The following is a 288,358-nucleotide window of genomic DNA, read 5'->3' on the forward strand; positions in this document are numbered from 1 at the left end:
CTGCTTGTGCTCTCTCTCACTCTGTCTTTGACAAATAAAATAAATAAAAATAAATCTTAAAAAAAAAAAGACTGAGAAAATACCTTTAAAAATGAAAGAGGAAGAATTGTACAACCTGATCACATGATATATAACATGTGTTCAATATGTAATTCTCTAAGTGATTCAAAATAGCAAATAGAAATAATAGCAAATAAGAAATCAATTCACTCAATAACTATTTTTGAGTGTTTAGTGTGTGCCAGATACTAAGGATGTATTGGTGAACAATATCAGGTAATGAAGATTTACCCATGATTTCTTCTAAGAGTTTAATGGTTTTCACTCTTGTATTTAAGTCCTCAACCCATCTTGAGGTGGGTTTTTTTTTTTGTTTATTTTTGTGTTGGTATATGGGATGAAGTAAGGGCCCAACTTCATTCTTTTGCATGTGGATACCCAGTTGTCTCAGCATCATTTATTGAAGAGATTATTCTTTTCCTGTAGAATGGCCTTGGCACCCTTGACATATATATTAACTATGTACATAAGGTTTATTTCTGGCCTCTAATTCTATTCCATTGGTGTGTATGTTTATCCTTATGTAATTACTACAGTTCTGATTGCTCTAATTTCATAGTAAGTTTTAAATTAGTAATTTGGAGGATTCATGTGTCCTCTAAATGTGTTCTTCTTTTTCAAGATTGTTTTTGTTATGTGGGGTCCCTTGAAATTCAGTATGAATTTGAGCATCAGATTTTCCATTTCTGAAAAAAAGGCCATCAAAATTTTGATAGGGGTTGCATTGAACTTGTAGATCACTTTAGGTAACATTGTCATCTTAACATCTTCTGTCATCTTCTGATCCATGAACATGGAATGTCTTTCCATTTATTTGCCTTCTTTAATTTTCTTTAAAGCAGTATTTTATAGTTTTCAGTGTATAAGGCTTTCATCATCTTGGTTAAATTTATTCTTTAAGTATTTTGTTCTTTTGGATGCTATTGTAACTGTATGTAGGGTTTTGTTTTTGTTTTGAGAGAGAGTGTGAGTGAGCAGGGCAGGCGAGGGGCGGGGACAGAGAGAGAGAGAATCTTAAGCAGGCTCCATGCCCAGTGCAATGCCCGGATACAGCGCTGGATCTCACAACCTGATCATGACCTGAGCTGAACTCAAGAGTCAGATGTTTAGCCGACTGAGACACCCAGGCGCCTCATGTAACTGTATGTAGGTTTTTGGAAGCCATATCAAGGGAGTAATATTCAAAGTAGATGAAACCGTGTAAGGCATGGGGCACAGTGTTGTGAAATACGTCTATATTAAGGGAACCATATCTAGCTGGGAATGGCTGGGAATGCCACATTAAGTGGTGTGGCAGGAACAAGATGAAAAAGTGAGGAAGGAGAAGTGAATCTGGGGCCCTACACACTATGTGAGGTTATAGACAACCAATTAGGGATTCTAGGCTCTCCTAGAAGTCTGGTTAATACTTTATCTCTTCTATACATCTGACTGTCCTCTCAATCATAGTGGATGATCTCACTGAGATAACAGAAAACTATCAAAAAGGAACTTCCTCATTTCTACATACTAAATCGTTATGGCTATTTGCATGTATACCCATGGACTCCATCTTGCCCCTGGTCAACAGTGAGCAAGCATTCTTTTGAGCAAAGGTCATTTTTTACTTGGCTACTAGGTACCCTGCCCCCTATACCTACTCAATATTTTGCTGCCTCAGATATTCCCTCTTTCTCTTTGTCATCACTGTTTCTCTCTCCATTGCTTCATTCCACCAGTCTACATGCTCTGTTATTTCCCATTTAAACACACTTTTTCCTTACCCCAGCACCCCCTCTCACAACCACCTCATTTCTTTGTTCTATGTAACAAAATTTCTTGAAAGAATTGTTTGTTCAAATTTTCTTTACTTCTCATCTTTCAAAATTTGCTAATAGGTAATACATGTACATGGAGATAGATTACCTCTATTTCTGTACTTTAGCCATCAAGTTCCCCCTCCTGGAGGCAACAACTATTACCAGTTTCTTATATAATTCTTCCAGAGATAATCTTAAAATTAAAATACACATGTAGTATATATGTACAACACAAAACAAAGGGCCCCTAATGTAAACTATGGACTTCAGCTAATAATAATGTACCAATACTGGTTCAACTGTAATAAATGTGCTACAGTAAAGCAAGTTATTAATAATTAGGGAATCTTTGAACAGTGGGAAAGGGGAATATATGGGAACGCCAGTATTAGCTGCTCAATTTCCTGTAAAATTAAAACAACCCTAAGTCTCTAAAACAACCTATAGTCTATTAATGGGGTGACTGGGTGACTCAGTCTGTTAAGCTTCCATGTCTTGATTTTGGCTCAGGTCATAATCTTGGGGTTGTGAGACTGAGTCCTACCTTGGGGTCCAGTTTCGCTGGGTGTGGAGTCTGCTTCAGATTCTTTCTCTCCTTCTGTCCGCCCCCCCAAAATAAATAAATCTTAAAAAATGAAAACAGAGGGGCGCCTGGGTGGCTCAGTGGGTTAAGCCGCTGCCTTCGGCTCAGGTCATGATCTCAGAGTCCTGGGATTGAGCCTGCTTCCTCCTCTCTGTCTGCCTGCCTCTCTGCCTGCTTTTGAACTCTCTCTGTCAAATAAATAAATAAAACCTTTAAAAAAAAATGAAAACAGAAGAATGCTGAGAATAATAAATATGAAAGCAAGAACTAGTTCTTTGAGAAAGCAAATAGTAAAAGATATGAACTGTTAGCTAATGAAGGAAACGTGCTGAGGAAGGGGATGGATGAAGATTTACTTTAAAAAAAATTAAAAAAAAAATTTATTATTAAATATTTCAGGCATACCAAAAGGCTCAAACAATAATGTGAGGCATGCCTGTCAAACCATCACCAACCTAAAGAATGAAACATAATCAAACAGCATTTGAAGGCCCTGTACACTTCTTGATGTCCTCTCGCTCATTTCCCACTATCTTTAAATTTTAGTGTTTATCATTCCAATGCATTTTGTAATTTTATAATTTATATACATTTCCCCCAAAGTTGTATTATTTTGCATGTTTTGAACTATATAAATGGTATTTTACACTACATATTCTTCAACTTGTTTGCTTAGCCCTGTTTTTCCCATGTTTATCCGTATTATCCACGTTAGTAGATATGGAGTACATTCTTTTCTACCTGCTATATTCTATTACATCGCATACATATACCACAATTTACTTACTCTTGTTAACGTCAATGAACAGATTTTTTGCAACTATTAAGCTTTATCATTAGCATTATTGTATGCGCAGGCATTTCTTGCGGTCCATATGGGAGACTTATCCTAAAAGCGGGGTAGGCACATGTAATTTTACTAAATAATTCCTAATCGCTCTCCCAAGCACTTGTGTCGGTTTAGACTACAAGATAGTTCCTGTTGCTCCAGTGCTCATCAACACGGAGGCAGTGAGACTTTTCACTCTATATTTCTGTGTTCATGGCATTTCACGTTATACGAATTCTCCAATTTTATTTCAATTAGTTCTCACAATAAATCAGTGGGTTAGGCATTATTATTCCCATTTGCAGATGAGAAAACAAAAACAAAATCTCTCCGTTTTGAGACAACAGTTTCTTTTCTTTCTTTAAAAAAAAAAAAATCTAACTTCAGCCGCGCGTATCGATCCTTCTTCCTGTCCGCTCTGGAAAGGCTGCTGGCTTGGAAAGTAGATTGCATTCGGCCGGCTGTCCAGAGTTGGCGGCGTTCCCTACCTCTCCTCCACCCTCCCCAAGACTGCTCGGTACCTCCCCACCCCAAGGCCGTCGTGGCTCTGAAACGCGGTAGAACAGGGTTTGGACCACTGGCGACGCCGTAGTCCCCTCCTTTTTTCTCCCCCGCCCCGCTCTGTGCTCCGAGGGCGCCCTCCGCCGCGCTGGAGAAGGCGGGGACGGAGACTTCCAGCAGCACCGCTCTTCCGGATAGGCCCAGGCTTGCGGCGCCAGAGCTCCGGTCACCGGAAGTGCTGCGGTCTCTCCCTCTCCTGAGCCGCTGTCGCCGAGGTTGGAGCGCTGCCCCGGAAGTCCTCCCCCTGTCCCCCGCCCGCGGCAAACATGGCGGTAGACTCGGCGATGGAGCTGCTATTTTTAGATACTTTTAAACACCCTAGCGCTGAGGTAAGGCTTCGCGACTTGATTCCGATCCTGCTTCTCGACTTGAGGACCCTTACAAAAGGTCATTAGGCGTGCCTCGACTTTTCCTCCTGCCGATTGCCGCTTTAACTCCTCACATGCCAGCCCCCCCCCCCCCCAGCTTGGGTGTGGGCAACCACGTCGGAGGGAGGGCGGTGGTAGCCTCCTGGTTTCCCTGCTTTCCGTTAGTTCCCCTTGTCTGTGGTCGAGTCGGCCGCTCAGCTTGCCTTGCTCCTTTGTTGTGCTGTTGTTCCTGTCAGCTTTGGGCGGTGAGAAGGGTCATGGTTCTCAGGTTTACCTCAGGTGCTGTTTGGGAGGGGTCTCGGACAGCTTGAGTTTGACAGTACAGGTGACTGAACAGGTCACGCAGGCTTTGTGGTTCCTAAATCCCTTCTCCTAGGTCTCCTTCCTTGCAGGAGTTGTGTTGCCCAGATGTGACACTCACTCGGTTTAGGATTGCGGCGTTCTCCAGTTGGCCCTGAAACTTTAAGACTTAGCTCTTGGAAAGATTTCACACAGTAAGGCATGGATTACTTACATGGAACGTCCTTTGCGTGGACTTACGAAGAGAGAACTGAGAGAATTGTAGTCAAACTGTACAGCATAGTTGCGTTGTCGTTTGTGAGCGGCGAGGGTGGGGGGGGGGGTCTTGCGGAGTAATCATTCTGTAATAACTTGAGTTCCCTTGAACGTATGACTGACCCTGTGATAATGAAATTGAGTATAGCTGGTTAACTAAAGGTTCCCGAAAGCTGACAACAATGAACATTAACGAAGTCCATAGAGAGACTAAAACCACCCAGAACTCACTTTTCTCTTTCAGTGTAAACTTAGAGAACTCTTCTTTCCTCAGAGAGAATGATGATAGTGAGTAGTGGCTGTATCTTCCTGCTTTGTTTGGCAAAATAGAAAGTTGACAACTTTGGTCTTCTAATTGTTTCAGCGAATGGTTTATAGGTGTGTAAAAATCAAGACTTCAGAAACTTACAAACAGTGAATGCATTTGTGGTCTCATTTCTTGTGGTTCAGTTAGTTGTGCTTGTTCAACGACCATACATGTCTGACTGTACTTCCAGCTAAGCTTTAGAAAACTCTTGGAGTTAGTAGTTGGATCAGAACAGACCTGTCATGTGTACAGTAAAAGAGAACTATTAAAAATGAAAGAAACATGGGGCGCCTGGGTGGCTCAGTGGGTTAAGCCTCTGCCTTCTGCCCAGGTCATGATCTCAGGGTCCTGGGATCGAGCCTCGCATCGGGCTCTCTGCTCTGCAAGGGAGCCTGCTTCCCCCCTCTCTCTCTGCCTGCCTCTCTGCCTACTTGTGATCTCTCTCTGTCAAATAAATAAAATCTTTAAAAAAAAATAAAATAAAAATGAAAGAAACATATGATAAGTTAGTGGCATTCTTGTTTGGGAAAATCAGCATTCATTCACTTATAAAATTAAGAATCTAGTGTTTCTTCATTCATTCTTAGACAAACATTGAGAATCAGGAGAGGATAGGACCAGTGTGGGCAGTGTTTGAGGGAGGCTTAGTAGAGATCCCATTTGAACTGAGTCTTGAAGGAAGGCTAAAGGTAAGTGGGGGATATGGAACATTGAATTGTTTGTTCCTAGGGAGTTTATAACTAAATATTCCAGGTTAGGTCCACAAAATTATGATTCAAATTAGAATCCGTTAAGTACGTGACGAAGCAGTGGGAATTCATTGGGTTTTATCATCTTTCTTTCCCTCTCTCTTTCGTTTTAAAAGTGAGCTAGCTATACACCCAATGTGGGGCTTGAGATCAAGAGTTGCATTCTCTACCGGCTGAGCCAGCCAGGCGCCCTATTCCAAAGTGCCGATTTGTGTCTGACGTATTAGGATCTGAGTCAATATTTCTTTAGCTTCCTTAGGTGCTACCAATAAAGGCTATGTGATTTCAGGGGAGGGAGAAATCCCTCTTGATTTGAGAATATCAGGTAAGACTTCATCAAGGCTGTGAACTAGGTCCTTGATGGAAGAGGAAATGTTCCACAATTGTAGATAAGAAAGCAGGGCATTTATTCTCCTGGAGTAGTCGGTCCTCTTTAGAGAATGCCAAAAGTCCTAGTATGAAGTGATAGCTGAAGGGCAGTTTGAAGCCAGATCATGGAATTCCTTGAATGCTCAGCAAAGGAGTGTGGACTTTATTTTGTAGGAAATAGGTAGTTTTTGAGCAGGTAAATTAATTGACTAGTAAATACATTAAATTGATTAATTGATCAGTAATACCTAAAATGTTTCAGAAAAATTAGAGGTAGCAAATCAAGAAGAAAAATGTGAGATGTAGTGAAAATTCTAGGTTAGCAGATAGGCAGTAATCACTGCCAGCATTTACTGAATGTTTATTTTGTTCAAGACTCAGTGCTTTGGTAATTTAGTTATATTTTCTCTAATTACCTTTGAACAATTTTGAGAGATTCTTATCCTCTATTTATAGATAAGAAGACTTCATGTGAGAGGTTAGGTGACTGTCCTAAAGTGGTGTAGCTGGATTAAGGCATTTCAGTGCATATTTCCTGGCTCTAAAGCAGTGCCATACTGTGTCTCAGTGGGACTAAGTAGGAGGGGATAGACACAAGATAAATTTTGAATATAGAATTGACAGCATGGCAACTGATTGTGTGAGGGATAAAGAGTAGCTAAAAATGATAGAGTCCTAGTTATAGAGACTAGAGAACTGGTGGGATCATTGATAGAAATAGAAATGTCTGGAATTGGGTGTGGTGGGAACAAGATAATTTTAGTTTTTGGTGTGTTTAGTAGTATACCAGAGAGCTTTGCTCAATAGGAAGCTGGGAATCTGTTTTAACAATTTACTTATGAAAAATACTTTTGAAGGTGAGCTAAGCTCCGGGAGTGGCAATACAAAGAAGAAAACAAAAAACTCCCCAAATCCATTGCCCTTGCTTCCAAAGGAGTTTGTAATCTGGCGAAAAAGATACTTTCCCAAGAGGAACACTGAAACACTGGTAGTTCTAAATGAATTCAAATTGTGTTTGTGGTTTTTATGTCACTTTTTAAAAATTAAATAACTTATTTTAGTAAATTTTAAATTCATTCTAGAAAAATGAGGAAGTACAGAAAAGCAAAGGCTTTCATAATCCCACCTTTCTTAGTCCGAGCTATGATTAACAGCTTTTTAAATTTTTTTTCCAGGTCCTCTGGTAGATACATATATACTTAAATGTATACACCATCACCCACATTAACATCCCCATACTGTATTACTGTTCTTTTCTCACCTAACAATGTGTCATGCATCTTTATAGATCAAGAGTTATGCTTATATAACATTTTAAAAGTATACTTTATTTTAAAACATTATCTTTTTATTATGACAAGGTAACACATGTATGAGGCATAGATTCAAAAGGTACAAAAGGTTATACAGTAAAAAGTATGTCTTTCTTATTATTGTCCTCTAGCAATCCTGTTTCTTTCCCTAGATATTCTATATAATACCACTTTTTGGCTGCATAATATTTCTTTAAGACTATTATTTATATATTCTCATACATCTAGGTTTCTAACTTTTTACAGTGATGTCTGTATTTTTTTATTTCTATTTTTATTTTTATTTTTTTAAGTAGGCTATATGCCCAGTGTGGAGCCCAGTGTGGGACTGAACTCATGATCCTGAGATCAAGACCTGAGCTGAGGTCAAGAGTTGTACACTTCACTGACTGAGCCACCCCAGGCACTCCAGTGCATCATTAATTATTACTTTCTAGAGTGGAATTGTGGATTAAAATAATAGTCTTACAGGAGTGATTGATGCTAGAAAATCCCACTTTCTTTTATTTATTTTTTTTTTAGAGAGGGAACAGGCGGGTGGTGGAGGGCAGAGGGAAAAGGGTAAAGAGAGTAAACACTCTTTATTTATTTATTTATTTTGAGACAGAGAGGGAGGGAGAGAATCTCAAGCAGGCTCCAAAGTCAGTGCAGAGTCTGCCATGACTCTGAGTTCATGACTTGAGCTGATACCAAGAGTCAGACACTTAACACACTGAGCCACCCAGTCACCCCAGTCCTACTTTTAGAGTTTCTTTAAGAAACCACTTTGGAACTCATCTGAATAAAAATGATAATGGAAGTGATAGGATTGGATAAGATAGCCTTAGCTTACCTTTAAGGAGAGTGTAAAAAGAAAATAGAAAATATTTTCAGGGATAGAAGAGTGCGGAGGTAGATACAAGGTAGATACAGCTATACTGTGACACAGGAACTCTTTCTGAAGGTAAATGTGGTTCAGAGTCCTGGAATTTGACCAATTTATTCTTCACAATTTCTATTACCTCCATAATTGTAAATCTCTCATGATTTCCCATTGCCAACCTGTGTTCCTAGGTTTATGTACTCCTCTAGATATCTTTTTAAAAATTTTTTTTTATTTTTTTAAGATTTTATTTGTCAGAGAGAGAGAGAGAGCATAAACAGGGGGAGTGGCTGGCATAGGGGAAGGGGAAGCATGCTCCCCGCTGAGCAAGGAGCCTGATGTGGAACTCAATCCCAGGACCCTGGGATCCTGACCAGAGCCGAAGGCAGACGCTTAACTGACTGAGCCACCCAGGTGTCCCGATCTTTTTTTTTTTTTTCCAAAGATTTTATTTATTTGAGACAGAGTGTGCACAGGAGCGGAGGGAGGGGCAATTAGGGACAAGCAGACTCCCTGTTGAGTGGGGAGCCTGCTGCAGGGCTTGATGTGGCTCTCAGTCCCAGAACCCTGAGATCATGACCTGAGCTGAAGTCAGACACTTAACCGACTAATGTATGCCTCAAGATAACCTGAAGCCCCTACTTCATTGTAATATTTTTTGACTTTCTGAAAATACAATTCAATCAGCTTTTATTAAGCACTTATTAAAAGACATGTATTAGGGGTGCCTGGGTGGCTCAGTGGGTTAAACCTCTGCCTTCGACTCAGGTCATGATCACAGGGTCCTGGGATTGAGCCCCACATCAGGCTCTCTGCTCAGTAGGGAGCCTGCTTCCCGCGGTCCCCGCTGCCTGCCTCTCTGTCTACTTGTGATCTCTGTCTGTCAAATAAAAATTTTTTTTTAAAAGTTATGCATTAAATGAAGATGGCTAGGCACTATGAGTGTAATAGTAAACTGAGACTTCATTCTTGTCTTCTTGAAATACCATTCTATTGGGGGAGAGAAAAGAAGCAATTATAATTTAGTTTGATAGGAGGCTTTTGAGTCACAAGGAGAGGCACCTGTTTAGACTTGCTCAGGCACAGCTTTCAAGAGAAAGTTTATCTCTAAAAGGAGATGGGACAGAGGAGTATGGGAGCAGAGATGTTAGCAAGAGTGAGGCATGAAGGTGAGAAAGAGCATGGTATGTTGGAGCTACAAATTTGGAGTGATAAGAAGGGACTGTACTTTGTGTGTGTGTGTATACATATATACATATGTGTACATATATACATATACGTATATATATATATATACATACATATATATGTGTATATATATATTTTAAAGATTCTTTAAAATTTATTTGAGAGCGAGAGAAAGAGAGCATGAGAGGGGAGGTCAGAGGGAGAAGCAGAGTCCCCATGGAACTGGGAGCCCGTTGTGGGACTCGATCTGTGCCTCTGGGATCATGACGTGATCCAAAGGCAGTTGTCCAAACAACTGAGCCACCCAGGAGCCTCTGTACTTGTATATTAGACAAGGAATTTGGCCTGGGGACATTAAAGAACAGGGGAGTGATAAATTCACCTTCTAGAAGGACCATAGTGCAAGAGGAGAATGGGTTGGAAGGGGGCGAGAAAGAAGCACAAAACTGGTTAGGATCCTATTGCTGTAATCAAGATTAGTGTAAATAGTGTCTAGAACTCGAGAAGTGACAGCAGTAATGGAGAGAAATACACAGATTTTTTAAAAAAGGTTTCATTTATTTGAGAGAGGATGAGTGGAGGGGGAGGTGCCTGCTGCTCCCCGCCCCTGCACCCCCACCTTGGCTTGTGCTTTCTCTCTTTGTCAGATAAATAAATAAAATATATTTTTTTAAATTATTTATTTGACAGACAGAAATCACAAGTAGGCAGACAGGCAGGCAGAGAGAGAGGAGGAGGCAGGCTCCCCGCTGAACAGAGAGCCTGATATGGGGCTCAATCCCAGGACCTGGGATCACGACCTGAGCTGAAGGCAGAGGCTTTAACCCACTGAGCCACCCAGGTGCCCCTAAAATCTTTTTTTTTTTTTTAAGATTTTATTTATTTATTTGACAGAGAGAGAGAGAGAGAGAGATCACAAGGAGGCAGAGAGTTGGCGGAGAGAGGGGGGCAAGCAGGCTCCCTGCTGAGCAGAGAGCCTGATGCGGGGCTCGATCCCTGGACCCTGAGACCACGACCTGAGCCGAAGGCAGAGACTTAACCCACTGAGCCACCCAGGTGCCCCTAAATAAATAAAAACTTAAAAAAAATTTATTTCTTGTAATTTTATTGATTGTTTTAGCTACTCTGCCCTCCTTCTCTTTCCCCTCCATTTTGCCCTCTTGCCATGGTGAACTTTACTTACAGTTTCTTAAACCTTCCAAGTTCTTGTTTGCATTCCTTACCTGCATGCATCTCCCTTTGCTTAGAAAGTTGTTCCCTCCTTCTTTTCCACTCATTCTTGTTTTCCTCTAAGACTTACTTAGCTCAGGTGCTACTTCTTTTGAGAAATCTTTCCTGATACTTTTCTTTTCCTCCCCACGAATTTTTGCCCACAACTTGAGTTAGGTAAGTATCCCTTTGACTTTGCACAGTATCCTGTGTAGAGTCTATATCATAGCAATAATATGTCTGCCACAATAGATGGTCTCTTCCTTAATGGCTCAAATTATGTCTTTATCTTGGTGTCCTTGGGACCTGGTATTCCTTGGAACATAATAGACATACATTTATTTATGTATTTATGTATTTACGTATTTATTTATTTATTTGACAGAGAGAGATCACAAGTAGGCAAAGAGGCAGGCAGAGAGAGAGAGAGGAGGAAGCAGGCTCCCTGCTGAGCAGAGAGCCTGACTTGGGACTTGATCCCAGGACACTGAGATCATGACCGGAGCTGAAGGCAGAGATCTAACCCACTGAGCCACCCAGGCGCCCCAATAATAGACATTTAATAAATGTTTAGAAATAAATATTAAATAAAAGGGGTAGCAACTAAAGCAGAAACTCTTCTACTTAAAAACAAAATAGATTTTGAAAAGCTGTTCATAAAACCTGAAGTTTGTTTTTTTTTAGGTCCACAGCAATTACACCTTAACTACTGATACCTTTAATTAATCAGTATAGGGCAGGGTAGAGGAGGATACAATTAATGAAATTTGTTCTAAGTTTCCTTTGTGTGTATATATTTTTTAAAGATTTTATTTATTTGTCAGAGAGAGAATGTGAGCGAGAGAGTGCTCAAGCAGGGGGAGCAGCAGGCTGAGGGAGAAGCAGGCTTTCTGCTGAGCAAAGAGTCTGATGTGGCACTAGATCCCAGGACCCTGAGATCATTACCGGAGTGCGGAAGGCAACCATTTAACCAACTGAGCCACTGAGGCGCCCCTCCTTTGTACATATTAATGAGAATTTATAACATGTAAGCAAAGGAGCTTCTATATTGTACTGTTTATAAGTAGAGAAGTTTCTTACAGGGGCACCTGGGTGGCTCATTTGGTTAAGCATCCAACTCTTGGTTTCAGCTCAGTCATGATCACAGTGTCGTGAGATCGATCCCTTGCATAGATAGCTCTGCGCTCAGCATGGAGTCGAGATTCTCCCTCTCCTCTGCTCCTTCCCTCACTTGTGGACACGCCCCTCTCCCTCAAGCAAATAAAGTCTTAAAAAAAAAATAGAAGAAGCTGCTTACAGGAAGGAATCATAGCACCAAAGGTTGAGACAAAGTGCTCATTTCTTTTATGTAAATCTATTATAGTATCTGTGGAATATCTACAGTATATTTATAATAATTAGGATACAAGTTCAGCTGCTGTCACAAATGTCAAAATAACAGTGGATTTGATAAAATAGGATTTTCTCTCAAGCTAGTTAGTTGTAAGTATTTAGGGCTAATGTGACAGCTCCACAGTTTCCTTCTATACTGTTCCTCTGCCATCCTTAGAGTATTGCCTGTATTGTTTAAGGTAGCTTTACCATACCATCAGTGTTCTAGAAAGGCAGCAGAATTTTGGAACAAGAGGTAGGAGTTTTTGAAGTCTGAACCTTCCCTTTAAGTACATGATTCAGAATTGCCTGTATCATTTCCATTTCTGTCCCATCAGTCAGAATTTATTTATTTGTTTCTTCATTTTACATTTATCAGAATTTAGTGATCACAAATTCACAATGGCTTCTGGAGTCTGTGAAATCCGGTCTTTAGTTATCTTGTGCCCAGTTTGGGCTTCTTTAGTATAAGAAGGAAGTGGGTATTGGAAGACAGCGGTTAGCTTCATTTTGCATTCATCCTGTTTGTTTTATATCTTTGAGAGTTTTGAAATACATTTAAGATTTCTGTGCCTATATATTTAATTATGATCTCTGAGTTGAAAAATGCAAAATTGGGAAGTCATCTCTCACATTTTAGGGAAAACTAACTTGGATAGTCTTTTGGTCTGTTGATATGCATGATATTCTGTGCAGCTTTAAGAGAGACTCAGGATTCAGTCTTGCTGGTTACAAATAACATGAACCATTCTTCTCATGAATTTTGATCTCTAAGTAATCATAGTCAGCTGAACTGCTAGGAAAAGTTGATGTAAGTCCAAAATCAGCGTGACAAATTCCTTTTTAAATTATTGGTCACAGGGGCACTTGGGTGGCTCAGTGGGTTAAGCCTCTGCCTTTGGCTCAGGTCATGATCTCAGTGTCCTGGGATCAAGCCCCACATTGGGCTCTCAGAGGCTCGGCGGGAAGCCTGCTTCGCCCTCTCTCTCTGTCTGCCTCTCTGCCTACTTGTGATCTCTCTCTGTAAAATAAATTTTAAAAATCTTAAAAAAGAAAAAAATTAAAAAAAATTATTGGTCACAAAAGCTATCTTTGTCTGATACTGTGTCAAATAATACATAGAAATAAATGTATGCTAAATACAATTTATGCTGTCCATTTCTTTATTGTGATAAACAGTTTGTGGATTCTTTTTCAAATTTCAGGAAGGGTTTAGCTCAACTATTAAGTGCCTCCCTTTGATCTCTTGATATTAGGGGTATGTAAGTTTAAATTAAGCTAATTTAAGCATATATTCACAGTCTCTTTTCTATAATTCAGAAATTCAAAAGTGGCAGAAAAATCTACCCTGTATTCATTTGGCCATGGAATCTGATTTGAACTGACATAATAGTTATAGTCTTTAGTGTGAATGTTTGTACATGCAGTTAAAGAAATATTAATGCTTTGATTACAAGGTGCTACCCCAGAAGCAGCAGGTGTTAAGTACTGTGCCATATTTGTATTATATTACCTTTCTAAAAACCCAGTAAGTCAGGATTCTGAAAGGCATCTTTCACAGTAAGGGATTGTGGATCTGTATTGGCCCAAGCAGAACATCAGCAGAGAGGCAGATATGCTGCAGAAAATGTTAATACACATATGGAGGGATTTAACTATGTAAATTTTATCATCAGCTATTTTCAAAATAGTGATTTCTACAATATCATAAATAATGTAATAGCACTGTTTTAATGATATGAAGTTTAAGAATATTTGTGACATTCTGAAAGAAACAAATTGAAGACGAATAAATTTTGAATAGACAAAAGTGTTTTGCTTACAGTATGTCCTTCTTCTTCCCTTTTTTTTAAAAGCAAAGTTCTCATATAGATGTAGTTCGTTTTCCATGTGTGGTTTATATCAATGAAGTCCGAGTCATACCCCCAGGAGTAAGAGCCCATAGCAGCCTGCCAGATAATAGAGCATACGGGTAAGTCAGTTTTGTTTTTAAAAGTGTTTGTGACTAAAGATTGTCTTAGACATACTCTTGAATATAAAAATTTAAGGTAATCTTTTGGAAGTAAGAAAAAAAACCAAAAAACTCTAAAACCTTATTCAGTTATAGTTATGTTATGTTGCATTGTAATTGACTATAGGCTTTCTGTATAATCCATGTATCATAAATTTGAAAAGAGCAATTTTTTTGGTCTAAGTACTAGTGAAATTTTTTTCTTCATTTATTTTTTATCTTTATTTTTTAATTGGTAAAATAAGTTTATATTTTCTAAAATATTCTAGGGTGGCACAATCTGGTAGATGAAGGTTTTTTTTTAAGATGAATTATTTTTAACCTGTTTTTTTTTCCTTGAAGCTAAATAAGAATTAGTCTCAATATTTAGAAATATATCTCTTATATTATTTTATAATATCAGTTTTCATGATTTAATGGTGATCTTCTTAGCCTGATATATGTGTCTTTCTATAAATTTTAGATTCACATTATCCTTTAGTTGTAATTAGCAAGTAGTTGTTTGATGCTTTCTCTTTCTTAGGCTCTGTGGGAATAAGCAAAATGTAAGACATGGTCCCTGATGTGTTGTTGATAATTTTAACAGCTGACCTAAAACAGGAGTTTGATCTTTGTTGTAACATGAGTAATCATTATCATATTTTAATTACATGAATTGGAAGCATAAGCCAAATTTTGGTTGTGGAAACATGAATATATATAATACATTTATTTATGTGAGTTTTTAGCTTATAGTCTCAATACCACATTTCATTATGTGCATGCTGTGATAGCTTGATTTTTGCTAACTTGTAAGAGTTAAACCAGCTACTTAGTAGTCAGTGTTATGGTACAGATTCAAAGATAAGGGCTCATTTCTTCATAGTTTTGAAATGCAGTTGGCCTTTTATAGAAATAGATACAGAATCTGCAGAGGTTTTCAGGTCATTCAAAAGTAAACAAACACAAAACAGTAAGAATATTTAATGTTTATAATGAGAAATCATCATTTACTTTATATCTTTTTTCCATGGTTAAGGAAATTAAAACACGTTTTCCTATAATTTCTTCCTGTTTTTTCCTTTAAAGGAGATGAGCATAGAATGGGAAAGATGGAAGAATGACAGTATATCTAATAGTCTTCTCTGTACTGCCTCTGGTCAAGGAAGTTCTGTTAGTTATCTATTGCTACATAACAGATTACAGCAAAATTAGCAGCATAAAATAGTAAACATTTATTATTTCACACTATTTCTGAGGGTCAGGTAACCAGAAGTGGATTAGTTGGCTCAGGTTCTGTGATGATGTTTTATAGTCAAGATATAGCCCGGGCTGCAGTCTCAGAAGATTTGACTGGGCCTGGAGAATTTGCTTAAAAGCTCACTCGTGGCTATTGTCAAGAGGCGTCATTTTCTTGTCAGGAGATTTTCTCCTTGGGGCTGCTCATGTCACAACATGGATTCTTTCAGAGCCAGTGATCCTAGAGAGAGTGAGCATGCTTCTAACTTAATATCAGAAATGGCATACTGTCATTTTTACCATATTCTGTTGATTACATATTCTGCTGGTACAGTGTGGGAGGGAACTACACAAAGGTGTGAATACCAGAAATGAGGGGTCTTTGGGGGCTATTTTGGACACTGACTAGCATAGCAGGCAAAATGGATCTCTGTCATTGGCTGCAGTTGGTAAGAGTATTGTTACATATTCCATCCTCTTATCTCTCTTCTGTTTCTTAGCTGGGGGTGAATGGCAGTTCATGTTTTAATAATTCCAGATGTGAAATTATCAGGAACAACTTTATACATGATTAATGTGTTATAGAACAATAAAATGAAATACTAATATAGTCATGCAAATGTAAGATGTTAGGAAGTAATGTTAGAGATCGAGTGATATTTGCACAGTATACTTTACAGTAGTCTTTTTTCTTACTATAAAACTCAGAAATGTGTGGGTAAAATTAAAATCCCTTTAATTCTTCCATCCTGAGAAAATCATTACATTTGATGCATTGTGTTATTTAATGTATATGTGTGTTTGTTTATTTTGTTATTTTTTGTAAATGTGGTATTTTACGTGAGGTTAGGTTTTAGAGTCAAGTTTTAAGATGAAAGTCTAGTGCAGTCAAATTACCGTTGACTATTTTATTTTTATTTTTAAAAAAGATTTTTATTTATTTATTTGTTAGAGGGAGAGAGAGCGCAAGCACATGCATAGAAGCAGGGAGAGAGGCAGGCAGAGGGAGAAGAAAGCTCCTTGATGTGGAGCTCAATCCCAAGATCCTAGGATCATGTCCTGAACCAAAGGCAGACAATTAACCACCCAGGCGTCCCACCATTGATTCTTTAAAACACCTTTTAGTCATTAGCACCTGAGTCTTTGGGGATTCAGAAGTAAAGAATTTGCATTTGAGCCCGTTTTCCTGTCCTTGAGGTATTGAAGGCCAGGGTCTAGTTTGAAGAAGGATATAACGAAAAGGTTAGAGATGTTGAGCACATGGATGGTTGAATTTGGGTAAGGTAAAATTATGCTACTCTGACCCACCTTTACATTATTTTGTGTATTTCTTTATTTTACTTAATTACATCAGGACTACTTCACATCATTAAATATTATTTGAAAATATGGTTTCTAATGATTGCATAATCTAAAGAATGACTGTACAGTAGGCCCCCTTATCCACCATTTCACTTTCTGGGTTTCAGTTACCTGCGGTCACCCAGTCCAGAAGCAGATGATTCTCCTTCTGACACATGTCAGAAGGTCAGTAGTAGACTAATGCTAAGTCACAATGCCAATGTCACTCATCTCACTTCATCTCATCACATAGACATTTTGTCATCTCATATCATAAGAAGAAGAGTGAGTTCAGTACGATAAGATACTTCAAGAGAGACCACAGTCATGTAACTTATTACAGTATATTATTGTAATTGTTCTATTTTATTATTAGTTGTTAATCTGTTACTGTGCCTAATTATAAATTGTGTATGAGAAAAAGCATAGTATATATAGGGTTCAGTACTATCCATGGTTTCAGGCATCCAGTGGGTCTTGGAACATATTCCCTGTGGATAATGGGGTACTACTGTACTGTATTTGGCTAGTTTCCTTTGTGGGGATCACTAGGTGTTTTTTACTTTTCAAATTACAAGTAAGAGTGTAATGAGCATCCTCTTGAAAAAAAATCTTTGTATAACAGTTTCCATAGAAACACTTCCTAGAAAAAAGTATTTCTGGATCAGATGGTGTGAACATTTTCTCATTCTCCTGAGTTTTATTGCCCTATTGCCTTTTAGAACGATTGCACCTGTTTTTACTTCTATCAGTGCATGAGGGAACCTGTTTGATATACTCTGGGCACTATGCTTTTTACCATTTGGATTTCTTATAAATAAACAACAAAGTATGTGGTATTTAAAAATAAAGGTTTTCAGTTAAGTCTAAGGAATTTCAGCCAAGGGTGGAATATATCTCAAGATTTCATTCTAACACAAATTAAATAGGGTTTACTCTTAACTATATAAATCTACAAAAGAATAAAATAAATTTATGTAAATTTTTGCTATACAAATAGGAATTTATGCTTTAAATCACAATTTAGGGCTCTGATGCTAAAATTATTATAATCTTGTATTAATGTAGGTTAAGTTGAAATCAAATTGTAATTATATAACTTGAAGTTAGTTAACTCCTGATTATTTTTGCTAATGGAAGGGAGTCATGCTATAAAGAATTATAAAATTGGATGTGACAATTAATTAGCATTTACCTTTATAATACATTAAAATTTAAAAATATTTACATGTATTAGAATGGTCCAAGTAGCGGGCTAAAGATACTTAAATTATTAAAACTTCACTTTGAGTAATATGCAAAGTGAAGTTGTCTACTTGAGAATTGGATATGAATAAAATTATAGAAAATATTATAATTAACTATATTTTTATGTAAATCGTAAGATATAATTCTAGAATTGCTTTTAAATTTGTACTTAATTTGTCTTTTGTTTTAATGTAGGAACTGATTATTGGCAAAGGCTGATGTTTCAACTTTGTTTCATTCACAGGGAGACCTCTCCGCACACATTTCAATTAGACTTATTCTTTAACAATGTAAGCAAACCAAGTGCCCCAGTTTTCGATAGGTTGGGAAGGTATGTACCTACCAGGTAATCTCACCAGAAACGCAGGAGTTAGTAGGCAAACCTTTGTATATTTTAGATAAAAGAGAAGGATTTATTTGACCAGTTGACATTATTAAAGAAATGTCAACCTCCTAGGAAGATGCTGAGTTTCTTTACAAAATAAAAATTTTAAATGTGTGAAACATTAGCCATCTTTTGTTTGCTTTTTATTGGTATATACATTTCTTATACATACTAAATGATTTGATAACCTTCTAACTTGGAAAATAATTGCATTTAAATTTCTTTAGAAGAATTGTGTAAACACATTGAAAGCTAATAATTTGTGTCTTTCACATCACACGGCTACATAATTTAAAATTCCAGTCATATTTTGTAAAGTGGGAGAATTTTGTTAACAGAACCCCCCATGTTGGATTACATGCTTGGTATTATTAAAACCAGTTGTTTTACTATCTGCAAAATAATTGACAATTAAATGAGTTTATTTAGAACTCATTTATAAAATAAAAAATTTAAAGGTGGCTTAAAAATGGAAGAATTTCTATCCCTTTCCAGGGATTAACAGTTTTTTAGATTTTACTTGTTATTTAATTGATCCTTCACTCAGTTATTATTAACTTATATTGGTAATTTAACTTTTTAAAGAAAAAAAACAAAGGGAACCTAGATAATCTGAAGCAGCTAATTTTTAATATTATAGAATGTTTTTCTTATGTCAGTACCTACTTGGTAAAAATAGGTACTTTTCTCTATTTGGTCCCATTATACAATTTTGGAAGGCTATAAGGCTACTTTGGCTATATATTGGAATTACCTGGGATGCATTTTTTTTTTTTTTCCTTTTAAACCTGGGATGCTTTTAAAAAAAAAAGTATTGATACCTATGCCTGTCCCAAACCAGTTAAGTTGGAATCTCTGGGGAGTTTGTTTTATACTAGATTAACTTTTGGGGGGTATAAATTAAACCTATACTTTGTGGTTTATTAAAACAATAATCTAGCATTTGGTTTTATTGAAACATAAAGGTTTAGAAAGACTTCTTCATGAACTGTGATATTCAGTGTTTGAGCCTATATATTTATTCCTACTCTTTTGGCAGCCTGGAATATGATGAGAATACTTCTATCATCTTTAGACCCAACTCAAAGGTAATTGCAGAAGTCAGTTTTCATCTTGTTCCTACTGTTTGTTTTCACTTTCATTGAAAGTTTTGATCTAAATGAACCAGTGATGCAGAATATTGGCCTATTTGGTTCTAGTGCTGCGGGATAACATCATTTCTTGTCTGATTCCTCTTGTGTCTAGAAGCTATTTTAAAATGGAGCAAAGACAATGTAATGTTATTGTCTACCCATAAAGATCTTTCTTCCTCTAATTCTGATGTGGGTCAGGAAGAGGCTAGCATTTGTGATTTCCCTTCTTTCCTTTAGGTGGTGAGCAAGTTAGGAGGATAACAGGAAGGTAAATTGTTATTAGACACCATTGTGCCTTATGTTTCTTAACAAATACATATTTTATATCTCTTGCTTTCATATCAGAAGTATGCCTTATTTCTTGATATACAAAATGCCATTCTGGAAGCATCTAGAAGAGCTAAATCATGGGCAATCAGATATGTAAAAATAATTGTGATCTTATATGGGGACTACTCAGCCTTTTTGGTTTTTTTTTTTTTTTTTTTTTTTTGGTGGGGAGGTGTTATTTAATCCTGTGCAGTCTGTTTAGATTAAAAATTACCTTCCTTATCTCTTTATTTGTCTTCCAGTGGGGCTTCTGTTTAGAATCTGTTGATCCCTGGGCATTGTCTTTGGGCCTTTCTTCTGGCCCCGAGCTTTCCTTTACCTGTAGTTTGCTAGAGTTAGCAAGGAAAATAATAATTTCTTTCTTCCTTATTATGCCTTTAGAAGGGGCCCCAGTACTACTTATTACTTCATCTTTACTCCACATGGTAGAGTGGAAAGAACTCAGAACAGGGACTTTGGTTTCTAGTTCAGTTTCTTCTACTGACATTCTGATTTTCTTACCTGTGGATAATACTCACTATGGCCACCTGTCATAGTCATTGTGAGAATATGGCACTTAATGTAGATAAGTATTGAAAAACAAAAGAAAATATTGAGGATTGATGGCATTGATAAAGTCTTTGATCTTTTTAGGAGAAAGTTTCTTTGCAAAAACACTTTGTTTAATACTTCTGGTTACCCAGAAGTGGTTTTTAAGTACAATGCTAAGTTGGGCATGTGAAAAGAATGCTATAGAATTTTATGGACTTTATAATTCTTCAGACTGGGCACAATTTGTGCTTCTGTGTACTTGCGTTACTTCTTTAACTATTGGGGTTTAATTTATTAATTGGCAGTAACTCCCACTTAATTTTGTTCTCATTTCTATTCTCATGATTGAGAATCTGGTTATGCTTTTTGAACAGAGTTGACATATGGTATCAGGGGAGATGAGTCTTGAGACAGGTTTATGTATAGCAAGTCTGGAGGGCCATATCAAAGCTATGCCTCTGGGTAAATTGCCACCAGTATTGATCTTTGCAGTTTCAGCATACTTTTAAAGACTTCAGTTTAACCATAAAGTAGTTTGAGATCAATTTACTTTTGGCATATTAAAACATTAATTTGAAAGATACTTTCCTCCAACAAATTAGGTGAATACCGATGGTTTGGTGTTAAGAGGCTGGTATAATTGTCTGACACTGGCAATATATGGATCAGTGGATAGAGTGATAAGTCATGACAGAGATTCTCCACCTCCACCACCACCACCTCCGCCTCCTCCCCAGCCACAGCCAAGTTTGAAAAGGAATCCAAAACATGGTGAGAATTTTGAATTTGTCTTTGTCAGTGACACTTATGTTTTTTTATAGTAGGAAAAGGTAATTCAACTAGCTCTTTCACCCTTTGAACCTTCCTTAAAACTTGAGAAGATAGCATTGTTAGGTCTCCCAGTTCTTTCCTATAGGAGTTTCTTTTTATGTTGAAGTGGTTACATTTTATTTTCTTCCTCTAGCTTCCTAGAATGCTTTTTGAATTAACCTGAGGTTTTTTAAAATTTAAGACATGTAAATGTAACCCAGTGGTTACTTGTGGTTTAATATCGAAATTATTGTCAAAGGAATTAAGGAATAGGGAGTAAGTTTGGTATATATTCTTAGAATACTCGTCTTGATTTTTTTTTTCTAGGCGTGCATTTTAGGTTTGGTTAGATGTCTAAATACAGATTTTTCCCCATTTTTGAGAACTTTTGCTCATTAACTGGAGACAAGAAAAATAACTCTTTATTAAATTTCAGTGGCTTTCCTTCTATAAAGCAGGCAGCTGGACTCCTGCATCTTTTCTTCTTATTCCAGTATTATTCACCGTACGCTGTTGAAATAAGGAGATTCAGGAATACATTTTGAAATTATAATTGAGGTCACTAGGGGGGAGTCTTTTGCTTTACAATGAACATTTTATGAGCCAATAAAATGACCTCCTCTTAAGCATGATTTAATAGTGTGATATGAGCTCTTTGTCTCTGATAGTCACACACTGTATTTTCTTCTCCTTGCTTTTCTTTCTTAAAAATTTATTTATTTTAGAGAGGGGAGAGGGCAGAGAGAGGGAGAAAGAATTTTTTTTAGATTTAAATTCAGTTAATTAACATATATTATTGGTGTCTGAGGTAGAGGTCAGTGATTCATTAGTACTTATATAATACCCAGTGTTCATTACATTACGTGCCCTCTTAATGCCTGTCACCTAGTTACCCCATCCTCCCACCTTCCTGTCCTCTAGCAACCCTCAATTTGTTTCCTATGATTAAGAGTCTCTTATGGTTTGTCTCAGAGGGAGAAAGAATCTTAAGCAGACTCTCCAGAGCACAGAATCCCATGAGGGCTCCATTCTATGACCCTGAGATCAGGACCTGAGCCAAAACTAAGAGTTGGTTGCCCAACTGACTGAGCCACCCAGGCGTCCCTTTCATGTCTTTTCTTAAATCTTACCTATTTGGTGAAGTTAATCTTTCTCTTTTCTTTTTTAAAGACTTAGCATTTATTTTAGAGAGAAAGAGTAAGAGCATGGGGCAGAGGGTGGGGTAGGGAGAAGGGCAGAGGGAGAGGGAGAGAGAGAATACCAAGCAAACTCCTGCTGAGAGCATGGAGCCTTCCTTACGACATGGGGCTTGTTCTCATGACCCATAAGAACATGACCTGAGTGGAAACCCAAGAGTCAGATGCTCAATCCACTGAGCCACCCAGATGCCCCATCACTTTTTCTTTTAAGCCTTCAGTTTTCTGTGCTCCTTTGTCTTTTTTTTTTTTTTTACCAGACTTTGAGCTCCTTGTGGACTGAGAGTATGTTTTACTTGAGTTTGTGTTTCTAGTCTTTTCACATCTGTCTTAATCACAGTGCCTAACATATATAGTGGCTACTCAGAATTTTTGTTTAATTTACTGACTTGTTTTAAAATTGACACTTGTGGGGCGCCTGGGTGGTTCACTGGGTTAAGCCTCTGCGTTCGGCTCAGGTCATGATCCCAGGGTCTTGGGATCAAGCCCTACATTGGGCTCTCTGCTCAGCAGGGAGCCTGCTTTTCTCTTCCTCTCTCTCTGCCTACTTCTCTGCCTGCTTGTGATTTCTGCCTGTCAAATAAATAAATAAAATCTTTAAAAAAAAATAAAATTGACACTTGTTCTCATATATTTTCTGTATATGAATGTAAGTATGTTTTTAGTTTTTTATTTTGAAATAATTACAGATTCATAGGAGGTTGCAAAGAACTGGATGAGGAGGTCCTATGCAGTCTTTTCCCAGGTTCCCCCACAGATAACATCTTTTACAAGTGTAGAACAATATCAAAACAAAATTCTCTATATAGCTCATTCAGATTTCACCAATTTTGTGTGTGTGTGTGTGTGTGTGTAGCTGTATGCAGCTTTATGTTTTGTATAGCTTTTCGTAACCACCACTACAATCAAGATACTTGTTTGTCAAACTGAGGGTTGATGGGGGGAGGGGGGTTGGGAGAGGGAGGGTGAGGTTATGGACATTGGGGAGGGTCTGTGCTATGGTGAGTGCTGTGAAATATGTAAACCTGGCAATTCACAGACCTGTACCCCTGGGGATAAAAATATATTATATGTTTAAAAAATAATAATAAAATTTAAATTAAAAAAAAAAAGATACTTGTTTGTACCATCAAATTATTCTGGTGTTATTCTTTAATAGCTGTCTGCATGCCACCCATCCCTAACCTTTGGCACTAATCTATTCTCTAACTCTGTAATTTTATTATTTCATGGATATTACATTAATGGAATCATGCAGTAGGTATCTTTTTGAGATTGGCTTTTTCCAATCTGCATAATTTCTTTGAAGTTCATCCACTTTGTTGTGTGTGTCAATAGTTCATTCTTTTTTGTTGCTGAATAGTATTACATTAGTATGGATATATCAAAGTTTAACCACTGAAGGACACTTAAGTAGTTTCCAGTTTTTGACTTTTGCAAATAAAACTGTTATGAGCAGCTTTTTGTGTACATCTTCCTGAGGAAAATAAGTCTTCATTTCTCTGGAATAATGCCCAAGAGTATATTTTAGTATGTGGGCAGTCAGAAATTCTAACTTTTGTAATATAAATTAGTTAGTAAAATTTGTTAGATGTTGGAAAGGAAAAGTTTATCAGTAAATTCTGAAGATGAAAAATTCAAATGATTAACAGCATTTTTGTCATACATTCATTTAACTTTATTTTAATAATTTGAAAGTTCTTTTTCTGTCTCTACTAAAACTAGCTGATGGGGAGAAAGAAGATCAGTTTAATGGAAGCCCCCCAAGACCACAGCCAAGGGGACCAAGAACTCCTCCAGGACCACCTCCACCTGATGATGATGAAGATGATCCCATACCTTTGCCAGGTATGAATAAAATCAGTGCCCCGCCCCCCAACCTTGATTAGTATTATAGTGCTTTTTGATTAAAGGAAAAAAGTAGATATAGGTAATCAAATTGTAATGAATGTCCCCAACCCTTTTCCTGCGCAGTATTTCCTTATGTTTTTCTGTTGGCAGGTGAACTTATTTTAAAAATCGGTTCATTTATGGGCACCTGGGTGGCTCAGTGGGTTAAGCCGCTGCCTTCGGCTCAGGTCATGATCTCAGGGTCCTGGGATCGAGTCCCGCATCGGGTTCTCTGCCCGGCAGAGATCCTGCTTCCCTCTCTCTCTCTCTGCCTGCCTCTCCATCTACTTGTGATCTCTCTCTGTCAAATAAATAAATAAAATCTTTAAAAAAAAAAAAATCGGTTCATTTATTTGAACCTGTACCAACATTGCTTTGAAAATAAAGTGCGAGGGTTGCCTGGGTGTCTCGGTGGGTTGAGGCCTCTGCCTTCAGCTCGGGTCGTGATCCCAGGGTCCTGGGATCGAGCCCTGCATTGGGCTCTCTGCTCAGCAGGGAGCCTGCCTCCTCCTCTCTCTCTGCCTGCCTGTCTGCCTACTTGTGATCTCTGTCTGTCAAATAAATAAATAAAAATATTAAAAAAAAAAAGAAAATAAAGTGCTGTAGTAATATATACAGAAGAGTACCAGTTAAAAATAAGCAGTATGTATTGGAAGAGTTAATAACCTGTATAATTAATGGCTGAAAAGAAAAGGATTAGTTTCTAGTGTTAGAACATAAAATAGTGTACTTTATTAATTCTCACTGTATAAAATTAAGCAATACATACTCCTAATATTTTTAGAAGGAGGTAATTCTGCCACTTTTTAAAAAAGGGTATTTTTTTTTAAAAAGGGTATAGATGAGCTAAATCATCTAAAATGTCATTAAGTGGCTGCAGTATCCAGTCTGCTACCTCATGTTATTTAAACCGTTAAAATAATCTGTCTCTTAAATTTCATTTTTTCAGTGTCTGGTGATAAGGAAGAGGATGCTTCTCATAGAGAAGATTACTTTGAACCCATTTCTCCTGATCGGAATTCTGTTCCCCAGGAAGGGCAGTATTCTGATGAAGGAGAGGTAGAAGAAGAACAGCAAGAAGAAGGAGAAGATGATGAAGATGATGTGGATGTAGAGGAAGAAGAGGATGATGATGAGGATGATCGCCATACGGTAGACAGTATCCCCGAGGAAGAAGAAGATGATGAAGAGGAAGACGGTGAAGAGGATGAAGAAGGTGAAGGTGGGTTATATTTATTAGGACTTTTTGGTTTTAGGTACAAGGAATTAACTTGATGTAGCTTTGAGCAATGCAAGAGAATTTAGAGCAAAGGTAAATGGCTTTCAAGAAACTCAAAGGATAGAATGTAGCTGGGCCTCAAGACTTGACTATTTATGTTTTATGTTTCACTTCATTTTCTCTCTGTCAGCTAACTGTCATTTCCCAGTTCACCCCACAGGTTTAATCTCCTCTTTTTAACCAACTAGCCTGAACTTTCTGGCTGTAGCTCGGTCTTATTTGCATTTTCCTGGGAGAAAGATTGTTTGACTTGCTAAAATATCTGTTGGCCCTTTTGGCCAGGAGAGCAAGATCACATTGCAAATACCTGATGATTAGAGATTTGGTGGGCTGTTTTCAGAGTAGGGCGTGGTGTTGTAAGCTGGATGGAATTCCTAAAGATATCTGCCACCTCGATATTTTAGCAAAATGCTACATTTTTAGAAGTTCAGGGGAAAAGAATCTCAACTATACAGGTTGTATGACAGCATGATGCAGTCCTTTGACTAGGCTTAATTTTTCCTTTTAAAGCAAAAAGTGAGAGATATTCAAGCCAATTGACTCTTACTTTGTCTAATAAATAGCATGTAATATTAAAGCATTTATGTAAAATGACATACCCCATATAGCAATAGGGTGCTTGCCCATTGAAAAGCTTAATAGAAACTGCCTTGTTTTTTTCTAAAATAGTGAAGATGAGGGTGATTCTGCATGAAAATAGATTTTGGTATCACAGGGGCCCTTTCAGAAGAGGAATAGTTAGGTTAGTGATTCTTTTTAGTTTCTCCCATTCCCAGATTAGCAAATAATATTTTTTATATTTATTGTATTTGACTGGCAAATAGTAGCTAGATTTCAGGCAGGCTGTTTTCTTAATCATTTTTGTAGAAAGGTGAGACAAAGAGACTAGTTAATTTAGTTTTTAATAGAAGATATTTGGCCTATACCAGAGTTAGGCCTCTGTAAGCCCTTATCTTTTCAGATATGATGAGTATATGGCTAAGGCTAACTTGTTTTGAGCAAGAGAAGTCAAAAGATGGCTGATGCTGGAGGAATACTCTAGAAACATTTCCTTTTCTTACATAGACTGTTATTACTCATGCCAGTTTCCCCACAGCCAGGCAGTAGCAATGTTAAAAAGTAAAACCAGGTTTTCTCTCTAATCTAATTTTTTTTTTTTTAAATATTTTATTTATTTATTTGACTGACAGAGATCACAAATAGGCAGAGAGGCAGGCAGAGAGAGAGAGAGAAGAAGGGAAGTAGGCTCCCTGGCGAGCAGAGAGCCCGATGCGGGGCTCGATCCCAGGACCCTGGGATCATGACCTGAGCCGAAGGCAGAGGCTTTAACCCACTGAGCCACCCAGGCGCCCCTAATTTTTGTTTTTAATTAGAGAAAAAGGTTGCATCTGTATAATGATAAGAAAGCTTTGTTTTGGCCCAGCCAAGCATTTTAAGTGAACAACTTTTCCATAAAAATAAAATACAGACCTAGGAAACTGTGTGATAAGTAAACGAAGAGAAATAAAAATTCAGGAATATGAAATTAATGTTTAAAAAAACTTAAAATGTTTTCATTGAAAATATTTGGTTTGGTTTTGGCTTTATTAGTTAAATTTAATAGTCTTTCCATCAATTTTTTTTCCATGTTAAAAATGCTTAAAAATAGTCTCATGAGGGCAAGGTTAATTTCTTCCCTTTTGAAGAGGTATTTTTGTTACTTTATGACATTTCTAATTTTATTTCTGTGAGGAAAAGGTATCTGCAGCAGAGTCAGTTGTAAAGTTTAACAGAAGACTTTGCTTATGAAGTTTCTCATTAATTATTTTATTAGAAATTACAGGATGTTGATAATTGTTGATAAGGTACTGGGGCAGAAATTAATTTTGTTGGAAAATCATTAATTTTTATGTTTTTGCCATATTACTAAATAAAATATTTTTTGATTAGATTTTTGGTGTTATACAACAGTGATGTAATATTTAAATATCATTTGAACTGATTTTCAGGGGATGATGGTTATGAACAAATTTCCAGTGATGAAGATGGAATTGCTGACTTGGAACGTGAAACCTTTAAGTATCCGAATTTTGATGTTGAATACACTCCTGAAGACTTAGCTTCAGTTCCTCCTATGACATATGATCCATATGATAGGGAGCTTGTACCACTCTTATACTTCAGCTGTCCCTACAAGACTTCTTTTGAAATTGAAATCAGTAGAATGAAAGATCAAGGTCCAGATAAAGAAAATTCAGGGGCAGTGGAAGCTTCAGTGAAGTTAACTGAACTATTAGATTTGTATCAGGAAGATAGAGGTGCAAAATGGGTAACAGCTTTAGAAGAAATTCCAAGTTTAATAATAAAAGGATTAAGTTATTTGCAGTTGAAAAACACAAAACAAGACTCTCTTGGCCAGTTGGTCGACTGGACCATGCAAGCTTTAAATTTACAGGTAGCTCTTCGCCAGCCCATTGCCTTAAATGTTCGACAGCTCAAAGCTGGGACCAAATTAGTGTCCTCACTAGCAGAATGTGGGTCTCAAGGAGTCGTGGGATTGCTACAAGCAGGAGTGATCAGTGGATTATTTGAACTTCTGTTTGCTGATCATGTCTCATCTTCCCTTAAGTTAAATGCTTTTAAAGCTTTGGACAGTGTCATTAGTATGACGGAGGGAATGGAAGCTTTTTTAAGAGGTAGGCAGAATGAAAAAAGTGGCTATCAAAAACTCCTGGAGCTCATACTTTTAGATCAGACTGTGAGAGTTGTCACTGCTGGTTCGGCTATTCTTCAGAAGTGCCATTTCTATGAAATCTTGTCAGAGATTAAAAGACTTGGTGACCATTTAGCAGAGAAGACTTCATCTGTTCCTAACCACAGTGAACCTGATCATGACACAGATACTGGACTTGAGAGAACAAACCCAGAATATGAAAATGAGGTAGAGGCTTCAATGGATATGGATCTTTTGGAATCCTCAAATATAAGTGAAGGGGAAATAGAAAAGCTTATTAATCTCCTAGAAGAAGTTTTTCATTTAATGGAAACTGCACCTCACACAATGATCCAGCCACCTGTTAAATCTTTCCCAACAATGGCACGTATTACTGGACCTCCAGAAAGGGATGATCCATACCCTGTTCTCTTTAGGTAAGACATTTTTGGTTTGGGAAAACACACTTCACAGATCACTGCAGGCAGTTTTATATGGTTGATTTTGTTTTTTTTTTTAATTTGTAAGCAGTGCATATCTGTGTAAGGATATTCTGTATTTCAAAATATATATACATATATATATTTTAAGATTTTATTTATTTGACAGACAGAGATCACAAGTAGGCAGAGAGGCAGGCAGAAAGAGAGAGAGGGGGAAGCAGGCTCCCTGCCAAGCAGAGAGCCTGATGCGGGGCTCGATCCCAGGACCCTGGGATCATGACCTGAGCCAAAAGCAGAGGCTTAACCTTCTGAGCCACCCAGGCGCCCCTGTATTTCAAAATAGATTGTAGTGAAATGAGAAGTATACTACTGTGGGAGAGCTATATTTTATTAGCACTTAAGGTAGTAAAAGCATTTTAAGCTAAAGATCGTGATCGTCAAAGTCAACAACACTGCTTGGATAAGCTTGTCTATGAGCAAGAATAAATGAGGAACTGTAGAGTTGTTTCTGGGAAGGTGGTGTGGTACAAGAGGATGGCCCAGGAAAGAGAGCTTTTCTGTGTGAACCTGTTTGTATTTTCTCTCTCTTAACATTGCAAGTTAAACTTATATTTTACTAATTTAATTTTACAGACCTGGTTAAATATCTTTAAGTTTCAGTTACCACTTATTTATGATCTCTGACTCTGTTGTTGTTGTTTTAAGTGGGCCCTATGCTCATTGTGGGGCATGAACTCACAACCATGAGATCAAGAGTCGTATGCTCTACCAACTGAGCCAGCCAAATGCCCCTGTCTAACTCTATTTGTTGATAGAGTTTTGCCATTATTAAGATCAGTGCCCACAGTAGATTTTTAAATTTTGTTTTAATTTTTGATACTTTTTTTTTGCGTTTTGCCTGTAAATAATTTTCTAGCTAATGGGAAAAATGGCATTTTTAATATGTTATTCCTTATTTCTGTGATTGATTTTTGCCTTGATTTGGAGCATACTGCATTAACAGAAAATAGAGTGCTTGTTCATAAAATCTGTATCTATCCATTCCTGTTTTTAACTGAATTGTTAGATCTTGCCTTAGTTTGAGTTCTTCCAAGAACAAAAGATGATAATGCTAGAGAAAGGTCTGGTTGGAGATGACATCAAGAGTACAGGTGTGGGGGTTTGGTTTTGAATAGAAGAAAAGAAATCTTTTGTGTGTACAAATATAGATACATTTGTAATATGGAGACAGTAAAGGAGCCAAGGCACTTTGCACTGATCACTTCATTTGAAGTAAGGTAAGAGGCGAGGTCAGACACTGAGGATAAATTAGGGTAGTGACTCTAAGGAGGGGAGTAATGCTTTCAGTCTCTGATGGGTAACTGGTAATTAAAGGCTTATTAAGTATTATTTTCTCCTCTGTAACTGGAGAAGGTACATTCAGGTATCAGACTTGAGGAAGTAAAGGGCCTTGAATGCTGTGCTAAGGAATTTGGATTTTGTTTTTATTTATTTATCTTTTTAAAAAACATTTTATTTATTTACTTATTTGCCAGAAAGAGAGGAGGAGAGAACACAAGCAGGGTGAGTGTCAGGCAGAGGGAGAGGGAGACACAGGCTTTCTGCTGAGCAGGGATCCCGATGTGGGGCTCGATCCCAGGATATCGGGATCATGACCTGAGACAAAGGCACTCAACTGACTGAGTCACTCAGGCACCCCTATTTTATTTTTTTAAAGATTTTACTTATTTCCATAGAGAAAGAGAGAGAGAGAGAGTGAGCACAAGCAGGAGGAATGGCAGGCAGAGGGAGAAGCAGACTCCCTGCTAGGCAAGGAACCTGATTGGGGACTTGATCCCAGGACCCTGAGATCATGACCTGAGCCGAAGGCAGACACTTAACTGATTGAGCCATCCATGCATCCCTGGATTTTGTTTTTAGAATATGGGAAGATCTTGACTATTTCGGAGTAGTAGATCTGATAGTATCAAAATAGTATTCTAAGGTTACATGTTGTAAGATGTATTGCAGTGGAAAAGAAGTTGGAGTTATTAAGATGATGAGCCAGCCTAGATTGTACTGTGTTAAGTACTTACCTAATATAGTAGCATTTATAGGGAATTGTACTAATAGTGAGAGTTTGTGAAAGAGCAGTTACTAGGACTTGGCAAGTGGACCTAATAGCTAAGGGAGAGTGAGAAGGAACTAAAAATGTTTTGAGGTTTCTAGCTAGGGTAACTATTGGAACTGAGGTTTTATTGACAGAAACTGGTAAATTAGGAGGGGCAGTGAATTTTGAAAGGAGAAATAATTTTGGATTTGGGAAGGATTAGTTTGAAGTGATGATAAGGCTCTAATGCCCTCTGTCTAAGTCTCCAAGATTACTCTCAGGGTTTGCCAGTGGGATTCAAAGGACTCAGTACTGTACTCATAACTGTGGTTTTTTACAGCAAAAGGATACAAGGCACAATCAGCAAAGGAAAAGGGTCCATGGGGAGAAACCTGAGGAAACCAGTCAGAGACTCCCAGAGTCCTTTTCCAATGGAGTCACATAGGACCTGCTTAATTCCCCCAGCAAAGAATGTGTGTGAAATGTTGCATACTGAGGAAGCTTATTAGAATCTCAAATCCAAGCTTATTATTGGAGGATAGCCACATAGGCCCCCAATATCTACTGTGTAACAGAATCCCAGCTTCCCAGAAGGAAAGCAGGTATTCAGTATAAACCATATTGTTTGCATAAATAGTTTAGTCATAGTCAGCATTTTTATCTGTTGGGTGATTGGAATTCTCCTCAAATCCAAGTTCCCAGACACTAACCAAGGGCCTGTCTTTTAAGAAGGCATTCTTAAGAATATAAGTAGTCTGAGGCCTGCAGTGTTAATTATTTTCTGAACACTCCACAAGGTGGTTAAAGATACTCTTTGAGCACAGTAGTCATGGGTTTTTGTCTTCTTGAGGGTTCTGTTTGCCTTCATAGGCAAAAAGTTACTGGGGGGTGTTTATTATTCTTAAATAGAAGCCTGAGTTTAAGGAGTAATATAAGAGGCAGTTACGTACTCTGTGATCCCCACTATAGGACATTCTGAAAAAGGCAAAATAGGAAGACAGTAAAAAGATCAGTGATTGCTGTGGTTAGGGGGAGGGAGAGGAACAAATGGGTGGAGCACGATATTTTTAGGACAGTGAAAATACTCTATATCAGCAGCATTTGTGTCTGTTTTGGGGTCTTGAGTAAGTTCACACTTTTTCTGCTAAGACTATATATGCTAAAAAATGGTTCTTGGGTTTGATAAAAGTGCTGTGTATGGGAGTATTAATTCTTCAAATACTAAAAATTGATAATTTGAATATGTTTTCTCTAGAGGTACCAATTCAGATATACTGCCTATAGTAAATATGAATAAACTTTTTTATAGTATATGTACTGTATTTTTCCTAGGTGCACTAATTCAGATATACTGGTGTACATGGGTAGAGTAGGACCATAGTGAAAAAGGAACATTTGGTAAGTCGTCTGGAAAGAAGACCCAGAATTTGAAGTCATGGTTGCTTCTAGAAAGAGAAGACTTGTTAACGGTTATATGTCAAATATCTGTTGAATGTTAGCTAGAAAAAAGCCTCACATAACTTTTACTTTTACTTGACCCAGTGGAAAGAAGACTTGCTGCCACATTATGTTTTTAGTTAAAGTAGTATATTGCTAAGGGTAAGGATTATGGCCAATAAAATTTTTACACCTCTCCTGTCTAATGAATACTGAGTAAATGAAGAATGTTTTTCACTGATGTCACACATATTAATTAATTTTTCTACAGGTATCTTCATAGTCATCACTTCTTGGAGTTGGTTACCTTGCTTCTGTCAATTCCAGTAACAAGTGCCCACCCTGGTGTGCTGCAGGCCACAAAAGATGTTTTAAAGTTTCTTGCACAGTCACAGAAGGGTCTTCTTTTTTTTATGTCGGAATATGAAGCCACAAATTTGTTGATCCGAGCTCTGTGTCACCTTTATGATCAAGATGAAGAGGAGGGTCTTCAATCTGATGGTGTTATTGACGATGCATTTGCCTTGTGGCTACAGGACTCAACACAGACATTACAGTGTATTACAGAACTATTCAGCCATTTTCAGCGTTGCACAGCCAGTGAAGAAACTGACCATTCAGATCTCCTGGGAACCCTTCACAATCTTTATTTGATTACTTTTAATCCTGTGGGAAGATCAGCTGTTGGCCATGTTTTCAGTCTTGAGAAAAATCTCCAAAGTCTTATTACTCTGATGGAGTACTATTCCAAAGAAGCCTTAGGGTAATTTTCTTTTTACTCCTTAAATTTTCTTTCATACTGGAAAACTATATTAGTAAAGGGCTAGTTTCTTAAAAGATGTTGCTTTGAAAGTAAAAATTATTACAATTATTTTTTGACATAATACATAATTTGTTAATTAAGGATTAGAATGATAGAAATTTGTAAAATATACGATATGCCTGTAAAGCAACAAAATGGATCTTTTAGAAGCTTCTTGCAGTTTCCCCTGGATGTTGACTAGATTACAACTGTAGAACCCTTGCTAATTTGTGTGTAGGGGAATCCTAAGGCACCATAATATATATTTGCAGAGTAATGAGGACTATCTTGCTGTCTTGAATTTTCCCTCATGTTTAAACTATGGTGCTCTGGTTTCAGAAGTACTTTGACTAAATGGAGGCAGGGGATTTAGAATGCCTAGTTTTTAATAGCTGCCCGGTAGGGCAGAGGATTGATGTTTAGTGTCTGAGGAGATAAACGTGCTCTTCCTGGCTCATGTCATACAAAGCAGTGACATCCATGTAACTGGCCTCACAATAGGGTCTTGATATGACTCCTTGAGTGACAGGTATTTTGGGGGAACTATGAAAGGCAGTGGGTTCCATACATACCTCTACCTCAGCAGTTTTAAGGTAGAAGACAGTGATGATGGCAGTAGTTTGATTCATGACACTTATTCCTACTTATCAAGAGTGAACAAACATTTTAAAGGAGACCATTGAAGTATACTTCCGAATCTTTCATTGCTAATGAAGTATACCTGTTTAATATTTCATTTTTCTTCTGATCTTAAAAGAATTTCACTTTCCATTGTGATGCCTATGCTTCATTTATATACTATTAAGTAGTGTTTTCAAGTGAATTGGAAGTGTTTCTTGTCTTCAGGGAGTTAGTCATGTTTCATTGTAAAATTCCTTGGTCTCTTTAAAGCCAAATAGAAAAAAATGTTAAAAATTGTTCCTGGAAAAATTGTTTCATACCAAAAACTTTAAAACTTTATTTTGTTTCAGTGATTCCAAGTCTAAGAAGTCAGTAGCTTATAATTATGCATGCATACTTATTTTGGTGGTGGTTCAGTCTTCCAGTGATGTCCAAATGCTAGAACAGCATGCAGCATCTCTCTTGAAGCTTTGTAAAGCAGATGAAAATAATGCTAAATTACAAGGTATGGTACTTGAAGTTATTTAAGCATTTATGATATGTGAAGGGAAAAAGCCTTTGAACATAAAAATTCTGAATACAATTTAGAAATCCATTTGTCATTGATTGACATATATATGCTATCCTCAAAAGTGAAGGATAATGAATATGAACATTATTTTCTAAAGTGTATAAATATAAGTCTATGTTGAATGAAGTTTATGGCAAACCCTATATTAGTAGTCATGAAGAATTGAAGGTATCTAATCACAGTTTTTTAAATTTTGTTTTGGTTTCTTTCTAACCTTACTAAGTAAAAAATTTGATAACATTGAGTGAATATTGTAAATAGTGTGTGGACTTTTTTCTTTTCTTTTTTTTATTTTTCTGGGAGAGCCTATAAGTGGGGAGGGGTGGTGGGGGAGAGACAGAAGAAGAGGGAGAGAATCTTTTTATTTTTTTATTTTTTATTTATTTATTTGACAGACAGAGATCACAAGTAGGCAGAGAGGCAGGCAGAGAGAGAGGAAGGGAAGCAGGCTCCCCACTGAGCAGAGAGCCTGATGTGGGGCTCAATCCCAGGACCCTGGGATCATGACCTGAGCCGAAGGCAGAGGCTTTAACCCACTGAGCCACCCAGGCGCCCCGAGGGAAAGAATCTTGAGCAGAGTCCCGCTAAGTGCAGAGCTGGAGGGGGAGGCTCGATTTCATAACCCTGAGATCCTGACTGAGCCAAAATCAAGAGTTGAATGCTTAACCGACTAAGCCACTCAGGTGCCCCTGACTTTTTTCTTTTTAATCTTAGATTTTATGTGTGATACCACCAGTAAAGGTATGAGTTAAACTCAACCTCTCATGAAGGAAATAGGTTTTTTTCCCTGTAGTGTGCTTTTATAAAAGGAGGGCACACAGCATCTTCAAAGATATCAATTCTTTACTACATATTCTGGGTGATGGGTACACATAATTGTTTTATTATTTTTCTTGTATCTTTCAGTGGGGCAATATATGCTGTATATATGAAAAGAGTTAATTTAAAAACACACTTGAAAAATACTCAGATATACATAGTTGTAATAATCCTCATGGAGAACTGTAGAACTGAGGAGAGACATGACTATTATATTTCAGTTTCCTTTAGTTATTCCTGAAAAGTGTCAGGAACTGGCATATCACTTTTTTTTTTTTTTAAGATTTTATTTATTTGACAGCGAGAGACACAGCGAGAGAGGGAACACAAGCAGGGAGAGTGGGAGAGGGAGAAGTAGGCTTCCCGCCGAACAGGGAGCCTGATGCGGGGCTCTATGCCAGGACCCTGGGATCATGACCTGAGCTGAAGGCACCCAGGTGCCCAAGGCATATCACTTTTTTTTTTAAATTTTAAGACTTTATTTATTTATTTATTTGAGAGTGAGAGAGCATGAGAGAGGAGAAGGTCAGAGGGAGAAGCAGATTCCCCGCAGAGCTGGGAGCCTGATGTGGGACTCAATCCTGGGACTCCAAGATCATGATCTGAGCTGAAGGCAGTGGCTTAACCAACTGAGCTACCCAGGCGCCCAGCATATCACTTTTTTACATTAGAATGCTTTTCTTAAAATAGTTTTGGTAATAAAGTATGGGTATTATAGCATAGCTTCTAGGAGAGTTTTTTTTTCCTATGTTATTCCACTCAGTTTTCTTTTTTTAAAGCTTTTTTTTTTAAGATTTTATTTATTTGACACAGAGAGAGAGATTACAAGTAGGCAGAGAGGCAGGCAGAGAGAGAGGCAGAAGCAGGCTCCCTGCCCAGCAGAGAGCCTGATGCGGGGCTTGATCCCAGGACCTCGAGATCATGACCTAAGCCGAAGGCAGAGGATTAACCCACTGAGCCACCCAGGCGCCCCAGTTTTCTTTTTTTTAAAATATAGTTGACACACGATGTACATTAGTTTCAGTGGTACAGCATAGGGATTCCACAGCTCTTTCTGAATGACATAATGATTCCACAATTATATATAGTTATGCTGTGCTCACCTAAGTACAGCTACCATGTCACCGTATAGTGCTGTTACACCATTGACTATATTCCCTATACTGTACCTTTCATCCCCGTGACTTACTCATTCTTTAACTGGAAACCTTTACCTCCTACTCGCCTTCACCCATTTTGCTCATCCTTCCATACCCCTCCCCTCTGGCAACCACCAGTTCTCTATATATTTATGAATCTGTTTCTGCTTTTTTTGATTGTTCATTTTTTTCTAGTAGAGTTTTGAATTCAGTTGTGGTAAGTGGTATATTTCATTTGTGATTGTTTTCTAAGCAAAGTTTGTTATTTTGGGATGATAGTGATTACTTTTAATTTTATAAAGGTAAATTAGGAAATTGGCAAAATTTAAAATTCCTGCTAAGAGAAATATCACTCAGCCAACTTCCCTCTCATGGGACTGATCCTGTTAGAAATTAATACATTTTGTCCATGGTTTTTTGAGGGTATGGGAAGTGGCGGCAGCATTAGGTAAATAAACACTATTTTATTATGTCAGTTTATAAGTAGTCAGTTTTATACACTTTTTTTAATGTTGTAAGTTGATGGTCCTGTTTAAGCATGAAAACACTTAAGTTTTTAGAAACCAAGTAACTAAGAATGGTCACTTCTTATTTCTAAGCCTGTAATGAAAGGTAGCCCATTTACATTTCACGTTAAGGCTTGTTCAGAGAATTAGACATAAGTTTATCCCTGTATGAAGTTTAGGTTATTGAAATCAATATGAATCTGATAATGTTCTTTGGAAAAGAATACCTTTATTTCCGTTGTTATAAAGACTTTTTATTTTAAAATATTATATTATGAATGACGTTTTTGTTTTTAAGAACTTGGCAAGTGGCTTGAACCTCTGAAAAACCTTAGATTTGAAATTAACTGCATCCCAAACCTAATTGAATATGTTAAACAGGTAAGTAAAACCTAAAAGTGCCTTGATTTTTTTTTTTTTAAGACAATTTGTTTTATTTTAGAGAGCCTACACACATGAGCAAGAGGAGAGGAGAGAGAGAGAAGCAGACTCCCCACTGCATGGGGAGTGTGGTGTAGGGCTCCATATCACAAACCTGAGGTCATGACCTGTGCTGAAACCAAGTCAGATACTTAAATGAGCCATCCAGGCACCCCTAAAAGTGCCTTCATTTTATGGAACTGTGTGGCTCCAAATACAGTAATATTGCATTAAATCATTTATGTAGATAATGCAGTAATTTTTAAGTATACTTGATTGATTTGCTAGACTTTGTGGTACAGATTGGTATGTGTGGTGGAGTGTATGTGTGAATACACTTGCATACAACTCTGTGTACTCTACTGTTTCTGCTACCAGATCTGTCCTATTTTTTTTCTCAAATTGGAGTAATAACAACTACCATTTTGATGATCTTTACAGCAGCCTTTTAAAGTTAAATGCTTTGATAATTTGATGTATAATTGTATCAGTTAAACCCTAGTGAAAAAGAACTTCCTTCAGAATTTAGGTGAAAATCAACAAGAGTCAATTTTAGATAATTACAGTGGGAGCTAGTTCTAAATTTTTTTGTTGTTTTTTTAAAAGATTTTATTTATTTAACAGAGAGTATAAGCCGGGGGAGCACAGGCAGAGGGAGAAGGAGAAGCAGGCTCCCTGCAGAACAGGGAGCCCGATGTGGGGCTCGATCCCAGGACCTGGGATCATGACCTGAACTGAAGGCAGTCTCTTAACCAACTGAGCCACCCAGATGCCCCCTAGTTCTAAATTTGTTAATTTGGGATGGTCACATCTACAAATAGTCATGAAAATTGAAAATCCTGTATCATAATAGTACATTTGAAAAATTCATATACAATTCAAGTAATTAGTAATTTAAAAATTCATCAAAACTGTTGCATTGTTAATTAGTTTTAAAAGTTAGTGTAGCATAGGAAGAAGGACTAAAGGTGGTTATAGGTGCATAAAAAATTTTAAGCTAGAGAGAGAGAATTGGACTTTGAATTATTTCCTCTTTCATTTAACAGATGAGCTGTGTGTATTTGTGTGTGTGTGTGTGTGTGTGTGTACCACATCTTGGTTTTGGAGTTGAAATGTGTATTATTAAAATAGCGACCAAGTACTTTTTGGGTTTATGTGCTTTAGATTTTTCTTTACTGACTTGTCAGCCCTTCTTTCCTAAGAGTACTTTTACCTCCTGTGGTGCCATTATATTCTTCTGTGTTGCTTACTCTGTGCCTCAGATGTCATCTAGAGCTTCTCATATATTCATCTTTTATTTGGCAGAAGTACATTAGATCCTGTAAATTTAGATGGTCATCTGTTCAGGGTACTTGTGCATGGTCAGAAGAATGTGTAAGGTGTCCAATAAAGATTATATGCTTGGGTAAAAGTTTTTAACCAATAAAAAATTTAGCTCCCAAAATTTAAATTACATGCTGTAATTGAAGAGTTTTGATTTTTATGTAAATGCTTATCCATTAATTATAGTTAATAATAATTGATTCTCATTCTAAGATATACCAAAAATAGTTGATCTGAGATTGAAACTTCTCACTGTGCTCCATGCTGCTTTATGTAACTTGTGGAATTGTGGAAAGACAGCAAGGAAGAAATTAGAAAAAATGTATAGGGGAGAGGAATTTTCTTATTTTTCTTTTTAAGTTTCTCCTCTGGGGGTTAGGAGCTGTAATAGTAACATTTAAAAATGTTCTTTCTTTCTTTTTTTTTTCCTAAATATTTATTTATTTGAGAGAGAGAGAGGGTGGGGGAGAGTATAGAGGAAGAGTGAGAAGGAGAAGCAGACTCCCCACTGAGCAGAGAGCCTGATGTGGGACTTGATCCCAGGACCCTGACCTGAGCCCAAGGCAGATGCTTAACCAACTGGCCACCCAGGCACCCCTAAAATGTTACTCCTTCAGAATTTTTTCAAAACCATCTGTGCCGCTCTGTGGAAACTACAAAAACAAAGAAACTTAAACAACTATTTGTTGTCAGGAAACGTAGCATGGGCAGGTGCTAAGGACATAGGCAACTGTATTTCTTTTTCCTTTAACCATGCCCTAACTGGTCATCACAACTAGATTCCTGTTGTGGCGGTACTTGTGGTATCTGCATTCGAGTGCGTGTTATGTAGTGCTAAAACATTCACTGTTGCCTCCTCAGTTTTAAAGAGGTTTTGTACCCACAGGGCTTTGTAAAATCGGTCATTGCTTCCTTTTTTGGGGGGAGGGTATCTAGAAAGTATATGAAAAAGAACTATTTTAAATTCTTTTTTTTAATTTTTATTTTTAAATTTTAAAATAAACATCTATTTTAAATTCTTAATACAGGGAGTCTCATTCATTTTTGTACTCATTCATTTGTTACTTTCATTTTAATCTGTACTTTTTAATACACTTGAACTTTGCAATTATTAATTTTATAAAATAACCTTTATAAAAACTTCATTAGCTTTATTCATGTTTTAAATTTATTTGGGAAACTTAAAATGGTGTAAGTGCTTAACATGAAACTCATATTTTTAGTTAATGCCTTCTTGGGAATTTTTTTCTTGATTCATATCCAAGCATCAAGAAATTAAACTTTTCTGTTCATTTTTATTTTTAAAGAATATTGATAATTTGATGACCCCGGAAGGAGTTGGCCTTACCACTGCCTTGCGTGTTCTCTGTAATGTGGCATGTCCGCCACCTCCTGTTGAAGGTAATATGGCTATTATACTTTAAAAACTGTTTTTGAAGTTTAGTGTCACTGCTGTTTATTAAATAAAATATTCAAAAATCTTAACTAATTATTAACATGTAAGTAATTAGTTTTTTCTCCCCTTATCCTATATAAAGGTCAACAGAAAGACCTGAAATGGAATCTTGCCGTTATTCAGCTTTTTTCTGCTGAAGGAATGGACACCTTTATTCGGGTTCTACAAAAATTGAACAGTATTCTGACTCAGCCTTGGAGGCTCCATGTCAACATGGGGACTACCCTTCACAGAGTTACTACTATTTCAATGGCTCGCTGCACGCTCACTCTTCTTAAAACTATGTTAACGGAGCTCCTGAGAGGTGGATCCTTTGAGTTTAAGGACATGCGTGTTCCTTCAGCACTTGTGACTTTACACATGCTCCTGTGCTCTATTCCTCTCTCAGGTCGTTTGGATAGTGATGAACAGAAAATTCAAAATGATATCATTGATATCTTACTGACTTTTACACAAGGAGTTAATGAAAAACTCACAATCTCAGAAGAGACTCTGGCCAATAATACTTGGTCTTTAATGTTAAAAGAAGTTCTTTCTTCAATCTTGAAGGTTCCTGAAGGATTTTTTTCTGGACTCATACTACTTTCAGAGCTGCTGCCTCTACCCTTGCCCATGCAAACAACTCAGGTATCACTTCCATATAACATGCATCTTATAAATGACTGCAGTAACACTTTTAAAAAAGCCGATGATTTTATTTAAAAAAAAAAAAAAAAACAACAACTCACAACCCTCATCCCCTTCCCCTAAAAAAGACATAAAATAACTGGATGAGGGTGAGATAAAACTGAAGCAAGTTGGTCATTAAAGAAATATGGGGGCAACATTTTGAATAAATTTTTGTTAATGTGAATTTTATTATGCTGTTCTGTATACTTGTACTTTTGTTATTTTTAAATCCTTTTTTTCCCTTTATCATGTGTTAGAATTTGCCATTAACTAAGTTGGTTCACCAATGGACTCTGCACTACTGACTGCTAACCTGAGAACAATAAGATTTTCTAGATGCATTGAATTCAAGCAAATGTTTAATTGTATAATAGAAGAATGTTTTAAGCATGTAGTAAAGATGTTCTTTTCATAACAGTTCTTCCTGAACAGTTTTTGTGACTATAAATAAATATTAAAAAAATCTACGTACACACACAATATACTTTTTTAACAGGTTATTGAGCCACATGATATATCAGTGGCACTCAACACCCGAAAATTGTGGAGCATGCACCTTCATGTTCAAGCAAAGTTGCTCCAAGAAATAGTTCGCTCTTTCTCTGGCACAACCTGCCAGCCCATTCAACATATGTTACGGCGTATTTGTGTTCAATTGTGTGACCTTGCCTCACCAACTGCACTTCTGATTATGAGAACTGTGTTGGATTTGATTGTAGAAGACTTGCAAAGGTATTTTCATTTTGCATTAAAAATTTTTTCCTCAAGTTTTTCTTGACACAGATACATCTTTTTCACTTAGAATTTGGAAACCAGGGTTTAGAATGCTCAGATAATATATATTACATATAAATATATACATATGCATATATATATTTATGTGTGTATGTATATTAATATATGTAGATTATTTTTAATTAGAAAACTATTTCATGTGCAAGATACCTTGAAAGTCTTGATTTTGGGTGTTTGAAAGGTGATCTATAAAATACTCTGATTTAAAAAAAGATACTGAAATCTGAATTTATAAAACTTTACAGTAATTGTGAAATTCCAGAGAAGTCATTATATCCAAGGAATAAAATGTTTTATATAAGATTTTATACAAGATTTGTATCATGATATATGTTGAAAAATAAATATTAGTTAAATAATGCGCTAAAATTAAGAATTTTGTTTACTAAATGTATTGATTTTATTTCAGCACTTCAGAAGATAAAGAAAAACAGTATACTAGCCAAACCACCAGGTTGCTTGCTCTTCTTGATGCTCTGGCTTCACACAAAGCTTGTAAATTAGCTATTTTGCATCTAATTAATGGAACTATTAAAGGTGACGAAAGATATGCAGAGATATTCCAGGATCTGTTAGCTTTGGTGCGGTCTCCTGGAGACAGTGTTATTCGCCAACAGTGTGTTGAATATATCACATCCATTTTGCAGTCTCTCTGTGATCAGGTATTTATGGTTATCTTATAAATTCTGTGTGTTTGTGTGTGGTTTAAAAGCTTCTCTTGATAATAAGTCTTGGCTGTGAATACAGAGATCTCATCTGTTTTACTAATCCTGTTGTTTAGGGAGATCAGTTTGACTAGTGAACCAACCATAAAATAGTTTGGTGCTTCATAGCTTTCTTTGGGTTTGTACTTCTCAGGTTTCTCTGAGGTCTCTTTTTCTTCATGAGATTGCATCTTTACTGGCTACTGAATTCTTTGGGGTTGGTTATGTCTGGTATTTGCATTTTCCTTTCACTTATACACAGTTTCATTCTTGAATTCTATAGCTTTGTGATTGGTTGAATTAATAATACCATGTTCTCTTGTTTGGACAACTTTTGAAGGTATCAGAGATTACTACAATTTTGGTGTGTTTCAGACTACTCTGCATACAGATGTTCACTAAAAGGAGTAATCTCTGCCTGTCTATGTTATTGACTTCCAGTTTATAATTCCATGAGTTAATGATAATTGTTTTAACTTTTAAAGTCCATTGTGATTGAGATCTTTGAAGATTTCTTTCTTCTTTTTTTTTTTTTTAAGATTTTCTTTATTTTAGAAAGCTCACCCACAAGTAGGGAGGGGGTAGGGGGGAGGGAGAGGGAAAGGGAGAGAACCTCAAGCAGACTCTTGGCCAAGCGTGGAGCCCAATATGGGGCTCAGCGTGAGGCTTGATCCGAGAACTCCAGGATCACCACCTGAACCGAAACCAAGAGTCCGTTGCTTAACTGACTGAGACACCCAGGTACCCAAGATCAAGACTTCTGTACATGTTGGTACTTTCGATTATCATAATGCTCCTGCTGTCTAATCATCAGATGTAATTTTTTTCAGACAGAATATTTTTTTAAAAATATTTTATTTATTTATTTGACAGATCACAAGTAGGCAGAGAGGTAGACAGAGAGAGAGGGGGCAAGCAGGCTCCCTGCTGAGCAGAGAGCCCAGTGCGGGGCTCGATCCCACGACCCTAAGGTCATGACCTGAGCTGAAGGCAGAGGCTTAACCCCCTGAGCCACCGAGACAGAATATTTTTAATAGGATCCCATGTTGGAAGATTATCTTTTTTCAGCTGACAAAAATCCAGTTTGGTTCCATTTAACACTTATGTCAAGGAGGAGCTTTTTTGGTGTGACTTGTTTTCACAAAAAGAGAATCTGGTTAAAAATAGTTTGGGACCTGGTAGAAAGGATATTTGAAGTCCTTATACATTAAAATGTCCATTTGACTGATGTTTGTTATATAATCCACCTCAGGTTTTGTGACTAATCTTAATGACACTGTAGCACCCTAGCTACCCTGTTCACATAAACCTCATTCTTGGCCTCATCTTATATATTTTCCTTCTGATTCAAACTTTGTTTTATAGTTTTAACCCATGTTGAATCTTAGTGGGCAGTATGTTGAAGTGATTAAAGGTAATGAGACATACCCCAAAATATTTCTGTAAAATCTACTTTATTTACTTCTATAAAAGAGTGGTGGGAATTTTTATTGTTGGTTAAACTTGCTTGAGCATTAAAAAAATTGAATTTTGGGGGCACCTGGGTAGCTCAGGGGGTTAAGCCTCTGCCTTCAGCTCAGGTCATGATCTCAGGGTCCTGGGGTCGAGCTCTGCATCAGGTTCTCTGCTCAGAGGGGAGCCTCTTTCCCCCTTTTTCTCTGCCTGCCTTTCTGCCTACTTGTGATCTCTCTCTCTCTCTCAAATAAATAAAGTACTTTTAAAAAATTGAATTTTGAAAATATATAAAAACTAGAGGAAAATACTTAGTTGGAAAACTGTTTAAATGTTTATTTGCTCCATTTCTTTCTGGGATGTTTTAAATTGCAGTATGGGTATGTTTACTTATTTATTTATTTTTAAGATTTTATTTACTTATTTGAGGGAGAGAGAGAGCACAAGCAAGGGAAGCAGCAGGCAGAGGGAGAAGTAGGCTCCTTGCTGAGCATGATTCCAGGACCCCGTGATTGTGACCTGAACCGAAAGCAGACACTGAAGTGACTGACTGGCCCAGGCACCCCAGTATGGATATGCTTATTAAAATTTATTTCACTTAGGGGCACCTGGGTGGCTCAGTGGGTTAAGCATCCAACTCTTGGTTTCGGCTCAGGTCATGAGATCAACCCCCCACCCCCACCCCAGTCCAGCTCTGTGCTCAGCAGAGAGATTGTTTGGGATTCTTTTCCTCTTAATCTCCTGCGCACCCCCTCATGTGCATTTGCTCACTCTCTCTTTCAAATAATAAAATAAAATTTTATTTCACTGAATACTTTCTTTATAAATTAAAAAAATACTCAAATGAATCAATAATACAATGATTTAAAATATTTTAGTACCAAAAGTAGTTCACTTAACCATTTGAAAATAGGAACTATACTTAGTATGATGCAGAAAGAAAAACTTCCAGGAGCACCTGGCTGACTCAGTTGGTAGAAGATGTAGCTCTTGATCTTATCATGAGTTCAGGCCCCACATTTGAGCCATGAATGAATGAGATGTTCTTTTAAAGTAAAAATATTCTAAAGTAAAATACTTGCTTTTATTTCTTTAGGTGTATATCTTTGTATTACCTTTTATAGAAGAGCAAAATGACTCTTTTGTGTTTGAGTTTCTATTTAGGATGGTAAGGTAACAGTATTTTGATGAGGCAGTTCCTAAGGTTTAATTGGTATGTATGTCTAATATAAAAATGTTAATTGATAATAATTAAAGTAAATTTTTTCCTCTACTCCTCTCCTCCCTCACAGGACATTGCTCTTATTTTGCCAAACTCTTCTGAAGGTTCTATTTCTGAACTGGAGCAGCTCTCCAATTCTCTACCGAACAAAGAACTGATGGCCTCAATTTGTGACTGTTTACTAGCTGTGCTAGCTAACTCTGAGAGCAGTTACAACTGTTTACTGACATGTGTCAGAACGATGATGTTTCTTGCAGAGCATGATTATGGATTATTTCATTTAAAAAGGTATGCTTAATTTAATACATTCTTGGGTTTAATTTTTTACTCTTATCACCCCTCCCCAAATTGATTAATTCATAGATAATTATAGAAAATTGAAGATGTGATTTCTTTCATACAGAAAAATTTGTATCTATGGAATAGATTTGTTAGCAGTGAAGTGTGCTAGTAATAAAATCTTTTAAGATTAAAATTATAAACTGAGTAGATGGACAAATTAATGTGGGCAACTTACAGTATTTAAGAAGGGAATCTTACTGTTCCAGGATGTTAATTCACACTCTGTTTGCTTTGTTGATACATTTACCTTTAGTCCTTCAGAAGTGATGGTGGTATGATATTATGGACCCTAAAGCTAAAAGTACTGATTCTGTGTTTTTTATTCTGTAGAGGAATGGCTAAGATAAAATTAATTTGAGATAATGTAAACTTCAAGTATAACTTCTGCTCCAGCCTCTCAGTCCATGCCCTCATCTTTTTCTTCTCTAGGATGGTAGCTGGATATTATGGAGATTTCCTTGGGAATTTGTAGAAGTACATAGGATTATGAGATAGAAGGGAAGAAGAGACATATGTTTGTGCCTCTCATTCATTTTTATAACATTGGCTGAAAACTTACGTTCCAAATACTGTGTGGTGCTGGGTCCTACCTGTCTCCTCATTTATATTCTCTCTCAGTGGGTAGCACCTGCTGAAAATCCAAATTTTCCTTCTCCTCCTGCCCTGTCCCCAGTTTCTCACTATAGTCTTTACATTTTACTTCTGGAATGTCCTTTTTCCTTTTGCCTGGATATTTACTGTATATCCTTTAAAACTCATATTCTTCACCTCCAAGAAAGAAAAAAAAAAAAAAGTTTTCCTTGATTCCTCTATTCCTGGCTCTTACAAGTACCCTTTGCATACATTTGACATAGCATTTTATATGATGTTTTTGGCTTTGTTGGATTCATGTTTCTGGTCTTTTGCCTGTGGGTAATCTTTTCCTAAATTGTCTTAATCTATTCCCTTTTCTCCCTCTGGCTCTAATTTTTCTGTTAAGCTCCAAATAATCCATCCATCTTTTGACATCTCTGCTTGGTTGTTTAATGGACAGTTCAGACTATAGACCTAAAGCAGAGTCCTTGATATTCTTGCTTCAAGCGTGTTTCTGTCTTGTTCATCCCAGTAAATGTTATCACCATCCGTTCAAGTATTTCTTGGTGATATTCACCTTGATCACTTGACTGAGGTGCTATCAGGATTCTCTTCTGTAAACCTAATAACTTTTTACTTTTAATTACTAAATATTTTAGAGAATGTATTTTGAGACTATGCAAATATCTTATTTCTGCTTAAACCTTTTGTCCACTAAGTTTCGTACTCATCAGTGAATCTTGGCATGTGGCAGTTTTTACTGTGGTGTCCTAATGTAAATTTCCTATTTCTCTTATTCCTTTTTAATTTATTAATTATCTTTTTGTAAGGAAGAATTATCACTTTTCCCTCATTTGTTTACTTATTTAAGGATTTATATCAATATAGACTTATGGACATTAATTTTTTCTTTATATGATAATCTAATGCTATTGTTATTCATTTTGTTGTTCAACTTGTATCACTGATTTAGGTTCTTTTCATTGGATAGAGTGAAGAAATATATGCATGTGTCCTAACTTATTCATATACACATCAACATTTATTTTTGTATGTATTTATATGTATGTATTTTTTAGAATGAGTGTATACTGACATTTTGACTCCAATATCAGATGTTGTTTCTAGTTTTCTCCCTTTCCTTGTAACTTCATTCATGTTTCATGTTGTACAGTTCTATGGATTTTGACAAATGCATAGAGTCATGTGTTTATCATCACAACCGCATATAGAGCAGTTCCATCACCTTAAAATTTCAGTGCATTACTTTTTTATAGACAACTTCTTTACAAGTTGAACAACAAAAATACCAGATTTTGGTATTGTTAGTTCTTTAAATTTTAGACATTCTAATAGGTAATGTAGTGAACTCCAGTTTTTGATAGATCCTGTAAGGCTCATTTGCTTAAAGTTGTATGTAGAAGCTAGTAATTGTTGTAGTCTAATTTTATTTTATTTTATTTTTTTTTTTATTTTTTTTTAAATTTATTTATCAGAGAGAGAGGGAGAGAGAGCAAGGACAGGCAGACAGAATGGCAGGCAGAGGCAGAGGGAGAAGCAGGCTCCCCGCCGAGCAAGGAGCCCGATGTGGGACTCGATCCCAGGACGCTGGGATCATGACCTGAGCCGAGGGCAGCTGCTTAACCAACTGAGCTACCCAGGCGTCCCGTTGTAGTCTAATTTTAAACCCATGCTTTTTTCATTAATCATATTATCTGTCTTTGTATTTAATATCATTCCTGTTGTGCCTTATCCATTTCATTATTTTATAAAGTTTTCAAGAGCAGGAGTCTTTATCTTTCTCTCTTTTATATTACTTTACCAAAGTCTTCTACGATGGCATCTCAGAATCCAACCACATTTTTCAAATACAAACACTGCATGCTTAGTGTTAATATAGTCTTATTTTCATTTTGACTAATTATGAAGTATTATAACTTAAAGGATACAATTGAATATGAGAATACTTTGCCCTTGAAATTCTCTGTTGATCAACAAAGAGCTGTGTAAGTATGTAGAATAATTTTATCAGGACTGTATGTTGTCATGATTGATTGCTATGCTTAAATCTTGCAGTATCAGGAGTTAGGCCACAGGCCAGATCCAGCCTACCACCAGTGTTTGTAAATACAGTTTTATTGGAACATAGTCAGCATTTATGTATTGTTTATGACCGCTTTCCCACTACACAAGCAGTTGAATAGTTGTAACTGAGACTGCTATCGTGTATAGAGAGAAACAGACTGTGTTGTTACATAGCCTGCAAAGCATAAAATATGTACCATTGGGTTCTTTACATTAAAAGTTTGTAGATCCCTAGTCTATACCCTTGATTTCCTTCTGTCAGATTATAGTGCCATAAAGATACTTATTTTTTGTAGTTATTATGTAAATCAGTCTTTCTGGTCAGGTTTCTGAGACCCCTATAACCTTATATTAGAGAAATCCTCAGGCTATAAAAAGTGTAAAAATAAGGAACCTTGAATTTTCTTGTGCTGTTTTATATCTTTATATTTGGGCTAAATATTTTCTTTTGGTTTTCTTTAAGAACTTGAAGCTTAATTTTAAAAGGTTGTATCTCTAGGTACTGCCTTGTTAAATGGTTTATGTACATAGCCACACCAAAACATTTTTTGAACTGGAGTGGACTGAATGGAGATAATTTTTTTCTTTTCTTTTCTTTTTTTTAATAATTTTACAAACCCTTGTGTGGAGGGCTGACTTTCAGTAGATCGCAGCAAGGGAGCTGCTCTGCTACGTACGAAACCCCGACCCAGAAGCAGGTCGTCTACGAACGGTTTAGCACCAGGTTCCCCACGAACGTGCGTTGCGTGAGGGGCGAGGGGGCAGCCCCCTTTCCAGCGGTGCCCCGTTTCCCGGAACGAGGGGCTCTCCGCACCGGACCCTGGTCCCAATGGGCTGCAGGGCATGCCACGCCACGTGGGGCGCGTGCAGTGGCCCGCCAGCGGGGACGACGGGAGACCGGCTATCCAAGGCCAACCGAGGCTCCACGGCGCTGCGATAATTTATTTCTTATATGAGATTCATACATTAAAATTTCAAGACATATCCTCTCTTTATTTACAGTTCTTTAAGGAAAAACAGTAATGCTTTGCATAGCTTACTGAAACGAGTGGTCAGCACATTTAGTAAGGACACAGGTGAACTTGCATCTTCATTTTTGGAATTTATGAGACAGATTCTTAACTCTGACACAATGGTAAGTGTACATATATGTATATGTATGTATTTTTAAATTTACAGAGTTCATCGTAAGTTAAACCACTTGTGTTCAAAAGTATCTTAGGATGTGTTTTGGAAGTTTGAACTTAGTGTTTTTTTCTGTGCCCTTATCTCACTATAAATGCAAGTTTTTGATGTATAAAAAAGGTGTTTAAGAGCAGAAATTACTAAACTTTTTAAATTTATTAAGCATCATTAATTTTTGAATACTCTGATGTGGCAGCTTAAATAGAGAACTACTACCCATAGTGTCTTCATTTTTTTTTTTTTTAAGATTTATTTGTTTATTTTTTAGAGAGTGTGCACACATGAATGGGGGGAGGTGCAGAGGGAGAGAGAGAATCCTCAAACACAGTTCCCTCTGAGCTCGGAGCCTGACTCGGGGCTTGATCCCAGGATGCCAAGATCAGGACCTGAGCCAAAATCAAGAGTTGGATGCTTAACTGACTGAGCCACCCAGGCGCCCCTTCTTTGATTTTTTCCTATTATTTTTCTGTTCTCTACTTGGTTATTTCTGCTTTTATCCTTACTGTTTTTTTTTCCCCTTCTACTTGCTTTGAGGTCAGTTTACTCTTCAGTTTCTAATTTCTTCAGGTGGAAGTTTAGGTTATATTAATTTGAGATTTTCTGTTTATGTTTTTCTTCTTTTTAAATGTAGGCATTTATAGCTACAAATTTTCCTCTGTACACTGTGGCATGTCATGTTTTTGGTTTTGTTTATCTCTAAGGATTTTCTAATCCCTCTTGTAATTTTTTCTTTAGTCCATTGATTATTTAGAGGTGTGTCTAATTTGCATATAGGAGTGACTTTTCCAAATTTCCTTCTGTAATTGATTTCTAACTTCATTCCATTGTGCTCAGAGATCATACTTCGTTGAGGCTTGTTTTACAGTATAGGGTATGTGCTTTCCTGGAATATATTCCATGTGCCCTTAAGAAGAAGGTGTCTTCTGCCACTATTTGGTGGCACATTTTGTACATGCCTGTTAGGAGTAGTTAGTTTATAGTTGTTCAAGCCTTCTGTTTCATTGTTGATTTTCTGCCTAGTTGTTCTCCCCACTACTGAAAGTAGGGGAGTGAAGTCTCCAACTGTTACTGTTGAAGTGTCTATTTCTCCCTTTACTTCTGTCAGGTTTTTGCTTCCAGCATCTTGAGCTCTGTTGTCAAGTGCATATATGTCCATGTTTGTCTTCCTGATGGATTGATGCTTTTGCTATTATAAAATGTCTTTCTTCATCTCTAGTAATAACTTATGTGTAGTAATAACTTACATCTAAACCTTTATTTTGGGGGCGCCTGGGTGGCTCAGTGGGTTGAGGCGCTGCCTTCGGCTCGGGTCATGATCCCAGGTCCTGGGTTCGAGCCCCGCGTCGGGCTTTCTGCTCGGCGGGGAGCCTGCTTCCTCCTCTCTCTCTGCCTGCCTCTCTGCTTACTTGTGGTTTCTCTCTGTCAAATAAATAAATAAAATCTTTAAAAAAAAATGAAATAAACCTTTATTTTGAATTACTGGTACAGCCACTTTAGCTCTGTTTTATTTATTGTTTGTGTGGTATATATTTTTTCTACCCTTTTACTTTCAGTCTGTTTGTATCTTTTAATCTTAAGTGTGTCTCTTGGGCACCTGGCTTTCCTAGTTGATGGAGCATGCAACTATTTATCTCAGGATTTTGAATTCTGCCCCATGTTAGGTGTGGAGCCTACACACATACATACATAAAAATGTGTCTCTTGTAGATACCATATAGTTGGGTTGTGTTTGTTTTACATTCTGCCAATTTCTTTTGATTTTTTTTTTTTTAAAGATTTTATTTATTTATTTGTCAGAGAGAGAGAGAGAGAGAGCACAGCCAGACAGAGTGGCAGGCAGAGGCAGAGGGAGAAGCAGGCTCCCCACAGAACAAGGAGCCCGATGTGGGACTCGATCCCAGGACACTGGGATCATGACCTGAGCCGAAGGCAGCTGCTTAACCACCTGAGCCACCCAGGCGTCCCTGATTATTATAATCAATTTATTTATGTCTAATTACTGATAGGATTTATGTCTGTGTTTTGTTATTTACTTCCTATATAACCTTTTTTCCTCTTTATTATATCTTATGTTAAATAGATATTTACTACTTTGCCATTTTAACTTTTTTTTTTTTAAGATTTATTTATTTGTCAGAGAGAGTGTGTACACACACAAGTGGGGGAATGGCAGGCAGAGGTAGAAGCGGGTTTGAGCCCAATAGGGATTTAATCCCAGGACCCTGGGATCATGTCCAGAGCCGAAAGCAGACGCTTAACCAACTAAGCCACCTGGGCATCCTCATTTTAATTTTTTTTGTTATTTCTTTTGCTTTTTTTTTTTTTTTTTTTAGTTATTAGTGGTTTTCCTGAGTATTACATTTAACACCTTAATTGAATACAGTCTACTTCACATTAATACAACATAATTTTAGTAGTATATAAAAAAATGCTACAGTATAGCTTTATTCCCTTCCTTTGTGCTATAGTCATGCAAATTACATTTTTATACATTATGAACCCCTCAACACAGTTTTAGCATCATTGCTTTACTTTGTTTTCTTTCAGTTCAGATAGGAGAAGAGAAGAGTTACAAATAAAAATGTGTTAGTGTCGGGTGCCTGGATGGCTCAGTGGGTTAAGCCTCTGACTTCGGCTCAGGTCATAATCTCGGGGTGCATCAGGCTCTCTGCTCAGCAGGGAGCCTGTTTCCCCCCGCCTAACTACTGTGCGTGCTCGCGCTCTCTCTCTCTCTCTCTCTCTCTCTGTCAAATAAATAAATAAATAAATCTTTAAAAAGAATATGTGATAGTATTGCCTTTTACCTATATATATTTTACTGACATTCTTTATTTTTTCATGTGGATTTAAGTTGCTATTTAATGTCCCTTCATGTCATTTGTTTGAAGGACTCCCTTAAGTACTTTTGTGGAATAAGTTTGCTAGTGGTGAATTCTCTCTTTAAAAAAAAAAAAAATCTAGGAATGCCTTATTTCTCCCTCTTTTTGAAGGATAGTTTTGTCAGTTATAGAACTCTTGGTTGATAGCATTTTTCTTTCTGCATTTCGAATATGTCTTCCTTCTAAATTCTGGCTTCCATTGGTTTCTTTCTTTCTTTCTTTCTTTTTTTTTAAAGATTTTATTTACTTATTTGGCAGAGAGAGAGATCACAAGTAGACAGAGAGGCAGGCAGAGAGAGATGGAGAAGCAGGCTCCCTGCTGAGCAGAGAGCCGCATGCGGGGCTTGATCCCTGGACCCTGAGATCATGACCTGAGCTGAAGTCAGGGCTTAACCCACTGAGCCACCCAGGTGCCCCTCCATTGGTTTCTGATGACAAATCAGTTAATCTTATTGAGGATCCCTTTTATTAGCTGAGTCACTTCTCTTTTGCTGCTTTCAAGATTCTCTATCTTTGGGGCGCCTGGTGGCTAAGTGGGTTAAAGCCTCTGCCTTCGGCTCAGGTTGTGGTCCTGGGGTCCTGGGATCAAGCCCCAAGTCAGGCTCTCTGCTAGGCGGGGAGCCTGCTTCCTCCTCTTTCTCTCTGCCTGCCTCTCTGCCTACTTGTGATCTCTGTCAAATAAATAAAATCTTTAAAAAAAAAAATTCTCTGTCTGGTTCTTAATAGTTTATTCATGATGTGTCTGAGTATGAATTTCTTTGAGTTTATTCTCATAGTTTGTTGATCCTTTTGGAATTATAGATTGATGTTTTTCATTAAATTTGGGTTGTTTTCAGTTATTAATTCTTCATATATTCTTTGTGACTCTTTCTCTGGATTCTTATTATATGTATGATGATGCTCTTGATGGTACCCGGCAGGTCTCTGAGGTTTTTGCTTGTGGTTCTTCATTTTTTTCTGTCTGTTCCTTAAAGTGGATCATCTCAGCTGACCTATCTTTAATGTTGAACCCCTCTACTCAGTTTTTTACTTCAGTTACTGTACTTTTTCACTCTAGAATTTATATATGGGTTTTTAAAAATTAATTCTTATACCTTTATTGATATTTTCTTGCAGAGTATTGCATCAGCCTTCTTTCCAGTTTCTTTCCAAACATTAACTTCTCTCATATTTTCTGAAGAGCTCTGTGTGAGTTCATGTCTTTGTAAATCAGACCTCAGATCATGTCCCTCTGTCTTACAATAACTTTTGGTATCTGTTAAATAAATTCCAAACTTTTTAGCATGGCATTCAAGACTATTTACTGTATGGCCAAAAAGCTACCTTTGCTACAACTTCTTCCTTAGAAAACATTTTATACTATGCCATCATCCTTAAATCTCATACATGTACACATCTTTCCTTGTGCTGCTTTTCTTAGCTTTTGATCTCTCTCTCTCTCTCGATAAAACTAATCTGTTCATAATGCCTGTTTAATTCATCCCTCTTTGTGACGCCTTTGAGATAACTTTCTTTCTGTATACTTTAAAACTTGTTATTATATTTCTTTTTCATAGATCATTTACAGGCCTTTTTACCATCTCCCACCCCTCTTTCTGAATAGGTCAGAAAGCATGTCTTTCCATCTTTTTCCCAGAGTGTTGATACAATGTCCTGTATGATTTAATACAAGCCTTATATTTAATATTTATTTATAATTATACTATATAAATATATTTATAATTAACATTATACTTAATATACAAGCAGTATACTTAATATGAAGCATGTGTTTAATACAAATAGCTGTGCTTGACAAATGAATAGAATTTGATTCGAAACTGTATCACAAATTTGATAGAATTTTCGTTTTCATTTTCCTGAAATAATTTTATATAGTAGGGTTTTTAAAAATCTTCTTAAAAATTCTTTGTTACTATTTTTGATAGTATTGTGTATACAGAATACTTCAAATTGTGCTAAATTCGACCCTAGATTTTGTGAGATGGCTTTTAGTATAAAGTAAGTGGATTAAAGTATAAAATGCATTTTTTGTTCAAAACTCTTTCTGCTCATAATAGTGAAAAAGAGATAGTATGGAGAGGTGAAAATTTTGCATTGTTCCGAATATTTTAATTCATCGTTTTTTACCTTTTTTTTTTTTTTTAGATTTTTTTAGAGCAGTTTAGGTTTACAGCAAAATTGAGTGGAAGGTACAGAAAGTTCCATATACTCTTTGTTCCCCCATCTCCCCCGTGCACAGGCTCCTCTACTATTGCACAGTCTTTCCCACTATCTCCTATTATCCCCTAATGTCCCTTACTATCAACCTGCCAACCTACTGCGTTACAGTGGTACACTGATGGACTTACATTGACACATTATCACAGTCCATACCAATATCCTCATTGACACATTATCATAATCCATATCAAAGTCCATAGTTTATATTAGGATTCACTTGGTATTGAACATTCTGTGGTTTTTGACAGATGTATAATGATCTATATCCACCATTGTAGTGTCCTGCAGAATAATTATACTGCCTTCAATTTTCTGTGCTCCTCTTATTCATCTTTTCTCTCTTAACCCTTGACAACCACAGATCTTTTTACTCTCTCCATAGTTTTGCCTTTTCTAGAATGTTAGGTAATTGGAATCATACAGTATATAGCAAGTCTTCCATATCTTTCATGGCTTAATAGCTCTCTTCTTTTTAGCGCTAATATTCCATTGTGTGGCTATCTTTTATTTTATTTATCCATTCACCTAGTGAAGGGCATTCTGGTGGTTTCCAAGGTTTGGTGGTTGTGAATAAAACTGCTGTAAACATCTATGTGTGCGTTTTTGGGTGGACATAAGTTCTCCTCCTTTCTTGTAACAGATTATTTTAGTTCATTTTCTCTGACTTTTAAAAATGACCATTGTAGGGGCGCCTGGGTGGCTCAGTGGGTTGAGCCGCTGCCTTCGGCTCAGGTCATGATCCCAGGTCCTGGGTTCGAGCCCCACGTCGGGCTTTCTGCTCGGCGGGGAGCCTGCTTCCTCCTCTCTCTCTGCCTGCCTCTCTGCTTGCTTGTGATTTCTCTCTGTCAAATGAATAAATAAAATCTTTAAAAAAAAAAAATGACCATTGTAATATTTTCTGACTCAGCTGCGGTAAACTCTCTCTTGGTGAAAGTGATATGAATTACAGTGAGGAAAGAAGCAGATGCTTTGATAATTTGTAATCTATTTAATATACTTATTTCTATAAAATATATTTAGTCTGTTAATTTGTCCATTTATCAGCATTTATGAGATAGTTCCTTTAAAGAGAACCCTGTATAGTCTGTTTCTGTTAGTGCACTCTGATTATTTTTAACTCTTTTACCTTAATTTTTAAAAAAATAAAACAGGTTAGACCATTGTCAACCTACCCTTTACCCTTACCTCCAAACAAAGCAAATCAAACTCTTACAGATAACACTTTATTGAATTTCTCATTAAAACTGTATACCCTCTTCCTTAACACAATAGTGACTAGTGTTTTATGAAAGGTACAGGTGTGCTTCTGTCATATAGTCAGTTTGAGTGAGAATCTATTAAGAAGAATTTTCTTTTTTAAGATTTTATTTACTTATTTGTCAGAGAGAGAGAGAGAGAGAGCGAGCGTGCACACAAGCAGGGAGAGCAGCAGGGAGAGGGAGAAGTGGGCTCCCTGCTGATGCTGAGCAAGGAGCCTGATGCGGTACTCGATCCCAGGACCCTAGGATCATGACCTGAGCCAAAGGCAGATGTTTAACCGACTGAACCACCCTGGCATCCCAAGAATAATTTTCATTTGGGGTGCTTGGGTGGCTCAATTGGTTAAGTATCTGCCTTCAGCTCAGGTCATGATCCCAGGGTTCTGGGATTGAGCTTCTCCTTGGGTTCTCTGCTCAGTGGGGAGCCTGCTTCTACCTCTTCCTCTGCCTCTGCCCCTTGCTTGTGTTCTCTGTCTCTCGAATCTATAAATAAAATCCTTAAAAAAAAAAAAGAGTAATTTTGATTGAAATGTGTTCAGTTATAAGGCAAATGTTAGAAACTCCACAAAGAAAATTTTTACTGTTAATGCCTATTTAAAAATACTAAATCCTGCATCTAGATATGTGTATATAGTCTCCTCTAAGAGACCATATTCATTTTGAGCCATTTAATATGGGGCACTTGGCTGGCTCAGCTGGAAGTGCATGCATCACTTGATCTTGGGGTCGTGAGTTCAAGCTGTATGTGTAGAACTTACTAAAAAATAAACTTAAAAAATTAAAAAAATAAAATGGGCAGTGGATGGGGAATATATTCAGTAATGTTGTATTAACTTTGTATGGTGACAGATGGTAACTAGACTTATTGTAGTAATTAGTTCTCAATGTATACAAATACTGATTCACTGTTGTATACTCAAACTAATATAATACTGTGTGTTAATTAGACCTAAATAAAAATAATAAAATAAGATTGTGTTGTAAAGATTTGGAACTACTTAAGTGTTCTAGCATATGTGACGATGTGGATAGATTTATTTTAGTGAACCAAGACTTGGTTTGCTGGATGAATTTTCTAATATTAAATTATTGTCATGTCAAAACTATTTATATTATATTGTTTACTTTTTGAAGCAAGAAATATTAACTTTTTTCATGACAGCATATAGCCTTAAATATGGTAGTTACTGTTTTCTTTAGTTGTTTGCCTTAACTCCAGAAAGATAAATTTAGGTTCCATCAGTTCTTTATTATAGTAGGCATTTTATTGAGTATCAGTCAGTATATTACATGTCCTGCAAGTGCCATTGTATTTGCATTGGATGTTTTTGTTGAGAAATCTGCTGCTAGTAAATTGAGTATGTGTGTTTACCTGTTTATTTTTTGAGTCTTATTCAAAGAGACGTATTTCAGCCTTGAGCTGACTTTCTTAAAACTAGCCATTTGTATTAATGTAAAAACCCAAAATATTGAGGGGAAGATTGCAGCAAATGACTTAAATATCTGAATAAGTTTGGAAGCATCTTTGCAAATTTCTCTGCTCACAAATTTAACTTGTGTGTGACATTTACAGGGATGTTGTGGAGATGATAGTGGTCTCATGGAAGTAGAGGGAGCTCATCCATCACGGACAATGAGTATTAATGCTGCAGAGTTAAAACAGCTTCTACAAAGCAAAGAAGAAAGTCCAGAAAATTTGTTCCTTGAACTAGAGAAGCTTGTTTTGGTAAAAAAAAAAAAAAAAAAAAAAAAGGAAAAAAATAGAAACAAGATAAAAACAGTTCATTCCCAAGATAAATTTTTCTTCTCTTTTTGACTATACAAGTTTTTCATAGTGGCCTTTTTAAATAGTGAACCCTCAGTTGGTACTTAAAAAGTTTGAAATACTCTTTGAATTAATGATTGGGGTGAAATTCTCCATACTAATATGAATCTTAAGGAAGAGGGCAGTAGTTTTTGAATTATCTATTGTTTGAATGCAGGGTGCCCCCTGCTACCCTTCTTCAGAAATAAAAGGACAAATGTTTTTCATGTTTGTTTTATTTGAACATGTTTAATATTAAGTTGATAAGTTTTTGATGGTGTTCCAAATTTCTTAGTAATCAAAAAATATAACATTTTCTACTAAAGAATCAGATTATGGGCATAAATGTTCAAGTTTTACCTGCGTCATCTTACTGTGGTTTTGTCTGTATCTAGGAACATTCAAAAGATGATGACAATCTGGATTCTTTGTTGGACAATGTAGTTGGACTTAAGCAGATGCTGGAGTCATCTGGCGATCCTTTACCCCTTGGTGACCAGGATGTAGAACCAGTACTTTCAGCTCCAGAATCTCTCCAGAATCTGTTTAACAATAGGTAAAATAAACAATGTTTTCTGGTTAAGTAGATAATGTCTATTTAATGACTGGGGTCTAAAGAGGGCCAGCAAACTGTTTTTCTGTAAAGGACCAGATAGTAAAAATTCTAGGCTTTGTAGGTGACGTTTGGCCTCTGTTGCATATTCTTCTGTAGGATCTTGTTTGTTTCTTATGGCTTTTTTAAAAACTTAAAAACTTTAAAAAATAGAGCATTTCTAGCTTATCAGCCGTATACAAGCAGGGTTGCAGAATGGGGGCCATAGTTTACTGATCCCTGTTCTAGAGGTTATATGCCTCTTGATCTTGGGAGCACTGTACTTTTGAAGCATGACTATTCAGTTTGATGGAATTATTTGGAAAAATTAAATACAGTTTTGTATGTGGTGGTACAATATAATAAACTTGGTTTTTAAGTACTTATTTTACTAATGGTTTTGAGGGTACCATTTTTAATTGTACCTTCCACAGATTTTGCTTAGAAGGTAAGCTAAAATATTTGATTTTGGAATTCTATGTTTTACCAAATACCTCTCTCGTTCTAGGACTGCATATGTGCTAGCTGATGTCATGGATGATCAGTTGAAATCCATGTGGTTCACTCCATTTCAGGCTGAAGAGATTGATACAGATCTGGATTTGGTATAAGTAATTTTATTATTAAATATTAGAAAAAAGTTATTGTTGATTTTTTTCATTTTTTGTGTGTATTGTTAGCACTAAAACAAGTTAGATAGTGTATGGCTGTTAAAAGCCCATGTGAGGACAAGTGCTGCATTATTTTTGTATCAATTACCCACTAATGGTATCCAGAACACTCAGTTCTTTCTAGTTAGTGATTGTATATTTAAGAATGAGATTTTTTTAACGCAAAAAGTATGTTTTTGCTAAAGTACCCTGAAACATTTTTCTTGTATTTTTAGGGTATAAAATAGAGAAAAGTATCCCAGAAAATTACAGTTCATACTGTTTTGGGGTTTAAGGAGAGGAGTAGTATTTTGGCAGTTGGCTCTTAATTTGGGGGAAATGTAAAGAACTTGCTTGTTAAAATAATATAGGTACAAATGGGAATTCATATTCTTGAACATAATGCTGTGAACAGGTAAGAGTATAAATAAACAGTTAAAATTTAAAGCACTCTGATTTATGCTTCTCAGACTGTATTAGGGAGGATGATTTGTTACATATTACTGTACCATGAATTTTTTTTTCTTGATCAAAAAAATAAATATATTTGGATATTCTCTGGTCCAAAGAGTATTAGTATTTATCGTGTCTCATTGCATATGGGACTAAAAGAATTGTTTACTTTACATTTAAGGTCTATTTAATATATTGAAGGCTCCTTTCCCTTTTAAAAAAATATTGCATAAAATTTTATTTAAATTGCATTAAAGAATTAATTTCTCTTGGGGTGCCCATATGGCTTGGTCAGTAGAACCTAATGACTCTTGTTTTTTCTTTTTTTAAAAATTTTATTTATTTCTTTGAGAGAGGGTGAACAAGAGAAACAAGCAGGGGGAGTGGCAGAGGGAGAAGCAGAGTCCCCACTGAGCAGGGAAGCCTGACATAGGGCTTGATTCCAGGACACTGAGATCATAATCTGAGCTAAAATCAAGAGTCAGACTCTTAACCAACTGAGCCACCCAGGCACCTCCAACATGTGGCTCTTGATCTTCGGGTCATGAGTTCATACCCCATGTTGGGTGTAGAGCTTACTTAAAAATTTAAAAACAAAACTTAATTTCTCTTTTAGTGTAAATTGTTCAATGATTTTTTTAGAACTGCTCTGTCCAATAGAACTTCATGCAGTAACAGAAATATTCGGTAACCTGCACTATCCAGTATAGTAGCCATTAATCTTAAGTGACTGTTGAGTAATGAAATGTTGCTGATATAACTAAGAAACTGAACTTTATTTTTGATTTAATTTTAATTAATTTAAATTTAAATAGGTACGTGGTTGTGGCTACCATATTTAGTATCACAGATCTAAAATATTTGTGTTAGAAGTTGTTGTTTCAGGGGCACCTGGGTGGCTCAGTGGGTTAAGCCTCTGCCTTCCGTTCAGGTCATGATCTCAGGGTCCTGGGATCAAGCCCCACATTGGGCTCTCTGCTCAGCAGGGAGCCTGCTTCCTCCTCTCTCTCTCTGCCTGCCTCTCTACCTACTTGTGATCTCTGTCTATCAAATAAATAAATAAAATCTAAAAAAAAAAAAAAAGAAGTTGTTGTTTCATAACTTTTATGTCGAAACACAACTATCTTGTGATGAAGATTATAACTTTACATGGTTTGGAAAATTTGGGGTCTTGGGTTTGCTAAATTTAAATAAAACTTAAGTAAACACAATTTTTATTTCTTTGGAAGTAAACTTAGGTTAGACCCTCACTTAATGCAGGGAACTTGGAGAACTGTGCCACAAAATCCTTTTATTACAGATATTGTGACTATACGAGGCTTACAAAGTATGTTATTTTCAGATTGTTTTGGAAGAGTTTTGGAGATGCTACTTTGTTAATTTATATAGATAAATCCTGAGTTCCTGTCAGACAGCAGACATCCTTTCTTTGGGGAGAAATGCCACCCCACCCCACCCCACCCCAAAATGCATCTGAATTCCTAAGATTTTTTTCTTTAACTACCAATGATGTTGCTTTTTGAAAAGATGAAGGAAAGGGATGCCTGACTGGCTTAGTTGGCAGAGCATGCATGTTGGATGTAAAGATTACTTAAAATCTTAAAAAAAAAAAAAGAAAGGATGAGGGAAAGGAGCAGACCTATAATTTATTTATTATGAGAGTTAAATATGATCTATAGGAAATATGAATTTCTATAATAGAATGTTACATTAGTAATTAATTTAAGATATATTTCTCATTTTGTTTAATTTTTATTACTGCAGGTGAAGGTTGACTTAATTGAGCTCTCTGAAAAATGCTGTAGTGACTTTGACTTGCATTCAGAATTAGAGCGCTCATTCTTGTCAGAGCCATCATCTCCAGGGAGAACTAAGACCACTAAAGGATTCAAACTTGGGAAGCACAAGCATGAGACCTTTATAACTTCAAGGTAAAATTTATTGTACTGAAGATCTTGATTGTGGTCATGGAAGCTTATTTATTGTTATGTACTTTAAGATAGCCACATAACTATAGAGAAAAAAGGAAGGTGATGTAATACATGAGTCATGAATATTGTTTGGAATTTTTTTTTAAAGATAATACTTTGACCAGGATATACCCAGTACATTTGTCACCTTGTTCTACTTTATGAGACTTTGGAAGGTTTGAACAAGTGGTGAGCTGTATTATTTTAAATAATGGTTAATCATAGCTATAGAATGTGAGTACCATTCTTAGCTAGTTTTGTTGTGTATCCCTGGAGAGCGAGAGATATTCGCACCATTAACACAGCTGAATGAAGAAATAATTGAAATGGAGTTTTCAGTATTACAAACTTTAACTTATATATTCACTGGAAATATGAAAAAAAAAGTTTTCATCGAGTGTTTTTGTTTTAATAGTGGGAAATCTGAATACATTGAACCTGCCAAACGAGCCCATGTTGTGCCGCCACCAAGAGGAAGGGGCAGGGGAGGATTTGGACAGGGTATACGACCCCATGATATTTTTCGTCAGAGAAAACAGAACACAAGCAGACCACCATCTATGCACGTGGATGACTTTGTTGCTGCTGAGAGTAAAGAAGTGGTCCCTCAAGATGGAATACCCCCACCCAAACGGCCACTCAAAGTATCACAGAAGATTTCTTCTCGAGGTGGATTTTCAGGCAATCGAGGAGGACGGGGTGCTTTTCACAGTCAGAATAGGTTTTTCACACCACCTGCTTCAAAAGGTGACTTTTTAGCATCTCTTTTCTAATGGGTTAGAGTATTGGCATATGAGAGTATTGAATAGAAGTGATTTAGATGTAAATGATTCCGATGAAGTATTTTTCAGTTATTACAATTAAGCTACTACCTCATACCAGTGGTTAACTATTTGCAGAGTACTTTATTGGATAGGAAAAAATCTTTAAGTTAATGTTTAATTAATTGCCTGTTTAGTGATAAGTTTAAAAGAAGTCACTTGGCTAATTATGTTCTCTTTCACATTGGGAATTGTATTTATCCTTTTTGAGAAGTATCTATACATTCTGAATAGTATCTGTAAGTTCCACTTACCAACAATTTTTTTAGGATTTTTTTTTTTTAAAGAGTTTCTTTATTCACTTGAGAGAGAGAGAGAGCACAGGAGCATGAGCAGTGGGGAAAGGGAGAAGCAGGCTCCCTGCTGAACAGGAGGCCCAACGTGGGCTCAATCCCAGGATCCTGGGATTATGACCTGAGCTGCAGGCAGCCGCTTAACCAACTGAGCCACTCAGGCACCCCTCTTGGGATTCTTTTGTGTAGTTTACCACTGAATCTCTTATCTACTTGCTTCTTGATGTTATATTTAATCCTTTTTTCCCTGTAATTTTATTATTTATTTATTTATTTTTTAAAGATTTTATTTATTTATTTGACAGAGATCACAAGTAGGCAGAGAGGCAGGGAGAGAGAGAGAGAGGAGGAAGCAGGCACTCTGCTGAGCAGAGAGCCTGATGCGGGGCTCGATCCCAGGACCCTGAGATCATGACCTGAGCCGAAGGCAGAGGTTTAACCCACTGAGCCACCCAGGCGCCCCCTTAATTTTATTTTTAAGTACTCTCTACAGCCAGCATGGGGTTCAAACCTACTACTTCAAGATCAAGAGTTGCACGCTTTACTAACTGAGCCAGCCAGGCACCCCCATTTAATCTCCTTTAAATTGCTTCAAGATTTTATCTGTTACTGAATTCCATTTCCAACGTTGTACACCTGTGTCATACTTATTTCAAAATGCCATCCTCCATATGGGACTTAGGGAGACCACTGCACAGCAGAGCTTTAAACACAAATCGTACCTCTTTTTAAAGCAACAGTTATGGAATTTAACAAAAAAACCCACAAAACTTGTTTTATGGATTGTTAAAGGTGGCTGCTTTTAGTTATTGCGACTTGCTTCTGTGATTTATTAAACTTTTTTTTAAGATTTTATTTATTTATTTGACAGAGAGAGACACAGTGAGAAAGGGAACACAAGCAGGGGTGGTGGGAGAGGGGGAGGCGGGCTTCCCACTGAGCAGGGAGCCTGACACATGGCTAGATCCCAGGACCCTGGGATCATGACCTGAGCCAAAGGCAGACGATTAACAACTGAGTCACTCAGGTGCTCCTCTTAAACATTATTCTTGTTTAAAAATGCTTCAAACTTTTAGAAAATATCTGAGTATACTTGTAGAAGTTATACTTTAAGTTATACATGGGTCTCCATCCCAGGACCCCAGGATCATGACCTGAACCAAAGGCACATGCTTAACCAGCTAAGTCACTCAGGTGCACCAAGTGTTGAATTTTTTTGTAATAACTGAAGTAGTAGATCTTGACTGTGTTATCTGTGTTTAGGAAACTACAGTCGTCGGGAGGGAACAAGAGGCTCCAGTTGGAGTGCTCAGAATACTCCTCGAGGAACTTACAATGAAAGTCGAGGTGGCCAGAGCAACTTTAACAGGGGCCCTCTTCCACCATTACGGCCACTTAGTTCTACAGGTATACATCCTTCCTAGTTGATATTGCTGAGAGAGGTGAATCCTTCTTTTCAAATTGTTGGATGTCATATATACTCTCATTTTGGGAGAAAATATTTTCGAATATAGACTTACTATTCTAAAGGGAATTTAATTTTGTATCTGCAAATGAATGCCCAACGTGTATTTCCTGTAGGAATAATCACCATTGGATTCTGAACTACGTATAATCTGAGCAGTTTCATAGTTATGTGCTCTGTTCTTTGTAATCTAAAAGATTTTATTTATTTATTTATTCATTTATTCATTCATTCATTCATTCATCATTCATCATTCATTCATTCATTCATTCGGGAGAGAGCATGAGCAGGAGGGGCGGAGGGAAAGGGAGAGAGAATCTCAAGCTGACTCTGTACTGAACCCGGAGCCCAACACAGGGGCTCAGTCTCACAACTGTGAGATCATGACCTGAGCTGAAATTAAGAGTTGGACACTTCACTGACTGAACCATCCAGAAATCCCATGCTCTGTTTTTATATTTCAATAGTGAAAGCCAATCCTTAAGGTACTTTTTTGACCAGTGTATTTTAATAATAGAGATACCTTCATATACTATATTCTGTTTTTATTTACAATATTGTCTTTTGTGTATAAGCATGTAACCTGTTTTTCCTAAAACACTACTATATCAAGTCCGGAACTCTTCTGATCAGAAGTAGCTTTTCGCTCCAAAGCACTTTCTTTTTTATAACAGCTTTATATGAGATACAGTTCTCACATATCATACAATTTACCTATTTAAAGTGGACAGTTCAACAATCTTCACCACATTCACAGAACCAGCACACGGATTTTCAAGGGGCAATGAGTAATTTCTGTCTTAATTTGAGTTCAGTTTTATAGATTACTATTTCTATAGTGGGAAAGGAAAGGATGTTATGACTAAAAATTATATTTTTTCTTTTATAGGCTACCGCCCAAGTCCTCGTGACCGTGCTTCCAGAGGTCGTGGGGGTCTTGGACCTTCCTGGGCAAGTGCAAATAGCGGCAGTGGAGGCTCAAGAGGAAAGTTTGTTAGTGGAGGCAGTGGTAGAGGTCGTCATGTACGATCCTTTACACGATAAAATTTCTTTTGGGAACATCCTGAGTGTATATGAACATTTCATGAGGATGATAAAAGTAAAATAAGACATTAAAGGACCAACTTAGACTTAGCAGTTATCTGGAGACATCTGAGAGAATATTTTTATCTGAAGAAAGCAGATTTTGTTTGATACCTAACACAAGATTTCAATAAAAATGCAAACTTTGTATGTACGTTTGTATATATTTTTTTCCCCTTTCATATATAACTGTTTACAGAATTTTTTAGGTAGAAAATGAACAATGAAGTGACTTCGGTTTTAGTTTATTTTTGCCTATGCCACACATGCCCCCGATAACTTTCTCAGCTCATGGTGCCCTTTAGTGTTTCAGTAACTTTTTCACAGCCAAGTTTATTAACAGTTGGGGTCAAACAACTTAATAACAATTTCTGTCATAACCATGAGTAACTGTGAACACTGCCAACTTCTCAAACCTTGGAATAAGCTTGGACACCATCAGTATCATTTTCTCTTCCACTATGCTGTTCGCATAGTACTTTTTATCACAACTATTAAAAACCTGGTCTTGCAAAGATATACTGTCATGGAAAAATATTGAAAATATAAAGTATCTTGAGCTAGTAGTTTGTGTTATGTCTAACAGATATGTTTCTCTTAAAAACTTAAAATATCGTGTGGCATCTATATTAATTTACAAGGGTGCCCTGGTGTACAGTTTTAGAAATCTTTTGGCTGTACCGAAAGAAGCATGACACTCTTCTTGACATTTGAAAGAAATATGTATGGGGTGGGGGGAAAGAAAGATGTATGTTCTTTGTGTTTCAGCTTTATACCTACTTAATGCTATTTTATTATGCTATTTTATAAAGCCTAAGTGAGACATAGTCTAATAATGGTCTTTTGAGAATCAGAAACATCTAATAAAATCTGGACTTAATGTACAGAAATGAAGTTTATAACTTTGAGAAAATAGCCATATTTTCCCCAAGAGCTATCTTAACACACTTAGCCTATATAAGTGGCAAAAAATAGAGTTCTGAAACAACAAAGGAGTGTATGAATCTCATGCCATCCCGTTATCACTGTTTGCCAAACTATTTGTGAGAGTACAAAGTATGTTTGTTTGGAAAATAAAAGCTCAGGAAAAAAAGGAAAGCTCAGCTCTAAAGATTTAAGCAAAAGGTAATGGAAATCTTTTCATAACTAATGGCCTCAAAAAAAATCTAAGATAGGGGCTCCTGGGTGGCTCAGTGGGTTAAAGCCTCTGCCTTCGGCTCAGGTCATGGTCCCAGGGTCCTGGGATTGAGCCCCACATCGGGCTCTCTGCTCAGCAGGGAGCCTGCTTCCTCCTCTCTCTCTCTCTGCCTGCCTCTCTGCCTACTTGTGATCTCTGTCTGTCAAATAAATAAATAAAATCTTAAAAAAAAAAATCTAAGATAACCTAAAACTCTTTCAATCCTGAAACCTAAGGAGTTCATTCTCTCTGAAGATGCATTTTCCACATTAGATAAAATTCAAAGTTCGTTCCTAATGTCTGACATAAATACATGGAAAAATAGTTGTTTTTAAAAGTAATTGCATTTTTTAAATAAAGTAACTGCATTAAATAATAACATGGATATATAAATACAGATGCATAATTAACTTGGTTTTTTTAGCTTTAAGTTGAATATAATCTCAGAGTTGTTTCTACGGGTTTTTTTTTGTTGTTGTTTTAAAATTTTATTTATTTTTTTGAGATGGAGAGAAAATACAAGGTGGGGGGAGCAGCAGAGGGAGAGGGAGGGGCAGGCTCCTTGCTCAGCAGGAAGCCTGATGCAGGACTTGATCCCAGAACCCTGGGATCATGACCTGAGCCCAAGGCAGATGTTTAATGACTGAGCCAGCCAGGTGACCCTCTACTGTTTTTTTTTTTTTTTTTTTTTTAAGATTTTATTTATTCGAGAAAGAGCACACAAGCAGGGGGAGGGGCAGAGGAAGAAGCAGATTTCCTGCAGAGCAGGGAGTGCTATGCCGGGCTTGATCCCAGGATCCCAGGATCATGACCTGAGTTGAAGGCAGACACTTAACGACTGAGCCACCCAAGTGCCCTGTTTCCACTCTTTGCCTTAATGTTAATGCCCAATAATTCAGGCCAGCCAAAGTAATAATTTATTAACAAATGTAAATTAATATAGGAAGTTTAAAATGTTCTGAGTAATTAAGTTTTTTTTTTTTCCAAAGATTTTATTTATCTGAGAGAGTATAAGTGGGAGCCAGGGGTGAAGGGGGGGAACAGAAGGAGAGAGAGAAGCAGATTCCCTGCTCAGCAGGGAGTGCTATGCCAGGCTCCATACCAGGACCCTGAAATCATAACCCAAGCTGAGAATAGACACTCAAACGACTGAGCTACCAAGGTGCCCCGTAATTAAGAGTCTTAGATAAACATGTTGACTATCCCTTTCATGCATATATAACATAGTCTTTATAACAATCTAACAAAGGAGGTATACTATAATTTTATAGATGGAGAAAGCTGAGAGCTTGACTCAAAAGTATAGAAACAGAATTTAAAACCAGGATGACTAGCTTCCAATTCTTTACCTCTTTTTTATGTCTTGGAGAGGAATGAAGCTACTTTTCAAGTTGAATGAAATTAAAGATCGAAATTAATTTATCATATAGAAATGGAATTCCAAAGGCTTAACACTCTGTTTCTTCATTTCAGAAGTGAGCCACATAGGTAACTTGGGGATGGTTGCTGTCATACATATTTAGATCTATATGGAATACCACATACCTTCAAAAATAAATATTAGAAAATCAATTTAGATGTACTTTGGTAGAATGGATATATGTGTTATTTGCAAAACTACTTTGTTTTACATAAGATACTTCAGGAAAAGTTTTGAGTGGTATTTAGAAATTAATGAAAATGGAGAATACTTTTGGGAATAAAAACTTCCTCTATTTAATATATAACACAAGAAGTTATTGAGTTAATGAGTTAAATCATTGATAGAATGATTCGTATTTCTTAAAAATAAGTGAATAAGTGTCTGCTTTTGGCTCAGGTCATGATTTCAGGGTCCTGGGATCGAGGCTTGCTTTGGTCTTCCTGTTCAGCAGGGAGTCTGCTTCTCCCTCTCCCTCTGCCCCTCCACCCCACTTGTGCAGTCGCTCTCTCTCTCTCTCTCTCAAATAAATAAAAATCTTTTAAAAAGAATAAGAAAAAAGAGGGGCGCCTGGCCGGTTCAGTCAGTAGAGCATACGGATCTTGATCACGGGTTTGTAAGTTTGAGTCTCATGTTACGTGTAGAGATTGCTTAAAATATATTTAAAAAATAAGAAAAAAGGGAAGGCACGTGGCTGGCTTAGAGGAGCATGTGATTCTTGATCTTGGGGTCATGTGTTTGAGCCCCATGTGAGTGTAGAGATTACTAACAAAAAGAAAAAAAAAAAAGAAATGCTCTTTAACATGGCTGTACTTCTTGAAAATAGTATTTGTGGTAGTAATCCATATGTGAAAGGTAAGTAACAAGTCCCATTAGTTTAGTCTTACTGCTTTATATAAAAATAACAAGGGGCACCTGGGTGGCTCAGCGGGTTAAGCCGCTGCCTTCGGCTCAGGTCATGATCTCAGGGTCCTGGGATCGAGCCCCGCATCGGGCTCTCTGCTCAGCGGAGAACCTGCTTCCTCCTCTCTCTCTGCCTGCCTCTCTGCCTGCTTGTGATCTCTCTCTGTCAAATAAAATAAATAAATAAATAAATAAATAAATAAATACAAAAACCTGGGATATCTGGGTGGCTCAGTCAGTTAAGCATCTGCCTTCGGTTTAGGTCATGATCCCAGGGTCCTCAATCGAGTCCCACATCAGGGGGACTGGTGTATTTTTGGTTCCAGTTGTTTGGGGTTCAAACCTACTACTCCAAGATCAAGAGTTGCATGCTTTACTACTGAGCCAGCCAAGCACCCCCATTTAATTGCTCAGCTGGAAACCTGCTTCTTCCTCTACCTCTGCCTGCCTGTGCTCTTTCTCTCTTTCTCTCTCTCTCTCTGACAAATAAATAAAATCTTAAAAACAAAAACTTGCAGATTGAGAATGTAGGAATGAGGGTGTCTCCTGAGTATCTGTTGTGTTCCATACACCCTAGGACAACCTAGGGAATATAAGGATGAATAAGATCTATTTTCTGCCTTCCAGAAGATCACAATCTAATGGAGGAAGCACACATATAAATAACATTTTTTTTAAAGTAAAGTTAATAGATGAGTTTATAAACATAGAACAACTCAAGAGTTTTTGAATAATCCAATCAGTGCATTTAAACCTGGAGTTTTTAAAGTAACTATTTTAAAAATAGCTAAATAAAAAAAGAAAGACTTGACATTAGAATTGTATGTTAGACTATAAATAACATCTTTGGAATTGTTTTTGTATAAAGACTAGTTAAGGTGAAAAACTGTGATTTTTATTTTTAAATTCATAGGATAGATTAGGAATTAACAAGATTTTATAAGGGTCCTGTAGATTCATAAGCTAGAGAAAAGCATGCAAACTCAACTACTAGCAGTGGCTGGGATGTAACAGAAATGTGAGAACCAGCTGAAGAACAGACAGTGAAAACTGGAGGAGTTGTCAGTTGGCATTTTGGCCTCAGTACCATGGAGAAAATTGGGAGAGTTGAACCAGGTGGCCCTGGAGACTGCCTGCAGTGTTAAAAGAAAGTAGGTCCAATGCTGATGCATCTTCTGACTTCTTTAAAAAAAATGTTTTAAATTTTATGTTATAATTTAAAAATATTATTTGTGGTCAAACACAATTTACCGTCTTAACTGGTTTTTAGTATACAGTTCAGTAGTGTTAAGTATATTTATGTTGTATAACCAATATCCAGGACTTTTGCAGCTTGCAAATCTGAAACTATATATACCATTTAACTCAGGCCACTCTTCCTCCAGCCCCTGGAAACCACCATTCTACTTTCTGTCTCTATGAATTTGACTAGATAATCATCTCAGTGGTATTTGTCTTTTGTCACTGGCTTATTTCACTTAGTATAATACCCTCAAGTTTCATCCATCTTTTAGTATGTCAAAATTTTCTTCCTTTTAGAGGCTGAATGATACTCCATTGTATGTATATACATTTTTGTTGTTGTTGTTCATCTGTCAATGGATACTTGAGTTGCTTCTACTTTTTGACTTACAAATAATGCTGCTAAGAACATGGATGTACAAATATCTGCTTAAGACCCTACTTTCAATTTGTTTGGGTATATCCACGGAAGTAGGATTGCTGGATCATATGATAATTCCCTTTTAAACTTTCTTAGGAACTGCCATGCTGTTTTTCATGGTACCTGCACAGTTTTCCATTTCTATCAATAAGCATTCCAGTTCCTCCACAATCCCCACCAACTCTTGTTATTTTCTGTGTTTTTTAAAAATTATTTTTGATAGTAGCTATGCTAATGGATGTGCTTCTGATTCTTTTAAAGAGAAGCCAGAAATCTGGATTATTGTGTAAACAATTTTCCCATGTGGCAATTAATAACATTATCTGAGCCAAATGCAAGATCAGGGCAAAATATGGCTAGAGGGTTCCATCCTGAAGAGTTTGATTACTCTATTTTAGAAATTGGAACTGGTTTACTATAAAAGCTTACTTTGATTTGAGATGGTAAATTTACCAAGTAAATCTGTAATAGGACATGCTGCTAAATGCTAGATTTCTTAGGCACCAGAAAGCCTGGATTTGAGAACCAGCTTTATTATCTACTAGCTGTGCAACTTTAATAAACTTTTTTTTAAAGATTTTATTTATTTATTTATTTGTTAGAGAGAGAGAGGGAGCGAGCATGAGCACAGGCAGACAGAGTGGTAGGTAGAGGCAGAGGGTGAAGCAGGCTCCCTGCTGAGCAAGGAGCCTGATGTGGGACTCGATCCCAGGACGCTGGGATCATGACCTGAGCCGAAGGCAGCCGCTTAACCAACTGAGCCACCCAGGCGTCCCATCAACTTTAATAAACTTTAACCTCTGGTCCTAAATCTATCTGCCTTTATCTACCTCACTAAGTTTTGAAGATTAAATAAAGTATGTATTTGATTTTTTTTCTTTTTCAATGTATAAGCAATATCATTTTAAATGAGAACCGCTACTGCATGGAAAAAAACATGCTAAATATGACATACTTGTTATTTCTGAAGTCCTAGAAATTAGTGCCTGCTTGAGAAATAATGAGGAAGTTATGGGAGTAGAGTTATACCAATTTGTAGCTGTACTAAAGCATTTTTACTATTTTTTTAAATTTTTAAGTTTTTAAATAAACATTTAATGTATTATTAGCCCCAGGGGTACAGGTCTGTGAATCGCCAGGTTTACACACTTCACAGCACTCACCATAGCACATACCCTCCCCAATGGCCATAATCCTACCACCCTCTCCCTACCCTCTTCCCTCAGACCCCCCCTCAGTTTGTTTTGTGACATTAAGAGTCTCTTATGGTTTGTCTCCCTCCCGATCCCATCTTGTTTCATTTATTCTTTTCCTAAAACCCCCCCATGTTGCATCTCCACTTCCTCATAACAGGGAGATCATATGATAGTTGTCTTTTTCCAATGGACTTATTTCACTAAGTATAATACCCTCTAATTCCATCCACATCATCGCAAATGGCAAGATTTCATTTCTTTTGATGGCTGCATAGTATTCCATTTTACGCATATACCACATCTTCTTTATCCATTCATCTGTTGATGGGACATCTAGGTTCTTTCCATAGTTTGGCTATTGTGGACATTGCTGCTATAAACATTCGGGTGCACGAATACTACATTTGTATCTTTAGGGTAAATACCCAGTTCTACTAAAGCATTTTGATATGGATTTTAAATAGACTTTATGTTTGGGGACACTTTTATAATGGTCTTGTAACATAGATTCTAAGTGAAGATAGTCCAGTTTCTAATAATTCCTGGGATACTTAGGGGGATGTTGTAATAATTTTTACATATAAGGAGGTGGTAGATGATATGAATATGCAGGGAATAGTGTGATTAGTTTTCTTTGGCCAATGTAGGATGCAGGGATGGGGGGCAGAAGAAATGGAGGGAAGGTATATTTGGAGATTGGGGCTAAATTACAGAAGGACTTATTATTTGCTATGCTCAGCCATAAGAATAAAATATTTTTGTTGTTAATATGAACTTCATTTTCAAATTTGGCACACCTTTATAAGCATCTACTAGTGACCAGTGACTGTGACCAGTGACTGTGAGAGGTGTTTTCCATAAATTAATCATAATCAAGGACAGCTCCTCTGGTGCAGCAAGGATGGATTAGAGAGGGAAGAGCCTGAGCAGAAAGAGCAAAGAACAAATAAGCAATTACAGCAAAGATCTGTATCAGTGGTTTTCAGAGTGGTCCTCAGACCAGCAGCTCAGCATCACCTGGGAATTTATTAGAAATGTGTATTCTCAGGCACCATCCCAGACCTAAGACATTGAAACGGGAGCCCAGAAATGTGTGCTTTAACAAGCCCTGTATGTGATTCTGCTAAAATTTGATGCACCTTACAGTTTGAGACCCACTGATGTGTATCAGTGGTTTTTAAATTTAGGAGTCTTTTGGGAAGGTCATTAAAAGTGCAGATTCCAGGGAACTACTAATTTTGTTAAATAAGATTTTATTTATTTATTTGAGGTAGCGCAGGGATCTACTAATCTGTTTTATTTATTTATTTATTTATTTATTTATGTAAAAGATTTTATTTATTTGACACAGAGAGAGAGATCACAAGTAAGCAGAGAGGCAATCAGAGAGAGAGGGAAGCAGGCTCTCTGCTAAGCAGAGAGCCTGATGCGGGGCTCGATCCCAGAACCCTGAGATCATGACTTGAGCCGAAGGCAGAAGCTTTAACCCACTGAGCCACCCAGACACCCTAATCTGCTTTTTTTTTTAAAGATTGTATTATTTTTTAGAGATTTTAAAGATTTTATTTACAAGAAGGAGGAGGGGAGGGGCAGATGGAGAAGGAGAGGCAGGTTCCCTGCTGAGCATGTAGCTGGACAGAGGGCTCCACCCCAGGACCCTGAGATCATGATCTGAGCTGAAGGCAGAGGCTTAACCAACTGAGCCACCCAGGTGCCCCCAATCTGTTTTTAAAAAGCTTTTCAGGAGATTCAGATAACCAGGTTTGGACCCAGTGACCCAAATGAAAAGTAATGTCCTCAGCTAAGATACTGGTAATGGAAATGGAAGGATCGAATACGAAAGATATTTCTCAGACACTGTAATAACTCTAGAATTTTATTAAGCCATTAGATGTCATGAGTTGGTACAAAGCAGTTACTGCCCTTAAAGAACCTTCTGGTGGGAGAAGGGAGAGACAGCTGTTTGGGAGCAGAATGAGAAAAAAGCATTTCGGAAAAGATTGAAGCACCCGAAGATACCTGAAGTTTGGTGGTGGTAAGTAGTGTCAAATGTTTCAAAAGGATCTCAAAAGGTGAAGATGAAAAGATGACTAGATTTGACAATTTGACAGATTTTCTAACTTCTGTGATGGCAGTTTTTTTTGGAGCGTGAATTTGGAGGAAGGTAAAATCCGTAATTCTGTTCTTTGCATGATTGAGAAGTGAGAAATAAGCAATGAGTATTTTTTCAGTTTGGTGGGGAACAGAAGAGAAATTGCTTAAAAGCTATGTATAACAGAGACAGCCCCTCCCCAATATATTATAAATAAAATTTGCCTTTACTTTTGTGGTACTAGACTATATGTGTAGAATCTAGTTACAATTTTTGTGCTTCCATACTTGACTACAGATTGCTTTGGAAATTGCATTTCTGAATATTATATTCTAAGTTCTTCTGTCTACTTCTTTATTATTTAAGATGTATGTTCTTGGGGTGCCTGGATGGCTCAGTCGCTTAAGCATCCAACCCTTGGTTTCAGCTCAGGTTATGATCTCAGGGGTTGTGGAATTGAGTCCTGAGCCCCAGGTTGGGTTCTGCGCTTGTGGAAGTCCTGCTGAGGGATTCTCTCCCTCAGTCGCTACCCCCATTTGTGCTCACGTGTGCACGCTCTCTCTCCAATTAATTAAAAACATTAAGATGTTCTTAACTATGCTGCATTGCTTCATGCTGCCCAAGTATCCTTGAGGTGTAATTTTTAAAAAGTTTTTACTTATTTATCTGTCAGGGAGAGAGAGAGCGAGCTCAGGCACAAGCAGGCAGAGTGGCCGCAGAGGCAGAGAGAGAAGCAGGCTCCCTGCCAAGCAAGGAGCCCGATGCAGGACTTGATCCTAGGACCCTGGGATCATGACCTGAGCCGAAGGCAGCGGCTTAGCTGATTGAGCCACCCAGGCATCCTGAGGTGTAATTTTTTTTTTTATATAAAGATTTTATTTATTTGTCAGAGAGAGAAGGAGAGAGAGCGAGCACAGGCAGACAAAATGGCAGGCAGAGGCAGAGGGAGAAGCAGGCTCCCCGCCGAGCAAGGAGCCCAATATGGGACTCGATCCCAGGACCCTGGGATCATGACCTGAGCCGAAGGCAGAGGCTTTAACCCACTGAGCCACCCAGGTGCCCTGGTTTTTTTTTTTTTTTTTTTTTTTTTTTTGAGAGAGAGCATAAGCAAGGAGGGGCAAAGTGAGGAGAGAGTCTTAAACAGGCTCCAGGGTGAGCTTCTATTGTGGGATTTGATTTCAAGACCCGGAGAGATCATGACCTGAGCTGAAATCATTAGTGGGATGCTTAACCAACTGAAACACCTAGGCAAACCTAGAATTAATGGCTTTTAAAAATCAGGCTAAATTATGAAAATTATTCTATTCACACATTTTTTTTTTTTTTCAAGTGGCTCCATACCCAGCATCCCTGAGGTGGGACTTGAACTCAGGATGCTGAGATCAATACCTGAGCTGAGACCAAGAGTCCAAAGCTCAACCCACTGAGTCATGATGCCCCTACTCATGCATTTCTAAGTGTTTTGTTTAAACTGGAATATTTTTATATATAATACAGACAGTGATCTGGTTTGGAGATACTTTTTTAAAAATATAGATTTCATTTATTTATTTATTTTTTTTATTTGAGAGAGCATGAACTCTGAGATCTCAGAGAGGACTCTGAGATTATGACTTGAGCTGAAACCAAGAGTCAGAGGCTTAAGCCACTGAGCCACCCAGGTGCCCCTGGAGAGAACTTTATATTAAAAGGCTTTTGGGGCGCCTGGGTGGCTCAGTGGGTTAAGCTGCTGCCTTCGGCTCAGGTCATGATCTCAGGGTCCTGGGATCGAGTCCCACATCGGGCTCTCTGCTCAGCAAGAAGCCTGCTTCCCTCTCTCTCTCTCTCTGCCTGCCTCTCCGTCTACTTGTGATCTCTCTCTGTCAAATAAATAAATAAAATCTTTAAAAAAAAAAAAAGGCTTTTGACCCATATATTTCTCTGCCTTGTCACTGTATTAAAAGGTGTCAGAACACTTCTAAAACCTTAGTTTACCTATTTGTGCCAGGTACTTTAAAGGCCTATATTATTTTAGCAATGTTTCTAAAGTCACTTCATTCCTAAAATGCTGCATAATTTAAGAGCTTTTTGGTAAAGTATATTTGCATACTATTTTTCCAAGCACATACTATTATGCAGACCATCTACTTGCTTAAACACATCCATGTAGATGTTCTTAGATTTAAGAAGTATACATCATCTGTTCTAAAATGAGGTCTGTATCAGCACCTACAGCATGTGACAATAGGCAACAAACCAACAAACAAAAACAAATATTTTTCCAAGTAAATACTTTTTTTTTTAATTTAAAAAAATTTTATTATTTTTTTAAATTAACATAGAATGTATTATTTGCCCCAGGGGTGCAGGTCTGTCAATGGTCACGCTTACACACCTCACAGCACTCACCATAGCACAAACCCTCCCTAATGTCCATAACCCAACCACCCTCCCCCCCCAACCCTCAGTTTGTTTTGTGAGATTAAGAGTAATTGAACCATAAATCTGAATCTAACTACAGAGGCTTAAAGGCAAACGCAGAGACATGCGCAGTTAAGGTCGTCCAATCAGAGTTGGGCTAGCCCGAGCGAGGTTCACCCACTGAAAGGTAGTGCGCATGCGCTGCTAGCTCGTCTGCTATAGGCTGCGCCAAGGCGGGAGCCTTAACCTCCTCCGGTGGTGAGGGGTTCTCTGTCTACTCGAGTTCTCTCTCGCAGGGCGCTCGGCGTTTGTCGGATCTTTGCGGTATGTCCTTGGAGGGGAAGCCTTGTGAGGCTGCGGCAGCCTGTGGTGTCGTGCGGGACAATGTGGAGAGAGGCGCCGGAGCAGGCCTCTGGGAGAGGAGGGAAGGGAGGCGGTGGAACGGCGGGGGCAGCGGGGGATGGCTACTTGAAGTGTGGAGGATGTCCTCGCTGTTGGCCCCGGGGGGCTGGTGCGGAGGCTGGCGGTAGGGGTGCGTTTGTGGTGGGAAGGTCCCAGGGAGAGGAGACTATGGGCAGTGGTCTCTCAGCGGTCCGCCGGCTTTCCTTCTGTGGTGCTTGGGTTTGCACCAGGACTAATCTACATTATTCTGCACGGTATTAGCCGGTTAATTAATAGATGATGTCTGTAGGCACATTTAGCGGGGTCACAAAGTCGAAGGAGCGACTTAAGTCACGGAGTGTGACCGCTATTTACGGTAGTTGGAAGCGGAAAAAGTAGGCCTGTTGCTGGTTCTTGGCTGTTTTATTTATGTTCTTGCTCCTAGAAGTTTAATGGTTGCACCCGTCAAAGACTACATTATCATTAATCTATTGTATTATCAAAATCCATATGCTCCAATTTACCCATTCAATTTAAGCCTTAGATTCTTTTCAGTAACCCATTGTGATGAAAATAAAATCTCACTAGCTGCGAAACTTGTTTTCTAAGGTTTTTTACAGATTTATTTTCTTATATTTTTAAAGATACGGTTGTACTGATGAGCTGTTTTCAAGTTTGGAGTTAATTCTATCAGATTCATGGGTGATTTCTGTTTTGGGTAATTTTTTAGGTCAATACTGCTGAATATGAGACGATCTGCCGCACCAAGTCAGTTGCAGGGGAATCCCTTCAAAAAACTAAAATTTATACCACCAGGGAGAAGTAATCCAAGTCTAGATGAAGAGACTACAAAGAGTCCAGATGTAAAATTATTTGAGGTAAAAAACAAAACAAAAAAAGACGTAATATAGAGAAGCACGCATTTTTTAAAAAAACATGTCATTTAAGAGGTTAATAGCGCTTACTGCCTGAAGGAATTTTTAGTATCTTTAACAAGGTTTTCCAAAAACCTTAGAGTAATCATTACACACACACACACACACACACACACACACACACACACGTGTGTGTGTGTGTTTTATATATATATATATATATATATATTTTTTTTTTTTAAGGAATGACTTGCTGTTGGATCTATGGGATAAATGTCTGTTAACAGTAAAAAAATACCTCTGTGAGGGACAGGGTGGATATTCTTGTAAAAATAAATTGTTCTAATCAGTGTTCTTTTTAAAGTTACCACATGAGTGAAAACTTTAGATAAGGGGCACCTGGTTGGCTCAGTTGGAAGAGCATGTGACTCTTGATCTGAGGTTATGAGTTCAAAACCCCATATTGGGTGTAGAGATTACTTAAAAATAAAATCTTGTGGCTTGGACTAGAGGGCATTATGCAAAGCGAAATAAGGGAAAGACAGATACCACATGACTTCACTCATATGTAGAATTTAAGAAACATAACAGATGAACATAGGGAAGGGAAGGAAAAATAAGATAAGAAAAACAGGGAGTCTCTCATAAGAGACTTTTAACTATAGGGAACAAACTGAGGGTTGCTGGAGGGGAGATGGGTGGAGGGATGTGGTAATTGTGTGATGAGCATTAAGGAGGGTGCTTGATGTCATGAGTACTGGGTGTTATATGCATCTGATGAATCACTAAATTCTACCCTTGAAACTAATAGTATATGTTAACTAAATTGAATTTAAATAAAACATTAAAAATAAAATTTTTTTAAAAAGTTTTTTTATTTATTTTTTATTTTTTAATTTATTTGACAGATCACAAGTAGGCAGAGAGGCAGGCAGAGAGAGACAGGAGGAGGAGGCAGGCTCCCTGCTGAGCAGAGAGCCCGATGCGGGACTCGATCCCAGGACCCTGAGATCATGACCTAAGCCGAAGGCAGAGGCTTTAACCACTGAGCCACCCAGGCGCCCCTAAAAATAAAATCTTAAAAGAAACTTTAGATAAGGTGATTTAAGGAGTAAATATATCTGAGTAATAATTTGTATCACAGGGGCGCCTGGGTGGCTCAGCGGGTTAAGCCGCTGCCTTCGGCTTGGGTGGTGATCTCAGGGTCCTGGGATCGAGCCCCGCATCGGGCTCTCTGCTCAGCAGAGAACCTGCTTCCTCCTCTCTCTCTGCCTGCCTCTCTGCCTGCTTGTGATCTCTCTCTGTCAAATAAATAAATAAAATCTTAAAAAAAATAATAATAATTTGTATCACAATTCTGGACATTTCCTTTTTTTTTTTAAAGATTTTATTTAATTTGATTATTTATTTTGAAAGATTTTATTTATTTATTTATTTAATTTAAAAAAAAGATTTTATTTATTTATTTGACAGACAGAGATCACAAGTAGGCAGAGAGGCAGGCAGGGGGTGGAGACGCAGGCTCCCTGCTGAGCAGAGAGCCCGACCATGTGGGGCTCAATCCAGGACCCTGGGATCATGACCTGAACAGAGGCTTTAACCCACTGAGCCACCCAGGTACCCCTAAAGATTTTATTTTATTTTTTAAGTAATCTACACCCAGTGTGGGGCTTGAACTCACAAATCTAAGATCAGGAGTTGCATGCTCCACTGACTGAGCCAGCCAGTTTGCCCCTGTTTCCTTAAAATTTTATCTATAAAAAGTAAATGCTTAAAGTAGTTGCCCACCCCCATTTTTTTTTTTTTAAAGATTTTATTTATTTGTTTGAAAGAGAGACCGCGAGAGAGGGAACACAAGCAGGGGAAATGGGAGATGGAGAAACAGGCTTCCCACTGAGCTGGGAGCACAGTTTGGGGCTGGATACCAGGACCCTGGGATCATTACCCAAGCCAAAGCCAGATGCTCAATGACTGAGCCACCCAGGCGCTCCCTACCACACCCTTTTTCTTTTTCTTTCTTTCTTTCTTTTTTTTTTTTTTAAAGATTTTATTTATTTATTTGACAGAGAGACACAGCGAGAAAGGGAACACAAGCAGGGGGAGTGGGAGAGGGAGAAGCAGCCCCTCCCCACCCCAAGCAGGGAGCCTGATGCGGGGCTCCATCCCAGTACCCTGGGACCACAACCTGACCCGAAGGCAGACGCCCAAGGACTGAACCACCCAGGCGCCCCCTGCACCCTTTTTTTAAAAAGTAAGCTGTACGTCCAATGTGAGGCTTGAATTCATGAACTCAAGATGAAGAGTCGTGTGCTCCACTGACTGAGCTAGCCAGGTACTCTTAAAGCAGTCTTGGGTGTTTTTTTTTTTTTTTTTTTTTTAAGATTTATGTATTTATTTATTTGACAGGCAGAGATCACAAGTAGGCAGAGAGGCAGGCAGAGAGAGAGAGGAGGAAGCAGGCTCCCCGCTGAGCAGAAAGCCCAATGCAGGGCTCCATCCCAGGACTCTGGGATCATAACCTGAGCCTAAGGCAGAGGCTTAACCCACTGAGCCACCCAGGCTCCCCAGCAGTCTTGTTTTTTACTATGAAAAGAAAGGATTGTTTTGGTCTTCTAAGACCAAAGGTCTTATTTATATAGATGGTAAATAAAGGCATTAGAAGGTATATAAAATGGGCAATCCACGTTTCCTCTGCTCTACAGTTTTCTGAACCATTCATGGTATGGGGATTAAAGTCTTCAAATTCTTTTTCCCTCTCCTTTTTGGTTTTTGCAGTTAACATACAATATTATATTAATTTCTGATGTACAACATAGTGATCTGACAATTACATATGGTATGTCATGCTTATATGTAATCACCATCTGTCAGCAGATTTTTTCCCTTTTTTTATTGTGGTAAAATATAACAAAATTTGCTATTTTACCATTTTTAAGTTTGCAAAATAAGTGGCATTAATTATACTCACACTGTTGTACAGGGATCACCACTATTTTCATTTGGAAACTTTTTCATTACCCCAGACAAACCCTGTAACCACTATTAAACAGTAATTCCCTATTCCCTCCTTCACACACCCCCTTGTAAACACTATATTACTTTCTCTCTTCATAAATTTGACTTCTAGTTACCTTATATAAGTGGAATCATACAATATTTGCCCTTCTGTTTCTGGCTTATTTCACTTAGCATAATATTTTCAAGGTTCATCTGTGTTGTAGTATGTGTCAGAACTTTATGACTTTGTATGGTTGAATCACATTCGTTTGTATGTATACACCATAGTTTAGTTATCCATTCTTTTTTTTTTTTTTAATCCATTCATTTTTTGATGGATACTTGGGTTTTCACTTTTTGGCTGTTGTGAATAATGCTATTATGAATGTGGGCATGCAAGTTTCTGTTTAAGTCCCTATGTTCATTTTTCTAGGACTGGAATTGCTGGGTAATATAGTAATTCTACATTTAACTTTTTGAAGAACTACCAAAATGTTTTTGACAACTGCTGCTGCACTGTTTTACGTTCCCACCAGCAATGCGTGAGGGTTCCAGTTTCTCTATATTCTCAACAACACTTGTTACTTACTATTTTGTTTAGTTTTTATTGTAGATATCCTAAAAGATATGAGTGGTTTTTCATTTGTGGTTTTGATTTGCAACTCTCTTATGAATAGTGATGCTAAGAACCCTTTCATGTGCTTATTGCCTATCTGTATATCTTCTTTGGAGAAATATCTGTTCAAGTTCTTTGCCTGTTTTTTTTTTTTTTTTTAACAATTTTATTTATTTATTTGAGAGAGAGACAGAGAGAGCATGAAAGGGGAGAAGATCGAAGGTCAGAGGGAGAAGCAGATTCCCTGTGGAGCTAGGAGCCTGACGCAGGACTTGATTCCTGGTCTCTGGGATCACATCCTGAGCCAAAGGCAGTTACTTAACCAGCTTAGCCAACCAAGTGCCCTTTGCCTGTTTTTTTTTTTTTTTTTTTTAAAGATTATTTATTTATTTATTTGACAGATAGAATGAGAGCACAAGTGGGCAGAGCAGCAGGGAGAGGGAGAAGCAGGCTCTCTGTTGAGCTCAGAGCCCGATGTGGGGCTCGATCCCGGGACCCTGGGATCATGACCTGAGCCAAAAGCAGCTGCTCCGCTTAACTGAGCTACCCAGGTGCCCCCCCCCCCCCCGCCCCCCTTGCCTGGTTTTTAATGGATTGTTTTAATTGATTGTCTTTTTGTTGTTAAAAGGGTCTGCTGGTTTTTAACTCTGCTTTTTTGGTCTGCGTGTGTTTGTTTTAGCCTACATTTCTTTTCTTTTCTTTCTTTTTTTTTTTTTTTAAGATTTTATTTATTTATTTGACAGAGACAGAGAGAAAGGGAACACAGCAGGGGGAGTGGGAGAGGGAAAAGCAGACTTCTTGCTCAGCAGGGAGCCGCATATAGGGCTCAATCTCAGGACCCTGGAATCATGACCCAAGCCTAAGGCAGATGGGTAATGACTGAGCCACCCAGGCACCCCACCCCAGTTTTAGCCTACATTTCTTTAGAATTCTGGCCACAATGTAAGATGAAAGTACAAGTTTCTGTTTTTTAGCAAGATTTATTTTTTTGTTTTATTTTTAATTATTTTCTTTTTCCTTTTTTATTTTTTAAAAAGATTTTATTTATTTATTTTGAGAAAGAGAGAGTGTGCATAAGTGGGGGAACAGCAGGTTGGAGGAGAGGGTGAAGGAGAGGGAGAAGCAGACCCCCGCTGAGCAAGTAGCCTGATGTGGGGCTCAATCCCAGTACCCCAGGATTATGACCTGAGCTGAAGGCAGATGCTCAATGACTGAGCCACCCAGGTGCCCCTATTTTTTATTTTTTCATTTTTTAAAAGATTTTATTCATTTAAGAGAGAGAGAAAAAGCAAGAACAAGTCTGTGGGGAGGGGAAGAAGGACAGAGGGAGAGGGAGAAGCAGGGTCCCTGCTGAGCAGGGAACCCAATGTGGGACTTGATCCCAGGACGCTGGGATCATGACCTGAGCCAAAAGCAGGCACTTAACTGAGCCACCCAGGCATCCCAAGGTATCTTTTCTTATTTTTTATTTTTAGTTTATTTTATTTTTTAATGATTTTATTTATTTATTTGACAGAGATCACGAGTATGCAGAGAGGCAGGCAGAGAGAGATGGGGAAGCAGGCTCCCTGCTGAGCAGAGAGCCCTATGCTGGGATCTATCCCAGGACCCTGGGATCATGACCTGAGCCGAAGGCAGAGCCTTAACCCACTGAGCCACCCAGGCGCCCCTCAAGGTTTCTTTTTTTTAAAGATTTTATTCAAGGTTTCTTTTTTTATTTTTTATTTTTATTTTTTTATATTTTATTTATTTATTTGACAGACAGAGATCACAAGTAGGCAGAGAGGCAGGCAGAGGGGGTGGGGGGAAGCAGGCTCCCCGCTGAGCAGAGAGCCCGACGTGGGGCTCGATCCCAGGAGCCTGGGATCATGACCTGAGCTGAAGGCAGAGGCCTTAACCCACTGAGCCACCTCAGGTGCCCCCAAGGTTTCTTTTTTTAAAAACAGCTTTAATTAGATACAATTCACATACCATTACAATTCATTGGTCTTTATTATATTCACAGTTTTACAGTGATCACCAAGGTCCATTTTAGAACATTTTCATCATTCCAGAAAGAAACCTCATATATATTACCAGTTGTTCTCCATTTTTCTCCAAGTCTTTCAGCCCTTTGCAACCACTAATCTTTTTTTTTTTTGTCTCTGTAGATTTGCCTCTTGGGGACGTTCATATAAATAGAATCATACATTTATACTTGTAGCTTTTTGTGACTGACTTTTTCCAGTTAGCATAATGTATTCAAGGCTCACCCATGTTTTAGCATGTATCAATAATTTGTTTCTTTTTATTGCCAAATTTATTAATTTTCTATTGCTTCTATAATAAGTTACCAAATTTAGTGGCTTAAAAGAACACAAATCTATCATAATTCTGTAGGTCAGAAGTCCAAAATAGGTCTCACTGGGCTAAGATCAAGGTGTTGGTATAGAAAACCCAAAAGACTCCACGAAAAATGGCTAGAACTGATACATAAACTCAGCAAAGTTGCAAATATAAAATCAATGTATAGAAATCTGATGCATTTCTATACACCAATAATGAAGTAGAAGAAAGAGAAATCAAGGAATCAACCTCATTTACAATTGTACCAAAAACCATAACATACCTAGGAATAAACCTAAGCAAAAAGATAAAAGATCTCTACATTGAAATCTATATAAGACTTTTGAAAGAAATTGAAGACACAAAGAAATGGAGAATTATTCCATGCTTATGGATTAAAAGAACAAATATTATTAAAATTCTATCTACACATTCAGGGCAATCTTTATCAAAATAACACCAGCATTTTTCACAAAGTTAGAACAAATAGTTCTACAATTTGTATGGAACTAGAAAAGACCCTGAGTAGCCAAGGTAATGTTTAAAAAGAAAACCAAATCTGGAGGTATCACAATTCCGGACTTCAAGCTGTATTACAAAGCTGTAATCATCAAGACAGTTTGGTACTGGCACAAAAACAAACACTTTGATCATTGCAACAGAATAGAGAACCTAGGAATGAGAGAGAACCACAACTCTGTGGTCAACTAATCTTCAACAAAGTGGGAAAGAATATCCATTGGAAAAAAGACAGTTTCTTTAACCTGGTGTTCAGAAAACTGGACAACAAAAAGAGTGAAACGGGACCACTTTCTTACACCATACACAAAAATAAATTCAAGATGGTGAAAGACCTAAATGTGAGACACAAATCCATCAAAATCCTAGAAGAGAACACAAGCAACAACCTCTTTGACTTCTGCCATATCAATTTCTTACTAGACACATCTCTAGAGGCAAGGGAAATAAAAGCAAAAATGAAGTATTGGGACTTTGTCAACATGAAAAGCTTCTGCACAGCAAAGGATACAATCAATGAAACTAAAAACAGCCTATGGAATGGGAGAAGATACTTGCAAAAGGTGTTGGCAGAACTGCATTCACTCTTTTAGGGGAGAAGCTGTTTCCTTTGCCTTTTTTAGGTTCAGTAGTCCACCTGCATTTTATTTTTTCCCTTTTATTTTCAAAGCCAGTAATGACAGTTTCAGTTCTCATGTTATTATGTCTCTGGTTCCCTCAGACTGGGAATCATTTGATTAGACTGGGCCAACCTGGGTAAACCAGGACAGTCTCTCCATTTCAGGAGAGATTACTTTAAGCACATCTTAATCACATCTACATAATTCTTTTGCCTTTCTTTTAATATATTCACAGATTCTGGGGATTAGTATAGACATCTTTGGGAAGCATTGTTCTGCCTACCTTACTGTATAATGTATTAATATACCACATTTTATTTATCTGTCAGTTGACAGGCATTTGGATTGTTTCCACTTTTCAAATGAGTTATTAATAATGCTTGTGAACATTTGTGTACAAGTTTTTGTGTAGACATGTGTTTTCATTTTTCTTGGGTACATTCCTAGTTATGGAATTGCTGGATCATGTAACTCTATGTTTAACCTTTCATTGACGAACTGCTGTACTCTTTGCCAAGGTGGCTGCCGTATTTTAGTTCCTGCCATCAACGTATGAGGGTTTCAATTTCTCCACATCTTTGTCAACACTTACTCTTATCTTTTTGATTGTAGTCTACTAGTGGGTGAAGTAGTATCTTATTTGTGGTTTTGATTTGTGCATCACTGGTGGCTAATATTGTTGAGCATCTTTACATGTGCTTATTGGCCATTTGGATATCTTCTTTGGACTGTTCAGATCCTTTGACCTTTGAGTGTTTTTTAAAAGATTTATTCATTTATTTTAGAGAGCAGGGAAGGGTGGGGGGGGAGAGACTTTCCAGCAGACTCCATACTGAACGTAGATCCCAGTGTGGGGCTTGATCCCAGAACCCTGAGATCATGACCTGAGTCAAAAGCAAGAGTTGGATGTTTAACTGAGCCATCCAGGTGCCCCTAGATCTTTTGACCTTTGTAAAATTGTATTATTTGCTTTTTGTTACAGAGTTGTAAGAGTTTTTCTTTTTTAAGGATCTTTTTAAAATTTAACTTAAATTTAATTTTAATTTTTTATTAATCCGTACATCTAACATGGGGCTTGAATTCACAACCCTGAGATCATAAGTCCCATGCTTCATTAACTGAGCCAACCAGGCACCCCAAGAGTGTTATTTTAAAAAATATATTTTAGGGGCTCCTGGGTGGTTCAGTCATTGGGCATCTGCCTTCGGCTCAGGTCATGATCCCAGGGATCGAGCCCCACATCTGGCTTCCTGCTCATTGGGAAGCCTGCTTCTCCTTCTCCCACTCTCCCTGCTTGTGTTCCCTCTCTTGCTGTCTCTATCTGTCAAATAAATAAATAAACATCTTAAAAAATATATATATATATTTAGCTACAGGTCCCTTATCAGATATACTATTTGCAAATATTTTCTCTCATTCTGTTGATTATTCACTTTCTTGATAGTATCATTTGTAGCACAGAAGATTTAAATTTGATTAAGTCCAATTTATCTAATTTTTTTGGTGTTGGTACTTATGATTTTGGTATTTTATCTAAGAAGGTCATGAAGAGTTACTCCTGTATCTGATTTTATTAATTGTTTTATTTTTTAGAGAGGAAGAGGTGGTAGAGGGAGAGAGAGAGAAAGAGAATCTTAAGCAGGCTCCACTCCCAGACGTGGGACTCAATCTAGTGACCCTGAGATTAAGACCTGAGCTGAAACCAAGAGTCGGATGCCTAACCAACTGAGCCACCCAAGCACCCCTGTATTTTATTTATTTTTAAAATTAATTTGTTTTTTTGGTGTGCCTAGTTGGCTCAGTCAGTAGAGGATGTGATTATTGATGAGTCATGAGTTTGAACCCCATGTTGGATGTGGAGAATTACTTAAAAATCTTAAAAAACAAAACAAAACAAACTCAACAACAGGTGAGGTGTGATTGACATACAGCATTGTATTCAGGTATACAACATAATGGTTTGATATTTGTAGATATTGTGAAATGATTACTGTAATAAGTATAATTACCATCTGTCACTGTACATACAGAATTTTTCCCCCTTGTCTCATGTATTCTAAGAGTTTTGTAGTTTTAGTTTTTACATTTTAGTCTTTCCCATTTTTGAGTTCATTTTTTATGTGGTGTGAGGTAGGGGTCCAACTTCTTTCTTTTGTACGTGGATACTGTGTTGTTCCAGGATGTTAAAAAGACTCTTCTTTACCCATTAATCATTTTGACACCATTGTCTTAAGGTTTATTTTTTGATGTAGTTTCTAAGGACTAATTTGAGAGCAAAACCATTGATTTACTCTTCTTTTAATTCTATCAGGAAACTAGATAGTTATTTTTAAAAACTAGGCATTTTTGAAATAGGCATTTTTGAAATTGTACAGCTGTTTTAAGCAAGGCAACATGAGAAACCTTAGCAGTTCACTCTAGTGAACTTCTCCTTAGTCTAGCCCATTCCTAAATTTTTGTTCTTAAATTATTTCTCATCTTAGATGAAAATAATATTGTTTTGATAACTTCAGGGGTTTTTATTTGTTTGGTCTGATAAATACAAAATCTGGAACAAAAATGAGTGTCAAAATAAATATGCTAATTGAATTATACAGGAGTCTGAATCTATACTAGTATAAGTAAAATATATGGGGAGAAGAGTAAGCTAAGATCTTAAACTGGAATGCTAAATCATAATAATAGAAGTGATGGTGTTAGAAGATATCATTGGATGCCCTAAGTTACAAAACAGTAGATCTTAAAAGTTCTCATCACAAGAAAAAAATTTTGTAACTGTGTATGGTGATGGATTTAACTAGACTTATTATGGTGATCAGTTTGTAATATATACAAATACTGAATCATTACTGTTGTACATCTGAAACTAATGTTTTATGTCAATTAAACTCAATTAAAAAAAATATAGGGATATCTTTAAGCCAGGGCTGAAGAGAAAACTGCTTTTGATATTCCAGTTAAAGGAGCTTGTTAGCACACAATAATATTTGCTTATGAATTATTTCTGGGGATAAAAGAGGGCTTTAATTTTTTATTTATTTTATTTTTTTATAAACATATAATGTATTATTAGCCCCAGGAGTACAGGTCTGTGAATCGCTAGGTTTACACACTTCACAACACTCACCATATCACATACCCTCCTAAAAGACGGCTTTTAAGTTGCATATTTGTTATACGGGAACACTTATCCACCTACAATATACTAGGATTTTAAAATGGAATTAAGACATTTAATATTAGTGCACTCTATAACAAAGAGTTTACATATTAGTTCTCAATGCATGGAACAGAATCTGTGTAATTCTTAAAACAATTTAAGGGACTGGTCAGTATGAACTCTAGAAGGAAGTTTGAGGACCATAAATGTCACTACTTCCTAGATGCGTGGACATTGGCTAGAACCACTTATGTTCCTACTCATCTGTCTTGCTTTCTGCAGCAGTTGTTGGCATTAGACAGTCATTTGTGTTGTCAAAAAAAAAAAAAATTCAGTAGATACCAAAACTAGTGGGTGAATGTTTAAGGAAATAGTATGTATATATATGTGTATACACACACACACACACACACCTTAATCTAGTTAATTAATTTTTTAAAAGTAGGCCCCATGCCCAGTGTGGAGCCCAGCGTGGTACTTGAACTCATGACCCAGGGATCAGGACCTGAACTGAGATCCAGACTCGGGCACTTAACTGAGTTACCCAAGCGCCCCAGGGTATTTGAATAGACTCAACCATCTCCTCACTATATACTTTTAAAAAATTACAAAGGAAAAAATACTGACTTTGCAGGGAGACCTAGCAGATACTACCTTTATCTAGTATATACTTACAGTAATGGGACAATGGATACTATGTGCGTCTTGATATGATGAACTATGGTATTTCTGTCCAAATGGCATAACCTGAAGCTAATTATAAGAAAACATGAGACAGTCCGTATTGGGACATTCTAGGAAATGATTGGCCTATACTCTTTGAAAGTGTCAAAGTCCAAAAGACAAGTAAAGGTTAAGGAATTATTCTAGATTAGAGACTACAGAAATATGCTTACTAAATGTAATATATCATCTGGGATTGGATCCTGGCTTAGGGAAAACACTATAAATGATATTATTGGGAAAAGTGACTGAATTTGAATGTGGACTGTGGGTTAAATAATATACCAATAAGAAATCCTGATCTTGATAATTTTACTGTGATTGTGGAAGAGTGACTTTGCTCTTTGTAAACATATCTTGAAATATTTAGAGTAAAGGAGCACAATGTCTTCAGTTTAATCTCAGATATTGACATATACAGACAAGCAGAGTCATGCAGCGGAAGTGTGCTGGGCCCGTAACACATATAGACAGACACACAAAGAAAGAGAGGGAGAAAGGGAGGAAAGGAAAACAAATGAAGCAAAATGTAAACAAATGGTAAATCTGGGCAAATGCCATCTAGGATTTCCTTGTATTTATTTCTATAATGTTTCTTTAAGTTTGAAATGATGTAAAAGTAGAATATGGTGTTCATTAGTATATTACTATGACTTACTGTAAAATCTTACAAGATAGGTTTTTTGAATATCTCTGAAATTTATTTTAATAAGAATATTTATAGGGATATGTGTCTGTTATTGTGAGTTATATTTAAAAGGATTCAGGGGTGTCAGGATGGCTCAGTGGTTGAATGACTGACTATTGATTTTTGGCTCAGGTCATGATCTCAGGGTCAAGCCTGCATTGGGCTCCCTGCTCAGTGGGTGTCTGCTTGGGATGCTCTCTCTCCCTCTACCCCCATTTGCATGCATGTGCTCTCTCTCAAATCTTAAAGAAAAAAATTAAACATAGTCTGGGAGGCAGGAAAAATAGACTTCCAAAAACATCCATATTTTAATCCTGTGAATATGTTACCTTATATGGCAAAAGGAAGTTAGACTAAGTCATTAATGTTAAAGACCCCGAGATTGGGAGGTTATCCTGGATTATCTGGGTGTGCCCAGTAAAAGGGAGACAGAAGAGAGTGTTAGATGTGGTTAGGGAAGCAGGGTCAGAGAGATGCAGAGTAGCTGGCTTTGAGGATAGGGGAGGGGGACCACAAGCCAAAAAATGACTTAGAAGTTTGCAAAGACAAGGAAATGTATTCTCTCCAGAGCTTCCAGAAAGGGGTACATCCCTACTGATCACCTTGATTTTAGCCCAGTAAGACCCAAGTTAGAGTTCTAACATGCAGAATTACAAAATGATAATTTTGCATAGCCTTAAGCCACTAAATTTGTGGTAGCTTTTTACAACAGCAATAGAAAACAAATACATATACAAAAATAGAGAAAATAGTTTATATAAAAAAACCCTTATGTACCATTATGTAACTTCAACAGATGTCAATTCATGACCAATCTTATTTCATTTTTACCTTTTCAACTCCCTGCCCAATTCCTCCCTACTCATTATTTTTTTAAAGTTTTTATTTTATTTTTAAAGATTTTAAAAAATATTTTATTTATTTATTTGACAGAGATCATAAGTAGGCAGAGAGGGAAGCAGAGAGAGAGAGAGGGGGAAGCAGTCTCCCCACTGAGCAGAGAGCCTGATGTGGGGCTCGATCCCAGGACTCTGAGATCATGACCTGAGCTGAAAGCAGAGGCTTTAACCCACTGAGCCACCCAGGTGCCCCAAAGATTCTGTTTTTAAGTAATCTCTACATCCAACATGGGGCTTGAATTTACAACCCTGAGATTAAGAGTTGCATGCTTTGCTGAATGAGCCAGCCAGGTGCCCCTTGTGTTTTTATTTTATTTTTTAAAGATTTTATTTATTTATTTGTCAGAGGGAGAGAGAGAGAGCACGCACAAGCAGGCAGAGGCAGAGAGAGAAGCAGGCTCCCAGCCAAGCAAGGAGCCTGATGCAGGACTCGATCCCAGGACCCTGAGATCATGACCTGAGCCGAAGGCAGTGGCTTAAGTGACTGAGCCGCCCAGGCGTCCCTGTGTTTTTATTTTAATCACTCAGTGCTCATCATGACATACACTCCTTAATCTCCATCACCTATTTTACCCACCCCTTTATATCTCCCCTCTGGTAACAGTTTGTTCTCTATGGTTAAGGGTCTGTTTCTTGGTTTTTCTCTTGCTCTTTTTATTCCCCTTTGCTCATTTTTTTCCTTAAATTCCACATATGAGTGAAATCATATGATATTTGTCTTTCTCTAATTTATTTCACTTAGCTTTATACTCTGTCTCCATCCATGTCATTGCAAATGGCAAGATTTCATTCTTTTTCATGGCTGAATAATATTCCATGTATATACAACAGATACCACATCATCTTTATCCATTCGTCAGTTGATAGACACTTGGGCTGCTTCCATATCCTGGCTATTGTAAATAAGACTGCTATAAACATGGGGGAGTACATGTATCCCTTTAAATTAATGTTTCTGTATTCTTTGGGTAAATACCTAGTAGTGCCATTGCTGGATCACAGGGTAGTTCTATTTTTAACTTTTTTCTTTTTTAAGATTTTATTTATTTGAGAGAGAACGAGAGTGTATGTGCGTGTGTGAGCATGGGGGTGGGCAGAGGGAGAAGAAGCAGAATCCCCACTGAGTGTGGACCCTGATGTTGGGCTTGATCCCAGGATCCCAAGATCATGACCTGAGCTGAAGGCCAGCTGCTTATCCAAATGAGCCACCTAGGCACCCCTGTTTTTAACTTTTTGAGGAACCTCCATACTGTTTTCCAGTGGCTACACCAGTTGGCATTCCCACCAATAATGCAAGAGGGTTCCTTTTTCTCCATATCCTTGCCAACATCTCTTGTTTCTTATGTTGTTGATTTTAGCTGTTCTGACAAGTGTGAGGTGATAACTCATTGTAATTTTGATTTGCATTTCCCTGATGGTGAGTGATGATGAGTATCTTTTTCATGTGTCTGTTGGCCATCTGTATGTCTTTCTTGGGGAAATGTTAGTTCATGCCTTTTGTCCATTCTTTAATTGGAATACTTGCTTTTGGGGTATTGCATAAGTTTTTTATATATTTTGGATACTAAGCCTTTAATACATATGTCATTTGCAAATATCTTCTCCCATTCCATAGGTTGCCTTTTAGTTCTGTTGGCTGTTTCCTTTGCTGTGGAGAAGCTTTTTATTTTGATTTAGTCCAAGTTTATTTTTGCTTCTGTTTCCCTTGCCTCAGGGGACTTATTTAGGAAAGAGTTCCTATGACCAATATCAGAGAAATTATTGCCTGTGCTATCTTCTAGGATTTTTATGGTTTCAGGTCTCACATTTAGGTCTTTAATCCATTTTTGAGGTGGGGAGGGATAGAAGAAGAGGGAGAGAGAATCTTAAGCAGGCTCCATGCCCTGCATGGATCCCAGTGGGGGACTCAGTCTCACAACCCTGAGATGATGATGTGAGCTGAAATCAAGAGTCAGACACTTAACCAACTGAGCCATCCATGTGTCCCTCCATGTTGAATTTCTTTTTGTGTATGGTGTAAGAAAGTGGTCCAATTTCATTTTTCTGCATGTTACTGTCCAGTTTTCCCAATACCATTTGTTGAAGAGACTGTCTTTTTCCCATTGAATATTCCTTCCTGCTTTGTTGAACATTAATTGACCATATAGTTAGGGGTTTTATGTCTGGATTTTCTATTCTGTTCCATTGATCTATGTGTCTTTTTTGGTGCCAGCACCATTACTGTTTTGATTACTACAGCTTCGTAATATAACCTGAAGTCTGGAATTGTGATGCCAGCTTCGCTTTTCTTTTTCAAAATTAATTTGACTATTTGGGATCTTTTGTAGTTCCATACGAATTTTAGTGTTGTTTGTTCCAGTTCTTTGAAAAATGGTGTCAGTCTTTGATAGGGATTGCATTAAACATGTAGATTACTTTGGGTAGTATAGACATTTTAACAGTATTTGTTCTTCCAATCCATGAGTATGAAATGTCTTTCCATTTCTTTGTGTCACCTTCAATTTCTTTCATAGTTTTTAGAGTACAGGTCTTTTACCTCTTTGGTTAGGTTTATTCTTAGGTATATCTCATTATTTTTGGTGCAGCATACTTATTATTTTGATGCCAATCCCAGGAATATCTTTTCATTTGTAAACAGTTTAATATTTGTTTCTGTAAACAACGCAGTGACAGTACCACTATCCCACAAAAATGGAGAATATTTAAGTATTGATTTTAATATTGAGAAACTTTGCAAAAGAGCAATTGTCTCTGAGAAATGGCATGTTATGACATGTTTAAAAACTCTCCTGATATAGTGTAACATACACTATAATTATAAGCATAATTTTCATTCTGTTGTGTGTTTCAGCTTTTATAACATAATTAAAACTAGTTTAATAGTAAAAATTGGATTTATTTATTTTTTTTAATTTTTTTTTTTTAAGAATTTATTTATTTGAGAGAGAGGGAGAGAGCACAAGCAGAGGGAGGCTCACGGGGAGAGGGAGAAGCAGGCTCCCCATGATGAGGGGCTCGATCCCAGGAACCCAGGATCATGACCTGAGCTGAAGGCAGATACTTAACACACTGAGCCACTCAGGTGCCCCTAAAAATTGGGTTTTAAATTTATTTTAAAATATCTATTCCCTATTAAGATATAGAGAAACTGGTAGTTTATATTTTAAATTAGGAATCTGCTGTGTAAAAATATGGGAAATTAGATTTAATTTCTGCATAAAATATATCTTCCCTTCTTTTAGGCTGTTGCAAGTGAGAATACCTTTCTCCAGTTACAAAATAATCCCAGAATATGCAGTTCAAATCTGTCTACCGAGAGAAGCACTAGAGAAATTAACCATGGGCATAATAACAGTGGAAAACACTATTCTGAAGCATCTGTAATGGCAATGTTAGATCCACCTCATACAGGTAAGACTTCTTTTTATTGATTAGCTTTACACTTGACCAGTTGTAGTGTAGTATTATTTAAATTGACTGTTTCAAGAATGAATGTTATATTGAAAAGTGTTGTAAAACCTCTAGATTGTTGGCAATTCAGATTTTTTTGGTCATAATTTCTTTAGTGATTGGGTTAACAGCCATGTAGTTCAAATCTTGTACTTTATAATAGATATCTAAGACTGTTCATTGTGAACTTGTTGGTCAAGTATGGTATGTTCCTCAAGTACCAAAATAAATTCTGTTTAAAGATTTGATTAAAAAAGTTATAAAAATCATGTTGGGGTAGACCATATGACTCTTAATCTCAGTGTCATGGGTTCAAGCCCTACATTGGGCATGGAGCCTATTTAAAAAAAAAAAATTAAAAACTGTGTTAACAGTACTAAGTTGTAGAGGTGAACTTGAAATGAGTAAAATTGTTAATTAATAATAGTTCATGGAGTACCTTCAGATCAGTTAGATTTGCATTATAAGGGTACATAACTGAAGGAGAACCAAGGATTTAATAGAGCTTCCTCCCTGCATTGTTGAATTGAGTTAAAATAATGATTGTTTCTTTTTTTATCTCTTAGAAATTAATATTTTAGAAGTAATTAAAACAATAAATAGGGTTGTTTACTGATGTTTATTTGGCCTTTGAAAGACAACATAAGACTACATTTTTCCAAATAACATTCATTTTTTTGGTTGAATAAACAGATTCAGGGAGAGAGCCCCATCTGCTGGTCTACAGAAGAGTAATTGTCATGCTTAAGATACCAGTACAAATCAGTAAGAATCCTTAACATTTTGAAGGAAGTTCTTGAGATTTGTGAGGATTAATAAATTTTACCTATGAATGGGTTTATTTCTTGTTGGGGGAGAAAAGAATTCTGTATTTTCCCAACTGACTAGGATTCCTAGTTTCGTTTATGTGTTCCTTATAATTTTTCAAAAGCTGTGATGGTGTTAGGACAAAGTTGAGAAGCACTTTTTATAGGGATCTGAGATCCCTAAAGACAGCTCTGGGTATGGCAGTTTAGCAGCTGGACTGTCTCATTGATTTGCTCTCTCCGTATTTCTTTTCTCCTTGTCCTTCCTTTTATTTTTCTTCCTCTTTGTTAAGTGAATATCCTGTTCTCCCAGGTTTTCTTCTCTACCGCCAAGCCTGTGACAGATAATGATCCATCTATTCCTTTCTTTTTCTATTATGGTGGCTGATCTCTTCACTAGGGAATGATATTTAGGCTGTAATACATTCCTTGTTACTGATTTGCTGCTGTATTTTTGTTCTATAGTTTCTCACTCTTTAACCTGCTAAATATGAGAAGGGAGTTAAGAGTTAAGATAAATTGAAGAGGGAGTTAATTTACTCAACCCTTAATCCCTTAATCCCTTCTCTGATTTAATACATTTACTGGACTGGGGGACCTTTGCCAACCTCCTGACACCCTCCTGCCTCTCATTCAGAGAGAGGTTAATTGGGGAAAAGAACATTGTGAGAAACATCTTGCTTTCTATGGTGGATTACTGGAGAAGAATGTTTTATGTAGAAAAAGTATGGAGATGAGAGATCTGTGTAGTATAATTCACCTTTTTACATCTTTTTAATCCTAGATCCACCCTCCTCCCTGAAGTGGGGTCTAAGCCGGTTTGTCCCAGTTAAAATATGTCCTCATTTTCCCTCATCATCTGTTTATTTTGAAAAATTTCCTGCATGTAGAGAAGTTGAAAGAATAATTATCATCCTAAATACTATAGTTGTTAACATTTTGCTTTCCTCCTTCCCCCCATATGTCCATTTTTTTCCTGGATCATTTGAAAATAAGTTGCAGATGTTATGCCATATCATCCCTTAATACTTCAGCATGTATTTCTTTCTTTCTTTCTTTTTTTTTAAGATTTTATTTTTTTGACAGAGACACAGTGAGAGAGGGAACACAAGGGGGAATGGGAGAGGGAGAAGCAGGCTTCCCGCCAAGCAGGGAGCCTGATGCAAGGCTTGATCCCAGGACCCTGGGATCATGACCTGAGCTGAAGACAGATGCTTAATGACTGAGTTCCCTAGGCACCCCTCAGCATGTATTTCTTAAGATTTCTTAATAATACATAATACTTAATATCCACTTCATCAGTAATATCATTTTTGCCTAAGCTGGCTTAAGTTTTGTTTCTTTCTCAACTGAAAGTGCCCTAATGAGTATATTTTCATTCCACTGAACTTCACTGGGCATTTCAGGTCTCTTTATAGCCCAGTACCTTTGCAGGTAATAGTCCTTGCATGAGAATGAAGGTGTAGGTCTGATGTGGAGAACAAAGGCAGGAGAAAAAAAAGATTAAACTTCCTTACAGCTTACAACCCACTGACAAGTATTTGGGACAGGTAGAGTGACGTTCCTCAAGGAACTCCAACTGCCTCAATGTTAATACTTTACTAAGGGCAAAAGGCAACCTTAGCTTGGCATTAGCCCTACCTCCAGGATCTTGTAAGTCTTTAACACATAACAATCTGTTTGGAAACTTCCTTTTTCTTAACCCCCACCCGCCAAGATATATATTAGTAATCATCCTCCACGCATGTGGCCCACCGATGTACATCTGAAGGGTCTCATGACTAAGGTTATACTAGACAGTAGTAAATGACTTTTTCTTAATAATAGCTAGCCCTTCAAGGTCCTGGCAAGCTTGCTTCCAAATTCCTTAGAGATTACACTATCCCTAAACTCCTTCCATCTTGAAAGTATATAATCAGCCACTCCTGACAACCCCATTGCAACTCCTTCTGCCCACGATCTTGTCTCTGTGCTCTAATAAAACCACCTTTTTGCACCAAAGACATCTCAAGAATTGTTTCTTGACTGCTCCTGGATCCCAACATTTCACATCAGGTCTACCACTAATGACTTCATCCATGGCTCAGGGTAAATGCCTTTTTGGAGGTTGTGCTAGAAGGGCTCTCTTCTGTCTTTTAAAAAAACTTTTTTTCTTTTTTTTTTAATGTTTTGGGTCTTGTCTGCAGCCTCTACTCTTTGCCTTGGCTTGAGAAAATTAAAGGAGAAATACAGTTGGTTCAATTAATTAATTCAATTAATTGAACAAAACTTAATTGTTTTAAGTCCTAACCTCTGGTACTTGCGAATGCAACCTTATTTGGAAATGGGGGCTTTGCAGTTGTAATCAACTTAAAATAAGGTCATACTGTGTTAGGGTGGATCCTAAATCTAATGGATGGTGTCCTTATGAGGCGAGAAGGCCACATGATGATCAAGTCAGAGATTGGAGTAATACAGCTGCAAGCCCAGGGTCACCAAGGACCGTTGGCAACCACCAGAAGCTAGAAAGAGGCAAGGAAAGATTCTTCTCTGGAATCTTCAGAGAGAGAAAGCTTTTGCCGACACCTTGATTTTGAACTTCCGGTCTTCAGATTTTGAGAGAATGAATTCTGTGGTTTTAAGCCACCTAGTATTTGGTACTTTGTTATGGCAGTCCTCAGAAACTGATACAGGAAGCCTTGGTCCTCCTAATATTCAGAACAATACTTACTTTCTTTAGAAACAGAAAGAAATTGTTTCATTCTTTCTGATTCCTTCTCATTCTCTCTCAAACTGTTCATCCACACTGTCTTGTTTTGTATTTTATTTATTTACCTGACTAAAGTGTGAATACGAAGGCAGGAACTTTCCCCTTTTCAGATTTTTAAATCAGATAGTATGAATTAGAAAAAACATATTATGATTGAATGAAAGGATCTTGGAAAATTTGTGATTAAGTCCCTTGGGTAAGTCCTTTGGCTCTGAAATGCTTCAGAGAAGTCAAGTAGTCAAGAATAAGCTACTGGGATATCATAGTTTTCAGGGTTTGGTAATATTTGAGGAAACAGTTTCAAAAAATGGAACAAAAGTCATATTGTAATAGATAATTAATGAATGGAAACAGGTAAATGGAGTCACTGAATATAAATAAATGAAGTATGTAAAAATAAATTTGGTTGTGAAGGGAAAGAATAGTATCCTGAGAGAGAGCATGGGACCAGAGAGGTTTTTGTTGTTGTTTAAGATTTTATTTTTTTACATAATCTCTGCACCCAACATGGGGCTTGAATCCGCAACCCTGAGATCAAGAGTTGAACACCATACTGACTGAGCCAGCCAGGCACCCCTGTTATTGTTCTTTTTTTTTTTTTTTTAATTTATTTATTTGACAGAGAGAGCACAAATAGGCAGAGCAACAGGCAGAGGAAGAGGGAGAAGCAGACTCTCTGGCGAGCAGGGAGCCCGATGCGGGGCTCGATCCCAGGTCCCTAGGAACATGACCTGAGCCTAAGGCAGCTGCTTAACTGACTGAGCCACCCAGGTGCCCCTCCAGTTACTGTTTTTTAAAAGTAGTATGTTATAGGGGAGCCTGGGTGGCTCAGTGGGTTAAGCCGCTGCCTTCGGCTCAGGTCATGATCTCGGAGTCCTGGGATCGAGCCCCGCATCGGGCTCTCTGCTCAGCAGGGAGCCTGCTTCCTCCTCTCTCTCTGCCTGCCTCTCTGCCTGCTTGTGATCTCTCTGTCAAATAAAGAAATAAAATCTTAAAAAAAAAAAAAAGTAGTATGTTATAGGCTGTAAGGAATGACTAGTGAAGAGGGGAAGATTAAGGATAAAAAAGGGAGTGATAAAATCTCTTTGTGGATATTAGATAAGTATTTTTCATTTGGAATTGAAGTCCTTGGGAATGGTTGGATGCCTTCTCGGGTTTATAAATTCTTGGAGAAGCTTAGAATTTTTTATTTTCTTTTAGCTGATACAAATAAATGCATATAAACACATGCTGGTTCTTTTGCATGGCCACCTTATAATTATTATAAATTTTCATGTCTTCAAATGAGAACAGAGGTGGATAGAATGTGTTAGTGTTATACTCCTATCAAATGCAGGTTTACTTAAGATAGTTAAACATTTGGGGCACCCAGGTGGCTCAGCTGGTTAAGCTCAGGTCATGATCTCAGGGTCCTGGGATTGAGCCCTGCATCGTGCGCTCTGCTTAGTGGGGAGTCTGTTTCTCCCACTCCTCCCTGCTCATGTTCTCTCTTGTTACCTCTCTCTGTCTCAAATAAGTAAAAAAAAAAAAAAAATCTTTAAAAACAAACAAAAAAGAAGATGGTCAAACAATTGATCCATTGTATGCTCTGCTTAAGAAAAAGCTTGTTGGGGTGCCTGGGTGGCTCAGTTGGTTAAGTGTCTGCCTTTAGCCCAAGTCATGATCTCAGGGTCCTCAAGCATACCCTCTGCTGAGCACAGAGCCATACATGGTGCTCCATCCCAGGATCCTGAGACCATGACCTGACCTGAAATCAAGGGTTCTCTGCTCAATGGACTGAGCCACTCAGGTGCCCCATAGAACTACCTTATGGTTTTAAAAAGCTACTAATATTTCATCATTATGGATATGCCACATATACTTAACCAGTGTTTTATTAAAGGATATTTATATTATTTGGTATCTTTTGTTGTTACAAGCAAAGCTACAGTTAATGTCTATATATTATATACATATGTGAGAATATATTCGTAGGATAAACACCTTGAAGTAGGGTACTGGTTTCAAGGTGTGTGCATTTATCATTTTGATGGATAGTGATGAAGTGCCTTCTAAAGAGGTTAGAAGTTTATCCTTTCACCAGCAATGTATGAGCAATGCATGTATTATTTATTGTGATGCTCAATCTATATATGAATATATACTTCTACTTTTTGGTATTTGATAATCTAATTGTCAAAAAATGTCATTTTGTTGTGCCTTTATTTATTTAGTGTGCACATGCAGGAATGGGGGAGGGGCAGTGGGAGAGGGAGACAGAATCTCAAGCAGACTCCTGCTGAGCTCGGGTCTTGATCTCAAGACCCTGAGATCATGACCTAAGCCAAAATCAAGAGTTGGACACTTAACCAGCTGAGCTTGCTGTGCCTTTTAAGTTAAACTTTTTAATGCTATATTTTGAGACCGTTTCAAACTTAGAGAAAAGTTTAAGAATAGTACAAAGAACTTCCACAAATTTTACTGCATTCATTTGTGTAATTTTTCTGAACCAGTTGGGAATAAGTTGCCGACATGATGCTCATCACTCTATAAATTCTTCAGTCTGTATTTCCTAAACAAGAGCAGTCTTCTATATAATAAAGTACAACAGTGCAACCATCAGAATCAGGAAGTTTACTTTGATACAGTATTACCCTCTGATCCACAGATCCTATTCAACTTTCTCCTCTTGTCCCAGTGATGTCCTTCATATCAAAAATGAATTTAAAAAAGGAATAAGTAAACATTTTTTCCTACTAGTCAAGGCTTATGTGTTGTATTTAGTTGTCATGTCCTTTTAGTCTTTTTAAATCCAGAACAATTTTTTTCATTTATTTACTTTTAAAGATTTTATTTATTCATTTGACAGAGAGAGAGCACAAACAAGGGAATGGCGGGCAGGGGGAGAGGGGGAAGCGGGCTCCCCGCTGAGCAGGGAAGCCGGATAGAGGGCTTGACTCCAGGACCCTGGGATCATGACTTGAGCTGAAGGCAGACACTTAACTGACTGAGCCACCCATGTGCCCTGAGGCCAATCATTTATAGAATGTTTCTCATTCTATAAATGTTTGATTTATGAATAGATAATTCCTTATGATGTTTCCTTATGAATAGATTCAGGTATACATTTTCAGCAGGAATATCACAAAAATAATTCTTGGTATAACATTAGGGGGCATATGATGTCAATTTATTCCATTATTAGTGATATTAAGTTTAATTATTTAAATAAATTAGTATCTGCCAAGTTTCTTCAGTATAAAGGTATTATTTTTGCTTTTGTACTTAATAAGTATCTGTGGGGAGATCCTTTGAAACGGTGTCAATATTTTTTATTTAATCAAATGTTCACCTAGTAGTTTTATCTTTCTCTTGCTTAAATCATGATTGTTGAGATTTTCTAATTCCATCTGTATTTTTTAGTTGGCATTCTGCTGTAAGCAAGAGCTTTTCCTTCTTCCCATTTATTTGTCCATTAATTTTTGCAGATTCATCTTGAAGCACATTTGAAACTACTAGGTATTATCCAGGACCATATCTGTAGGAGATTGAATTACCAAATTCTCTTCTGGGTATCCAGCATTGCCTACTCTTTTGTAAGACACAGAGTGCATGGGGAAAGGCAACGATTAGATATACATATTGAACTGTTGTTCTTAATTAATATGGATATGGATTCGAGAGGGGTGTGCTTTTATGTGTGTGTGTGTGTGTCTGTAGAGGAGGGTGTTTTGTAATGCCAAAAATTAAATCAGTATTATATGCTCCTTGATACCTGATAAAATCAGGAGGGTCTTGAAAGGCCTAACTACAAGTTCTCTTCCCTACTCTGTTCCTGAGGATAAGATCCCCTAGTTAAACAACGCTTCTTACTGACTAGATCAGGTGCAGTTTCTGCTTATCTGTGGATAACAGCTTTCATTTCCCTGCCAGCTGCAGAATTATTTAAACAAGTCAGTCACATCTTCTAGGAGCCAAGGGACACCTCACCCTCTTGGTACTGCAAAGCCTGCTTCCCACACCCCTACTGGTTCACTTTGTTCTGGAGGGCAGTCCCTCTGTGGCCTTCCATGAGAGTGGCGGTCTTCCTCCCCCACTCAGTGAGTGTATGTAACTGCTGTTGATCTCTACCTGTCCAGTATCAGGTGTTGTGTATTTGGCCATCCTTGTAACTCTAGAACAGGAATCCTTTCTCACCAGCTAGGTAAATAGGGAGGCAGTTAAAACAGAGGGAGACATGTGCATTTTCCTAAGGAGCTTTACTGAATTTCTCAAATAGTCTTATAACTCTTGCCATCTTTCCTCCCAAGCCTATAAACTATCGATGTATAAACTTTGTGGGATGTATTTACTAAGGTCTTTTGGAAAGCCTCTTCATTGCCTAGCATATTAAGCATGTTAAGTTTGGTCTACACTTCCTCGGTTGCTTGAATTGGGAGTATTCCTGTTTGAGCAGAACTTTATTTTTTTATTTTTTGTTAAGATTATTTATTTATTTGACACAGAGAGAGAGAGAGATCACAAGTAGGCAGAGGCAGGCAGAGAGAGAGGGGGAAGCAGGCTCTCTGCTGAGCGGAGAGCCCGATGAGGGACTCAATCCCAGGACTGTGAGATCATGATCTGAGCCGAAGGCAGGGGCTTAACCCACTGAGCCACCCAGGTGCCCCTTGAGCAGAACTTTAATCTGGAAATCTGCTTTATGCTTTTGGGAGGGCTCATGTAGAATAATTGAAATAATAACAGTGTTCAGCTTCTACTTTTGGGGGACTGAATTGTGTTCGTATTTTCCTCTTCTCTGAATCCTAATTTAAAAACAAAATATGGGGTGACTGGGTGACTCAGTTGGTTAAGTGTCTGCCTCTTGACTTTGGCTCAGATCATGATCTCAGGGTCAGGATTGAGCCCTGCACCATGCTCCATGCTTGTGCAGAATCTGTGTGGGATTCTCCTTCTCCCTCTCCCTCTGCTCCTCCTCTTGCTCATGCTGTCTCTCTTTCTCTCCCACAATCAATCAATCAATCAATAAATGTATGTATGTCAGTCTTAAACACAAAATGGTGATTTAAGCAAGACAAAATAAGCAAATGGGATAAGCACAATGGAAAGAAAGCACAATTTTTTTTTTTTAAGATTTTATTTATTTATTTGTCAGAGAGAGTGAGCACAGGCAGACAGAGTGGCAGGCAGAGGCAGAGGGAGAAGCAGGCTCCCCACTGAGCAAGGAGCCTGATGCGGGACTTGATCCCAGGACACTGGGATCATGACCTGAGCCGAAGGCAGCCGCTCAACCAACTGAGCCACCCAGGCGTCCCAAGAAAGCACAGTTTTTAAGTATCAGTTAATATGCTTTTAGTGTAAGTATTAATAAAGATACAGGCTTATATAATTGAATTTTATTGGCATGTATAGCTATTGAAATTTCAGGCTTCAGGGTTGACTGGTATAGCAGTCTAAAGGATATCCTCATGAGCCCAGTGTCTTTCTCTTTTTCTCATCTGTCATTTTCCATAGGATTGGCTTCATTGTTAAACTGACTCCCCTCATGTTAAGTGATAGATTTCAACAACCATTGGGGCTGTATACTTCCTTTTCCTCATCTATCTGATGGAAGGCAGATGCTCCCTACTCATAATCATTAAATAAGATCTCTTAATTTCATTCTGATATTATGCCACTTTCCTAACATTAGAAAAGGGTTTCCTAACATTAGACCTATATTACCACTGTAAAGAAGACTTACTGTTTCTGAGAATCATCAGTGTACCAATCAGACACACATTCTTCAGCCCTGTCCTTGGAAGTGAGAGCTATCTCATCGTAATTTCCTGGCTGCTGCACAATAGTGTGGAATGGATGTTAGTAGGACACCACTGACATCCATAATGTTAACTGTGCTGAAAAATGATTAATTGAAAAGATGGCTGAAATAAACATGAGTGCTGTAGCAATATTTTTAGTATACAAAATTTAAAGGCTAGGTTCCTGCCAACCAACTGCTGGGGCAGAGGTTCCTTTAGCTCAAAGTAAGTTTTTTTAAAGATTCTATTTTTAAGTAATCTCTACACTCATCATGGGGCTCAAACTCACAACCCTGAGATCAAGAGTTGCCTGCTCTACCTACTGAGCCATCCAGGTGCCCCTCATTCAAAATATTTTACCCCCATAACAAAACTTGGCCAAATAGGGAGCTGTTTGATGTATGAAGATGTATGTAAATCTAGACTGTATAGAGTAGGTCTGTGATTCATGTAGCATGGTTGCAGTAAGTTTTATAATTTGACTCTGTGAGATAATATAAAGTATATTTATTGGTCTCTCTCTAGTTGCTGACATAGAGCTCCTACAACCCTTCTAATCTCCTCAGTGATAACTGAGCATTTTTTTGTTCTACTATTTGGTCTTTAACCCCGGTTCCTGACATAAGTTTCCTGCTAAATCCTTTTGAATTTCTTGGGCTATAGTAGTTTCTTTTATTCTAAGGAGGTGATTCTTGGTAGGTTCTTAGATGGGGGATGGTTGCTGGGAAGATCAAACCATGATTACAAGCTTGGAATTTTCAGCTTTACTCCCATCCTTCAGAGAGGGAAGGGAGGTTGGAAATGGAATTAAATGATAGATCATACATGCCATGAGGAGGGCTCTATAAATAGTATGAGGCTTGGAGAGCTTCTGGGTTGGTGAACATGTGGAGATGCTGGGAGACTGGCTACCTGGAGAGGGCATGGAAGCTGTGTGTCCCCTCCCATGTAACCTGATCTACATATCTCTTCCATTTGGATATTCATCTGTATCATCTGTCATATCTTTTTTTAAGTTGGTAAATAGTAAGTTAACTGTTGTCCTGAGTTCTGTGAGATGCTCTAGCGAATCATTTGAATTTCTGGGGCTGTGGGAGCCTCAGATTTATAGCCTCTTGGTCAGAAGCACAGGTAACAACTCACGATTGGCATTTGAAGGGAGGGGCCCTGTCTTATGGGACTGAGCCCTTAACCTGTGGGATCTGATGCTATCTCCAGGTAGATAGTGTTAGAATTGAGTTAAATTGTGGGACATCTAGCTGGTGTCACAGAATTGTTTGGTGTGTGGAAAACCTCCCCACATCTTGTGTCAGAAGTATTGTGAGTATGGTAGTTGTGCAAGAGAAAGGAGTAACACAAGAGGAGGACTGAGGTTTTTTTGTTTTTTTGTTTTTTTTTACTCAGACTCCTTCAGTTCTGTAAGGATTACTATGATCTCTGGAATCTGTTTTTTTAAAGATTTTATTTATTTATTTATTAGCGAGAGAAAATGAGAGAGAGCATGAGAGGGGAGAAGGTCAGAGGGAGAATCAGACTCCCCATGGATCTGGGAGCCTGATGCGGGACTGGATCCTGGAACTCCAGCATCATGACCTGAGCCGAAGGCAGTAGCTTAACCAACTGAGGCACCCAGGCACCCTGAAATCTCTTTTTTGATTGTCTCAAGTGCTTAATATCACAGAATGTCCTTACCAAAGCACAGCAATGAAGTATGAGATATAAATGCTACAGCAGAATGATGCTTCGGGTTTGGATTCACCATAGTTTTAACCCTATTTTGTGTGGCATATTTTTTTTTTGTTTCATCTAACTCACATGTTGCACTGAGAAATATTAAACATAATCTTATGTGCCTCCTCAGATTCTCTTGATACCCCCTGCCTCCTAGACTGCTCTGCTCTCTGTAGGCTGATCTGTTGCTTAATTAGAGCAGCAGGGCCCTACTTCTTGGTGGCTATGGTCCAGCCAGGCTAATGAGGCATAGTCTGAAAGGGTCTGTAGTTTCTAGTGTTGGATGAAACACCACATCACGGGACTTAGGGGTAGTACCCTGCATGTTTGTGGAGGCTGGATGACAGTCTGGAAGTGAAGTGAAGTTTATTGTTAGTGGGATGAACATTGACTAGTGGGAAATAGGAGACAAGAGAGAATCTTCCAGGTCTATTCCTCTTTTTTTTCTCTGTGGACTATTGTAAAGTTTTTTTTTTTGTTTCTGTTTTGTTTTGTTTTTATAGGCTATTAGGTGATATTCCAAGGAGAGTTCCAAGTAGATGCATTTGCCAAGTGACCTACTATATCTTTTCATAACTTGTTATAAAGTGGTAGCCAGCACTTTGCTTTACATAGTTCCTTGCTTAAGTTTCCCTTTTTAAAAAACCCTTGATATACTGTGTAAGCAACTCCAAAATAAATCCATCAGCATTCTAATCATTGTTTCAGATTCTGTTTGCCAGAGAATTTGGGCTAAGACAGATTAATAAGGCATAAATTCTTACCTTTTTTTTTTTTTCTTTTGGACTGTCCTAAGATCTAGAAATAATTTCAGTAGTCACAGCAGTACTCTTCTTGCCTGAAAAAATTTATTGAAAAAATCCTCCCTACTCCACGTTACTTCTTATGGTCAAATTTAATAGATGTAATTATCTTAATTCTATTTTAGAAATTTATTCTTACTACATTTTTAGTGGCTAAAGAGTTAAAATATATTAACTGCTATTTTTATTTTTAAGGATAATTTTGGACATTAAATGATTTTTAAACGTGAAGAAACGTGAAAGAATTGTACTTTGAGCACCCACATGCCCATCACCAAGATTCTACAATTAGAATTTTACTATATTTGCTTTGTTGTATATCCATCTATTCATTTATCAGTTTATCTGATTTCTTTTAAATTTTATGTATTTATTTATTTATTTATTAATAGGCTCTGTGCCCAACCTGGGGCTTGAACTCACAACCCCTAGATCAGGAGACACATGATCTACTGACTGAGCCAGCCAGACACCCCACTCTATCTTACTTTTTAGAAATGAAATAAAGAAATTTTTATTATTAGAGTGTAGTCGACATACAATGTTAGATTAGTTTCAGAGGTACTGCATAGTGATTTGACAGTTTATACATTACTCAGTGCTCACCGTGATAAAATATATTATTCACCATAAAACATTATTACAATATTATTGACTATATTCCGGATGCTGTACTTTTTATCTCTTGTGACTGATTTGTTTTATAACTGGATGTTTGTGCTTCTTAATCCCCTTCATCTATTTTGCCCATTTCCTCACTCCTCTCCCCTCTGGCAACTACCAGTTCTCTGTATTTATGAGTGTGTTTCTGTTCTCTTGTTTTTTAGATTCCACATAGGAGTGAAATCATATGGTATTTGTCTTTCTCTGACTTGTTTCACTTAAAATAGTACCCTCTGTGTCCATTTATGTTATTGCAAATGACAAGATCTCATTCTTTTTCATGGGTGGGTAATAGTCTGTTGTGCATGCACACAGATGTATGTGTGTGTGCATGTACACCACATCTTTATCCATTTGTCTATTGTTGGACACTAAGGTTGCTTCCATATCCTGGCTATTGTAAATAATCTTGCAATAAACATAGGGTTGCTTGTGTTTTTTGAATTAGTGTTTTTGTTTTCACTGGGTAAATTTCTTGTGGAATTACTGCATCATATGGTATTTCTATTTTTAATTTTTTGAGGAACCTCTATACTGTTCTCTACAGTGGTTGTACCAATTTACATTTCTACCAACAGTGCATGAGGGTTTTTTCCTCTACATCCTTACCAACACTTGTTATTTCTTGTCTTTTTGATACTAGCCATTCTGACTGGTGTGAGATGATACCTCATTATGGTTTTGATTTGCATTTCCCTGATGATTAGGGATGTTGAGCATCTTTTCATGTGTCTGTTCGCCATCTCTATGTCTACTTTGGAGAAATGTCTATTCAGGTCCTTTGCCCATTTTTAAATTGTATTATTTGTTATTTTTTGTGTTAAGTTATAGAAGTTCTTTTATGTATTTTGGATATTAATCCCTTATCAGCTGTATCATTTGCAAATCTCTACTCCTATTGAGTAGGTTGCCTTTTTGTTTTGTTCTGTGCTGAGGAGTCTTTGTAGTTTTCACTAGTATGCTTTGGAGATTTTTGTTTTAATTTTAGAATGTGTAGATGTACTCAGTCCTTTTTTTTTTTTCCTCATTCTTTTAATTGGTGAAGAGTATACAATGGTATGACTATATCATAGTTTATTTAGGATTCTTATTGAAAACAATCTTGTAGTGTGTATCATTGTACATGTAGTCTTATGAACATAGGCAAATAGTTGTCAGATCATAATGTGTTTGCATTACTTTTTAATATGGTCTGCCAAACTGCCTTCCAAAATCATTAGTGTATGAGGGAATGTATTTCCCCACCTTCTTTAACACATGCTGTTAAAACTTTTTAACTTTTTTCTTAAACTTTTTAAACTTTTGCAATTTGAATCAGTAAAAACTATTGTGATCTTTTAATTTCTGTCTTCCTAATTACTTGTGAGGTTGAGCTGTTTATATACTGGATGTTCTTTTACTCATAAAAAATTTTTTTTTCTACATCCTTCTATAGCATTGTTTTTCTTAGTTTGTAAGAATTATTTACAACTTGATTTTGGTTATGTAAGTAATACATGAGTATATTTTTAAGCCTTTTCTAGTAATAGGGGTGCCTGGTGGCTCAGTTAAGCTCTGCCTTCAGTTCAGGTCATGGTCCCAGGGTCCTGGGATAAAGCCTTGCGTCAGGCTCCCTTGCTCAGTGGGGACCCTGCTTCTGCCTCTCCCTCTGCCTGCTTCTCCCTCTGCCTGTGCTCTCTCTGTCAAATAAAGAAATAAAATATTTAAAAAAATCTTTTATACTAATACAGTTAAATTAATAGTTTTTTACTGTTTTCCTTCAAGTCAGTTTCCTTCCAGTACTAGTTACTGTCAATAATTTGGAACTTATCCTTCTAGACCACTGTTGTCTATATATAATCTATATTATGTATATATATTGTAAAATTTTCTAGTAGCCACATTAAGAAAAAGTAAAATGAAGCTGATGGAATTAATTTTTATAAATGCATTTTATTTAACTCAATGTGTATATCATCTCAATGTATAATTAATGCAGAAGTTACTATTAGTACTAAGTCTTAGAAAGCTGGTATATATTTATATATACATCTCGGTTTGGATGTTGAGTTTTAATTGTGAATTATTGATCAGTATTTAGGTTTGATAATACAATTGAAAAAATAGATTTGTATACCCAAGTTCTAAACATAGCTAAAAGTTGTTCATTATCTTGAGTTTTAAAAGTGTTGTTTATATTCAAATCTACATCTATAAAACTAGTTCATCTATTTTAGAAGAATCAATTTGACTTGGAAGCAAATCATGTGTTTCAAAAGTATGTCTGTCCAAGTTAAGTAAATGTACTATGTCAAATCTGTATTATTAACATTGAATTCAAATGATCATTGTATAAGTTAATTTATGAATATCAACATCATATCATAAGTTAATTTATGAATATAACAAAGTATTTTTCAAAATTTTCTTGTAGCTTTTGCATGCAATTTGAATATCACTCTTAATTAAAATTTTCTTTTGATTCATATTAGAAAAATCTATACGCTGACAGATTTGCATCATGAAAATTTTCACTTTAAACATATGTTTTCTATTTATCTAACCAGGTCACATATATACTTTTCTTTTCCTCAAAACTTCAAATTTAGCTCATTCATGTAACAGTGTGATATTGATTAGAAAATGCAAATTGTATTACCATTTTTTTGTCTTTGATTATTGAATGTTTGGCAAGCATTCCTTTTCTTTCAAAAAAATATTGAATTGGAGTTAATAATACAATAATTCTTTATAAAACCTTCCGTGACTCAACCAGTGAGCACTGGTGAAGAACAAAAACAATCATTAAATGAATTGTGTTCTATTTCTTTTACCAGTTCAATAAATTGGCAGTGATCATAGCGTTTACATACATATTCCAAATGGCTTTGACAATAATATTCAAGATAGTTTTCGTAGAGTTTACTTCCAAAAATTGAGTACAATATTTTCATAATGTTTGTGGAACAAAGTAATAAGTGAAACATTAGTTTTTTAAGTACTTATTTATTAGAGAGAGACAGAGATAGTGAGAGAGAGCATGAGTGGAGAGGAGGGGAAGCTGGCTCCCTGCTTGGCAGGGGTGTGGGGCTTGATCCCAGGACTCCAGAATCATGACCTGAGCCAAAGTCAGATGCTTAACTGACTGAGCCACCCAGGTGCCCCTAGTTTCTTTCTTTTAAAAATTAAATTGTATAAATCCACATTTTAGTTAATTAATTAATTATTTTAAAAAGTAGGCTCCACACCTTGTGTGGAGCCCAACATGGGACTTGAATGAACTCATGACCCTGAGATCGGTACCTGAGCTGAGATCAAGAAGAGTCCATTGTTTAACCGACTGAGCTATCCAGGCAACCCTATTTATCTTTTAAAGTAAGCACTACCCAACATGGGGCTCGAACTCACAACCCCAAGATCAAGAGTCACATGCTCTACTGACTGAGCAGGCAGATGCCCCAAAACGTTAGTTTTTTGTTTTAAAATTTCAATAAATTTCAGGCTTTTTAACCTCATGAAAACCATCTATTGTAGAATTTTTTTTCCACATCTCACTAAATTCTTCAACAGACATAGAAGATACAAAAATATCTATGCCATGGATATTTGGCCATAAATTGATAGCATTTCTTTGTAAATTTGGAAATCCTTTGAGATAAAATGTGACCCAAATCAAATATTCATGAGAAAGTTTCTCTCTTTTATTGTACAATTCATTTACATCTAAAGAAAAGTACTTATAATTTTAAAAATATTGAATCATTGAATCAGTTAATGTTTGGTGTGTTATGTCTTATATTCTATAGGCCATTACTAGCTTAATCGATCTTTCATTTTAAAAATACATCTTTTTTTTAGTTTATTTTTTTTTTTTAGTAAATCTGTAGGCAATGTAGGGGTTGAACTCACAAGCCCAAGATCAAGAGTTATATAGTCTTTTGACTGAGCCAGCCAGATGCCCCTAAAAATATTATCTGAAAAAAATTTTTTCCTAACAAAATTTTTTTCTAACGAAATTTTCATGACTAAAATAAAATTTTTTTTCACCAGCTCTTCATCTAAAAATGGTTTTCTTTTTTTGTGCAAGAAACCAAGCCATTTTATGGCAGGCCAAAGTTGTAGGCTCAGACCTTATTACATATTATTTAAAAATATTTCTGGATATTTAATTCTGACTTGAGGTGACCAAACCTCATCCATTCTTGTTGAGAGGAAACTTCTTGTTAGATTCACTATGTATTTGTTGACAATGTCTCCTAATATTGTCTAGTGTATAACCTTTAAAATTCTTTTACACAGTGAACAGTTTATTCTTCTTCTCCTGTATCAAATTGTTTTGTAATGTTTATGTGAAATTTGTGATAATGACTTAGTTCAGTCTTTTTTTTTCTTCATTGTTCCATTAAGAGTACTATTTTATGCATCTCCACTTGATTCTGCATCAGTAGTATATTTTCTTATATTAAAGAATTTGTCCATTCTCATTTTTTTGGCTAGAAAAATAATTTAACTGTAGTGCAATTAAAATTGTAGTATTTCAGATTAATAATCAGTTACAGTTTACACAATGTATCATTGTAATTTGTACTGTCTGCATAAAGTATTCAAACAAGTCCATTAAATGTTATGTCAGTGCATAGGAAAAAAATCATTCAGATGGAATCAGTTTGTTAAGATTGACTACACTGGTAGAGAGGTGCCTGGCTGGCTCAGTTGGTAGACTCTTAATCTTTGGGGTCGTGAGTTCAAGCCCCACATTGGATATAGGCATTACTTGAAAAAAGAAAGAAAGAAAAAGATTGACTACACTGGTGATGTGATTATTTGTAATGTCAAAGAAAAATTGCATTAGACAAGGAAAATAGGCAAGACGACTTTATTCAAAATATTGCTATAGAGGGTAGAGATTGAATTTAACTTCCAGTACAACAGGGTTTTATAGCCAGTGGGCAGGATAAGAGAGTGAGAGGATCAGGGTGGAGGTAGTGAGGGATTTGGTTAGGGATCCAGAGTAGTTTCTTGCCACATCTGGGCCTGGCATGTTGCCTAGGCCAAGGCTAGAACCTAGTTGAGAAGAGGGCTGAGCAGCCTGACTAAAGTTTAGTCAAAGGGGATGATCTTGTTGATAATATTAGGAAGAGTAGTATCGTATGTGATCAGTAATCCTACCAAAACAGTAAAGTTTGCTGCTTCAGTTTAAAAATTTCAAGTTTACCTTAAATTCAATAAAAGTTAAAATTTAACTCCCAAGTTCCGTTAACCACATATAAAACGCTCAGTAGCCATACATGGCTCTTGGTTACTGCTAAAGAACAAAATTTGGCCAAGTAAGTTTGAAGATTTAATTGGTTTTATTAAAGAATTTATGGATTGGGCACTACCTCCTAGCAAGTTGAGAGAAGCACTCCAAGTCATTGTATAAAATGGAAGGTTTTTTTTAGGAGGGCGGGGCAAGAAAGGTACTAGCAAAAGAAAAGGATTGAGAAGGCTGTTTTCTATGGGAACGGGTCTTATGGAGAGTACCTCATATTTCTTTAGGGGAGAGAGGACCCAGATCACAGACTCACTGGCACTGGTGGAAAGAAAAATTTCCTGACTGAAATTTTTGGGGGGGTTTGAAACTGCAATTAGTTTGGGTATCAAGCCCCAATTTGGGAACTTGGTCTTCGTGACACTGTTTAGGGCCTGTGGTTTTCTTTAATTAGCACTACTGTATTAGGATAAAGGAGTTCCAGATGTTTTGGGAGTGCGTTTTCATACATATGTATGTACCTACCTACATTTTTTACCTTTGTGTGTTTTTTCTTGTACCTATAGAAATATTTAGCTTTGGGTGTTTTTGGTAAAGATAATGGCATTATATTTGTGTGTATTTTTCTTTTACTTGCTCACTTCATCTGCCATGTGTTTTGGAGCTTGTTCTATCAATACATAGAAATCTGCCTCTATTATTTTAGTGCTGCCTGGAGTAGACCATAGTATGGGTGTATGCTAGTGATTTTAATTGTCCCCACCTGATGTGCTCTTAGATTGCTGTCAATACTATGCAGCTTCATAGAATGCTCTGTTCTTCCTTGTATTTAAATATTTTTCTAAGTTAGATTCTGAGAAGTAGAATTACTGCTATTTTAGAAGGTTTTACACATGCAAAATATTAATACTCTCAGACCGCAATCCAAAATGCCATTTTACACTCCCATGAATAGTACCAAAGAGAACTCTGCCCTGCACCATAATCCACTTGACATATTCAGTCCTTAAGAATTTTGCCAATCTTTGTGGATGAAAATCACTTTTAGTATACCTTTTTGATAATTAGTGAGATTTAATGGTTTTTCATATTTTTACTAGTATTTCATTTTTAATATAATACCAGTTATTTATTCCAAAAATAACAAAGTATTATCTAAAGACAGTATATATCCTGTGTTCTTGCTTTCCTTTGAGTAACTTCAGTCAGGTTGTTGGGGTGGGTCAGTTTTCAGTTTGCATCTCTATGGACAAACATCATTTGCATTTTTATTTTCTGCAATTTACTGAGCACTAAAACTGTTTAAAGACTATGTTAGGGAGGAAGAAATATCCTCTGCCCTTCAAGGTCTTTTTAGCTGGACTAAGAATTAAATTGGCATGAGACAGATTAACAGGAGAGAATCAAATTTAGTTTTGCATATACAGGGAATCCACACAAAGATGAGATTCCAAAGACAGGGAACTTGAGGCTGATATGACATCCTGAGCTAAGGAGAGGGTTTAGGAGTATTAGGCTGCAAGGGGGAGCAAGACCTTTAGCAGGAAGGTGAGGGTATATGTATGGAAAACAAAGGTTGCCCTGTTACAGAGATACAGTAGATATGTTTCTTAAGTAAGGAGCAGTCGCTATTAGCATTCTTCCTGGTACAGGGTCCTTTCCAATGTAAAATTTAGGCAGTTGTGGGGGAAGGTTAAAAGCTTTTCCTGAATCTGCTGGATTTTGATTGCTTTGAACCCAAAGTAATCTTCTTGCTAAAGTGGCCCATTTTTGTGGGCCTGCCCTACACTTGTGTATGAGAAGAAAATAGGCTTTTTTAAAAACCTTGTTTAGGGGCGCCTGGGTGGCTCAGTGGGTTAAAGCCTCTGCCTTTGGCTCAGGTCATGATCCCAGGGTCCTGGGATCGAGCCCCGCATCGGGCTCTCTGCTCAGCCGGGAGCCTGCTTCCTCCTCTCTCTCTGCCTGCCTCTCTGCCTACTTGTGATCTCTGTCTGTCAAATAAATAAATAAAATCTTAAAAAAAAAAATCTTAAAAAAAAAAATAAAAACCTTGTTTATGTTACATTGTTACAAATTGTTATGCATACATTTATTTTTTCAGACAGGAATTAGAAAATACATTCTAAGTTTGCAAACTGGTAGCCTTGTAAATGGCTAGATTAGCTGTTTACTTTTGTTAAAAAACAAAATTTAGTGGAATAAATTGTGATCTTACTGGATTTATTCAGTGATTTGTGAATTGGGCAGCATCCCATTTAACAGGTAGAAAGGAGCTCTACAAAACGTATGACTTCCATAGGCAGAAGTGAGTGGGCACAAGGAAATTATCCAGGCAAAAAGTGGGTTGGTTGTGTTCATGTTCCTTTAGGAGATAGAGGGAGTTTGTTGGGCAGATTACCTCACTAGGGCTGATCACGTAGTTCTTGATTAACTGGTTTAAGATTCCATTTTTGGGAGAGCCAAAACTAATTAAGTCTCAGGTGAGGTGGGACTTAGCATGAGTGACTCCATTTTGAGCCTGGTGTCTCATTTTTAAATAGTCCAAATTGTATGAATATAGCTAAATAAAAATCCTGCTCTTTAATAATAGCAAATGCCATTTGTGTGTGTGTGTGTGTGTGTGTGTGTGTACAGTTTTAAGGCATGATTATTCTGTTCTCACTGTGAATGTTTTTTACACATGATAAAGGAGACTAGCATATTCACATACATTATAGCTAGAATAATCCCTTGCTAAAAACATAATTTTTATCTGCTTTTCAGAACAAAATTTTTTTCCTAAGTAACTGAAAAAAATGTGGCTACTGTAGACTGTGAAATGAAGGAGAAGCTTAGCTTTACTGTGAAGTCTGAGTCTGGGTGTAACCTAACTAGCTAGAGGATATGCAATTCCTGATTGACAGCAGGACCAGCATTATGCAGATTTGGTAAGAGAGAACAGCAGCTCAGAAAACAGTGATTAGGGGCTCTGTTAGGAATCATTACATTCATCACTCATATCTTTAGTTTTTCATTTTCCTGTCTACTGGATTTGTAAACAAATAGCACAAAACAGTTCCTCTTTTGTTTTTATTAAAGTGATACTGCAATGCAGTTTCAGTCTATCAGCTAGGCATACATGTGTGAAAATTGGATATTCTCGCTAAATTTTAGCTGTGTTCCATGTTTATCTCTAGACCTTTGTGTATTAAATCCTATCTCGAGCTGTTCTCTTTATACACAAGTGTGTTTTGCTTGTGCCTTCCTGTCTTCTTCAGTGAGAAGCTTTATGTAGGTCAGGCTTGGCTTAAGCAGATTTCCTGAACCTGCGTCAGCTTAAGCTGGAGGAATTTTAATAAACCCTCCCCTGTAGGCGTGGGCCTAAATGAGGCTAGCCTAGTTAAGCCTGATCTTTTTCTGTTTGTGAAAAGAGCTGAGCAGAGCTGAAGGCTGCTGCATGGTGGTTTCAGAAACTGCCTACTTAATTTGAAAAGAACAATGGTAGGAAAGGCTAGATCTTCCAATTTTACCTTATCTGAAAAGCTTGATTTGCTAAAGCTTGTGAAGCCATATGTTAAAATTCTCGAAGAACACACTAATAAACATTCAGTAATAGTGGAAAAGAATAGATGTTGGGATATCATAGCTGTAAACTATAATGCAATTGGAGTAGATCGCCCTCCTCGAACAGCCCAGGGCCTACGCACCCTTTACAAAAGGCTCAAAGAATATGCCAAACAGGAGCTATTGCAGCAAAAAGAGACCCAATCAGATTTTAAAGGCAATATTTCTGAGCCAACCAAGAAAGTTATGGAGATGATTCCCCAGATTTCCAGTTTTTGCCTGGTAAGAGACAGGAACCACATACAAAGGTAAGCTTTATTTTATTTTCTTGTGGAAAATTATGGCGCCTCCTATCTATTGGGCTCTGGCTTAGTTGTGATAGAGATATGCATAGTAAGCATCCCCACTACGGGAGCAATGAATAGTGTCTTTGTTTTGCTTTTTTAAAAAAGAAATGTGAGGCTATAAGGAATTTTTCTGCTGCATTTGATTTAAGCCACTTTTTATTGTCTTCCCCTCCCCCTTCTCTCTCTCTCTCTAGTTTTTAAAAGTAAAGGTTAGGGAGGAATAAATGGGATGAAATTTGTAACATAATCTCATAATAAACTTTTTAAGCTTTAAATTTAAATTGCTAATTAGCTTCTGAGAGATATCTTTTTCTTATTTCATTTAAGATTATATTTCACTGGAATTTTCAATTTTTTGTAAAGTTAGCAGTTTCAGGAGAAATGGCACCCTTGTTTTTTTAATGAATTGTTACTGTCTACACTTAGTGAATATTAACTGAGCTAAAAACCTAAAATCAATAATTTAGTACATTTATTAATGGCATCATTGTATATATTTAGACAGTTTAAATTATTTTCCAGCATATTCAAAGTGAAAAAGATAAATAGAAGGAAAGGAATTTAATGCTTCATTAGGGATTCAGATTACTTAATAAAAAGTTTTTGTTGTTTTTATTCATTAATGGTCTAGTTTCACTTTGATCTTAGTCATACAGGAAAGGGGTAAGCTCTCCCATACTATTTTGCAAAGATATGAAACTATGAATTTTAATATATGAATAAGCAACTAAGTTCTTATAGGGTTAGAAAGTTTTGTTTGTTTGTTTGTTTTGTTAAATTTATGCCCTACATAACTACTTGCCTGGGAATCTTCCAAACTTATTACTAATTCAGATTTTAACCCCTGGCAAAAGATAAAAATGGCAGCTGCATTCTTTTTCTGAACCATTTAGGGTTATTTTAAACAAGTTGTAAACTTGTTAGTCAAGGGATATTTCAAACAAACGTTTACAATGTTTTCTTCTTCGTGGAAGAGTCATTATATAAGAAAAATTATTGATTACCTGTGAAATCCTTTTGAAGTTAGGAGAGAAAGAGAAGAGAAAAACTTTTTAGCCAAACTTATTAGTTATTTTTATAATTTACTAGGATAATTTTTTTTGTGACCAGTTTCTTACCATATACTGCTTACTTCTAGTAGATAACAGAGTAAAAAAAAAAATCACCAGTGGGAATCTGGAACTTGGATATAGTATATTAATTCATCAGTGCCAAAAATGTTCTCTGTGATGAGAAGCAATTAAATCCTTATTTGCTGGGTTTCCAGAAAACTCCACAGTACAACTTTTATACAGTACTACTCATTAAAAATGTGTCCTCCTCAAATCATAGAGAAAAGTGACTTTTGCATTACAGGTATAAAACTCCCTTAGGGCATTAAGTATAGGCTTTTATAATTTGAAAACTATACAGAGAAATTGTAATTTTAATTAGTTGTATATTTTAAAATACAGTGAGTATAGAAGAGAAATAATATACAAGTATCTGTTTACATTTTGACTATTTGTAACCATATTTACAATCAGCCTTTTGGGATAACAACATTGCCCTGATAAAATGAGTTACTTAGTTTATACATCACAAAACCTGCTCTTTAAGCAAGAGCAACTTTTCATACTTTAAAGGGGAAGAATACTAGAAATAGGCTGCTTAAATGCTTATTTGTTTTAGGGTCCAAATTGCCATTTTCTCTATATTAGCATTTTCATTTATTTACATATTTAATGTACTTATTACTTATTTGATTGACATCATCTTGAATCTTAATTCTCAGAACTTTATAATTGATAATCTTAATTATGCTTCTGTATAAATACGCCTGTTAATCTCACCAAACTCTCCATTCTTACTAAGGAAATACTACTGTATTTAACGTATTTAAAGATATATACCTATTTTGTAAGGCTGCCTCTATAGTGCATTGATATATGTCTTCATTTTTACCTCTCTCTAGTATCAGATTATATTATTTGTTTTTGGAGTCTGTTTGATCTTCAAAATTCATAAATTTTAGAAGTCCTTCTGTTTATCCTTTTTTATGACCGTCTCTAAAACAAAATTTTTTTTTTTTTTTTTACTTTGTTATGCCTGCTTGTAATGTTTCATTGAAAATGGATTGGGATATTTCAGATAAAAGGCATTTTAAAATTTACATGGGAGTGCAATGTCTATGTCTAATAGTGAGTGAGTCTTATACTTCATTGTACATACTAATTTGGATAGTAATTATGTAGATTTTTAAAACTTTAATTTTCATTTGTAGTTTTAACTTTTTCCTTTCCAGGTTTTAGGGATGTTTATAAAGGGAAACCTTTCTACTTTGAATTACATTGATACTCTATTATTTTTCTTTTGAAAAGAGTAAGATGACAAAAAGAATGGAAATTAAGGAATTTATGTAATCTACAAATAGATTTTTCATAATATATCATTATTTTTTGTTATCTCATAAATGTCTGATATTTTTGGCAATTTAATGCCAGTAGTAAGTGATATATAGGGAGTTTTGATTTTTTTCCTTTTGTTCTGCTTGAACTTGTTCCAGCATTTTAATCATCTATGTAGAATGAATGTATTTTTAACTGTTACTTATTTATCATTTGTAAAATGTTCTTTAATGTTAAGTATAGCATTTTTTTCATTAATGTTCCAATAATCTCTTTCCCTCTATAACTTACTTTTGAGTTAGGCAGAAGCATAAATTTAAAGAAAACCCTCAAGAAACAAGATTATATATTCTTAATTAGTAGCTTCATGTTATTTATGAAATTCTTTTTTTAAAAAGTAGAATTTTAAGATACATTGTGTTTATGTCATAACCTATAATGTTACGTCAAAGTTTAAATTATGCTGAAACTAGTTTTCTCTAATAGAAGTATATATTTTATGGAAATTACTTGTAAATTTAACAGACTTTCAATATATAGTCTATAAGTCAGTTAAAAATACTTCATTTAAAAAAAACCCATTTTTTTCAGTCATTCAACATGTGATGAGCACCTATGAGGTTCCAAGTACAGTATATTATGCTAGGTGCTGGGGCTAGAGTGGTGGATTTGAGTCCTTTCCCTGTGAACTTTACCTGACTATGGTTGAAAGACTGAAAGGGCAGTAGAATCAAGTGGTTTAGAATAGGTAAAGGATAACTGCCATGGTATCTGAATTGCGTATTAGGATAATACCCTGATAGTTGGGACTATGTATCCAAAACCATACAAAAACTTGATTTTTATTTTTCTTTTTTTGGACAGATGTTGAAATCAGTACCTCCCATAGATGACTATCCACTCTCCTAGAAGTCATAGACCTTGGTGATTTTTAGATTTTTAATCAGTCTAGGAGAGCAGAAGCAGGGGATCTAGGGCTAAAGTATGAGGATAGCAGACCCAAAGTGTAGTAAATGGCCCTTTATACCATTTAAGAATATCAGGCTAGTAGGAATATGTGCTGTCTTCTTTGAAAGCATTAACAAAGGCTTTTCTTTTTATTTACCTCATTGGCCTTGGGTAATATTTGTAATTTTTTGTCCTTTTAAGAACTCATTTTTAAAGTTAAGGATGGTTAAGAGCTGTATGTATATATTTTTGAAGTTTTAAATATAGTTACTTTCATTTGTTATTCCAAGGATTAAATATTTTTTGTTTCACAATTTTCTTTATAGCTCTAAAGCTTGACACTTTGATGTATACAAAATATGAAATTATGATATAAATATACTCTTGTCTTCATTTGATTTACATTTTACAATGCTTTTTTGTGTGCTGTAGTGCAAACTTGGATGAGGAAGCACAGGCTGGTACGAGTTCACTACAGGTAATGTTGGATCACCATCCAGTTGCTATTACAGTGGAGGTGAAGCAAGAAGAAGACATTAAGCCCCCTCCTCCACTGGTTTTAAGTTCTCAACAGAGTGATATTTTAGAACAAAGAGAAGACCATGAATTAGTACATGTTATGGAGAGATCTTTGTCGCCGTCACTTTCCTCTGTTGATATGAGAATGACATCGTCTCCATCTTCTATCCCAAGGAGAGATGATTTTTTTCGGCATGAGCGTGGAGAACACTTTAGGTCACAATTAGGGTATGATCCTCAGATTCTGCAAATGCTGAAAGAGGAGCATCAGATAATTTTAGAAAATCAAAAAAATTTTGGATTGTATGTTCAGGAGAAGAGGGATGGATTGAAAAGAAGGCAGCAGCTAGAGGAAGAGCTGCTAAGAGCAAAAATTGAAGTGGAGAAGCTGAAAGCAGTTCGCTTACGGCATGATCTGCCTGAATATAATAGTCTCTAATATTTTCTTTCAGTCTTGCAATTTGATGATTTTAATTTTGACCAAATTACTTTCATTTGGGAGCAGAATACATACTCTTAAAAGTGCATTAATCTCAATTGTGAAAAAATCTTTTTTGACATGATTTTCTAATTATTTAATTTTCTTTTGAGATATATTAAAACTTATTGATTGGTTGGCATGATTATATATTTTGTCTTTGGTTTTTTTTCTAAGAAGTTCGATTGTTGGCTTTAGAAAAGATTTCTTATTTTGATCATTAAATTAGAGCACACATAAATAGATATACAAACATATGTATTCTTTCAAAGTTCTGAGTCTTTGACATTTTAAATTAGAGCTTTGAAAGCTATAGTTCAAGGTTTTTAAGTCAGTCTAATTTAGGAGCAATACTAGCCTGATTAACAGAAGCTTGCCTATAAAACCTTGATTTTTATGCTTTTTTGTTTTTGAAGAAGTGATAGGATTTTACAGATGAAAGGTACTTGGAAATCACTTTTTTTCTACCTCTTTGATTCAGAGGTAATGAAACTGAGGTCCAGGGAGAGCTTAGTGACTTGATATAACAAAGCTGTTTATGGCAGAGCAAGGACCAGTACTCAGATTTTGTTTCTTTGTAGTCCCTTCCCCCCCGCTATTCCATAGAAGTAAAAATCCACTAAAATGTCTTCCTTATGAAAAAATTATGGAAGTGTTTATTTCATTACAATTGCTTTTAAAGATTCTTAGGTTACAGAACCAGGGAACTTGTATCAGTTACCCCCAACCTTCTTTCCTTTCTTGTCCAGCAAAATAAATGTTCTCTTAGAACAGTTATATATTTTGGCTATAAGATTAAATGTCTTTTTTTTTTTTTTAAAGATTTTATTTATTTATTTGACAGAGATCACAAGTAGGCAGAGAGGCAGGCAGAGAGGGAGAAGCAGGCTCCCTGCCGAGCAGAGAGCCCGATGCGGGGCTCGATCCCAGGACCCTGAGATCATGACCCGAGCCGAAGGCAGAGGCTTAACCCACTGAGCCACCCAGGCGCCCCAAGATTAAATGTCTTAATTTATTTTTAATATCTTATTCTGAAAGACATTTATTTTACAGTAAAAGTCACAGTAAAAATGTTTTAAAGAACAAAATTAAAATTTTACATAGAAATAGCAAAAAATAGTTATGATTTAATATAATACTATTATAAATACTGCTATTTTAGTATTTGCAGAGATAAATAAAATCTCAATTCTTTTTTTTTTTTTAAAGATTTTATTTATTTATTTGATAGAGATCACAAGCAGGCAGAGAGGCAGGTAGAGAGAGAGGAGGAAGCAGGCTCCCTGCTGAGCAGAGAGCCCGATGCGGGGCTCGATCCCAGGACCCTGAGATCATGACCTGAGCCGAAGGCAGCGGCTCAACCCACTGAGCCACCCAGGCACCCCTAAAATCTCAATTCTTAAGCACACATTAAATTTAAGTTAAATCTTCAATATGTATATTCCATTTTTGCTGGTGCTTTGTTGAGGAAGGATTTTTTTAAGCCAAGCTTTAGAATGGAGTAGATAGAGTTTCAGTATAGTGGAAAAGGATGTTTAAGTCAGAGGGAGCAATGTGGAAAAAGGCACAGAGAATGGGGAACAGTGAATCAGGGTGTACAAGCACAAATACAGTGGTAGGCCAGGTGATTTTAAGTGGGGGTGGAGAGGGCCAATTAAGCCTTTGTTACCTATATACTAGGGTTAAATGAGTAGCTACTATTTAGTTCCAGCAGATTTTTTACACGCAGGAGTAAGCCAGAAGTCTGCATTTTTATGCGAAATTTTTCAACTTAAAAATGTTTGCAAATAATTCAAAATGTTTTAAAAACACTACATGCATGTGAATGGGCCTTGTTCAGCCAGTGGGCTTCCAGTTTGTGGCCTTTGGAGTAGAGGAATGGTTCACCAAGAGTAGAGCTGACCAGTAACATCAACATCACTTGAGAACTTTTTGACGAATGTAAATCCATTCCTTTTGAATCAGAAACTCTGGAGGTGTAGTCCAGCAATCTGTCTTAATAAACCCTTTAGAGATTCTGATGCAAGCTAATGTTTGAAAACCATTAGAACAGAGTGTTTGGAATGTAGGTAGGTGCCTAACTGGAGTCTCAGAAAAAATGTACTGAAAAGACACATGGGTGAAGATGAATTGAGGGACATCAGTTTGGAAGTTGGTTGGTGCCACATTATGGATTACATTGAATGCTGTTTTTAAATAATTACAGTTGAATATACAATGGGAAGTCATTGGAGGCTTTTGATTATTAGAGGGATATAAATTAGAGTTCTGAATTAGTGTTATAATAGCATTTATGGGATGGGCATTTAGTTGAGAGGAAATTAAATCCAACATTTAGGTTATGGATATTGAAGTAGAATAAAAATAAAATGGACTTTCTGGTACTATTTTAGCTTGTTAATTGCTTAATTTCATTGGCATTTTATATCTGCTATTAGAGTTAAATATTTTATTATAAAAATGCCTTGACTATATAATATTATATCTGTATTTGGTAGTTTTTCATCTTTTTGTTACGACATTTCTTTGAGCCTAAACACTGGACTCAAGAGATTAGAATCTTATAGTTCTAATTTAATGTTTTTACAAGATAATTCTAGTAAATACATCCTTGAAGTAGTCAGTTTTAACTTTATGAAATTATTGAAAGCAAATTACTACTATGTAATGGAATTCATATTATAACCTCAGCATGCTACTCCTCAGAATTGATGTGAATGTTCAATTTGAATGTTGACTTTGTGCGGCTACATCAGTTTTCCAAACTCTGTTCTGTGGAACAAGAATTCCATGGGATGTTTCTAGGAGATTTCTGTGTTCAAAAAAAGTACAACATGCATTTGTGTGGTTAGGTTCTAAAATCAATGTGGAAGGTAAAAATGTACATAAAAGATTGCCCTTGAAAGTTTTTTTGCTTTCTGTAAGATAGAGTAAACATAGTCTTCTACCATCATTTTCCCCTCCAGCGTTGTTCACGATTATTGTTTCTTTGGTTGCATCAGGTGACAGATTCCTTAGCATTTAGGGACTGAGTAGAATAAAAAACTTTATTTTTGCATATGTTTAACTACCAGAATTGTACTTATTTCAGGGAGTTTACTGCCCCCATTTTTTCCAAGTCAATCTTATTTAATTTTAATTTGCAGAAATTTAAATGCCATGAGCTTTACCTATGAAATGTAATGTCAGAAAACATAGGGAAGAGTGATTTTATCTTTAAAATGTAGACTTGATTCTGTAAAAGAATATTAACTTTGAAAAATAAGCTAAGGCAAAGTATTATTTCATCTCAGATAGGTTATTTTTGCCACCTTCCTATCTTTTCTTATCCATGTGAACTTCTACAACACATTGTTATTTCTACAACCTGATTTTCTTTTAAACTGGGTACGATTTATAATGGCATCCTGAAAAAATTAATGAAGCTCTTTCATTGCTAAAAGTGCTGTTAGAGGGGCACCTGAGTGGCTCTGTCAGTTAAGCGTCTGCTTTTGGCTCGGGTCATGATCCCCAGGTCCTGGAATCGAACCCCATGTTGGGCTCTCTGCTCAGCAGGGAGTGTCTTTCTCTCTCTGCTTCTGCCTGCCTCTCTATTTATTTGTGCTCTGTCTCTCTCTGTCAAATAAATAAGTAAAATCTTTTTTAAAAAAATTGAAAAAAAAATGCCATTAGATTTCTTAAATATTCAAATTAAGTACTTTGTTTTTTTGTATGAAACATAAACTTGGTTTTACTTCATTTTTGAAAGATTTTACTCTACCCTATTGTATCTTTACTTATGTGAAAATGTTTAGACAATGAATTATTTTCCATGTGCCTTCTTTTAGAGTAATGTCAAATTTTAAATAGACATGTTTAAATAATTTATAGTGTGATAAATTGTATTTAATATATACTGTAGATGATGGTGGTTAAATGCTTTGTTAATACATACTCTTTTAAATACAGGGTAATACATTGTACTGCTCTGTGTATTCTTTATGTGCCATAAGACTAAGAATTCGGTACCACTGAGGTAAAATTTTTTGATGAGGCACAATTGAAGTATATTTTATTTATTTAAATAATTGTTTATAATAGATATTAAATGTACCATGTCTAACTATCATAATATATTTTTTCAAATGTTAAAAATCACAAATTCTCAAAATCAATTAAGTATTTGATGATGAATTTGATAGTAAATAGTTAAAAATAATGAGTGGAAATATGGGTGTCATATTTAACAAATACAAAAAAGTAAATTCTTAAGATACACAGCCTACTTAAATGTTAATGGTCATGCTAATCTTTGTATATGATTTTGAGAAATTGATTCAGTATATTTTTATATATCTTAAATTGATTAAACTAGTAACTACTTTGAATTTATCTTATTTTTAGTTTTCAATTGCTTTGTAAGTAGTGGAAAGCCAAATAAAAAATACCACCCAAGTTACCCCCCCAAATTTCAACTAAAATAGATATATCATTAGACTTACACTTTGTTAGTACATCTTTCATGTTTTAAAATTATATGTAAATTTACCTTACAAAGATTAAGAAACTCTTCAAATAGAAAAAACATTCATATGCCTACCACCTAAATTCTGCAGTTACTGTTTTCTATACTTGCTTTATCATATATCCATCCATCCATCTATCTATCAATTCATTTTTAAAAATAAGACGGTTACTTAAAACAAGTTGAAGACTTCACTAAACACTTCAGCAGAAGTTCATCAACTGGAATTCAATATGTGTGTGTGTGAGTGTGTGTGAGATAAGATTTGCAACGTGAAATGTACAAGTCAATGAATTTTGACAGGTGACTCTACCTGTGTACCTTAGATCCCTGTCAAGATTTAGAATGTTATCATTACCTTAGAAAGTTCTCTCTTGCCCCTTCCTGATCAATCTTTTGGCACCTCAGACAACCATTGTTCTGATTTTTAAGAAATCATAGGTAAGTTTTGCTTGTTCTAGAACTTTATATAATTGGAATCATACAGTATATACCCTTTGTTTCTCTTTTCTTTTACCTATCTTAATGTTTTTAATACCTGTGTTTATTCATCCTCTTATAGTAGTTTATTGCTTTCTGTTGTTGAGTGGTATTCCCTTGTATAAATATACCTCAGTTTATGTATCCATTATTTTTTGATGGACTTCTGAGCTATTTCCAGATTATGGCTATTATGTATAAAGATTCTGAGTATTCTTGTATAAATTTGTTGTGGACATAATGCTGGATTAGGGAAAATCTACATGTTTAAGTTTTTAAGAAACTGCCAGGCATTTTCCCAAAGTGATTGTACCATTTTATGCTTTCATCAACAGTGTATTCTTTTTTTAAATAAACCTGTGCATGCTCAATGATTGGAATGTCAGAATTGAAATTAATAAATTTTCTAATTTTTTAGATGAGTTTAAAATGCTAAGCAGAAAATAAAATAAAAAATAAAATGCTGAGCAGATAGTTTTGATATCTGGAAATGTTGTAGTTTTATTGATTTTTTCCCCCCTATTTTAGCCTTTACTGCATATATGCTTTGACAAGAGGTACTGAGAAATGTGATGAAATGTATAGTCCCTGCCATGTTCATAAAGTATCATTCTGAAAATATTTAATGCCAAGAAAGATCTTTTAGGTTTATTTTATTCATAATGATACTTAGATGACATTAAATCTCTCTAATTATTAGATAAGAAAACTATGGGGGTGCCTGGATGGCTCAGTTGGTAAAGTGTTGGTCTTGGTTTTGGCTCGGGTCATGGTCTTGGGGTGCTGAGATCAAGCCAGGTTGGGGTCTGTGCTCAGTGTAGAGTCTGCTTGAAATTCTCTGTCCCTCTTCCCTTTTACCCGCTCATGTGTGTGCATGTGAGCCTGCGCTCTCTTTCTCTCTCAAATAAATAAAATCTTAAAAAAAAAAAAAGATAAAACTGGTTCAGGGGAATTTGTATATTAATGATTGCAATTTTTTAAGTGTAATAAAAACTATGTTTCAAACTTTATATTATATCTATATGATAATGTATGTTAAAATTCTGGTACGTTTTAATAATTTTCAAATACAGTTTGGGAGAGTATTTACATTCTTTGTTGAATTTGATTAGATGAGACTTTTTTTTTTTAAGATTTTATTTATTTATTTGACAGACAGAGATCACAAGTAGGCAGAGAGGCAGGCACAGAGAGGGAAGCAGGCTTCCGTCTGAGCAGAGAGCCCGATGCGGGGCTCGAGTCTAGGGCCCTGGGATCATGACCTGAGCTGAAGGCAGAGACCTTAACCCACTGAGCCACCCAGGCGCCCCTAGATGAGACATTTATTTATTTATTTATTTATTTATTTATTTATTTATTTATTTAAAAGTTTTCATTTATTCATTTGACAGAGAGATCACAAGTAGGCAGGGAGGCAGGCAGAGAGAGAGGAGGAAGCAGGCCCTCCTCGGAGCAGAGAGCCCGATGCGGGGCTCGATCCCAGGACCCTGGGATCATGACCCGAGCCGAAGGCAGAGGCTTTAACCCACTGAGCCACCCAGGCGTCCCTAGATGAGACATTTAAAATTCTATTTGTTCTATTGAAAACAATGTATTTGAAATTTTTGAAAGAAAAACATTTAAAGATTTTATCTGTTTATTGAGTCAGAGAGAGTGAACAAGTAGGCAGAGCAGCAGGCAGATGGAGAGGGAGAAGCAGACTCCCTGCTGAGCAGGGAGCCTGATTTGGGGCTTGATCCTTGGACTCTGGGACCAGGACCTGAGCCGAAGGCAGACGATTAACCCACTGAGCCACCCAGGCACCCCAAGAAAAAAATACTAAAGGCTTGGATATATGGAATGTATAATTAAGCCATTCAACTATAGAGTAACTATGCTTAGGAATCATTAAGATGATCATATCTGCTATCAGTATTAAAATGGTAGTATCTCCCTCTTCTTCCTCTTTTATCAAAGCATGATTTTGAACATTCTTACTTATGAATCTTGCTAATAGGCATTCAAGTCTCTTATTTATACAGACTGTTTTTTTAGTATTGATTTTTAAAGTACCTTACAGGGTCAAGGGTAAAATAGATGAGAACCAAGTTTAGAAATAAAAATTTCAGGTAGAGTGGAATTGTTAGGGGTGATTAGAATGTAGCAAATTAATATTTTATGTATTACAAGTAGTCTAGATGAGGGAGGGTTTAGTTCCTTATGTGTTCAGTTTCCAATATCTTTATTCTACTTTTTAAATTTTCTCTCTTCCCTGCCTTAATGGCATACATTTAAAATGGGACTAAATGGGAAAGGAACCAAGACCAGATGATGATGAATGCAGTTAACATTTAGGGAATATTTATGTCAAGTACTGTTCTAAGGGTTTTACATATAATAGCTAATCTAATGCCTACAACAAATCTGTGAGGTAGGTATTGGTATTATATTCATTTACAGATTCATAAACTGGCATAGAGTGGTAAGTAACTTGTCCCCGGTCACTTAGCTTGTAAGTGCGAAAACTCAAGATTCAAACACAGGCAGATTAGTTCTGTTTATTGTCTTTTGTTCTGTTTATTTTTTCTTGGCACAGGGAGGGTCCTGGACATAACAAGTCAACTCTTTCAGCTCTGGGAATGTAACAGGGTATTTGACTGGATGTTTTTCCAGCCATTTTGATGAAGACATACTTTCTACTCTTGTTTTACAGCAATCCTCAGTAATCACATTGTTTTCTTGGATAGCGTAAAGAAAGGAATAAATTTTTTAAAATGCAAAATGGTATTATCAGTCATTCAATGCACATTGACTACTACTGGTAGAAATAGTGCAACGACAAAACTAAAGTTGGCTAAAATTGCACACCACAAAATTTTTTAGAGTTCAAAAACTGATCGAGCATCCCATCTTTTTTGCTAATCCTAAGAACCTGTAAGACTTTATCTGGGAAACTCAAAGCTGGTAAAGAAAAGTAATCAGCAAATGACAACTACCAGTTATCTAAAAACGGGTAAATTTTCTTGACTAGGAACTGATGGAGTAATACAATTTTGTTAATATTTATGTATTCAAAATTTGACTTAGCAAAACTGCATTTGGTAGAAATTATGGTTTTAAATACTCATGTTCGCAAAAGCTATAGTCAGTAAAATATTCATAAAAAAGTGACTGAGGAATCAAATCTTTGTTAAAAAGTTTACATGGATGATAATCCTGAAAGTAACAGTTCATAAAAATGAAACTAAAAATGGACAACAATGGAGATGAATTCAAAGTCAATTTCTAAAGCTAGTTTCTCATGAAAATTAATTTTAAGATGATTCTGTTTTAATATTTTTATAAGCATAAAGTCAAATATTCTTTGAATCAAAATGGCAGTTTTGAAAAGTACCTATTGTTCTGGGCATTTGGTGATGAGCAAGATCAAACCTTGACTAGTTTAGTTGGGAAGGCTAATATTAAATACTTTGTCACATAATTAACTGCTGAGATAATGCTGAAATAATAAAACAGGATCTAGCTGGGCAGTAAGGGAAATTTAAATTGTATGGCAGTGTGAACAGAAGGTAATTTAGAATAGCATTTTGGAGGAAGAGGTAGTTGGCCTTTTGGTTAGAAGTAGTATGTTTTTTTGAAGACCATTAAGACTTATGGATTTTAAGAAGGATATATAATCAGATTTACATTAAAAATGGAAAAATATAATGAATATGGAAAATGGTTTTAGGGAGTAGAGGTGGCAAGGGAAGATATCAATAGGTCTCTTGGGAAGATCCTACAGTAGTATGGTAGCTCAGATCAGAGATGGTGAATTGAGGAAGAGGGGAGAGAGAAGGCAAAAAAGCTTTGGGAGCCATGTGGGGCTACAATCACCTGAATCTGTGGTTGATTGCCTGTGGAACTGAGAGTAAAGGATGTCAAGCATAATTTCCAATTTTTTGGCATGAATGAGGGTGATGGTACTCTGAGAAATGAGAAAACTGAAGGAGGAGCAATTTTTGGAGAGAAGACAAGAGGGCATGATGAATTGAGAGTTTATGAGACATTCCTGTAGACAGTTCTGAGAGGCAATTATGTACAGATACACAGATCTGGAGTCATGATCTGGGCTAGAGAAAAAAAAGACAGCTTTATGCAAGAGTGGTATTAAATCCATGTGAGTAGATGAACTAATTTAAGGAGAAGGGCACTGTGAGAAGAGGGTCTAAAACTCAGGTCTGATGAGCTGGCAAAGATGTTTTAGAAGAAGCAACCAAAGAAGTAAAAGGGAAAATTGAAATGTGTTAGCAAAGCTGTAAAAATAGGGTCCAGTATTTCAAGGAGGAAGTGGTCAACATTGTCCAACACTTTTGAGAACTCTGACAAGAAAAAAATACCAATAAATATTGGCAAGGAACTCTTTAATGACCTTTAACAAGGGTGGCTTTGAGGGAGGACTGGACTGGAAGCCAGATTGGAGTATAGATCTTCCTTGACTTATGGGGTTATGCCCCAATAAACCCACCATAAGTTGAAAATATTGTAGGTCAAAAATAGGGACACCTGGGTGGCTCAGTTGGTTAAGCTGCTGCCTTCGGCTCAGGTCATGATCCCAGTGTCGTGGGATCGAGTCCCGCATCGGGCTCCTTGTCCAGCAGGGAGCCTGCTTCTCTCTCTGCCTCTACCTGCTTGTGCTCTATGACAAATAAATAAATAAAATCTTTAAAAAAAATTCATTTATACATCTAGCTTACTGGACATTATAGCTTAGCTCAACCGATGTTCAGTATTCTCAGAACATTTACATTAGCCTACAATTGGGCAAAATCATCTACACAATCCTATTTTGCAATAAAGTGTTAACCATCTCGTGTAGTTTATTGAATAGTGACAGTGAAAAACAGAGTGGTTGTGAGCGTATCAGTTGTTCAGCCTCATGATTTCATGGTAGACAGGGAGTTATGGCTAGCTGCTGCTTTCCGGCTTCACAAGAAAGGATTAGACCACGTACTGCTAGCCTGGGAAAAGACCAAAATTCAGAATTTGAAGTAGATATTTTTTCCATGGATGTTAAAAGTTTATCTCCAGTTTCTAGAGTTTTAAAATGTTTATGGTAATTATGTTATTCTACTTAAACTGAGTTTATATGACTTTGAGATGATAAGTTTATATTCATTGTTCTCATGGTAATGCTAGACCGACATTTGAATTTCTTAATTTATAAAATACTAACAGGAGTATGATTAAATATTCTTTCATAATTTGTAGTACCATCTAATTTTCTTGTGCTTTTATTTTTGTTCAAATGACCTTACTACTTAAAGTTGACCATTTCTAATAAGGTGGTTTTTATTTTATTTTATTTTTTAATTCTAGTTCACTCAGCCCCTAAAGAAATAACAGTGTTTAAGAGACAAGAAGAGGAAAAACCTGATAGCCTAGTTAAATATTTCAGTGTTGTTTGGTGTAAGGCTTCAAAGAAAAAACACAAAAAGTGGGAAGGTGATGCTGTTCTCATTGTAAAAGGAAAGTCATTTACATTAAAGGATTTGGAAGGCAAAGACATTGGAAGAGGTATTGTGATATTACCTGATGTTTATGATTTGGCCTACTACTAGTATATATCTGAGGTTACATAATTAAAATGATTGGGTTTTATAAAGTATTAGTTAGATTAAAATGCTCTTTAATTGACTTGCATGTCTAAATTATCTCATAATAGTTAGTCTAAGAGTCTTATGAACACTAACTCTGAAGCAAATCCCATCCCATGGATTCATTTTCTCTAAAATGAAATAGTTATATATGGTTATTTTGGTATTTTTCTGAGATTAAGCTGTTTGTCTTAGTGTACTCCTCCCCCCTCCAAATGCTAAATGATTAAAGTTAGAAAGATGTTGATATCAGGAGTGGTATATTATCTAATCTCAATAATACCCAATCAAATTTTGGAAAAAATAACAAGGGAAAAAAACATGGCTAGGCATGATCTAAATTAATACATCTAAATTGGAGGTTGTCATTATTTCTATTATAAAATGTTGCCAGGATGATTTGTATTGATACAAGTTAGCTCACAAATTCAGAACGCTCAACACCGACCATGTTTTTTGTCATTATCTCTTATTATTCAGTTTGGAATATGGCCCACTACTGTAAAATTCATCCTCTATGTTCATTCATTCATTTAATAATATCATACTTTATAGTATATAACTGTTAAGTGCCAAGCACTATGCTAGGAGTAACTCCTAGCATATAAATGGATATAATTTATAGTTTAGTGGGGATAGGGCAATGTAATTATAATGATAATTAGGCAATGATAATTAGGAGGCAGTATAATAATTGTTTCACTGAGAATTTGTACTCCATGCAGTAGGAGGTAGAAGGACCATTTAGATCTGCCTAGGAGGCTGGGGAAAGCTTCATAAGAATTGTTTAAGGAAGTATTTGAAGGATAAATAGTTCTGTAGGATATGAGAAAGGGTCATACAAAAGAGGGAATAATATATACAAAGGCACAAAAACAAAGGAGAATTAAAACTACTGGCTCAGTGTTTCAGGAATTTTTATATTATGTGAAGGTCAGTGAGTGACAAGAGTGACAAGTTGAGGCTGAACTGAATTATCTGCAGCAGAATTTTTTTATTATAAAAATATTGAGGGGTGCCTAGGTGGCTCATTCAGTTAAGTCTCTGACCCTTGGATTTGGCTGATACCATGATTTCAGGGTCATGGGACTGAGTGCAGCACTGGGCTCCTTACTGGGCAAGCTTGTTTAAGATTCTCTCCCTCTTCCCTGCCCCACCTCTCTCTCAAAAAGAATAATAAAAAAAAAAAAAAGTAATTTCTCTACAGACTGAGCCAACAAGCACCTCAAGCTATGTTTTCAATAATTAAAGAAGGCCTTGCTTTCTCTAAAGCTTGGCTGATTTTTATAGCTTTATTACTTATTCCTTCTGATTTTTAGTGTTTTTTTTGTTTTTTATTTTTATTTTTTTTTAAAGATTTTATTTATTTATTTGACAGACAGAAATCACATGTAGGCAGAGAGGCAGGCACAGAGAGAGGGGGAGGCAGGCTCCCCGCCTAGCAGAGAGCCCGATGCGGGACTCGATCCTAGGACCCTGGGATCATGACCCGAGCTGGAAGGGAAAGGCTTTAACCCACTGAGCCACCCAGGCGCCCCCTTTAGTGTTTTTTTTTTTTTTTAAAGACAAAATGATAAATTATGTTTTCATTCTGGCTAATGGGTTATACAAGGCTATTTGCATTCAACACACAGTTTTCATTCCCTAGAGTTATGGGAAGGTGACTATGGTATCACTAATTAAGTTATTTTAGGGTATCAGTAAATTAAATTCACATTCTTCCTTCTCAATTTAAAGGCGTTGCATATAAATTCAAGGAGCTTGAAAAGATTGAAGAGGGCCACAGACTGATGATTGGTGGAAAAGAAGTAGAAGTCATGGGTCTAATCTCTCCAGATGATTTCAGTAGTGGCAGATGTTTTCAGCTTGGAGGAGGAAGCTCTGCTATTTCAAGTTCTTCTCAAGCTGCCAAGAAGTGTTTCTCTAACCCCTTTAAGAGTGTTTGTAAATCAAGTTCAAAGGAAAATAGACTGAGTGGCTTCCAAGATTGCAGGCCACGCCATGACCCACATGCTCCAAGTAAGATGTAAAAAATAATTTAAATATTCTGTTTTTACTGTCAAAAAGTATTTGGCATGTGAATTTAAAGTTTAAGTTTTGTTTAAAGTTTTCAGATGAAAGTATGTATTATTCTTCAGGTATATAACTCAAATAAGGAATAATGTTGAAGTTGTATAATATAGTTTGGGAATCATTTTTAAATGTATAATTCTAAGAATACAGTAATGAAAATGTCATATTTGTGTTGAAGGAAAAATATACAAATTGGAGATGTATACACACATACATACGGAAAAATAATCAAATTGGAGATGTATACATACATACACATACATATATATATGGTTTTGAGTAATATCTGACATCTTCAGCAAAAAGAAATATTAGTCAATTAATGAGTCAGGATTATGTTTATACTTTCTTTTGATGACTGTATGCCTTGATGGCATGCATTAGTGTATTAAAGTGTTGAATGGTGGGATCTCGGGTCAAGAATTTAAATTGTATCATGAGAATTCAATTTAATAAATTAATTTTCACATTAATGAATCTAATTTAAAAATCACATTAAACAATAAAACCTCTCCTGTTTTTTGTTTGTTTTTTAATTGTTTACTCAACAGGGATTTCTTCAGTGCCTTTTTTTGCATTGAGTCCAGAGGTAAATTGTTATCAAAGATCTTCCCATTTAGTTAGGAGACAGACAAGTAAATTTGAATTATAGGGCAGTGGTTATTGCAGTCGGGGTACAGAGTAGGCTGCTTTCATATTAGTAGTAAAATTAAAAGTACATAAAGCAACATAATTAAGTATTTTTTGTAAGTATTATGGAGATAGAATTTTTGAAATAAAGGAGACTTTGAGATCATTTAGTTCAGTCTCTTTGTGTTTGAAGAAAACTGAAGTCAGAAAGATGAACTGAAATTGTTGAAATTCAAATAATTAGTGATAAATTCAGGATTAAAAACCCCAAATTAAAAGTTCCTAGCTCTATGTGAGCTTATCAGAGACTTAATTGAAAGAGAGAGAAAGATAGAAAGCAGAGAACAGAAAGCTTCTGCTTCTGATTTTTCTTTTTATCCACATTTTTTTTCTGTCCTGCCATCTCTTTTAACAGGTTTCCTTCTCCTTTAGTCTCCTTTCTCTTTGCCTTCCTGTTACATAATACAGGGATGTGGAACCAAAAGAATGATGTGCTTATTCAAAGATCTGACTTGGAGTCCTGATTTTGCCACTGACCTGACTGGTTCTTTACTTCTTGGGGTAGTCACTTACCTCTCTCTTGGCTTTGTCTTCTCAAGTCTAAAATGTGGGTTCTAATTATAGAATTAGAGACACAGAGTGCTGCTATATGCTGTATATAATAAATACTTGTTGACTGAATGAAGTTTTATAGTGATTATATATATGTGGATGTGTGTGTTTGTGTAATATAATAAGAATCCTTTGTGTAAATGCTAATAAGTAGTTGATGATTCTCATTTATTTATCTTGCCAAGGGTAGAATTAGGTTTTAGGCTTAAAATGAAAACGTGAAAGATTTTGTAATCACTAAGTGATGCTTCCTTATTGCGAAGGTAGAGAGAGAGGCATCTTAAAATTTGGACTGGTGTCCCATTATTGTGGTGGTTTAAGTTTTATCTTTCTGGAAGATGGATGCTTTGTTAGTTGGCTTAGATTCTATAGTCCTTCTTATTTCAGTAGTGAATTATCCTCACCTCTGTCTTCCCTTTTCCCCCTTTGTGTTTTTCAAAAGAGAAAAAAAAATGGGCCCATTTCTTGGTTAGGAACCAACAAGGAGTATACTCTTGCTTTGCTGTTAGAATACAGGGGAATGCCAAGGGCCGAATTTTCCATTTTCACTCTCCCTAATCCTCTACCTGCCAGGAAGTGACCTCAAAAATAGGAGTTCCTTTTAGTTGCTCAGAAACCCTAGATCCACAGAAAACTTTCCTCTAGGTGATTGGTAATGGTTAAACGTGACCAAACTCTCATTCCTGTGACTGTGTATTTCTGCATTGGTGGATATTTATTTAATTTCCTGGAACCTATTTTCTTTACTTCCCTTCTCATTTCTGTCCTTTTCTTTTTTCTTTTTGTTTTATTTTGAAAATCTATTACATTTTTTAACTATGATGGAGACATATAAGTATATCCCCTAAATAATTTTGATGAGTTTATTTTCTAACTTTAGATTTATTGAGAACTGCTTTCCAGTTATTTGAATTTGAATTTGTATTTTTTGGTGATATTTTAATAAATCCTTTAAATTGTATTAGTATATTTCTACTGAATTACCTTATTATTCTACAGTTACTTTTTTTTGCTGCTTTGTAAAGATTCATGAATTTGACATTCATGAACATAGTAATTAAAGCAAATAATTATGGCAAAGTCAATGGAAAATTTGTCATCCTTTCTTAATTCTTCTGATTAATAGAAGTAATAGTCATTGTTTGTGTGAACAGAAATGAAGATAATGGGAGCCTTATGTTAAATTTGGGGTACCTTTCTAAAATAAGAAGCTGTGAGCATTAGCAGCTGCTACTTGGCAAAATTCCAACCTGTAGTTTCAGTTGGAGATAGTTCTCTTTGCTCTGAATACTGAACTATTAAATGTTGTGGCTTACTGAATTCTTTACTAAACAATAGTGAATTTTATTGGTTTTGAAGTACTTTGAGGCGTATAAGTTTATTTAGAAAGCTCTTAGAAATTCTCTGCCTGAAATCTTACATCAATAAGACATGAGATTATTATTATTTTTTTTTTAAAGATTTTTTATTTTATTTATTTGACAGACAGAGATCACAAGTAGGCAGAGAGGCAGGCAGAGAGAGGAGGAAGCAGGCTCCCTGCTGAGCAGAGAGCCCAATGCGGGGCTCCATCCCAGGACCCTGGGATCATGACCTGAGCCGAAGGCAGAGGCCTCAACCCACTGAGCCACTCAGGCGCCCCAACATGAGATTATTTTTTAATTTTCTTTTCTTGCCTACTATCAGTGTTACTAAATGTCCAGCTTTTTTTTTTTTTTTTTGCCACAAATGATAGCAAATAATTATAGGCTGTGAGTAATTAAAGCAAGTTAATTACTGACCAAGTGAAATTGCCATACATTAATAGTTAAACTTTCATCTTTTTCTTAAGATTCTCTTGTAATGCCACGACCTGACAATAATTGCCAGTGGACATTCAATAAGAATTGTTTTCCTATTGTGGATGTGGTGATAGATCCTCACCTTGTATATCATCTTCGACCACATCAGAAAGAAGGAATCATATTCCTTTATGAATGTGTAATGGGAATGAGGTAGGAAAATAAATGATTTGTTTAGTCTAATCTGAGTTTTTTGCTTTTTTTTGTTTGTTTAAAGATTTTTTTTTAAAATTTAAAAGATTTTATTTATTTATTTGACAGAGATCACAAGTAGGCAGAGAGGCAGGCAGAGAGAGAGAGGAAGGGAAGCAGGCTCCCTGCTCAGCAGGGAGCCCGATGCGGGGCTCGATCCCAGGACCCTGAGACCATGACCTGAGTAGAAGGCAGAGGCTTAACCCACTGAGCCACCCAGGCGCCCTGTTTGTTTAAAGATTTTATTATTTTTTTAAAGTAATCTCTCCACCCAACATGGGGCTTGAACTCATAACCCTGAGATCAAGAGTCACATGCTCTACTGACTGAACCAAACAGGCAGGTACCCTTAGTCTGATCTGAGTTTTTTTTTTTTTTTTTTTTTTTAAGATTTTATTTATTTGACAGAGATCACAGGTAGGCAGAGAAGCAGGCAGAGAGAGGAAGGGAAGCAGGCTCCTCGCTGAGCAGAGATCCTGTTGTGGGGCTCGATCCTAGGACCCTGGGATCATGACCTGAGCTGAAGGCAGAGGCTTTAACCCACTGAGCCACTCAGGCACCCCTGATCTGAGTTTTGATTTAGCCTGTAACATAATGGTTTTCTATGGATGCCTGGGTGGCTCAGTCTGTTAAGCATCTGCCTTTGGCTCAGGTCATGATCCCTGGATCCAGTAATGCATCGGGCTCCTTGCTCAGCAGGGAGTGTGCTTCTCCCTTTGACCACCCCCCCCCCCCCAGTGCCTCTCTCTCTCTCATTCTCTCTGTCAAGCAAATAAATAAAAAACTTAAAAAAAAATGGTTTTCTAGAAAAAGCCTGATATAATGAGTCTCAGTACATCATGAATAATACTTAATGGGTACATTTATTCTTTTAAAAAAAAATTAACATATAGTGTATTATTTGCCCCAGGGGTACATGTCTGTGAATCATCAGGCTTACACATTTCACAGCACTCATCATAGCACATACCCTCCCCAATGTCCATAACCCAGCCAGTGTGCATTTATTCTAAAAGTGATTCTTGAGGAGGCCTTGTGCCAGACATCCTGCTAGGAGCTGAGCATATAGGAGTCAGGACCATGGTCCCTACCCTTAAGTAGTTTTTAAAATATTTGAGGAAATAGGTAAATATAATCAACCTGAATATGGTACAATAAGAGCTTACAAGTATGAGAAAGGGTTATAGGGGCAAAATGGAAGTAGCCTTTAATTCTGCTTATGGAAAAAACGTTTTCTTCTAGTCTCACTTCTACTTTAAAAAAAAAAAAAAAAAGAGCTCCCCAACTCCCTTTTTTGAATTTTTTTTTTTCACATTTTATTTATTTATTTGACACAGAGCGAGTGCATAAGCGGGAGAGAAGCAGGCTCGGGGAGCCTGACGTGGGGCTCAATTCCAGGACTCTGGGATCATGACCTGAGCCAAAGGCAGACACTTAACTAACTGAGCCACCCAAGTGCCCCTCCCTCACTTCCATTTATTTATTCATTCATTTATTTATTTTTTAAAAAATATTTTATTTATTTATTTGACAGAGAGACACAGCGAGAAAGGGAACACAAGCAGCGGGAGTAGGAGAGGGAGAAGCAAGCTTTCTGCTGGGCAGGGAGCCCGATGTGGGGCTCAGTCCCAGGACCCTGGGATCTTGACCTGAGCTGAAGCCAGATGGCTAACAACTGAGACACCCCTGGCAACCTCCCCCCAACTCCCTTTTAAATAGAGCTTTCTGATAAAGAATTGTGGTGTCCTCTCTTAAAGATACTTTAGAGGATACACACAGACATGAAAAAGCCAGACAAAGGAAGTAAAAAAGAATCAAAGGAACCTGCTAACATCTTGTTACATTTCCTTCTAGTTCTTTTTCTTTTGCTTTTAATGCATAGACCTTGATTTTTAAATCGATCATTTAATAGGGAATTGAGATTTTAAGTTCCCCCAAACTCTTTTTATTTTTTAAAAGATTTTATTTTATTTATTTATTTATTTTTAAAGATTTTATTTATTTGACAGACAGAGATCACAAGTAGGCAGAGAGGCAGGCAGAGAGAGAGGGAGGAGGAAGCAGGCTCCCTGCGGAGCAGAGAGCCCAATCTGGGGCTCGATCCCAGGACTCTGGGATCATGACCTGAGCCGAAGGCAGAGGCTTTAACCCACTGAGCCACCCAGGCGCCCTTAAAAGATTTTATTTATTTGACAAAGAGAGACACAACGAGAGAGGGAACACAAGCAGAGGGAATGGGAGAGGGAGAAGCAGGCTCCTGCTGGGCAGGGAGCCTGATGTGGAGCTCGATCCCAGGATCCTGGGATCCTGACCTGAGCCAAAGGCAGATGCTTAACGACTGAGCCACCCAAGCGCCCCCTCCCCAAACTCTTAAGAACCCTTTGATGACAGGTTAAGGGAATACTAAATCCCAGAAACTTCTTAGACTCATATTCTTTCTCAAAATATACTTTTCTTGGGACGCCTGGGTGGCTCAGTTGGTTAAGCAGCTGCCTTCGGCTCAGGTCATGATCCCAGCGTCCTGGGATCGAGTCCCACATCGGGCTCCTTGCTTGGCGGGGAGCCTGCTTCTCCCTCTGCCTCTGCCTGCCACTCTGTCTGCCTGTGCTCACTCTCGCTTCTCTCTCTATGACAAATAAATAAATAAAATCTAAAAAAAAAACAAACTCAGCATCTCACAAGGAATGCTAGTTTACTGATAGGGCCGTTCTACCACAGATGAAGACAGCTTGCCATGTGCGGGTAGAGCTACTTGGTAGTAGAGAACTTCTGCAGGTAGGTCCTGCTCACCACTGTGGGCATTTCAAGCTGATCAGGAGCTGGGAGAAAATATGTGCTTACGTTTAAAAAAAAAAAAAAAAAAAAATATATATATATATATATATATATATATATATATATATATACTTTTCTTTTTGGAGATTTTGTCTCATTTGGCTGGGAGGGGATCTTTAATTTCTTCTCTTTTACTTTTCAATGTAATCAAACCTGAACTTTTAATTATTTTGAACTCTTAAAGATCTTTGATTCCAGATCTTTTCTAGCACCCCACTGCAGCAGTGCTGGTACCTGATGTCATACAATTTTATTTTGTCTGGATTTTTGCAGTAGTACTTACATGTCTGGTTCTGATGCTCCTCAAATTCATTCTACTTATTGTTACTAGCTTGATTTTTCTGAAAAGCAGTTCTGAACATGGCATTCCTTTGCTTAAAATGTTTCAGACTCTCAGAACTTAGAGCAGTGTTTCCTGATCTATAATTTGCACTTCACTGGTGGGATGTGGGATCATTTTAGGTGGACATGGACAAGCCTTGTTTTTTATTTTATTTTGTTTTATTCAAAAAAATTGAAGGATTTTATTTTTAAGCAATCTTTTTTTTTTTTTTAAGATTTATTTATTAGTCGAGAGAAAGAGCGAGAGAGAGTGCAAGTGTGTGTGGGGAGAGGGGCAGAGAGAGAGGGCTCTGCTGAGCGTGGGGCCAGATGTGGGGCTCCATCTCATGACCCAGAGATCATGACTTGAACAGAAACCAAGAGTCGATGCTTAACCTGACTGAGCCACCCAGGTGGCTCTGTCTGTCATCTCTATACCTAATGTGGAACTCGAACTCACAACCCCGAGATAAAGAGTTGCACACTCCACCCACCAAACCAGTCAGGAGCCCACACCTTGTTTTTAAACTCTGATAGTAACATATTTAATTAGTGAATTATTAGAAAAAAGTAGCATATTAAGTCCTTGGTTTCATGGATTTATTATGCTTGGAATTTTTTTTTTTTTTAAGATTTTTTTTTTTTTTAATTTATTTATTTGACAGAGAGAGATCACAAGCAGGCAGAGAGGCAGGTAGAGAGAGAGGAGGAAGCAGGCTCCCTGCCGAGCAGAGAGCCCGATGCGGGGCTCGATCCCAGGACCCTGAGATCATGACCTGAGCCGAAGGCAGCGGCTTAACCCACCGAGCCACCCAGGCGCCCCTATGCTTGGAATTTTAAAATAAATCTAAGTAAAAAGAAGTTGACTTAAAAATAAATGATAACACATATGGTATCACATATAGCAAAATTAGTGGTGTTTGGGAGACTAATGTTTGGGAGACACCTGCAAAATGCACTCTGAACTTTCAAGAATAAGTATGCCTGCCGTCTTTAGTCTCTTCCTATCTAGCCAGGTTCATAGCCTTTGTGTTTCCTTGCTTGGAATTCAGTTCAAGCTCCAACTATGTTGAACTACTTGATTCATGTAATGAACTATTCACCTTTGAAAAGGGCCATCTTTTCAATGAAGCCTTCCTGCTTTCTTCCTTCCACTGTCGAAGGATGGATCACTATTTTCTCTCTGCCACTCACTACATCTCAGTTGGCATTTGGTCTTGCACTGTCACATTGTTGATATTAAATGATAATAATGGGGTGCCTGACTGGCTGGTTTAGTTGGTAGAGCATGCATCTCTTGATCTCACAGTTGTGAGTTTGAGCCCCAATGTTGGGTGTAGAGATTACTTAAAAAAAAAAAACCAAAATCTTAAAAAAATGATAATAGAGGCATCTGGCTGGCTCAGTCAGTTAAGTGTCTATCTTAGGCTCAGGTCTGATCCTAGTGTCCTGGGATTGAGCCCTATGTCAGGCTCCTTGCTCAGTGGGGAGACTGCTTCTTCCTTTGCCTGTTGCTCCCCCTACTTGAGCTCTCTCTCTCACTGGCAAATATATAAAATCATTTTAAAAAATGATAATAATGGCTATAGTTCATGTTTGTGATTTTTTTTCTGTACTTTGAAATGGAAAGCATAGTTAATTTTTGGTTATTATTTTTACTAATAAGAAAATGGGTTAAACTATAATAAAACTACTTATTTTAATTTAAATTCCAGTTAATATATAGTGTAGTATTAAGTTTCAGGTGTACAGGTGTACAGTTGAGTCATTCAACATTACTTTTTGTTTTTTTAAAGATTTTATTTTTTTGACAGAGAGAGACAGTGAGAGAAGGAATATAAGCAGGGAAGTGGGAGAGGGAGAAGCAGGCTTCTTGCTGAGCAGGGAGCCCGATGAGGGGGTCAATCCCAGGACCCTGAGATCCTGACCTGAGCTGAAGGCAGATGCCTAACGACAGCCACCCAAACACCCTTCGTCATTCAACGCTACTTTTTAAAAAAATTTATTTTTTAATATTTAAAAGATTTTATTTATTTATTTGACAGAGAGAGAGAGAGATCACAAGTAGGCAGAGAGAGAGGGGGAAGCAGGCTCCCTGCTGAACAGAGAGCCAGAAACAGGGCTCAATCCCAGGACCCTTGAGATCATGACCTGAGTTGGAGGCAGGGGCTTAACCTACTGAGCCACCCAGGTGCCCCTGTCATTCAACATTTCTATATAATGCCTGGTGCTCATCACAAGTACCCTCCTTAATGCCCATCACCTATTTCACCCATTCCCCCACCCACCTCAGGTCTGGTCACCATCAGTTTGTTCTCTATAGTTGAGTCTGTTTTTTGCTTTGCCTCTCGTTTCTTCCCCCATGTTTGTTTGTTTTGTTTCTTAAATTCCACACATGAGTGGAATCAACATAACTCATCATTAGGGAAATACAAATCAAAACTATAATGAGGTAACCACTTCACACCTATCAGAATGGCTAAAATCAGCAACACAAGAAACAACAGGTGTTGGCGAGGATATGGAGAAATAGGAACACTCTTACATTGTTGGTGGGAATGCAAACTGGTGCAGCCACTCTGGGAAACGGTATGGAGGTTTCTCAAAAAGTTAAAAATAGAACTACCTTATGATGAAGCAAATATTTGCCTAAAGAATATAAAAATACTAATTCAAAGGGATATTTACATAAAGAATACAAAAATACTAATTCAAAGGGATACACACACCTCAATGTTTATAGCAGCATTATCTACAATAGCCAAATTATGGAAACAGCCCAAGTGTCTATTGATTGATGAATGGATAAAGAAGATGTAATATATATATACAATGGAATACATTATTCTGTCATAAAAAAGAATGAAATCTTGTCATTTGCTATGACATGGATGGATTTAGAATATTATGCTAAGTGAAATAAGTCAGAGAAAGAACACGTACTTATTTTTGGTACTATACTTAGTTCCTTTGGACTGTATAACTTAAAGTATATATAAATAGATGACTGGGTGGCTCGGTTGGTTAAGTGTCTGCCTCTGGCTTGGGTCATGGTCCCAGGGTTGGGGGATTGAGGCCTGTGTTGGGTTCTCTGCTTGGTGGGGAGTCTGCTCTTCCCTCTCCTTTTGCTCATGCATGCTCTCTCTCTCTCTTTCAAATAAATAAATAAATAAAAATTTAAAACAATAAAAAATATATAAATATATATCAAAACTTCAAAAGCTATGAAGTGATATAAACATGCCACTTATAAATAACATTCCTTATGATATTTAATTTTAAATTGCATTAACTGAGTAGGTTTGTAGCATAAGACTATTACCAAGTTACGTGTATTAGATCAATATATAGTTTTTTCTTTTTTCCTTACAGTGCAGGGAGCTCTAAGATTGAGGACTTCATTTACTGCCAGATAATCGTAAATACAGCTCAACAGATCTTTCTGGTTAAGATTGCAATGTAGTTTAGTGTTTTGATGTCTAATGCTGAACCTGCAGTCAAATGCTCTACCCCTGAGCTATACCCCCTCTAATGCTGAACCTGATAAAAATTGCTCAACTATTAGTGATGAGAAGCACAGTTATAGTTAAATTATTCTAATGGGATATATTTCTAGTCTCTAAATATATGCATATGATAGTAACATGATTTGGATTCAACTGTCAAATTTCAGATTTAGTAATTTAGTTGACAGTAAATATATAATGAATATAATTATCAAAGATTCAAAAGAGAGATAGGTTGTAAATCAGCTGCATGAAACTAGAAAAAGGGTTTGGCACGGGGTAGAGTTTGTCCTAATTACAAAATACCAGCTTTTGGTTCTTGACTAATAAACGATGATATTAGGGGCATAAGATATTTTCCTATTGTGACTAAAAGAAGTATAATTATTTCTAACAGAGTGAATGGCAGATGTGGAGCTATTCTTGCTGATGAAATGGGTTTAGGGAAAACATTGCAATGTATTTCACTCATCTGGACTCTGCAGTGTCAGGGACCCTATGGAGGCAAGCCAGTAATAAAGAAGACGCTTATTGTCACACCTGGAAGCTTGGTGAATAATTGGAAGAAGGAATTTCAAAAATGGCTCGGAAGTGAAAGAATCAAAATATTTCCTGTTGATCAGGTGAGAGACTTATCACAGTTCAGCCTTGGTCATTTTCTAAATCTCTATGCTTTCCAAATCAACACTGCAGTTTTCACTGTCGTAGAGTAGTTTTTCAAATGCATGTAACTCCCCAACCTTTGCAGAAAAACAGCATCTTGGCTTACAATTTGGCTTTGAGTTAACATTCTAATTAATGTCTGTCAGGAATATGCTGCTTGAATTTGATTTTGTAGTTTTAGCCCATAATTTGTTAAATATTTTTTTTTTTTTTTAGGACCACAAAGTAGAAGAATTCACTAAATCTCCATTTTATTCTGTTCTTATCATCAGTTATGAAATGTTACTTCGTTCTTTGGATCAAATTAAGAGTGTAAAATTTGATCTTCTAATCTGTGATGAGGGCCATCGTTTGAAGAACAGTACCATTAAGACAACTACGGCTCTCATTAGCCTCTCCTGTGAGAAAAGAATAATTCTAACTGGTCAGTATTTACTCTGGGGATGATATGATAGATTTTTTGCCTACTTATACAAGATTTGTAATATGCTTAGAATACAAAGAATTGCTGGTGCTGGATGGGGTGCATATTAATAAACCTTTGGTCATTGAGTGTTGGTAGGATTCTGAATTTTCAAATCCCTATGTAATTTTCTGCATCCTAGATTTTGGAGGTTTTGAAAAATAAATACAATGGTATCATGGTAAAGAATGTAGGAGATGGGTCTGGACTGCCTCTGCTTGGTTCCTAAGAGTGATCTTTATAGCTGTACAACTTTGGCCAAGTTATTTAACTTCTCTGGGCCTCAGTTTCCTTATCTGTGAAATAAGGATTATAATACTATATTATTGGATTATTAACAGTTATTGTGAAGGTCAAAGGAGTTAATTCACATAAAGTTCTTGGAAGATTACCTGACACATGGTAAATGCTTAATATAAGTATCTCTTATTTTTATATGTGTATGCTGCATGCACGTAATTTATTGTTGATCAAACTTGCTGGCCCAGGCTATCTGGAAAGGTGGGATGGCCCCTATGTAAATACAAGAATCTTTTTCTACTCAATTCTTTTTAGCCTATATTAGAATCAGCTCAATGTAGCTTTCCTCCCATACCTCACTTTGGTCTTGTGTGGCCCTTCCAATTTCTGGAGAATTATCCTTGTTTGAAGGAGAGCTTCCACTCTCCCCTACTTGGTCAATGGTTGACTCATATGGAGGTAAGTGGAAAATGCCAGAGCCCTTGCCTTAGGGGTATTTCAGGAGCAGCTTTATGGTACAATTTATGTTCTGAGCCTTGCTGTAATTTATCTCAGGCTCAAGGAGGCCATCCTCCATTAGTTTCTTCCCCTGCTATTCTCTGATTCCATTATTCTCTTTCTCCTGAGAGCTCTCCCTCCATAAATGTACAGCCAAATCCCTGTCTCAGGCTGTGCTCCTGGAGAACCCAGTCTAAGACACAAATCCTTTCCTGCATCAGTTATTGGCAGATGGGATCAGACTATCATGAGTGGCTTGGATGAGTTAGCTGGGGTTGGATGAATATCTGGAAGCCAGCCATAGGATCCTTATACCTTTGTTTCCCCTCTTTCTTTCTTGCCTTTCTCATTCTGCCTTTTTTTTTTCATTTTTTTAAAAAAGATTTTATTTATTTATTTGACAGAGAGAGATCACAAGTAGGCAGAGAGGCAGGCAGAGAGAGAGGGGGAAACAGGCTCCCTGCTGAGCAGAGAGCCCGATTTGGGGCTTGATCCCAGGACCCTGGAATCATGACCAGAGCCGAAGGCAGAGGCTTAACTCACTGAGCCACCCAGGTGCCCCTCATTCTGCCTATCTTTATTAGTCGTCATCATGGATGTTCATTTAAAGGCTTACTAACAAAATATATACCAACATAAATATATTTCCTCTAATTCTTTCTACTTTCGGTCCAAAAATTTAGAACTGACTAGATGTGTTAAAAAAATTAATAAGCATTTTTCCTGGGGTTGACTCATTTAATTTTGAGGCAAGCAATCATTAAATTCTCCGGCGTTGTGAAATTTATGTTGTCTATGTTAATGAAGAAGTGCATTTTTATTCACTTCTTATATTATCTCTTATTTATATTTTTGGGCAACTTTTTCTAGTCCATTATTTGAATGGTCATCTGAAATTACAATGTTGGATTATGCTGATTTACATGTTCTTTTGATGTAATTATTGAAACATGCTAATGTTTCTTTGAAAATTAGTTAGCAAAAGTTATTGAGTATGCAATATATGCAGTGTATGTTAATCCATTTGTGTCGATCGTTAGGATTAGCGAAGATCTCAATCTGATCTGAAACCTTTGAAAGGTAATACGTGCCATTCACTGAGTGTTTACTAAATGTTAAACACTGTGCTACAGTGTGCATATGCTGTCTTTGCCTTTCACTGTAATACTTCTGGGAAATTGATATCTTCCCACTTTTATAAGTGAAAAAGTTCTGAATTTAACTTAAAGCACTTAAGAAGCTTGTCCAGAATCACACAGTTGTAATAATACTAAGAATCACTAACAGTTATAGAACATTTATAGTGCTTTAGGTACTATTCTTAGTATGTGGATTAACTAATTTGATCCTCACAACCCTAGGAGCTGCATTTTATAGAAATAAACTGAGGTTTGTGACTTGCTCAGGGTCACTCAGAGAGTAAATGATACAGGTGTGATCTGATCCCAGGCTAGTCAGACTCCAGAGCCTGTATGCAGCCACTATGCTGAATTTAGTACACCGTTAAAACCAGAGTTAAAAATTTATTTGGTTCTTAATATTTTTTGTTCCATTGGCTTTGGGTGCTCTTTCTCAGTTCTAAAGCCTTTATTTTAGTTCTCTTAGGGAGGAGAGTACAACTTTCAATAAATACCTGTGACTGTAAAACACAAATTTGACCTTTCATCACTTTTTTCTTTCTTTAGGTACTCCAGTTCAGAATGATCTTCAAGAATTTTTTGCATTAATTGATTTTGTAAATCCAGGAATACTAGGTTCTTTGTCATCTTACAGAAAAATATATGAAGAACCCATTATTATATCGAGACAGCCTTCTGCTTCTGAGGTATAATTTACTTTTATAAAAAGGTTAAAAAAAAGCAGTATGCCCAGGAAAGTTATCCACAAACTTGGGCATTATTTAATTCAGAAAAAATTAAATTAGTGAATTCTTTACTTTCCCCACAATCCTTCAACTGAGTCTTCCTGCATTCTTTACTTTAGAAAATACCACATTAAAAAAAGTCACAGGTAGGTACTTTATTAGGTACTTCACAAAGAATTATAAATGGTAGTAAACATATATAAAAACATTCATTTTTACTGGTACTGAAAAAAAATACACCAAAATAACCATAAAATAACTTTTATATTCTTCTACTGGTGTTTTAGTTGGCTCAGTTTACATAGGAATAGCAAGTAAAGATGAGAGTACTGTCCTCTACTGTTGGGAATGTCAGTTGGTACAACTGGAGAATAGTTGAGCAGCATGTATCAAAAGCCTTACAATTGTATATATTTTGTGGTGTGACAATACCACTTTCAGGAATTTATTATAGAGAAATAATTGTAGATGTGCTTAAAGATTTTAGCTGTGTTGTGTAAGGGTAAAAAAGTATAAGGAGGGGCGCTTGGGTGGCTCAGTAGGTTAAAGCCTCTGCCTTCTGCTCAGGTCATGATCTCAGGGTCCTGGGATTGAGACCTGCATCAGGATTTCTGCTCAGTGGGGATCCTGCTTCCCTCTCTCTCTCTCTCTCTGCCTGCTTTTCTGCCTACTTGTGATCTCTGTCTGTCAAATAAGTAAATAAAATCTTAAAAAGAAAAAAAGAAGTGTAAGGAAACAAACAAATTGGAAACAGACATTTCTAAAGGTAGGAAAATGGTTAAAGCAGTCTTCATGTTGTATACACAATATTTCATTGAATCAAAATAATACCAATTCTAAGATGCATTGTTATTTTATGAACCACTAAGGAAAACATGCTATCAATCGTAGTTATAAGAAGTCATTGCTTACAAAAAGCAACCTATATCAGAGAAGTTAAAGTGTAAAAAAAAAAGTTTCAGAATTAATAAAATATAATCAGTCAGCAAATATTTATTGAGCATTTCCCATGAACTGTACAAAATAATAGCTTATGACTATATTTAATAGCATGGAAAATATCCATCATACATTATTTAAAAGTAAAATCACATTCATTTATTTACTCAACACTTACATGTTAAACACCTGCAGTGGGCCAAATGCAAAGTGTTAGATGTTAGGGGATACAGTGAAGAGCCAAACTGACTGGTGCCTTGTTCCCATGAAGCTTAAACTATAGAGAGCCTGTTTTGTTACAAACAGGAAAATAAAAGTAAAAATAAATTGTTAAATACATTTACATGTTGACAAAGAAAAAAGACTTGGGAGATAGATATAGAAGTCATGACAGCAGTGGCTGTTTCTATTTGATTAAAGTTGGTTTTAATTTTCTTATTTTACATAACTATATTTTCTGAGTTTTCTTCACTGATCCTATTTTGTAATAAAAGTTGAAAATAGTTTTAACATGAGGGGAATTTTTTATGACTTTTTACACATGGGATTTATTTTAAGCTTCACTGTGAAGTTATGTATGCTCAAAAGAGAATTTAAACATATATTTCACTTATATTGTATTTTGACTTGAGGTACTGTGGTAAGAACTTAGAAACTAACTAAAGGAAACAGACAAATTGGAAACATTTTTTTTCCTAAAGATTTTATTTATTTATTTATTTATGTGTCGAGAGTGAGAGAGAGAGAACACAAGTAGGCAGAGTGGCAGGCAGAGGCAGAGAGAAAAGCATGCTCCCCACTGAGGAAGGAGCCCGATGTGGGACTCGATCCCAGGACCCTGGGATCATGACCTGAGCTGAAGGCAGTGGCTTAACTGACTGAGCCCCCAAGGCATCCCCTTTTTTTTTTTTTTTTTAATTATTAGGTTATGTTAGTCACCATACAGTGCATCATTAGTTTTTGATGTAGTGTTCCAAAATTCATTGTTTATATATAACACCCACTGCTCCATGCAGTATGTGCTATACCCATCATTGGATGAACCCATTCCCTACTCCCCTTCCCTCTAAAACCCTCATTTTGTTTCTCAGAGTCCACAGTCTCTCATGGTTAATCTCCCTCTCCAATTACCCTTCTTCATTCTTCCTTTCCTTCTCCTAATATCCTCCATACTATTCCTTATGTTCACAAGTAAGTGAAATCATATGATAATTGACTTTCTCTGCTTCACTTATTTCACTCAGCATAATCTCCTCCAGTCCCATCCATGTTGATGCAAAAGTTGGGTATTCATCATTTCTGATGGCTGAGTAATATTCCATTGTATGTATGGACCACATCTTCTTTATCCATTCGTCTGTTGAAGGCATCTCGGCTTTTTCCACAATTTGGCTATTGTGGACATTGCTGCTATGAACATTGGGGTGCATAAGGCCCTTCTTTTCACTACATCTAATCTTTGGGGCAAATACCTAGTAGTGCAATTGCCAGGTCATAGGATAGCTCTATTTTTAATTTTTTGAGGAACCTCCACACTGTTTTCCAAAGTGGCTGCACCAACTTGCATTCCCACCAACAGAGTAAGAGGGTTTCCCTTTCTCCACATCCTCTCCAAAATTTGCTGTTTCTTGCCTTGTTAACTTTTGCCATTTTAGCTGTGTAAGGTGATATCAATGTGGTTTTGATTTGAATTTCCCCGATGGCTAATGATGAACTTTTTTTCATGTGTCTGTTAGCCATTTGTATATCTTCATTGAAGAAGTGTCTGTTCATGTCTTCATGCTCATTTTTTGACTTGATTATCTTTTTTTTTTTGTGTTGAGTTTGAGAAGTTCTTTATAGATCTTGGGTATCAGCCCTTTGTCTGTAGTGTCATTTGCGAATATCTTCTCCCATTCCGTGGGTTGCCTCTTTGTTTTGTTGACTGTTTCCTTTGCTGTGCAGAAGCTTTTGATCTTGATGAAGTCCCAAAAGTTCATTTTTGCTTTGGTTTCCCTTGCCTTTGGAGATGTGTCTTAAAAGAAGTTACTGTAGCTGATATTGAAGAGGTTACTGCCTATGTTCTCCTCGAGGATTTTGATGGATTCCTGTCTCACATTGAGGTCTTTCGTCAGAAACTAACATTTCTAATGAACAATGTGTAATGATTTTGAAAGAATTAGCTGTGCCTTTTGTCAGTGATTTCTCATAGGTTTAATTTTAGGATCAATAACGTGTCAAAATATTTGCTTCCAAGAATTTGCTTTTTGCTGAATTAGTTCTTTGTTGATGATTTTAAGATTATGTACCATGATAATCTTCATATAAAAGCTTACTTTTAGAATAATTTTTATGTGTGGATTGTTGATTTCTGATGGTTCTCAATGGTGCCAATAGCCAAACAAGGATTTAGGAGACTGGCTTCATTTAATTAAATGATTATGCTGAACATTTAAAGAGATGATGGTTGGTTTTTCTATCCCATATTTTTAAAAAAATCTGAAGGGACATAATTAGTAAATGTTTTATTATTATAAGAAGTTTAATATCCCTTTTAATTGCAAGCACTGTTTGTTTATAACACTTTTAAGTCTGCGAATTTTTCTGTAGGAAGAAAAAGAGTTAGGAGAGAAAAGAGCAGCTGAACTTACTTGCCTCACTGGACTCTTTATCCTTAGAAGAACCCAAGAAGTCATTAATAAATATCTTCCACCTAAAATAGAGAATGTAGTCTTTTGCCGACCAGGAGCGCTACAGATTGAACTTTATCGAAAGCTGTTGAATTCTCAAGCTGTTAAGTTCTGCCTTCGAGGATTGTTGGGAAATAGTCCTCATCTAATATGTATAGGAGCTCTTAAAAAACTGTGCAATCACCCCTGCCTGTTGTTCAACTCTATAAAGGTAAGTAGCATGTGAGACTGTGTCAAGAATATAAGCTCAGGGTTTTGTATCACATGAATCTGATTGGTAGATTGGGCCAATCCCAGGGGATTGCATTTTTGGGTTTTCCAAAAGCTTTACGGCCTCTCCTATATTTTTCATCTGTACAGCTTATCCAGTCTTCTATTTGTTGAGAGACTGTCCATACTGGACAGAACTAGGGGTGAAATGGATGTGAGGCACTGCCTTCTAGAGTTTGCCCCATGCCCTTTGGTATCTTGCCTAATAATTTGCTGTGATTTCTCTCCCTATTTTATACAGCCAATCAGTTTTGTTTGGTGCAGACACATACAAAATTTACCATTGAAAATAACTTAATTTTTTACCCTTATGAAAGTAACACATGATATGTACAATTTGTATGAAATTTACAAAATTCAGAAAATCAGAAGAAAATTAAAGTCATCTGCTGGTTAGAATGTAAATTGGTACAGCTGAGAGATAGTTGGCAATATAAAGATTTTATTTATTTATTTGACAGAGAGATCACAAGTAGGCAGAGAAGCAGGCAGAGAGAGAGGGAAGCAGGCTCCCCACTGATCAGATAGCCTGATGCGGGGCTCGATCCCAGGACGCTGAGATCACAACCTGAGCCGAGGGCAGAGGCTTAACCCACTGAGCCACCCAGGCGCCCCGATAGTTGGCAATATATATCAAAGCCTTAACATTGTATATGTTTTGTGGCCTTGGCAGTATGTTTAAGAATTTATTATAAAGAAATAAAGTTCTCTAGCCAGAAAAAAACCCATATTTTGATATTAATAATCTTAGCCAGTACTTAATAAGCACTTGTCATGTACCAAATTAAATGCTTTTCTAGTATTATTTTGCATATTTTTTATAAAACTCTGCGGAATAAGTATTGTTATTACTCTCCCCATTTTATGGTGAGAGAACAGGGACTCAAAAATATGCATATATATAATCAGGCTCTAGAGAAATTTAATTTTTTTAATTTTTATTTTTTAAGATTTTATTTATTTATGTGACCGACAGAGATCACAAGCAGGTAGAGAGGCAGGCAGAGAGAGAGAGAGGAGGAAGCAGGCTCCCTGACAGAGAGCCAGATGCAAGACTCGATCCCAGGACCCCGGGATCATGACCCTAGCGGAGGCAAAGGCTTAACTCACTGAGCCACCCAGGCGCCCTGAGAAATTTAATTTTAATAATGCTATGCTTACTATTTTAAAATCTACTTTTTTCACAAATAAATCATGAACATTTTCTCAAATTAGAAATCTTCTCCAAGTATGATTTTTAATGATTGTATAGTTGAACTTAGTATTTGAATAGTTAACAAACATAAGGCAGTTTGGAGTATAGTGAGAGTTTTCTGTTTTGGAGTTAGAACGGGGTATCAGTTTCCGCTCTACTGTTTACCAGTTCTTTAAGGGCAAATTTAATTACGGTCAAATTACATCTGTGAGCCTTTATTCTTCTTATTTCTAAAGCAGAGACAATAATAACTTCCTGATGTTATTGTGGCAACTTGATGAAATAGTATGGTAAGAACCTAGCAGAATGCCTAGCCATAGAAGTTACACAGTAACTATTAATATTCTCTTATCCCCAGCTCATCCCTAACACTTTATTAAAACAACTTTTATAAAAACAAACAAGAAACAACTTTTATTCTTTTATTTTTTTTCTTTAAATAGTAAAATCATAATTTGCAAACAAAACGAAAGAAAACCTGTGGGTGCTGCATTATGCTTGAGGTCATTAGTTTTATATTTCGAAAATGGAGTGTTCTACCAGAATTCTTCAAGTTTATCCTTAATGAGTTATATTTACATAGTTTATCATAGGAGAAGTCTGTAACTCTTAAGTAGGTAGGATTATAACCATTTATTAATCACCTTTTTAAGAAACAGATTTTATATATAGTGATAAAAATTAAACCCTTTGGGCATGGCGCCCAGCAAAAATAGAAGCCCCAAATTCTTCCTTAAAAGGTAGACTTTATCGGGGCGCCTGGGTGGCTCAGTGGGTTAAGCCGCTGCCTTCGGCTCAGGTCATGATCTCGGGGTCCTGGGATCGAGTCCCGCATCGGGCTCTCTGCTCAGCAGGGAGCCTGCTTCCTCCTCTCTCTCTGCCTGCCTCTCTGCCTGCTTGTGATCTCTCTCTGTCAAATAAATAAATAAAATCTTAAAAAAAAAAAAAAAAGGTAGACTTTATCATGGCCCAGAATGCAGCAGTTAACTAGTAACAGACATAGGATACTATAAGCTTTAAAGAGGGTACATAATTTACAACCTGGCAAATAAAGCCTTTCCTCTAACATCAAAGCAAATGAGGATTGATGGAAAATGGCTGAAATGAGCCTTCCACTTGTATAAGTACCCTTTAAGCAGTGCTTTTATAAATGTATTCCAGTTGAAACTAGTTTCTTCCCCCACCCAAGTTCAGTCAAGGTGATGGGTTTCTTTTCAGGAAATGTGAGTGGACTATAACCAAAAAAAGTGTAACTGATAATGGAAGGGTATTGACTACAGAGAGTCAGAAGAGCAAGTGCTGTGACTAGCTGATGTGAGAGGACTAACTGGTAAATCCCTGTGATGGAGTTGATACATCAGACTGTCCCAGCATAAAGATATTATCTATTAGTTGATTCTTAATTAGGGGTCTTATGCGTTATAATCTGGAAAGCTTTTAAAACTACTTTTGTCCAGGCCTCAATACATATGGACTGATTCAGAATCTGAGAGTAGGACCCAAGTATGAAGATATGGAAAAAGTGATTCCCCAAGGGATTCTGGTTATGTGTTCCTGGTTAACAACTTGTGCCATAAGATCACCATCTTCCTTGTATTTTAATTTAATATTCACAAGACAACTTTCTGTTAATGATTTGGGTTGCCTTGTGGTTTCATATGACAGAATGCATATGAATGCATATGACCAACTGGTTTAAATAGGCAGGTCTCCTTTGAAGGTCAATAAATTTATATTCTTAGTCTCTTAATTTGATGAGTATGGCTCATTTGCCTAGAGCTTAAGCATGTTCAGTTTCTGAACATGAAAAGTTGTGCACTAGATCCTGGGTCTGTCTGTGGTCCTTTGATGATCTCTCCAAGATATCGACATTTTAGCAGACCTAATCCGAAGCAGCCAGCAGTCTCTGTCCCCTTGTATATCCCAGTAATATTAATATTTTAGGGCTCCAGGTATTTTCAATCAAGTGACTTTACCCAACTATTACTATATTTTGGGAATAAGCCAAATTAAAATTAGTACTTTGTGCCCAGCATCTTACACTAGAGGATTCACTGACCTTAAGATGTTCCTGGAATTATTATTATTTTTTTAAAGATTGATTTACTTATTTGAAAGAAAGAGCCTGCATGTGAGCCGGGTGGTGGTGGATGGTGGGTGGTGGGTGGGGCTCTGGGGGAAGGGGTAAAGGGAGAGAGAGAATCTAAGAAGATTCCCTGCTGAATGTGGAGCCTGAGGTTGGGCTCGGTCCCAGGACCTTGAGATCATGACCTGAGCCAAAATCTGGAGTCCGATGCTTAATTGACTGAGCCTCCCAGGCACCCCTGTTCCTGGAAATATTAAAGAGGGAATACAGTACACATGAAAACTAGGGAAGTATAATAAAGCATATAACTTCCCAAATAAGGTCAAAGCCGGAGTGTACTTTGTAACCATAAAGTTTAAGAGTAAGTGTCTGCCACTTCCCCCAAAAAAGGGCTGTAAATAATAAGGTGGGATTTGCAATGGATCCTTAAGTATTTACAGGATTGAGATAATTGGACAGGAAAATGAGGAAGCATTCCTGACAGGTGGAGTAGGTTGAACAAAGTTTTAAAAACAGTGATAAATCCAGTAAGTGTGGACGAAAGTGAGGAGACCAGCCAGTCTCAGAAATTTAATCTAAAAAGTGCTGTAGGGGCACCTGGATGGCTAAGTCGATAAGCGTTGGCCTTCGGCCCAGGTCATGATCCCGGCGTCCTGGGCTTCCTGCTCAGCGGGAAGACTGGTTTCCCTCTCCTAGTCCCCCTGCTTGTGTTCCCTCTCTTGCTAGGTCTCTCTCTGTCAAGTAAATAAATAAATAAAATCTTTTAAAAAAATAAATGAAAAGTGATGTAGTTATTAATAAGTGTATTTCTGGTTAAGTATTCACATGTTAGCTAGATACTTTTGGAGGAGGAACTTCAGAGATACTGATAACCATAAGCACTTTGGAATAAAATTATTCTAAAAACTGCTGGTAATATAAACAAAAATAGTATAGGTAAGATTACATGATTACATATCTCTGTTAACTTAGGCAGAATTATTCCTTCGTGCAGAAGAAATTGTTAAGATTGAATAAACTCTTATGCTGGATTCTGAATATAACCCAGGAGGTGCTGTGAGAAGCTCACAAATGTCAGAAAGAAAAATAACAGAGGGAAGGAGAGGAGAGAGAAAAAGAAGCACCAGTGATGAGAAATCTCAGGGTTTTGGAGAGAACCAATGTTATATCACTGTTTGGACCCCATTTTCCTCTCTTTTTTATTTCTCTGCTGTCCCTTCTCCTCTTCCCAAGGAACACATGGGCAGTAACGCTGCCCTTGGAGGGTGAAGATCATCCGCACTAGCGGACTGCATCAGGGTTGCTCTGTAATTAACTCAGTGGGATGCACGTTACCTTTTTCAAAAATGACCAAATCAGGAAGCTCTAAAGATGTACATAATAGCTAGGTTGGTCTTCTCAGGTAGCTATTCATCTTTACTTTCAACCCCATAATTTTAGCATTTTCCCCCTCCTAATTAACAAAGGTGAAACAGTGTTAACAGTTATCCTTTTGAATAGGAGAAAGAACATAGCTCAACTTGGGATGGAAATGAAGAAAGGAGTCTCTATGAAGGCTTGGTAGATGTGTTCCCTGCTGATTACAACCCTCTCATGTTTATTGAGGAAGAGTCTGGAAAACTACAGGTGCTGTTGAAGCTCTTAGCGGTTATCCATGAACTTCGTCCTACTGAAAAGTAAGAGGTCAATTTAATAAACTTGCTTGTAAATGGTCATGGAATTTTGGCTCAGGCTATGACCTTCCTTCCTCTCTTCCCTCCTCCTTTGGGGTCACGGTCTTTATTTAAGAAAAACTAAATCTAAAGTAAATACATAATATTCACAAAAACCCAGAGATGTCTTTTGATATTTAAACACCTAATTTTTTCCTTAGTCTCTTTCAGGATCCTTTCTTTTTTTCTTTCCTTCAAATGTTTACCCTTCTTTGGGGTTTCTCTGTAGCCTTGTTCTTGCTGCAAACACCCTTTCTTGGTTACTTCTGTTCCCCATCATTTCAACTCTCAGACATACAGTATTTGACCCCAAGTCTGTATCCCTTGTCCAGCCCTGCCTTCTTGTTCCCAAGTCCTCATTTCTTACTGTTCAGTGGACATCCAAATCTCTCTTGATGTCATATCAGACTTTAAGCTACAGCTATCTCCAACATCATTATTTGCCATTGGAAACCTGATCCTTTTCCATCATTCCTTGGCTTGATGAACGGCAGCAAAATCCATGCAGAAATCTAGTTTTTCTAGACTCACTTTTCTCCTTCACTTACCCAACATTGTCAGTCACTAGATTCTATTGATTGTTATTTCTTTTTTTTTTTCTTAAAGATTTTATTTATTGATTTGACAGAGATCACAAGGAGGCAGAGAGGCAGAGAGAGAGAGAGGAGGAAGCAGGCTCCCCGCTGAGCAGAGAGCCTTATGTGTGGCTCGATCCCAGGACCCCGGGATCATGACCTGAGCCGAAGGCAGAGGCTTAACCCATTGAGCCACCCAGGCGCCCCTGGTTGTCATTTCTTAATCGTGGACTCCACCTCTTTTCTGGTACCAAGGCTTTTGTTCTGACTCTTGTAAATAATGATTTGGGCTATGATGGTATTTTCTAAATTACTTTCCTCTTTCAACCTTATTACATATCGACATTGCCCTAAATTACATTTCTAAAATACAAATGTGAACGTATCACTCTCTTAAAAATCCTTCAAAGACTCCGAATTGTCTTCCAGGAATTTCTAAAATCTTCAGCACATTTGGCAAGACTTTTCACGATCTGGCTAATGCCTTATTTTCTGGTCTTATCTCCCCCCACTCCTTCACACTTACCATGTGGTTCAGTCATACCACACTACCTGCAGGTCCATCACTGGCTCTGGTTTTCACTGTCTGCTTTCACTTGTTGCAGATGCCTATACCTCCATGACCTTCACTTCTCATTCATCTGGCCAGCTTTTTCTCTTCATTAAGACTTAGCTCAGATGCATTCTCCTTTTGGAAGACTCTGGCCTCAGACTGAGTTAGATGTCCCTCTTCTTCTTTTTTTTTTTTTCCAAGATTTTTATTTATTTGTCAGAGAGAGAGAGAGAGAGAGAGAGAGAGAGCGAGCACACAACCAGGCAGAAGTGGAGAGAGAAGCAGGCTCCCTGCCAAGTAAGGAGCCTGATGCGGGACTTGATCCCAGGACCCTGGGATCATGACCTGAGCTGAAGGCAGCGGCTTAACCCACTGAGCCACCCAGGTGTCCCAGATGTCCCTCTTCTGTACCCCCTTTGTATCCTGTAACCACCTCTTACAGAGCTCTCCTCACATTGTATTATGATCATTAGTTTTCTTATCTATCAGTACTTATAGTACAGGGACTGTGTCTTATCTGTCTTTGCATCAAACCATGTTTGTGAATTAAGGCAAAAATACATAGAAAAGGTTACAAAATAGTAATTACATTTAATTGTTAATGGATCTTGCATAACCTCTTCAGAGCATATATAATACCATTTGACTTGTGGATATGGATGGTTTATTTTTCATAACAATGAAGGAATTAAGGAAACTTTCTGTGAAGTGTTTAATACACTTAATTAAAATGTTTTATTAGATATTTCATATGTGAATATATGCAGATTGTGGGGACATGTGGGTTGCTCATTTGATTAAGCAAAAAGCTCTTGATTTTGGCTTGGGTCATTATCTCAGGGTCCTAGGATTGAGTCCCGAGTTGGGCTCCACACTCAGCATGGAGTCTGAGGATTCTTTCTTTTTCTCCCTCAGTCCCTCCCCCTGCTTACTCTCTCTCTCTCTAATAAATAAATCGTAAAGAAATATGTGCAGATTTTGATCTAGTTTGAATTTGTGAGTGTAAACTTTTACTCAGACCTAACTGCATTTTTTAAAATTGGATCTTTTTTTCCTCTTCTGAGGAGGAGGGAATAGGTGATGGTCATTGGACAAGGAATAATGAGTGAACAGTTTTAGAGGGAACGAGAAGAGATAAGACAATATGTGTGAAAATTTATCCTTGAAATGTTGGAAGGTTTCCTTCTTGTGGTGGGGAGAAAAGAATGATGAGGAAAAGCATAATTTAGAGGTAGAGTTGGGATAGGGTCAATTTTTTTTTTTTTTTAAGATTTTTAAAAAATTTGACAGGGTGCGTGGGTGGCTCAGTGGGTTAAAGCCTCTGCCTTCGGCTCAGGTCATGATCTCAGGGTCCTGGGATCGAGCCCCGCATCGGGCTCTCTGCTCAGCAGGAAGCCTGCCTTCCCCCTCCCCCACTCTGCCTGGCTCTCTGCCTACTTGTGATTTCTGTCTGTCAAATAAATAAATAAAATCTTTAAAAATAAAATCTTTAAAAAAAATTTATTTGACAGAGATCACAAGTAGGCAGACAGGCAGGCAGAGAGAGAGAGAGAGAGAAGGAAGCAGGCTTCCTGCTGAGCAGAGAGCCCGATGCCGGGCTCGATCCCAGGACCCTGGGATCATGACCTGAGCCGAAGGCAGAGGCTTTAACCCACTGAGCCACCCAGGTGCCCCAAGGGACAGGGTCATTTTGATTGCTTGTGGGTCCTTACGGAAACCATATCCTGCTTTGTCCCATGGGAGAAGCTGAGGCACTTCCATCAGTGACATAGGATGGGTGTTCTGTTGCTTTATATTATCTGAAGAGATCCACAGCCCCCCTCCCCAATGCCCTTTTTACAATTGTGGTAAGATACACACAAGATAAATTTACCATCTTAACTATTTCTAAGTGTATTGTTCAGTCGTGGTAGGTTCATTCACGTTGTTGTGCAACCAATCCCCAGAACTCTTTCATCTTGCAAAACAAACTATCTAGTATCTAACAACCCCCCAATCCTGCCTCCCCCTCAGCTCCTGGCAGTCACCCTTCTACTTTCTGTCTCTGTAAAATTGACTATTCCAGGTACCTCATAAAAGTGGAGTCCTACAGTATATTGTCTTTCGTGACTGGATTATTTCACTTAGGTTAACATCCCCGAGCTTCATCCAGGTTGCAGCATGCATCAGATTTTCTTTCCTTTTAAAGGCTGTATAATAGCCCATTGTATGTCTTTTCCACATTTTGTTTATCCATTCATCTGTTAATGGGTGCTTGGGTTGCTTCCACCTTTCAGCTATTGTGAATAATGCTGTTGTGAACATGGATGTACAAATCTCTCTCAAGACCTGGCTTTTGGGGGCACGTGGATGGCTCAGTTGGTTAAGCATCCATCTCTTGATCTCAGCTCAGGTCTTGATCTTAGGGTCATGAGTTTGAGCCCTGTGCTGGGGTCTATGCTGGGCATAGAGCTTACTTAAGAAAAAAAAAAAAAAAAAAAAGGACCCTGCTTTCAGTTCTTTTGGATATATACCCAAAGTGGAACTGTTGGGTTATTTGGCAATTCTTTTTAAAATTTCTTGAGGAGGCGCCTGAATGGCTCAGTTGTTTAAGTGACTGCCTTCAGCTCAGGTCATGGTCCTGGAGTCCTGGGATCGAGTCCCGCATCGGGCTCCGTGCTCTGCAGGAAGTCTGCTTCTCCCTCTCATCCTCTCCCTTCTCATGCTCTCTCTCTCTCAAATAAATAAATAAAATCTTTTTTTTTTTTTTTAGATTTTTATTTGTTTATTTCACAGACAGACCACAAGTAGGCAGAGAGGCAGGCAGAGAGAAAGAGAGAGAGGAGGAGGCAGGCTCCCTGCTGAGTAGAGAGCCCGATGCAGGACTCGATCCCAGGACCCTGAGACCATGACCTGAGCTGAAGGCAGAGGCTTTAATCACTGAGCCACCCAGGCACCCTAAATAAATAAAATCTTAAAAAAAAATTAAATTTCTTGAGGACCCACCATACTGCTTTTCATTGCAGCTATACCATTTTACATTCCCTCCGACAGTGCACAAGGTCTCTAATTTCTCCACATTTTCACAAACATTATGATCTTCTGGTTTTTTTTTTTTTTTTTTTTTTTTTTATAACAGCCATTCTAATGGATGTGAGATGGTATCTCACTGTGGTTTGAATTTCCATTTACCTGATGATGAGTGATGTTGGGCATCTTTTCAACTATTTGCTGGCCGTTTGTATATTTCCACTGGAGAAATGTTGAGTCAAGTCCTTTGCCATTTTCTAATTGAGTTGCTTTTCAGGTGGTGAGTTATGGCTAATTGGGTGTAGAGACCAGGCTTTCCAGGGCTGGGCTGCCTATGCACAAACATTTTAAGCCTTTAAAGATATGTAGCTAAAAGTAACAGTGTTTGGTTTCAGGGGTAGTATTAAGTCTTTGCTGTAACTGCTGTGTTACCATTAACTTGAACCAGACAGTTACATTTTAGGTCTTCAGGAAGAACTCTTCTAGCACATACAGTGTTTTTGTGCAAGTTAAGATGTATTAGAACTGGGTGGAGGCATATGTGAGAACTCTTGACTTGTCTACCAAGTTTTATGGGATTTTAATTTTTTAATTTTTTAAAGATTTTATTTATTTATTTGACAGAGAGAGAGATCACAAGTAGACAGAGAGGCAGGCAGAGGGAGAGGGAGAAGCAGGCTCCTTGCTGAGCAGAGAGCCCCATGTGGGGCTCAATCCCAGGACCCTGAGACCATGACCTGAGCCGTAGGCAGAGGCTTAACCCACTGAGCCACCCAGGTGCCCCTATGGAATTTTTGAAGAGGAAACTTCAACTATAAAAACATTTATTTTCCCTTCTGGTTGTTGCCTTCATGCACCTGGCCTCGAGGCTTGGCTAGCCAGAGTTAATGCTGCATTGTAGCCTCCATGCATCACTTGGAGGGAGACTTGTGCTGGGGGCCCCTTGCACTCTACCTGACTGCCTTGGCTACAGATTTCAACTGCTTTAGGGGACAGTCTCATGAACATAAAAATAATAGCCTTGTTTCAAAGTGGTATGTACTTGTGTGTGTGTGTGTGTGTATGTCGGGGGGTGCTCTAGACCTCTAAAAGAGGATTGTCTGAAATTCTTTACCAAGACAGTCACCTCTCCTGTCCATCTACATCTAGCCTTGTAAGAACTTGTTGGGGGAAAATATTAAGCCAGATTTTTTTTCTGTTTAGCGAAGTTGTATCGGAAAAAACTATGTTTAGATAGTGTTATTCATCCCTGTACTGTTGCCAGGTGAACTGGGGATACCTTCAGGCCCTAAATCCTCCATCTTGCCCACCCTGTGACATTACCGGAGGCTCTCAGTCTTGTCACAGTAAAAGAATTTGGGACAGTCCAGATACAGTGGTTAAGCGATATAAGTAAAGAGTTTTTAAAGTGAGAGTTCACTCTGGAGATGTTAAAGTGGGTGAGCTCAAGGGAGAAGTTTGGATTTCTATCTTTTATTGACAATTGTCATCTGAGGGGTGGAGCATTTCTTATTTGGAGAGGGGATTTCTTTGGGAGCAGGATTTCCCACCTTTTCTCCCTTACCTGTCAGGTTCTCAGACCTTCTTTGTCTTGGCCTGTCTGGTTTGATCTGGCTTCTTGTGGCTTTGTTTGTGGAATGTTGCTAGGTTACTAGCTTTCCTGGTAACAAGTCTTGACCACTACCCCCCCCCCCACTTGGTCCCCCCAACCTTTGCTGGCCTCCAGGCACCTAGTTAAAGCCTAACTAACTGCTTTCTGTAACAGTAATAGAAGAGAAAGAAGAAGAAGAAAAAATGATTGAAATAATAGTATAGGAATTGTGGTAGATTGCAAAATGGTCTTAAGTTCTCCTGCATGTATCCATGTTCCTTTGCTAGATAATTTTGAGTGATTTCCCACTATGACTCTGAGCTCAGCCATATGACTTGCATTGGACCATGCAATGTTGGCAAATGTAGCACAAAAAGGAACTTGCAGAGATTTTGTGCACTGGGGCTCATCCTCCCTTGGGTTCCTGGAGCATTTCTGTCACCATGTGACTAAGCCTTGGCTAGCCTGGTGAGGAGGTCAGCCGGTCCCCAGTTGACCAGGCAGCTCACTGCAGATACTTGAGTCAGCCTAGCCACAACTAGCAGAGGAACCTGTTAGCTGTGTCCAGCCTAAATTGCCAAACACCTGTTACTATTTATTTATTTTTAAAGAATAGGCTCCATGCGCAGGGTGGAACCTAGTATGGGGCTTGAACTCATGACCCTGAGATCAAGACCTGAGCTGAGATCAAGAGTCAGACACTCAACTGACTGAGCCACCCAAAAAAGCAAAATTCAAACAAGTAAGTCTGAAGATCTAATTGGCTTTTATTCATGAATCAGGCCCCATCCCATCTAGCAAGAAAGTAGAGAAGAGCTCTGCTGAGCTTAACTAACGAAAAGGTTTTGAAGGCAGAAAGGAGGGTGGGAAGGAATTTATTAGCAAGGAATGCATTATTTAAGCAGGGTTGCCATCCCAAGGGTAGGGGAAGGGATCTATCAGTAAATTTCCTAGTATAGACCAGAAAATTCCATGTAGACTGGTTGAAGGTTACAGTCCTGAGGGACTTCAACTGCAATTAGGTTAGTTATTAAGTCTTGGTTTCTGACTCCGGGTCTTGACCTAAGTGATGCTGTTTTGGGTCTGGGTGTTCTTTTTAATACTACAGTTTGTGAGCTAAATATAAAAGAAATGGTTTTTATTTGAAGACACTGAATTTTGGGATAGTTTGTTATGTAGCAAAAAGTAACTGGTACAGAAATACAAATCGAAAATGTTGGCCATTCCTTCTTAGCATAGATCATTTAAAAAATTTTAACTTTAAAATTTGCTTTATTTTTTAGATTTCTACTCTAATAATGTATATGTAGAGGAAATATTCTTGACTTTATTTTTTTTGCTTAATTATTGAACTTCAGTTATTGTAATAAATACTAGTTTTACTTTTTATATTATTTTATGGTTTAAAATTTTATTTTTTGAGATGTTAAAAGGCTCCTAATAAAGCAGAAGTCCCCAGTTCCTCTCTCCCTCTGCCTCCAGTTTCTCAGTACAACGGCCAGCTCGCCCAGTGTGTTGACAGCTCAGTGCTATTTCCTGGGTTTCACTGTAGTAGTTTCCTAAGAAAGAAGAGATGGGAGGTAAATCATTTTTACTTCCTGTGTGTCTGAAACTTAGTACTTGACTGACAACTTCATGTAGTTGTAAAATTCTAAAGTGAAATAGTCTTCTCTTAGAATTTTGAAGGGAGGGGCGCCTGGGTGGCTCAGTGGGTTAAGCCGCTGCCTTCGGCTCGGGTCATGATCTCAGCGTCCTGGGATTGAGTCCCACATCGGGCTCTCTGCTCAGCAAGAAGCCTGCTTCCCTCTCTCTCTCTGCCTTCCTCTCCGTCTACTTGTGATCTCTCTCTGTCAAATAAATAAATAAAATCTTAAAAAAAAAAAAAGAACTTTGAAGGGAGTACTTTACATATCTTCTAGCTTTCCAAGTTGAGAAGTATGATGCCTTTCTGATTTTCATTCTTTGCATGTGACTTGTATTTTCAAAGTCCAGAGTGCTAATCATTACACCATGGAACCACCACAACTTGTATTTTCTTTATGAAAGCTCTAGCAGCTTCTTTTTCATTTCTTGTGCTTTGAGTTACAATCTTGATGTGCCTTAACATGGATCATTTTTTCATTTATTGAGCTGGGTACTTTAGTAGGTCCTTTCAATCTGAAGACTTCATGTCTAGGAAATATTTTCTTTCTCTCAAAACAATTTCTTTTGTTTTCTTTGGAATTTTTGTCAGATATTGAACCTCATTAACTGATTCTCTAATTCTTTTATCTTTTCTCTCCTAATGGATATCACCTTTTTTTTTTTTTAAGATTTTATTTACTTATTAAAAAGAGAGCACAAGCAGGGCAGAGGCACAGAGGAAGAGGGAGAAACAGACTCCTTGCTGAGCAGGGAGCCCATTGGGGGCTCAGTGTCAGGACTCTGAGATCACGACCTGAGCCAAAGACAGATATGTTACTGACTGAGCCACCCATGTGCTCCATCACTTTTTTATTTTTTCATCTGTTGCCTGGCATCATCTCTTTTTACTGTGTTCTAACTCTCCTGTTAAATTTTTATTTTGGTTGTCTTTTAAAGTTTCTAAGATATTTTCTTATTCTTGATTGTTCTTTTTTATTGCCTCCTCTTCCTGTGAATGCCGTTTCTTACTTGAGGATATTAATTATTTTCTTAAAGTTGTCTCCTCTTTCCTCCATTGCTCTGTTTTATACAGGTTTCTTCTTTTCTGTTTATTTCTTTTGGTTTCTATTTTTCATCTTGGAGCCGCACCTCAAATAGTTGTTGATCCTTGGTGTTCATTCATATTTAAGAGTGATGCAGTAAAACATTAATTGAACACTCTGTGTATCGGGCAGGGGTGGTTGATTGGTGGTCCTCCCTGGGTAATTAGGCGGTGAGCTGGCTGGACCTTTTCTCTGCGGTCATTTAAATCATCCCAGAGATGAATCTTCCAGTACCATCTTTTTGGGGGTGGGATGTGAGAGGGATGCCAACGCTATAGGTATTCTGGGAGTTGGCAGTAAAAAGGCAACAGCAATCTTCATTTTGATTTGTTACTATATCCTTTCCTTCTAGAGTCCCCTGGTCTCAGTTTTCTTTGGTTTCTTTCTTCAGAGAATAAACACACTAGACAAGAAAGAATAGTTAGTTGGTTACATGGGAGTAGTGGGTGGGTTCCGGTGCTCTTATAATGGCTGTAGTCCAAACTCCTTCCTCCTGAGGTGTCTTAAGATTCTCCGATGTGAATAAACTTGCACTTTTTTTTTTTTTTTTTATTAGAATCTCCTTCTTTGGGTTTTACATTCTCTATACTCCCTAAGCAGGTCACTATTCCATTTCTCTCTGTTTTCACATGTAAATATCTCCTTGTTCTATCAAAGGCCCAGTTATTTCTCTTTCTCATTTTGTTTTGTTTTGTTTTTTTTTTTTTTTAAAGATTTTATTTTATTTATTTGAGAGAGAGAGATCACAAGTAGACAGAAAGGCAGGCAGAGAGAGAGAGATATAGAGAGAGAGGGAAGCAGGCTCCCTGCTGAGCAGAGAGCCCGATGCGGGACTCGATCCCAGGACCCTGAGATCATGACCTGAGCCGAAGGCAGCGGCTTAACCCACTGAGCCACCCAGGCGCCCTCATTTTGTTGTTTTTAGGGTAGCGTCAGAGAGGTGAAGACAGCAGAAAGGGCTCTATTCCATATTTTAAAGCTGGAAGTCTCTTAGATGTTGATATAAAAATTGAATTTGAAGGAGAACCTGTGTTTTAATTATACAAGGTCATTGCTGCATGTTTTATAAGTATCACTGATAGTATCACTGTAGTATTTTACTTCAGTTAAAAAATCTAATATTGCTTTAAAACTGTATATAAAGACTCTTTCTTTTTGATTTCCAGGGTGGTGTTGGTATCCAACTATACACAAACCTTGAATATTCTACAAGAAGTATGCAAGCGTCATGGATATACTTATACGAGGCTTGATGGACAAACACCAGTCTTTGAAAGACAGAAAATTGTTGATGGCTTTAATAGTAAATACTCTTCTGATTTTATTTTTTTGTTAAGTTCCAAAGCTGGTGGTGTGGGACTTAACCTCATTGGAGGATCTCACTTAATTCTCTATGACATTGATTGGAATCCAGCCACTGATATCCAGGTATGACTATTTGTGCATTAGAGAAACAATATAGAATGCAAACTGGGGATCCTGTTCCTGCTGGGGATTATGAGGTATGAAGCCAATGGTGATAACTGCTGCATGGTAGGCCTTACTTTCTTTTAGGCACTCTGCTAAATGCCTTACATCTATTTAATCTTCACCAGAGTCCTGCAAGTGTGGATATTATTAGCCCTAGTTTACAGATAAAGAGATGGAAGCTTGTTCTGAGCCACATAGCTTATGAGAGGCAGGGCCAGGATTCAGACCCAAACCTGTGTATCTCTTGTCTGTACTTCACTGCACAGTTGGGCCTTTGGGATGCCCATGACTACTAGGGAAAGACAGTAATGTGTTGTAGATGCTATTATCAGTGTTTGTGCAGGGTATAGTAAAGATATTAAGCTAGCTTATGTAGGAAAATATTTTAGAAGGAGCTTTTGGTTTTCTTTAGAATACAGTCCATCGGCATGTACCTTCAGATTTCTACCTATGGATTTGCACCTCATTTGGTATCTGTGTTGGGGAACCCGAAGACAACCTTCAGGATCAGTGATTACTAGAAAGACTCATAGAACCAAGAAAAACAGCTATCCTCATAGTTATTGTTTATTACAGTGAAAGGATACAGTCTAAAATCAGTAAAGGTAAAAGGCACATGGGGATTTCAGGACACACGAGGCACAAGCTTCCAGTTGTCCTCATCCACTGACATTGTATGGATAATACTTAATTCTGCCAGCATCCACGAGTGACAACACCTTTTGAAGTACTGCCATGCAGAGAATTTCGCTCAAGTCTTGGTGTCCAGAGATTTTGTTGGAGGTTGGAGTACCAGTGTGACTGACTAAGTTGCTCAGTCTCACCTCCATAGGTCAGATTGTCCCAAGGTCCCCACCTCAGTCACATTGTTAGCAGAAACTATCTTCTGTGGCCCAAGGCCTCAGCTAAACTAAGGTGCTCTTATCAGGCAGGATATCACAGGGGCTTAGAGTTTATCCCCAGGAGCTGGTGGAAGGTGAGACTTGTCTTTAGAGTGTGTGGGGTTTGAACACTAGCTCTCTACACTATCACTAATAAATTGTGAAACCACAGGAATCTACCTATAGCCTGAATTGATTAGGTATCCTAGGGATTCCTTAAGATTAAGTCAGTAACTACTTGGACTGGGAAGAAACCCTCCACGTCCACGCTGTACTTGGTTCTTTGCATTCTTGCTGTCCAAACTTGCTGTCCTAGTCTTTGATGCAGATAGATGCTTTCACTGTTGTGTGAGACACCCTGCAACTATTTTACAGTAGGACAGTGTGTGTTTACCCATCCCTTTCTTTATCCCAGGAGAAAAATGTGAGGTGGGGAATGGTTGGGTATGCTGGGCTTTGTTTTCTGAAGCTTTAAGTAAGATCTAGATTTCCTAATCTTAGGTGTCTCAATACATATTGCTTATGTGAATAGGGTTATTGGTTCCTACTGTACTCTCTGAATTCTCATTTATTTTCTACAGGCGATGTCTAGAGTATGGAGAGATGGTCAGAAACATCCTGTACATATTTACAGACTCCTAACCACAGGTAATAACCCTTCAGTGTGGAAAAAAAATGTAGTCTCTTTGAATAATCAAACAAAAATTTGTGCTTTGTGCTTTGAGATCAGGAATATTGTTATTTATTAACTAGTGTGCTAACATGTTTTACCCTACAAAAATAACAGACTTAAAGATCTGAAGTAAATAGAATCAATGTTTTCTCTTTAGGTACAATAGAAGAAAAGATTTATCAAAGACAGATCAGTAAGCAGGATCTTTCTGGGGCAGTCGTAGACCTAACCAAGACATCTGAACATATCCAGTTTTCAGTAGAGGAGCTAAAAAATTTGTTCACCTTACATGAAAGTTCACATTGTGTTACTCATGACCTGCTTGACTGTGAATGTACAGGAGACAAAGATGGCACAGGTTAGTTGTATTTTAATTGTGTTATGATGGTGAAGTTAATTTCTTTCTCTTTGGCATTTGAAAACATTTAAATACAGAGTAACTAAAATATTTACCATTGGCATTTGTTAGTTTTCTTTTTTTCCTCATGTCATAGGGTACTTGTCAGATGGGTATTTTTTTTTTTTAAAGATTTTATTTATTTGAAAAAAAAATTATTTATTTATTTGAGAGAGACAGAAAGCATGGGCGGTGGGGAGAGTCCGAGGAGGAGCAGACTCCCTGCTGAGCTTGGAGCCTGATGTGGGACTTGATCCTCTGACTCCAAGATCATAACCTGAACTGAAGGCTGTTGCTTATCCACCTGAACCACCCAGGCAACCTACTGCCAGATGGGTATTTGAGAAAATATTAAGTAGAACCTTATTATTTATCTCAATTTAGCTGCTTCTCAATTAGTTGTAAACAATTTAACTTGTTTAGGAGAATCTTTCAAAACCTGGTATAATGACTTTGGAATTAACAAAAATGTTTTTAATCCTTATTTCTCTTTCACCTGACAAAATCCTACTGTGTGTTAATTTTGTGTAGAACTCATTCGTAATGGGGTCATCCTTTCTGAGGCAGTTAGCATGGAACTTCTCATTACTTGAGAAACTCCTAGTGCTGCTCAAGTGAGGCTGAGATCACCAACCCTCCAGAGTTGACACAGTTCGGATAGGAACTGGATCGGGAGTAGGACTTGAGCAAGTAGTGACTAGTACCTGAAAGTCACTTGGTAAATTGCATCGAAAAGGTTTAAGAAGGGGGCGCCTGAGTGGCTCAGTGGGTTAACCATCTGTCTTCGGCTCAGATCATGATCCTATGGTCCTGGGATCGAGCTCTGTGGCAGGTTTCCTGCTCAGCAGGGGGTCCGCTTCTCCTTTGCTCATGCTTTCTCTCTTTGTCTCTCTCAGATAAATAAATAAAATCTTAAAAGAAAAATGGCTTAAGAAGGTAGACTGAGGTGAAAGAATATTTTATATAAGTCAACATTTGATTCATATGCTTTTTCTATTTTAATCTCTGCTCTTATTTTCTTTTCATTTTCCTTGTATTTACTCTAATGTCCTTTTTCTTATTGTTCAACTTGAGTGCTTAGTTTGATGATTTTCAGTCTTCTTTTCTACAATGGGTATTTAAGGCTGTACATTTTCCTCTAAGTTGAATCTCATTACTCTGATATGCAGTTCTAAGTGTTTTCTATTTTCCATTATGATCTCTTCTTTGACTCATGCATTACTTAAAAGTATGTTTTAAATGTGTTTTAGTTTTTGTTATTGTGTTCTAGCTACTGCAGAGTAGTCAGAAATATGGTAACTATAGAGACATGGTATGTGGTCAGTTTGTAAATGTTTCTTTCTTTCTTTTTTTTTTTTTTAAAGATTTTATTTATTTTAGAGAGGGAGAGAGAGAGAATGTGTGAGGGGGCAAGAAGGGGCGGGGTAGAAGTAGAGAGAGAATCTCAAGCAGACTCCACACTGAGTGAGGAGCCCTCACGACTCTGAGATCATGACCTAAGCTGAAATCTAGAGTGAGATGTTTAACTAACTGACTGAACCACCCAGGCACCGCATAAATGTTTCTTTTGTGCATGAAAACCATGTGTATTCTCTCAATTACTTAGATTAGAGTTATGCCATATTAGTCAAATTTTCTGATGCCAAAGAAATTTTTTCTTATTTTACAGATTTAAAAATTTACAATTTTAGCTTATAAATTGCTAATGTATTTAGTGGTTCAACTGTTTATAAAATGTATATGGTAAGAAACCTTCTACATTACTCTCATCTAATTTCTAGCCCTTTTATCCAATAACCATTATTAGTTTTTTGTGTATCCTTCTAGATATGTTTTTATGCTCATGCAAGGAACTCTAAATATATATTCTTACCCACTTTTCCCACCAGTAAAGGGTAGCATAGGGAATAGGTATAGTTCTGTAGCTTTTTAACTTAATAGTATATCTTGAGATCTTTCTATATCATTATAGAAAATTTCCTCATTCTTTTTTTTCCTATATAATCCTTCATTGTATTTATATACTATAATTCATTTACCTGTCCCCCACAGGTATAATTAGGTATAATTATAGGTATAATTAGGTATACTAATTAAGTTCTTTCCAGTCAGCATATATCTTTATTCATACATCTTTTTCCATATGTTTAAGTATATCTGTAAGGTAAATTAACAGTGTTGTTGGGTCACAGAATGTGTATATTTGTAATTTTAACAGATAGTGCCAAAATGCCCTCCACTGGGGGTTGTATCCTTTATTTATTTAATTTCTTTTGTATCAAATTTTTATTTACATTCTAGTTAGTTAACATATAGGGTAATACTGGTTTCAGGAGTAGAATTTAGTGATTCATTACTTACATACAATACCCAGGGTGCCCTCCATTGGGGGTTGTATCCTTTATACCCCACCAACAATAGACTAAAATGACTATTTCTCCACAGCTTTGTCAGTTGAGTACATTATCAAATGTTTGAATTTTTCTATCTGATGGTAAAAAAATAATGCATTGGTCTAGCTTTAATTTGCTTTCCTCTTACTATGAGTGAAGTTGAGCATTTTTTCTTAAATTTAAGAGCCTTCCTTTATATGAACCATCTGTTCATATCATTTGCCCATTTTTCTATTAATAACCGAACTTGGTTTTAGATGTATTTGTAATTGAAAGAAATATGTTAAAATCTTACAGTATAACAGTGGATCTGTCAAAATTTCTTGCTAATCTATCAACATTTGCTCTGTATATTTTGTATCTTCTTTGTGAATTTTTTAAATTTTGGTTTATTTGATTAATAGGTAGTGATTTCTTTATCCTTAATACCTTTTGCTTTCATTTATCCAAGTTTGTATATTATACTGGCTTTCTTTATGGTATTTATCTGGTGTATCTTTTCCCCTTCTTTTGTCTTAAGTATGTCTGTGTCCTTATGTTTTAGTTATTTTTCTTGTTAATAGCATAAAGATGGACTTTCTTTTTTCCAGTCTCATGTTTCAACTAGAACATTTAGTCTGTTTACATTTATTATAATTAATGACATATTTTGATTCACTTCTGTCTTTTTGTGTTGTTTTTTTCCAGCAAAGGCCTACTAGTGGTTCACTCTCAATCTTTGATTTTTCAAAGTGTATTTGCTTTTTTCTCTCTCTCAAATGCTGTCTTTGCTAGGTGTACAATTCTAGTCAGTGGGGTTTTTTGTTTTTGCCTTTGTTTTATTAGTACTTTGAAGGTATTATCCTACTCTCTTCTAGAGTCTTAAAGTAATGTTGTCATCTCTTATGACCTCAATGATTTTGTACATTGACAGGATTTAGATATTAAGGAAAGACAGTTTTTTAAAGTGTGATAAAATTTAAAAAGAAGTCTTTATCTTTTAGAAATGCAAAGTGAAATATTTATAGTTGATATATACTACATATTTATTTCATAATAATAATATGGAAGTAGAGAAAGCAGAGTTTAAATAAAACAAAATTGGCTATTAGTTGGTAGTTCCTGAAGGTCGGGTACATACATTTCTATCTTGTTAACTTTTATATTTGAAATTTCCCATGAGTAAAAAGTTTCAAAAAAAAAACCTTTCAAGAGCTTCCATTGCTCTTAAGACTAAGACTAAAATCTTTAAAGTGGTTAGTTAGGGTGGGGTTAAGTGCTATAATAGGAAACTCAAAAAGCACAGTGGCCTACCACAGTAGAAGTATATTTCTCATGTAGCAGGGCGCATAATAGTAACGTAGGGCACAACTTTCTCTAAGGTGATTTGGTGATCCAGGCTTCCTCCTCTTTGGGTTCTACCATCCTACCATCCCCATAGGCCTTAGAGTTCCCTGCTGGGATCCCTGCACCTTGCTGCCAGCAGGTAAGAGAAGAGAAAAGGTAGAAAACCACATGGTGTGGGGGATTTTTCTAGGCCAGACCTAGAAGTGACACAGAGCATGTCTAGCCACATTCCATAAGCCAGACTCAGTGGTTGCATCTAACTGTAGGGGAGACTGGGAAATGTGGCTAAGTGCCCTGGAGGAAAGAGATATGGATTATTGAATAACTACTAGCTTCTGCCATTCTTGATTTGCTCACAGTGTTTTGCATTATCCAGCCCTTGAACACACACCTCACCCTTTACTATTGAGCTTCATCTATGCTCTCTGGGCTCTAGTTGCATTGGGCTCCTGTCAGTTCCTCGACCGTAGCCTTTGCAGGTCCTTCTCCTGGAATGCTTTACCTCCTTTCCCCATCTGGTTCTTGCCTTCTAATCTTTCATATATTAATAAAACAAGTCAGTTTTTCTGATATGTGCTGAGTTCCCCGTATTTTAATTCCATACCCTTACCACTGTTTGTAATTCAATTCCACAGTCCCTTGTCTTCAATTTTGAAATCTAGAAAGACCAAAAGTTGTTCTTTTCTTCATAAATTTGCAACAGATTTATTTGGTGGCAAAAACCTTACCTAAATTGATGGGAATTTATCAGTAGTCATTAACCCATTTCATGACTATTCATATGACTTGCTGCAGAACATTAATGAGTTTGATTATGGGGTGCCGTCCCACATTATTCTAATTATATTCTGAATTGAGAAACATAGCCGGCCCCAAAGGTTTTAGATAAGGGATTGTGGACCTGCAGTACATCTGTTTGGATGATTATTTGTTTAATGAATCTCTCACTAGATCACAAGTTCCTTAAAGTCAGAGACCAAAATGTAATAAATTATATAAACTCATTATGTGATAAAATAAGAAAGTATTGTTTATAGTAGAGTATTGATTGACCTAAGGATTTTCTCATTGTTTTACTTACCACAGGTGATTCACTGGAAAAATTCCCCACCTCTAGAAATTGTCAGCTTGGTCCACATCAGAAGCCCAACTCTCTGAAACCTCTCTCGATGTCACAGCTGAAACAATGGAAACATTTTTCTGGAGATCATTTAAATCTTGCAGATCCTTTTCTTGAAAGAATAAGAGAAAATGTCTCCTTCTTTTTTCAGAATATAACCAATCAAAGTACTGCTATATAAGGAAAGATTACTTCATGACCTTCCCTTGCTCCCCTCTTTAAAAAAGTTAACATAGTAATTAAATATAATTTTTGAAAACTAGTAGAATTATTTAAATTATAATATGTTTTGTTGCAAAATGTATCATAGTTTTGATACAGCCTAAACTTGAGTTGTTTAATTTTTTTGTATGTGTTCTTCAATGTTGAAACATTAAAAACATAATTCTGTCATCATGTAATTCTTCATTAGTATTCCATAATTAATGCACTTTTATTAAATGCCCATTAAGGAATTTTCATAAGGAATATAAAAAGGTAAAATACCTAGTCCCTGTCTTTGGGAAATCCAATCTACTTAGGAATATTAGACATAGATGTGTGAGATCAGTTTCAACTAAAGCTCAAGGGAGAAAGAGATCAGACTAGCAGAGGCTGAGTGTAAGAGTGGCTGCAGGGCAGTTTGACTGAGAATGGTCAGCAGGTTGGGGCAGGAGATGAAGGACATGCTTCAGAACACTAGTTCGTAATCTGAAACCTCAGACTCATGGGGACTGACAGGCAGTCCGTAAAGCTGTGTCCAACAGACATCGTTTGCACTCTGAATAGGGAATGTTTGGGCTACCATCATGTCAACAGTTGTCTGTAGTGATTTTTGACATAAAAAGGAAGTTTTAATGTACAAAATGAGCTTTAGAAAGCTGAAGTCTACAAAGACAAGTTACTCAGTCTCCAATTGGAGCTTCTGTAATCAGCTTCTGCTTCCATTTGGGAAATTTCTTTTAGACTGAATATGAATGAATGAACGAATGAATGAAGACTCAATTATATATCAGCAAATCTGAATTCTTCAGTTTTCTAGCACCATACCTGGGCAGTTACACATCTAGGATTCATGAGGCAGTCTGGGACCAAAGTGTCAGTGAGGAAGTACTCAACTAATGATAAGCAAAAATGGTGTTCCTTGGCCCTATGTATAGGCCTTACCTATGGGGCTTTACAAATAAAACTTCTTTCAATATCTATGATATTATTCTCAGGTGTGAAATCCTTAAAAAAATATGCTAGGGACTAGTAGCTTTATTGTTTATCTTAAATTGTAGTGGATGATTGAGGGTGCTCTTTGGATTTCCAGATTATTTATTTCCCTAGCTATTTGCCACTTCTCCTAGCCAAATCCCTGCCTAAGTATAGCCCTGAGCTGAAAAGAGCTGCCCCACTTGAGGTGATGCTCCCTCCCTGGAGCAGCTGAATCCAGTGATTTGTTGACGTAGGATGGAAAGGCCCAGCTCCAGAGCTCTTCAACTGAGGCCTTTGCTCTCGTTTCATTGTGGTGCAGCTGCCCTCCCTGATTAGTCGTGCTTCCCTCACTCCCTCAAAGGTGTTCTTCCGAAGAGCACTTCCTAATAAATTCCTTGCAAGAAGGTCTGCCTCCACATGTTTTCCAGGGAAGCTGACCCAAGACACTATCCCTGGAGTATCACTGGAGAAAAGCATTTTAATAATTATAGTTGACAGCATTCAATTGTAAATACTTGTGGGCCAAAAAATCGTTTAATTAGATCAACTAATAACATGAAAGTTTAAAAAATCATATAAGTTTTGCTTCATACCCCATTTAAAAAATAAGACATGAAAGCAGAAAGAATTACCACTCGTATATTTACAGAGTTGTGCAATCATCATCACTATCCGTTTCTAGAAGAGAGTTCTCTTCTTCATGTCTTCCTTTCCTTCTTCCTGGTCATTGTCAACCCAAAGCCACTGGCCCCCCTCCCCCAGCCCTCAAGGCCTCTATCCCAATGACTTCCAAAATGATAAATGCAGTGAACTCTTCAGTCTTTATCTTGGCTTTTTATCATATTAGATATTGGTGAACACTTCCTTATTGAATCTCTTGCCTTCTTTAATTTTGATTAAATGGGTTATATTCATTTGTCATTCTACAAGTATTTATTGAGTAGCTAGCACATCTCAGGCATTGTCCTACAGGTTGTATGTACGACAATAAATAAAACAGGCAGTGTCTGCCCTGGCGCTTTAATTCTAGCACACACAGAGCAATACACGTGTAATATAGCACATGATGAGAAGTGCTGTGAAGAAGAATAAGTAGAACAAGGGAGAGATATTAAAGTGAGTCTGTGATTGCTATTTGTATGGGTTCCATTTATGCAGAGACCTGAAAAAAGTGAGGGGTTGAGAACCATGACATTCTCTTGGAAAAATGTTCCAGACAGAAGGAGCTTCAGGTGCAAAGGCCTTGAGACAGATAGAGTGTGTGATATGTTAGAGAAGCTGCCAGAGAGGCTGTTGTGGAGACATTAAGAAGAATAGTAATAAATGAGATCAAAGAGATGGTGGGGCAATTCAAATGTTAGAGGGCACTGAAGATGGCCTTGGGAGCTCTAGCTTTGATTCTGAGGGAGATGGAAAAACCACCACTGGGATTTCAGCTGAGGAAAGACATATCTGAATTGCTGTGGTGGAACAAACTGGTAGAGCACGGGTGGGAGCAAGGATATGAGTTAGTTATTGTATGAGTTATTATATGAGATTATTGGGATAATCTTGTTAAGAGGTGGTGGTGATTTAGACCAGGTGGTAGCAGTGAAGTGTGAAGGGATGGTTGCGTTCTCGATAGTTTTGAAGGCAGAGCCAACAAGATTTCTGAGTGGACTGTATATGAAAAGGTATAAGAAAAAACAGAGAAATCAAGAGTGACTCCCAAGATTTTTGGCCTGAGCCAAAGGAGGAATTGGTATTGCCAGTTAGTGTGCTGGGAAGACTGAGAAAAAAGGTTTATAGGGGAAGATCTGAGGTTCAGTGTTGGTTATGTCACATTTGATGGGGAGAGATGCCAGATAAGCCGCTCCATAAAAGAAATGGGTTCAGAAGCATTGGTTAAAGCTAGTGATAAATTTGGGATTTTGTCAATATACAGATGGTGTTTAATGAAGTCATGAGACTGGATGATACTACTTAGGTAGTAAGTATAGATAGAAAATAGATAAAGCAACTAAATATTGTAGGGGTGCATGATAGCTAACATTTATTCGGTGCTTGTTGCTGTGTTCTAAATGCGAAGAGCTTTGTGTACGTTAGCAACCTATGAGACACTGTTAGTATTCTGAGATGAGCTGAGTTTTCTCATCTGTTCAGTTGTATGTCCGAGGGTAGTTGTGAGACCTAAGTGAAATAAACTATGGTTGGTGAGATAGAGAAATACTATCCGGACTGCTTATATCAGAATTCCTCTTGGTCTTTATTTGGAAAAACACCTTATTAAAACCTGGATGGGAGAGAGTGAGCCTTGGGTATTGGTTGCAGTCAAACAAGTGTAATGAGGGAGAAAAATTTGGAATTTTAAAGGCAATCTGAGGGAGGTGAAGAGAAAAAAAAAATACAGAGGGAAGCTGGGACTGGACTTAAGAAAAGCTCCCAGTGACAGCACTGGAGGATATTTGAATAACAGTTGTTCTCCATGTAGTTGTTTGCTACAGAGTGCTGCAAGTAGCCCTCCCTTCATCTCTTTCCTACCATGAAATCTTGCTGAAATGTTGGGAAGAGGCAGAGTTTTGTGAACAAATCCTTGTGACGTGGGACAAAGGCAGCAAGTGTGACACAGGAGCCCAGACACTGAGAAGCACAGAGGATGGTAATTTAGGAGGGGAATTGAGGAGGACTTCGGACTTTGACAGGTCAGAGTTTGTGGGGGATTCAAACTTATTTAATTTAGGTGTTAAAGGGGCACCGCATTAACACCTGGGTTACTATATAAAGCACCTTTTCTGTGGCAGATGCTTGATTTATAAGAATTTCATTCTTGGGGCGCCTGGGTGGCTCAGTGGGTTGAAGCCTCTGCCTTCGGCTCAGGTCATGATCCCAGGTCCTGGGATGGAGCCCCGCATCGGGTTCTCTGCTCAGCAGAGAGCCTGCTTCTCTCCCTCTCTCTGCCTGCCTCTCTGCCTACTTGTGATCTGTCTGTCAAATAAGTAAATAAAATCTTTTTTTTTTAAAGATTTTATTTACTTATTTGACAGACAGATCACAAGTAGGCAGAGAGGCAGGCAGAGAGAGGGAGAGAAGCAGGCTCCCTGCTGAGCAGAGAGCCTGACGTGGGTCTCGATCCCAGGACCCTGGGACCATGACCCGAGCCGAAGGCAGAGGCTTTAACCCACTGAGCCACCCAGGCGCTCCAGTAAATAAAATCTTTAAAAAAAAAAAAAGAATTTCATTATTTTCCCCTCCTCTGTGCTCCCTGTCCATAGCGCTGTGATAGAGCACTTACACATATGGTCTGTAACTATTTACCTGGCTCCTTCTTCCGCTAGGCTGAATTCTTTGAAGACCAAGATTTATTCTACCCATCCTAGAATCACATTACCTTCTATGGTCTTTGGCACAAAACAGCTACTTTTATTTATTATTATTATTATTTTTAAAGATTTTACTTATTTGAGAGAGAGAGAGAAAGAGAACACACACACAAGCAGGGGGAGCAGCAGAGGGAGGAGAAGCAGACTCCCCTACTGAGCAAGGAACCTGATGCAGGGACTGTATCCCAGGACCCTGGAATCATGACCAGAGCTGAAGACAGATGCTTAACCGATAGAGCCACCCAGTTGCCCCTAAAACTGCTACCTTTAAATTGAATGAATGAATGAGACATTTCACTTCTTTTTCTCCCTTAACCACCACGATCAGGTTTCTTGCTCTTAGATCTCAGTTCCAAGGTGTTTATTAAGCTGAACCCGGGGCCATGCTGGACCCTGATGAAAGCCAGAGCCAGCAGTTTTTCTTGCCTGCTGGCTGCTCTAGACTTCTTTTTTTGCTTCCGTGATTTTTTTTCCCCTTCCATGATTTCTAACTGCTGCAGGAGCTGACAAAAGCTCTCTGTGCGATGGGTATGGCTTGAGTCACATATTTAATCATTTCTAATAACACAGATAAACGTTTGACACATCTTCATGTGAAAATGTTCTTGCTTTAAACGATAATATGAATACATTTTAACCATACTCTCTTTAGGACCAAATCACCACCGATGAATTAAAATGCGAGCAGCTCCGATCAGCAGAATTCAACTTGCCAACAGCCTGTTTGTCCATTTAGCAGGGCGTGTGATAATGGCACAAGTCAAAAAACCCTGCTGTTGTTCTCTGAGTGGTGCAGTCCTGGGTACGTCACTTTGCCTGGGCAATTTAATATTGTAGTATATTGGCAAGACTGAAATTCTGTGATTTGTAGCAAATAGTATATATAATCAGCAGATGGCACTGTTTCTCCGAGTTCGTCCCAAATTAAGCTATTGGGTCCTAGAGGGGTTTGTAGACGAGGCTATTCTTGTTGAAGGAAGGACTCAAAGGGATGTTATTTTCCTCTTACCTTGTACACTACAGGATTTTTTTGGTTTAGACTAGTTTCCTGTGGCATTCTTCTATAGCTAGCCTGTTGCTTCAAGCCATTACAAACTTTCATCCCTGAGATTCTTCATTGTCCACAAAATCAATACCAATTCAGAATATAACTTCACAGTTAAAAACAAAAACAAACAAACAAAAACTGTGGAAGAATAATCCTTACTGACATAGAACGATTTGTTGGAGTTTGTTACACTTACTTGAAAACCTGAAGTGTTAAGTATAATTTAATCTTTATAAAGAAATTTTTTAGATTATTAAAAATACCCATAAATCCCCTTTTGAGTACAAAGATAGAGAAAATCCAACAGAGCAGGCCAAAACAAACAACTCCTTTATTTTTATTTTTTGAGGAAATGCCAACAAAATACTGAAGACATTTTCTGAGTAGCTTTTTTTTTTTTAAAGAAAAAAAAAATATATATATCCCAAGCCAGGGGAAAGGGGCAGAGGTAGAGGGAGAATCTCAGCCAGACTCTGTGCTGAGTGTGGAGCCCAATGTGGGGCTTGATCTCACAACCCTGAGATCATGAGCTGAAATTAAGAGTCTGTTGCTTAACCAACTGAACCACCCAAGGGCCCTGGCATAGCCCTGGCATAGCTTTCTTTCTTTCTTTTCTTTTCTTTTTTTTTTTATTGCCCCCTTTTTAAAAATTTTATTAATTTTTTAATTTTTTTTATGAACATATAATGTATTTTTATCTTTGATGACGTGGATGGAACTAGAGGATATTATGCTTAGCTTTATTTCTTAAGTAAAAGTCTGGGTTGGCCATGCAGGCTGGTGTGCTAATTTTAGTCACCAAAAACCCAGGCTCCCAGCTTCTCTGCTGCTCCTCTGTCCTTACTAGGCAGCTTCCACTTTGCAGGCCAGGTGCCTAGCCTAGGCAACTTGCAACTTGCAGACTCATTCTAGCAATCCTTTCTGCACTTCAGCAGACCAGAAGGAGATAAGCCTGCCTTTGCCTAAGGGCCTAGCCTTGAAATTGCATGCTCACTTTTACTTCCATCCCATTGGCTAGAACTAGTCATATGCCAAGGTGGAGCTATTCCTGACAAATGTACCAATGAGATAAGTCAGTCCTTCCCCCAAGGGCTCTGGTGAGTAAAGGGGCAGAGGGAGGCCAGGGGTTACATCAACTGGGGCTCTCTTCACTGGAATGATGGGGAAGAAGCACAGCCCCCTAATCATGGGTAGTCTGCACAATCTTAATGAACATCAACAGATGTAGAGCCATTCGGTAAGTAACTAGGGAGGGTGGGAAATGTGGTATCCAATAAACTGTGGAAAAGTAATTTATTAGAGGACTTTGTAAAAAAAAAAAAAAGGCTGACGTACATATAAGCTAGGTTTTTTTCTTTTCAGGCATTGTTGAATTTTCAAGTTTTTCAAGTTTTGGACAGAGTGTGATTATTTATATGATGGCTATTTAATCTGTCATAACGAGAACAGCAGTAATCGTAATAGCCTGTGGCTTGTACCAGCACTTGGAAATGTTAAGGACTATTTTCTACTGTTAGCAATAACCATTGCAGTAGGTTGTCACATTAACCCTTATCTTCTGAATCTTGTTCATATTTTAAAATTCAATCACTGATTGAGCAGACACTGCTAGCTTTATTATATGAAACCAGTTTCTTTCATCTTTTTCCCTTTACCCACTCAGATCCTCTACTGTAGGGGAAAACCATTAAGGAGAAGCTTCGTGTTTTCTTCATAAAGCCTCATTAAACATAATGGGAGATGTAGCCATCTTTTCCTCCTGGATTGGCTTTGGAGAGAGCGCCGAATCCTAACCACTAGACAACCAGGGAGGTTTGGATTGGCTTTGGAAATCAGTCTCTAATTCAGGGACTAGCAAAAAACGTCGCATGAAGTCTGCTGTGGGTGCCATGTTTTTCTTTCTTCCTGACCTTTATGCTCTCTTCTACTCAGAGACAAAGTTAGGTTAAGATAGCTCACAGGGACACCAGGGTCCATAGGCTGTGAGGAGGGGCCCAGGGCACTGGCATTTCAGCTAGACTAAGGGACTTTGCTCATCCCACAGAGCAGCCCCTCTTGTGCTCCCTCTCATAGTTGATGAGAAGCCTATGGAGATGAGATTAGGGAAAGAAGGATGAGTGGGCAAGTCTAAGAAACCAAGAAAGAGGTGATGTGTGGGGCCAAAGCTCCTGTTTAGATTCCATTCTGTGGGCTAATTTATAAGAGCAGACTCTGGGCCTCTCTAAACTTGACTCAAGGCTATAGTGCCAGGTGGTGTCTGTGGAAGCCCCTGTGACAATACCCAGGGTGATGGAGACATTGTAGTTAACACTGGGGCATCCATTTTTAATAATTTGGTAATTTAGCTCTTATCACCAAAGGAAAAAAAAATTACTACCTTTTCCTTCTAAATCTTATCATTCTTCCTGAGAATAGAAGTCAAAGTCCTGGGCGCCTGGGTGTCTCAGTCGTTTAAGCGTCTGCCTTCAGCTCAGGTCATGATCCTGGGTCCTGAGATTGAGTCCCGCCTCGGGCTCCCTGCTCAACGGAGAGCCTGCTTCTCCCTCTCCCTCTGCCTGGCATTCTGCCTACTGTGTTCTCCTAGTTCTCTGTCAAATAAATAAATAAAATCTTTAAAATAGAAAAAGTCAAAGTCCTAACAATGGCCTACAGTCTGACATATTCTGGCGCCATTACCTTTATGACCTCATCTCTCCCTCACAAACTACACTTCATTCCTACAGTGCCCCTTGCTGTTCCTTGAATGCTAAGCATGCTTCTGTCCTGGTGCCATGGGGTCTAGCCTATAAATTGCCAGCAACTGGATAGGAACTTGAAGGAAGGAGTGGCCAATGGTATCTAACATTTTCTAGGAAACAAGGGGAAATGTGGGATAGGAAGAAGCCATTTGATGAGTTCCAAGACTTACTTTGTAAGGAAGGTGCTGGAAGAATTGCTTCCAGATTGCCATATTGTTACTGGAGACAAAATTCATAGGTGTGGTTATACTCTTCAAAGATAATTAAGAAAGCACTATATGATTGAGAGGTTTGGCCAGATGCCAAAGAACACTGATGTTCATCTGTTTCCATACACTAGGACCTACTACTAATTGTGGAGAACTAGAACCTTAAAAAACATACTGAGCAATCAAGAAGACTCTGTTGCCTGTGTGCTGGGATGGGACTGAAATAAATAGCCAGAGTTTTCTACCACTTGCTATGGATTCATGACCCGTAATAAAATTCTCTAGTCTAATGAGGTTAGTTTGAGAAGCAAACCCTGTTAATCCTCTCCCTAGTCCTAGAACTCACTCACCTTCATATTTAGTTTCCACGCAGTAAGCTAATCTCCAAAGTGTGGAAAAGCCTTTGGAGATCCCTGGTTAGAAAGTATTTGCAGGGGTACCTGGGTGGCTCATTTGGTTAAGTGTTGACTCTTGATTTCAGCTCAGGTCACGGTCTCATGGGTGGTGAGATGGGAGTCCTGAGTTGGGCTCTGTGCCCAGCCGGCAGTCTGCTTGAGAGCTTCTCTTTCCTTCTTCCTTTGCCCCTCCTCCATCTGCTCGCTAGCTCTCTCTTAAATAAATAAATAAAATCTTAGAAAAAAAAGAAAGTATTTACAGATATAAGAATAATTTGACATTTGATGAGACAGTGACTCCAGAATGTTACTATTCAAATAGAAAGAAAGGGAGAAATAATGAGAATCTAATCATAGGAGAACGTTTTAAAGATACCCACGTGTGACTTATTGAAACTTATTGATTCTCTCTGTAGCAGAGTAAACCTTCTTTGGCATTTCTTGTCTTCCCTAGCTCCTGAATCCACAAAACGTTAGCAGCATGGCTAGACAAGAATTCATATCATCCTGCCTTGTGCTGCACAGAAGCTCCTCAGTGAGATATCCAATGAATCAGTTCCAGTCAGTGTTAAGCAAAGAGACTCAATGGCTTTGGTTACTGTCTTGGCCTAGACTAGAGACCATTTCCACTAATTGCACTGGGGAACAACTCTTATGGTTACACTCCTCCATGTATATATTTAATAGTGTCATCTGAGAGAAACAAATAGACAGCTTCTTTTATTTTTCTCTGAAGCTCCACAAAGGAAGGGAATTTCAGAGCTTAGAGAGAAATCACATGTAATTGCTTCTTATGAGAACTATTGCCATGGAAACACCACTTCTGTCATCCATTGGAAAGAAAGTTGTTGTCATGTGTTAGGGGGACATTCAGAGGGCTGGTATAATTCTGAGCTTATGAAGGAATTCGCTTTTTAAAAATAATGCTTGCAATACATTTGTGCCTATCCCAAGGGATCCAGAGCCTTAATATTAATTGGGCAAATGTGAAGTCAGTATTATTGTAATGTGACTGTCAGAGCTCTGGCTTGAGAATCAGCAATCTAGAAATTCTAGTCAGATGCTCCTATTGATTTGGCTTCTGGTGGTATGGAAGTCACTTAATTTTGCACTTTCTGGTAATAATAATAATGAATCATTTATTGATTATTATGGGTCAGACATTTTACTAAATGCTCTATATGATGATTTCATTTATTCCTCTTGACAATCCTAAGACAAATATATTATCCCCATTGCGGGTGGGGGACATAGTCCTACAAAAGTTAAATACTTCCCAAGAGCACAGTGCTGGTTAGTGGTGGAAACTGGATCTAATCCCAGGTCAGTGTGGCCTTAGAACTCACTTGTATGCACCAGCCTTAAACGTGTAAGCTAAATGAAAATTTAAGGAATATTGTGTAGTAGTAATGAGTGTGATGGACTATGGGCCTCCACGTTTCATGCCAGGATTAAGATACATTTATCGGAAAAATCTCAAAAAGCAAGAATTTGGGGTATTATGAGAGAAAAAAAACGAAACAAGATGAAACCAGAGGGGGAGACAAACCATAAGAGACTCTTAATGTCAGGAAATAGACTGGGGGTTGCTGGAGTGGTGGGGGGCGAGGGGACTGTGAGAATGAAGGGAGGGTGACTGGGTAATAGACATTGGGGAGTTTATGTGCTATGGTGAGCATTGTGAATTGTGTAAGACTGATGGATCACAGACCTGTACCTCTGAAACAAAAAGTACATTATATGTTAATAAAAAAAAACTAAAAATAATAATTAAAAAGAAAAATGCAAATAGGAATGGAAGACAAAGAAAAAGATTACACCTATTTCTAAGAGTAACGGCTACCTATCATAGATTTTTAAAAAGTATTGTTATGGAGGATATCCATGATGAGATTTGTTATTTGATCCAGTCATTTGTCCTTAAAGCATTTGGTAGTCAAGATATACCTATAGATGAGCTGGGAATGAACCAAAGGGGAAAATGTCATTCTGTGAGCGTGACCTGCTGGTGGCAGCAACAGATCACAGCAGTTGTCCCTTATTGGGATTGGAATTCCAGGCACGTCTTAGAGCACAGAGCTTCCTGTTTTTATAAGATTTCAAATCACAGGCTGCTGTTATGATAGCTATAAAATTGGCAAATCATTCCAGCTATCACTATGACTGACAGGATTATTTTCCAGAACATTTTGAATTACCAGAGTTCCTCCCCCACCCACCCCAAGGGTTAGAAGGATGTAGGTAAAAGAGGTAAAAAAATGGGTGGGTATTCAATTATCAATTAAATGAGAAGTGAGCAGGCCTTTTAAAAACTGATGGACTAGACCACTGAAATGAGTAACACTACCTTAGTTATTAACTTACAATTTTTTTTGTAAGATGAAGATAGGTTTCATAAACTGACTTTTGCACAGGATGATAGGTTTGTTGTTTTATGGAGAATGTGTTGAGAGACCTCCAAGAACGATTTTTCAGTTTTCCTCCATAAACATTATTTAGGAATTTTTTCACTTTCGGAAGGCTTTGAAAACATGGAAACGTTAATGTTTGTTCCATAAGTACTAGAAGACAAATGAATGTTTTGGTTTTTCTATTGATGCCTGAAGAAGTGTTCATAAAGAGAAACTGGAAAATTTGCAGTTTCTAAGCCTTAATGAAGGCCAGCCTCAGGTCAGCAATAGGAGCTGTCTCCCGTCAATGTCTTTGGATGCCCAGGTGTAGAAGATTCACGTGGTCAGACGGTGAAACTTTGACCTGGGTGTTGCTTCCTTGCTGGGTGACTTTGTCCTGTAAGCTTCCCTATCTCTGAGCCTGGTTTGTTTCTTTCTTTCTTTCTTTCTTTCTTTCTTTCTTTCTTTCTTTCTTTCTTTTTTTCTTTCTTTCTTCTCTCTTTCTTTCTTTCTTTCTTTCAGATTTTATTCATTTATTTGACAGACAGAGATCACAAGTAGGCAGAGAGGCAGGCAGAGAGAGAGAGGAGGAAGCAGGGGTTCCTCCCAGGGTCCTCCCAGGGAGCTCGAACCCAGGACCCTGAGATCATGACCTGAGCAGAAGGCAGAGGCTTTAACTTACTGAGCCACCCAGGCACCCCTGAACCTGGTTTCTGATTGTGGTGCTGCTGGGGAAGAAGGCTAGAATAGAGCTACTTTTTTATTTGTACTGAGTCAGCAGACCACATTTAGGCTCCTCTGATGAGAGAAACAAACACGGAGGCTTAGAGGCTTAGAGGACGTTGAGTACCTTGTAGGCAAAAAGAATCTGGTTGAACTGGATCTGGATGGAGGCATTTGACAGGAAAAATGTGATCGACTTGGCATTTCATGTTAAGCCTTCAATCATTCCTATATCCTGACGAGTTGATGGCACCAGGCAAGTGCTCAACACATATGAAAGAAATGAAGAGATGAATGAGTAAGGCAAATAATAGAATATAAGAGAACTTTCATTTCTTCTGTAAGGTGCTCTATGTCTTCTTAATCATTCATTCATTCATTTTTCCATACATGCTTTGAAAACTTATGATAGTCTAGGTTTTTTGTTGAACACCTAGATTCAGAGATGCTTATTTTCATTTCTGCAGTTTCTGCCATATCTAATTTTGGTGTGAGGAATGAGTGTAGAATCTAAGTTTTAGAAAATAGATGGCCAGTTGGTACAACACTTAATCCATTTTTTTTTCCTCCGTTGATGTGTGATGTCACCCATATCCTGTAGGTTTATTTCTGGACTTCTTATGTTTTCTTTTTAATTACTATGTATTTACAAAGTTTATTGGTAGTTAGAAGATCAAATTTCCCTATAGTACTCTTCTTTCTCAATATTTCACTGGTTATTCTATATCAATTATTTTTTGGGTGAACTAAAATTATCTTGCTAATTGATTTTGGAGAAAGAATGATATCTTTACAGTATTCGTTCAGGAATATGGGCTTTCTCTCTAGATATTCATGTCTTCTTTTATGTTCCTAGGAAGGGTGTTGTTTTGTTTATATGGGAGAAAACACTGAACATTGCTGACTCCCTTAGCAGTTCATATCTCTCCTCAGTCCTCACTCCTTAGAGATGCCTTCTTAACCTTGCTCTTGAAGTAGCATCTTCTCCTCCCTCCATAACTCTTTATTTTGCTTTTATTTTCTTTATAGCACTTACTCTCTGATGTAAATATTTATTTTACATTGTATATGATCTTTCTCTACTGGTAGAATGTACCAGAATTGTGTGGGAGGAGACTGGATATCCTATTCACTGTTGTATCTTCAGCTCGCAACACTGCCTGGCACATTCTAGTGTGAATGTTTGTTGGCCAGATTGTATCTACTACCATCCCTTTCCAATTTTAGCATCTTGACATATTTGTTACAGATTTGTTTTTAAAGAAATAAAACAACATACATAGAGTTGAAGGCTGCTTTGTATTTATCCCCAATCCTCTCCTTCCTCTTCTCTCTTTGAGTCAAAATTCAAAGTTTTTTTTTTTTTTTTTAAGATTTTATTTATTATTTATTTGACAGAGAGAGATCACAAGTAGACAGAGAGGCAGGCAGAGAGAGAGAGAGAGAGAGAGAAGCAGGTTCCCTGTCGAGCAGAGAGCCCGATGCGGGACTCGATCCCAGGACCCTGAGATCATGACCTGAGCCGAAGGCAGCGGCCCAACCCACTGAGCCACCCAGGCGCCCCCAAAGTTTTTTTTTTAAATAAATGTTCATGTCCTTTTGCTTCATATTTATGTAATATCAACACTATATAGAAATGTTTGCTCTTATTTTATTATTTTCTATTGAAAACACTGTGTTGACGCAAGGTTACATTAGTTTCAGGTGTGTTTGCTCTTGTTTATTTCATGGAGAACTTATGTAAGAATATCAGTAAATGTATATATATGTGTGACTATGTATGCGTATGTATGTTTACAAATTGTCTTTTTTCACTCAGCGTTAGATTCTAGGGATTTACTCATGTTGACATATGTATCGCTAATTCTTTCATTTTAATACTGGTTAAATAAACGCAATTTGTTTATCTATTCTCCTACTGGTGAACTTTAAGTTTGTTGCCAGTTCTTCTGCAATTACATACATTGCTGCACTGAAAATACTAGTACCTGTTGGAAGTGGATTGGCTATACCTCTTTATCTTTATTAGGTGTTGCCAAATTTCTCTGTGGAGTCAGTGTACTCCAACAAGGTCTGAGAACTTTTCTTGCTCCATGTCCTTGACAACATTTAGTGCTGAGAGACTCTCTTAGTCTGTTCAGGCTGCCATAGCAAGGTACCATAGATTGGGTGGCCCCTAAACAACAAATTTATTTCTCACTGTTCTGGAGTCTGAGATCAAGGTGCAAGCATGGTCAGTTTCTGGTGAACATCCTCTTTGGGGTTGTGGACTACTGACTTCTCATTATATCCTCACAGGGTGGAGAGCAGAGAACTCTGGGGTCTTTTTGATAAGGGCACTGAACCCATTTACGAGGGCTACACCCTCATGACCTAATCACCTCTCAAAGGCTCCATCTCCTAACAGGAGGGTTAGAATTTCAACTTATGAATTTTGGGGGTACAAACATTCAGTCACTAGCACTGACTTTGAAGTTTCCAATGTAATAGGTTTTAACTGAAACCTTTTCTAAAATTTTTTAATTTTCCTGATTATCAATCAGGGTAGGTATATTTTCATGTGTTAAGTAGGATGTTTGGATTTCCTCTTTTATAAATTGCCTGTTCATTCATGTTGTCCATTTCCTTGTTTTTCTGTTACTGATATATAAAACTTTAAATAGGGGCACCTGGGTAATTCAGTCATTAAGCATCTGCCTTTGGCTCAGGTCATGATCCCAGGGTCCTGGGATCTAGCCCTGTATCTGGCTTCCTGCTTGGTGGAGGCCTGCTTCTCTCTCTCCCACTCCTCCTGCTTGTGTGTGTGTCTCTCTGTGAAATAAATAAGTAAACTCTTTTAAAAAAAGACTTTAAATATTTGATTTAATTTATTATTGATTATTATTGATTTAATTAACAATATATTTTTAAAAAGATTTTATTTATTTATTTGACAGAGAGAGATCACAAGTAGGCAGAGAGGCAGGCAGAGAGAGGGAAGCAAGCTCCCTGCTGAGCAGAGATCCTGATGGGGGGCTCGATCCCAGGACCCTGAGTTCATGACCTGAGCCGAAGGCAGAGGCTTTAACCCACTGAGCCACCCAGGTGTCCCAATTAATAAACAATATTAATTAGTTCAGTTAATTAGATTAATTATTAATTGTCAGTTGCATGAATTACAAATGTATCTTCTTCCAGCAATTTATACTTATATATAGTATCCTTAAATTTTAATGTAGCCAAATGCATATTTTCTTTTTGAGGATGTGATTTTTTTTGTTTGCTTGCTTATTCACTCATTTATTAAAGAGACTCCTCTTGCCCCAAAGTCATAAAGAACTTTTATAATTTCTTCTAAAAGTTTTGAGGTTTTTTTTTTTTTTTTAAGATTTTATTTATTTATTTGACAGAGATACAGGGAGAGAAGGAACACAAGCAGAGGGAGCGGGAGAGGGAGAAGCAGGCTTCCCGCCAAGCAGGGAGCCTGATTCAGGGCTTGATCCCAGGACCCTGGGATCATGACCTGAGCTGAAGACAGACATTTAACAACTGAGCCACCCATGTACCCCTAAATCTTAATTTTTTAATAATAAGCTTGGTTATCTCTTCTTGGCTGGAATAGTTTCTTCTCCCTACTCCTACTCTTGTCTCTGACCCTCTTTCTTTTCTTCCTTCTGCTTCAGTCAATCTTTGAACATCTAATAGCTCAGCCCCACCACGTGTTATAAATAATAATATAAATATAAATATAAATATAAATATAAATAATCCGACTTTACAGCTATTTAAATAGAGATTTTCTAAAAATAGCGCACAATGATCTTCATCCCCAAATCTTAGTAGTTAAAATCATGTTGTGATGTTTTATTCTTTTGAGCTGCATATTATGTAATCTTTCCGCCTAGTGTGGTCTACCTAAGTCTTTCTCAAATCTTGAGTGAAACAATGTCAGTGTTTCTGAGATACCTAACATCTCAGATGAATGTTTACTCATTTTCTCTGGACAGGAAGGTAAGTTTCTCCACCTGTAAGATGCTGTAATTTTGTTGTCTTTGACTGTTAGCCTGCTAGCTGAACACACCTGTAAAATGCCAAAGAAAAGCTTAAAATGTCTACTTTGCTTAAAGTGCTGATGGGGTAGTTTTGTGTTCTAGGAGTTTCTGTCCAGGTCAGTGTCAGTATCTTCTCTCCCCAGTAAATTAAAAAAAAAAAAAAATACAGTTTTAATGATGTTTGGAGTGTACTTTATAATGTGGATAAAATTCATGGGAACCTGGAGACAAACAAGTTCTGGCAAGATGTTTCTAGGAAAATACCAAATTCAAATTTTGGGGTGGGGGTTGTTGTGCTCTTCTGCTGGGACCCAGCTTTACTTGTCTCTACTGGGAACTTTCAGTGCTCTGATAATCAGATTGGCTCAGCTTCATTCCCTCTCAGAGAGGATTTTGGTGTCTCCCTTGGAATGAATTCCATTGGAGCCAGAACAGAATCCAATTTTCTCCTTCATGAAGCATTGCCACATTGTGTTCCTTCAGCACTGACTCAGTTGGAAATTTAGAGTTCTGTGCCATCAACCCCATTTTGAGAAGCACTGCCATGCCCTGTGGCCATGAGCAAAAATCTCAGTCAACAGAGACTTTTTATTCTGGTTCCAAGCTTGCAGAGCTGATGAACGATACCTGTGTAAAGACCTTTCATGATTCTAGGACTGGAGAGAACTCTCCCATGAATACAAAGAATGAGATTTAAATGTAACACTCATTATTCTGTCCATGGACTAGTATTCAGCATCTGTGGGTACAATTTTTTCTTTTTAAAATCATGAAATACTTTAAAACATAACAAAGTATATAGTACAACATTGTAATGGGTCTGTACATCTCATACAACTTTACACAGTCATAACATCTTGCTATGTTTGCTTAAATCTTTTTTCCTTAAGAAATAAACCTAACAAAAATGGTAAACCCTCTTTTGACCTCGTTCTTCTTCCAGAAAGAATTAATATCCTGAATTTGGTGCTGACCATCCCCGTACATATTTTTATATTTTGACCATACATGTATTTGTCCATGAGGTTTTTATAGTGTTGTTTTACAGGCTGTAAAACTGTATATAACTTTATATCAACCTAATCTTTTTACTTTACATATTTAAAAAAAGTTATGCATGCTGACACAAGTAGCACTAGTTTTTCATTTTAGTTGCTGAATAGTATTCAATTGTGTGAATATACCACAATTCGTTATTTCTCTTATTAATGAACATTTAGGTTGTTCCCTTTTTTTTTTTTTGGCTCTTATAAACAATGCTCCCAAATTTATTTTTGTCCATGTCTCTTTGTACACATAAACAAGATTTTCTGTCAAAGTGGAATCACTCAGCTATAATATATGTCCATCTTTATGGGAAAATTGCTCTGCAGAGTGGTTTTTGTCAATCTAAATGGGAGTGAAATGGTTCTTATTGTTATTTAACTTTGCATTCCTTTAACTACAAGTAGAACTGAGTATGTTATCTTATTTTTGTTGACTATTCAGACTTTTTCCTCAGAGAATTATCTACTTTAAACTTTGAATCCACTTACATTTTAAACTTAAAATTGTACTTTCTCCTTTTAACAATTTTTTTGATCTGAATTCTTATTACATAAGAATTACATATTCTGAATACTAATTACATTAGATATATGTAATTATACTTATTAATTATAAATTATATAAAAATAATAATAAACTTATTATATTAATAAATACTTATTACATAAGAATTACATATTCTGAATACTAATCTTTTGTAATGGCAAATATCTTCTTTCAAGTGACTTGTATTTTCACATTGTTACTAGTATCTTTTGGTGTACAGAGGTTTTTAAATTTAGACTTATGGTTTTATTTTGGTTTTTATTTGGTTAAAAAATTATTTCCTATCCTAAAGTCATAAATACATTTTTCTATATTTTGTGTTTTTCTTTTTACATTAAAGGATTTAATCTGCCTGAAATTTATTTTCATACATGTTGTTTAATAGGGATCTGATTTTTCTTTTCTCCTTTGTGGGTCACCATTTATTCCAGCACCATTCACTGACTAGTTAATTCTCTTCCCATGATTTTTTTAGTGTTATCTTTGACAAATATCAAGTTTTTATATTTATGTTTATGTTCCTAGGCTCTCTGTTACCTCTCATTGATATCCTTGGCTATCTGTGCACCAGTCCCATGCTGTTGTTAATCAATATAGCTTAATGTCCAAATGTGTTCTTCTTCAAAATACATTGGCTATTTTTTGGTTTTTGCATTTACATATAAATTTGAGAATTAGCTTGTGAAGTTCCAACAATAGATATTCTTGGTATTTTGCCTTTGCACTAGCTTTTCTGGATTCATTTTGGGAAACTTGCTCTCTTGGTGATAGTGGGGCTCCCCATCTATAAGCATCACATACTTCTCCATTTATTTACTCCTTCAGTAATGTTTTGTGATTTTTCTCCCGTAAAAATATTGCACATAAATTGTAGATTTAGCCCTTGGCACCAGGTAGCATTTATTGTTTGTGAAAGACATGATGTTAGAAATTACTGTTTGCTACTTGTTTTTTGCTGTTGCATAGAAAAGTAGTTGATCTGTGTCTGTTGATCTTGTATCTTAATAACTTGTTGAATTCTAATTGTTTGTAATTCTCTGGGATTATCTGTGTTGTTATATCATCCATGAGTAATGACAGTTTGGTTACTCATTTGTAACTCTTGTATCATTTTTTTTCTTGTTTTCACTGTTAGCAGGGACTTCCAGTACAACTTTGGATAGAATCAGTGATATTGGGAATCCTTTCCTTTTTCTACTTTAAAGAGAATGGAGCTAATATTTATCATTGAATAAGATATTTGCTGTAGGTGTTTGGTTGATTCCTATTCTCAGATTAGGGATATTATTTTCTATTCTTATTAATATTATTTTTAAAAAAAATGTATTTTCAGTTATAGGAAATGCATTTTCTGCAACTACTGAAAGAACCACATTACTTTCTTTGCTTTTTTTTTTTTAAGATTTTTCTTTTTATTTATTTATTTGACAGACAGAGATCACAAGTAGGCAGAGAGGCAGGCACAGAGAGAGGAGGAAGCAGGCTCCCTGCTGAGCAGAGAGCCTGATGCAGGGCTCGATCCCAGCACCCTGGGATCATGACCGGAGCTGAAGGCAGAGGCTTTAACCCACTGAGCCACCCAGGCGCCCCGCTCTGCTTTGTTAATGAGGTACATTACATTAATAAATTTTCTAATATTATACCATGTTTATTTCTCTAGAATAAATACAGTTTAGTCAAGAGGAATTTTTTATGTATTCAGATTTTAAAGATTTTATTTTTTATTTATTTTAGTGGGGCAGGGTAGAGGGGGAGGGAGAGAATCTCAAGCAGGCTTTGTGCTAAGCATGGAGCCCCATGCAGGGCTTGATCTCACCACCCTGAGATCATGACCTAAGCCAAAAACAAGAGTGTAAGTTTAACTGACTGAGCCACCCAGGCATAGGCCTATACATACTCAGATTTCAAGAAACTTTTTAAAAAATTTAAATTCAATTAGCCAACATATAGTAGTACATCGTTAGTTTTTGATATAGTGTTCAATGATTCATTAGTTGCATATAACACCTTGTGCGCTCATAATATCATATGCCCATCGCCTGGTTGCCCTACCCCTCACCCCCCTTCCCTTTCCACAGCCCTCAGTTTGTAAGAAACATTTTTTAAGACTTTTGTATTTATGTTCATAAATGGGATTAGTCTATAATTTTCCTTTGTCATATTCTTTCATTAGTTCTGGTATAATGGTTACATTAGCTTCATTAAATGAACTGTAGAATTTGTCTTATTTTTCTCTGCTCTGGACATAAGATTGAGATTTGCCTTCTTTGAGTATTTGCTAGAATTTGCCTGTGAAACTCTTAGGTTTGGTGTTGATGGCACACATGTATGTGTGTGTGTTTAAGAGGGGTAGATTTTTTAAAACATTGAAACACTTTCTTTAATGGTTATTGGTTTATTTAGGTTTAGAAAATTCCTCCTTTAGTCAGTTTTGGTAAGTAATATTTCTCTAAAATTCATTTTCAAATATATATCATTTTCAAATAATTGGCAAAAAGTTGTATATTTTTATGCTTTTTAATTATCTACTTCTTCTGTAGTTTTATCCCCTTTTTTATTCCTAGTATGTTTGCTTTTTTATTTTTTTCCTAATAAATCTTGCCACAGTCTATTTTTTTTGAAAGGTTTGTTTATTTTAGAGACAGAGAGCATGTGAGCTGGGGGAGGGGGAGAGGGAGAGTGAGAATCCTTAAGCAGACTCCCTACTGAGCATAGAGCCCAAAGTGAGGCTCTATCCCACGACCCTGAGATCATGACCTGAGCTGAAGCCAAGAGTTGGGCACCCAGCTGACTGAGCCACTCAGGGGCCCCCTGTCTATTTTATTAGTCTAAAAAAAGAAAACCACTCAATATTTGGTTTTGTTGGCTATGCTATTAACTTCTTGTTTTCGGATTCATTAATTTCGCTTCTTATTTTACTTCTTATTCTTTGTTTCTTTGGGCTTACTCTGTTCTTTGTCTAACCTTTTAAGTTGAATACTTTGTCCATTCATCTTCAGTATTTCTATTTAAGGCAAACATTTCTTCCTAAAGAAAGAAATTGCCCGAAATACCAGGCTCACCTTCTGGAGTTCCTTTTCCTGAGTCTTGGCTGTGTCAGTCTTCACAGCCTCCTTACAATCTCCAAACTGTTCAAGTAGACTTACTTTGTTGAGGTATATTGTTGAAGTCGTTGTAAATATCGCTGAGGTAATTATTGAGGTATAATCCATACACAGTAAACTGCATATATGTAAAATATATGATGAGTTTGATGAGTTTTGACATATGTATATAACCTTGAAACCAATACCAAAGTCAAAATAATAAACATATTTATCACTCCCAAAAGTTTCCTTCTGTTGCTTGGTAATCCCTCCTTCCCTACCCTCTACCTCATCCTGACTCCCCATCTTCAGGCAACCACTGATCTACCTTCACTGTAAGCTAGTTTGCATTTCTAAGAACTCTATATAAATGAAAGCATGGGCATATTTGCTTTTTCCCCCTGGATTCTTTCAGCATAATTATCTTAAGTTTTATTTCTCTTTGGCAATTATCTAGGCATGGAATAGTTGGATCCTGTGGTAGGGGTGTGTTTAAAAATATTTTGCCTTGTTCTCAGTAGGATAGTCACTTGTATTACTTAACTTATTATTATAAGAAGTAAAAGTTCCCTATATTTTTTTCCTTGTATGTTTGCAGTTTCTTTTTCTGTTTTGTTTTGTTTTTCTTTCTCTTTCTTTCTGTTTAAGTTTCTGATTCCAGTGGAATTTCTTTTGGAGTAAGGAGTGAGGTATCTAACTTATTTTTCTCTAGATGGTTAGTCACTTGTCCCAATACCATTAATCCCTTACATTTGGCAGTAATGTAAATAAATTGATACTGAAAGGATAATTTTTTTTAAATTTTATTTTTTATAAACATATATTTTTATCCCCAGGGGTACAGGTCTGTGAATCGCCAGGTTTACACACTTCACAGCACTCACCATAGCACATACCCTCCCCAATGTCCATAACCCCACCCCCCCTTCCCAACCCCCCTCCCCCCATCAACCCTCAGTTTGTTTTGTGAGATTGAGGGTAACTTATGGTTTGTCTCCCTCCCAATCCCATCTTGTTTCATTTACTCTTCTCCTACCCCCTTAACCCCCCATGTTGCATCTCCTCTCCCTCATATCAGGGAGATCATATGATAGTTGTCTTTCTCCGATTGACTTATTTCGCTAAGCATGATACCCTCTAGTTCCATCCACGTCGTCGCAAATGGCAAGATTTCATTTCTTTTGATGGCTGCATAGTATTCCATTGTGTATATATACCACATCTTCTTTATCCATTGATGGACATCTAGGTTCTTTCCATAGTTTGGCTATTGTAGACATTGCTGCTATAAACATTCCGGTGCACATGCCCCTTTGGATCACTACGTTTGTATCTTTAGGGTAAATACCCAGCAGTGCAATTGCTGGGTCATAGGGTAGTTCTATTTTCAACATTTTGAGGAACCTCCATGCTGTTTTCCAGAGTGGTTGCACCAGCTTGCATTCCCACCAACAGTGTAGGAGGGTTCCCCTTTCTCCGCATCCTCGCCAGCATCTGTCATTTCCTGACTTGTTAATTTTAGCCATTCTGACTGGTGTGAGGTGATATCTCATTATGGGTTTTTTTTTTTTTAAATTTGTCAGAGAGAGAGGGAGAGAGAGCGAGCACAGGCGGACAGAATGGCAGGCAGAGGCAGAGGGAGAAGCAGGCTCCCCGCCAAGCAAGGAGCCCGATGTGGGACTCGATCCCAGGACGCTGGGATCATGACCTGAGCCGAAGGCAGCTGCTTAACCAACTGAGCCACCCAGGCGCCCCTCATTGTGGTTTTGATTTGTATTTCCCTGATGCCGAGTGATATGGAGCACTTTTTCATGTGTCTGTTAGCCATCTGTATGTCTTCTTTGCAGAAATGTCTGTTCATGTCTTCTGCCCATTTCTTGATTGGATTATTTGTTCTTTGGGTGTTGAGTTTGCTAAGTTCTTTATAGATTTTGGACACTAGCCCTTTATCTGATATGTCGTTTGCAAATATCTTCTCCCATTCTGTCAGTTGTCTTTTGGTTTTGTTAACTGTTTCCTTTGCTGTGCAAAAGCTTTTGATCTTGATGAAATCCCAATAGTTCATTTTTGCCCTTGCTTCCTTTGCGTTTGGCGATGTTCCTAGGAAGATGTTGTTGTGGCTGAGGTTGAAGAGGTTGCTGCCTGTGTTCTCCTCAAGGATTTTGATGGATTCCTTTCTCACATTGAGGTCCTTCATCCATTTTGAGTCTATTTTTGTGTGTGGTGTAAGGAAATGATCCAATTTCATTTTTCTGCATGTGGCTGTCCAATTTTCCCAACACCATTTATTGAAGAGAAGAGGCTGTCTTTTTTCCATTGGACATTCTTTCCTGCTTTGTCGAAAATTAGTTGACCATAGAGTTGACAGTCTATTTCTGGGCTCTCTATTCTGTTCCATTGATCTATGTGTCTGTTTTTGTGCCAGTACCATGCTGTCTTGATGATGACAGCTTTGTAATAGAGCATGAAGTCCAGAATTATGATGCCACCAACTTTGGCTTTCTTTTTCAATATTCCTTTGGCTATTCGAGGTCTTTTCTGGTTCCATATAAATTTTAGGATTATTTGTTCCATTTCTTTGAAATAAATGGATGGTACTTTGATAGGAATTGCATTAAATGTGTAGAATGCTGGGGCGCCTGGGTGGCTCAGTGGGTTAAAGTCTCTGCCTTTGACTCAGGTCACGATCTCAGGGTCTTGGGATCGAGCCCCGCATTGGGCTCTCTGATTAGAGAGGAGCCTGCTTCCCTTTCTCCCTACTTGTGATCTCTCTCTCTGTTAAATAAAATAAATAAATAAAAAAATTTAAAAAAATGTGTAGAATGCTTTAGGTAGCATAGACATTTTCATAATATTTATTCTTCTAATCTAGGAGCATGGAACATTTTTCCATTTCTTTGTGTCTTCCTCAATTTCTTTCATGAGTACTTTATAGTTTTCTGTGTATAGATTCTTAGCCTCTTTGGTTAAGTTTATTCGTAGGTATCTTACAGTTTTGGGTGCAATTGTAAATGGGACTGACTCCTTAATTTCTCTTTCTTCTGGCTTGTTGTTGGTGTAGAGAAATGCAACTGATTTCTGTGCATTGATTTTATATCCTTACACTTTACTGAATTCCTGTACAAGTTCTAGCAGTTTTGGAGTGGAGTCTTTTGGGTTTTCCACATATAGTATCATATCATCTGTGAAGAGTGATAGTTTGACTTCTTTGCCGATTTGGATGCCTTTAATTTCCTTTTGTTGTCTGATTGCTGAGGCTAGGACTTCTAGTACTATGTTGAATAGCAGTGGTGATAATGGACATCCCTGCCGTGTTCCTGACCTTAGCGGGAAAGCTTTCAGTTTTTCTCTGTTGAGAATGATATTTGCAGTGGGTTTTTCATAGATGGCTTTGATGATATTGAGGTATGTGCCCTCTATCCCTACAATTTGAAGAGTTTTTTTTTTTTTAAGATTTTATTTATTTATTTGTCAGAGAGAGAGAGAGCAAGCACAGGCAGACAGAATGGCAGGCAGAGGCAGAGGGAGAAGCAGGCTCCCTGATGAGCAAGGAGCCCGATGTGGGACTCGATCCCAGGATGCCAGGATCATGACCCGAGCCGAAGGCAGCTGCTTAACCAACTGAGCCACCCAGGCGTCCCATGAAGAGTTTTGATCAGGAAGGGATGCTGTACTTTGTCAAATGCTTTTTCAGCATCTATGGAGAGTATCATATGGTTCTTGTTCTTTCTTTTATTGTATCACATTGATTGATTTGCGGATGTTGAACCAACCTTGCAGCCCTGGAATAAATCCCACTTGGTCGTGGTGAATAATCCTTTTAATGTACTGTTGAATCCTATTGGCTAGTATTTTGGCGAGAATTTTTGCATTTGTGTTCATCAAGGATATTGGTCTGTAGTTCTCTTTTTTGATGGGATCCTTGTCTGGTTTTGGGATCAAGGTGATGCTGGCCTCATAAAATGAGTTTGGAAGTTTTCCTTCCATTTCTATTTTTTGGAACAGTTTCAGGAGAATAGGAATTAGTTCTTCTTTAAATGTTTGGTAGAATTCCCCAGGGAAGCCATCTGGCCCTGGGCTTTTGTTTGTTTGGAGATTTTTGATGACTGTTTCAATCTCCTTACTGCTTATGGGTCTGTTGAGGCTTTCTATTTCTTCCTGGTTCAGTTGTGGTAGTTTATATGTCTCTAGGAATGCATCCATTTCTTCCAGATTGTCAAATTTGTTGGCGTAGAGTTGCTCATAGTATGTTCTTATAATTGTCTGTATTTCTTTGGTGTTCGTTGTGATCTCTCCTCTTTCATTCATGATTTTATTTATTTGGGTCCTTTCTCTTTTCTTTTTGATAAGTCTGGCCAGGGGTTTATCAATCTTATTAATTCTTTCAAAGAACCAGCTCCTAGTTTCGTTGATTTGTTCTATTGTTTTTTTGGTTTCTATTTCATTGATTTCTGCTCTGATCTTTATGATTTCTCTTCTCCTGCTGGGTTTAGGGTTTCTTTCTTGTTCTTTCTCCAGCTCCTTTAGGTGTAGGGTTAGGTTGTGTACCTGAGACCTTTCTTGTTTCTTGAGAAAGGCTTGTACCGTTATATATTTTCCTCTCAGGACTGCCTTTGTTGTGTCCCACAGATTCTGAACCATTGTGTTTTCATTATCATTTGTTTCCATGAATTTTTTCAATTCTTCTTTAATTTCCTGGTTGACCCATTCATTCTTTAGAAGGATGCTGTTTAGTCTCCATGTATTTGGGTTCTTTCCAAATTTCCTCTTGTGATTGAGTTCTAGCTTCAGAGCATTGTGGTCTGAAAATATGCAGGGAATGATCCCAATCTTTTGATAACAGTTGAGACCTGATTTAGGACCGAGGATGTGATCTATTCTGGAGAATGTTCCATGTGCACTAGAGAAGAATGTGTATTCTGTTGCTTTGGGATGAAATGTTCTGAATATATCTGTGATGTCCATCTGGTCCAGTGTGTCATTTAAGGCCATTATTTCCTTGTTGATCTTTTGCTTGGATGATTTGTCCATTTCAGTGAGGGGAGTGTTAAAGTCCCCTACTATTATTGTATTATTGTCGATGTGTTTCTTTGATTTTGTTATTAATTGGTTTATATAATTCGCTGCTCCCACGTTAGGGGCATAGATATTTAAAATTGTTAGATCTTCTTGTTGGACAGATCCTTTGAGTATGATATAGTGTCCTTCCTCATCTCTTATTATAGTCTTTGGCTTAAAATCTAATTGATCTGATATAAGGATTGCCACTCCTGCTTTCTTCTGATGTCCATTAGCATGGTAAATTCTTTTCCACCCCCTCACTTTAAATCTGGAGGTGTCTTCGGGTTTAAAATGAGTTTCTTGTAGGCAACATATAGATGGGTTTTGTTTTTTTATCCATTCTGATACCCTGTGTCTTTTGATTGGGGCATTTAGCTCATTAACACTCAGGGTAACTATTGAGAGATATGAATTTAGTGCCATTGTATTGCCTGTAAGGTGACTGTTATTGTATATTGTCTCTGTTTCTTTCTGATCTACTACTTTTAGGGTCTCTCTTTGCTTAGAGGACCCCTTTCAATATTTCCTGTAGAGCTGGTTTGGTATTTGCAAATTCTTTCAGTTTTTGTTTGTCCTGGAAGCTTTTAATCTCTCCTTCTATTTTCAATGATAGCCTAGCTGGATATAGTATTCTTGGCTGCATGTTTTTCTTGTTTAGTGCTCTGAATATATCATGCCAGCTCTTTCTGGCCTGCCAGGTCTCTGTGGATAAGTCTGCTGCCAATCTAATATTTTTGCCATTGTATGCTACAGACTTCTTTTCCTGGGCTGCTTTCAGGATTTTCTCTTTGGTGCTAAGACTTGTAAATTTTACTATTAGGTGACGGGGTGTGGACCTATTCTTGTTGATTTTGAGGGGGGTTCTCTGAACCTCCTGGATTTTGATGCTTGTTCCCTTTGCCATATTAGGGAAATTCTCTACAATAATTCTCTCCAATATATCTTCTGCTCCCTTCTCTCTTTCTTCTTCTTTTGGAATCCCAATTATTCTAATGTTGTTTCGTCTTATGGTGTCACTTATCTCTCGAATTCCCCCCTTTGTGGGGGACAGAAGTAGCTGTTTGTCCTTTTTTTGCTCAGCTTCTTTATTCTCTGTCATTTGGTCTTCTATATCACTAATTCTTTCTTCTGCCTCATTTATCCTAGCAGTAAGAGCCTCCATTTTTTATTACACCTCATTAATAGCTTTTTAAATTTCAACTTGATTAGATTTTAGTTCTTTTATTTCTCCATAAAGGGCTTTTATCTCTCCAGAGAGTGTTTCTTTAATATCTTCCATGCCTTTTTCAAGCCTGGCTAGAACCTTGAGAATCGTCATTCTGAACTCTACATCTGACATAGTACCAATGTCTGTATTGATTAGGTCCCTAGCCTTTGGTACTGCCTCTTGTTCTTTTTTTTGTGGTGAATTTTTCCGCCTTGTCATTTTGTCCAGATATGAAGGAGCAAGTAAAATACTAAAAGGGTGGCAACAACCCCAGGAAAATATGCTTTAACCAAATCAGAAGAGATCCCAAATCGTGAGGGGGGAGAAGGGGGATAAAAAGAGGTTCAGAAAGAAAAAAAAAAATAAAAAGAAACAATAAAAAAAGAAAACGAATAAAGAAAAAATATAAAAAAGAAAAAAATATATATATTAGATAAACTAGTTAAAAAACGTTAAAAAAGAAAAGGGTAAAAGTTAAAAAAAAATTTGGCAGAAGAAGAGAAAAAAATATTGAAAAAGAAAAAAAAATTAAATTAACTGCAAGGCTAAAGAATCATGGGGAGAAAGCCATGAGTTCCGCGCCTTGCTTTCTCCTCCTCTGGAATTCCGCTGCTCTCCTTGGTATTGAAACTGCACTCCTTGGTAGGTGAACTTGGTCCTGGCTGGATTTCTTGTTGATCTTCTGGGGGAGGGGCCTGTTGTAGTGATTCTCAAGTGTCTTTGCCCCAGGCGGAATTGCACCGCCCTTACCAGGGGCCGGGCTGAGTAATCAGCTCAGGTTTGCTTTCGGGAGCTTTTGTTCCCTGAGCGTTTTCAGTAGAGTTCCGGAGGGCAGGAATGAAGATGGCGGCCTCCCGGTCTCCGGCCCGGAGGAGCCAAGAGCCCGGGGCCACACTCCTCAGTGCGCCCTCAGAGAACAGCGCCCAATTACTCCCATCACCCTGGCCTCTGGCCGCACTCCGAGCTGACCGAGCCTGTGACTGGTTCAAGGTAACCCCGAGCTTAGAGCTCACTCCTCGGCTCTGTCTCTGTAGCCGGCTTCCCTGTTCTAATACCTGTAAGCTCTGTGACACTCAGACACCCCCGATCCTTCTGTGACCCTGCGGGACCTGAGGCCACCTTGACCCCAGTTAAGCCTCTGGAGCGATGTCCCTCAGCGGAACAGACTTTTAAAAGTCCTGATTTTGTGCTCCGTTGCTCCGCCGCTTGCCGGGAGCCGGCCCCTCCCCCCGCGGTCTATCTTCCCGTCGCTTTGGATTCACTTCTCCGCCAGGCCTACTTTGCAGAAAGTGGTTGATTTTCTGTTTCTAGAATTGCTGTTCTTCTTCTGTTTGATCTCCCATTGGATTTGTAGGTATTTGCAATCTTTAGATAAGCTATCTAGCTGATCTCCTGCTACCGGAAGTAGTCTCAGCCTGCTACTTCTCCGCCATCTTGACTCCTCCTGAAAGCATACTTTTAAACTCATTAGAATACTGGAAGAAGATTTGGAAATCTTGTTAACCAAAGTAAACAGAAACAGAGGTTTGTGGGATGTTTGGAAAGGCAACAGGGAAGCGAACCATTCCCAAGTGAAACATTAATTATGGTTATTTTGAGGATATTTTTTTGCCATACTTAATAGAAGAACAGAAAACAAAAGACATTTTAACCTCAGATATTTATCTCAGACAATAACTTTATGTAGTCTGTACTTTTTCCTCAATAACAATTATGAAATTTAAGAAAACAAAGTTGTTATTTTGAATTTTAATAATGTTAGACAAGAAATGAGGATTAAAAAATAAAATAATCTTTCAAGTAGACTAGTGTGAAAATGTATAAAACACAGACTTGGTGCAATTCTCTTATATGAGTCATAGTTTAGAAACAAACATTTCTCTTTCTTTTTAATTTCCTGATAATTTCCCAACTTAAGATAAATCATCCATGAAGTGGCAAAATTTGCATTTCTCCACTGGAAAAAGAAGCTGCTACTGTTAGTTCTTTTAGATTTGATTCCCAGTATATGCAGTGTGAACTTCTTGATTAGCATATTAATAAAGATAGTTCTTGAGTATTGTTATTTTCTATTATAATCTAACTAATTACTATAGAGGAAGGATAACTTTTGCTCAAGAACTGTGGATTGTACCTGGGATTTAAATTTTTAACATTTCCATAAGAAAATGAGCTTAATATAATGCCTGATGTGTGTAAAATATAAATTTGGTTTTAAGAAAATTGCATGAACTTGTTTCAAACACTGCAAACTCCGTTATAATTTTTTTTTCTGTATGACTTCTCTAAGCTTTGAGCTATCTTAATGTGAAAGTATTTTAATTTCTTCATTCAGCTAGAATTTGTTCACTAATTTATTCCATAGATGTTCATTGATACTATAAATGAGGCCAAGGCATTGTTGTAGATAATGAGGATACAATGTGGAACAAATATAGACAAGGTTTCACATCTTATGGGCTGTATGTTCAAGTGGGATAAACAGACAATAAACACACAAATACACAATTAAGATAATTGCAGGTAGTAATAGATACTGCGAAGAAAATTAATTGTGTAAGATGAGGGTGAATGACTGAGGTGGGTTGTACACAAGATCATGGCTCCCTAATACATACTGAGGGCTAGTGCCAGGCCCTTTGGACTGTGTGAATCCAAAATGGTTCCTAAGATGGGCTTTGGAGAAGGCAAATGTTAAGGCAAACATTTAGGTTTGTCTAGGTTAAATCCTAAGTCTGCCTGGAAGCAGATTTATCATGAGTTAATGATGCTTCAGCCTCAGAGCCCCTCCCTTGCATAGCCCCTGTGAGTGAAAGAAGTTGCAGAGTCTTCAAAATGGAAAGCCAGTAGCAGCTAGGATACATTTTCTATGTAAGCATTCCAAAGGAACTGTCTAAATCTATTTCAGAAGAAAGGGAATTGCATATCTAAGAGTCAAGTAACCAGTGGTGGTTTCTATTTCATTCGGAATAGTCACTTTCATACCTACTTTTATATTTGTATATTTGAATTCTATCTCTTTGAGAGCCTCCCTAATCCAACTTGGATAAGTTTTTTTTTTTTAATTTTTTTTTTTAAGATTTTATTTATTTATTTATTTGTCATAGAGAGAGAAGCGAGAGTGAGCACAGGCAGACAGAGTGGCAGGCAGAGGCAGAGGGAGAAGCAGGCTCCCTGCCAAGCAAGGAGCCCGATGTGGGACTTGATCCCAGGACGCTGGGATCATGACCTGAGCCGAAGGCAGCTGCTTAACCAACTGAGCCACCCAGGTGTCCCCAACTTGGATAAGTTTTAAGCCCTGCAAAACTTGGCTCTGATCCTATCTTGGCCACTGTCTATCTGTGTAACTCTGGGTGGGCTATTGAAATTCACTGTGCTTCAGTTCCCTTGTTTATAAAATGGGAATCATCAGGTTGTATGAGGATTAAATGAATGAAATTAAATAATATTTTAAAGTTTATGTACAATATCTGGCCCATAGTGGTTACATAACAAGTGGTTATTAAGCTATTAAGTTATAACAATAAGCTATTATTATGAATTATAGTTGTAAACCCTCAAAGGATATAGAGTTCTGGTGGAGAAACAAAATCAGCAGACATAGCTCTGTAGGACACTTGTATGCAGAACAGTATAGAGGTTGAAGAAGTGGGCTTTAGAGTCAAATAAACCTATTTAATCCTAGTTCTGTGACTTATTTGCTGTCTGCCCTTAAGCCAGTCACTTATATTCTCTGAGCCTCAGGTTCCTCATTGGTAAAATGGGGATAATATTGGTGCATGGAAAATCTTTAATAACATTAAGATATTTAAATTAAAGAAATTCTCTCACATAAGCACAGGAGACCTTTGTGAGAATGTCTATTGCTCCTTGGCTTGCAATGGAGGAAAAACTGGAAACAACCCAATTTTTAAAACAAGCTGTATTAGTCATACAATGGAATATACAGGAATTAAAATGAATGAACTAGATCTATGGTTTTAATAATAATAGACCTAAAAGCATAATATTGACTAAGAAAAAACAAATGATACAATGTTATGTACACTGATGACACTCATGTTGAGTTTTAAAAACTCACATGAAATATTACTATATAATGTTTATGAATATATATGTTTTGATTATCTATTGCTTCATAACAGACCAGCTTAAAACTTAGGGCTTAAATCAACAAAAATTATTTTTGGCCTAAAATTCTGCAATCTGGGCTCAACTCAGCTGGTCAATTCTATTGGTTTTGCTAGTCACTTGGTGGCTGGCAGATAGGTCATCTGGAGCCGGCGTCAGTGGCACTTGGGACAGCTGGATTTTTCTCCTTCTACATGTTGTTTTGGGACTTCTCATTGCCATGTAGCCTTTACATGTGGACTCTACATATGGTCTTTCACATAGACTGTTTCTTACATAGCAGTTCAGGGCTCCCAAGAGTACACAAGGAGAAGCAGACAAGAATTCTTAAAGCCTAGGCATGGGACTGGCCCAGTGTCATTGCCATCACTCAGACCAGCTCAAGCTCTAGGGAGGGTATCTGCTCAGTGATATGAATTCTGGGAGGTGTGGCTCATTATAGGCTGCTAATGTAACAGAGAACCACCGTGTGTGTATGTGTGTGTGTGTGTGTGAGAGAGAGAGAGAGAGAGTGTGTGTGTGTGTGTGTGTGTGAATGTATGTGTAATGAACATAACATAGGATACACAAATTTATAATATTAGTTGCCAATGGCCCGGAAGGGAGAGTAATGGGACTGGGAAAAAAAGAATTTCCAGTACCCCTCTAACATTGTATTTCTCTAAAATTCAATCTGAAATAAACATGGCAGGTATTATAACATTACCCATCATACTTAAACTAAGAAGTTCAATAAACTAGTTATTTTTAATATATAGGGAGGTTTAGTGAATTCAGTAAAGTTGCAGGATAAAAAAATCAGCATACAGAAATAGGTTGCATTTCTATACACAAATAATGAAGTGACAGAAAGAGAAATTAAGAAAACAGCTCCATTGACAATTGCACCCAAAATAATAAGATATCTAGGAATTCCATTAACCAAAGGGATGAAAGACCTGTACTCTGAAAATTATAAAACACTGATGAAAGAAATTGAAGACAACATAAAGAAATGGAAAGACATTCCATGCTCATGGATTGGAAGACAAATATCATTAAAATGTCTATACTACCCAAGGCAATCTACACATTTAGTTTAATCCCTATCAAAATACAGCATTTTTCACAGAACTAGAACAAACAATCCTAAAATTTGTATGGAACCACAAAAGATCCTGAATAGCCAAAGCAATCTTGAAAAAGAAAAGCAAAGCTAGAGGCGTCACAATTCCAAACTTCAAGTTTTTTTTTTACAAAGCTGCAGTAATCAAAACAGTATGGTACAGGCACAAAAATAGACAGATCAATGCAACAGAATAAAAAATCCAGAAATAAGCCCACAACTATGTGGTCAATTAATCTTTGATGAAGTAGAAAGGAATATCCAATGGGAAAAAGACACATCTCTTCAACAAATGGTTTGAGAAAACTGGACAGCAGCATGCAGAAGAATGAAACTGGGCCATTTTTTTACACAATACACAAAAATAAATTCAAAATGGATTAAAGACCTAAATGTGGGACCTGAAGCCATAAAAATCTTAGAAGAGAACACAGGCAATAATTTCTCTGACATTGGCCATAGCATTTTTTCTAGATAGGTCCCCTGAGGTGAGGGGGAAAAAAACAAGATTATAGGGACTATATAAAAATAAAAAGCTTCTGTACAGCAAAATAAAAAGCTTCTGCACAGCAAAGGAAACAATAAAACTAAAAGGCACCATGGAATGGGATAATATATTTGCAAATGACATTTCCAATAAAGGGTTACTATCCAGAATATATAAAGAACTAATACAACTCAACACCCAAATACCAAATAATCCAATGAAAAAATGGGCAGAAGACATGAACAGACATTTCTCCAAAGGAGATGCCCAGATGGCCAACAGACACATGAAAAGATGCTCATGATCACTTATTATCAGAGAAATGTAAATGAAAGCTACAATGAGATATCACCTCACACCTGTCAGAATGACTAGAAACACAATAAAAGAGACAACAGGTTGGCGAGGATGTGGAGAAAAGGGAACCCTTGTGTATGTTGGTGGGGATGCAAACTAGTGCAGCCACTGTGGAAAACAATAGGGAGTGTCCTCAAAAAGTTAAAAATAGGGCTACTCACACTACAGGGTATTTACCCAAAGAATCACAAGAATACTAATTCAAAGGAATACTTGCACCCTATGTTTGTAGTAGCATTATTTATAATAGCCAAGATATGGAATCAGCCCGTGTCCATCCACTGATGAGTGGATATGATGTGAAGATGTGATACACACACACACACACACACACACACACACACGTGTGTGTGTGTATGTGTATAGATATGTAATTTAGATCTATATAATAGAATATTACTCAGCATCATAAAGAATGAAATCTTGCATTTGCAATGACATGGATGGAACTAGAGATAATGCTAAGTGAAATAAAGAAAGAAATATATGTTTCACTCATGTGGAATTTAAGAGATTAAAAAAAAAACAAGCAAAAGGAAAAAAAATAAGAGAGAGACAGAGAGAGAAACAAAACAAGAAACAAACAGCTATAGAGAACAAACTGATGGTTACCAGAGGGGAGGTGGGTGGGGGATAGGTAAAATATGTGTTGGGGATTACGGAGGACACTGGTGATGGGCACAGGGTAATGTATGGAAGTGTTGAATCACTATATTGTACACCTGAAAGTAATATAACGCTGTATATTAACTAACTGGAATTAAAATAAAAACTTAAAAATACAATATATATATATAGGGAGGTTTAGGTTAATAACCCAATTATCTGATATGCTTTGTTTCTAGGAACAATGACTTTCCTTCACACCAAGTCTCTTTGCATGGGAGTAATCTCCACTGATTAACACAGAAACAGGCAACCTCAAGGTCAAAGTTTTAAATTTGCTGATTGAATATAGCTTCATAAACACTATGATATTGAATGTTAAGTTTTATAGTATGATGAAAGCAAATGTGCTTATAATTATTCAGTTCATCCAAGATCTCCCCGTATCATTGGAGAACAACACAGAGTCACATAAATTACAGGCTGTGCATGAAGCTGTTACAGTTAGGAAGATCAACGTGGGCTGCAAACCTCAGCAAAAGCTTCAGGAGGATGTGTGATGTGAATTAGACCTTGGCAACTGGGTAGGTTTGGACAAGTGAATCAGATGTCTCAGGATGCAAAGTGTCAGAGGAAGGGGGAAACATTCTAGAAGAGTGTGAATCCAAGTGTAAGAGGTTGGTTAGGAGAACATATGGAAGTCCTTAAGAAGAGCCTCAATGAACTGTTGAAGAGTCATAAGAGCATTTGAACAATAACATAAAATTTGAAATTTCATTTAAATGGAAAACATTATTTGTATTGAAAAATGATGTTATATTTTGTCTCTAGTTAATTTTATATTCCAGCTGGCTAAGCCTTTGGCCCTGAAGTGATAAAATAGAGAAAGCAATTATTCCATGTTGGCACTGAACCCTTGGGTCAAAAGTCTGAGAAGTGACTTAGTCAGTCATGACTTGCCCAAACAATTAAGACTGAAACTGACTCATTAGTGGCCTGTTTTATTAATAAATGGTTATTCAACTAACAGAAAGGGAATACTTCCCAGATGATGAGTGTGCCTAGAAACCAACTTAATAGGCCTTGGTAGCCCTGACTGTTGGGGCAAGAACTGCCCAGGGGAGTGGGGGTGCCTGCCATACTCTAGGCAGTTGTAGACAGTATATACTGCACTGAAATTTGTATGGCTGTAAGACTAGACAAGGGAATGAGAAGCTTCAATAATGAAATGGAGGAAGTTTTGAAAATATTTAGTATTAAACAAAAAACATTCCTTAAAGAAGAGAGTGTCATATAACTGCTCTGTTTAGGCAATTTGAATTAATGGCCTCCTGCCCAACTTAAGCCTTAAGGGCAGTCTTGGGGCAGCCATGATTTAACACCTCTTTAAAGAATGGACATCAGGGACACCTGGGTGGCTCAGTTGGTTGAGTGTCTGCCTTCAGCTCAGGTCATGATTCCAGGGTCCTGGGATTGAGCCCCGCATGAGGCTCCTTGCTCAGTGGGGAGCCTACTTCTCCCTCTCCCTCTGTTGCTCCACTTGCTTGTTCTCTCTCTCTCTTTCTCTTTGGCAAAGAAATAAATCAATCTTTAAAAAACAAAACACTGACCAGTCAGAATGGCTAAAATTAACAAGTCAGGAAATGACAGATGCTGGCGAGGATGCGGAGAAAGGGGAGCCCTCCTACACTGTTGGTGGGAATGCAAGCTGGTGCAACCACTCTGGAAAACAGCATGGAGGTTCCTCAAAATGTTGAAAATAGAACTACCCTATGACCCTGCAATTGCACTGCTGGGTATTTACCCTAAAGATACAAACATAGTGATCCGAAGGGGCACGTGCACCCGAATGTTTATAGCAGCAATGTCTACAATAGCCAAACTATGGAAAGAACCTAGATGTCCATCTACAGACGAATGGATAAAGAAGATGTGGTATATATACACAATGGAATACTATGCAGCCATCAAAAGAAATGAAATGTTGCCATTTGCGACGACGTGGATGGAACTAGAGGGTATCATGCTTAGCGAAATAAGTCAATCGGAGAAAGACAACTATCATATGATCTCCCTGATATGAGGGAGAGGAGATGCAACATGGGGGGTCGAGGGGGTAGGAGAAGAGTAAATGAAACAAGATGGGATTGGGAGGGAGACAAACCATAAGTGACTCTTAATCTCACAAAACAAACTGAGGGTTGATGGGGGGAGGGGGTTGGGAGAGGGGTTGGGGTTATGGATATCGGGGAGGGTATGTGCTATGGTGAGTGTTGTGAAGTGTGTAAACCTGGCGATTCGCAGACCTGTACCCCTGGGGATAAAAATATATGTTTATAAAGCTGTAAAAAAAAAAAAAAAAAAAAAAAGAAAGAAAGGATGAATCCCCAAGTTTTGTAGCAACATGGACGGGACTGGAAGAGATTATGCTGAGTGAAATAAGTCAAGCAGAGAGAGTCAATTATCATATGGTTTCACTTATTTGTGGAGCATAACAAATAGCATGGAGGACAAGGGGAGATGGAGAGGAGAAGGGAGTTGAGGGAAATTGGAAGGGGAGGTGAACCATGAGAGACTATGGACTCTGAAAAACGATCTGAGAATTTTGAAGGGGTGGGGGGTGGGAGGTTGGGGGCACCAGGTGGTGGGTATTGTAGAGGGCACGGATTGCATGGAGCACTGGGTGTGGTGCAAAAATAATGAATACTGTTATGCTGAAAAAAATAAAAAAATTAAAAAAAAAAAAAAAACAAAACACTGGAAAAAAAAAAAAAAGAATGGACATCAGAGTGCAGTAAGGCAGATCATTACAAACAACTTTAGGAGCCACAGGCCCAGGACCATGAACAGGTTAGAGGCCAGCAGGCAGAGTCGAGCAAATCAGACATCTGGCCAGGACCAACTGAGTTTTGTTACTGTGGGAGAAAGCTGGTTTCTGGTGACTCAGTTTGGACCAAGTATTTTTGTATTGTTCTACCCTGGCTGACAAAACTTGGGTTTTGTTTGTGTATTGTTCTACAATGGCTAACACTTGGGTGTTAGTTGAGGAAATGCTAGCAGGAGGCATGAAGTGCTTAAGTTATTCTCTTGAGATAAAAAAAAAATTTCAATTCCCTAGTCCCTTCCCTTCCTTTCTGTTCTGGTCCCTTCCCCTCCCCCACCCTCCCCCTTCCCCTCACTTTTCCTACCCTCCCATCTTCTTCCCTCCCCTCCCCTCCTTCCCTTCCCTTCTCTCCCTTGCTCCATTAGTAAAATAAAGATAGTGGAACTTTTAAAGCTGTATATGTAGTTTTCATGTGGGTAACTAATTACACATCCAAAGTAATGAAGTTTAAATGTTACGGTAAGTTTTGGATATAAGATTAATGGCAAACTGTGACATTAAATACACAACTTAAGTCAATGATCTTTAAACATTTTGGGTTATATAAGTTGTAATTCCATCACAATTTTTGAGTATGCACCCCTACTATATGGAATTTATTTATGTACTACTGTATACATTTACTACTGTACTAATTGAACTGAAGTTCTTATATTTTTTTCCCCATACTCTAATGGATCAACTTATATATTTTAGGGATACATGAATCCCCTTCCCAACCAATCCCACCAGCTTCACATAATGTTTTAAATAGTTAACTAGTTTAAAGCAAGAGGTTTTAAATATTTTCTTAAACCTAATCATGGTAGTAGAAATGATCTATAATTTTCAGAATTTAATGTTTGTTATCAATATTGTGCTTTCTGACACTACCCCTGATCTCCTAAAACCAATAAATAAAATCTCAAGAAACAGTGCCGTGGAATAGGCAAGAAGTCAGGGACAGAGAAAAAATTCTTTTTAAATTTAATTTTATTGTGTATCTACTTTGTGTCAGGCATCGAGGACACCAAGCTATAGAGGAAATGGTATTTCTCTTTAAGTTGCTTCTAAAAGTCTTAGTAACTTAGAGAAATTTATCTTTTTTGGAGGAAAGAGCCAGGTAACCCCAACCATGCAAGCGTTAGCTAAATCCACATGAGAGGGAACAATAGGTAGAAATAGAAACATTATTACTACAGATTAAGGACTATTAGTTGACTATTCTGTGATGGCTCTTTTATATATGTCATATTTGATACTCTTAGGAATTCTGTAAGGTAGGCTTTGCTATCAACATTTTACAGAGGAGAAAATGCAAGCTCATAAAGATGAAGTTGTTTGTATAAGGTCAACAGCCAATAAGCGGAATAGCTAGGATTCCAATCCCATATAGTTACCATTTATTGAGTGTTCAGGTGGTGATTAGTGCTTTATTTGTATTATCTTATTTATTTATTTTTAAAGATTTTATTTATTTATCTGACACCGAGAGAGATCACAAGTAGGCAGAGAGGCAGGCAGAGAGAGAGAGAGGGAGAAGCAGACTCCCTGCTGAGCAGAGAGCCCGATGCAGGCTCGATCCCAGGATCCTGAGATCATGACCTGAGCCGAAGGCAGTGGCTTAACCCACTGAGCCATCCAAGTGCCCCTGTATTATCTCATTTAGTTGCCAGAACAACCCTATGAATTGCTGTTATTTTGCCCAGTTTGCAGATAAGGAATCTGGGACTTGGAGAGCTGCTCATGGTATATAACCACCGAGTGGCACAATGGTCATTTGACCCCTATCTCTGACTTTACTTCTTTTGTGATGAAACAAGGTGTCAGGGCAAGGCTGGGATAGACCTAGACCGAGAGGGCCAGGAGCAGCCTGTGGTGTGAAGGGAGGGTTCTAAATGGGAATTGCTTGCTTACAGGCTCATTTATAGCAAAAGTAATATAGGATGTATATAAATAGTTGTACATGCTTTAGCTAAATGTTCAGTAAATTCGCTTTTAATCTTACCCGTAGGTCATGGGTATTACATCTTCCCAGGAAACTTCTAGGTAGAAAGCCCCAGTTTAAGAACAATGGCCAGAGATTGTGTCTGACATAAATCTTACTGACTCTACTGACCGTCTCCACCCTGGCTGCTCAGATCACTGGTGTCCTGGCTGACAGAAATCCCCTCCTGGATTTATTCTGCCTCCTTAGAAGGATGATGTTAATCAAATTTATTTCTAGCCTGTTCTTAACACTTGTCATCCACATTCATTCTCATTATCCTTCTTTAAGTCTTCTGAGTCATCTCACCTGAAGGTCTTAGAGCTGTGCTCCATTTGAGGTGTTGTGGGCAACCACGTAGGCAAATAATGTTTTTATTCTTTCCTGTTCTCATAAAAGTAGAATTGTGACTCAGCTACATTCCCCAGGGAGCCAAAATTTATTCATATGTGCCCAGGCAAAGAGTTCGTCACACAAACAGTGAGGGGTTGCTAAGCAATGTGATACACACTTCATGGAAGCAGCAATGGTGTTGTTTGCTCTCAGCGCTGTGATGTATGGGGGATTCCAAGCTAATGTCCTGAGGACACAGGTATAGTGAGGTCTGGAAGGTTCAGACGTGGTATCATTTGGTTTGAGCCCCATATTTTCCATACTCCTTCCTCAGTCCCTTTGTAATTAGGAGTGAAATAGAAGTGAGAATCGGAGAGGGCGCTGATGTGCTGTTTAGTGCTTAGTATATCTGTTATCTGAGATAGGAACAAATCTGGGTTGTGTGTGTGGTGTGTGGGGAGAGAAATAATTTAACTCTACGAACACACATGAATAACTTCTTCTGGTCCTTGAGATTTCTGCTTAAATACCACTTTTCCCCCAGAACCTCCCAAGAGTGAATTAGATATCTCTTGGTATGAATATTTGTTGTTCCTGGTTGTTAATACCCAAAACCCCTACTGATTTGGGGAAGAGTTCCCCAAATGTATAGTATTTGTGGGATTCCTTCCTCTTCTCATGGAAGAAGCTGAATGGGGGACGATTTCTCTCCCATCCTTCGGCAGTCCAAGTCTTATCCAATCAGATCCTATTTCCTGGAATTTTTGGATTGAGTGACTGACACAGAGACAAAAGAGATGGCTAGAAATCATTTCCTATTTCCAGGGGCAGGGGTCGTTGCCTTTGGGAAGGATTGTTCCTCCCACATGGTGTTTGAAGCCTTCTGAGGTGCTTCCCATTTCCTGAGCTTCTTCCTCCAGCTTTTCTAGATCTTACAAGTCCCCTATGAAAGCCCCCTGACAGCCTTTCAAGGAACCTTTTTCTTTGCCTAAATCAACCAGAGTAGCTCCCAAACTTGACCCAGGAATCCTGGATGAACCACTCTCTCATGAGCTCCCAGGGTGTCTGTATTAGTTTGTTATGGCTCTCCTGACAAATTATCATAAATTTTGTGGATTAAAACAACAGAAATCTATTCTCTCACAGTTCTAGAGGCCAGACGTCCAAAGTCAGTATCACTGAGCCAAAATCAAAATGTTGGCAGGGCCATGCTGCCTCAGAAAGGGAGAATCCCTTCCTTGCTACTTCCAGCTTCTGTCTTCTGATGGCTCTCTAGTCACCCCATGACTTATGGCTTGTGGCTGCGTCACTCCAGTCTCCATCCCTGTGGCCACATTGTCTTCTTTTCTGTGTTAAATTTCCCTCTACCTGCTTTTTATAAGGATATGTGTGACTGTATTTAGGGCCCACCCAGATAATCCATAATAATTTCCCCATCTCAAGATCCTTAATTTAATTATATCTGCAAAGGCCCCCCCCCCTTTTTTTTGGTCCTATAAATTGACATTCTCAGATTCTGGGGATTGGGTTGTGGATATCTTTTGGTGGCCATTTTCAACTTATTGTGCAGTATCCTCAGTTTATCCCTCTGTAGTTCAGATCGGTTTAAGTGTGTATCTCCCATACTAGACTGTGAACTCCTGGATCAGAGAAACATTCATCTTCCCTATAATTTATTCTTGGTGCCAAGCTTCTGATAGGCACACAAGGATACTTACTGAATGAATCAACAAACAAGTTAAATGCAAGGTAATAATCATTATTGCATCTTTTTTTCAAAACAATTTTGAAATTTAAGATTTTAGGGGCAAATTTTCTCTTGTAATAGACAAGTGGATAGCAACACTGTCTCTTGGTTTAATTGAGTTAGTTTTGCTTTCAAACCTCTCGTGGTGCTCCTTCTTGTAGGACTAAGCCAGCAGACAGGAAGCTTGTGCCTCACATCCAACTCCCAGGGCAGACACTACCACCTGATCATGGCTTCTTTCTCAAAAGTCCAAACACTGCCTTAGAATCCTTGACCTAGCGTTCTAGGCAGACGTTCCCTAGCAAATCAAGTTGGCCTGCCCAATAAAATTTTTCACATCATCATAACCAGAAGTTAAAAAGCCAACCTCCTCAGTCTGGTCCCACTTGCATAGCCTCTTTCTCATTGTTTCCAACATTAATTCTCTTTTTCAGCTGGGATCATTCACTCTCTACTCTAAGTTCATAATGTTCTTCTCTCTTCCTACCCAGGTAGTAGACCCCCTTCAGGTTCCAGTGCAAATCCCCATATCAAACAGGTTTTTCTTTAACTTTGACACATATAGTCATTTCTCTTCATGCTGCCAAATGCAATTTGTTTTCTCCTCACGTCTCTAGTTATAATCAGTACCTACTTGCCCCAGTAAGGTTCCTTTACTTACTCCATCATACTGACATTCAATTTATCATCTCTCCCCAAATTCCAATATGTTAAACACTTCATTTCTCTTCTGAGTTGCTCAGAGAAGACTCTCATGACCTTCCAAAGGCTCCCTCAGTTGCCAGCTGCTGCTGATGCGGCCCCCGGCTATATAACGGGTGGTTACAGCCAGGCTTCAGGTGTGTCTGCTTCTGGCCAATTGGAATCTGAACTCTGTTTCTGGACCACGTTGGAAGTCAAACTTCCAATACAAACAGTGTAGTCACTAATCAATACACTCTTTCCCTGCCTTCATCATGGAGAATATGGCAGATGTTTCCCCACAATTTTTCAGCTGCATTATGTGCCACCAAACCCACGTAACCTTGGAGAAATGACAATGTGCAAATAAATTACCAAGCTGTTGTCTTGCTTCAGAGTTATGGGTTTCAGTTGTCAAATATATAATGTTAAACAGGTACAGATGGTAATGTACCATGTTTCTTTTTTTTTTTTTTAATTTTATTCATTTATTTGACAGAGAGAGAGACCACAAGGAGGCAGAGAGGCAGGCAGAGAGAGAGGGAGAAGCAGGCTCCCCACCAAGCAGAGAGCCTGATGCGGGCTTTGATCCCAGGACCCTGAAACCATGACCCTAGCTGAAGGCAGAGGCTTAACCCACTGAGCCACCCAGGTGCCCCTGTACCATGTTTCTTACAGGAAGATAAAGCTAAAGTGGGACCTATCACCTAAACCTGGTTTATGATGGTATGTGGTTTTGATGGTATGTAGATGAACTTTTTTTTTTAATTACCCAAGGCATCCCTGGTTTGGGTATAGTTATTTTTAAATTTCTGGTAATTGTTGTGATCTCTGGGATTGATTTTGATAGGTTTAATACTGTTTTTCATAATGATACAAAGGTAATGGTAGAGTCCGACTCTGCTAGAAATGGTGATGGGTATTGAGGAGGGCACGTATTGCATGGAGCACTGGGTTTTATATGTAATAATGAATTTTGGAACACTACATCAAAAACTAATGGTGACTAACATAACATAATTAAAAAAAAGAAGAAGAAATGGCTCTTAGGTGGATAAACCTCCTAATGCAAGGGAAACAAAAGCAAAAAATAAAATAAAATAAAAACAAGAATAAATTATTGGGACTACATCAAAATAAAAAACTTCTGCCCAGCAAAGGAAATGACCAAGAAAACTAAAAGACAACCTACTGAATGGGAGAAGATATTTTCAAATGACATATTCAATACAGGATTAGCATCCAAAATATATAAAGAACTGGGGTGCCTGGGTGGCTCAGTCATTAAGTGTCTGCCTTTGACTCAGGTCATGATCCCAGGGTCCTGGGATCGAGCCCCGCATCGGGCTCCCTGCTCTGCAAAGAGCCTGTTTCTCCATCTCTCACTACTCCTGCTTGTGTTCCCTCTCTGTCTGTCTCTTTCTGTCAAATAAAAAAATAAAATCTTAAAAATTATATATTCATAAAGAACTTACACAACTCCACACCAAAAATAATCAAATAATCCAATTAAAAAAAAAAAACAGGGCAGAAGACACAGATAATTCTCCAAAGAAGACAGGCATACAGATGGCCAACAGACAAATGAAAAAATGCTCATTATCACTAATCTTCAGGGAAACCCAAATCAAAACCGTCATGAGATGTTACCTCACACCTGTCAGAATGGCTGAAATAAAAAATACAAGAAGCAACAAGTATTGGTGAGGATGTGGGAAAAAGGAACTCTTGTGCACTGTTGGTGGGAATGCAAACTAGTGCAGCCACTGTGGAAGACAGTATGAAGTTTCCTCAAAAAATAAATAAATAGAATTACATATGATCCAGTAATTCCACTACTGGATATTTACCCAAAGAATAAGAAAACATTAATTCAAAAAGCTACACACACCCTTATGTTTATTGCAGCATTATTTACAATAGCCAAACTCTTGAAGCAGACCAAGTGCCCATCAATTGATGAATGGATAAAGAAGATGTGGGATAGATAGATAGATAGATAGATAGATGCGGAGTATTAGCCATAAAAAAGAATGAGATCTTGACCTTTGCAACAACATGGATGGATCTAGAGGGCATGATGCTAAGAGAAATAAATTAGAGAAAGACAGCCTATGATTTCACTCATAAATGGAGTTTAAGAAACAAAGAAAAAAGACAAACCAAAAAACAGACTCTTTAGAGAATAAATTAGTAGTTGCCAGAGGGGAGGTGAGTAGGGTAATGGGTAAAATAGGTGAAGGAGATTAAGAGTAAACTTCTTGTGATGAGCACTGAATAATGTACAGAATTGTTGAATCACTATCTTGTACAACTGGAACTAACATAACACTGTATGTTAACTATACTGAAATTAAAAAATAAAAAAGTAATAAAAATGCTAAAAATAAAAAAAAAGGAAGGGCTCTTAGGGCTGGGAGTTTGGGTTGCTAGACCTCTCACTCATTCAACATCATCGTACAGGTGTGTATCTTATCAGATCTTGGGAAATGAAACTAGGGCCATGAGAGGCACACCATGTCCTTTTCATGGTGTGCAGAAGCCATCACAAGGGCCTTAAATCATCAGGCTGCTCTCTGGCTGCTGTATTTGGAGCAGCCTCATCCAATGTCCACAGATGGTCAGACATCGTCAGCCTGCCCCAGCTCTAAACTGTCTCCCCCCTTCCTTCACCTTTGCAGCTATGTCTCTACATCCTTGGCCCAAGAGCCACCAAAGCCATGAATGCATTCTTCTTTCTCCACATCGATCATAAATAAGGCAATACATGAAAAAAGCTTTTTGTACTTGGGCAGAGTTTAGAAAATTGTTTGCACTTCTCACTATTGGAAAGAGTGCCAATGTACTTTTGTATTAATTTCTAAAGTGTTTGATTTAAAAAAAAAATTGGCTCAAAATTCTTCTGTCATCTTACCTCGAATTCTCTTGTGATTTTGAATTCTCTGACTCGAGGAACATCACAGGGAAAATGGAAATATTGTCCACTATTGTCCCCAGACCTTCAAAAGAACAGAGACTTAACTAACCCAGCCTTGGTAATCTCTCCCGTCTCCGGCTCCTCTTTTGGAGGTTGTGCTGATGAGGAAAAAACTGGTCAAAATGAAGACACCCACGGGATCAAAGAAAGGCAGGAGTGAATCTTGGGCTGGATTGCCACCTTGCATAATGGAGCGGGACAGGACTCTTTAAATGATCATGCTTAAAGGATGTAATGCCTTCCAAACAGTTTTGTTGTTTAGTGATTGTCAGAATCTCTAACGTAACTGATAATTCTCTCATGTTTTCAAGTAGAAATTGCAAGGAAAAGTCTCTATTATGTAAATATTTGAGGTTAACATTCCATGCCAATGTCTTTTGGGGGGATGGGGCAGCCTTTAGCTTCTGCAACTAACAGTGCCCCAAAATAGCTTCCAAAACCCAGTTTCTGCTTGTCCTCCAGGCCAGAAACAGAGCAATTAGAAACCAGGCCCCTGCTGTATCATTCACTTTGCAGCATCAAAATATGGAAATGTTGCTCGTGTTCCGGCTGTTTTCCTGTGCGCGATGCCAGCCATCTGATATCAGTGCTACGTGGGATTACGGAGAGAAACACCAGCGGGGCAGCTTACCAACACGACGGATTGTGGGGAGACTCACCGCTACAGCAAATGGGCATTTGGATTCCCTAACGTACATCCAGAAACAGAGATGAGAACCTGCATTCCTCAGATGCCTGGTGTTCCGCCCTTGGTGGCAACCCCCAGGTAAACATCTGGTCAAGGCTCTGAGGCAGGCAGGCAACATGGTTAGTGTTGTTGGTAACCAATAATGAATTACCTTAATGTGAAAAGAGTCTCCCCCGCCACCGCGTCCCCAAAACATTACCTGGTTTCTGAAAGGCAAGAATGTTCCTTAAGCGAGAGGACTTTCCTTAAGCAAATGTTGGATTCATAAAGGATAACAAGAGAAAAGACCTTGCAAGGGCACAACTCTGATTGTACGCAGGGACAGCAGTTACTTCTCAAGCTTCTGTATGCTCACCAGTTTCAAGCCACAATCATGCTTCTGCACTGGGGCCTCTGATTCATAATTTCCAACCAGCTGCTAGGGGATAGCCAGTGGGGTGGGCGCTATGGACCCCTCTGGGAGGGGCAAAGCCTTGTGTCAATGATTCTTATGTGGAGGTAGGGAAGGTAGGTAGGAAAAAACACCTGGAGGAAATTCTTTCCGAATACACATTCCCCTTTTACCCCCCACAAGGACTATTGAAGTGGGGGTGATGAGGGGCATGTGTGCTTTTAAAAAGCATTATTGAGGCATAAGTTACATGCCATTAAATGCACCCATTTAAAGTGTACAGTTCAGTGGTTATTAGTATTAGTTGTGTGGCCTTCACTACATTCTTAGTTTAAATCCTTTCTATCACCCCAAAAAGAAACCTCATTCCTGTCCCCACACTCACCTCCCAGCTCCAGGCAAATTCTAATCAACTCCCTATCTGTATAGATTTGTCTTTTCTGGACCTTTCCTGTGGACAGAATCGACCTAGTACCTGGTCTTTTGTGTCTGGTTCCTTTCCCTTAGCCCTCATGCTTTTCAGGTTCATCCATATTGCAGCGTGTGTCACTGCTCTGTTCTTTTCGTGGGCACATGTGTTTGCAAAAAGCTCAGGGTGGTTCCATGGCTTCCCAGTTGAGGGCCACCATCTACAAACTGTATCCGTTTAGAAATCATCCTCTTTTTATTTTCAAAATGAGGAAGCAGAGACCAAACAATTCCTTTACACAATTAGTAATTGAAACCAGCGCCCTTTGACTTCAAACCCAGGGTCCGTTCCTTGCTGCAGTGTCTGCGAACCCAGCAGATTACAGATCTGAGGTCACCTCAGGCAGAGAGTGCTCTTCCAAAGGGCGCTCACCGGAGTGCAACCCAGACACCTTTGCAATGGTCTTAGCAAAGGGCGGCATTCAAAGAAACATTTCCAACTTCAAGAAAATTTTGTGAAGCCTTTTGAGTCTTCATTGAGAGCCCTGGAAGAGATGCATTACACTTCATAATAAACAGCGAAGTAATCCTTCTTGAGCTTCTTGCAATATGGAGATCCACCAAGTAGGACAACAGCTGTCCCCTCCTGGGGTATCCCTCTTTCTTTGCGAGCTCTCTCTGTCTCTTTCTTTCAGGACTTGCCCTCTAACTCTACCTTACATTGGCTGGGTTTTCTTCGGCTCCCTCCTCCAAGAAGGAGTTCTTTTCTTAGTACTCAGTGTTTGTCCTTTAATGCAAATCAGCTTTGTCATTCTGGGCCTTTCTCTCCCTTCTCTCTATACCTTTATCCATTTCTCAGAGTGGCATTTTGAGGACTGGTGAGGTTGGAGAAGGCTATGACCAGTTTGGAGTATTTTCTTTTTCTTTTTTTAAAGATTTATTTCTTTTTTGAGAGAGAGAGGGAGAGCAGGGGTTGGGGGAGGGACAGAGTGAGAGAATCTTACTGAGTGCAGAACCCGACAAGGGGCTCGCTCCCACGACCCATGAGATCACAACCTGAGCAGAAACCAAGAGTCAGATGCTTCACTGACTGAGGCACCGAGGCGCCCCAGTTTGGAGTATTTTCTATGCTGTTCTACCAGTGTTGGAGGTGGGTTGTGTTCTGGACTACCATAGTCTCTCTTTGGAAGATGCCTGCCAAGGGTCCCTGCAGGCATCAGTGCTGCTTGGCTGATGTCCAGTCAAAAGAGGGATAAGAAGCCATCCTTCTTCTTGCCTTGCTGCCATCCCAGGGCTCTTAGCCCTAGTTTCAGGTCAAAGTCAACCTTCTTGGCAAAGACCTAATGAAAAACAGCTACCTAAAGAACTTCAATCCTTTTATCACTTAATAGTCTTCCTTCCTCCCAGTCTCATAGTTGCCCTCTTGTTCTGGACATGGATGAATTGTGCACAGTGTCTCTTGCAAGTCAGGCTGTTACATGCTGGACATGGAGTCTCCGAGCAAGTTGGCAACTTCACAATGTTAGCATCTCTGATCTCGACTTTGCCCATGATCTGGTTGCTTCTCCCTGCCTTGAGCTTCCTCTCCTCATTGAAAAATGAAGACCTGCGTATCGAATTTCAGGGTCTCCGAAGGACAGAACGGGAAGGGTTCTTCGAGTGTATGTTCCTCAACACGCCCAATTTTCAGGTGAGGAAACTGAGACCCTCAGGAATGAAGTGTCTTGCAATCGTCAGCATTTTAGCTCCTTGTGCGTGTATCTAGCTGTGTGAGAAACAGGAGGGAGGAAGCGAAAGAGAATAGATTCTATAGAAAGTAGAGAACAGAACAATGTATCACAGACTGGGAAAACAACAACACTTGAGTTGGAAGTAAATTCCCAAACTGTCTCAGTAGCCCCCGTTGTCTGGGTCAAAGGAGTGTTGAGAATATTATTGTGCAATGCTGGCGTTAGGTGGGGGAACATGTTAGAATTTTAATGGAAAAAAGATTCTGGAGAGCTTCTGGAAACCATGTATCCAATGCCATTCTGACACAGAGCAGATGCTCAATAAATGTTTGTTGATTGATTCAAAGTAGACTTATCACAAGTAGGTATGTTCCACCACATGCAGATGACTTTGCTAAGTGCATGCTGCTTTTTAAAATGATTTAATTTAATTTTTATTTTTTCTTCTCCCTCCCCACCCCCCGGATAAATATTTGCTTATTTAACAGGCTGTGATTTCTGTATTTGGTTTGCAGGTCTCTGTGGGTACCAGCCCCGATCATGAATGTCACCCTTTCTTCTCCTGTCCCTTGTAGTGGTCTTTGAAGCTCCCCACCTTCACCTGCAGCAAATCCAGTTGAAATCAATTTCACATTCAAGACATTCTGAGTGCTCCCTCCTTATTAGTCTTTCCTGGAGAATGGAACTCAAAGGGAATATAAAGGAGAGACAGAGAACATTATGTCTGCCTTGTAGGTCTGACGTCTGACTTTTGTTTAATCATAGTAACTAGTAGTAACAGTGCATAAAGCGTGCAGAACAGTATCACATACATTTTCTCATTTGGTTACTTCAATAACTCTGTCAAGCCTGGGGCTCCTGAGAATAAACATCAGGCTGCCCATCCCGGGTCAGTGCCTGGTTTCCTGTCCGCTCTGAGTTCTTTCAGCCCTAACCACCCACTGAGGTTTCCGTGGCACCCTGGACAATTTAACCCAGCATCCCCGACAGGGCCTTTCCAGGGTGCTTTTGGGGCAGGGCACCCTTGGGCAGAGATCCCCTTGGGGCTTGGGGCTCTGCAACCCTTCTTTCCCTGGGAGATGTTCTGTGCTCAGAGACCATGACTCATAAGCTACGGGAAGTTCTTGGCATGCTCTCTGCACACTGAAAGAATATTAATGGGTCAGAAGTTGTGTTTGGTGAAGAAGAAGGACACAAGCAATTACTGCAAAGTTCCTGGCTGGGAACACCTGCTGCTACCTGGGGAGGTCAGGCCCTGGTTTGGCAGGACTGCTGAGTCTCTATGGCAGCAAGGGCCAAACAGTCTGCGTGAGGGTTTCGGGGACTCCTCCTTTTCCTTGAACTTGCTTCTCTCGATCTGAGTCAGGGTCTCTGGACCATAACACTTCTATTGGGATTCTTGACTCAACCTGCCCTCCTCAAAATGCCATCGTGGATTTGTTTTCTCCCCTCCTCATCAAACCACCCTCGTTCCTCTGTGAGCCTTGTCTCAGCTCGCACTGTGAAGGAAAGTAGCGGGTGGTACCCAGCCCTGTGTAGCCTTATGAAGGCCATTCTCTAAGGAGGTGATTAACATTCATGCATTCATGGATTCAGTCATTTTTTTCAAACTGTGAGGATTTATTAAGATCCCACCACGTGCTACATCCCTGGGATACAATGGCAAGCAAATAACACTGTTCTTCACACTGATGGTGGGTCAGTTTCTAAGGCAGGACAGACAGTTGAATAGGCAATAACAAGAGAGCACGAAAGGGGAAGGACAGTGGGCCTCAGAGCATATGGCAGGAGCCTCTGGTTGCTTACAGGTGGAATCAGGGCCTCTGAATTCAGACGGGAGCGGTGATGGTGGAAAATCAGGCAATGCAACAGACTACCGTGGGAGATGTGAGTGCTGTGAGCTCTGGGGCCCACTCTCAGCCTTGGTCCTAAAGAAACCAAGTGACTTTCACAAGTCAGTTTACTTCTTGGCCTTGTTTTCCTTCTCAGTACAACCAGGACATTGGTCTTGATGCTATCGAAGTTCCCTTTGAATGCTAAAACATTTGGTGAGGACTGGCTGCATCTGATGTTTCTTTAGGACACTGATTCTTTTTTTTTTTTTTTTAATTTTTTTTTAATTTTTTTATTTTTTCAGCATAACAATATTCATTATTTTTGCACCACACCCAGTGCTCCATGCAATCCGTGCCCTCTACAATACCCACCACCTGGTGCCCCCAACCTCCCACCCCCCACCCCTTCAAAATTCTCAGATCGTTTTTCAGAGTCCATAGTCTCTCATGGTTCACCTCCCCTTCCAATTTCCCTCAACTCCCTTCTCCTCTCCCCCTGCTTGTGTTCCTTCTCTCACTGTGTCTCTGTCAAATAAATAAATAAAATCTTTTTAAAAAAAAGGATTTCACAGGTAATTAATATCATTATTTATTTCTCTCTCTGACTTATTTCACTTAACATAATGTCCTCCAAGTTCATCCATGTTGTAGTAAATGACAGGACTTCCTTCTTTTATGTGGTTGACTAATACTCCTCTGTGTGTGTGTATCACGTTTTCTTTTTCTATTCATCCATTGAAGGACATTTAGGTTGTTTCTATATACTGGCTATTGAATAATGCTGCAATGAGCACAGGTATGAGGAGGCTGATTCTTTTTTTTTTAAAGTTTTAAAAATATCTTATTTATTTATTTGAGAGAGTGAGAATGTGTGAGCACAAGCAGGGGGAGAGGCAGAGGGAGAGAGAAAGGGAGAAGCAGACTCTCCGCTGAGCAGGGAGCTCAATGTGGGACTCGATCCCAGGCTCCCGGGATCATGACCTGAGCTGAAGGCAGACACCTAACTGACTGAGCCACCCAAGTGCCCTAGAAGGCTGATTCTTTGTCTTTTTGGATAACCAGATCCCTTTGAAAACTGCTGACTTTCTCCTAAGAAAATGTCTTTAAGCCACCCAACATTTTGCAGGGGACTCCCACAACCTTTGGCAACACCTAATGAATTTCCAATGGCTTGACACAAGGGCCATGGAAGTCAATGAATTTGACTGTGTTTGTGGGAAAAGGACACCTCTCCGAAAGCCGAGAGAAGGCATAGGAGAATTTACCTACACTCAGAAAGTAACCCCTTGGGAAATGTTTAAGAGAATCCTTTCTACTTTTGTGTTTGGGGAGCTGCTTTGCCTTCCAGGGCTCTTGTAATTCTCTGAGTTGAGTGGCAACGTAGAGGAGCTGTGGAAGCGGAGGCTCTGGTGTTACCCCACGGGAGTGCGAAGCCCACCTCTGCCACAGACTGGCTGAATCATCCTGGACAAATTACTGAACCTTTCTGTGTTTCAGTTTCCCCATTTGTAAACTATGAGGGTAAGAGCACCACTAATTGATCTCATGGGGTTGTCAGGAGAAGTGAGAAAGATGGGGTCTGGCAAAGAGTAAGAGCTCAATGTACAAGAGCTCAATAAACAGGGTGAGCATCAACATTAAAGCAACTCTCTGTGTTGCTTTTCTGTCTCCTAGACTGGGGGAAAAACTCCTGAACCTTGAGACATGGAGAATGAATCCAAAATTGCTACCTCCATACCAACTCTATCAGCTGCAAATATTGAAAGACCCAACAAAAAACTGCTTACAAGGTAAGGAAATTTAGCAACTCACAAGGTGTCTGGAGTTGGTGATCCCAGGGCTGGTTAACTGAGGACTTGATGGGACTAACCATGAGCTGGCCTCTTTTATCCATCCATCCATCCATCTTCTCAGGGGCCCTTGGTTCATTCATGTCTCTTTTGGGTCAGAAGATGGCTGCTGCCGCCTTAGACATCATGTGTAGAGGGTCACCTGCATGAAGGAGAGGGTATTTCTTCCCACAGATCTCTTTTTTGGGGGATGACACACCTTCCCCTGAAGCCCCTTGATCCCTGCTTCCCCCAGCAGCCTTCTCCTCAGGACCCCCTGGCCAGAATTGGGTCACAGTCTGGTGCTTTCTCTCCAAGGGAGGCTGTGTTGGTATCTGGAAACTTCAGCTGGACCTCTGGAGTAGGAGCCTGGCTGTGTGGTTGGCTATCTGTGCCATCTGCCTTACCAACACTGGGGTGGCCTTGGCCCAGACTTCTCACATCAGCACACCAACCCTATCCCTCCATGTCTCTTCCATGACAAGCCCATGTTTTTTTTTGGAGGAAAATGTATGACATTAATTTCACCCAGTGAAATTGATGCTTTGGGAAGATAGCCAGTGTAGTCTATAGATTCTATGACAGTAAGTCCATGTGGACCCCAGTTTGAAGGAGGAAATTTGAAGCTAACTGAGGTAAGCAACCTGAACCAGATCGCTCAGCTTATAAGTGGTAGAACGAGAAGGGGCCCATAAGTCTGACTTGAGAACTTTTTGATCCACAATGAGAAGCCTCCAGCAGCTGTGTGAAGTGAGCCCCATGCCCTTCTTACTCAGAGCCTTCCGCCTCGTCCTCAGCTTCCCACAGTGGATCTGGGGCTTCCATGTTGGGAAGGTCACCATGTGGTCTCTCCTGATTTGCTTGTATTTTGCTTGTGTGCACCCTCTATCCCACCCCCATATTCCCCCAACACACACACACACACACACACGCACGCACTAGGACAGCCTGTGGTATGCTTCTGATTTCATAGGGGAGTAAAGAGGCCTTGTAGATGACTTGGGGGCTGAGGGTGAGGTGTCATGTTCCCCTTCCCTGTCTACCCTCCTTCTGCTGCAGCTACCAGAGCTTCTGGGAGAGAAGAGAGGAGGGTGTGACCTCCAACCCTGCAGCACTTCTTCTTCTTCTTTTTTTTTTCTTTTTAAGATTTTATTTATTTATTTGACAGTCTGAGATCACAAGTAGGCAGAGAGGGAGAGAGGGGGAAGCAGGCTCCCTGCTGAGCAGAGAGCCTGATGCAGGGCTCGATGCAGGGCTCGATCCCAGGACCCTGGGATCAAGACCCCAGCTGAAGGCAGAGGCTTAACCCACTGAGCCACCCAGGCGCCCCCCTGCAGCACTTCTTATGTGAAACCGCAGGCCAGGGCTGTTCCTATGGAGACGTTTTGCAGCATCCATTACCATTAGTTTTCAGTACTTGGACCTTAAAAGGAAGTGTTCTCCAGGTCAAGGTGACAAGATTTGTCTCAATTTTGCAATGAGGCCTCTCTTCTTAGAAACGTCTCTGGCCGTGTGTGGTGGTTGCTTTCAGGGGACAGGATGAGAGCCTGTGATATGGAGCCCCAGATCCTGCTGTAGCCAGAGTGTGGCAGCTCAGAGGCCTGGCCCGGTGGGGGTGGGCACGGCTGGGAAAGCCTGTTTGTTCTTTGCTGGCCGAGAAGACTGCGGTGCACATCTGGATTTCATCAGCTGTCCGGTGGTTACTAAATACTGAAATGCCCCCAGAAGATGACTTTGGCCTGCCGGTTTATAGCTGAGTTAGAGTACATGTGTTTTGCCACCCCAGGGCATGGCGTTTAATCAGAGGGGGGTTTATTTTTCATTCCAGAGATTGGCTGCAAGTTGGATTTTCAGGGGATAACATTTTTTTTAACTTTGAATCAACAATTCTTTTCAGACGATTCCTTCTTGTAGCCAGGATTTCTTTCCCTTTGCCAAGGGAACAACTCCCAGGGTTCCTGACAGGCCTCTCCTGTAAGTGCTGGAGATGAGTCACGGAGAGGGTCTGGCTCCGGGGCTGGGAGTCTGAGCGGGTGCGTGGTGCTAGAACTGGGCTGGCAGAGCTCAGGCGACAGGCCAGGCTTTACCCTCTGTGCTGCAGAGAAAGGCCTCTGTCTTGGTTTGGGGCTCTTTTTGTTTTTGTTTTTGTTTTTTTCAGATACACCACTTTTGTGTAGTGGAGAGGGGCCTAATTGCCCAACAACAGGATAATTCTCTGTTTCCTTGGGCTCGAAAATCTTTCTGTCAATGTTTTCTAGAGTATGTACTAGGTGTAATGGACAAGCAGTATGCCATGGGAATACTAAGAGGCAGAAAACAGAATCTGTGCCCTCTGGAATAGAATAATCCAGTTGAGGGTGCCTGGGTGGCTCAGTGGGTTAAAGCCTCTGTCTTCGGCTCAGGTCGTGATCTCAGGTCCTGAGATTGAGCCCCACATCGGGCTCTCTGCTCAGCGGGGAGCCTGCTTCCTTCTCTCTTTCCCTCTCTGCCTACTTGTGATCTCTGTCAAATAAATAAATAATAAAATCTTAAAAAAAAAGAATAATCCAGTTGAGAAGAAAAGACACACATGTACAGTGAAATGACAAGATTTAACAACAGAACAAGAATCATCTCCCATTGGAACACATTGAACTAAAGAGAGGCTGATGACTTGAGAAGGGGGGCTGAGCTTCCTGTGGTTGATGGGAAATTGGAAGGTAGAATAGAGAGGGGAAGGAGGGCATCCACAAAGGGATCCACCATGCTAAGCTTTAAAGACTTACAGAGTTTGGACAGATGGATACTAGTAATAATAATGATGCTGGCCATTTAGTGAGCTCTTAGCACTCTGCTGTTCAGTGTTACACAGATATTACTAACTTAATCTACAACAACTTTGTGGTGAATGCTACTCTATCTAGTTTATAGACAAAACTAGTTTAGAGAAATTAAGTAACGTGTCCAAAGTCACACAACTAGTAAGAGGGGAATTGGGATTTGAACAGAAGTGCGTCTAGCTCCAGAATCTCTATTTTTATCTTCTGGTGGCTGTTGGGAGACGACTCTACATGGGTCTCTGTGTTTCTTCATGTCTTGTGAGTGGATACTGGCTCCTTTTTGGTATCATCTTTTCAAAGCTGTTTGCGTGGCAAACAGCCCTGGAAGATAGCAATGATGTTTCTTTTCAGAACAAAGGAAAGGCATCCTCACGCCTCATTAGTAAAGATTCTGGTTCTCTAAGCCCTGGGTTCCTCTCCTGCAGCGCAACCTCCTCTCTGAGCAGGTTTTCATCGGCCCTCTTCATACTGCCCTGTGGGGACTGGCGTTTGGGGAGTGAGCACAGAATATGCTGAGGCTCAGGGTGCTTGCTTCACGGTGAGTAATAAAGCTTTTTTGGTATCTAAGCCAATAGTCTCGTATCTTCTGCTAGTGTCCATGGAGTTGTGGTTGACTCCATTGTTAGCTTGCAAGTGGGGCAAAATCTCAGACCCTTTATAGTTCTGGATAGTGGTGTGGGTACATTCTTTCCCATGGGAGCCTGACGTGTGGGACTAGGAAAGGTAGAACTTTCCATGTCAAGCTGCAAAGAGGCAGGACATGGAAGCCTTTGTTGAGGATCCATACATCAGTGGGTTGGCCCTTCATGGAGACTTTGTGTGAGGGAGAAGTGAGGGATAAGGTTGAAGGAATAAATTACAGATAGCTGGTGAGCTTCCTGCAAGCTGAAAACACGAGCGTTATGAGGAAAACCTGCCAGAAACATGGATGGTGCCTGGGAATGTTTCTGTAGTATCTCATGGAAATGAATTTTAATGTAGCCTCACACTGGTCACTGACAGGAGACGCTGAGCATTTGGCTACCAGGACACCCGCAGCCCACAGCCAGCCCTGCCACACTAGTGGCCTCATGGTTTGTGGACAAGCTGTGGCCTGATTGTCCCACTTCCTGCCAGCCCACTTCCCTGTTCCCAGGCAAATCTGGGGTTCCATAAAAAGCACCGAAGTGGCCTCAACTTCTCAGTGCCCGTGCAGAGCTGGTATTCTAAACCCTGCTTTGTCTGGATGGCTGGTTTGCCTGAACTGAGGCTGAAGATGGTGGTCTGCCTGGCACCATTTCCCTTGTCAGCCTGCCTGCACCTTGCCCACCTGGCTCCTGTCACAGCTTTCTGTGACAGGCCCAGTCAGGCCCCAGCTGTTCTCCTTGCTTGCCAAGTTTGGCCTGTAGCCTGCCAAACTGCATCCACTGATGCTGAGATGGACAGTGACGAAGAGGAAGGCGCCCCAACGGAACGGACATCCCTCAGGAGTGGAAGGTAGCTAGGGTTGTTTGTGCAGCCTTCCCCATGGCATAGCTTACTCCTGGGAATAGGTCTTCTCTTTCATTTCCTGGTTTGTGGATGCATTCCTTCCTGATCCTGAATCCACTAGGTCCATGATTCTTTACCTGGGTATGGAGATGTACTTGGAATCTCATTGGACTGTGAAGCTGGTTCACAAGCCGTGGTGGGACCTGGAACGATGACGCAAGGGCAGGTGGGAGCGAGAGCGGCTGGTGGTCTGCCTGTGTCTCCCTGGCTCTCAGCATTTCTGTTCGCCTGAGGACTTGGTTTGGCTGCCAAGGTCCACTTTTCCCAAGTGCGGGGCAGGCTAGAAATGCCAGGGCATTGATGCAGGAAGCACAAAGAGAAAAGAATGAAAGAATAAAATGAACTGAGTATCAGTGAGTTATGGTACAACTCCAGGGGTCTATAAAATATGTGTAATTAGAATCCCTGAAAGAGGGCGAGGCCGGAAAATATTTGAGGAAATGGCTGCATCCTATTTCATTGTATTAATGAACTATAACTTACTTAATCATCCCTTATTGTTGGGCATTAAGTTATTTCCAGTTTTATACCCTTAGAAATAATATTCTAATGGACCCTCTTGTACATAAATCTTCTTGTATCTTTCTAGTTCTTTGGGATAAGTGCCTCTAAGTGTGTATGTTGGGCTAAAGGTCACAAACATTTTTAAGGCTTTCAAGACTTTTTTTTCAATGGTTCTGCAGAAACATTGACCCAGTTTACATTCCCACAAGCAGCCCACAAAGTGCCCACTACCCTGTATCCACACATATATTTGCCCATTTGATAGAGTGCTGTTTTTATTATTATAGAGTTGCATTTCTTTGATTATTACTGAAGTTGAATATCGCTTTTAGTTTTCATTTTCAGAGCTGTCTGTTCAGGTCCACTGCCCATTTCAGCTTCGCGTTATCTGTGTTTTTTCTCACTGATGTGTGATCTTTCTTTGTATGTTGACTTTCATCTGTCATACACTTGCAAATATTTCTCCCAGTTTCTCAGATTTGTTTTTGGCATTTTGGATCAATTCCCATTGTGGTTCATTGCTAGTCACCTTCTGGACCAGTAGCACCAAAACATATAATGACATTTCCCAGCCCACAGTTCATGTATCTGTGGTTATGTGCTGTTACTAGTGTTAAGAATAATAAGGACTAAGAATAATAAGACCTCTGTTTGCTAATGACTTGGGCATGAAGGACGTGTGCACGGCTGCTGTATATAGTTTTCAAGTCATGTTTGCTCTAGGCTGCCAGGAGGCCCTCTTCCTCCTCCGGTGAGGGCAGAACTTTGGGATACCTTCTTCTAATTCTCAAAAATATACTGTAGTAGTCAGGGTTCTTCAGAGAAACAGATCCAATAGGAGATAGATATAGATGGTCCCCAACTTACAATGATTTGACTTATGATTTTTAGACTTTACAGTGTTGTGAAAGAGGTATGCATTTAATAGAAACCATACTTCACACTTTAAATTTGATCTTCTCCCTGGGCTAGCGATATGCTGTGTGATACTCTGCCATGATGCAGGGCAGTGGCAGAGAGCCACGGCTCCCAGGGAGCCTGGCCAGCATGCGGGCAAACAACCTATACACGTCTGATCATTCTGTACCCATATGACCGTTGTGTTTTTCCCTCTCAGTACAGTCTTCAATAAAGTATAGGAGATATTCGACACTGTATTGTAAAATAGGCTTTGTGTTAGATGATTTCACCTGACTGTAGGCTAATGTAAGTGTTCTGAGCATGTTTAAGATAGGCCAGGCTAAACTCTGATGTTCCATAAATTGAGTGTTGTTTTTTTAGGACAGTATTTTTTTTTTTTTAAGATTTTTATTTATTTATTTGACACAGAGAGAGAGAGAGAGATCACAAGTAGGCAGGGAGGCAGGCAGAGAGAGGAGGAAGCAGGCTCTCCGCAGAGCGGAGAGCCCGATGCGGGGCTCGATCCCAGGACTCTGGGATCATGACCTGAGCCGAAGGCAGAGGCTTTAACCCACTGAGCCACCCAGGTGCCCCCGTAAATTGAGTGTTTTAAATGTTTTAAATTGACTTACAATATTTTCAACTTGCAATGGGTTTATTCAGACCTAACCCCATTGTAAGTCGAGGAAGATATATTTAAACTTTTTTTAGGAAGGTAAATTTGTTCATGCAGCTACAGACATGCTGACAAATCCAGCCTGCAAGGTGGGCCAAGGAGGGAATTCATCTCTGTATTGCTGCTGCTTAACACGGTCGGGGAGCAACAGATAATGAGGCAAGAGAAGAGGGCAGGTAGGAGGGAAAGAAGGGAAGAAGGGAGGAAGGAAGGGAGGGAGGAAAGTTCCCTGAAGATGCTCTGGGTGTCTGAATTAGGATCCAAATTTACGTCTCCTGGAATTCAAGCCCTGTGTGATCTCTTCTGGGTCTGTCAAACCTTTGGGTTTCCAGAGGCAATCATGAAGACCGGTCCTCCTGGGAGTCTCCCCAGCTGTAGGGCTGATTGCTTCCTGAACTGGCTCCCAAGAGCAGCCCGGTTCAGCATCCCCTGTCTAAGGACTGCTTACAGAGCCAAGGAGGGTTCTGCCGTTAACAATCGCTTCTTTAGAAACCTCAGAATAATTAACAATGGAGAGGCTACTTCTGGGTTTCCTTTGGGAAGGACAAAAATCCTCGAGGGCTGTGCTTCCACTTGCCCATCCTGAAGCCCCACAGAATAGAGAGTGCCAGAAGAATATTGCCAGGACTTGGGACCCAAATCAAAGTAATTAAATAAAATCTCAGAAGTTTCCTAGGGAACAAACAAAACTTTTCATAAGGGACCAATTGTTAGGAAATCTGTAGGTACTTTGCTCATCTTCATAGCTGGTTCATATTAGCTGGGGCCCGTTTTCCTTATTTGCTTCCCTTGCAACATATTGACTGTCCCCCTCTGCTTCCTGCCTTTTTCTTCTCTCCAGAAGCTACCACTGATTCAGTTCATTAAGATTTTACCGGGAGTGACTACCAGGCCCTTTGCAGGGACATGAAACGTAAGGGCTTTAACCTCCATGTAATGAGGATAACAGCAGGTAGCTTGTGCTGTTCCAGGTGATATGCCGAGCATTTTACATGAATTATTTAATTTCCTTCTCACAGTGACCCTGGGAAGCAGTCGTCTTATTGTGCCCACTTTACGGATGGGAAACCTGGGAACAGAGGTTGCAGTCACTGGCCTCGGTCACCCAGCCAGGACTGAGACCCTATCTTTTTTTTTTTTTTTTAATTTTATTTTTTATAAACATATATTTTTATCCCCAGGGGTACAGGTCTGTGAATCTCCAGGTTTACACACTTCACAGCACTCACCATAGCACATACCCTCCCCAATGTCCATAACCCCACCTCCCCCCTCCCCCCATCAACCCTCAGTTTGTTTTGTGAGATTGAGAGTCACTTATGGTTTGTCTCCCTCCCAATCCCATCTTGTTTCATTTACTCTTCTCCTACCCCCTTAACCCCCCATGTTGCATCTCCTCTCCCTCATATCAGGGAGATCATATGATAGTTGTCTTTCTCCAATTGACTTATTTCGCTAAGCATGATACCCTCTAGTTCCATCCATGTCATCGCAAATGGCAAGATTTCATTTCTTTTGATGGCTGCATAGTATTCCATTGTGTATATATACCACCTCTTCTTTATCCATTCGTCTGTTGATGGACATCTAGGTTCTTTCCATAGTTTGGCTATTGTAGACATTGCTGCTATAAACATTCGGGTGCACGTGCCCCTTCGGATCACTACGTTTGTATCTTTAGGGTAAATACCCAGCAGTGCAATTGCTGGGTCATAGGGTAGTTCTATTTTCAACATTTTGAGGAACCTCCATGCTGTTTTCCAGAGTGGTTGCACCAGCTTGCATTCCCACCAACAGCGTAGGAGGGTTCCCCTTTCTCCACATCCTCGCCAGCATCTGTCATTTCCTGACTTGTTAATTTTAGCCATTCTGACTGGCATGAGGTGATATCTCATTGTGGTTTTGATTTGTATTTCCCTGATGCCGAGTGATATGGAGCACTTTTTCATGTGTCTGTTGGCCATCTGGATGTCTTCTTTGCAGAAATGTCTGTTCATGTCTTCTGCCCATTTCTTGATTGGATTATTTGTTCTTTGGGTGTTGAGTTTGCTAAGTTCTTTATAGATTTTGGACACTAGCCCTTTATCTGATATGTCATTTGCAAATATCTTCTCCCATTCTGTCAGTTGTCTTTTGGTTTTGTTAACTGTTTCCTTTGCTGTGCAAAAGCTTTTGATCTTGATGAAATCCCAATAGTTCATTTTTGCCCTTGCTTCCCTTGCCTTTGGCAATGTTCCTAGGAAGATGTTGCTGCAGCTGAGGTCGAAGAGGTTGCTGCCTGTGTTCTCCTCAAGGATTTTGATGGATTCCTTTCTCACATTGAGGAGACCCTATCTTTAAGAGCCTTGAAATGAAGTAATTTGGATAGGGTTGTGCTAGAATGGGACACAGATTTATTTGAGACGAAGTCTCAGTTGTTATAAAGAAATATCCTAAGTGAGGGGAAGAATCAGAGTTCTTTGATTTCTTATTTTAATTGGGACTGATTACTGTTGCACAACCAACAACTGTTATCCTGGACCTTTTTTTCCCTGTTTTCCTTTTTTTAATGAGTTACTGGGTCGAGTCCTCTATTTACTGGGTCCCATGTTTTTCTTTTCTCTTGGATTCCTTTTTGCTGTTGTTGTTGTTGATTTGTAGATTACTTTGAAGTGGACCCTTGAACAACACAGGCTTGAACTCTGCGGGTCCACCCATATGCAGATTTTTAAAAATATAAATACGGTATAATACTGTAAATGTATCTCCTCTTTCTTATGACTTTCTTTTTTTAATTTTTTTTTAAAGATTCATTTATTCATTTAAGGTGGGGAGGGGCACAGAGAGAGGGAGAGAAAGAATCTGCCGCAGACTCCCCACTGGGTGTGGAGCCCAACACAGGGCTCCATCCCACGACCCTGAGATCGTGACCTGAACTGAAATCAAGAGTTGTATTCTTGGGGTGCCTGGATGGCTCAATGGGTTAAAGCCTCTGCCTTCCGCTCAGGTCTTGATCCCAGGTGGGATCATGCCCCACATTGGGCTCTCTGCTTAGCAGGGAGCCTGCTTCCTCCTCTCTCTCTCTCTCTGCCTGCCTCTCTGCCTAATTGTGATCTCTGTTTGTCAAATAACTAAATAAAATCTTAAAAAAAAAAAAAGAGTTGGATGCTTAACCAACTGAGCCACCCAAGCGCCCCCCCTTATTACTTTCTTTATAACATTTACTTTTCTCTAGCTTACTTTGTTGTAAGATTGTAGTATATAATATATATAACATAGAAAATATGTGTTAATTCACTGTTTATGTTATCAGTAAGGCTTCCTGTCAATAGCAGGCTATTAGTCATTATATTTTTGAGTAGTCAAAAGTTAGACTTGGATTTTCTGGGGCACCCAGGTGGCTCAGTTGGTTGGGTGTCCAAATCTTGGTTTCGGGGTTGTGGGATTGGGCCCTGTGTTGGACTCTGTGCTAAGCACAGAGTCTGTTTGTCCCTCTCCCTCTGCTCTTCTTTCTCTATCACTTTCTCTCTCACAAATAAATAAAATTTTTTTAAAAAGTTATACTTGGATTTTCAACTATGCAAGTTCAGTCCCCACTAACCCCTGAATTGCTCAAGATCAACTATATAACATTTAAGGATGCATGTTTGGTTATAAAGTGATTGTAGCCAAGCAAATGATTATGTATCATTGCAGGGAGGGTTGAGATTGGGAGGGTAGAAATGGGGGAGTTTCTGGGTGGTGGCAAAGTTCTGTTCTTGAGCTGGCAATGCTTAAATGAATATTCTCGTCATGGTAATTCACTAAGCTCTACTGTTGTTTTGTGGATTTTCTGTACCTTTATTTTACAATAACAATGGGGTACTATTAAAAGGTTTTTATAATATGATTCATGTAAAATTACTTCATGTAGAACATTGACCTACAATTGGAAGGAAATGTAGTTATACGTCACAAAAACCGAGCCTCACAAAGTAGACTGTTCCAAATATCAATGTCACATGGATTGTCTTTTCACTTCAAAAATGACTCAAAATCGTGCTGCATTTTAGTTAGCTTCATGTGGGGGTTGTGAATTTCTTACTTTAATGCTCCACCCCCACACCCAAATTCCTCTTTGTCTTTTTTTCCTGTGGACAAAAGAAGCACATACCTTCACGTTATCACCAAGATCATCTGGCTGCTTAATCAGAATATTTATGTGAATTCATTTCTTCTTGAAGGCTTATTCTCAGAGTTCTCTGATTTCTTATTTTAATTGGGACTGATTACTTTTGCACAACCAACAACTGTTATCCTGGACCTTTTTTTTTTTTCTTTTTTCCTTTTTTTAATGAGCTACTGTGTCGGGTCCTCTATTTACTGGGTCCCATGTTTTTCTTTTCTCTTGGATTCCTTTTTGCTGTTGTTGATTTGTGGGTTACTTTGAAGAGAATTTATTTTCCAAAAAGATGGTGTGGGGGGGGTCTTTTTTTTTTTTTTTTTTGAGTTCTTATATGGGAAACAATGTCATTATTTTTCCCTCACATTTCATTGGGAGTTTGGCTATATACAGAATATTAGGTTCAAAATCATATTTCCCTTAGAATTTTGAGAAGTATTTTCTGCCATCTCTTGTTGCTGATGCATGTGACACCGGTCTGGTTCTCATTCTTTTATCGTTAGCCTTCATTTGTTTCTGTCTCAGGACAAAAGGATCTTCTCTTTGTCCTCAGTGTTCAGAAATTTCACAGTGATGTACCCTTTTGTGGGCCTTTTTTTATCTCTCTCTTCTGTACTTGCTGAGCCATTGTAAACTGAAGCCATGTATCTTTCTTCAGCTCTGAGAAATCTTCTTCTGTTATTTATTTCCTGTTTTCCTCTCCTGTATTTGGACTATTTTCTCTTTTTGAAACTCTGCACAAGTGCTCTGTATGATGTTTAACATTCTGCTTGTATTTTTCCATTTCTTTGACTTTTGCTCTATATTCCAGGAGATCTCTGTGACTTTTTCTTGTAGCCTTTCTAGTAATTTAGTAGTAATTTCTTAGTAATTTAGCCTTTCTAGTATTTAGTTATTTTCAATTGTTCCTTTATTACAGAAGTCTGCTATCAATTTTTTTTTAAAGATCTTATTTATTTATTTGACATACAGATCACAAGTAGGTAGAGAGGCAGGCAGAGAGAGAGAGGAGGAAGCAGGCTCCTTGCTGAGCAGAGAGCCCAATGAGGGGCTGGATCCCAGGACCCTGGGATAACCTGAGCCGAAGGCAGAGGCTTTAACCCACTGAGCCACCGAGGTGCCCCCCATGCCCCACTTCTGACCCATAGAACCTGAAAGTAATAAACTTGTGTTGTCTTCAGCCACTTAATTTGTGTTAATGTATCACAGCAGCAGTAGGAAACTAGTAAAGATTTTGGTACCTGAGAGCGGGCTGCTGCTGTAACCAATACTTAAAAATGTTGGAATAGCTTTGGAATTGAGGAGAGGGCAGAGGCGGGAAGAATTTTGAGGTGGCTGGATTGCCTTAGACATACTGATGGTAGGAATATGGATGTTAAAGTCTCTGCTGATGAGAATCGTCTTAGAGAATACCAGCATGGTATTGATGAAGTTCTAGAACATAGGTAAGGTTCATTGGGGTGAGGTCCAGAGCTGATGACCAAGAAAGAATTCTCGAGACATCTTTGGTGCAAAATGGTGGTTTATTAAAGCACGGGGACAGGACCCGTGGGCAGGAAGAGCTGCTGCCCCGGGTTGTGAGGGATGGCAGGTTAGGTACCATGTGGTTGGGGGAAGGTGAGGGAAAGGGAGGTTTCAACGGAACTTTCATATGCTAAAGAGGGCCTACATGGTATGGATACTGGAGGTCTTGCCTCCGTTGATCAAGGTTGTCTTTCCCTTTTAGCAAGCCATTAACATCAAGATAGTTGGGAGATTCCTAAGGAATGTCACATTTGTCCCACCCAGGAGTTGTGGGGGTGAGGGAGAGATTGCGAGGTGTCAAACTTTTGCTTTGTCCTCAGCCAGCCTTCTGTTCCCTCATCAGCATTAGCAGACTGCTAATAGGAATCTGGGCTTTAAGGACACTTCTGGTGAGGACTCAGAGGGAGCTGAAGAACACGTTACTGGAAGCTGGAGGAAAGTGGATCCTTGTTATCTAGTGGCAGGAAGGTTAACAGGCCTGTGACCTGCATTTCTGTGAAAAGCAGAGCTTGGCAAATGATGCACTTGGATACGGAGCTGAGGAAATTTTTTCTGCAGAGCGTTGAAGGTACAGCCTAGTTTCTTCTTGCTACTGATAGTAAAATGCAAGAAGAGAGAGAGAACAGTTAAACAGAAAAGCCCCAAGACTTGATGTTTTCAAAGGGAGCCTTTTGGCCTATCCAGATTGCAAATGAGTGCTAAAATTGAGAGATTTGGTGTTTGGAAAGCATGCTCTTAAGATCAAGCGAAGGGTGTGGCCATATAACCTTTTGTTAATATCTCAGAAAGATCAAAAGGTCAGAGTATTGAGTTACACAAAAGACTACAAAAGGGGAATGTTTCTCAGCCATTTCAGTGAAAGCAAAAACAGAGATGGGATTACCTAGCAAAGATCTGTGGACAACCCCTTTTGCCTAACAGAGCAAATCCCAGTGACATATATGGGAGACTTCAGAATATTCTTGATAATTTTATACCTGCAGAAGAACTGTCGGCTTGGATTGAAAGGGACAGAATGAAATGAGAAAAGGCTGTTGGACCCCCTGAGATTCTAGAGATGGGAAACAGGCTGATAAAACTACTCAGCTGCAGGATTGCTTGGGAGGCTCAGATGGTTACGGATCTGACTCTTGATTTTGACCCAGGTCATGATCTCAGAGTTGTGAATGCGAGCACTGTATTGGGCTCCGTGCTGGGCGTGGAGTCTGCTTGGGATTCTCACTCTTTCTCTTCCTCTGCCCCTCCCCAACTCTCTCTCCCTCTCTAATGCAACAAAATAAAACAAAACAACTCAGTTGTGAATGTGGATTGCATTTCCAGAAAAGGGAAGGGCATGTAGATGGAGAAGAAGAAGTAGCTCTGAGTTCCTTTCCTAGACAGACTTCGAGTGTGACCAGCTGCAAGTATGCCTGCATTCTTTTGGTAATGGATTGTGGCCGTATGTGCTTCCAGATGTTGTGGAACAGAACATCAGTTATATTTACAAGCAGTTTATATAATCATATCTATAAGGATTCATGTTGTTTTGATGGTGCTAGAAACTGGTATGGAGAAGGAGCACACTTTTTCAAGGAGATGTCAAAATTATCCTCATCCAAGCTTAGTTATTTGCAGGAAACAAGTTTTCATGCCAATGGAAGTAGAAAAAAGGGAAATATAACTGCATGAGAAAAGAGTCGATCAAGACGTTAGTACCATAGTTTTAAAAAGTACTAGCAACTTCCATTTTGAAATTTGTCTTTCTCCTAGCTGGCAACTGATGGGCTGTATTTCTGAAGACTTGTGTATTTACTGGATAGCAGACTTGAAATATTTTCTATGTGTGCCAAACTTTATACTAGGTGCTGGGTATCTTATGCACTAGAGCTCATAAGATATGTACCTCTTGTGCAGACTGTAATAAATAGCTACAAATTCCTCCCATCTCTATGTCCTCTTTCCTTAGCGAGATGACTTTGCCTCTCCTTCCATCAGTAGGTGAAGTCTATTTTCCACTATCCTGAATGTGGCTTGATCTCGTTATTCATTTTCTCCAATGGAATGTGGCAAGAAAGACATTTGTGGGAGTTCTCAGCTATGAGAGTTCCAGGTCTTGCAGCCTCCAGTCTTGCTTTCTTGGAATTCTGCTCCTGCTATGGGAAGAAGCCAAGGCCAGCCTCCTTGGTAGTGAGAGACCACATGGAGACAGGGAGAAGGCCAGCTAAGAGCCAACACTGACTTCCAGTCATAGGAGTGAAGCCATTTTGGATCATCTAGTCCTGCCTGAATTGCCAGCTGATGGTTGTGACACGAGTAAGCCCAAATGAGAGCAAGAAAAGAATCACACATCTGAGTCTAGCCCAAACTGAAGACCCATAGTATTATGAGCTATTAAATTAGAGTTGTTTTAACCCACTGAGCCACCCACGTGCCCCATAAATTATAGTTGTTTTAAACCACTAAACTTCTGAGGTGGTTCGTCACACCATAATATGTAACTGCCGTGGAAGGGCTCACTGACCAATGAGTGTATCTCCAATGGCTTTTTCATTCTAAAAGATTTACCTAGAAACTCTATATTTAGCTTTGCAGTAATTCCACTCATTGGGTTTCTTACATTCACATATTATATTTTGTCTTTTTGTCCTTTAGGCCAGGTTGTCTGGATATCATGTGCTACTTTTGGATTTTGTTAATAAAGATTTATTCAGTTTTGGATCCACTGTCTTAAAGGAAATTACATTGGGAACGTGTTGGACTCCTTGGCAAAAGATGTTTTATACTAAACCGGGAGGGAGGGAACTGTGTCAGGGAGGGAATATCTGAATTGGATTTGGGTTCATTGCAAGAAACAGGGCTCTAGTTCTTGGTAGGTCACATCTCTTGTCTTCTGAGCCTGAGTATTCTAGAGTCCTTCATCCGGGCTAGAGCACGAGAGTGATTCTGACCTTCTTACGGAAAGAGTGTATGAAGCTGGATCTTGCTCTCCTGCTCCACTACCATTTAACTTTTCAGGGATACAAATGAGCCCTCCCCCGCGCCCCACCCCTGGGCACCCCAAAGCAAATCTTAATCTTGCTACACATGGAGGAAAGATTGCTCTGCTGTAGTTATCAATCAGATAAAACTCAGCATACCCTAAGGGAGTTTTCCCTAGCAAGAAGCCCCACCTGGGCTGGCCTGTGAGCTTGTCTCTAGTGGTGGATGAGAAAACTTCCTGTTGGCAGGGAATCACTTCTTTGGTACAGAGATGCGCTTACCAGTGACTGGATGCTTTAGGTTATAAATGAATTGGAAGCTGGGCTTGTATCTAGGTGATCAAAATATTTAGGTTCTTTTATGCAACATGATGTGTCTTTTTCTTCATTTCCCACTGGTTCTCGGTGATGTATTCTTTCCTCTTACTTTATGTTTGCGCGTTACATTTCCCCTAATTTATGACAAGAATTGAGGCATTGTAACATTTAATATTAATTGGCTCATATTTCTGACTACAGGGCAGGAGAGAGAGAATGGTGCTCGTCTGTACTTGTTTAAATAAACAGTTTACAGAGGATTTTACAAGAAGAATTACAATCTTACCACCAAGATCATGAGGTCTTGGTCACCGAGAAGTTATGTAGCAGTCTTAAATGATTTTGTGATGCAAGAGGAGGTTTTTTTTTTTTTTTTTTTTTTTTTTTGCTTTAATCTATCAGGTACTTACCCTATTTTACTTTCTGATTCTCAGAAGTAGGTATCTAAGGAGAAGGTGGCTTATTAAAATACCAATTGAGGATACAAAAGTACACTGAATAGAAGAGTAGTGATTTTATTAAATATCTAAGAAATGCCAAACTAGTTCTTGTTTGACAATTTAAAACACTCATGGAGATTCCTTAAGGAGCTCATTTTCTGTCCAGAGAGTATTTAGAGATAGGATAGGTCTTTTATGATTTCAGTGCTAGAAGTTCGTTACATTTTTTGAGGAAAGCTGCCAGGCCCTGAGCTCTTTTCTGGGAAAAGCGGAAGCAGACAGTTCTTTATTTTTGGTTTCTATTCTGTAGCCTGTAACCCAACTACCCTGGCTACTGTGATGGGACCAGGAATGGATGGACTGATGGGTTGACGACTGACCCAAAGAGAGCTACATGACAGTGGAGATCCAATCCAATATACTTTTCCGGAGAGCAAATCCCCTTCCCTCAGAGAGGTGATGGCGGTAAAGTGGGAAAGAAGCCCGGAGACATGGAGACAGGCAGTAAGGAGAAGCCATGGAATAGTAGTTGCTAGAGGTGAGCAGAAGCCACGAGGTAGAAAATAAGAGAATGGAGAAACTTAGTGAATGTAGACATTACCAGCCTGGGCCACTACGAACCAGTGCCCGAGGACAAAGAACAAGCGAAGCCTCTATGGAGAGATGACAGGATGGCCAGAGATTAGTAGACACTTTCTGTGGTGTCGAGCAACTCACAGCAGTCCCTTTTGTTCAAGACTGTCCTTCTTTCCCACCCTTACCGCTCTACGGGCGGCTCCTGCTCCCTTAGCCCCGCCTCCTCCTTAGCCCCGCCTCCCAGGCCTCACTGGATTGGACCAAGGGTGGCCGTTTCATACAAGCGGAACCACTGAAATAAATGGTCTTTCCTGGCACTTCAGAATTGGGACTCAGAGATAATCTGTCTAAGCCTGTGGCTGGAACAAAGGGACACAGAGCCATGGGATGAGAAGACAAAGCTGGTATGTGGAGAGAAAAGACAGAAACATGTGTAGTGAAAAGCAGATAACCGAGAGGCCATGTGCAGAGAGGGAGAGAGACAGTACGGGAGTCTTGGCTTCGGCTAGCTTTTATTTCCTGGTTCTGATCCCACAAAGAAGTCCCTTAGGGCCTCAAGATCCTTGTATTTTTACAATGTACACCACCATTTTTTTTTTTTTTCCATTAAGGTGGTTTGAGGTAGTGTCCTGTATTGTCAGTGAAGGATTTCCATGAGAACATAGAGCTGGTGTGGTGACCTGAGTGACGTTTGTGTTGTCCCTGAAGCCCAGCAGGGCAGCTGTCAAGATGGTTTCTTGTATCTCTTCCTACAGGCTCCCAGGAAAATATGTCATCTTCTTGCAGTCTAGAGGGGACTTATAAGCATGCCTGGAGGATGTGACGTAAGAATGGGGTATAGAACTATCTGAGTTAGATCTTCAAACACCAAATACCAATTTTTTTTGAGAATATTTTTGCTATTTTCTCTTTTCATTACCCTTTACTTTATGTGTGTTTGTTTTGGGAGGGCAGAGACTCTCTCAGTGCAGTGGTAATGGGGGAGACCAACACTTAATTTCTCAGGTTCAGGGATTCCCCATGTGAAGTCTTTCTCTGATCCAGCCCATCTGTTCTGACCGGGCTTGGGATTCTTGGTGCACAGAGGCTTCAGTATTGAATGTGGGTTCAATGATTGTGACTTTATTGAAGACAAGGATTGAGTTGCTTTCATTTGTGTACCCAAGAGCCTGGCACTTGACCCAGTACTTAATAGGCCCTTCATCAAAATTTATTGAGTGAAAAATGAAATCATTTTTATCAATGGCAATTTGAAGATACAAAAAACAATATAAAATCTGAAACCAAGCCACTCGTTAGATTATAAAACCTGAGCATACAAATGAATTGATGCATAATAAAATTCTTTAAGGTGTTAATTAGGAGGATGGTCTCTTTGCTCTGCAATTTCTTAACTAACCCTCCAGGTATGAATTCCCTAGTATGGGAACATCAATATGAATATTGGGTCTATGTGTCATTTGCAAGGAGTGTGCTTTTCGCAACCCCAGACTTGCTTTAATTTTGAAAGAAGAATTGCAAGCCCAGTTGCCCCCAAGTCATGTGTCACTCCTGCTGAATTCCCCCCGGGGAAGGCTTCGCAGTGTCTCAGAGGCTTCTACTCAATTCGCTTGTCAGAGGAACATTTATAGTTTTCATATAAATTTTAATGGGTGGAGACATCTATTGCCCGTCCAATCGTGATGTTCACATTGGGTATAGATGAGAATCTGGCTGAGTATGTACTGTATTTGCTGTTTATTGGATGTTCAGAAAAATAACGTAGACCACGGACAAAGAAGTGGGGAGGAGTGAAGAAGGGAGTGGGGAGGAGAAGGTGGGTGTTTGGGCAGGAAGCCCTTCTCTGTCCCAATGGGTGGTGCTGTATGTTGACCTGTCCCTCCTGGGTGTTGTGGGTGGTCCCAGTGGATCCCAGGCCTCCCTCCTCCCTCTGAGAGCACAGTCAGTGAGCCTCGCCAGCCGCTTAGCTCCATTTTATGGAGCTGCTCTCTCATAAACTTGGTGGGTGCCTCTTGCCCCTTGTATGGGAAAGGGTAGGTATGCGCCTACATGCTGTGGCTTTTGTACCCATTGGCCTTCAAAGCTATTTGAGAGAGAGAGAGGGAGAGAGCAAGCACAGGGTTGGGAGGGGCAGAGGGAGAAACAAATTCCCACTGAGCAGGGACCCCCAACACAGGGCTCAATCCCAGGACCCCGGGATCATGACTTGAGCCCAAGGCAGCCGCCTAAGCAACTGAGCCACCCAGGGGCCCCTCCTCAGTTTTTTTTCTTAACCCCCAGCCATGTACAGGGACTGTACACACCCTGTATTCCTAGAGACCAGCATGTAATGGATATTTCAAATATCTTTGTTGAGTTGAATTGCCCTGATGGTTCCCAATAACTTATTTTGGCTTAAGTCCATGTTCTCTGGAATCAGAAGTTGGGGTTCAAATCTTAATTTTACCAGTTCCCAGCTGTGGATCCTTGGACAAGTTATTTAAACTTTCTATGTTTCAGTTTCTTCATCTGCAAAATGTTCATTAGGATTGTCCCTACCTCGTAGGGAAGTTGGGAGAATTAAAAGAGATAAAGTCACCTTCACAGTGCGTGGCATAGGGAAAGGTCTCAGTAAATGTTAGTTGATATTATTCTCATTAATGCGTTGAGTATTATTTCATTTAAAAGCTCATCTTGAGTATCACTACTTAAGACTAATGCAGTCTTTCTCAGGCACTCCAGCTGGAAGTGATCTCATTCTTTACTCAAACATCCAATATGATTATTAAATGCCAGCCACAAGCCAGGCACTGGGCTAGACACCAGCCGTGTGGTGGCAAATACATCAGAGAGGATCTCCACCTTGGTGTAAGTTCAGGTTTGAGGGAGTGATAAACCTCTACCTGTTCTCAAAGTTCTAAACCCATTGAGATATTGACTCAGGAGATAGACAGATGGGGATCAATCTATCAGCTTTATAACCGATTTGCTGGATTGGAGAACATGATGTCGTCAGCCAAATTTAGTTTTCTACAACTTTCCTTACAGTCTTGAACTCATTTGTCTATTAGTTTTGGCTGTAACTAATAGAAAACTTAACTACTGGTGGCTTATTGCCTAATGAAAAAGTCTGGAGTGGGGTGACTCCAGGCTGCTTCTGCAGCTCAGGGACATCATTTAAGACCCAGGCTCTTGCTTTTCATCATTCATATGTTGCCTGGTTACCGGCATCCCTCTGTTACTGTCTTAAGACAATCGCTCCAGCTCCAAGTTCGAGCTGTTCTCCTATCAGCATCCCAGGGGGAAGGAAGTGCAAGATGGCCATGAAGACTTTCTTTTCATTAGTGAGGAAATCCTTGCTCGGGAGCTTTCAGGAAATCCCTCTACATCATCTTGGCCAGGACAGGATCCCATGCCCAGTCCTCCAAGGAGGATGTAGCTTCCCTTGCCCAGCTTAGAGGACTTCATTCTTGGATGCAGGGAATCCTTGGCTAGCAGGCAGAGGGGAGAAAGAATGGCTGGAAGACCATCCCAGTGACTGCCACCCCACTCACATAGAGAGCAGCTGCAGCCATCCCTGCCACAGCTTGTGTGCCCTTTGCAGGAAGTGGGAGGAAAAACCAGGATGGACTGCAGGCAGCCTGGCCCCATTGAGCAAGAAGTAAGGAGACCTGATGTCATATGCTCAGTTTCTTCCCCGATCTTACTAACTAGGAAGGCCATTCTATCTCCACGGCAAGGAGACCAGGGCAAAGGTGTTTCCCAGGGCTGTTTTTCCCCAAGGGAGAGGAGACTAAATTAGGCTCTTGTGCTGCATGAGCCCAGGCAGGCAAGCTGGGCGTGTGGAAGGTTCCCTGCAACAGAGACCGTATGGTCCCTGTCTTGGTCCTTGTGTGCAGGTCCCTCATAGCCTCTTACCACCGTTTGCATCAGATCACGCTTCCTGGCTCCTCTCCATTGGCGCCCTGAGCTCCTTGACTGTGCGGCCTCGTATGCTTGGCTGGGTACCCTGCACAGAATCTCACGTATGTCCTTGCACATAGTGAGGGCCTGGTACCTGTTTGTTGGATCGCCCAGCTCCGTTGCCTCAAATGGCGACTCACTGCATTCAAGCCTGTTGATGGAGGCCTGGTGGGCCGAAGGGTCACTGTGAGATGTCATAATTAGGGAGTCTGAAATAACAGAGCAGATAAGATGGGGGTGCTGGTGTTCATCTATTCTACTATTCAGCAGACACATACTGGGTCCGTATTGTGTGCCAGGTTTACTCGTAGGAGCTGGGGTGCATAGGTGGACATGATATTCTCCCATCTTTGAACAGCTCCCACTCTCGTGAAACGGACACTTCTGTACCTGTAGATGTGACATTATCCAATTCTGTTCACACACTTCCGGCCACCGCCAGGGAATAGAGCAATGCCAGGATCTGTCATTAGGAGCTGTGGAGAATCAGAGGCCAGAGTGGTGGATGAGATTCAGACAGATTGTATCTGCTAGTTCCAAGCTGTAAGACCTTTTCCCCAATCTCAGTTCCTATATCTGTAAAATGGGAATAACTCTGTACTTTACAGAGTTGCTGTGAAGATTAAATTAGGTAATGAGTGTCAGGCTGGCCAGTGTTACATTGTGTCATTATTGGCTTCACACCTCCAATAAAGGCACGTGCTGGTAAAAAATAACACAACTTGCTTATTTAGAGAACAGAGCATATGTTTGTTAGTCAAAGATTTTTGTCATATCTTAAAATCGGTTTTGAAGGAATCTTTAAAAAAATAACAGTAACTTAGATTTATAAATTTTCATCAATTAAGGGCTTAATTCATTAAGAAAAAATCTGGATGATATTCATTGGAGGGGTAAGTTCAATGCTTTCTACCAAAGCCGAAATGTCTTGCTGCCTTCTAAGTGTTGGAGAAACCATCCAATTGTTAAAGATCATAGGGAATCAGGAAAATGTGCAATTAGGAAAACAAAGCGGGAAAATGGGAATACTTATACACACATATAAAAGCTGTTAACTGAGCATGTCCTCCACCCAACTCTTCATTCTTCTGGCCTTTTTAAGTCTATCATTAAAGAATTCTTGTGTTACTATAACTGATTAAATTAATGCCTTTGCCTTCAGCTGGTTTTGAGTCCTTGGGCTAAATAATCTCAGTGATTTTTCTGTTGCTGGGAGAAAGGAACTCCAGAGAAAACATTGTGTTGGTTGGGAAACCAGATTACTTTGGGCAACTCTTGGAAGATCCCTTGGTGGATTTGGTAGTTGCTGAGGAAAGGAACACCGGACTTTATGCTTTTTGAGGACAGGAATGTGGTCTTATGTAACTCTGTGTCCCTGAGACTGGGATATTGCTTGTAATAATAATTTCTCAGTATATATTTAACTAACACTGTTGAATGACAGTTAAGGTCAACATAAAATTCCAGGGTGACAGTTTTTTTTCGCTAAGCACTTTGATCTTACAAGTAACTGCCTATTGGCTTCTTGGTGGTTTTGAGAAGTCTACTGTCCATCTAACTGTCATTCCCCTCTTTCTCAGAGGTAATCTTTATTCTGAAGTTGGTGTGTATTTTTCTCTTAATGCTTGTGTACTTTTACTAAGTGTATTTAACTATAAAATATTAGAGGAGTTAATTATAAAATTTTCTAAATAAATAAATATATGTATAAATAAAAGTTATATAAATCATTGCCCTGTAGGTACACTGCAGCTTGCTGTTTCAAATTACTGTTATGATCCTGATATTTATCCGTGTTGATATAAGTAGCTCTAAGTCATTCATTTGCACTGCTGCATACTACCTCATCGTATAAATATGCCACCATGTGTTTATTCATCAATGATCATTAGGTGATTGCTTTTACAGACAACTATTTGATGGGCATCCTTGTGTCCATCTCCTTGTATAGTATAGAAGATGCACAATTACGAGTAGAATTGCTAGGTTGCAAAGGGTACGTACCAACTTACACCCCCACCAGTAAGTCTAAAGGACCTCCCTTACATTTCCATCAACACTGGCATTGTCAGACTTCTGACTGGGTATGTACTTGACCCCTACTTTACACATCTGTTCCAGGATTATCATTCCTTTTTATGGATGAGAAAACTGAGGCTAACGAGCGGAAAGCTCTGAGAATGAATGAATGAATTATATGGTGATATTTTATTATTTCTCCCACTGGTACTTAAGTTCCCTTGAGCTGTAAGTACCTATTTCTAGCCCTTAGAACAGGTCTTGGCATAAGGTAGAAGATCAGTAGTTATTTATTGTTGAATGAATGAATGAATCAATGGATGGGTGGAGGAAGCTGGGCAGAGAACAGGAGCCTCCTCTTGGCTTTCTGAGATACACTCTGCATTTCCTTACTCAGCCAGCAGGATTTTAGAAGGAAGGCTTAGCAAGCTCTGCCATGGAGTGGTAAGGCCAGGCTAAGGCTGAGCGAATGGTGGAGGAAGGGTGAAAGCTAAGAATTTTTCAATGGAAAATTGAATCTGCTCAGCAGGAGTCCGATGAGGCGCTGGGGCCAGCGACAGAGGATGCAGCTGGAAGGAGTGTCCATCTGGATCCCATGGGCCGCTGGGTGTTGAGAGGTTATTCTTAGCCATCTTTTCTTCAGTCTTTATTTTCTCTTAATCAGGGCTCTCTTGATTTTGCAATTGGAGCCTTTCCCCCCTCCGTAAAGCAATGATTTTCCATATAGTAATTCTTTCCTTCTTTAGACTTCCCGGAGGGGGTGGGTGGTTCTTTTTGTGCTCAGACGCTTTGCACATTGCCTCCCACCCAGCTCCTCCCGAGTGCTTTTGTGGCTGGTGGAGACCTATTATGTGAGCTGAGTATTTGACCCCGTCTCCTTGTTTGTTTCCAGAGAGCTTAACCATAGCATTCTCCTTGCTAATTATTTTTTCCTAGTAACATAAATGTGAGTACATTTCCCGCCCTTCCTCCGTGTGCCTCATGTGTCCTGAATTCTGCTAGATTAATTTAACTTGAGCCTTAAGAGGCTGCAAAGCCGAGGGCAGGTGGCCCAGCTCCAATCTTTGGTTCCTGCGTCATAGTCATAATCACTGGCATTGACATGGTGCTCTGTGGTTGACAAAGCACTTCCACACTCAGTAGCTCTCCAGAAAGACAGAAGTCAAGGTCTCTGGGGTCTGGTGATATCCCCAGCATCTATATGCCTAGGAAGAAAGGCCTGGGGTTGAACTGGCTTTTCTGCTGCTGAATCCCCTCCTTGTTGTTTGTTACAGCTTTTGCAGGCCTTACAAAGTCAGATTCCCTTGGGGCCAGGTATATAATCAAATGAGGGAAGTTGGCTGGGGTAGAATATGGTAGGGGTTAATGAGGACTATGGAGAATTGGAAAACATGCCTTGCCTAAAGGCAACGAAATACAGTACATTTAAAAAGCAATTAAAAAACCCATTTATCACCTCCTCAATGCCCAGTCTGCAGTCTACCTTCTGCTGGTGGAAAAGGGAGAGCCTATGGATGGTGTCCCCTTTGCCACCGAGTAGCATGACTTGTTGGTGTGGGTAGGCATCCCTTGGTTGCAGTAGGTGTCCAGTATCTTTGAGGCAGTATAGTATGATCAAGGCTAAGTGATTCTCTTGCTTTTAGGGTCGTGTTACTGACTGAGGGATGTACAGATCTTGGGTCCACCCATCATCTCGCCTCCCTCATAGTTTTCAGGGGATGAGATTCAAAGTAATATATTTAATGGCAGTGTGGGTCCCTGATGCCCCAACCCACAGCCCTTGTCAAAGGTTCTACTCCTTCCCCACCCCTCTCTACCTGCTCTCATCCCTTTTTGAAATCATGGGACTTGGTTGCTCAGGTCTATGTTCTGAGAGAAAGAGTGACAGTGACAGAGAAGTAGTCAAGGCCTTAAAAGAACCCCAAGTCCATGTTCTAATCCAGTGCATGGGGCCCAAAGAACAGAGAGGAAGAAACCCTACTAGTAAAATGTGGCCCAGTGAAGGTCATGGGCTTTGACCAATCATATAAAAACTACTCTTTTGAGAGGAGTTAGGGGGAGGGCATGGTCTGAGGTGCCCACATGGGACTGGGGCTGAAGTGTATTCCCTCCTCTGAGTAGAACAGGTTGAGATCGTGGCTCCAGACAGCACAGCTCTGCTGCCTACTAACTGTGAACTTGATCAGGTGATTTCACCTCTTTCCTCATCATCTTCATCCATCAAACATGGGGAAGTGCGGTGGTGATGAGGGTTAACAAAGATAAGTCATGGGTATTCAGTAAATGTTAGTTATTTTTTTTTTTTTTTTTGAGTTCTGCCTTCTAGTGATACTCATCTTCATGTTAGTTAGAACCCAAGGACGCCTTCTAATGCTGCCAGAGGGAATATGGAGGGAATAATTCATAGAACAAGAAACTACAACATTATGCCAATATTTTCCTCTTTAGAACTTGCCACTTGTCCAAATGCCCTGATTCTACCTTTTTTCTCTCCGGTTCCATACCCTCAGATGGTCCCAGTGAGCTGGAATTCTGGACAACGTAGCTGGGATTCTGCTGGCTAAGATTTGGCTCTCAAATGTGCTTTTTGTGAGGTGTAAAAAAAAAAAAATGTGCTGTGGATTTTTGTGCAGATACTCCAACTTAACTGACATTCAGTTGAAACTTTTGCTAAGTAGTTGTTTTCCCATCTGACTTTTTGTGGAATAGAAAATTTAAGAAGGCAGATTATTTTATTCAAACACAACATTGCTGTACTTACCCAATCAATAGTGTCCTGAAAGCACCCTCTCCCCAGGCCCCACCAATCTTTAGAAGTTGTTTTCTTTGGTGTGCCTCACTTATACCAATAAAAAACAGTTCATAGTAGATAGTGCCTAGGCATAGAATCAGGTTCTTGTTAATGAGAAGAATTAGGTTCTTATCAGTGGCAAAATTTGCACTGAGATGATGTATGACATGCTTATAGACTCTGACTTAGTTTTTAGCCACATAATGTTTCTCTTGAGGCCAGTTGACAGTAGGAGTTTCAATATGGTTAAAAAAAAAAAAGCATGGTAAATTCTGAAATGCAGGTAACTCATGAATTACAGGTGTTTTAGTATGGAGTCAGCTACATACTCTTGGATGATCTCTTTCCCTCCCCCAGACAAGACCCCCACCTCCTGCCCAATTTTCTCCTTTCCCCACATCTGTGGCCATCCTCTCCTGTTTAAATCCAGACGGAAAACTCAATGCTAATGAAGGGCACCATCCAGGACATTGTGATTCCCAGGTTCTAGTTCCAGCTCTAGTTACTACCAACTGAGTGGTAGTCATCCCTCTTGGTCTCAACTTCCTTATGTAGAAAGTAGGGTACTGGGGCCAAGGCAACTAGGACTAAATGAGCTCTAAATTTTTATTACTCTGTGGATCCCACCTTTGCCAGCTTGGGACCTGGCAAGTCTCAGCAGCTGGTCACTTGGATAATCCCCAAAGCAGATAACTGCATGCAGGATAACTGAGAATATGGACTATAATCACGGCAGAGGTCAGCCACTCAAATAGATGCTAGGGCCTTTGGCTGCTTCCTGGAGCCACCAGCCAACCCAGAGATGAACTGGCTGGAAAAGTGGATGGGCGTGTTGGAAAAGTCAGTGGCATCTCCAAACACAGCGTCTGGGAAATGCCCACGTCCCCAGAAAGAGGTCACTGAAACCCTTCAGCTGGTGGTGCAGTGCAAAGAGCCAGGCCAACCAGGTAATCCTGATTTTGCCACTTACACCAGCTGCATGACCTTGGGGAAGCTCTTTTGGCCAAGTGTCATTTTTCATTTTTCTCCATAGAATGGGGGTAGCAATATATCTACCTTGCAGAATTGTAGGATTGAGTACTGCGGAGGCCTAACAGTACCTACTCAGTATAGGTACTCAGAGGTACTTAGTAAATGGTGGTAGTAGTAGTTACTATTTATCCCGTACCCTTTATTCACAGGAGTCTCGGGGTAGGGTAGGGTGGGGTAGGGGAACGCGGCACCTGTGTCTGGCTCAGGGCTCCTCCCCCCACGGCTGGGAGGCATTGGCTCCGCGCCCCGTTCCAGGGCCAGAGATGCTGCCGACTGGAACGGTGATTAGATCCCCTGACTGAGGAGCCTCGGCATCCTGGCCCACAGCAGGGCCAGCAGCATTTAGCACAGTCTGCTTGGATCCCCTCATTAAGATGGTTTTCAGAACTGCCCTTTTCTAGGTCTCGTCCCCTTTCGTCACCTCTCTTCAGCCCCTTCTCTGTGGGTCCGTGCCAGAGAAGGGAAATGAAGCGGTACGGGGCTCTCCTCCCTCGTCCTCCAGAGAGAGGGTGACAGGAGGCAGGAAAAGGCAGCTTTCGGGGCAGCAGATGCCGCTAACACAAGCCCTGGCCCCGCAAGGTGGCTGCGGCCCCCTCCGAGAGGCCAAAGACTCCGCGCGTGCCCTGCCGATCCGTTTTTCTGGCAAAGCCGGGGTCCCAACTCCAGCCTGCCTCTTGCTCCATCCTGAGTCCCGACAGCTCGCCAGCGCTCTGCGGGGAAGCGCGATTAAGTGGCGCTGCGTATATTTTTTCGCTTCTTGGACCCACCTAGTGAAAATAAAAGCAAAATGAAGGAGCCCGGGATGGAACGGTCGTTATTTTTCAAAAGGGGGAGAGGGGTCACATGAGTAACCGTTTTGGCGAAGCGGCGGCGCGTCCGAGTTTGCTGCAGAGCCGCCCCCTCCCGGCGGGGGCGCTGACGTCACGGAAAAGCCCCGGCGCGGGCCCGCGGGCGCGCTATAAAGCGCGGGGCCGCGGCGGCTGCAGGCGGCGGCACGGACAGCGGGCACGGCGCAAGCACCCAGCGCTCGGCGGCCCGGCATCGCAGCGCGCACGCACGCAGCCACCGCGGACTCGCGGGCGCCCACCCGGCAGAGCCAAGTAAGCGGGCGGTTTGGGGAGGGAGGGTTCTCCCGACGCCGGGGGTAGTGGGCGTTCCCCGCCAGCAGAACTTTCTAAGTTGTCGAAAGAGCCCCTGTAACTTGTGGTCTGCGCTGTGGTCTTCTGGCAGGGGGGCGGGGGCCAGAGTTTAAGGTGCAAAGGATGCCAATTGTCATCAGGTTCCTTAGTTCAGGTCAGTAGGAGGGTCACCTCCTCCTGCGGACTGTGCGGTCAGAGGGCAGCCCTCACGGATACGTCATGCTTTTTGTTGTTTGAATGCCTGCCGGCCAACTGAGGCACGGCTTAATGAGATCCAGAAACCGGCTGGTCATTCCGTTAGTGGCCGGCATGCTGGGGTGTGGTGTGGGTGTGAGTCTGGGGAGGGGAGTCTGCATTTCTCACGCTCACGAATGATCTCGCTTGTTAGAAATGAGAAGGCTTCTACTTTATCTTGTAGCCCGAGAGTACAAACCGCCGTGCAGGGGATTGGAGGCTTGCAAAAGGGAAAGTTGTGGGAAAGTTGTTAATGTCTTTGAGGAGGGTCTTTGGCCTTCTGATTTTCCTCAGGAAGGTGGGAATCTGAGTTGAATTGAACTCTTAGAAGGGATGTGGTTTAATGAGAGTGAAGCATTTTCTCTGCCAGTTTGATAGGTCAGAACTGTGAGCCGGTCATTTCCCTGCAGGAACAACAGGGCTTGGGGTTGGGATTTTTGAAACATGATGTCTGTGGGCAAGAGGGCAGAACTGAGGCATAAACAGGAATTCTTTTTTGCCCCCAAATAATAGCTTATTCAGGCAGCTGGAGAGCATCAGGGTGACTTTACTAAACATGGAAGTTCCAATAAGTGCTTGTCCAGGGCAGCCAGAGGGAGTGATGTCATTGCCACGTGTTTCCCATCCAGGCACAAAAGCCCACTGGATGCTGGTGCAATTAAGAGCCATGTTTAGACAAGAGCAGCTAACCTGGCCAGCTGGTCCCCAGCTCCATTAACTTGTTGCTTTTCAAGCCATCTCCAGAGGCTGCTGGTTCTTCGGGCTGCCTCTGTATCAGTGCTGAGTGGGCTTCCTGAAGGCTTCCTTGAAGATGGAGGAAGCCAGAGGGCAGTGGGTGATGTTTATGGTACTTTTTTCTTTTTGCCAATGACAGTCTGCCTTGGAACTCGCTACTAGCTGAAAGCCTCTTGGATTTGGGGATGGTTTCGTTGGGGTTCCTGTATCAGGGTTACTTGGGTCTCACCCCATCTACTGAGATATCGCTGATGGCTGACTGTGTGGATGAGCCCTCCCACCCCGAGCTCTCGCTCCCGCTTTCTAATGCTTACCTCTTGGCTGCTTTGCTCTCCAGGACCCAACCATGACTCTGAATAATGTCACCATGCGCCAAGGCACTGTGGGCATGCAGCCGCAGCAGCAACGCTGGAGCATCCCGGCGGACAGCAGGCATCTGATGGTCCAGAAAGAGCCCCACCAGTACAGCCAGCGCAGCCATCACTCCGCTGCCCCCGAGGACCACTGCCGCCGGAGCTGGTCCTCTGACTCCACAGACTCAGTCATCTCCTCCGAATCGGGGAACACCTACTACCGGGTGGTGCTCATAGGGGAGCAGGGGGTGGGCAAGTCCACTCTGGCCAACATCTTTGCAGGTATACATGACAGCATGGACAGCGACTGCGAGGTGCTGGGAGGTAGGTGGCGCAGCCCCAGCAGGCTTCTGTCCATCAGCAGTGGTCCAGTCCCAAAGAGTAAGGGGGTGGGTCCAAAGAGCGTGAGGGTGTGTCGTTCATCTGCAGAGTTGGGAATGGCAATTATGCGTCCTTGGCACTGGCTTGGGAAGCTGAGGGCCCAGCAAAACCCTGGCATGGATCCTCAGGAGGAGAAAAAGAAAGTGCTCGGTGATGGAACCTGGGCCAGAAAGGGAATTTCTTAGATTCCAGCCCTGCAGGGACTTGGGGGGTAGACTGATAAAGAGGCAGAGTCAGAGGGTCAGGCTCCCACCTCTGGCTTTTGCCAACTCTGAGCTGGACTTTACAAGAGCTCAGTGTAAGCACAGCTTTTTTTCACGGTTGTACCTAAAACCAAACGGATTTGAAAAACTATTAGGGTGGATTCACCAGCTTCCACAATTATTAGAGTCTTTTGAGCATATAGTTTATCTATATTTTGAAATAGTCCAATATTTAAAAAACGTTAAGTATAACAATGGTGATGCATATGTTTGTAGAGTCTTACAGGTTTTCAAGATAATTTTCCATGTACAATGTCACTTAAAATATTTACTGTTTAAGACTCGCCTATTTCCAAAAATGGATTTGAAGTGATGTAGTTACAAAGATGCACATGTTCCTCAAATACATGTAAAGCCTGGCACTGTATTCTGGAACATGATATGAGGATCCTAATTGATTATCAGTGGTATTCATACAGTGGTTTTCGGCCAAAGCTTCCGTCTTAGTATACATGACTAGGGGAGCTGCAGGTCCTTATCTGCAGCTATACACCTAAGCGAAGAACCTTCCAGTGCTTGCCCGATGGCATGGTCTGTCTGTGTTCCCACTTGCAACCCACAGCTGAATCACAGACTCCCAGGGTAAGGAGCTGCCTTAGTGATGAGCTGGTTCTTCCCTCTGCTTGACGCACCGGAGTCCTGCTCCTTCCTCCCTCCTGTCAGCCCTTTCCAGCTGACCATTTCTTCTTGATTGTCTCCAGGGCCAGGGAGTTGACTGCCTCACATGGCAGCTTCTGAACTGATGGTAAATGATGACTCACTGATAGGACGTTGATTTCTCTCCTCACTCTGGACTCTCCGGGACCATAGCTAAATGAGAGTCAAGGAGAAATAGGGTCCATATCGGAAGGCTGATTTTCTTTCTCTGTACAGGCTGGTGGGTGACTGTCAGTATAGGAGAAGGGGAGGGAGGATGGATATCTAGAATGCACATTTGCAACAGAAGAGGTGCTTTTTGGGTACCTTATATCTGCTACTGTTTATTTGGGTACTTACAAAATTCCTGTACTCATAGGGGTAAACTGAGTCCCAGGGATACCAAGTGGCTTACCTAGAATCAGTGGGGTAGCTGGAATTAGAGCTCAGGACTTTATCTTAGTTTGGTGGTGGTCTTCTACTGCCATTGACAGGGAACCTGCTATGTGCCAGACACTCTACTGAGTACTTCTGCTTAGTTTTTACTGATAACACAAAGATTGAACCAATTTTGTATTAATATCCCTATATTACAAGCAAAAAAAAAAATGGAGGCTTATGACATCACGTAACTTCCCCAGGGTGATAGAACCAGCCCATGGTATGGCTGGGAGTTAGACCTGGTGTGTGCATTCACTGTGCCCAGTGGCTCCTGGGTTTAGCGTCCACATGCTGTTAGTATCAGGCACAAGCCTGGCTCTGTGTGAGGCTCTGGGGTTCCCAGTGATGCTTAGGAGGCAGTATCCCCTTTCAGGAAGGAGTGAAGGGTCAGTGGCTGTAATTCAGAGCAGGGTGAAATTGATGAATACCTTAAGAAGTAACAGTAAAGTGTTTGGGGAAATTGATAGAAGGAAGAGATCAATCAGGAGTTTTGTTTGTCTCTTGAGGGAGGTCTTGAAAAAGTTAGTGGGTGGCAGACTTTCAGAAATGTTGGTCCATTAGAGTGGAGTGGTTCTTCTCTGGATAGTGGTATCCCCGTTGGCACTGAGTGTTGAGAAGACTGACTCATACCTGGAATTTGGGAAGGCAGCCTTAATATTTGGGAGGGCTCTTCGTTTAATGTGGGGAGGGAGACGGAGAATCCTTTCCTTATCTCCTCAAACAGAGAATCTTCTGCAAGAAGCTTCTCCATTGACCAATCCTTTCTGATGTGTCCTTTTTGAGTAATTTTTATTTTGAGTTATTTAATTTTAATTTTGAGTAATTTATACTGTCTAGGATTACATCTCTTATCTGTAGGTAGCTGTTGGGATCACTAGTGGCTTCATGTTTCCAAAGAAGAAGATTTTCCAAGGCATGCCCCCACATTGTTCTTTTTTCAACATTAACCATAAAAAAAAATTCCTCTCTACAATATATTCTCATCAGAATTTCTTCAAATAAAGATGGATGTTGTTACAGCTATATTGCAATTATCTTATGACTCTCTCTACACATTTAATGCCATTCATTTATTCATCCCTTCATTCATTCCTGAATAGTTACTGGATATATACCGTGGAATTTGGTGAGTCACAACAGGGATGTGAAAAGAGGCCTAGGACTTCCCCTTGGAGATGCCTACAGTATGTGCCATAGAGACAGATCCACCCCAACTGTACATCAAGATCGGGTGTGATGAGTGTCTTGAAAGAGGACGAGGACAGTGCTGTGAGAAATCAGAGGAGAACAGATTACTTCTGGCTATAGAAATCAGGAAGGGGTTCATGGAAGAGGTGGTCTCTGAGCTGGACCCTAAGGACGGCTGGGGTTTGGAAGCCCCGAGGTGGGTGGGAAGGGACAGCACCTGTACACGGAGAGTCTGGAGGGAGCACTGGACTCCGCTCTGTCAGTGTGGGTTCGGAGCCCCGCTTTGACCCAGATATAGCTGAGCGCTCTTGCACAAGGGACTGACCCTCCTCAGACTTCCGCATTAGTGAAACAGGGACAATCCCTGCTTCACAGGACGTCAGAGGAGTCAAGGAGAGAACATATACTAAGCCTGTGGCCCTGTGCCGGGCATGTAAGAAGTATGGGTTGAACGTTAGAGCCGATTCTGAATCTACCATTTCCTTTCCCTGGACTTAATCTTTCCAAACCGGCACTTCGGTTGCTTGTAATCCCGTCTACTCTCCTCCTCGTCTTGGCCAGGGCCCCATGAGATGCCGCAGGAGGCGAGGACGGTGTTCCTAGAGCAGGTGTTCCTTCAGGACTCCTTGGCGTCTCCTGGGCTAGGAAAGCTGAGAGCATTTGAGAGTTTTGGGGGAGAGGGATGTTGGAACCTCAGAGCTTTCAAGAACCTGCAGGAGCCCATTCCAGCGTGAGAGAGAACACCCCTGCAGGTTCCACACAGCGTTTGAACCAATCTTGGACTGAAGGTGGAGGTCAGTGGGGGTCAAATGAAAGATAGGTTAAGGTATGCTAATCCAGGGAGGATAGCGACGGTCACTCAGTCATTGAAGCTCTGTCCCACCCCCTCAGGATGATCTCTCCTGTTACACACAGTGTGCAGGTGCACCCCCAGATGTCATTGAGAGCACCGGAGAAATGAGGTCTTCCTCAGACCCAGGATACTGAAAAGCTCTACAGGCCAATCAGCCTCAACCCTTTTCCCACACATCTCAACCCAGGGCAAATTTCAGTGGACTCTTCTAGGAATCGTACCCTTTTACTTCCCCTCTCCCCACCTGATTAGCCCTTGAGAAGGTTAAAAGTGAGTGACAAGGGGAGGAAGAGAAACTAGAGCTTCTAGGGTGTAGGCAGGGCCCTCTCCTGGTTAGCAGAGGGCCAGGAAGCAGGATGCTTTGAGTGTCTGAAGAATCTGTGTGCGGGGGGAGCCAGAGGCAGTATATAAACCTGGGTGTGGGGCCTACCCAGGGAAGCAGGGTGGAGATCTATTGTCTCAGACTGGTGGGTTTGCTGCACAGTGATTTTCAGGCAGGGGTGGGTCCAGGAATCTTCCAGAGCAGCAAAGCAGTTAGGCATCTACTTTTTAAGGTGTAATCCGTAATCCACTTTTTCTTTAGGCTGATGTTCTGGTATCTCTCAAACCAAGGGAAAGTTTGGGTTTGCTTTTCCCCTAGCTATTACAATGTAGTATGCGTCTCTTTGAACTGCGGGGGGCCCAGGTGAGTCCCTTGTACCTGCTTTTGGGTGGGAGGTGGTAGGCTGAGGACAGAGAAAGTGCTGTTTTGGATTTCCTGGGCACAGGGAAGACTTTGAGAGAAAAGAGAAGTCCAAGGAAGCAAGGGGCAGTCAGCCAACCCCCCTCTGTGCTGCTCAGGCTCTGACGGGTTCCATTTGGCTGTATAAATATGCCTGTTGAGTCATGAGGCCCTGCACCGCAGGAAGCCAGATTGTGCGTCCCACTGTGATCCCACTGTGGATGGCAGACAGGATGGGCTTAACAGACTGAATCCCCCAGTGGGTCACCATTACCATTGATTAGAATGATACCTTGTGGAGGCAAGGAGACTGACAGAAAGACAGAGCCATCCCATCCCTCATTAACTTTCTTCTCATTTGTCTGTTTTCCTTCCTTTCCCTCCTCTGTTTTCCATTTCCTAGATGAGGAATCATTTAAACCAGGAGCTTTACTTTTAATAAGACCCTTACTCCTATAAAACAAGAAATGCTCCAGTCTCTCCACTGTGGTGCTTTTAAGCTAGGTTTTAGCTATAGTAGGAAACGCCAAGTATGGCAAGAACCACCTTCCTCCATCGGAACAAGTGATGGCAACAGCTAATATTTATTACCTTTCTACTTTGGGCCCAGGCTTAATTAACAGAGGTAATTGTCATGCCAGCTTAAGGCATGAATATGGTTATTAATCCCATTTCACAGATGAAGAAACTTGAGGCCCAGAACACTTAAATGGTCCAGAGCCACATATTTAAAAAGGGATGGCATCCAGATTCTAATCAGGTTTGCTTGTGCTTATATCCCCAGTGCTATAGTTCTCATTCATCCATTCACTCCATGAGGATTTGCCTACCCAAAGTGCTGAGCACTGCCCTGGGGGTTGGGGGTGGGTATAGCAGTAAACAGCACAGATGCAGATCTCTGCCTTCACATTCTGGGGGAGAGAGGAGATAATAAAATAAACAGATTGCATGTTAGGTACCTATAAGTATGATAAAGAAAAATCGAAAGGGAGTAAGAAATATTGGTAGGGGAGATGTATTGTAATTTTAAGTAGATGGTGAGGGAGCACTTCTCCTGGAAGGAGGTATGGGCTCAAGACTTTTGGATATTCCAGGGAACAAATTTCAGGCAAAAGGAACAGCAAGAAAAATGGTTAAAAAAAAAAAAAAATCGGGCGCCTGGGTAGCTTAGTGGGTTAAAGCCTCTGCCTTAGGCTCAGGTCATGGTCTCAGGTCCTCGGATGGAGCCCCATTATCCCTGCTGAGCAGAGTCTGCTTCCTCCTCTCTCTCTCTGCCTGCCTCTGCCTGCTTGTGATCTCTCTCTCTGTCAAATAAATAAATAAAATCTTTAAAAAAAATCATTATGAAAATCATGATTTTCAAATGATGAAATTCAAAACAGGAGACCTCACTGTGAAAATAGAGTGGGGATGGGCTCGCTTGTTTGTATGCAATTGATGGGAATCCCCCTTGCAAAATCCTGGGTAACTCAGCCAGCCCTACCCACCCCCCAACTGATTTCTGTGGGCTGGACCTGTTCTTGCCCTTTGGACCACTCACCCTTCACCTATACTCAGTCTGTGCTCAAGTGCAGGGAGGAAAGTTTCCATTACCACGTGGAGCTGGAGGCTACACTTAGGCTGTACTTACAGTGGAAAAATAAGACTGTTTATCCTACGGAACTGTGTTTTTTTTTTTTTTTTTTTAAGAGAGAAAACCTTAGCCAAGACAGGGATAGACTCAAGGTTGTTTTCTTGCATGTCTCAAAACAGGAAAAATGTCTCTGAGCCCAAAGCTCCTGAAATTGCCAGTGAATGTCCAGTAGTCACACTCCACTGAAAGGTACAGTGGATTTCCATTTAAGGCTTATGAATGAGGCTTATGGTTCCACTGAGTGGTTAGTGTTTTCTCATGGCATCATTGAATCCGAGTCAAAAGCTCTCAGTGAGTTTATCCTTGAAAATGGTTTTCCTATAACAAAAGTCTAGGAATGGTGAAAACGAAAGCCTTTCACTTCAAGTGGCTCAGTGAGACACATTCAGAAGACATAGGTGTTCTGCTCAGGAAGTACTGGAGGAATGTACATAGAACGTTGTCGAAGGTGATTTAAAAATACTGATTTGCCTTTGTGAGTATCTGCATATTTGCATAATTAATTGCATATTTAGTAGGCTTAGTTTGTAGCTTAATTTTCTAATGATGCTCATGTAAAAGTGTTGCTTATTTTTCTGACTCCAATATCCCTGTTCTTTCTTTTCCAGAAGATACCTATGAGCGAACACTGATTGTTGATGGGGAAAGCGCGACCATTATACTCCTTGACATGTGGGAAAATAAGGTATGCAGAGCCTGTAGCTCTCTGTAAATTCCTTCAGGGCTTGCCTTCCAACAGGCTGGTGCAAGGGTGACCTTGTCCTTTTTGGTGTTCTAAGTGAGGTGGGCTCATTTTCTTGATTAGCTTTTTTTTTTTTTCCCCTGATGTAGGAGACTGTTCTCAAGAAGAGGTCATTCATGAATGAGCTCTGAATAATAAGCAAGTTGCAGTGATTTGCCCTTAGTTCAATTAAAAAAAAAGACAAAAACTTACATCCGCTTTAGGGAAAGTGCCAACAAGGATGGAGAATCATTGAAAGCTATATAGAACTAGATTATATGAAGTTGACCTTCCTTTTTTTTTTTTAAAGATTTTATTTATTTGACAGAGATCACAAGTAGAGAGGCAGAGAGAGAGAGAGAGAAGGGGAAGCAGGCTCCCCGCTGAGCAGAGAGCCCCATGTGGGGCTCGATCCCAGGACCCTAAGATCATGACCTGAGCTAAAGGCAGAGGCTCAACCCATTGAGCCACCCAGGCACCCCTAAAGTTGACCTTCTTCTTCTTCTTCTTTTTTTTTTTTTAAGTTGACCTTCTTAATACTAGTCTTCAGCATTTGGTTTTTAAAGATTGGGGGCTTCTGAGCCTCTGTGCTAGACCTTCTATTGATTGAGGACCCTCCTCTTCTCACAGAAGGATTCGAAATTTCATCAGTTGGGAAAGGCAAAAGGGAGTTGTTAGAAGTCAGAGAGGGCTCGTTTTTGGTCGATTAGATAGAGATTGGAAATGTGGTTTGGCAGAGTCACTGTATAATTTATCAACTCCAGCTGTAGGAGGAATCGGACAGTGAACACTTTCGGATACACATAGAGCTTCTTCGCGAAGGACACTTCATCTCCAACAGCCTCCACTCCCCCGCGCCCCAAGCTCAGGGAGTTTCTTTTCATTTTATCAGGGGGAGAACGAATGGCTCCAGGACCACTGCATGCAAGTTGGGGATGCCTACTTGATCGTCTACTCCATCACAGACCGAGCCAGCTTTGAGAAGGCATCCGAGCTGCGAATCCAGCTCCGCAGGGCCCGGCAGACCGAGGACATTCCTATCATTTTGGTGGGCAACAAAAGTGACCTGGTGCGGTGCCGGGAAGTGTCTGTGTCAGGTGAGGGGTGGTGAGCACCACAGAGACCTCTCTGGGTCCCCTGCTTGTCCTTCACCTGGGCGCTCTTTTCTTCTTCTTTCCTGAAGCTGGAACCAGGGACTCCCTGAAATGCTCCGTGGAGTTTTGTGTAGATGACTCCCAGCATTCCCAGCAGATCATCCCTGTGCTGACGCTCCCTTGTCCGTCTGGGCTGCTCGCTGGATTCCTGTTTCCCCTCCCTGGCATTCTCTTGGCAAAAAGATCTTGCTCAGAGATCTGCTGGCACTCTCCAACCTTTTCTCCTTGTCCTTTTCTTTAGGGAACTCTTAGGAGTTCAGGGAAATAAAAGTAGTTAGTGTCTTTATGTAAGTAAGATGGGAACTCTGATGTGGGGGAATGGTGGGAGTTTCATTGAGAATAAGAATTCTTCTCTGGCTGCCTCTGGTTCCTGGAGACCCCAGGAAGAGCCTCCTGCCCCTACCGCTTGCTTCCTAAGTTTCAGCAAAGGCATCAATCTGATGGTGTCACATAGACATTTTCATGCTTCTGGGATATCGCCTATTTGCTGGGTGGGCCCCCAAGTACTTTCGGGGTCCTTGAGATTTTATTGGCTTCATACAGATTTGGTTCTTGGTACAACAGTAAAAAATAAAACACTGTATTGCCAGGCCCCACTCAGGAGGAAAGCAACATGATGCAGACCTAATGTATACAACTAGCTTGGGCATGTCTTACTCATAGGAGACGACTGTCTATGCTGATCTTTTTCTAACCAAACTTGGATACATGGTCGGTGAACACAAGGGAATGTTTGACATAGAGGCTGCCCCAGGAGAGCTTGTTTATACAGTTTGCTCTAACTGTACATCTGTGAAATCACCAACAGTGTTTCAAAATATCTTATTAGAGGTTTAACATTGTTTTTTAAGGGAGCAAAGTGAAATAGTAGGATTCTTTGTCAATTCTGGGAAACCGAGTCAGTAGAAAGTGTTAAGAATCTGAGTGTGAGGATGAAGCAGGCCTGGATTCACCTCTGCTGCTTACAGGCTGTGTGAACTTCCCCACATTTTTTTTTTAAAGATTTATTTATTTGAGAGGGAGCACAAGCAGGGGGGTACAGCAGCAGCAGAGGGAGAGGGAGAAGCAGGCTCCCTGGTCCAGATGCGGGGCTTTATCCCAGAACCCCAGGGTCATGACCTGAGCCAAAGGCAGACACTTAACCAACTGAGCCACCCAGGCGCCCCACTCTCTCACATTTTTAAAAGATCACTCCCACTCAGTGTCTTTTTCTCTCTGGGAGGGAGAATGTATTTTTCAAGTAACATCATAAGTGCAATAAATGAGGGTTCTGGTTTTCACTGTTAGAGTTAGCATTACTGTATCTGATGGAATTGGACCTCCACACAGGGCCTTTGTGGTGGACCAGCCCTAATGCCCCCCCTCTCCTGCTTGCGGGAATCTTCCTGTGACCCTGCCTCGCTCTTTGCCCCAGGAGGACGTGTGTCACCATCACATGTCCGACTGGCCTATAGCTGCCTGGCGACAGCTTCAGGTCAGGGGTCCTCCAGTGTAGCCGTGTACCCCAGAGCTCCTCTGACTCTCTTCTCCCCTCCTTTCCCAGAAGGGAGAGCGTGTGCTGTGGTGTTCGACTGCAAGTTCATCGAGACCTCAGCAGCCGTCCAGCACAATGTGAAGGAGCTGTTTGAGGGGATCGTGCGGCAGGTACGCCTTCGGCGGGACAGCAAGGAGAAGAACGAGAGGCGGCTGGCTTACCAGAAAAGGAGGGAGAGCATCCCCAGGAAAGCCCGGCGCTTCTGGGGCAAGATCGTGGCCAAAAACAACAAGAATATGGCTTTCAAGCTCAAGTCCAAATCCTGCCATGACCTCTCTGTGCTCTAGGCCCCCAGAGTCACCCCAGATGTTCCCCTGATGGACATCATAGAGCACCACTGGGACTGATAATCTATATTAGATTGCATCTTCAGTGTTATTAGATACAGCTTCCCCCATTGTAGCTGGGAATTAACTGGTTGGCCTCAAGAGCAACATAATGCATGGGAAACAGAAGGTCTTTGTAAAACCAGTATTTATTTACAGGAAAAGCCTGACCTTGCTACTTGAACACCCAAGACTCAGAGGATGTGTTTGGGGTTCACATGTGTTTCCTTTCTCCTCTGGATAGTAGAGAATTGAAGCTCAGAACAAGAACTTTTCATTATTAGAATTCTATCCAGTGTTCCGATACATGAATTTGAGGCCAGTGGGCCATAGACAAAATACTGGGTAGTGGTCAAAGGATTTATCCAAAGGAGGGAGGATTTCTTTCTCTGTACCTTCTATTTGTGGAGCTAGGATTGTAGAACCGGGCTCAACATAATCGTGACTGTCATTGCTCCATCAAGCTGTGAAAAGAAATGATGGACCTTGCTGGAAACTAAAGCTTAGCCAACAATTTTTGTTTCCTACCCACAGTTGGGGATCCAGAAATTTGTACAATTGGGAACCGATACAGGTACCATGTAGGGGATCAAAAATCATATCTTTGCTTCTGTGTCTTACAGTTTTTTGTTTAGAGGAAAATTATTTAAATCAAATTCTACTTGGTCAAACTACCTTTTATGTTTCATTGTTTTTAAAGCCTTGGACCATGATGAATATATTCTAAAAGTCGGAGTTTTTGATAACTTCGAGTGCAAAATGCCAAATTTTGAAATATAATTGAAGGTCTGAATTTTTATAAAACACAAAACGTGAAACTTCCAGTACTTTGGGTTGACCCTGGTATCCCACAGCTCTGCTCTATTTATTGTTATTTTGCAAAATAATAACCATTTTGACATTTGATAAAGCATATTTATGAACATATTTCTTAATAGGAAAAATGTCCATTTTATTACCATTTTCTATCTTTTTCAGAATATGCAAGTTTTTACCTATATGTCTTATAATGAAAGAAATAAAATCTTTGGGAAAAAAAGACATTCTTAAATGTTTCTCCTCCCCAGATAAGACGATTATGATTCCTTCCATTTGCTTTTTGCACAAGCACATTCTACAGAAACATACCTGTTACTTTATATCTTCTTTTCATTGGTGGTAGTCCCATTGTTATTTGTTTCAAAGACTATCTCTGACCTCTGTCCTTTGGAACCATGATTCACAATAATGCAGTTATTTTTGGCTAATACATTTGGAATATTTGGGGTCCTCTAAATGCTAAGTTACAATAAAAGCCAGATTGATATTTTACTTTGGCAAATTTCTGACCTAACAGATGGCCCTTTGCTCCATGAAGGCTCATGGTCCTAAGCTTGACTAAAGCATTAGAGGAAATTATAAAGATTAGGGGGTGGGGGAGAAGGAAACTGGTGATTTTCAGCCTGAGATCTATCTAGCCAGGCAAGGCTGTAACCAAATTCTCATTGGCATCTAACGAGTGGCGGCATGTGACCCGTTGCTGGAGTGGAACGACCGGATGTCTCCCTTTCACATCAGTGGCCCCTGCGTGTACCTTCCGTGGCCTCCCCTCCCTCTGTTTCTGAGTTTGTAATCAGACACACACTAATAGTGACAGCCATGGGACCTTGAATATTGCCTAAAGCAATAGCCTTACAACTCAGTTCTGCTGGCTCGTTCTCCTGGCTTGCTCTCCTCCTTTTTCCGAATTGAGGGCCAGGTACCGTCTCTGTGCACTCTCCCTCTTTGAATTGCTCGAGGAAGCAGTACAGGGAGAGGATAAGCGAGAACAGTCAGGTGTCACAGGCAGCATCACTGCCATTTAACATCCTTGTGTCTTTGGAGCAAAGGCGAAACCTTTATGACCATTTTCCTCATCTGCAAAATGGGGTTGTTACTAATAGCTACCTTGTAAGATTGTGAGGTGAACATCTTTTAATCTGCCGAATGTGAAGAGCTCAAGAGACATCTGTTTTGTCATACGTCTTCCATTCTGCATAAGTCACTTTTATATGTCTGCCTTCCCCCAAATGGAATGGAATCATTCCCTTAGTCATTCCCTTAAAATCCCTTACTTTTCCCTTTATCCCTCTACTCTTCAATGCAGTCCTTTGTGTATATTGGGCTTTTATCGGTTTCTTCTTGAATAGACTTTCCCAACAGCCCCATGAAGTTGACAGGCCATTTTAAAACAAACAAGTTCGGGGGGATAGGTGGCTTGTCCCAGTTCAGATGTGTCTGGGCTTGGAGTAGGGTCCAGATGTGATTCGGAGTCCTTCACATCTTTCAGTATCCCAAACTGTTGCCCATGGACACAGCTCTTTTCATCTACTGGAACCACCACCACCACCACCACCACCACCACCACACACACACACACACACACACATCACACACACTCCACGCAATGCCATACCCCCACCATACACCATGCACCACACACATAGCACACATCCCAGACCCCACCCCGCCCCCACCACAGCCCACATGTACCACGTACCACACACACTCCTCCACACGGCACACACATAAACATGCACATGCAGCAAACACAGCACATGTATCCCACACCACACACCGAATCCCATATATACACCACCACACACACACATACCCCCTAAATACACACATTCTTTATTGACGCTGTTGTCCTCCTACATTCAACCATCCTACTCACTTGTTTTGGACCCTCCCAGCCAAATGGTCAACAGCTGCTGAGACTCCCAAGCTCAAGGGCCTGTGGAGGATTGTCGCACGGGGGCTCCCTCAGTCTGAGCCCGCGGCAGGACAATCTGGGGTGTATTCCAGTCTGAGAGGCTTTCTGGGGAAGAGCTGCGGCTCTTGAGTCAGATGGGTTTCACTCTGGTTTCGTCACTTAGATGTGTGACCAGAGGGAAATACCTTATCCCCTCAGCCTCAGTTTCCCATCTGTGAGGTGGGAAGAACAACGACACCAGCTTCGCAGGATTGTGGTGAGGATGGTGGAGACCTGCAAAGGTTATCATCCCACAAGAACTCTGAGGACTTCTACTCTAATGAAGCCTTTATGCCTTTATTCCCTTTCTCATCCTTCAACAGTATTGGACACCTGAGCCCCACTGGGTGCTGGGAATATAATGACTAAGACATTATCCGGGTCCTCAGAGCCGCCCCCCCCGCCAAATTGTTTATTTGCCGTCCCAAGAAGCTAAAGAAGGTGGCATTGACGGTAGGAAGAAACTGAAAAAACATGGGAGGATTATATCTGGAAGGGGCTGGATTCACTGCCATTAGATCAGATTCAACTGAGGAAAAAATGATTAAAATGATACACTGTGGGAAAGTAATTTGGGCTATTTTTAAAAAATTCCGTTTTGGGGGAAGTGGGAACATTGGGGGGAAAGTTGGTTTTTAAGGATCCCCAGTTTTGCTCACTAATACATGATCTTTTCAATGCAGGGAGAGGCGGTTGATTATGAGTTCACTTGGCTAAATCTATGGAACTCCTGTGAGAAGGGGGTTGCGATATATTAGTGGGAAGTGGGCCCAGTGATGAAGGGGGACAAGTGCACAAAAACCTAGAATAGGCTGTAAAAGATAAGTAGCTGAGAGACATGTCAAGTAAGGGAGTTGGAGCTTGGGCAGCTTGGGCGGGAGAAAGAATTCCTTGCTTGGCTGGTACAATCATGACTGTCTTCTTGGAGGAAGTGGCATTGAGCTTCATCTTGAAGGCTATTCAAGATTTCCACAGGTAAAATGTGATTAGTTAAGGATATCAAGATGAAGTCTTTCTGGACTTAGGGTGGGTCCTCAATCCAATAAGCACACAAAGGAGAGAGAGAGAAAGACTTGGACACAGAAAAGACACACAGGGAAGAAGCAGGTGTGAAGGTGGGGTGGAGACAGGAGTGATACAGCTAAGCCAATGAGTACGAAGGAATGCCTGGGACCACCAGGAGCTAGAAAAGGAAGGAAGGATTCTCCCCTAATGTCTTCCAAGTGAGTATGGCCCTGCCCACATCATGATTTTAGATGTTTAGCCTTCAGAAATGCACGAGAATTCATTTCTGTTGTTTTTAAAGCCACCAAGTTTACGGTAAGCTGGGCGGCCCTCGGAAACAAAATCCTTTGGGTTATTTAGGGCAACTTACTTAGCGTCTGTAAGCCTCAATTTCTTCATCTGGAAAACAAGGATAATACCCATCTCAAAGGATTATTTTGAGGATTAAATGTAAGGCGCTTAATTTATCATCTGTCCAGGAGGTGCAAAGTGAGCAATCTGCAAGCGAAGATGGACAGCCCGTGCAGAACACGTCGATTTCCAGACCGAGAGCTTGGCTTGTTTCAGAAGACCATGCCGGCTCTTGAATGCTTCCAAACAAGGATGCGACAGGCCAAGCGGCACTGTTTCGGGACATGGCCGGGGAGAGCTGACTGGCAGGAACCAGAAGGCATGAGACGCCCCTGTGAGGAGCTCGGCGAGGAAGCCACCGCAACAGGGAGCCCGGTGCTCGCTGGAATGCGCTGCGCGCAGAGGGAGGGCGCGGCGACTGGAGAAGCAGCCCCCAGAGGGTCCACGGATGGGCTTCCAGAGCGCACGTCTGGTGGCGTTCAGGTTTTGTGCGGAGAGGGCTCACAGAGCAGCGAGGCCTGATGCCGACCAGACAGACAGAGGTGCAGAGGCCACGGAGAAAAGGGAGGAGGAGGCGAGGGGGGCGGGGGACGGCAGCTGACTTGGGCTAACGCAGGAGTAAGATTACGCTTCTGACTTTGCAACTGTCTGGAAAACAGTCACGGAGCAAGAGACCCTAAACCATCAGTCTTCGTCTGGCCTAACTTTGGGGGAAAATGAGGAAGGCAATGTGGCACACCTGCTTTGCTTACAATAAGGCTAGGGATAGAACGTACGCCAACAGGGACAGGAAGCTTTCAGCGCAGGACTGCCGCTGGGTGCGCAGGTGGCTCTGCGTGGGTGTGCGCATGGAGGCACGCACGTGCGCACGCGAGTGCGTGGTGTGTGTGTGTGTGTATATGCACGCACTCACGGGGCAAAGATGGGAAAGAGGAATCTCACAGTTAAAGAGTACTGCAATTACAGGAACTTCAAATATCCACTAGACTCACCTTGTTCCACTTTTCAGTATATGCCCCAAAACAGGGCCGCTGTGTGGCCTCTTACTGACTGTAGCGTCCGCCAAGGGTGTGGAATAATCCAGACGTGCATGTTGTTTCTGAAACTCAGGACAAGTTGTCACTTAAGTTTGCCGTGATTGTAGTCAACTGAGTCAGAAAAAAATGTGCCTGTGTCTTCCGCTGTGCTGTTTTTAACGACTGGAATGGAAGTAGAGAAGTTAACCCCTGTCAGCTTTTAGAAACATGGAAATGAAGGAGGAGTGAGAAGTGCCCCATATCTTACTGGTATCACCCAGAAGCCTGAGGACAGCTGTCTGACTTGGAGAAATCCCGCTGCCTTGTGGGGGATTTGAAAGTTTTGGAAGGAGCTTTCTTGAGAGGCGTTTGCAATCTTATATACATATGCATACACAGACCCGTATATACAAATGTATGCAACCAGACCTACGATGCACGTGGATAGGTTCACACAGGTGCGCGCGCACGCGCACACACACACACGTGCACATTTACTCTAGCCTCATTTAAAGGCAGGGAGTACTCATAGTACAGATGGCAGGGGTTTGAAAATAAAAATCTGATGAGGGAATTACAGCCCGCTTGGGAGCGTTGACCGAGGCTGCCTTACCAGGCATACCAAAAGACACAAATGAGGAGCAAGTGTGCAAATAGCAGAAAATGGGTAAGGCACAGGGTTGTGAGGAGTGCAACGCCCGCCATGAGTCGGGTTTTACAGGGCTGAAAAAAACCATCATCAGATGTACTTAAAAGCAGTCATTTCTTTTTCTTTTTCTTTTTTTTTGGTTAATGTCAGACCAGAGAAGGCCATGAGGTAGGAGTGGAAATCCTATTTTAAAAAGTCCAAAGGAAATCGCCTTGTGATTCATCGATTTGATTATGAGATGGAGCTGGTGACCGGCCAGGATGTGTTCTACGATTTGGAAATAGCAGCGTGGGGGGGCTTGGGTTATCTGAGGGATGACTGGGCAGTAGTAGTTCTGAGCCTAGGTTGGGGGTGGGGGTGAGGGGGGGTAGGGGTATGGCTGGTGGTGGGGGGGGGAGGGGGATAAGTGAAACCAGGCCCTCCAGATGTCTTCCGGATGTGAATGGCCATGAATATGCAACACGAGTGAGCTAAGTAACGCAGGAAGAGGGGCCCATTTGAACTGATTCTCTGAGCCACAGCCCAGGTTAGTGTGGATAAGAATGCTGGTGCTAATTGTAACCACTTTTTAAGTTAACATTTGTTAAGTGGAGTATAGGATGCCTGGTAGGGAGCTGCAGTTCAGAAACAGACCACAAGAGAAATTGGAACAGAGCTTTGCACACGTCCTGGACGAGGCACACAGCATAGCAGGCCTCCAGTGGCCGCATGGGGAGTCAAGGCAGGTGCAGACAGAAAGAGAGGCAGGTCCTCCTCCCCCGGGGCATCTGCCTTTATTAGCATTTTATTAGTCTTTGGGGTTCTGGGCTAAGGCTGGATTGGTCTTTTCGAACCAGAGTTGGCTCTTCTCTGGACACCTATCAAAACATACTTGGCTTAGGCTCAGGCTTCTGGTGGATGAAGGAATTGTGTAAGAGGAATTGTGTTGGTAAGTCTAAATATCTTCCTACGCCTTGGAGTTAAAGGCTTGGGTTCTAGCCCTGGCCTTGCTAATGACTAGTGCTTTAAATCCTCACATATAAAATAAGAAAAGTGATACCAGCCTCACAGGGTTTTTAAGAAGACAAAATGTGCTAAGTAAAAGGGATTTTTAATCCTGAAGAATATTCAAATCTCCACAGGGTTACTAAAGTGTTGTGCACGTATGAGGTGGCATTAGGACTTGTTTGCCCATCAGTTACTTCGACAATGTTTGAGGGAGAATTACAGTGTGACTGGCACGGGGAAAGGTCTTTTGAAGTGGGTGGGTCTCTCACTGCCCTCCCACAGGCTTACCTCTTGGATACCAGCCTACAGACACTCGCTTACTTTGCTGATATATTGGACTGGCCCTGATCACCGTCTCTTGGAATGTATAAACCCAGTTAAAAAACATTAGCGGTTGGGAAAATGCCAATGCTATCTCTTCTGGCAGCAAAGGAAGAGAACTGTTAATTTGATTTCCTTAATCGTGTCTTTGAGACTTTCTGTACAGACACTGGGCAATGAGAAATGCTACCTTAGGTGTTGAAGATGAGGACGTTTGACTCATAAAAAGATTGGGTTGATCGTGTCCTTGTCTGTTCCCCTGCTTTTATGTGGATAAGTGCTCCATCCAACAGATAAATGGGACTTGAGGGTTTCACGGGTGCTTCTGATTGTCCTCGTGCTTGTGAGAAAGAAGATGGAAGTGGATGCAAAGAATCCATCTCCTTTGTGCATGAGCGGGAAGAGGCAGAACGCGCAGCCCTGTGCGCCAGTGGCTGGAAAGACGGGGTGAAGTGGGCGAGAAAAGGGTGGGTTCTGGAATCCAGTTGTCTGGGTTTCAGTCCTGGCTCCATCTATTCCCAGCTGGGTAAACTGGACAAGTAACTTAATCTTCCGTAGGCTTAGGTTTTTCATCTGGATGAAGAAATGGAATAAATGAATTAAAAATTTATCTACTTCTTAATTGTTGTTTGTTTAACAGGAAATGGGAAAATGCACACAAAGTCCAGTTGCAGGCCTGTGATGAAAGCTCCAAAGCTCTTAGCTGTGTTTTATTATTTTCTTTATTCAATTGAAAACCCAGAGGCTTCAGAGATGAGTTTTAGGAGGAAGCCTGGAGCGAGGGAGGGGCTATTTAACAAGAGACTCTTCTACCAAGGTATCCTAAATTACCATCATTCCGTTGGGCAGCCTCAGTGCCAGTCTGGTGAGTAATTCTGCCTGGATCCCCCGGGCAAAAGGGGGCCCTAACTCTCTGCCAAAGGAGATCCACTTAGCGGCTGAGAACAGGCTAAAATTTCAAAAAGCTTTTTTTTAGTTCTGAGGTTGCTAAGGAACCTGAGTTCTGCACATAAACAGTAGTCTAGAATGGTGGGGGTAAGTAGCCCTGGTCCCGGGAGTGCATGCTGGGGCGTGTTGTCTCAGGCCTCTGCCTGGCTGTCTTGTTTCCAGCCTTCGGTACCTGCCTCCAAAAGAGGGTTCCTCTAAGTTCTCCCACTTGGGAACTGACTCACGGATACCTTGATCTCAAGACCTGGAGAAGCAGATGCCTCCTCTGTGGCCTGCCGCTGAAAGCTTTCCTTCTCCATCCTAGTTTCCTGACATGAGGCCATCTTCCTTCCCTAGAGGACCGGCCCACTATTTCTTCCCTGTGTTAGGGGATACCCTTGTCCTCCTCAACCATGGGATTTTATCCTTGGAAGTCCAGCCATACTGTGACGTGCCAACCTTTCCCCAATTATGTTCTCTGGGACCTTTGCTTTCTGTGGTGGTCTTATGAGTTCTGGGGAAAGGGAGAATTTTAGGCCACATACATCCAGGGGAAATTTGCTTCTAGGAAATGAAATAGGCTTCTTTTTTTATTGGGATGAAAAATAACACAAGGTGAAATTTACCATTCTAAACACTTTTAAGTGTAGTTCGGTGGCATGAAGTATATTCACATCGGTGTGTGACCATCACCGCCACCCATCCCCAGAATCTTTTCATTTTCTCCAGGTGAGCACCTGTCCACATGTGCAATGCCATGCCATGCCCCTGTGGAGGCCAAGAAAAACAGGCTGTACCCACCCCAAGTCTAGCCTTGACATAAGTACTGCCATCTTGGCCCCGGCAGCCATCTTAGGTCTCCGGGACTGGTAAATGACCCCTCACTCCAGGAAGACTGACCGGAGCAAACACAATAATCAATCAGGAATAGGATGGCTTATCGTTGTAATGACTCATGTCAGGAATAACATGGCTTGACGTTATAATAGATCATGTCTGTTGGGTCAGTGGGCTCCGGGAGTGCAGGAGAAACAACAGAAATGACCAACGGGGCCCGCCATCTTCCAGCCCCCTACCCCCCCTTTCCTTAATCCTTGACTCTCCCGCCAAAAGGATGTATGCCCAGGTCACGTCTCCATAGGTAACCCGATACCTATGCAGGAAACAGAAGTATCAAGACCCCCCACCCCATACCCTCCAATCACCAAATACCCTACCATATTTGGATGTGAGCCCATGCCCTGCCTTGGCCCGATAAAAGACCCCCGCCAACTCCCTCCCAGTGCGACTTCCCCCACTCCCCTTTCTGGAGTCGAGGAACCTCGCCCAAGGGTGCCCACCTCCTCCCGGCGCGACTTTCTTGGCTCCCCTTCTCCTGAGCCCTGAAACTTCGCTGGAGATGCCTTTAATAAATCTTGCCTTGCGCTCACCTTGCCTGGTGTCATGTTTATCTCGCCTATACAACCTTACAATGTCAGAAAGAAAAAGGGAAAAACAGGAACAACATGGTTTGACATTGTAATAGATTATGTCAGAAAGAAAAAAAGAAAAAACAGGAACATAGGACTAGTAGTCGTGGCCCAATCACCTACTGACACCCCTGCTCTGCCTTTATTTTTTTTTTTTTTTTACTTTTTTATTTTTTTTAAGACAGAGATCACAAGTAGGCAGAAAGGCAGGCAGAGAGAGAGGAAGGGAAGCAGGTTCCCTGCTGAGCAGAGAGCCCAATACGGCTCCCTGGGATCATGACCTGAGAGGAAGGCAGAGGCTTTAACCCACTGAGCCACCCAGGCGCCCCCCTGCTCTGCCTTTAAAAACTCTGACTGTAATCTGGTTTGGGGTCCAAGTTCCTACTCCGCTGTGTCGGGTATACTTGGGCCCAAGCTTAAGCTTGCTGAATAAACCCTTGTGTGTTTACTTTGGTGTTGGCTCCTTGGTGGTCTCTCAGACGTGAAAACTTGGGCATAACATTTGGAGGTCCCACCGAGATCTGGAAGACTCTTAGGACCCCAACCCGGAGGATCTTACGTGGGCTGGAGTGCACTCGTTTTTTATCTGTTTGCGCGCATACCTTTTGAGAGCTCCAATCTGCATTTTTACCTGTAGGAATTCCAAATCTGAGTACGGGAGTACTGACGTTGGCTCAAGCAGAGCGTGGCGGGCTTTCAACCGGGGGTCTTGGGAGACATCCCTTTGCTCCTGCCTGGAGGCCCCACTGCTGTTGCGGTCGGGGCTTAACTTCCTTCCAGTTTTGTCTTCGCGGCTGCGCTGGATCGTATGTCTTTGTGAGTGTGTGTTTGTTAATTGTAAGTGTATTTGTCTTGTTGTGGACTGAAGATGTGATGGGACAGATGCAGACAACTCCTCTGTCTCTGATGATTGACTGCTTCTCGGACGTTAGGGAAACAGCTCATAACCTGAGCATGGATGTACGAAAGGGAAAGTTTTGGACTTTCTGCATGTCTGAATGGCCATCCCTTAATGTTGGATGGCCCTGGAGGGCCGCTGGGTCTGTGGTTGTCTTGTCCTGTCTTTTTGTTATCTGTTGTGTTGTTTGTTGTGTTTGAAGAAATGGGGCAAGCAGAGAGTAAGGGGACTCTGACTTTCATCTTTCTGTTCCTCCTAATATGTGGGGCTTCTCCTTCACTCATTTCTTGTGTTAAGGGCTATAACTGGAGCCAACTGGGGTTGGTCTAACTTGAGACAGAGACCATAAGGAATATTCCCAAGCAGCTGCTGAAACTCCCTTTGTTTCGGGAATATTCCCTGTTTTCTCTGGCCCGACATGGACTGCCTAACCCCTTCCCCCTTGCTGATGGGAAAACATGGCGTCTGCTCCTCTGTTGGAGTTGATGAGCTCTAAAACCGGGAATCCTTTCTGGGCCTCCTGGTGGCACTGTTCCTTCTGTCTCCCCCTTCTGTTTCCGCACCAGCGTGCGTGGGGCCTGCATGACTGGCCTCTAGACCATCCTCCGTGCTTCCTGCGCCAGGGCTCCTTCTCTCTTCACTGTCAAGGAGCAAGAAGAGCAGCCCCTGGACCTAACACCCCCCACTCTGGACCTTCCCACTCGCGTCTCAGGTAAACATTCAAAGTGGAGTGGGCCCAGGTGGAACGTAAATCAGTATTTGAACTAAGTTAAGTTTGTTGGTTTAATTAAGATAGACATGTCTTTTAAGTTATCAGCAGTAAACAGGAAACTTCAAAGTCTACTGAAGGTCAAAAAAGCTCATGTTGTTTGTTAAAATCTGTTAGCAAAGAGATGACTAAACTGATGGTTAATTGTCTGTCTCAAAGTTTTATGGGTAATTGCTGAGATAGCTTTCAAAGTCTTTGGTAACCTGAAAGTTTAAAGTTTTGCTTGGATGATGGGACGCCTGGGTGGCTCAGTTGGTTAAGCGGCTGCCTTCGGCTCAGGTCATGATCCCAGCGTCCTGGGATCGAGTCCCACATCGGGCTCCTTGCTGGGCAAGGAACCTGCTTCTCCCTCTGCCTCTGCCTGCCTCTCTGTCTGCCTGTGCTCGCTCGCTCTCACTCCCTCTGTCCCTGACAAATAAATAAATAAAATCTTAAAAAAAAAAAAAAAAAGTTTTGCTTGGATGACAAATGGAATTAAATTTGTTGGACATCTAGGTCTTTTCCAAAGAGGATAAAATGCTAAGTCATTGATTATCGAACATGGGTTTGTGCTTTTGACTTCTTACAGCAAAGAAACTAAGAATATTTAAATCTGTTGGTAAACATGTTTTGTGCTTAACTGATTCATAAATTGGCATCTAAAGAATTCTGTTATAACCGTTCACAATTGGTTAATAACTGACTAGAGGTTAAGGTGTTTCTAAAAGTACAAAATTCTGCTAACTGTAAGACTGATGGAAATAAAGGAAGCAACTCTGTATGTAGGAAAGTAAGAGATACGTAAGAAAGATTTAAGGAATGGAAATGCATTTTGTTGAAGGCTTAAAAAAAAAAAAGAAAAGAAAAGCAGCCCCGGGGCCACTGTCTGAGCCAGACCCATTCATAAAGAATGGAAAGGGAGACTGATCACCTTCATTAGCCAAGGATACCCAGAGGGGTGGTGTCCAACCTGTTTGAATCTGAAGAGTGCCTGACTGTGTGAATCTGTCTGCAGGGCTCCACCGCTTCGGCTACAGAGTCTGAGTGGGCTGCACCCTGAGTCTCGCGGGGCGTCATACGGCATAATGGTCATCTACTCCACAGAGTAGCCTCGTCCAGGGCTTATACAAACAGACCTTAGCTAAGAAGCTCCTAGGTTCCCACGAGGGAAGCGAGCAGGACAGCATCTAAAAGATTCCCCTCCCTTTGTCTTCTCTCCCATCATTCATGATGGGAGAGAAACCCAGTAAACCCACTATCTAAGACTATGCTTAAGAATAAAAAGGAAAGGGGCACCTGGATGGCTCAGTGGGTTAAAGCCTCTGCCTTCGGCTCAGGTCATGATTCCCAGGGTCCTGGGATTGAGCCCCGTATTGGGCTCTCTGCTCCTCAGGGAGCCTGCTTCCCCCCCCCCCCCCCCCCGCCTGCCTCTCTGCCTACTTGTGATCTCTGTCAAATAAATAAATAAAATCCTAAAATAAAGAAAAGAATAAAAAGGAAAGACACTGGTATTAAAAAAAAAAAAGCTGGTTTTCTCTCTGTTTAAAAGGGCAAAGTTTTCTTAGGTTAATTGATCTGTAAATGGTTTTCTTTTCTCTTTCATCCCAGAGTTGTAAATGAGGTCTCTTTGACTCATAAGGCTTTTCCTTGATATGCTAAGTAAAAGGGAGTACTGCTAAACCAATGATAAACCTTGGGTTACATTTGGGTAAATGCTGTAACTACTCTAGAGGTTCTATACATTTCCTAAAGTTCTAATGTTTTGATAGGGTCATCACCTGGTAATTTAACCATATCTATTCTGAGTTTTTGTCATTTATAATTGTTTTAAAGCTGCATTCGGACTAAACCAGAATTAGTAACATGGAACTAGATGAACTGAAAGATTGTAATGTTGTGTCTCTTAATGTTTTGTCTTATTTTAAGCATTACTGGTTCTGTAATGTTTACTCCTCCAGACTAGGGAAACTTTTTCTTAAGTTATCTGTAACTTACAGATATGTAAAAGTATTCACTTGTAAACGAATTTCAAGGCATTCAACTTTTCTCTCTATCTGAACCTTCTGAAACCAAAGGTCTTACTTAATAAGTATTCTTTCTTCCATGGCAATCTGTCATTTGCATAAGTTCAATAAGAATCTGTTCTCCTTGTAACAGGACACCATTGGAAATACTGGTTATTTTACCAAGGCTTTGACTGGAATGTCATATTTGAAAAGACTCAGATATGACCAGACAGCTTTAAGGAACTAAGGTGGACTTTTTGAAACCTGGAGCCGTAAAGCCCTTTGGAACTGTTGGCCTGATACCTTGCTTACAGAGTTCCCAGCAGCCTCACCAGGTGAGTAATGTCACTCCCTGGTAGGTGCAGAGCCTCAGGATACTTTGGGTACCTCAGGGAGAGGAATTTGCCCAAATCTGACAGGTATTGCAGGCATGTCTGATGGCAAGTACGTGGCTTGGCTTTTGGCCTGGAGAGGCTACTAAAAGTTCAACCTAGAGATTCCTTATAAGAAGTTCCAGCAAAGCAGATTCTAAAAGATCTATAGGATCACACTCACTGTTCTTGCTGAGCTTATGTAAATAATTAGGCCAAGTTTGATAAAACTGGACTTGTTTTTCAAATAAATTAGTCCTGATTTGGCTATCTCTGGAAATGAGGGTTATTTTAGAGAGAAAAATTATGTTTTAATAACACACCTTTATGGGTGTTAAATTCTAAATTTGAGTGTTTTTAAAGGATTTTTTTTTTAAAGATTTTTATTTATTTGACAGACAGATCACAAGTAGGCAGAGAAGCAGGCAGAGAGAGAGGAGGAGGAGGAGGCAGGCTCCTTGCTGAGCAGAGAGCCCGCCCGATGTGAGGCTCGATCCCAGGACCCTGGGATCATGACCTGAGCCGAAGGCAGAGGCTTTAACCACTGAGCCACCCAGGCGCCCCTAAATTTGAGTGTTTTTAAATGTTTGTTTACCTAAGCTAGACAACTTAAGGTAAACTTCAGAGAAGTTGCACGATAGCTCATTTAGACAATCTTACTTTTGCCAGTCAGTTAGCCCCAGATATAATGAGCATTTTTGAAATTACAAACAGCTTTACTGAGTGCTCCAGCATTGGCCATCCTAGATGTTACCAAGCCCTTCCACTTGTATGTGGATGAAGAGGCAGGGGTGGCCAAAGGAGTTTTGACTCAGACTCTAGGGCCTTGGCAGAGGCCAGTAGCCTATCTTAGCAAGAAACTAGATCCAGTAGCGGCTGGGTTCCCCCTTGTCTCCACGTAATTGCTGCCATGGCCCTCCTGGTCAAGGATGCAAGTAAATTGACTTTGGGTCAAAATCTCATCTTGACCACCACTCACGTTATTGAGGGCCTTCTCTGGACTCCACCAGACCGGTGGATGACAAACGCCAGAGTGATGGGGTATCAGGCCTTCCTCCTTAACAATGACTGGTCAGTCTGTACTCCAGTCACTGCAGGCATTACAGTCTGTCTAGCCCACGCAGGGATCCTAACTGCCCACACTGAGACGGAGATGGAGCTGGAGCCACATCCTTACCAACCCGGAGACTTGATTTGGATGCACTGCCGCCAAGTAGAAGACTTAGAGCCTCGCTGGAAGGGACCCTACATCGTGATCCTGACCACTCCCACTGCTTTCAAGGTCGACGGGATTACTCCCTGGGTCCACTGCACCTACGTCTGGCCAGCTGACCCACCTGCCGTTCTCAAGGACTTTGTTCCAGAATGGAAGAGCCAGCTGGACAGGACAATCCCCTAAAGCTGAGACTGTGCCGCTCTCACATACCCCACTAATGTCACTTATACTATGCCCTCTTCTTACACCAGTTTGGGGAGTGAAAAGTAACCCTCATTATCCCCCTTCTCCTCCTTACCTTTGGGCCCTGCATTATCAATAGATTAGTTACTTTTGTCAAAGACAAAGTCAGTACAGTTCAGCTCATGATACTCAGACAATACCAACTGCTGGACCTTATTACTGAGGCCAACTAGGACCCATGATTGGGTCCTTCCTTAGGTTCCTTTGAGAGGGGGAAATGTGGAGGCCAAGAAAAACAGACTGTACCCACCCCAAATCTAGCCTTGACATAAGTACAGCCATCTTGGCCCCAGCAGCCATCTTAGGTCTCTGGGACTGGTAAATGACCCCTTGCTCCAGACTGACTGGAGCAAACACAATGATCAACCAGGAATAGGATGGCTTATCGTTGTAATGATTCATGTCAGGAATAATATGGCTTGACGTTATAATAGATCATGTCAGAATGAAAAAGGGAAAAACAGGAACAACATGGTTTGACATTGTAATAGATCATGTCAGAAAGAAAAAAAGAAAAAACAGGAACATAGGACTAGTAGTTGTGGCCCAATCACCTACTGACACCCCTGCTCTGCCTTTAAAAACTCTGACTGTAATCTGGTTTGGGGTCCAAGTCCCTACTCCGCTGTATCAGGTATACTTGGGTCCAAGCTTAAGCTTGCTGAATAAACTCTTGTGTGTTTACATTGGTGTTGGCTCCTTGGTGGTCTCTTGGACGTGAAAACTCGGACATAACACCCCCTTCCTCCCCATCTGTGGGCCGCCTTCTCACTTTATAGTGTCATCTGCTGCACAAACATTTTTAACTTTGATGAAGTCCAATTTTTCTTTTCATTGCTTATGCTTTTGGTTTTGTAGCTAAGAAGTCATTGCTGAAGCCAATGATCTGGAAGGCTTTCCTTCTAGAGTTTCTTTGATCTAGTCTTCTAGAGGTCTTTGATCTATTTTGACTTAATTTTTGTATATAGTGTAAGGTGAGTTTCCAACTTCATGTTTTTGTGTGTGGAAAATAGGTCTCTGGCATCATCTAGAGTTCATTGGTGGCAAGCAACAGAAACTGAGACAGGCTAATAATGGGAGTAGTTCTAGATCGTTCATAGAAATTAAGGGAAGGGGTGCCTGGGTGGCTCAGTGGGTTAAAGCCTCTGCCTTCGGCTCAGGTCATGACCTTAGGGTCCTGGGATCGAGCCCCGCATCGGGCTCTCTGTTCTGTAGGGAACCTGCTACCCTTCCTCTCTCTCTGCCTGCCTCTCTGCCTCCTTGTGATCTCTGTTAAATAAATAAATAAAATCTTAAAAAAAAAAGAAATTAAGGGAAAATTGGGAGGGCAAAATCTCTGGAAGTCAAGAATATGTCTCCGCATCAACAATCTTGCGTGTTTGTTGAGTGTGTGTGTTGAAGGTGAGGCAGCATGGTCACTGAATGGTTGCAATAAACAAGACCGCATGAAATGTAGGCTTGGGGTGGGGCAAGTGAGAGGGAAGGAGTGTTTCCCCAAAGGTAAACTAGAATGTTGTTATGAGAGTGGGGGAGGGGTACTGGGCAGACCAAACAGTAAATGCCCACTCCTTTTCTCACTGGAAACTTTCTCAGAGCTGTTGATCCTGCACTGTGAATCTCACTCAGGTCCAGGGGACCAGAGTGTGTGATGTTTCTCACACCATTTGCCCAAGACCACTCTGGTGCATTTTACAGAATTCATGTTCCACAGAGTGATTTGGGAGATGCTCTCATCTGCTAATAAAAATAACTCTGTACTTGTATTAAGAGTAAGTTCAGTTCTGGTTGAGTCTTTTCTTCAGTGTTTAAATTAGACCCACCTTATGCCAAATGCACAAAGACACGTGCGTGTCAGTGCTGAGCTGCGGTGGATTTGAACTTCCCAAGTTCATGCCAGGAAGCTAGGAATCAGACCTGAGTAATTCTTTCATAAACTCACAGCTTGAGTGATGACCTCACAGAAGCAAGCAGAAATACAGCTTATGACTTTTGGTGGACAGACTATCTGTGTGATGGGTACACATTTCTCTGTGATGCTGAGATATGAGGAATGACACATATCTTTATTTTTTAAAGGAAAATTAAATCTTAGCCCAGGCCTTCCTCAGCAGGGCTGGTCTTTTTGGGGAGACCTCCACTCCTTTGGACTATTCATGACACCACGGGATTTCAGGTCAGAAGAGCTGGCTTTAAGGGAATGGCTATTTTTATCACGATTGTTCTTTTTTTTTAATTTTTAAAAAGTTTTAAACAGTTTTGGGGGGATTTTGTTTGTTTATTTGAGAGCAAAAGAGAGTAAGTGAGCATGAGCAGGTGGGAGAGGCAGAGGGAAAGGGAGAAGCAGACTCCCCACCAAGCAGGGAGCCTACTGTAGGACTTGATCCTAGGACCCTGCAATCATGACCTGAGACAAAGGCAGATGCTTAACCGACTGAGCCACCCAGGCCCCCACCGTGTATTGGGCTGACACTCTGGGTGGGTTCCTGAGATGCCCTCTTCTCTATTCTTCTCCCCTGACTTCAGGATCAGTACAGGGCTCTTCATATGGCTCCCCAAATCTCTGAGCATCCTGCCTCTGTGGATACCCATGAAACCAAACCCACAGTGAGCCGGCCTGTGGGGTGGCATGGCGGAAGGCTGGATTGCCCTGCAGGAGCCCCATCTCCTCCACAAGCTCTGGAACTCCAATTCCATTTTATAGCGAGTCATTTCTGCTTCTTACCTCCATGCATCAATGCCTCTCTGCCCTCCTGTGGAACATAGCGATCCAGCATGACCCTCGGGGTAAGGGCAGTGCAGACCACGAGTTGGACTTCAGTCCCCCAGGGGTTTTAGACATCCCAGGGCCCTGACCTCGGAGGCTCTGCCTCAGTGTCAGAATGGAGCCCGGCCCCAGCTCCCCAGGAGAGGCTGATACAGCACGTCTTCTGACCACACTTTGAGCAGTGTTGGCCTAGACCTGGGGACAAAGGCCTGACACATCTCCTGGGGGTAGAAAGAGCTCAGTCTTTGAAACTCCACAGCTGGTCTCCCAACTTCCGAAAATGGAGTGATCCTTTCTTCTAAATGATCAACAGCATACAAACAATACGGTTCAATTTTCATCCTCTGATTTAGTTTGCCATGCCTCACCCCTGTGGAGCTGTGTTTTGGAAGTCCCTGTAAACCTAGAGGGGAGAGTCCGGCTACTGTGGCCTGGCAGGTGTCGGCATGACCTTGGCGAGGCTCAAGGCTTGCTAACTCTTGGTGTCCGACAGGCTTATGGCTGAAGTGATCAGGGGCAGACAGATGTGGGGGCTGGCAGGGGTTCATCTTCCCCAGGGCATAGCTGGGAATCCCGTCACCAAACTGGGACTCTTTTGTGACTTTCAGAGCCAGTGCCTTTTATTTTCTGGTGCTTCTCCAAATTCCACGCAGGCATCCTTGTTTTAGTCTGTCACAGATCCTGGTGCTCCAGAAATAAGGGGCTGTTCACCAGAACTGCAGCAACCTCATCAGCTCTGGGTAGGGTGAGAATGGCTGGTTTTCAGTCCAAAACTTAGGGCCAATTGGCCTGGTGATTTGGGGCCCTCTGTAGACAGTGTTAGGTCCCCCAATAATGGGTCTGTGATTAAGGGAACGAGACTGATACAAAGCGAAGGTCAAGCAAAGCTTTATTTCTCGCCAAGCATCAAGAATCTAACGGAACGTTCGGGGCCATGCCTTTTACAGAGAGGGCGACCTCTCTCTGCTTCACAGACTAGCTTTTAAGGGCAAAGGCCATGTGGTTGGGCCTGGCCATGCACAGGCGGCCAATGAAATTGTAACACAAAGAGAAAGCTGCACAGTCATGCTAGGTGACCAATTAAATTACAATTTACTCTATTAGACATTTGAACCAGCCTATCACCTTGGTCAGAACTGGCGCCCAAAAGGTGCCCAAAGGGCGGGGCCCATACTCCTTGGTAACTAGGGAGACAGTATGCACCCCCCTGCCCATCAGATGTCTCCACCTGGCCTGATCCACCCTTGTATTTGGGCTTTGTTACCTGGGACTGGTTTCTGGGACTTATTTTTTAAGTAAGTTCCCCTGGTGGGGGGGGCAGAGTCAATTTAAGTTTTACAACAAAATGGCAGTTCAACCAGGGTGGGGCCGCTCTGGCTGAATAGGCCCTTACAACAGGTTTCAGGAGGGAGTGATTGGGGCTTTGGTAGGAAGTTCTCAAGGCTCTGCCCAGCCTCTCTTTCAAGGGGTCAGGTTTGGGGGTGAAGGACCTGCATGCTGAGGGCAATAAGCTAGGATCAGTGGGAATGGGCAGTGGGAATGTTCCTGGTGCTGAGAATGGAAGTCTCTAGAATGTGAACCAGGAGGCAGGAAGCTGGAGACAAGGGGCCTGCTGCCTCAGTTCTTCCTCGAGTGTCGGGTCACCTCCTCTGAGTGCCAGGGTTCTTTCTTTGGTCAAGTGAAGAGGGTTGGGCTAAGTCTGTTAATTCAAAAATAAACATTACCGAGCTTTGATTGGGCACCAGGCTCTGTGCTAGACAGATGTGACATTAAATAAAGCAAGATTCATGTCCTTGTGAATATTATTTCCAAGGTCTCTCGTGTGAGTCTAATAATGCCTGTCCCCCAGCTGCCGCTGCACACCATGCTTTCACATGCATTACCATGATCGCGCTGTGCGACTGTCATCCTTCCTACCGCGTGGGCGTCGAGTGACCGGTCTAAGGTCACATGGCTACAAAGACACAAAACCAAATATGACTTCAGATCTTCTGGTTCTCAGTCATGGGCTCTCTGCTCTGTGACCTGCTGTCTCTGACCTTCCTTACTATTTGTGATGCTTCCATCTCCCAGATTTTTCCACCCAGTGGACAAATAGCTCGCATTTGCCGAGCACTTGCTTTAGGTCCTGCCATCTGCATTCTCAGGGAAATCTCACAGCAACCTCATCAGGCTCTGTTTTTGTCATCTCATAGAGGAGGAAGCTGGCCAGAGAGGCTGAGGGCCTCGCGTGGAGTTGGATGGCACGTCAGTGGAATTTGGTTTCAGGCCTGTTCTGGGGGTGCTGTGCTGCCCTGCCTTCTGGGATGGTGGAGAGAGACCACTGGGAGTACAGTGGGTTCAGTGCTCTCCTGCAGAGCTGAAGGCCTGTTGGGTCCTTCCCAGGCTCCCAAAGGAGGATGGGGAGAGAGTCAGAAGGCTCCAGGGAGCTGGTTGTGATGAGGCCTTGTCCAGGGCCTGCTTTTGGTGACAGACTTCAAAGGCCTCAGGGACCTCCCAGGTCCCATAGATCCAGATGTCCTAGTGGGAATCAGCTGAAAGGCAGGAGCGACCTGCCATTTTCCAGAAGAGATGGTGTACACTGGCTGGGGAAGGAGACTCCCCACCCCCACCGTGGCCATCACCCAGACTCCCTGCTGCCACCCTCAGGTCAACTGCAAGGACTTTCCTCTTCTTCAGGCCTGCGGGTGGTGCTCTGTGTCCCCAGCCTTTGGAAGTCTGAAGACTGGGTGGTGCCATCAGCCTGGGCTCCTGCCTTGCCTGGTGCCATTTGGGAAGGCTGAAAAATAGTGGGGTGCATCCCTAATACACAGATGGGGAGTGTAGGTTTGAAGGGGTTAGAACATGGTCCCCTTACGAATCACTGACGGGGGAGCTGGGCCTGAAACCTTGACCTTATGGTTTCCAAGGGCAGGGTGCTGAGCTGGCCCAGCAACGGGGCGGGGTGGGGGGGGGGGGCGGTAAGCATCCCTCACAGCTGTGTTTGCCTTTAGGCACTTTATCTTACGCACAACAACCCTGGGAGGTAGGCGGTTCTCCATGCGTCAAAGGCGGAGCGTTAAGCTCCGAGCGGTTAAGTAATTTGCTCAAGGCCAGTTGGCCAGAGGGCAGGACTCAAAGTCAAGAACTTCTGGCCTTCTCCCCCTTACCCCACCTGTGATTCTCCCCACGTGTGGGGCTCAAAGGAAGGCTGAGTTTCCCCGGGGAAGTGAGTGAAGCACAGATTGTCCTTTATGGTGGGTGGCTGGTAATTGGGGTCCTATTTGCCCATCAATAGTTGACCCTCCAGGCGCCGGATTTTAATTATCTTGCAAGCTGCTCTGATAAGCTCAGACTCATTTGTTAGCAACAGGAAGTGTGTGGGATGTGCCAAGGCTCCAAGGGACCTTTTAAGGTAGCCAGCAGCTTGGAAACAGTTCTGGGTTGACTAAGCAGAGAGCAGCCCGGAGATGAATACACAAGCGGTGGGGGGCTTGGAAAAGGGGGCTCAGAAGGCTGGTGAAGTCACCCTCCGGTGACAGATGCTAATGGACCGCAGTCACAGCCTCTGCAGAGATGGGTGTGAGGCAAGCACTTATGAGTCACCGTTGAGAGGCTCCCAGGCACACTCTGCACGGGGCGGGGGACCCCTAACCTAGCTCTCGCCACAGCTGCCCTCCCATGAACTACGTGATTAATGATGATGAAACCTTCTTACAAATGTGAGGCTTGAACCTGGTTTTGCATTAGCGTGAGGAGGAGGTGCTGCTTCACGAAATTCAATTAATTTTTATCTGACCTGTCTGCTCTCCTGTGGCATGGCTCTGTTCCTGCTCTAAGGATTACATTCTCTGTCAGGACCTGAGGGGATCATTGCTCCGGATCCTTCCAGACTGGAGAGTGAGTGTGTTTGTGAGATGGGCAAGCCGAGCTGATGGGGGGGTCTAATGAGCTTAACTCTCCTCTTTCCCACCCCTTGTCCTTTTGGACTTTGAAAGAGAAATCAGGTGGCACAGTTTTTTCTCAAGAAACATAATTCTTGAAGGGGGAAAATTCAAGTGTACATGGATGATTTTGACCCTGCACTGGCAGAGAGAGACAGAGACAAGCCATCGATGGGACTTTTTCTGGGTGCCCGATATTCCCCTGGCTTTAGCGTGCCCACGTTTTGTTTTTTCCACCTGGATAATGACGAGGGTCAGTGAACACATCGGGTGGGTGCTTGAGGCTTGGTCCCAGCATCGCAACCCCGCACCAGCTCTGGGGAAGCAGTGCCGCACCTTGGGACAGGATTAGATCACTCAAGGGAGCGGGGATGCCGATGTGAGCTCAGGCTGGTCCCAGCTCCCCATCTGAGTGCCCGGTCCCCCCAGGTGGTCACAGGGACCCTGAAGCACTGGCTCTGGCTCTAAAGAGGGGGGACTGGAGCCATTTGCTGGAGGAAAAATCCCAGGGGACTGCTTGGGGTGGCATCTGAGTGGGACGGGAGGATTTAAATCTGGGGTTTGTTGTCACTTTACCCTATCTCTAAGTAAGGCCAGCAGGCCACGAACGGCCACGTCCCTGGCAGCCTGGAGGCTCGGAATTTTAGGAATAAGCGTTCAGAGTTCTCACCACCTAATTACCCAGAGGGCTCTCAAGTCAGCCGGACCAGGTTCCTCCTCTTCCCTGCTGAGTCATCTTGGGGAGGTTATTTCATCTTGGGACCCTTACCCTTATAATATGAAGGTCACAACCATCTCCCGATTAGGGTGAGGTGATGGAATGAGAGCGAGAGACCCCTGGGTCTGCTGCAGGTGTGCTCCTGAGCCCGCCAGCCTGCTGTTTCCTCTGAAAGCCCCACCGGCTCCTTTGAGGTCCTTCCACAATTGTTCCATCTGTCTCCTTCATAGCTCTGAGTTCTTGGTGGGGAGGATGGGGGTTTCTCCTAATGGCTCCCCACTCTGATTTCCTGCTTCTGCAGGATTCCTGAGCCCCTCTGCCCCTCCCCTGCTGTGACTGTCCTCCTGTTACTCACCACCCCCGCCCCTTTATTCACTAGGAAAAGTGTCATTAAGCAAGGTGCCTGTGTCTACTGCAGATGTGGGCCTCGCTGGGGCTGGTGAGAGACGGTTTACAGCACAGACCAGACAACAACCTAGAACGGAGGGTTCGGTATCAATTCTCTAGAGGCCTTCCCTTGTGCCGAGGGCCAACCCTAGCCATCTGCATTAGTTAGCTGTTGCTACATAACAAATCATCCCAAAATGTGTGTCACAGTTCTGTGCCTTAACAGGTGAAGATCAAGGACGTGGTTCTTCTGGTTTCAGTTGCATTCTCACTTGGATCTTGAGTTAGCTGTGGGTTGTTTTGGTGATCTCAGGTGAGCTCTCAACACATCTGGTGGCTGAGCGGGGACACGTAGGCTCTCTTTCATGTGGTCTCTCAGCTTGCAGCAGATCACACTAGGCTCATGCACACAGTGGTGAGTGGAAGCATGCAAGGTCTCTGCCATCTGGGCTCACAACAGACACTGTGTCACTCCTGCTGCCTTCTTCAGGTCAACACAAGCCACAGGACTGGTCCAGATTCAAGAGCAGGGGAAAAGGACTCTCCTTTTGGAGGCAGGGAGTTGCAAAGTCGTATTGCAAAGGGTGTGCATGTGGGCAAGAGTGATGTATCCACGTGTTGTAACCCAGAACACCATCCTTCCCCTCAGGGTCTCGCCCGCTATCTTGTGGGTGGATCTCTGGTCTTTTCTTCTGGACTGTCTAGATCTCCTTCCAAATATTCCCTTCTCTCATTTCTAGTGTTCCCAACTCTTCTTCCTACCTGAAGGGGACTCCAAAGTCTCCTGACTTTCTTATGCAGAATGTTTTTTTTTCTTTGTTGACATCTTTCCCCTCCCAGTCAAGTTCACACCAAAAATGGTCCCAAATGTGCTGATTAAAGTAAACCAGTGGTTCTCAACCTGCCTGGTGTCAGACTCACTGGCAAAGCTCTTAAAAATAACTGATGCCTGGATGTGAGGGGGACATCTGTCACTCCATTGATTGTCATGGTTGATTTGGCTGGGCAGGTGGATGTCCCCTTCTTCCCTCATGCATCCTTGTGCATTCCTCCAGAAGCTGCATGCTTGGTCCAAGAGGATGACCTTCCCTAGTAGACGAGGATTGTTTTTTGGCCAAGAGTATATGAGTAACTGGTGCTCCCCAGCTAGAAACTCCAAACAAGCTCTCAGGGTCCATTTGTAGGAAAATGTAGAGTAGTCAAGCTTCCAAGACTCCAGGTGCCTCCAAATAAGTTGTTTCATGTACTTCAAGTACTGATCATTATGAAATGATCTCTCCCCCAGTTACTCTCCCCCATATTGACTTTCTGTGTCTCTCTACTTCTTGATCCTACTAAATTAATTCAACAAGGGAACCAGAAGGCATAAGCAAACCAGAACCTAAGCCTGTAATGAAACCCTAGGGACAACCAGTCACAAACAGCCAACTAGACTATCCCAATAAAAAAGAAAAATGAGTGATTTAAAAAAAAATTTTTTTTTTAAATTTTCTTTAAAAAAAATTTCTTTCTTTAAAAAAAAAAAAAAAAGAGTGGTGCCTGAGTCCCACTCCCAGGACTGAAGGTAGGTTTTGGATACTGTGAGTCTTTTTTCTTTTTAAATTTAAAGGAGGCTCCATGCCCATTGTGGAACTTGAACTCACAACCCTGAGGTCAAGAGTCATGTGCTTTACTGATGAGCCAGCCAGGTGCACCTGGATATTGGTATTTTTAAAAAGCTTCCAGGTGGTTCTAATACATAATGAGGATAGAAAATCACTGGAATAAACAAAAATACCATGTATCTCTGAGATAAATTTTGCTTCTTCCCTAAAATGTGGACATTTTAGAAGCTGTTTCTTTTTTACTTATTTGTCAGAGAGAGAGAGAGTGAGAGCGAGCGAGCACAAGCAGGGGGAGGAGCAGTGGCAGAGAGAGAAGCAAGCTCCATTCTGAGCAAGGAGCCAAGTGTGGGACTCGATCCCAGGAGCCTGGGATCACGACCTGAGCCGAAGGCAGCCGCTTAACCAACTGAGCCATCCAGGCATCCCAAGAAGCTCTTTGTTTGTTTGTTTTAATGAGCAAATTCCCCCTTTGTATTACATTTGTAAAGTGTCCAGTGCATTGCACACACTCACTAAATATAAACTATCATCACTGTGACTGTTGCCATCATGGGCACTCTAGTGTGCTGGTAAGGAATGTGGGCTGTAAGTCAGAGCACTTCACTTCTCTGCCTCAGTTTTCCTATCTGTAAAATAAGGATAGTTAAAATTCCTACTTCATAAATACTACGTATTTTACAGTATGATTGTAGGTATTGCTTAATATGTCTTAATGATTGTACTTAGACACAACGTAAATGTTCAATACATGGCAGATAGTATGTAATTATCATTGGATTTATTCAGCACCCCATAGTTTACTCACCTCCGGTTTACTTTCTCTTTGATCCAGTGTCCAAATCAAATGAGATGACAATCGGTAGTGAGAAGCCGTAGTGCAGTAACACTAGAGCATACACATGCTGGACGAAGGCAAAGACAGACAGTTCCATTGCTTGGAGGAGTGCTCAGCTCTGCCAACTCCAGATTATTAAAAGCATTAAGAAAATTCTCTGGCACACTTGGGTATCTTTTTTCTTTTCCAAGCAGAGTTTTCTTCAGCCCAAACATTCATTTTAACAGAGGCAGCCTCAAATTTGTGCAATTACTTGAGTAGAGCGTAATTGGCACATTTAGTTCAATTTGGATGTCCTGGAGATAACGGATGCGAGCAGGGATGCCAAAATCTGGCAGCAGTTTGGGTATGGTGGTGGTGGAGGGTAGAGAGCACAATGAGGGGCACAGGTGGGACAGAGGACATCTTGGAATCACAGAGTCAGAGTCAGGAGGACCCTCTGATATCTAGACCAACATACAAGGAAATAGAATTCTAGAAGAATCAAGAATATCCAAAGTCATATGACTGGTGACTGGTAGAACTCAGACCATGGAGAACCATGGGGATTTTAACTTTCATTGTGTCCCTCCTTGTACTGGGCTTGTGTTGGGTCTTTATCTTTATTATTTAGGTATATCTTCTAACTCTAAGAAGTAGGGATTATGGGCTCCTTTTTGCAGTTGAGAGAATGGTCTTCAAGAATTTATGATGTCACGGCAACTAAGAAGTTAGATCACAGCACAACCTATGACACCGTGACAGCAGTTTAAGGCATTGGAGTGGCATTAAAAAGAAACTCCTATAAAATTTTTATTCACTTTGAAACAGATTGTTCACCTGTTGCTAGATGTCAAATGAGATTATTTCCGTGGTATGGTTTTAGGAAGACCCTAAGTAAAAAACAAACAAACAAAAAACCCACAAACTTGCTAAAAAATGAAATGAGAAAACCCACTTACTTCTGTTTCCTGTCATCTTACTCACAGATATGTGAAAAAGAAATTAGAGCTGAATGAAACAACGTAGTATGGTGGAAGGATCTCATATTTTACATAAACAAATTTTACATAAACAAACATATTTCTCATATTTTACATAAACAAACATTTTACATAAAACAAATTTTAGGTTAAAATTTGACCCACCACATATATGGAAAATGCTAGAGGAATAGCACAGACAAGAGCTTATTTGGTGGAAAAAAAAAGTCCAAATTATGAAATAGTTAGAAAATACACAATTTTATTATAGTTTCTATGAGAAACCAATGCATGTGATATTATAATGCAAAAAAGTGAGAATTAAAAAATGATAAATCCCAACAGTCTGGATAACTGTCTCATAATCACAAAACAATTACAAAGCTAGAATGTGGTGTAGTAGAGTGGTGGATTACGGTTTTCAACTTGGGAGTCAAACTTCCTGGTTTTGAATCCTGGTGGGACCAACTTTACTAGTTTTGTTACTGTGTGCAAGTTTACTTAACTGCTCTGGACCTATCTCCTTACCTAGAAAAATAATCATAAAGACTATGGAAGTACCTCCTGGTGTCATTTTGAGATCTGAATGTGTTAAAGTATTATTTTCTTCTCTTTGTAGGAATCTGGGTATTACCTTATTGTTAGTAACATGTTTTTTGAATGAAGGCAACCACTTTCCTGGTTTCTGGTCATTATCGTTGCATTGGACAGTCTGTTGTTACCTCTCATCTCCTCTAATTTACTACTTGCACATGGCTTCCCTGGTGTGGACTAACAGCTCTTACATTGTTTTTCACATTAGCCGTGATTTTCAGAGCTTTGGCAAATGTGCACGGACTGGATCACTGTTTGCTATAAGAGGCACCACAGAAGGAAAGGAGTTTCTCCTTTCTGGTTCTCACTCACTAGAAGTCAGCCACGATGGATGTGCCTTGCCCCGGATGCACCTATTGGGTGATACTCTGTGGATTGGCGTGTTATTTTTATGTCTGTATCTGGAGGGCATGACTGTGGCTCTGCCTAGCACTCAGCCTCTTGTGCAGTCCCCAGGCTGCCAGTCTTACTTGAGATCAGGCACTGAACAAAAGCAGGAGTAGGGTTGTCTGGGGGCATAGGAAGAAGAAACATTTCTTTTTCTAGCCCCAATACTAACACACACTTTAAAAAGCAAACAGCACAAGGATTCTATTCCAATCTTCTTCTTACGATTCTCTGGCTTGGTGTGTCCACTCTTAGAACACCCAGCCATGGGCGCCTGGGTGGCTCAGTGGGTTAAAGCCTCTGCCTTCGGCTCAGGTCATGATCTCAGGGTCCTGGGATCGAGTCCCGCATCGGGCTCTCTGCTCCGCGGGGAGCCTGCTTCCTCCTCTCTCTCTGCCTGCCTCTCTGCCTCCTTGTGATTTCTGTCTGTCAAATAAATAAATAAATCTTAAAAAAAAAAAAAAAAAAAAGAACACCCAGCCATAAACTAGGGTGGATCTGAGCGTGAGCCCAAGATGTGGTTCCCCAAGAGGAGCCCTGGAGTGGGTCACCAGGGGTGCTAGCAGGGGCCAGCTAGTAATCAAAGAACAGCCTTGCCACTGGCTGCCAGGCACCTCTTAGCAGCTCTTTGGAATAGCTCTGCCCAAACTATGAGCCGTCATTAGTCTAAGTTTGGGATTGGAGGAGATAAGAGACCCACAAATGCCTGGTGAGGGCCTTTCCAGGGTCTCAGTGAGAACCTGCAACAGGTGATGATCATCAAGTGGGTGTGACAGATTGGAAAATATGGGTGTGTCTTGCTACCAAAAGCATCTCTTTAGATGATGAGGTATAGGGGTCCTCCTGGGTGGCTCAGTCGTTAAGCATCCGCCTTCAACTCAGGTCATGATCCCAGGATCCTGGGATTGAGCCCCTCAGCAGGAAGCCTGCTTCTCTCTCACCCTCTCCCCCTGCTTGTGTTCCCTCTCTCCCTGTATCTCTCCCTGCCAAATAAAAAAATAAAAGTTTTTTTTAAAAAGAAGAGGAGGTATGGTTTTCAGTCTATTGGCTTGGACGTACATGTGCATGAGCGTTCCTCCCCACAGCTCCCCTAATCCCACATGAAACCATGGAACCACATATAGTGTGACAGACTGACTCTCACAGGTTTCTTCTGTTATGGGCATTTTGTCTGCACTTCATGCTTTCCTTACTTCTGGCACAGGCATAA

General features: G+C 39.6%; 4 protein-coding genes across 10 annotated transcripts; all 4 read left to right on the forward strand.

Moving 5' to 3' along the window:
• Positions 1–3,940: 3,940 nt before the first annotated feature.
• VIRMA (vir like m6A methyltransferase associated) lies at positions 3,941–64,486 on the forward strand. 2 transcript variants are annotated; one of them, XM_047725637.1, is made up of 24 exons: positions 3,941–4,161; positions 13,980–14,095; positions 18,186–18,272; positions 19,366–19,414; positions 20,923–21,091; positions 24,052–24,174; positions 25,166–25,438; positions 27,484–28,624; positions 32,428–32,919; positions 33,930–34,084; positions 36,913–36,995; positions 39,665–39,758; positions 39,896–40,440; positions 40,979–41,214; positions 41,687–41,939; positions 44,726–44,943; positions 48,658–48,790; positions 56,775–56,927; positions 57,401–57,561; positions 58,106–58,202; positions 60,465–60,631; positions 61,086–61,339; positions 63,058–63,191; positions 64,139–64,486. In XM_047725637.1, the coding sequence occupies exons 1-24, from the start codon at positions 4,099–4,101 to the stop codon at positions 64,355–64,357; spliced, it is 5,415 nt and encodes a 1,804-aa protein (XP_047581593.1). In that variant the 5' UTR covers positions 3,941–4,098; the 3' UTR covers positions 64,358–64,486. The 2 variants fall into 2 exon arrangements, with proteins under 2 accessions (XP_047581593.1, XP_047581592.1); XM_047725636.1 differs by having other exon boundaries at positions 3,942–4,161; positions 61,086–61,417; positions 63,048–63,191.
• Positions 64,487–75,396: 10,910 nt separating this feature from the next.
• RAD54B (RAD54 homolog B) lies at positions 75,397–170,744 on the forward strand. Of its 3 annotated transcripts, none has more exons than XM_047726528.1 (15): positions 75,397–75,507; positions 76,294–76,442; positions 92,229–92,397; positions 128,739–128,936; positions 130,754–131,035; positions 134,163–134,325; positions 141,424–141,649; positions 141,906–142,113; positions 144,576–144,715; positions 148,283–148,573; positions 153,414–153,589; positions 163,246–163,507; positions 165,012–165,078; positions 165,261–165,455; positions 170,306–170,744. In XM_047726528.1, exons 2-15 carry the CDS (start codon positions 76,311–76,313, stop codon positions 170,518–170,520), a joined length of 2,724 nt encoding a protein of 907 aa, XP_047582484.1. In that variant the 5' UTR covers positions 75,397–75,507; positions 76,294–76,310; the 3' UTR covers positions 170,521–170,744. The 3 variants fall into 3 exon arrangements, with proteins under 3 accessions (XP_047582484.1, XP_047582483.1, XP_047582485.1); XM_047726527.1 differs by having other exon boundaries at positions 165,261–165,461; positions 170,306–170,743; XM_047726529.1 differs by lacking the exon at positions 141,424–141,649 and having other exon boundaries at positions 141,962–142,113; positions 165,261–165,461.
• Positions 113,021–119,217, forward strand: FSBP (fibrinogen silencer binding protein). Its single transcript, XM_047726530.1, has 2 exons — positions 113,021–114,046; positions 117,853–119,217. Exons 1-2 carry the CDS (start codon positions 113,673–113,675, stop codon positions 118,376–118,378), a joined length of 900 nt encoding a protein of 299 aa, XP_047582486.1. The 5' UTR covers positions 113,021–113,672; the 3' UTR covers positions 118,379–119,217.
• A 67,877-nt stretch (positions 170,745–238,621) lies between the features above and the next one.
• Positions 238,622–261,405, forward strand: GEM (GTP binding protein overexpressed in skeletal muscle). Of its 4 annotated transcripts, none has more exons than XM_047727767.1 (5): positions 238,622–238,722; positions 250,128–250,467; positions 256,868–256,944; positions 257,873–258,077; positions 259,678–261,405. In XM_047727767.1, exons 1-5 carry the CDS (start codon positions 238,705–238,707, stop codon positions 259,953–259,955), a joined length of 918 nt encoding a protein of 305 aa, XP_047583723.1. In that variant the 5' UTR covers positions 238,622–238,704; the 3' UTR covers positions 259,956–261,405. The 4 variants fall into 4 exon arrangements, with proteins under 4 accessions (XP_047583723.1, XP_047583724.1, XP_047583722.1 ...); XM_047727768.1 differs by lacking the exon at positions 238,622–238,722 and adding an exon at positions 248,657–248,782; XM_047727766.1 differs by lacking the exon at positions 238,622–238,722 and adding an exon at positions 249,735–249,902.
• The last annotated feature ends 26,953 nt before the right edge of the window (positions 261,406–288,358 follow it).

The sequence above is a fragment of the Lutra lutra genome, chromosome 4 (assembly GCF_902655055.1).
Source record: "Lutra lutra chromosome 4, mLutLut1.2, whole genome shotgun sequence".
Taxonomy (NCBI): Eukaryota; Metazoa; Chordata; class Mammalia; order Carnivora; family Mustelidae; genus Lutra; species Lutra lutra.

Excerpts from the sequence above, each read along its gene's own strand:
- VIRMA (XM_047725636.1), top strand. The coding sequence starts at position 4,099 with ATGGCGGTAGACTCGGCGATGGAGCTGCTATTTTTAGATACTTTTAAA. Across the intron at positions 32,920-33,929 it reads TATTCCAAAGAAGCCTTAGG|TGATTCCAAGTCTAAGAAGT; the intron begins GTAATTTTCTTT and ends ATTTTGTTTCAG. Across the intron at positions 40,441-40,978 it reads TGCCCATGCAAACAACTCAG|GTTATTGAGCCACATGATAT; the intron begins GTATCACTTCCA and ends CTTTTTTAACAG.
- GEM (XM_047727766.1), top strand. The coding sequence starts at position 249,867 with ATGGAGGAAGCCAGAGGGCAGTGGGTGATGTTTATG. Across the intron at positions 250,468-256,867 it reads CGACTGCGAGGTGCTGGGAG|AAGATACCTATGAGCGAACA; the intron begins GTAGGTGGCGCA and ends TTTCTTTTCCAG. Across the intron at positions 258,078-259,677 it reads CCGGGAAGTGTCTGTGTCAG|AAGGGAGAGCGTGTGCTGTG; the intron begins GTGAGGGGTGGT and ends CTCCTTTCCCAG.
- FSBP (XM_047726530.1), top strand. The coding sequence starts at position 113,673 with ATGGTAGGAAAGGCTAGATCTTCCAATTTTACCTTATCTGAAAAGCTT. Across the intron at positions 114,047-117,852 it reads GACAGGAACCACATACAAAG|TGCAAACTTGGATGAGGAAG; the intron begins GTAAGCTTTATT and ends TGTGTGCTGTAG.
- RAD54B (XM_047726527.1), top strand. The coding sequence starts at position 76,311 with ATGAGACGATCTGCCGCACCAAGTCAGTTGCAGGGGAATCCCTTCAAA. Across the intron at positions 134,326-141,423 it reads GAATGTGTAATGGGAATGAG|AGTGAATGGCAGATGTGGAG; the intron begins GTAGGAAAATAA and ends TATTTCTAACAG. Across the intron at positions 148,574-153,413 it reads TGTTGTTCAACTCTATAAAG|GAGAAAGAACATAGCTCAAC; the intron begins GTAAGTAGCATG and ends CCTTTTGAATAG.